Source organism: Prunus dulcis, chromosome 6 (assembly GCF_902201215.1).
Source record: "Prunus dulcis chromosome 6, ALMONDv2, whole genome shotgun sequence".
Taxonomy (NCBI): domain Eukaryota; kingdom Viridiplantae; phylum Streptophyta; class Magnoliopsida; order Rosales; family Rosaceae; genus Prunus; species Prunus dulcis.
The window spans coordinates 23315092-23576180 of NC_047655.1; the positions used below are offsets into that span (position 1 = coordinate 23315092).

The following is a 261089-nucleotide window of genomic DNA, read 5'->3' on the forward strand; positions in this document are numbered from 1 at the left end:
TAAGTTCTTATTGTTGATCCTCTCATCCATCTTTTCTGATCACAGAAGATAAGACCACTCTAATTTAGGCAAGCGTTTATTATATTTTTATTGGGCAATGGCCACTACAGAACTTTGAACCTTGACAATAATTTCCTCATCCATTTTCCTAGAAGCTGCTGGAACTTTTTTTAATAAATAATATCCATTTGTAAAAGATTGACAAAAAATAAACAACAACAATCTTGATAATTATTAATTACAAGTCCAATCAAATCAAAATTATATAATAATCTAGCAGACATGTTTGATTCATTCATATCATTTACTTTTGTTTAAATAATGAAATTCAACTCCACGGGCAAAGAAAATCTCTGTAACAAATTATTTGTTCGATTCGATATCAGCTCTGCATTAAGGGCAAAGAAATGTTTATATAAAGGTCAGGGTCATAGACTCATAGGGGGTCCATATCAATATCAACGTGTATCAAACAAGTGGGCTTATATTAATGGAACCATCACGATTGATGTCAACTTGAAACCTTCAACCACCATTTGTTGCATTGCAGGGCCATGTCTTATACCAAGTCCAAGTTAAGAGAAAGTTGATATTGATAAAGTCTGTTGTGGATTTGAATTTGAATAGTTGATATGTTGGTAAGTACTTTTATGGTATCAAGAGCTCCTATAATTTAACGATGTTTTTTTACCCAGGTTTCCCATGGCCAACTCAACTCTGATAGCTCCGCCCTTCCTATCAATGAGCAAAATCCTCCGCCCGCTATCAACTAATCCCGTGAGCCTCCACTTGCTGTTTTCACCATCATTACTATCAAATTGACCCGCTCCAACTGTTCACTGTGGTTGGCTCAAATTCCTCCAATTCTTCGTAGTTAGTGATCATTTTGGCTATGTTCCTCTGTCCTCCCAAGTCTCTTTCTGGTGCTGCCGAAAATGTTGTCAATCCTTCTTATCTCTCTTGGGATCCAGCAAGATTGGACAATATTGAGTTGAATAAACAACTCACTCACTCCGCCTGTGTTGTCTACCGCGGCGTTGTCTTCCACATCCCGTCAATCCTGGGTATCTCTGGAACGTCTATGCCTCCACCTCTCACAACCACATCCTTCATCTGCGCAATGAACTATTTTGCACCACCAAAGGCGACTTGTCCATTTCAGATTACCGGGACAAAATCAACTCCATTGCAGATAATCTTGCACTCGCTGGAAACTGACAATCTCAGCTCCACATCCACACTGGCTCCGGTACGTTTCGAAGCAATGGAAGCCTTAATTTTATGTTCTTCTGATGATTTCTTGTTTCTGAGCTTAACCCAACAATTGTTTTAGGATTTAGAAGTTGGTTTGTGAATTTGTATTTGTATTTTGGGTCTAACAATTGGGTTTTGGCAGGGAAATTATAAGAAACTAATGGAGGAGGAAAAGCTTGATCAGATCAGCAGCTTACCATTTGAATTAAAACAGAGAATTATATCCTTCCTGCCATTGAAAGAGGCAGTAAGAGCTAGTGTCCTTTCAACTCATTGGAAGAGCCTCTGGTCTCCAATTCAAGTAAGCTTGAATTTTGATCCAAACCCAGTAAACCATGAAGGCTCAGGTCAAGAATTCAACCAAGTTATGGGAATGTGCATGAGGTCCTATGCTTGTCTTGAGCAATGGAAGCTGTGCCTCAATGTTGTTGACAGCAATGAAGCACTGATTCTCAAAGCCACCAAGGGGGTTGACAGAGAGCTTCATCTAGAATTTTTTGAAACAAAGAAAGTTTCAAGAGATTTCAAATCAGAGCCAACATCAACAAGTGCTTGTTTGTGCCTTCACAGCCATCATCCTACACAAACAGAGAGTTTTGCTGGCGTGAAGCTTCTCCACCTCAGATCAGTCACCAACCTCACCAAAACCCTGGTGTCTGAAGTTTTCTCCAATTGCCATGTTCTTGAAAGTTTGAAGCTTGAGAAATGCAGGGGACTGGAAAGCCTTGATGTGAAAACAGATAGCCTGAGGAGCTTGGTGGTGGCAGACTGTTCAAACATGGCTGCCATTACAATTTCTGCACAAAATCTCAAATCATTTTGGTTCCATGGTGCTCTTCCCCAGATTATCACCCTAAAAAACACAAGAAGCTTGGTTGATGTGGTGCTCAATTTGAAGGATGGACCAATCAACAATGAGTTTGACTGTGAGGAAATTCTCTCCATCCTTTTCTCTTTCAAGGATGTTGAGGCTCTCACTATAAGTGGCTGGCTTCTTGAGGTATATATGAAATTATAATACACATGTAAATCATTATATATTTCCAACTTCTGAGACTGAATTTGGTTGCTATATTGTTGAAGTGGCTGTGTTCAGCAGGAGTGATTTTTGGGAGGCTTGATTTCCAATTCAACAAGTTAAAAGCATTAACTTGGATCGACTCTTTGATCAACAAGGACAAAAGGGACTCCCTTGCTTGCTTCTTAAATGCATGTCCTTTGCTGGAGAAATTGTTGGTTGAGGTAATTAAGTTTTTAGACTTCTACTATCAGTTCTTTTTTTTTTAATTAAATTGTTTCCGTCAGTTGAGCTCACTCTTTCGCTCAAGTTCAAATTCTCCTTCTTATATATTATTTAAAATAAATTATCACTTTTATAAAATATATATATATATATATTGGTTGAGGGAATTAATGCCTTGAGCTTGTGGTGGCAGATTGACAGCAACCTGAGCACCATCCCCTGCCCATTGTTCTACCAATACTGGCATGAGCCTCACCTTTGGATGGACTTTACAAGTGTGAAGTCGAACACTTCACAGCTCAAGCACCTTAAAAGCATTGAGTTGCTGGGCTTCACTGGCAGGGACCATGAATTGCAACTAATGGATCTTTTGCTTGAAAAGGCAATTAGGGTCAACTCATTGACTTTAACTTGCCCTGAATTTTTATCATAACAAAGTGTAATGATCCCACTCTACTTGCAGTTAGAGCTTGGTTTTTTATGTAACGCTCCCAAGTATGTTGAAAATGTCGTTTCGCATGTACGGTATTGTTTAGTCAAGTTTATATATAATTTTTCTTTGCACGTGGAGAAATTATTCAATTAAGACTACATCAACTGTCCGTCCATTCTTATGAATAATGATAACCTAATGTTTAGTAATACTTCACAAAAAGCAAACTTTGTCAAACTTGAAGATGTGATGTATTCTTTCCACTCAAATCAATTCTAATTGTCAAGTAAAGTTGTGCATAAATGAAAGGATTAGTTTCACGAACACGTCAAGAAGTTTTGACTCTTTCAATTATAATTTTCATATATTCACATGTTGTAAAAGTATTTTTAAATATCCTATCATTTGTATAAATAAATATATATAAAAATTGTAAGTGAGTTCAAAGAAAACATCAAATCCTAATTAGCTTGTCTTAAATTAAATTCAAAGAAACTTGACCCCAAAAAATTCAATTCAATTCAAAGAAAATGTCTATTTTACCACCTTATTTATAACTAACGGCACATATTGGAGCTAGGACAAACAAGAAGTAAAACAACAAATCAGCTGCGAAGGAAACTCTGTTACTATTAGCGTCAAAGTCATGGCCATAGCCGCCGCCATCTCACTGCCTCTCACGTCCCCAGCTCGCCGCTCTCTCGCCTCCTTCACCTCTCTTCGATCTTCTTCTCCAATTCTGAAACTCAACTCTGTGAGGGGAAGTGTCGTTTTGAGAACTGCTTGTCTTCGCGTCTCGGCGGCCTCGTCTTCGATGAGCGTCGAAGCCGTCGAGAAAGCCTCGCCGGCTTCTTTTCTGGACCGGAGAGAAACCGGGTTCCTTCACTTCGTCAAGTACCACGGCCTCGGCAACGACTTCATTTTGGTAATTTTATATCTCTGAATGAAAATGTGTGAAAATTTTGCAAATTTTGAAATTTGATGAGGAACGAAAAGGTTAGGGTTAGGTGTGCTCGATTCTTTATTTTGAGTTTTGGTTTTTAATTGATTATTTGATTTTGTGAGTGATAGGTTGATAATAGGGATTCTTCGGAGCCTAAGATCACTCCAGAGCAAGCAGCGAAGCTCTGTGATCGGAACTTCGGGATTGGCGCTGACGGAGTGATCTTCGCGCTGCCGGGCATCAATGGCACCGATTATACCATGAGGATTTACAATTCTGATGGGAGCGAGCCCGAGGTGACTCACATTTTCCCAAATATTGACTTTACTTGATACTTTGATTATTTATGATGCAGATATGTTGCATTTACTAATTTGATTATTTATGATGCAGATATGTGGCATTTACTAATTATATGTGTGCAAGTTTATATGAGTTATGTTTTTCGAATTTCTGAAAGTTTGATGTTCAATTTTATCGTGTAGATGTGTGGTAATGGAGTCCGATGCTTTGCCAGATTCATTGCGGAGCTTGAGAATTTGCACGGGAAGCAACGGTATGGATTTGAGCTAATGCTATAGTTTTGTTTTTATCTAACAATGCTTGCTAATGTACTGCATTGTTTCCTTTAGTGTCTGTTTGCATTTTGAGAAGGGAAATATAATCTGTTTCAGACTAATATGTGTGTCTATTTTCTAACAATGACCTTGTGTGTATACCATTGCAGCTTTACGGTGCACACCGGTGCTGGTCTAATTGTTCCAGAAATTCAAGATGATGGGAAGGTACGTTCTTGTTTACTCTATGTATCAATACCTTCTTGTTTATTTTATGTGTTAGTTTAAGTAGAGCATTTCAGGTTGAGATACTTTAAACACATCAAACATTTGATAATGGCAAAGCATGTGGCTTTGAAAATATTATAAGAAGGCCCACTGCTACTCTGCATGCCTCAGTCATGCTTTAAGTATGTAGATGGTCATCTTCAATTTAGCAGACATTGACTTTCTGAATTGCAGGTTAAAGTTGATATGGGGGAACCAATTCTAAAAGCAACAGATGTACCTACAGGACTACCTGCAAACAAGAATCAATCTGTCGTTAAGTCGGATCTTGATGTAGATGGAGTAACCTGGAATGTAACATGTGTTAGTATGGGAAATCCTCATTGTGTAACTTTTGGTACAAAAGGAGGCCAGGTAACTATTTTCTGGATTAACTTGGGACACATTAACTACTAATAGGGGTCTGTTGGAGTTTTCTTTTAATTGTCTTCTCTCTGATACTTCTCTTTTCTCTTAAATGAATGACCTAGTTTGGACGTAAATAATTTAGCAGAAGCAATGATACTCATCTGATGATTCATTAATAGTTGCCCTGTGGCCTTTAGTATATCACATCATTTTCAAATGGTTGAAAGTTTTCTTGAATATCCCCAACTTCCCCTCTTTTTACTTGCATGATCTTTTGAAGTAGGACTTCTAGCAAAATCAATCATTGCTGACCGTCACTTCTTGCTTTTGGTTGGAATGGAACAGAATTTGCAGGTCGATGAATTGAAGTTGGCCGAAATTGGTCCAAAATTCGAAAACCATGTGGTGTTTCCTGCACGAACTAACACAGGTTAGAATATATTTTTCTGTGGGCATGCTTTTGTTATTGAAGTCAAGTAGAGTTTAGTCTTGGTATATTGTTAGATGCTATCATGCTACAAATCGTTTTTTTTTTTTTGGTGTTGTCATGCTAGTCAAACAGCTAGTCAACACATGTATGCTCTGATATGGCCTCAAGTGTAAAAAGAATTTAGGCCCTGCCCTATCCTCATATGGTTGTGTGCCTTACTTAGCAGCTTGAAACACAGTTACAAGATCATATAAAGATCATGCTATATATTTTAGTGCGAGTTAAATAGTTATTTTCAATCAAACTTCTTTGGTCCTTCGGTTTTGTCTTGTGAGCTTTTAATTCTTAATATGTCATTATTCTTAAGTATGTTTCTGTATTCACAAATCTCATTTGATTGTGACTGGCAGAATTTGTACAAGTTTTCACTCCTTCACACCTCAAGATGCGTGTTTGGGAGCGTGGTGCAGGTTAGTTCTATTGCAACCAAAAGAAAAACTTATTTGTATTGTGATCTAATATCAAATCCCTCTTTTCTAGTGGGAAATTAATTACTTTTCATTGTAGGAGCAACACTGGCTTGCGGAACTGGTGCTTGTGCTGTAGTTGTTGCAGCAGTTCTTGAGGGTCGAGCTGAGCGGGTAAGTATTGGCATGCTATTTGCTGAATATTGTAAAAAAGTTAACATAACTGGTCTAAATATTTCTCACGGAAATGAAATTGTGCCATTTTGCTCTATCAGTTTTAACGTTCAATTTTAAGAAGAGTAAAGTCATATCATATATACAAAAATGATGATTCTAGTTATCTTAAAATTTCAGTTTTACTTTATTATCTCCTATCAGAAAAAATAAGTTAACTTTAATGTCACAAGATTCCAACTTTTGACTGTTGCTTCATTATTGGATGATGGATTTCTGCTGTTAAATGCTGGCTCCAGATTAACCTCATGTTTACTGTAGTTTCTTTTACTCTCTTTCCTCGTTGCTCATCTTTTTTCATGCTTATCTTATTGGACACAGAATTGCACGGTCGATTTACCAGGAGGGCCATTGCAGATTGAGTGGAGAGAGGAGGACAACCATATATACATGACAGGCCCGGCTGAAGTAGTTTTTTATGGATCTGTGCCCCTATGATTAATTTCGACAAAATTGCATCTGTATGAGGATAGGTTTTGTTATTTAAATTCACCCGAAGAATTGCAAGTCGAGCTGTAACTTGTGCAGATATAGAAAACATCTTCTGCATTTCTCTCTAAGCTTTTATGGAAGTCGAATTCCTCAAAGAATTGATGTGCTTGGCTTGCCACCACCCTCTTTCCCCTGTTCTAATATGCTATTGCATCATAGCAGTCATCCTCTGCACAGTTTGAGCTTCCGCACGATTAATTTGTTTGACTGTGACGAGTTTATACTATTAAGGTAGCAACATGTGGTGTTATGGTCATATCGAAAAAATTTATCCTCTTGCAGAAGACATGGATCGATCATTAGTTGCAGTAAGAGTAATCATAATGGGAGCCAAATGGCCATCTTTAACATTTGATTTGTAAATGATGTTAAGAGACAGTCGTACTCCACTTTACCCTATCTCCTTCACGAGGCGCTCCACCAATTCTCCTTTGTCTCCTCGTAAGCTTTACCAAGCACACGCCCTTTAATCATAGTTTGATGTTGAAGCCGAGTTCAAGGAGATAAGCCTGGCAGCTTTTGTCATGATGGTGAGCTTTTGAAATCTTTGCTTCAACATAAATCAGCTTTGATTTGAAACTTTGGAAATGTTGTAAATATTGCTTTATTTTGGGCCGAGCACACGAAACGTACATTAGACTTACTAGTAATCTAAACAAATCAATGGCGGATTATCATTCTCGTGCCCACTTGTGTAATAGAAACAGTCTCCTTTTAATACATTTTCTCTCCATTTTGGAAAAGAAAAACCGATTGTTTGCCTCTAAGTTGGGGAGAATTTATTTCTGACCTATTTTTTAAATTAAAACAATTTTTAACTCTTCCATTCTTTGTTACAGCAATTATGTTTGTCACACACACACACCATCATGAAGTTCAAATCTGAGACCACTAGTCTACAAGTTAATGTCATTTTTTATTGAACTAGACCCCATTGGCTTGATTCTATTTTTCTTTATTAATAGAAAATGAGAAATTTGATTGAGACGTGTTTCAATGTTAAGAAGAAAAATGAAATTAGTGGTGTTTCTCATTTTCTTAAAATTTGGTAAACTCATTGTGATTCAATGTGAATAAGATTTTATAGCTCAATCTATTTTTTTTTCTTTTTTAAAGAAATCAAATGTAATTCGATTTAGAGTTAAAATCATCAATGCTTAGCAGTTTATGAAGGAAGGAAGTTATATTAAATGCTATCATTTCCCATTTTCTGTACCCAAAAAAAAAAAAAAAAAGCTATCATTTTCAAATTTACCAAGCGCGACTCAGGCTACGCGCCTCATTTGAATTTTCACGACCGACCCCACCACATTTGAAAAACGCATAGATTTCTGTCTGGCCCCAACGGCCACTTCCCTCCCTATACAAAAACCCACGGTAGCCGTTGGAGAATCAGACCACCACTTTCTTCCTCATTTCAAAATCACGATTCGATCTTTCCGTAGAACCCTAAAAAAACAACCTTTATTTCGCTGAAAGAGGAAGACGAAAGAAAGCTTTCTTTTTCCTTGCTCTCATTTCAATTATCGAACCCTACTTCTCTGGTTGTGAATTAAAGGCAGATACATCCTTAATTGGCTTCATCAGGCGATACATAAATCACAGAGGTATTTTCTTATCTTCTTCAGGTCCAAATCACTGGTAAATCTAATGTACGAATTTCATTACCAAAGATGCATGTTAGGGTTTTTCTGGTTATGGTGATTAGGGTCCTTTTCTGGGTGTAAATTGAGTTAATTGATCGGCACGAAATGTTTCGACATTGTTGGTCAGGGCTTTAGGGGTTTGTCATTCTGTGGTTGATATGATTTATAATATACATGGTGATGAACATGAACTGTGTTGACGTTTGCTTAGGTTTGAAAGAGAGAAAAAAGTGATGTCAGTCACCCCCGATCAGTCTAAGAAAGTTGGGGTGGGGGTGTCACCGTCCCCATCTCCTTTCCTTACACCTCGTCCCGAAAGGCGGCGCAGAACACTTGAGTGGAATCCAAATCGTCAGGACAAGGATAAAGAGGTTAATGTGCAAGTTCTGCTTAGATGCAGGTGAGTTTTATTTGATCTTCCTCATTTGTTAAATTAAATCAAATAAAGTTTTGCTGGTCTGGGATTTTTGTGGCCTTCTCAGTTTATGCTTCAATTTCTGACTTGAAATCTCAATCATTTGGTGAGTTTCATTGTGATGTTAGTTAGTCCTCACCCAAATATGGCTATCCCTACTTAATGTTGCCAACATTATGGGTGAACTGTATGGGCTGGGATTTGGATGAGAATCATAGTGAAGTTTACTTTGTTCGGCATTGAATTTGACATATTTAAAAAGCATTAGATTATACTTATGCCAACTGCTTATCTATAGGTTTCCTAAAATATTTTCAACTTGCTGCTTTCCCAACTTCTTTGTACTTGCACTTATGACTGTAGAAAATTATTCTACTCCTCGTTTAATTGTTGACAAAATTTTCAACAGCTGGACCGTAGAAATGTTTGTTTACACAGTCTTCATGTCATTGAAGTTGTGTAGCTTCGAATTGTGTTTTATTTTTTGACATGGATTTGTAGTGTAACATTATTATGCCAATGGATTTGTCGTTTGCTTAATTTTAATTCAAAAAATTTATCTAAAGTTCTAAACTTTTGTGTGTAAGATCATTCTTGTGTACATCTGATGAGTTATCCCATTGGTTTATTGTTGATTTTGATTTCAGGCCTCTAAGTGATGATGAGCAAAGGTTGAACATCCAGAAGGTGATATCCTGTAATGAACACAAAAGAGAAGTCACTGTTTTGCAAAGTCTAAATAACAAGCAAGTCGATAGAGTTTTCACTTTTGACAGGGTATGCTTCAATCTCCGTTCTGATAATATTACTTCATAATACAATCTTATGATGATCAACACGTCAAAGTTATCTTATTTATTTTATTTTGCTAGGTTTTTGGGCCAAAATCACAGCAAAAATCAATATATGACCAAGCAATTTCCCCAATAGTTAACGAAGTTCTCGACGGATTCAACTGCACTGTCTTTGCATATGGGCAGACAGGCACCGGTAAAACTTATACAATGGAAGGTGGGATGAGAAATAAGGTACAGATTGATCATCTAGTCATCCACTTGCTTTGACTGGCAATTTAAAATATCTTCTCTCCTCACATTGTACACAAACGTTTCTTGTAGAGTGGCAATTTACCTGCTGAGGCTGGTGTTATTCCACGGGCTGTTCGACACATTTTTGAGACACTTGAAGCACAAAATGCTGACTATAGTGTGAAAGTAACGTTCTTAGAAATATATAATGAAGAAATAACTGATTTACTAGCGCCTGATGATAATCCAAGAACTGCAGAAGACAGGCAAAGGAAATCTATTTCCTTGATGGAGGATGGAAAGGGTTGTGTGATAGTAAGAGGCCTTGAAGAAGAAGCTGTGTATAATGTAAATGAAATTTATAGTGTCTTGGAAAGAGGGTCTGCCAAAAGGCGTACAGCAGACACTCTGTTGAACAAGCGCAGCAGGTATTTTTTCCTCAGTTACTAACAATATGTTGACTCTAGAGGACCATTTATCAATTTTTGTCCCTTTTTTCTTGTTTGCAGTCGCTCTCATTCTGTCTTTTCCATTACTGTCCATATAAAAGAAGCAACAGTTGGTGATGAGGAGCTAATAAAATGTGGCAAAATTAATCTTGTCGATCTGGCAGGATCAGAAAACATATCTCGTTCAGGTGCACGAGAGGTATTATTATAAATCTTCTTATCTTAAGCTTGCTGTCTGGGCAAACATGATCTTGTTAGTAATTGAAATTGCAGCCATAATTGTGTTTATAAAATTTAGGCTCTTCATGTTGTTCTAGTTATGGCCAGTAGTACAATGGTTGATCTAGTTTACATTTCAAAGAAATAACAGCCCGTACTTGGCTTCTAAATGAGTTTAACAGTTTCCTAACTTCAAAACTGGACTGTATATTAGAGATTGATGAAACTTGTGTTTAAAACTGTAGGGACGTGCAAGAGAAGCGGGGGAGATAAATAAGAGCTTGCTCACACTGGGCCGTGTCATAAATGCACTAGTGGAACATTCCACTCACATACCTTACAGGTACATACTGATATATAATGTCTCTTTGTTACAATATTTGGCGGTTCACTATCTTCCTTTCTATTTTATGTAATTCAACTGTGCCGACTCTATCTGCAGGGACAGTAAGCTTACAAGACTTTTAAGAGATTCTTTGGGAGGCAAAACAAAAACCTGCATCATTGCCACAATTTCTCCAACTGCTCAGTGCATGGAAGAAACCCTAAGCACACTGGATTATGCCTGTCGTGCCAAGAACATTAAAAACAAACCTGAGGTTTGTTTGGATTATTATTTTTGCCTCCTTTTTTATTTCTCCGAATGTATTTTGTTAGGATGAGGACGATGTTGATGAAGCTTATTCTTGCAGGCAAACCAGAAAATGTCGAAGGCTGTGCTGCTCAGGGATTTGTATTCAGAGATTGAGAGAATGAAAGAAGGTTGGATGGCACACTTGGATTGGTGTTTAATTTTATTTTAATCTGTTTAATTTGGATTGCTGTTTAATATTCTTTAATCTGTTTAAAAACGAATGCAGAGGTTCGGGCAGCACGGGAAAAGAATGGTGTTTATATTCCGCGTGAAAGATTTGTCCAGGAGGAAGCTGAAAAAAAGGTAAATATTCCTTGCCAGCTTTATTGTTTTAGCATGACTATGTTAAACTATGAGGACCTCAAACTAGGTGACCGCAAATAGATAATAAATTTTGCCTCTTTTATGCTCTTGTATTTGTACTGCTGTAGCTTAATCTGTTTAAAACCTGGAAACCCTGCAGGCCAGGATTGAGAAAATAGAGCAATTGGAAAATGATCTCAACCTCACAGAAAAGGTACATTTTCTTGCTCATTGGTTAATATCTCTGCTATGATATTCATGTCATCAACCTCACTTCTTCTTGCAGCAAGCGGAGAGTTTTCGTGAGCTCTATCTCAGCGAACAAGAACAGAAACTGGATTTACAAAGTGAGCTGAAGGCGTGCAAGGTATGCATGGACTTAGCATTATTGCCTTAGTCTTTTCAGTGTATGCATGCATCTTATTAGGAATTCAATTTTGTCTTTCTCAGATAAGTCTGGAAACTAGTAACAAGGCACTGCTTGATCTTCAAGAGAAATACCAGGTAGCAATCACAACCTTGAAAGAGAAGGAGCTTATTATCTCCAAAATGCTATTCTCAGGTAAGACAGACAATTGAGATATTGTTGAGAAAATTTTGTCTTTTTTTCTTCATAGTTTTGGTGACAAATGTCTGTGTGCTCATATAACAGAAAATCTTTTAATTGGACGTGCAAAGGAGTTACGAACTGATTTGCAGAATGCATCAGAGGAAATGAATTCCCTATATGAAAAATTAGGTAAGATAAATTAACTTCAGTATGCAAGCTCATAAGCATCCCTCATACAGAAAAGTATTGTGTCCTGCATATTTAGTAATTGGTAAAAAAATTAATGGTTATTATTCTATTATTTGTTTACATCTTCTGGCTTGACGTTAAGACAAGAAAGCTAAAGCTTCCTTTCAAATAGGCAAGGAGAAATATAGAAAAGAATAACAGACAACAAAAGATGATGAAGATGAAGGGAAAAGGAAAGTGTTTAGACCTTGGCATTATCATATCTAGTGCTTTTTGCTCTCTGCAGATCAGAAAGACAGAATGGAAGCTGAAAATCAGAGCTTGGTTTTAACATTTGGTTCTCAGCTTGATCGGAGTTTGAAAGATCTGCATAAGACCATCCTAGGGTCTGTTTCTCAACAGCAGAACCAACTAAGATGCATGGAGGAACATGTTCACACATACCTTGCGAGTAAATGTGATGTAAGTGAGATTTAGTTATTAGTTATGTCATGCAATATGCTATGCTTATTGCCTTGGTTTTACTGGTTATTTGTTTGTTAACGCTATTATTATTAACAGGCAGCACAGGTACTGGATTCAAAGATTAAGAAGATAACAGAGACATACAGTTCTGGAGTATCAGCCTTGAAGGAGCTAGCCAACATGCTGAAAACGAAGGCATCATCTGACCTGGAGCAGATAAATGCTAGGGTGTTATCACAGACAGTGGCCGTTGAGAAGGTAATGGTCTCAATTTCCCTTACCATTCATAGAATGCCCTCGATTTAATAGCTGACTGTTTGTCTTTGTAGTTTCTTGTAACTGCAGTTATGGAAGCCAATGAGGTCATCCAAGATATCCAGCACTCTCTTGATGAGCAGAAACAGCTGTTGGCTTTCTCCACTCGACAACAAGAGGAGGTAGGTTTGTAGTTTTTATTTTTCATACTTGTTATAATGTGCACTTGAAAAGATTTAAGATTCTTAATATTTGAGTACAACTTCAGGGGTTGCAACGAAGTTTGATTTCCACACAAGTAATTTCAAAGGCCACTGGGAACTTTTTTGATGACCTTCGTGACCGTGCTTGTCAAGTCATGAGAAGTCTTGAAGAAAGCCAAATCCAACGAGTCCACCAATTAGTGAATTTTGAGAAGATGTTTAAGGTAAGTGCACCCTACATGTGAATTTCAGAACTAGGTATACTAAATGCTGATGAGCTTTCGTTGCCTTAAAAAACAGGAAGAAGCTGCTAAAGAGGAAAAACAGGCTATGGAAAAAATTGCAGTAATATTAGCAACTTTGACATCTAAGAAAGCTTCAATTGTAAGTATTTTCTCTTCTTCTTTTTTTCTTTTTTTTTGTTTATCACTTGAATTAGAATAGTTTGTCGGTATTGTTTAACTGACATTTAGAAAAATAAACATTAGGTGTCAAAGGCATCAACCAACATCCAGGACACAAGTAAACAAGATAATACCAGGTTGCAAAAGGAGATGTTTGACATGCAACAATTGGCAACGGATGCTGGGAAGGAGTTGAGCGAATATTTTGGAAAGGTGGAAAGTAACTTCATGACAGACACATTCTCAGCAGCTGAGTCTCATGCAATCATGGAAAACTGCCTCCAAGAGTGGTAAGTTTATTCATTTTCTTCTCAAATTTTATTTATTTAATCTTTCAAAAGGATCAATATAAACACAGGAATACACATAAACCTGAATTAAATCTAGAGAAGATGCACTTATATCCTCGATTTGTATAAGAAAAGATAGTGCCACAGTATTCTAGTATTGCAGCTGCAGTGGGCTTGTCCCTTGTCAATATGTCTCTTCATATAACTTTTTACTTCATATGCAGCTCAGAGAGAGTGGGCGATTCTAGGAAACAGTGGGAAAAGGCCCAGTCAGCCATAAACACTCTTAATCAGAACAGTGTTGCAAAGATTGAATCTACTGTGAAGTGAGTTTCCATTCCTTGACTAATCAAAACGTCTAGTCTTAGTTTGTTCTTCCCTTCTAATGCTCTATTGAAATTTCCTTTCCTTGCTTCAACAGGGAAAATATATCTGCAAACCATTCTGCACATGAAGAGTTTGTTTCCACATCTTCCCGTGTGGATGCAGATTTCAATGCCATAGCCTCTGACACGTCGTCATGCGTTAATGGTAATTTGAATTTACTTGTGCAATGAAGTAATTCACTCCTATACGATAATCCATTCTTCTAATGCCTAACTGGTGATTTAAAAACATGCAGCTTCACTAATGCTGGACCACGAAAAGACAAAGGAAATAGACTCCATGGCAACCTTGTGCTTGGATCAACTCAAATCAGTGCAAGACAAGCATGGTGAAGGTGTATCAACTATACGAAATGAAGCAGAAAAGCGCCTTGTAAAAGATTATCTGGTATGTTGCCTTTCTGAGATGGAAATATGGAAAATACTATGTTCTTTATAGTATAGGGTCAACTTCATTGCATAAAGCCTAATATCATTGCTGTTTGGTATGGTGATGAACAGGTTGATAAGCATAGTGGTGGAACTAAGAAACGAGTTATAACTGTCCCCAGCGTGGAATCAATTGAGGAGATGAGAAGCTCCATTGAAGTCACAGAAGACTGTATTTCTGACAACAAATCGAAACGGAGCCAAATGGAAAGCAAGACCCCAGGTCCTAGAACTCCTTTTGCAGATGTCAACTGATGTTGCATGATGCTCCATTTCAAAATTTCAAAGCATGCTCATCAACTGATGAGCTATGAACACTACTAGTCCATCTATTTTCTACGATTGGCAAGTCCGATGATGCGCAATGGAAATGTCTACTGTTCCCTCATTTGCTTCTCAGAAGTTGAGAATAATATTGTAATATTTTGTAGTTGCCAACTTGCCATAAATGAAAACAATTACAAGTTTCTCCAACTCCTCTCTACAATTGTCTCCAACGCCTCTAAATGATCAAATTAAGAATGTTGAAAAACACCTGAAAGATGAAAGCTGCTCAAATTATGCTTGGGAAGAAGTTCTTCAGTGTGTCCCCACACGTTGAGGCATGTAAGTTCCTTGCAAGTTTCTCCAACGCCTCTAACTGATCAAATTAAGAATGTTGAAAAACACCTGAAAGATGAAAGCTGCTCAAATTATGCTTGGGAAGAAGTTCTTCAGTGTGTCCCCACACGTTGAGGCATGTAAGTTCCTTGCAAGTTTCTCCAACGCCTCTAACTGATCAAATTAAGAATGTTGAAAAACACCAGAAAGATGAAAGCTGCTCAAATTATGCTTGGGAAGAAGTTCTTCAGTGTGTCCCCACACGTTGAGGCATGTTCCTTGCATTTGCTGCTCATAGATAGGTTAGTGGTGCCGTTGGGTGTGAAATCATACTCTGGCATGAAATTCTTTTAAATAAAGACTTTGAAGAAAATCATAGTGGAAGTGGTTTGAAGAATGAAAACAACTTGATTCTTTGAATTATTCTAGAGGACAGCCCACAAAGCACAAATGTGAGAACTTTAGGTGCACCAGTAATTCAGTTACCGACTATTTTCTTCGACTTTGTTTGGCAAGACTGGACTATTCATCATCCTTCATGCTGAAGACATTTAGGTGATTCTGTGTGCTTTCCAACAAAAGTGCTTTTTTCTGACTTCAATGTCTGAACAATCTGAAATACCTTGGAAGCTGCAAAGCAGATTCCTTTTTGCAGCTTCCTTCAAACTTCATAGTTCATGGACATTAGCCCTCCACTGATGACTCGCTGCAACAGCTTTACAACTGGTCTTATAACCAAAGACTGGTCAACGCTCATCACGTGTTCGTATATCTAAATCCACTTCGTTTTATTCATTGTAAAAGGAATGGTCTCCAAGTCAAAGGAAAAAAAAAAAGGGTCAAACCCTTGAGTACCCAAAAAGCCAATGAAACGCACTACACTCTTGGGTTTCCTTAACGCGGATTAGAGGGCAATACGGTCATTTCCTAACTCACTCCAAACCCCTATAAATAACAACACAACTGAAGCCTTCTTCCATATCAAAAACTACACTTTGTTTTTGGTTTGTGAGACATTTGACCAGCTTGTACGTTGCTTTTGCTTAGCCATGAAGAGAATGAGAGAAGATGAAGTAGGGTTCGTCGGGATGAAGGGTTTGGACATGGAAAAGTTCCTCATGCTACTCTCATGTGACATGGAGACCAAGTTCAGAAAGTATTCATCTCCAAACGATGTGTTTGAGTGCAAAACTTGCAACCGAAAATTCCCATCGTTCCAAGCTCTTGGTGGCCACAGAGCAAGCCACAATAGGCCGAGAACATCAATGGATCATGATCAAAAAAGTGAGACCAGAAAAGGAAGCAATTTGATGGCAACGAAGAACAAGCCGAAAGCGCACGAGTGCTCCATTTGTGGCCTAGAGTTTGGCATGGGACAGGCTTTGGGTGGCCATATGAGGAGGCACAGAGCTTCCAACATGAACCTGGGATTTTCTTCTAAAGTTCCTGATGAGGTTGTTGTCGCTTCGAAGATTCCGGTGCTGAGAAGGTCGAGTAGCAAGAGGATTATGTGCTTGGAGATGGACTTGAACTTGACGCCATTGGAGAATGACTTGAAGTTATTGTTCGGGGTGATGGCTCCAAAAGTTGACGCTTTTGTTTCATAATTTTTTATGCACATGTCATACCATTGTATTCTTTTTATTATTCTTTCGTTAATTTATATCATGTACAATGTTATTAATTTAATTAATAGATACGATTCTTTTTAATTACTTATTGGGTTCTCATTGGTGATATCGTTCGATGGAGAATTGTATGGAATAAGAAAGGTTCGCTTATGTTGTGCGGAGAAAACTAGTGTTGATCAAAGCAAAAACCACATTCTTTCTTAGCTAGTTTTAATTAATAAATTAAAAAATTCTGTTAAAAGAAACTAAAAAATGGGCAACTTGTTCTTCCAACAGCTTGAAAAAGTTTTTTTCAAAGGAAATTTAGGGTAGGAATATGGAACATTTATGCAACTATGTACTTTGGTTAAATTGGACTAGTACTTGGTCTATTTGGGAGTACATTCGGAATAACTAAAAGCGCTTATAACAGTGCTTGGAAGAAGTTTAGAAGTGCTTTTGAGTTATAGAAGCGCTTTCTGGAGAAGACCCTGCTCTGTGATTCTTCAGGAAGCACTCTCAAATGCTTTTCCAAGAAACACTTCGATTTTTTATGAAAATTTCAACATTTTTATAATAAAAGCGCTTTTGTTAGAAACGCTTATAAGCATAAATACTTCCTAAAGAAGCAGTCACAAACGAGCCCTAAATCACATCCAATTGTACAAAGATAGAATTGGATTACTTTGAAACCAAAGAAAAAGAAGTGGAATAGTTTTTAAGAATATGTCTGACAAGGAAGGTTAACTAGTTATGTGAACTAAGACATATTATCGCGTGTATTAAATTATAACGACAAAAAATCGCTAATTTAATGATTTAGAGTAATTGTTCTCTCCTAAAAAGGTCAAATGGATTGAAATGTGAAATATAAGGTCCCTATCAACTGTTTTATTTCTTCTTCTTTTTTCTATCATTTAATCATTATCATTTAATGTACCTTTGGTAGTTGCTAGCAGTTTGTGTGTTTGACTCCTCTAGATGTTTCGAGGTTATCATTATTGAAAGTACAGTATTTGAAAAAATAAAGAAATAGAAATTTTTTTTTTTTTTTTGAAACAGGAAGTGTGAAGATTTGACTCTGTATGTGGGCCAAGTCCATGTTTGAAAAGTTGGTCTAAAAAGAGAGGTACGAGATCCATGAAGCATTCGTGTGCCTTCCACGAAATGCCAAACTTACCCCATATATGGGCTTTCCTTCCACCTTCCTCCTACAGTGACAGTCCTACGCGTACCCTCTTAACAATCTAAAACAACATTCTTTCACATGGGCTAAGTTATCTAGAAACAAGATCTCTGTTTCGTAGTCCTCTAAAATTCTTTATCATACATAATTAATAATATTCTAGAATGGTCCTAAAATTATATAGAAATTCTTCTATACGGACATTCGGACGTTATTATCATGCGAATGTTATGTATCTTCTACTATCCCTCCCTACTTTTCTCTTCGTTTACAATAGCATAACGTGCGAACATCCGAATGAAAGAATAACTGTAAAATTATATGAATCTCTTAACATAACTGTATGATTTAAATTTACAGTCTTGTAACATAAGTATTTATCTAGGGAGGAACAAATTAGAGTAATTCTGAAATATAACGTATGGTTTAAATTTACAATCTCATAATTATAAGCATTTATCTGGGACAGAACATTCTTATATGCATTAGATTTGGATTTGATTTAGAGGATTTTCCACCTTAATTAAGGAGAATCTTAAGTGCATGATTATTCTTTGCCTTCTGAATATGACACATTTGGCCAGCTCTGAAGAAAAAGCAAAGTGAATTGAAGCACTGAAAAGCCAATGCTTGCCTTTGATTGAATTGAAAGTGAAAGATGTCTTTTCAAATCCTTGTCACACAGTCTGAAACAGCCAAACTGAATGAACCTTATTTACCTTGTTAATGGAGCATACGAGTTTCTAGGGCTGAACAAGGACACCACCATCATTCACTGGCTAAATTGGGAGAGGGAGAAGAAAGCTGTACGTGTGCCCTATCTTTAATCTTTTTCCCAGCCACATCATATCACCCTTTCACATTTATATCCGTCGGTCCAATTTGCTATAAGTTACTGGGTACGTGATTTGAGCTGCCCAAGTGATGTTGCATGCATTGGTGCACTACTATAACGACTCTTACTTTTTCCATTTGCTTTATTTATGTATGTACTAATAGTAGTAACAACATTGAGTGATGTTGCATGCATTGGTGCACTACTATTACGACTCTTACTTTTTCCATTTGCTTTATTTATGTATGTACTCATAGTAGTAACAACATTGAGTGTGCAACGGAGAAAATATCGGGTGAAATCGGTTGTATACAACTCTATGTGTATGTTTATTATTATAATTATAGAAGTAAAAAAGAGATATAAGAACATAGGTATATATAATCTACAACATGAAAATTCTCGCCTCTTGCTGGTTTCTATTTGCTTTCGATTTGTGAAGCAGACTCATTATCCTCAAATTATTGCCCTGAGTTTAATTAAAATGTAATTGAGCTTAAAGGATCTCCCATTTGCATAAGTATCTCTTGGGATTAGTATTAGAACACTCATTATCCAATCCACTTGGTAGTTAGATATTAGGACCATCTACTCATAATACAAATATGTCTAGAAACTTATCATAATAATCAATGATCATGAGATCATGATCGACTGGTGTTCTAATGCACCTTTTTCAAATGGAGAAGAGAGGCAAATCCCACTTACCCATTAGTTTACGAACTTAACAATTCGTTACTTTTTATTTTCTTTCAGCTTTTCCATAAACTAATCCACTTACAACTTTCTGAGTCTAAAGCGATGGAACACTTTGCATGCTTTGCAATTCATATGAAGGAAAGATTTGAAGATGGAATTGATAACCCAAATTTTTTTTTTTTAAAAATTTATAATAAAGTTGGTCCATGAGAGCCTCCAAAAGTTTGTATATTAAAATAAAAAATAATAAAAAATAAACCTCCAAAATTGAATTTCACAAAAGAATACTACTTGCCTCATTACTTTTAAGGAGATACTCATCCTTCCTGCGAATCACAATTTAACACATATGCAAAAATAATTCATTAAAAACACAACAAAAATAATTAAAAAAAATTTATGCACACATGTCATACTGTTATTAGCAGAAATATATGAACTCCTACTAACCTAATAAGGGGAGAAGTGTTTTCTTTCACAAAATGACATGTAGTTGTAACATCTAAAAAGTATCATCTTCACAATTAAACAGTGTTTCTGAGCTTAAACAAAACATTAGTGTAATTATCGTGGGTCGGAATTAACAATATTCATTACTAGCTCGACAGCTTCCCAAAGTTATCGAATCACGACAATGAGTTGTGGGGCACATGACAGCGACTTGGCCTCAGTCTCTGGTTCATCATTGGATCGACGCTTATGATAGTTTGAAATGGACTATTATTATTATAATTTAAAATTGTTATTATAATTTTGATTCAAACTTCATTTCAAGGCTTTTTACTTTTTCATATATGTGCTTTCAATGAAAATGACTGAATTTTTTTCAAAAACAAGTTGTGAGGTGACACCTATTTTTTTTTTCTTTTCACGTGCATATATTGTATATATTAGAAATGTTGCTCTATTTGTATTACTTTTACTTTTCAGATTATCGATCATCTTTTTAATACAGATAAATTCCACATACGTTACGTTTGTTGCACTCCTAACCACTAATGTCAAAGGCTGCGGTTGATTAGACCACAGTGGAGATGCATAATGCATTGCTGGAATGAATGTGAAAAGTGCATAAACTATGTTTTGACTAGAATTACAGGGATCTAATGGTATATATTTTGCAGCAAATGGATGCAGAACCAACTTGAACTAGATATATAGCAAAAGTCAACCCATTGGATAAGACCAACCAGATGACGCTTTCTGACTAATGATGAGTTGTTTCTTCTCTTCTCTTCTTAATTGATCATATGTGGAGTTGAAAATTCGTACGACCCTGTTCATTTTTTTGACAAATATTATTGAGAATTATTCTTCATGACCGGAATCTTTGATTTTGATCACGTGAGCCACCTTTGATTGCAATTCCTACACCACACATGAGCTTATAAGGTCCATTTCTTGAGTTTTAAATGACAAACTAAAAGATGTTATGTTTTAATTTGAATTGCACATTCGAACAAATATTTATTATCTACTCAATAATTTAGATTCTTTTTACGAAACACTCGTGAGAATACATATTTTGGATGAGTGGAGGAGAATTGCTCTAATACATATTTTGGATGTTATGTTTCACTAATTTATTGATGCATAGCAAGATTTCATTATTACCAATTGCTCATTTGGTCAGCCATGACCTTAGAGCAGTCTAATTTTAAGAATATTAATAAATGTAGCTGTTCTTTTCCAACGTCTGAAGTTTCTCTCAACCCAAAATCATTGGAGAGACCCTTTGATTAAGAAATGTAGGAAGTTTCTAGTACGTGTTTAATTGAGAGTTGTTCATTGCTCGATTAAAATATGAAGTGAATAGTTTAATTAATATCTATTCCAAAAGAATGATTAAAATTAACCCCAAAAAAACCCATACAAAAAAAAAAAGACAATTAAAGAAGAAGATCTGTGTTGATGCAAAGAGACAAGCACAAATTAACGTCATTGCTTAGCTAGTTAATTAAAATTAATAGAAGCTAGTAAAGTGTGATTAGCACAATGCCACAGAAAGTTATAGAAAATTCTTAATGATTGTAAGAACATTGAACATACGAAGCAATGAATAATTTGTTTAATTCACAATCTTTGCTAATGCGGTAGCTGTTGGGAGGAGAGTTTCGAAGAAAACTAGTGTTCCATTTCAGCTTACAAACCATGTGACAATGACTCTTAATTATGCATTAGATTAATAATAATTAACCACGATTAGAAGAAGCCATGCTTAAACTATATTAATCGTCTGATAAACTTTTTGGGACTTCACGTCTCTTATGGAGTCATTTAAATCTAAAGTGGGAGGATTAACTATTAATATTGTTGCTTAATCATATGATCAAAATTAAAGCGATCAATGTGTTTTCAACAATGCGGTTTAAAGTTGTTGGTCGGTGATATGCGACTCCGCACTCTTATAGATCCAATGGTAGTGGCAATTTATGCTATGCTTAAAGTCAAAGTCGGAATACCAATAGCATTGAGTTTAATGATGATTGAAGGAGGTCTCAAATTTGAGTCACATAATGATTGCGTCGATGAGTTATCCCATTATAATAAACATTGTCAATTTCGTATTATTTTTTCCCTCATCCATTTAACATCATCCTTTCCTTCGTAACCAACAACAATTCATTTACTCTATACCTACGTTGTAATTAAGAATCTCTAAGAGCATCTGCTGAGTTGAGTCCCAGAGCCAGAGGAGCACCTGTGATGGGGATGACCCCCCATGTGCATAATTATTGGCTCGTGAGCCTCATGATTAGGACACTTAACCCTAATCATGCTATAAGTACTGATCAACCAACAGTTGGTTGGCTTTTAAGAATTGTTATGGCAGCTTTTTGGATAATTAACTAATCCACTTTCCATAGCTGATCCTCTCCAACTCCAAGCATGGCCTAAAGTGTGATCATCAGTAGGGGTGGGCACTCAAACCGGCAAACCGGAAATCCGAGCCGAACCACACCGAACCAAACCGGAAAAAAACCGAGTTGACCAAAAAGTCAAAAACCGGTCAAAAACCGAACCGGACCGGTTTGGACCGGATTCGGATCCGGTTCCATGTCTTCAAAAACCGAACCGGGCCGAACCGAACCGGTGAAACTAAAAAAATATATAATTTCAATATATATTTATATTTAATGCTATATTTTTAATTTTACTAAAAAAAACCTAATATTTATCCAAGTTCAATGTCAAAATATCTCTCTTTTCTCACTTTAATATTTATTAATTATATGAAATTGAATAATTTGTTAATTTTCAAGTAAAAAAATAATATTTCAGTTGAGAATTGTATTACAAAACAATTTAAAAAATAATTTTTATAATCCGGTTCAAAACCGAACCGGAACCGGAACCGGACCGAAACCGGTTCAAACCGAACCGGACGGTTTTTGAATTTTTTAATTAAAACCGAACCGAACCAAACCGCATGAATAGTATCGGATCGGTTCTAATTTGAGGCAAAAACCGGTCCAAACCGAACCGTGCCCACCCCTAATCATCAGTGCTGCCATCTTTCTTGACTGGTCGAGGAAATAATATACCAACCTCACCTCATCACATACATATATTCTAATTCCACGATGACAAAAGGAGCGACATTTATTCTTGCTTCCCTGTAATTGAAATATAAAAATTGATCTCACCCTAAGCCATATCGTTTGTAACTTCACTACAATTTTGATCAAGAGTTAATATAATATATCTTGAGCTAGTGCATAAATTTTTAAGCACTCTTTGATAATCATCGATTACAAAAGTTGTTTTTGCAAAGTCCCTTAAATATAAAGATAAATCCATACGCATACTTACTCATAACTATGATATATACATCAAACCATAAAATACATGTATTATACATGTATATACGTACAAGGCTAGTCTTGAGATTTTGAGAACCCCGTACAAAACTTAAACTAGAACCCTCACATAATCTAATATTACTAAATAAAAAAATTGTCATGATAATTTTTTTTATAACTAAAATTCATCATCAATTAGCATATAATAACAATCACAAATCAAATTCATAAATTTTTTAAAAATTTCATTTGATAAAGTTAAATATTATAGTATGTTCAGTAAAAAAAATAGGAGTTCAAGAGAAAGAGTAAGACATGACTTACAAATCCACTATGAATAGAATAACACCACCGAGACTTGAACTTGGGCCTTGTACCAAGGGATAAACGCTAGAAACAAGTTCCACCAAATACACTTTTGTGTTAATATATGTTGCACGTTGGAGTATATATACAATTTTTATAATATTAATATATATAATATAAAATAAAAATATTTTAGGGCCCTTAAAAATCGGAGGCATGTGCAGTGACGCCACTTGCACCATGCTAGGGCCGCACCTATCACAACTAAGTGTAAAAACTTGCACCACAAGTAAACCCCAAAATGGTACAAAAGAAAAGTAAACCTCTTGAACTCTGAACCACGTAAGCAGTGAGATTAAAGCTAAAAAAAACCTTCGTTTGTTTAGCCAATTGTGGTAGGTAGAGTGTCCAAGGTGCCTATGCAAGCCCCAACATCATTGAGGTCAAAAGTTTTTGACATATAGAAGATTCTAGAGTGTCCTAGAGACACTCGTTAGTCATCCAAAGAAGAAAACCTTATCCAAAATAACATATCTGGCCGGACTGAAGAAACGTGTTGACATTGTGTACCACACTTGACACTACTTTAGGAAACTGCAACATCTTTTTCTATAGTCTATGTTACGTAGCTGAAAAAAAATCCTTACAATTGGAATTTTCTAATCATACGGGATATTATGTTAAAGAATGATCAGTAGCTAGTACTCTTTCTGTCGGCTTAATACCTTTCGGCCAATTTCTCTCAATATTGCATGCATGTCAACCCTAGCTGCCATAAACTAGGTCGGGGACGGACAAGACTGACACTCGGTACATGTGGCACATCCTCGTCGTTTTAATTAAGTTTTTTTTTTAAAAAAAATGCAAAAGAGGAAAATTACAAGAAAAAATCACGATGGCACGCAGGTCCAAACACGTCAAAAAAGAAACTAACAGAACAATTCATAGGTAGCCCCGACTTGCACAACTTAGAAGGATTCAGCCCATAGCCCAAGCTTGCAGCATCATTAGCCGTGAAGTTCGCCTCACAAAAGACATAGAATGATACTCCAAGGGGTTATAGCTTTAGTAATAAGTTTTAATTGAGTTGTACGGTTCCGGTACTGATTTGTATTGAAGAATTATTAAATAATGAATTACACAAACCATATCCGACACGACATCACCCAACATTTGACAAAGGGAGTGAATGTAAATATTGTGACGTTGTACCAATTTCTAGGGTAGAAATACTAGCCTTACATCTTTGTTAATTGCATGCTAACATCACGTAATTTGGCAGGATTATAAAGTATGTGACCAAATCCCCCGATAGTTGCTTCACAATGGAAGATTCTAAGGATAAAATCCTGGACCGGCCTTGAGGACTTGCTATATATAATATAATGCACGCGTCAAAAGAGGTTTTCAACTCTTCATGTAAATAATTTGTATACCTGTCAGATACACTAATACAGGCCCCAAATATTATGTTCTTATTTAAACATTGCTTCTGATCATGTAGCACTGAAGGGCGAAAGCAATGGATGCTTACTTCAGATAATAATGACTGCTTTTGGAGGAACCGGCCCCAAAAGAAAAAGAAAAAAGGGACCGCTTTTGAAGTTAAAACCACATCAAGAAAATTACTTATCTTATCGAAAATATCTCATTACGAAAGAAAATATCTAGTGGAGCTTTTACAAAGTTTCTTATGGATTGAGATACCCTATCCTAATGATCTCAGTTATGTTAGGTTTCGAACGTGACATGTATATATATGTGTGTGTTACATTTATTGATCATATTAGTAATTACATTTCTCATAAAACGAGAGTTTTATTTGAAATTTAGTTAACATCTTTATTTTTTTTTAAATACGAATAGCTCATGTGTATAGTTAATTTCTATAAAGTTAATACTAATAATGCATAAAATTGTTGGTAATCTTATGCAAAAAATAATTCATGGTGGATAGCCATTTCCAATTTGTAATTTATACATTTATTTCTAATAATTTCAAGTGCATTGTATCTCAAAATAAAATACATCCAAGGAGACAAACTTGATACATTATTTTCAAAGATGAGTGTATATTTAATTAATTATCTTCCATTCTACTTCTATACAAGCAAGCTAATTTAATCTAAGAAACGCACCGATCATCAAGCTGATGCCATCAAAGTTCCTATTAAGTACACAACCCTTTTGGCCTTTTTTTCCCCTTTCACTTATTTTTTATTTATTTTGGTAAACTTAAATCAATTTTAAATTAAATCCTATTATGTCATATTGGGGTAGGTTATGGGCATGATTTATCGAATCTCCCTGGCCACTGAGGGCAGGCCACACAGCCATGGCTTTAACACAATCACGACACCTTGCTCGAAAGCATTGGCTTCTCTTCGCATCTCTACATTTCAACAATGTTATTATAACTTTAAACTAATCCATAATGTGTTAACTTGTCTTTGTTCATATGAAGGGGGCACATGGTTAGGGCCCTTAATCTTTTATTAATTATAATTACCAGAAACTAATTTTTGGATTACTACGGATTTTAGTGCCTAATCTTCCACCAATTTCTCAAGCTAATCTTGACCAAAACATTAGGAATGGCACGTGTTCGAACCCATTTAAATTTTGGTTACTTTTTCTAATGAGGTTGCTGTTGCAGATTAACTTTTGTCGCTGCAGGTAATTTGCTAGTCAAAACGGTACGCAAAAGGCCGCAAACGTGTGCTGATGATCAGTAAAGTCACCCCATTAACAAATAAACAAGTATTATTATTCTTGTATTGGAAAAGTAGGAACGTTCCACTTGGCAACAAGAGGACCTGGCCAAGTGTTGGGTCAGTAGAGGCTGCTGATCCCACCTGAATTGTGGTGGAAACCCAACAACTTTTGTTATCTGAATTCAGATTTTGTTAGGTTTTTTATCTGTTCATGGTCAAGTGTTCTTGGCCAAGTTTTATTCCTTAGTTTCTGATTTGTTTGCACCCCTAAACATTACCAACCTCTTCTTTTAGCGTTTGGTGGTTCACTGGTTCTGGTTCTGGTTCTGGTTCATGGTTGAATCCTAACAATCTATCAACACTAAAACACAAGATGGCTGTTTGCTGGTTACGACGCTTTTGCACCTTCTGCATGAAAGTACTTATCATCGGCTATCTTCTCTGCTGGCCTTGGCTTTGATGCACATTTACTACGTGTCACATCAAATATATAAAAATAAAAATAAAAATAACTTATTTATTTATTTATATATAATGAGACTTGTAAAAGGCTCGTAGCCACCTTTGTATTTAATTGAATGGGTACAGTTCCACAGAAGCTCCATGTCAGTAGTGTGTTGATGATCATTCTTTTCGCTCTCCTCGAGGCTTGAGTTGCAAGTTACAGCGTCTTACAATCATTTTCTTTTCCTTTTGTAGGGTTAGATTTAGATTTAATTAGATCAACCACTTGTTTCAATTGTTTTCTGGGTAGTGATTTTCAAGAAATCCAGCGTACGGTTGACATTAATTTTGGGGGCAGTGAGATTTGGGTTTGGATTTGATAGAGCCAAAATTTACCATTGAAGTGAAGTGAAATCAGAGGGCAAATCTTGCAGCCAAATCGAAAGATTAGACAGCTAAAGTTAAAGCCTCAATCAATGATTCGTGTGTAAAGGAGGGTAAAGTAGGTACCACATATTAAGTAATGTTGCATCTTTTACAACAAGTCAATATACTCACAATCATAATTTTAAATATCGATAATATTAACGAAATATCGAGAATATTATCGTTTTTTCGAATCACAGATATTTCGAAACGTATTCATGCACATATCGTATAAATATCGAGAATATCGACGATAATATCAGAAAATATTGACGTCGATAATTTCGCTCACACTTCAGCAATATTTTGTTACAACATCGCTATAATATTGCTAAAATATCGAAAATATCAATGTAATGAAAAAACAAAAAGAAAAAAAAAGGGAAAAAACACAAAGGGGATTCAAGGTGTTTCCTCTTGTAAAATTAGTCATCCTTGGTTTTCTTTGTATTATGGCGTCCAAGTGGTAAGTTCTTTTTTCTTCTGAATATTGAGACATGGACAGACAAGGAATGATGGGCCTTACATTTCTTACTTTGACAAAGTTCACACATGTAAATTTTTTTTTTTTGGGACGTATAAAAATGAGACTCTTGAAACCAATTTCTTCTTAATTTGTATAAAAATGGAGGCCATTCTGCACTGATTCGTTATCTATAACTTCGGACTCTGTTGGAGTGAGAAGTAGTAACTATGATTATACTCATAACCAACTATTTTCCTATCTTTCATATCCTATTCCTTTTGGGAAGGAATCGAGCAGCTCATGGAAAGAATCTGAGACTCAATCTTCAAATGATTTTGCTCATGGACAACGTCAACCAATCTTGGATCCATATGGATGACATGTTAACAATTACATGCAAAACTATTTTGGGGATTTATGATTTGATGACTACTCTTCACAATACACTTACTCTACACATAGAGATGATGAAGATAGTAAAAAATTTGAATCTCATAGGAACTCTATGTGATACTAAGTCACTTATGTATCTTACAATGCAATGTATAAAATGTAAAATATTATAGTAAATCATTATATATAAATGATTGTGGCGTGTTTCGTCTTTTTTCATTAATTACTACATATTTTCTACACTCACAGTGTTTGTCAGCTCGCTATATAATCAACTTAAATTAGTTAAATCCATCATGCAATGCATTTCCTTCCAATTTTTTGTGATAAACTAATAGATAATTGACTAAATAAGCATCCTCCAAAGTTACAATAAAAATTTCCACATTTTTCTTACAATTTCCGTAGTTTTTATTCAATTTTTATCGATATCGATAATATCCCGATATTTTCATCGAAATTTCCGTGGATTCCACGCGCCAACAATTTAAAAAAAAAATTGATTTCCGCTTGCTAACGTCAGCCCTAACACGCTCCAAATGAAAGAAGCCATGTGGTGCTTCCCGGACGCTCGGATCAATTTTTTTTGAGAAATCCGATGGAATTCAATTTTTTTTAAAAAAATACCAAAATACTATGGAATTTTTTTTTCTATAAATACCTACCAATATTATTCACTTTCCATACCAAATCTTCATACAAATTCATCTCCTTCCAATATTTTTTACTTTCCACACCAAATTTTCTACTACAAAATTTCGTTTGTGTAAAAATAAAAATGGCATATTCCATCGAAGCCGGAGGGTCGTGGACAAAAGTTCGAAGCGGTCATAATCTTGGTGACGAGGTAAAAAAAATTTAATTGCCATTTTATTCAATGTAATGTCATTTTTTAATTATATTTTCTTGCATTTCAAATTTCTTTTATTTATTTATTTATAGATTATTCAAGGGAAAAAAAAGAAGATAAAAACCATTACACATGGCTCCTTAAGCAAACAATGCTCGCAATCGATTCTAGTGGTGCGTTTCGTGTAAAAAATAATGGCAGTATTACGTCCTCCGAAGAAAAATACTCCCCCACGTCGTGATCCGGTGGAACCGCCTCCCGTCAATGATTGAGTCGTCCTTGTACTCGATCGTGTCGGACTATGAGGATCAGGAGTATTTCAATTGTATGATGAGTGAGATGTGAATTTTATAATAAAATATGGACTCATGACATCCGAAAATTTTGTCTGAAATTTGATATGTGAATTTTATAATAAATATGGACACGTGGCAACCGAAAATCTTATCTTGAAATTTGAGATGAGAATTTTATAATAAATAGTGACACGTGGGAACTAAAAATCTTTTTCGAAAATTTTATCATAATTAATCATTTAAGTATAAAAAAATCATTTAAAGTGAATAGTAATTACCCTTACCTATAGGGGTGGAAAAGAAAAGGAAGGGCTGCCACTATTCACGTGAATAATGACAACCCTTGCCCATATGAGTGGAAGTGCTCTTATCTTAAACCAATATTTGCTCTTATTAGATTTGAAGATATGGAAAGAAAAAAATCCCCCTACATGGAAAGGAATCCCCTTGGATTTTCCTTCTATATATGTAATTCAATATTGCATAAGCCATAAGACTCTTTTTTTTTGCCAAGCAACAGTCATACTATACTCATAAGAAACAATTCCTAGGAGCCCTTAGATTTTAACAAAAACATATATCTTTTTTTATTCAATGAATAGATTGAAAAAGCAAAAATAAAACTTCGACTTGTAAGATAAGTCATATTCACTATAAGCCTCAACAATGCACTTACGATATTTTAATGACATCACCATAAAAAACATTACCCAAAATGAAAAATTTATTTGCTTAAAGTTTCAAACTCTACACACATTGGTGGAAAACTCTTGTTTTGTGCACAAGATGCCTCCTTTGATCCAAAATTACATATCAAAACCTGATGAACAGATTAAGGAGTGGGACCCAGGGAGGGTACTATGGTCTAAGTCGTTGGGATTTCTTGGCTTCATGCACCCCAAACCGAGGGCACAAGACTGAGCTCTGGACGAAGAGGTACACGTACTCTTAACCGATTTGACCATCCATTTAAATTTTGCTTGGATAATAAAATTTACCTTCTTTTTCCCTTTGCCCCTTTTGCTGCCACCAACCAACCTTAGTGCTTGGTGAATTCTTATTCGTGCTGCACAATGTTTGGTTTCTTTCTGCTGCATTTTCGTGGAGTTTTTACTCGTATACTTTTTACATAGGCAACTCGGTAGATTTTGAATTCTGGATCTCCCTTGTTATTTTTGAATTGGAATTTCGAAATATAACGATCAATTCAATGCCTTTAAAACTAAAAATGTCACGTTTTTTTCTTTTTTGAAAATAACTAGATTTTTAATTCGAATTTGTGACCCAATAATATATCATCAAAGTAATGAATCTCATCGTCATCTATGTTAGTCTTGCGTTCAAATTATTAAATTATAAAAAAATTATGGATAGAATTTTTATGATTCTAGCTTATCTTAAACCTTAATTCAAATGAAATAGTAAACTTTGTCTAATCTCATGTGAGAAAATCATGCGAGAAATAAGAACGAACAAAGTTTTAAAGATATGTACGAAAAGTTTTACTTAAACAAGCTCTCCTTTTTTCTTTGTTGCATTGCATTTGAAGCGATATGAACTTTAAACCTAACTCATTTTAACTCATTTTATACATATTAACTTAAAAAACTTTGTGAGAAAGAAAAATCTAATGTAAAGAGAGTTTTGATTATTGCCAAAGTAACTGCTAAATAGACAACTTGAGAATAAATTTCCCTTTCAAAGTTTGGTTGACTTTTGATCCTTCACTGAAAATTTTAGCAAAAATCATGACAAATTAGCCTCTCACATGATTTGCTTAATTTTATTTTTCTTATTCGTACTATATGATAAAAGATTCTTAAGTCTCATGTACCTACTTGAACATCTTATCTGACACATTTTTTTTATCTAAAAAAAGGACAAACGAAATAATTAACAAGAACACCCAAATTTTATTTTTCTTAAAATAGTCCATGTGCCAAGCTTATCCCCATTGCTCTCAATGGAAACATTTAGATAGAATTTGTGATTGAACTCCAATTTCCATTGGAACATTACGCATATTAACATTGAAGAACTCAATTCATCTTGGAGGGAAAACCAGAAATAAAAAGAAGAAATTGAAAGTTGAATTGGTACAGACCTTTGGCATGCTCTTAAGTGGCCGTGTATTCAAGTCTCCATGATATCCGTGTGTATGAATTTTCCTTGCTTCCTTTTCTTTGGTGAAAAAATAAAAGTTGAATTGTTAATTTGGTACCATGAGTAGGGAATAAACTACAAAGTGTTTTGCTACTAATTTGGCAAAGCCATCGAAATTTAATTACCCTGAACATTGTAATTGCATTATTCATATTTTAGAAAAATGACCAAAATACCCACGATGGAAAAATGTGCTCATATAGCTACGAAAGTTGGACTTCAAAGTTGAACAGCCTCTCTCGTCCAGTCTCACTCATCTTCACTAAAATTTCTGCGAGCGAGAGGAGAGAGAGAGAGCCTTTTTTAATTTTTTTTTCTCTCTCTTAATGTTTATAAATTTAAGAACCAAACTGTTGCCTTTTTGCTTTTACGAGGAACGCCCCCAAATTCCTCTGCATTCTCTCTTCTCTTCCAGCCAACCAAAAGAAGCAAACAAGAGTACACTTCAGGGTTGGCTTGTCTGAGCTGTCTCTTACTTGCCCTCTTTACCTGAACGAAAACGAAAGCTCCATAAAAGCAGAGAGAAGATTAAGGCACTGTTTTTCAAGTTTTTTCAACCTTCCTCAGTTACCATCTCTTGTCCGATTCTTGTAAGTGCCCCTCACTCTTATTTATCCAGTAAAACCGAAACCAAAACCCAATTTTTACTTTTTTTTTATAAAAAATTTTGTTTTTGTTTCTTTGTAATTATTGTAGTTTGCCTGTTTTAATTACTGATTTGTGACTGAAACCCATTTCTAATCAAGCAATGCCACTTGATAGTACGTCCCAGAAATCATACACTGCTCATGATTCTCTCTCTCTCTCTCTGTTTCATTGTCCCACTATTTTTGTGAAGCTCTGTTTTTTCTTCTTTTGGTCCCCATTTGTTTTTACTCTATTTACACGATTGATTTCTCTTTGATCACCAAGATCTTGTGACTCCATGACCTATATTCAAAACCCAAATCCCAAATTTCTCAGATGGGTAAGGATTCTGGGTTTCAATTTTGGTTCTTGAAGACCAAATCTCACTTGTACATCCAAAAACAAAGCTCTGAACTTGGTCCTCTGCCTTAAACTAAAAAAAGTAAGCTTTTTTTTTTTTTTTATACTTAATTAAGTTAGATTTGATCCGTGGCTAAAGATCTCAAAAAAAAGGCCAAGCCTTTTGGTTTGTTGTTTAATCTTGCTCCTCCACTCTGTCGTTCCTCTCTGTAAAGAAATATTCCTCACACCAAAAAGGATGAACCTGGCCTATTCTCTCTCTCATATATTAAATATCCCAAGCCATTTTTCTTCTTTTATATTGTAAATTTTCTTTCTTTCTTTCTTTTAAAATTTTTTTTTTCATTCGCTTCTTGCTTACGTTAATTCCTAAGCTGTCTCCGTTTCCCCTGCAACTGGGTCTTTTATATTGCCGTTGAATGCTCCAGTTGACACTGATTTAACCTCTTTGATATTCCGTCTCGCCGGATAAATCTGTCAATAAAGAATGGTTTTTTCAAAGCACCCATTTTGTTTTTCTTGACGACTTTCACTTCCCAAATCATGTTTTCCTCTGAAACTTAGAAAAAAGTATCGGTGGGTTATAGATTCGGATAACCATAAAGTTTCCTACTTAACTCGACTCCTCTCCGTTCAGATTTTCAGACGGTGATCGGACGGCGGAGCAATGCGGACCAACGGTGGCAAGATTTCTAAGGTACCCAATTGATCTTTTGCCATTGAATATTTCGTTTATCGTAATATATCGGCTGGGCCGCAACCGAAACTGAAACCCGAAATGTTTTGTCTCAGCCCTCGTGGCCGAAAGTAGTGGCGAGGAAATGGCTCAACATACCGAGTGGCGGGGATGAGTTTCATTCCGATTACTTGCTCAAAAGTAAGATTTCGTTTGTTTTTCGGGTTTTTTTCTTGTTTCGGTGTTTCTCGTCTCGTTTCGGGTATCGGAACTGAAGTGGTGTGTTTATTGTGAACAGTGTCAGACGAGACTGGCAGAAGGAGGAGCTGTTCGGACCAAGACCGCTACGTCGTCGTACCGGACGACTTTTCAGGTAACTTTACTGTGCAACGGCACTGTATTCGTGCTTGGTACTGCTTTGGCTCTTTACCCTCCATGTGGCACATGTCCTCGTATCCCTCTGAGTCATGGGATCCACGGCTCTGTTTTAATTGATTGACTCGAACTAGGTTATGATGGGCTCTCCTTGATTCAGTTGGGTCCCCTGGGGTTTGGTTCAGAGCCAATTCTTGGTGTGCCACGTGGACGGTGGATGATGTAGGTTGATTAAGTTTGAGTTATTGTGTTGTAGGTGTCCTTGCTATATTCTTTCCGAAAGTTACTGGGCTTTTTCAGTTTTGGGTTTTTAGTTGAGTTTTAATCTTATTTTATTTATTATTTCGAAGATGGTTGTACATTGATGGAGGAAAGAACAAGTTTAGGGGTGGAGGCACCAGCTGTCACTGATAATCTCAACCACAGGTATATCTTGATTTCACATTTTATAGTCAATTTAAGAGATTGGATAATTGTGACTTTCGATTATTTACACGAATGACTGCTAGTCGTTGACAGATATATTCACATATTATATTGTGGCCACAATTTTTCTAAAATGAGTTTGACTAATGCATGATTCAGTTTTCCATACTTTTCTCAAGAGTATATATGACTAAGTCTTGGGTTTAGAAAAGATAATTCCTGCCACACAATTTTTTTGGGTTTTGACCATAACGAAGTCGTTTTGTCTTGGTATGTGTTGGATGGTTTTTCAGAATGTTCGTGGGGACTTGGAATGTTGGAGGGAAATCACCTCACGAGGACTTGAACTTGAGAGAATGGCTGAGGTCCCCTACTCCGGCAGATATCTATGTTCTCGGGTAACGGTCTTTCTTTTCTTTGCATTTCTCTATATTTAGGCTTTGGCATTGCATCCTAAATTAGACCCCTTTCTTGTTTTTATCTCTGTCTTTTTAGTAGTCCAAATGTTGAAGAGACTTTGCGCCGATGAGTAGTCGTCGAACCTTGAAATCATATGATAAACACTTTTAAATCCAATATTCTTTTTATAATTGGGTTCTGTTTACCACGTTTGTTTTACATCGCAAATTTTAGTTAAGTGGATGAGTATACGTGTGTGATGTCCTCTTGTCAAACAGTTTAATGGGTTGTGTAGTTCTTATGAACTCATTAATGTGTTACGTTAACAGTCTAACAACATACGTCAAATTATCTGATAAAAGGATTGCATTCTTATTAATTTGGATTTTGTGTGTGTTTTAATTAGGTTCCAGGAAATTGTCCCTCTGAACGCCGGAAACGTATTGGGCGCGGAGGACAAGAGTCCAGCTGCCAAATGGCTTTCCCTGATTCGCGAGGCATTGAACAAGAATGACCCTGGACTTTCTCAATATTACAACAATGCCACCCAAACAGAACATCCTTCCCATTTTGATCAGCAGGCCATCATGAAGCCTAGGATCAGCTTCTCCGACTTGCTCTCTTTAGAAGATGAACTTAACAATGCGGATTTCGAAAGACTGCTGAATTTGAATCCGGCGTCCACTTCAAGTGGAGAAAACTCACCGAGCTCGCCATTGATGTGTTCATGGCCAGGCAGCAGTCCAATGCAACAACGTCGTTACTGCCTAGCAGCAAGCAAGCAGATGGTTGGAATTTTCTTGTGCGTGTGGGTTCGTGCAGACCTTTGTAGGCACATTAGCAACATGAAGGTCTCGTGCGTTGGTAGAGGCATAATGGGATATCTTGGAAATAAGGTTAGCTGCTTGTAATGCCATAACACAAGTGCATTCAAGATGTAGCATATTACTAGATAAATAAAACTATTCCGACCATCTAACGTTATAGAACGTTAGATAATACGAACAGCAGAACTACCGGTACATATATGACGGCATTATAGCAAGGCTTGTAGCTCTAAGCATTATAATTTTTTGTGTGCAAACAGGGTTCAATATCAATCAGCATGACATTGCATGGAACAACCTTTTGCTTTGTGTGTGCCCACTTAACCTCTGGTGAGAAAGAAGGGGATGAGATGAGAAGGAACTCAGATGTCATGGAAATATTGAAGAAAACAAGGTTTTCACATTCATATAGAACCTCACAACAACCACTTTCTCCTGATAGAATTTTGGACCATGAGTAAGTCATTCTTTTCCCCTTTTGCTTGTTTTGTTTATTATGGAGAAAACCCTTTTGTTTAATGTTCACCATGGTTGTTTTAATCCTCCAATTAACACATTTTTGCCCTCTTAACTTTAATTAACAGCAAGGTTATTTGGCTAGGGGATTTAAACTATCGGCTAGCAGCTGCTTGCTCCGATAACACACATGAGCTACTAAAGAAGCATGATTGGCAGGCACTTCTAGAGAGGGATCAGGTAAGATACTAATGTAAGTACTGTTTTTCCAAACATAGGACTACGAATCGAAAAGGGTGTTTTGGTACTTTCAATCTCACGCTTGGATTTGGTTATATTTTGGCAGCTAAGGATAGAGCAACAAGCTGGTCGAGTATTTAAAGGGTGGGAGGAAGGGAGGATATGTTTTGCTCCAACCTATAAATACCTTGCTAATTCTGATCATTATGTTGTCCAAACTTCTAAATCTAGAGAGAAGAGACGCACTCCTGCCTGGTAAGATTCCAATTGGGTTGTTTTCCTATGAGGAATTTTATTTCTGTACATTCATTGAGCATGTTGAAATGACGAATAAGTAGTGATCACCATCATTACACACACACACACACATGTGCAATTATATGTTTCATAATGTTTGGTTTTGAATTTTAAATAACATGCAGCATTTCATTTCCCACATCATATGCTTTTTAATATGGGCGAGACTGGCCTATTCAAGCAGGTCTCGCCTCTATCGAAGATGTGATCGATAATGTGGTTCATATAAGGTCGTGTCATTGAAAATATTTCTAAGCCTATGACTTTAGTTGGACCTAAACTTATTAAGCCCCCCATATTCAATTAGTGTAAACATCCCCTCAGAACCGACAGGGGTCATTTCCTATGTTATCTTTTTCTAGTAACCGACTTTTCACATTGCTATCATGCTGAGTTTATGCAAATAATCTTTAACTATTACTTGCTACATTAATAAGTAATGCAGGGGACCAATACTGTGATAAATAACATATCACTTCTTTGTATTTCCGCCACAGACCGCAAGAAATCAATAGTCTAATCAGCCATCATTTATTTTGACATTAGTTGAAGCTGATGGCTTGTTGACAGTTTAATATAGGAGAGTCGGCAGGTGAGACCAGAGACCTGAGACCTGTTTCCTTCGTCTATATATAAAAAATGAACATGTGACAATGACATGTACAGACCGGCCATGTCTGCAATATCATATTCAAAACAAGTTGCTTTTATTTTAATCTTCTGTACTATTTTTTTAATCTAGAAACCAACCCAAATCCAAACCTGAAAACTAAGTTTATGCCTCATAACATGCGCATTCTAGTTTCTCACTTGTCCTATTAAGTATCATCACATGTTGGTTATGTGTGGATTTTATGTTTGTCATGGTCGAAATTAGTAAATGTGGTACGGATAATTTCTACTGATCGAACTTTTGTTCGGAGAAAGTTAAATGAATAAATTTATTGAGACGCTAATGTGTTTTTGGGTGTATGTGACAGGTGTGATAGGATTTTATGGAAGGGGGAAGGGCTTAAACAAATGTGTTATGTGAGAGGGGAATCAAAGTTTTCAGACCACAGACCAGTCTATTCATTGTTTTCAGTCCAATTAGACTTGGCTAACAAGAAAAAGCCCAACTCTGCTGTGACCACAACAGCAGCTTCCACAGCCAAAGCCAAGTCTTGCATGCTTAAGTCTTCAGCAACATGCGTGGCCAAAGTCCAAGCAGAAGAGCTTCTGCTGCTCACCAGAGCCAAAAGCTGCCTAGACACCGCCTCAAGGTTCTGAGCTTGTACTGCCAAACGCAGCCCACATTTTTTAAGACAAAAAGCAGAACCAGCCAGTGTAAAAATCACAGCTTACCTGACAAAAGCAGAAGTTGTTTACATCCCTACGATCTGGCTTTTTTTTGACAGTTTGGGACTGCAAAATTCAAGCTCAAAGCATGCTTAGATTTTGATGATGAAATTGAGTTGGTGAGCTGGTGGAGCAGAGGAGTGAAGCACAAGCATAAGTATAGGATTGGGAAAAATTAGGCATGTAGAAAGAAATGGCTGCATCTCTGTGTATTAGATGCTTTTTTGAAGCCAGCTTTTGGTGCAAGTTGATGATTTTGGGTACTGGTTAACAACAGTAAGTGGTGGTTCAGCTTTTAAGCAGAGGAATTTCTCTTTCTTTGAAATTTAAGAGGGAAGTGGAGACAGAGATTGATAGAGAGTTGAAATGTATATCAAAAGGAGGACAAGTTTTGATTGGAAGTTTCTGTAAGGGAACTGGGATGTGGGGCTCTAGTGTCCTTGCTGCCCATATTGTTTGCGTTTACAGTATATTAATGAAATTCTTTTATATTTCCAACTTTTCTTTTTCTCTGTCTTGGCTAATTTCTAGGGAAAATATCTCTCTCTCTCTCTCTCAAATTATAGTGTATATTTATTAAAATTGTACTCCAAAAGTATAAAAGAGACAGTGTCGGATGGGTTAGTTCTTCAATTCTACTCCAATTTTATGGAGAAACTATTTTGAGTCGCATCATGTTAGCATGTAAACTCGCAGTTCATTGTTGTAAACTGAAGTAAATTGGTAACATCGTGCCGTTGTGTCACGTGATATTACAATGCGTTAACTTTAAACGTAGTAGGATGGAGATTGCAACAAATTACTTCAGCCCAATTTTGTTAGCAAGCCCACTATAGTATGGGCCTCAACCAACACCCTTTTCATAGTGTATTTTTCCTTTTTAAAAAACCGAAGGTTTCTCCTTGAGGAAAGTTCAAGGTTTGGATGGCAAGTTCAAGTTATGTTCTTCTACGGAAATGCTAAATGTAGGGGTCAATCCCACTATCTAACAAGAGAGAAAGTGTTGGAGTTAAATTTCTTAAATGAATGAATGGTGGGATGAAATCCCATATTGAACTCCCTCACCGAAATCCCCCTAATTATAGAAGCTGCCGGATTTTCTTACCATTATATATTTCTATTTGAGAAGAAACACCTTTGTTAGTTGAGGAGTGCAAAAGAGAGTTGAAATGGACCCAATTCACAGTGAAAATTGTTTATGTAAAATATGTTTAAATAGAAAGCTTTAGGGTTATTTAATTCATGAACCACCTATAATTAATAGAGATGTTTCTATTTCATCAATAATAATCTATCATGGAAATGTTTCCAATCCCAACAACAAACGCCACAGGTTTTAGATAACAATGAAAATGACATAAACAGAAGTCCCAACAAATCAAAGCTCCAATGTCAATTTTAAGGTACATTAGTGATGCTGCTACTACTCACCAAAGTTGTTTTTCTTTTGGCCTTTTTTCCGCAAAAAAATTAAATTTAAAAAACACGTGGGACCGCCATTTTCTTACAAATCCAATGAGATCGCGCCACGTGTTTCTGACTCACAACCCCAAGCTCCAAGTCCAACCGGTTTGCAAACAGTTCGAGTTCCAATGCCACGTGTACGGTCCCGATGCTATTCCCACGCATAGTGATTGCGCAGGGCACCCACCACCACATCATCTTATATCTTTTTTTTTTCCCTCGAACCTCAAAATCCAAGCCCCTCACACTGTTAGATCTCGCCACGATCTCCGTCTGTACAATATACGGCGTGTTTTCCGGTCACTTCGACGCCGGGAAGTTCATCGATCTCCTGTCCGCGGATCGAACGGTTATTAACCGCTTCTACTTCAGGTTCGCATTGAAAATATCACTGCTTTGATGATGCGTTACAGAGTAAAGGTTCTAGGGTTAAAGAGTCTCGCTCACCTTTTAGCTGTTAAAGTCTCTGTTTGGTTGCATTAGGGATTGCATGAGTGGTTTTCGATTCTGGGTTTTTGAAAAATGATAGTCTTGGTATATATCAGTTCGATTTTCACTTTGTTTTCCAACATTTTCTCGGTTACCAAACAGAGCATGACGATATTTGTGGTGTATGTATGATCATTGTTTTATATTTCTTGTGGGTATATTTTTCTGATTTGTTTGTTTATTTCTGTTTGGCAGATAAGTGAAGTACAGAAAGGTGTGATCTTGAGCAGTTGTGTGTTTATAATTGGAATGTCAATGTGCATTGTTGGTGGAAAGAGATTCGTATCGAGGAGTGTAAATAGTTCTTTAACTGGATCCTTGGAAAGGAAGTGCAGCAGCCTCAGTGGAGAGGAGTTTGAAGTGAAGCAACAAAAATGGTATGTTTGATGTCTCTTTAGTGAAGTTTGGCTTTCAAAATTGGATCCTTGCATGTGGCTTTTGCAATGTGGTTTTGGTAATGTCATGGATGCATACTTTGTTATTGGAAATGAAAGAACAAGGATAGGTCTGGAATCACTCCAGGGTTTTGGCTTCACACCAAGAAGTCTCCAATCTCTGGAAAATAAACTTTTCTTTATATCTCAACAACTCAACTCCATAGTGAATTACATAGAAGGGGTATTTATAATAATCTAAACCTAGAGTGGAAAGGAAAATTATACTTATTCTAGGAAAGAAATCCTAATCCTAATAAAATAGGATGCTTAGAAATCCTTTTGAAATCTGGAAAAACTAAAAATCCTACCAAAACCTGGAAACCTTAGAGAACAAGTTAGAAACTAATCGCAGGAATACAAAATTGCCAGATTTAAAGACCAAATTAAATGATTTCCTCATCCATCTTTTTCGTTTGTATACCCTAATGGGTTTGACAAAGATGTCCTCATCATTTCTGTTTACCATATATGTCTGCTAAGGCTTTTGAGTCAGTTTTTATTTATTACCAAACATAAAATGCGAAGTAGTTGTAATGACTGGTTATTGCATATGACTATGGTCTCAAGGGTACATTGGTATTAGTTTGTTTTTTTTTTATATACTGAAAATAGAGCATTAAGTTTTGGTATGTCTGTATAGTGTATATACGTTAGCCAAGTGGTGAAGACATCTTTCTGAGTAGTCATTTGTGATAGTCTTTTCAGAATCAGGGATTTTGGATGCCAAAGGGTACCGGCTGTTTAAATGAAGGTGAGGCGCTGTATGATAATTCTTCTAGGATTGAACCTAAGCGTTCTCATCAGTGGTTCATGGATGGCCCTGAGGTAGAGCTATTCCCCAACAAGAAACAGGCTGTTGAAGTTCCAAACAACAATCTATTTTCAGGAATGTTAAACGCAAATGTTTCTCCATGGGGGAATGTTCCCAGTTTTCACTCATTCTCTGGCCATTTCACTGAAAGGTTATTTGATTCTGAAACAGACCGAGCTGTGAATTTTGATGATAGAAACATTCCCGCAGCTGAAACTGAAAAGATGAACTTGGCTAGAAAAGTTAATGAGGATCTATTTGGGAACGATTCCTCATTTGGTTTATCTATGTCGCATACACTGGAGGATCCTAGAACAAGTCCTAATTATGGTGGGTTTAGAAAAGTCAAAGTTAGTGAGGTAAAGGACTCTGAGAATGTCATGCCTGTTTCGATTGGACATGCTTATAATCAGGGGGATAATGGTGCCATGTTGGCAGCTCATGTTTACAAGGCCGATGACAACACAGCATCAATGGGTCTTGCTTATAAGAAAGGGGATGACAGCTTCATATCTATGAGTGATAACTATAACAGGGCAGATAACAATTTCATATCAATGGGACAACCCTTTAACAAAGGGGATGAAAACATATCAATTGGTCAAACATACAAGGAGAGTAATAACACCCTATCAATGGGTCAGACATTCAACAAGGGTGACAATAATATCATCTCTATTGGTCAAACCTACAATAAGGTAGAGGAAAGTACCATATCAGCTGGTCATATCTACAATAAAGGGGAAGACAGTACCATATCAACGGGTCATGCCTACAGCAAGGGTGACAGCAATATGTTATCAATTGGTCACTCTTATAACAACCGAGAAAGTACTATCATATCCTTTGGCGGATATGATGATGATGATGCACATACCTCGGCAATCTCTGGTTATGAACTTCTTATGGGTCAACCATTTCCAAAAACAGAAGCTATGAATGAGAAAGAGTTGGGCAAATCAAATGCTGATGCACTTGTCAATTTACCTCATATAACTGCTGGAAATGAAAATATTTCTAAAAAGAAAGTTGAACAAAAAATGTCTAAGAAGGTTCCTCCAAACAACTTCCCTTCAAATGTGCGAAGTTTGCTATCAACTGGTATGCTGGATGGAGTTCCTGTAAAGTATACTGCCTGGTCGCGGGAGGTAAATCCTAGTTTTCATGCATTCATATTTCAGATTAGCATATCTTCGGTGACACATCTAAATCTATTCTTCATATGCATTTTAGAAGGAGCTGCAGGGTGTGATTAAAGGTTCTGGGTATCTATGTGGCTGTCAGTCATGCGACTTCTCCAAGGTGAGTTTGTTCAGTTTTTGCTTTTCAAATCAAGGGAAGTTTGATGCCCAATCTGATGACCCACCGGGCTTACCACTGCTTATTAGGTAATCAATGCATATGAATTTGAGCGTCATGCTGGTTGCAAAACAAAACACCCAAATAATCACATATATTTTGAGAATGGGAAGACTATCTATGGGATTGTACAAGAGCTCAGGAGCACACCCCAGAATATGTTGTTTGAAGTTATTCAGACTATTACTGGTTCACCTATCAATCAGAAATCCTTCCGTCTTTGGAAAGGTGATGCAAATGATCTCTTTATTTCTGTTGGTGCCTTTCCCCTAAACAATGTGACACTCCAAGTTTTCCACTTTTGTCTGATATAACTGTTCTATTATATGGACATCTTCTCATGCTTGCTCCTGTGTCTCCATTTCAGAATCCTTTTTGGCAGCAACACGTGAACTTCAGCGTATATATGGCAAGGATGAGGGGAAGCAATTTTCATGAAGCAAGCTTGTTGGAATTGCAAGGCAGGATCATCTTTGTTTTGTGCATACAAGTAATCTTTTTTGGCTATAACTCGGTACTCGTTGACGGTGGCTTCACCACTAACACAAGGGCTCGGGCTCGGGGTAGTTAAGTGAAGGAAAATGTGTTATTGTAAATCTCCTGTGATGAACCTTATGCTCTTAGAATAGAGCCTCTGTTCTTGATCGTTGGATATATGATGACAGGTTGTAGTTTGTAACGGTCTTGAAGGAAATGAAATTTAAGATATTTTGTTACTTGTTTTCTTAAAGAATGTCTCTCTTTCTTAATGTTATTACATTCAGTGCTGCAGTCTACTACCATGTGATGGGTTTATTGTTGTCATGCCTGATTTTGACATCATACGTGCTAAGTCACAGAGTGTAACAAAGTAGGTTGCTCAGACTATTGGACATAAAAAAAAATTTCTTCTGGTACCATTGCCATTTTCCTTGCATCACATTTGGGCCAAGGTGATGCATACATCATGTTTAATTAAGTATGCTGCAATGTTTATAACTATTGTTATCTTTAGGAACTGTGGATGATGAAAGAAATGAGGAAAGCAAAAATTTATGAAGATATTAGATTCCTCTAGTCATTTAGTCGTTTCGTTACAATTCATTCCCCAGACGATGCAATCGTGATGGCCTGAAGATTGGGATTTTCCTCTGCTTGTGCTTGTTTTGTTGATGCTACTTCCTCTTCGATTGTCGGGGTTTCGGACTTGTAATCTTTGCTTTTCCCCCATACAACCATATATAGGCCGGCGATTATGACTGCAGCACCGAGTAGCCTGTAAAATGATCAAATTAGCTAAGTTTCTTACTTATGTAAGAGCATGGTTTATGGTGGATTTAATACGACAGATACCTTCCCAGATACAGTTGCTCGCGCAAAATGAAGGAGCTCATGACAGCAACAATAACCATGCTTAGGGGACTGAAGGCTGTCACAAACACAGGGCCTCTGTATTTCATCACAACTCCTTGAATGTAATAAGCTAGCCCAGAACAGAAAACGGCCTGCATCCATTTTTATGTGTAAATAAACATAAGGAGCTGAAGAATTTAAAACCCTTTGGCTTAAAAACCAGTTTAAGATTTCAATCTTCAGGTTGAAAAAAACCCAAAATGTAAACAAATTCCAATTAGTTGCTTAGCATTCTTACACTGTAGCAAGCTGCCAATAACTTTGCGTCCCATTTGATAGCCCAAACGGCAGAGTTTCCCCTTTCCATCACCAACGCTAGAGCAGTTCCTTCCAGTGTGCCCATCAGGCATATCCAAGCTGAAAGGGAGAGCTCAGCTGGGTATGTTTTTAATGTGATTGACTACAGAGACGTATAAAATGTATTAATTACTGGCAAAATAATTAGGAGACTATCAACCAATCATATGAAGAATCTTTGTTTAAACAATCACCTGCAGAATCATGAAACAGGCCCAGCAGAAGCAGCCTATTGTGATCATTACGGCACCTTTGATTGAGCTTTGGAGGCTTATAGCCCCACCTGTTTGCTGTTCATGGCTAGTTGTTCCTCTGGTCCAAAACAAATCTAACAGTGGCCCCTTTACCAGTGTCATGATCATGGCACCTGCAACTGTTGCTGCAGTCCCAAACACCTTACTTTGGCTGCGGATGCATTTCAACTTTACTTTCTCAAGCCTGAGAGCACAAAGATAACAAATGGTTATATAATCCCTGGCCGGGAAAAAAAAAACCAAAAACCCTTTAAAGACATTTAAGGAATAATTATCAGCACATTTGTTACCTAAGAATCCAAGCCATTGCAAAAGTAAGGGCAGGGAGAATGTTGCACATAGCTGCTGCAAACGTTGCTGTTGTGTACCTCATTCCCATGAAATACAAATTTTGGTCAATAACTGGCCTGCCAAGAGACACAGAGGGAGATAAGAAATGGTTACAGGAGACTCAGGAGAAACCTTGTATAGCAAGCAAGTCAGAAATTTACTCCAGTAGGCCGAGCAGCATTATCTTGATGAAGATTGGAAGCGTCATCTTCGGTCTTATTTTTCTGTTGAAGATCAAAAACACTGTTTTAGTCACTAAAAATCTTTCTTAACACATAATGTTAATGAATGAGAGAGAGAGAGAGAGAGAATCAGAGACTTGTCCAGGATCAGCGCGAAAGGGGCAACGACAGCAGTGGCAACTACGTGGCGGTAGACAACGAGCACATAGTTGCTCATCCCCTGGTTTAGTGCAGCCTTGGAGAGAATATCCATGCCTGCAAGCCCAAATTGCAAGAAAATAACAGCAAAGAAAGGCTTGGCAGCCTTGACTCTTTCTAGCAATCCATGTCCAAAGTTGCTCATTTTTGTGTAGATATATTCTCCCACTTAACCTCTTCCTTCAACTGTCAAAAATGCAGACTTCACCTACATAAGGAAGCTGATGAGAGTGTCTAGCTTCAACCCTTTTTATATTAGAAGCTTGCCACACAAACTGCCAGATTCCCCAGGGTGCTGCTTAAATACATGGTAATCTGCACTTAAAATTACAGGAAACTCACTAACCTGTTAAATAAAAATAATTTTAGCTGAAAACCCTTTTCACCAAACATTCGATATAAGTGAATTTTGTGATTTGTTTAGTAATTAGACTACTAATTATTCCAATAAAGCCTTAAGTCTCTCTTAGTGCCTCCAATTAAGTATTTGGGTATCTTTGCATGGGTTTAGAGGACACTGCCCAAGTGGAGTTCCTTTTTCTGGGTGTCTAAAAAAGTTGTTTTAGACAGTTCTATGAAAACCCTTCTTGTGTATCCGTGTACGCAAATCCCATATCTGCACATGAATTATGAGATCGGAAAAGAATATATCGACACATTTTTTGCGCACTTGAAAACCCTGTCTTTTGCTTTTACGTTAGAATGACTGAAGAGAGAAAAAAAAAAAAAAGTATAACAGAATTCATTTCAACCAGATTCCCCTATTAGGCTCCAACATAGGTGATTGATTCTCAGCCTCATCCATGTTAACGCCCTCGAATTTGTTCTCTAAACATTCCAAATGCCAGCACTTGCTGGAGGAGGTGACATAATGCTGAACAGCAGAAAACCAGAAGCTCTAATGCTTTTGGTAGTTGAATGAATGTAGATTCTGTTTTGGTGGTTTTAGTAATACAAGCGATATTGGGGAGGGGGAAATCGAACCTAGAACCTAAGGTGCACGGATAAATGCTCTTAACCACTTATGTTACAATACCCTTGCATTAAAGGCCAGTTTTTACAGTAAAAAATTAGGAGCACCCAAGTTCCCGCTACTCTTTGGTTTTTTTTAGAACATTTTAATGGTTTGTTTCCTTGTGCTTTTTTAAAACATGACTCATCTGTAGACTAGGCACTAGTATTAAGGCTAAATGGCTAAACCAACTCCTGTCTGGAACCCATTAGGTCATGTAGTTTAGAGATTGTGGGTCCAGGGCCCACTCAACAATTATGTGAAATAATGTGGATGATGTCGTTCAAAATCTTCTGCTTATTTTAGTGCTACACAGAGATTAGGGTTACATGAGGGTTGGTTTTTTCTTCTTCTTTTGTTTTGTGCATGAGGGAGTTTAGGTTCAAAGATCTTTCAGAAAATTGACATGGATACTGACTTCGATCTAATTAACATTCTGGTTCACTTGGGCAACAAAAAAGAACACTCAACACGTGGTTTTTGGTTCAAAAGAGAATGTTGCAGTTTGAGATTTGTCATGCTATGTGGTCTCCACATGCACCAGAGAGCTCAGCAGCATTCAAAATTATGCAGTTTTAACTGGAGCATCTTGAAAGTATTGATCTTCCACCCTCTCTCTCTCTCTCTCACACACACACACACACACATCACACAAATAGGAAATATACCTCTCTCTCTATTGTTTTTTATGCATCAAATTCTTGCCAAAACTGAACAAGGAAACACAACCACCACCAACTGAATTAGATTTATATTCCATTTGGTGATAAAGGCTGATTCAGTTTGATCTTTAACTGTAAAGCCATCCACTAGCTTGCAATTCTTCCTCCTGATTTTTACTTGTACTCTTCTGTTTCCCATGTAATGGAGTTTTTCTGGCACTTAAGCTCATAATGATGACAACTTACCCATTAGCCCACATTTTCTGTTGCATCATGAGCTATAGATATTAGCATAATGCAAGAATTTAATGGAAATGAGCACTGGCATCTGAGTAGGCAACAAGTCTTGGCTGGAAACTTGATGGCAGGCAGACCATGGCATTAAGCTGCTTATAAGACCAGACATGAGACAACTTCTTTTATTTTCCTCTTTCCAATCGGAAGTGCCACTAATGAATGACAGCAGCATCCAGAACATATGGCAGTGGCATCTGAGTAAGATCCATTTCTGAACAAATCTACCCCAAAAGAATCACAGCCATGAAAACTTTCATGTATTAATCCGGCCACGCAATGATTCGAAAAATTTCCCTTGTCACAGAGTCTAACACGATATTTTTGTTTTATTGTTAATCTAACCATTCTTATTCAAATTTCGAGCATTATCCGAAATGTTCGATTGTCAATATAACAAAAACATCTGAGTCTACTTCCTCTTATCTTATCACTAATTGTAATGGATTCCGGAGGAACTACTACATCATCCAGTGAGGCATTTGTTTTACATAGCCTCCTTTTGGATGATGAACCATAATGGGATAAACATCAATTATTTTTGCCTACGTATGGTAGCTTTTGTATCTGTCGGGAGTTGCACTGGGAACACTGAAAGTGGTTCCTCATTGCAGAATGATACTCTGCTTTATATGGTCAAACTACCAAAAGAGATTTTTAAGATAGAAATGAGGATTTTCAAAGAAAAAGAAAGGGTTTAATTGGTGGAATCCATCACCTTTCAATTTGTATTGACCATAACTATTTAAAGCTTTGTAGGCAATCACTGAATCAATAATGAGATAGATTTCTCCTCTCTTTTTTCCTTTTTACTTTATTTGCTTTTTTCTAAAATGGGCATGGGCCATGAATTATCAACTGCATTATTAAACTTTTGATCAATTTTCCAAAAAAAAACAAAAAAACAAGGCACCTTTTAGCGTAGTGGAAGTCTATTAGCTCTACGGGCTACATATCAGAAGGTACGCCCACGTCCTAATACCCTCCAAATCAACTTGCTTGGTTTGATGCAGTTTCGTAGACAAGAATTTTGGTAAGCAGTTAAAAGAGAACACATTATCAGCAGCATTAGGACGCTTTACATGTAACCCACTTTGAGCATGGCCGTGCTGAAACCTCTGTGGTTCATGCTAAATGCACCACAACTAACACCAGAGAGTGTGAGGCAACAACAATACAATGATTTTTGGGCGCATTTCAGACAAGAAAACATAGATGTTGATATAGGGATAAGACTAGGCTTTACAACATCTGTTTCGGAACGTTTTGAACAAGACAATATGGAATAGAGTTATGATGAACTAGCCTCACTTCTACCTTTTTTTCACAGGCTCACACGGAAACACAAGAACCCTATCTTGCATGCCGGATCTGAGCTATTTACAGCCAGAACAAAAAACAAACGTCGACCCATGTAGGCGACTATTAACCATTGATAGGATTCAGCGTCACAGTGGTTTTCCACAGCTATCAATGGTTTGGAACCTCCAACTATACCAGCAATGGTCAGTCAACTCCTATCTCACTGTCTAAGAATGAACGAAAGGGGATGGAAATATTAAAATGCTTAGTTAAGTCAGTCACTTTATGCTGTGAGGAGAAATTTTCCTTCCCCTTGCTTCTTCCAAGATCCAAAGGGGGCCGTAAAGGAACCTTCATGCCAAAGCATTAAATAAAATGCAGCTCCCAAAAGCATCAACAAAGCTATGAAACAATTGTATAAGGGATGAGACAGGCTACTTTCACTATTAAAGAAGGCATCAACTTCTCTGTTTATATATGCTCAAGAAGATAAACTTTCATGAAAAATCAACTAACATATAATTGACTTCCCAAAATATGAGGATCTACCATTCACACCCAAATCAGTAGTAGTTATAAAATAATGATAAAAGAAAGCGATACAAGCACAAGTAACATAGTTGTGACAAATCAGTTTTTCCCCCAGCAGAGTGTTTGTGTTGTCTTAAACATTTACCCAGCATATCATGTTCAACACACTTTTCTTAAGAACCACAGCAAGCTGATTTTTGGGCAGCTTGAGCAGCCCCGGCCCCCTGATCTGGTTGGTTAATCTTGATTGTCTGAGGCTGCCAAAATTCAAAAAAAGTAAAGACTCAGTATATATCAGACTACAAGATGAAAGATGGGATTTAATCAAACGGTTGGCAACCAACTCAAACTTGGTATCAAGACTCAATACTCCCTAATTTTCAAAGAAAGCAAATTTGAAACATTGTAAGAGGACGGATTTGGACCAGAGGCCAACACTTTAGAGGGTGACTACCAACTGGTCTATGCCCCCACCACATAGTTTGATATTAAATTATTGAACAGAAATAGTTTCTTTAAGCCAGGAGAGAAAAACAAAGGGGGATGAAATAGGGCTCCAACGTACAACAGAGAAAAAGAGAAGGAAAAAAAAATATAGATATTGTATATTTTCAGATGTTAAATTAAAAAGATCGTACAGACACTAATATTCTAGTTATACACAGGAAACCAAGCTACATATGTATCAGGAGGGAAAGACAGTAATATAAGTGACATGAACCATTCAAAATAATCATACCTCAGCCCTTGAGTCAGTATCGGCGAGTCTTTGCTTGATATCCCTAGCTATTGAAAAGAAGACCTCCTCCACATTTAAATTTGTCTTTGCACTCTGTAATACACAGTATTTTCAGCAAACAGGAAAAAACCAACTACTTTGTAAGTTAGAAGACACCATGAGAAACTCACTGTCTCAAAGAATTTGATGCCATACTCGTCAGCAAGTGCTTGACCCTTCGAAGTAGGGACAGCCTGAAAAATGTAACTTGTCAAGTAAAGATTGAAGATCTCCAAGTCACATAGCACACAAATATGCACGGACCAGAAACGCCCATAAACAAGAAAACACAGAGAAGGGATAGGAACAAACCCTTTTGCTTTCATCCATGTCAGCCTTGTTACCCACCAGGATCTTGTTGACATTGTCAGAAGCATGCTGTTCTATGTTACGAATCCAATTCCTAATGTCTGAATGCAGGTAGAAATTAGATTCATTACCATGTATATGTAATAACCAACAACTAAAAAAAATATTCCCTGTTAAAGAATGAATGACATCCATAGAATCCACAGACAAAATCCACAATAATCTTAATATCAGGCAATTGTACTTTCTTCACTTTAATAAAATCCACAGAAATAAAGTTCTATAAAGCTAGGAAACTGACAAATGATGAATATAAGCATAGGGTGATGTAAGTGATAAAGAAGTTACTGTTAAAAGATGACTCATCAGTGACATCATACACGAGCAAAATGCCCATGGCTCCACGGTAGTAAGCTGCAGAGACAAAGAATAATTAAGAATGCTTTGAAAAAATTTAGGAAATGAACGCAAGATTAGAAAAACCAATGTAAGAGGTAATATGAGATGTCAGCTTCGTTAACAGCTTTATGAGCTGAGACCCAGGTTCAAATCTGATCATCTGATGTGCCACCCACAAAACTAAGTTTTGAATTAAAACCAACGAACTGAAATGGCCCTAACCATCAGGTCTACATATTTCTTCCGTGCATGTCTCACAACTGTAGCAATAAAGCAACAGAGAGACCCTGGAACAACATAAGACCTTTGACTTTCAGAGAACTGTAAACCACCCATATAGAAAATATGGCAATATCTTAAAGTTAGACCAAAGACCCATCTAGTCAAAGTATTAGGGTTTTTGTAAGAGGTCTTGTTGGCAGACTAGCACAAACCTAAGAACATTAATACATTCATCTGACTTTAAAACATTAATATGCAATTTTTGTATAGTTTCTCCTTTATGAAGGGGCATCTTTGGCGGGCAAGGTTGCAAGCATCATATACTCAATCTTGCATTTAGGAGAAAGTGGGAGAATGGTTACACATTCAAATTCAACCTAAAAACACTTTATTGCCACAGAACTAACCAGTTGTAATTGTCCGAAACCGTTCTTGACCAGCGGTATCCCAAATTTGCAACTTAATTCGTTTCCCATCAAGCTCTATGGTCCTTATCTTGAAGTCAATACTGTCAAAGAATTACAACCTAGCAAGATTCAGAAGCAGTTGTAGAAGGGAGGAAGAACAAAACCCCTGATACAGTCGTGCACAGAAAATACCTACCCAATGGTTGTAATAAAACTAGTTGTAAAGGACCCATCTGAGAAACGCAGAAGAAGGCAACTCTTACCCACACCTGCAAAGTTGCATAACAAAGAAAAAGAAAAGGGAATTAAACTCAAACTAATGGCTGTGGAACATACAAGAAAACATAAATACAAATGTGGGCATGCTCAACATCCATAATCAAATCATTGAAACATAATCAAATCATTGAAAAATAATCAAATGTGGAACTTCCTAGATGTCATCTGACCCTAGTAACGCTGGACAGGCATTTGAAAATAATCAAATCATTTGACGCCAGATGATAGTAAGTAGAATTAACCAAAACAATATAAATAGCATACAACAAATATTCACCTAAAATTGGAAACGTCCAAGGTTTTATATGAAACTACACCTTGGGAAGTATCAATAGACCAACATATACATGTTTAAGACACCACTTCAAACAGCTAATGGGTTTAGGTTACACCATAAGTTTAAGTTTCTGGATTGAAGTGGGGTCTCAAACACGCATGCGTTGGCCTATAGGAGACTCCCCAAGGTGTTGCCCCCTAACAGGAGTCACTCAATGGTAAAGTGCAATCTAGCAATACTTTCTAAGAGTTATCCACTGATAAAAATTGCCCCGGAAAACATTATCAAAGAAATTATGCTAAGTTGAGTCCTAAGAAAACGGCATTCATCTTATAAAATAGCTCGAACTCCGATAGTCCCCGAACACAAATGGGATTATTTTGAAAATTCAAATAGAATAGACCTGACATACTGACATCACATGAAATGCTGACCCAAAGGAAGCTAAACTAGAACTTCAATTAACTAAATTAAGAGCAAACCTAACAACTCAGACCACCTATTAAGAATGAAGCGGCTAACCACACGGTGACCCAAAACTTCCATTTCATCTAATATTACGCAAAACAAACATATATCTGGAATCAACAGCAACCCAAATACGATTTACCAAAGAGAAAAAGGAAACACAAAACAGAAAACATCTGAAATATGCACGTCAAATTCCGAATCAATATAAATGATCAAATAATGTGACAATAACACATTCAAGTCCATGAGATCACAAAAAATGGGAGGGTAGAAATATAAAATCGTACCGCTGTCGCCGATCAGGAGGAGCTTTATGAGGTAGTCGTAATCGGCTCGAGCTCTAGCAGGTGGAGCAGCCATGGCAAAAAATTCCCAAAGCCACAAAAATTACCAGCAACAATAAACCCTAGAGAGAAAAAACTGATTCCCGGTGAATAATTACACAAAAGCGGAACAAATAATCTTTGAATAAAACAACGAGACCGAAAATAAAAAGGTAAAAATTGATTTGAGGAAGAAGAAGAGATACCAGATCAGGAAAGAGGAGAGTGAGATCTAAGCAGATGAGAGAAAAGAGGAGGGAAGCAGAAGCAGAGTCCCTGATACGTCAGCAGACTCAGCACCAGTCGGCCGTTGATTTTTTTGTTTTTTTATTTGTTTCGGTTTTTTGAAGAGAGAGAAATGATGTGTTTTAGGATGAGAGTTCCTGGCCGTTGGATTGTAGGGGGCAATTAGATCTGTGTGGATGTGACGCACGTTATTATACTCTCGTGAAGAGCGTCGGAGATTTTATGTTTTGAAATGAATATTTTTTAAATAAAAAAAATTTGGTGAACATGGGGATGTTGATAAACTTTATAGTCCGTTCACTCAAAATTAAATAAATGAAATGAGACAAAAGGGAATGGTGAAGTTTTGATTTTTTTCACATTCGATACAATTATTACATGGTGATAGATTGGTATAATGGTAGATACACCTATGTTATCACGTTTATTCACATTACGGATATTATCACGTGTTATTTGCTTGATGGATATTATCATATATTATTCATATGATGAATATACATAAGGGAAAAAAAATAACATATAAAAACATTTCATCTTCAAACTTGCTTTGGACTTCTTAAATGATAATACATAATGGCATATGCATTTGAAGCCAAAATTTTGTAATTTTAGCATACTTACAACTAGTTTTTGGTTGAGCTTTATTGATGGGTCGCTTTACTTATTGGTTGAATATAACTAGATGTAAGGTCACTCAATGAGTCGAATGGTGGGTGGTATCAAACGATATATAGATGAGAGAAGAGATTAACGAAGAGTTGAGATATGATCATTTCTCTGATTTGGATAATATTTTTAATATTAAAAGAGATTTCAAATTCGAATCTAACATTGAAGGGAGCAATGTTATATGTATGTTATCATAGATCTCAAATGGATGAGAGAAATTGCCAACCTTGAACATTGATCGCCCACCAAAACTAGGTTTTGATGATTGCCTAATCTAATTCAGAGGCATTTCAAACAAGCTCCCTAGTCCAAATTTGAGGAGGGCCTTAGGTTTGAAGTGATGGGAGTAGAAGAAGCATGATGGGTTCAACATCTTTGTTCATAGCTATTGGGCTTAAACAAAAAGGCTTACTATCAAAATTGGGCTGGGTCTTGACTATGAACTAGAATACCCTTCACAAAACAAACTTAAAATATTAAGAGTTAAATACTTTTTGGTCATTGAATTTTACACAAAAATTTAATTTGGTCACAAAGAATTTTTTTTAGCTAAATTGATCATTGTATTCCCATAATTTACAATTTGTAGACATTCTATTATCTTTTATTAAGTGTAGTAATTTTTTTTTTTTTTTAGGAAACACCTTCATTCTTATTCCTCTAACTCAATAAGTATGGTATATTGACCTATTATGGTTTAACAAATTGGGGGAAATAGTTGAATTGAAAGTATAAGGAAAATCAAAAAGCCAAACCAAATTAAAATGAAATCAACAACTTACGAATAAATTTTGGCGCTCTATACGCTTGATTACGTCTTCTCACTAAATGTGGTTCTCACTCAATCGATTTAGGTTTCTATATAGCATCCAATCCGTGACTTTATACCTCACAATTTAGATTTCAACCTAAGATTTGCCCCAATTTGTTAAACCCTAATAGCACAATATGCCCTAACTCATTGAGTTAGAATAAGAATGCTAAATGTACTTCCTAAAAAAATTAAAAAAAATACTGCATTTAATGAAAGTTAACGAAAGATAAAGGTGTCTATAAATTGTAAATTTTGGGAAACACAATAATCAATTTGGCTAAATTTTTTTCTCAGTGACCAAATTGAATTTTCGTGTAAAATCTAGTGACCAAAAAGGTATTTAACCCAAATATAAAATATAGTGTTTTTTTTTTTGGGTAAAAAAATCTCAAGTTTTACTACCCCACCTTACCAAGAAAACAATATAGAGTTTTACAAATTTACTTTATGTATTTATACAATCCATAGTCTATATTATTCTAAATTAATCTAATATATGAAAATGGAGATTCAAACTTGAGTGCAAGGAGGCGAGCTTATTCCCTATCCAACTGACCTAACATATGTATGCTTCTAATTTACTTCATACGAGGCTACCAAGATGATATATTCAATCCGTGAGACATTCATTGCAAAGCCTCCTCCTTACCAACTAAAACTATAACATGCTTTGCACATTCATGAAAGATTTCAAATCAAGCTCAAACATTATAATATACCCACCAACCAATTTTATTCTTTTTTTATGAAAAAAAAAAACAGGCGAAAAATCAAACTCAGGTAGGCTTACACTTGTATTCAAAGACTACTCCAAATCCTTCATCGCATATACAAAATAGTTGGCCAACTATGCACTCAAGATGAAAGATGTTATTCATTTTTGAATTATTGTTTGGTACGTACAATATAAAAATGGTGGTGCCACGTGCCATTTCTTTTTCTCAGCTAAATATCTAAAACCAGCGATCTAAAATCTCAAGGCAGTTCCGCTTGGACGCTAGTTCTTATGTGCCTATTGTGATGGATGGTCGGGTTTCCTACCAGTCCATCTGTGTGTGTCGGCGCCCTCCAATCGTACTTGTTCTTGCGCACAATTGACTTGTCTCACGCTTGAGCTAGTAGAGTGTGATTTGCACTAGAATTACAAAATGTATTTTAGATGCTTCGTTCCGTGACAAATGAGCCTTCTTTATGTTTGTGTCAGTTGCTTTTTGCATGGTATGATTGATGTTACATGTCGATTCTATAATTTAATTTATGGGAACATTTTGCTAAGATAATTGGTTCGTATACTTAGGCAATCATTTTTCATCGTTGATGACAGTAATGGAGTTATTAATTTTTCAGGAAATTGGCAATATTTAAAAGACTAAAAGTTCAAAAATAAAAATTAGACAACCAAATATCATTAAAATTTAAATAATACTAACTCCCTTAGATTCATAATGGGTTAAGTCTGAACACATGGTGAGCATCATCATAAGCACAGATTTCAGAATCTCATTTCGGCGAGGGAGGTGCATGACCTTGTTGGTAGTTGATGAAATGCAAGTCTCATATGCATTAATGGTAAAAAATTACTCATAAGGACTAATCGTAGCACATCATTCATCATATGAGAAAATCTGAGTAAATTTCAATTCTCCTATTTATCTAAAATGGAAATTCCAAATTGCCCATTACCAAACAAGATGGAAAAGAACAGAAAATTTGATGAGCATCTTTAAAAAGCATAGAAGAAGGGAGTTGTAAAGGGGAAAATATTATGATGCTACATCTTCATGGCGTTCGAATTTCTAAGTCTAGATTCTTATAAGATAAAGAAAAATCAAAGTGGAATTTTGCAAGTAAGATTCCTGAGGCAATTGCAAAAATTCCTTGTTGTATATGGATTGCTACGTAGGACTGATGGAGAATGAGATGTATGATCACATCAACCTCTTTAGTCATTAGGAATCGCATAATCGTCATATTAAGAAAAGTAGGGCATGCTCAACTCTTCAATGAATCGTAGACAATTTTCCAATTTCATAGACATGAGATGCCTCAACATGCCCCAAGTTTACTAACACCATTTTCAGGTAAGTTTTTAATCCTATATGTATCATATCTATTATTACATCAACAGAGATGTTCTCTTGAGAAAAAATATATAGTAACGTGAATCAAACTAGATTTACATGATTTAACATGTGCCATTTACCCCCACAAAACTATACATGTTTGGTAATCTAACTATTTAACTCTAATAAAAGTTCAGATATGTAACATTTATATATACAACCTGTTGCGTGCAAGTTGAAAACTTTGAAGTTCATCTCATAAAAAAAATATTTAGAAATTTAATATAGACAAAAGGATTTCAAATCTCAAAATTCGTGGCATGTTTACTAATCTGTAATTGGATTTGGAGGAATTGAATTGAGGAGGAGTTGGATTGAGGAGAATTAGATTCTGGATTCTTAAGGAAGTTGTTTACTAAGCCATATAAATTTAGGGGAGTTAGATTTCAGATTCATATTGAAGTTGTTTACTAAACCATATGGAATTAGGGTATGAGTAGTACTAATTACTAAAATATTCTCATTGTTGGGTTAAAGTAGATGACGAATTTGGATTTTTGAAAAATAATGTGAGGATATAATGGATAAAAAAAATATGAATTCCTAATAGGTTAGTTCTCCATGAATTAGAATACCGCATCCCATCCAAGAATTGAATTCCTCTAAAATTAGGAATTTAATTTCTAATTTTGTGTGGGCTTCACTTACTTTTCAATTCATTGATTGAAGTAAACGCAGAAATTCTCCCTATATAAAATTCAATTCTTAATTAATAAACACATCATTATAAGATATTATTAAAAAAAAAATTTCTTCTAGATGTATCCAAATTTCAGCAAGGTGTACGCAGTGGCAGGCCATGAAAAAGTCACTAAGATTGACGTGGTCATTATTACTCTTCCTATAATCATACTTCTTTAAGTGTGCACCAGGTCAATACAAATGACCACATTCAAACGCTGCGTCCTTGCATGGACCAAATTTTTAATACAATCCAACTGTTCCCACGAAACAGTAAATCTATCCAAGGATAAGGTTTCATTTTTTATTTATTACCAATTTAGAAGGGAGACTGGTAGGTTTCTGCGGAGAGATCAAAGTCAAACCAAGAAAAATGTGGCCATGGAGTAATGGATAGGCATTCACACACACACCTCATACTCACACCCCACATGCCCAAGATAAAGGAAACTATCCCCTCTCATTGGCTGTGATTTGCTTTCGATACACTTCTTCCACGGTCCACCGCATGATGACATGGCGGAATCCGACTAGGTGCGCAAAGCATCCACTCACAATTTTTGTGCTCAATTAGTTAGGCCCTCCAAATCCCTACTTTAAAAACATTTTCTGGGTAAAATAATGGTAGCTTAAGTAATTAAGAATAATTATTTATGCCCGTGTGTTCAAATTCTCCTCCTTTACTATTGCTTATATCACAAAAAACATTTTTCTCAAAAAATATGTATTTCAAATAATTAAGATAACTTATCCATACATCCAAAGTCATTCAATTTCTCCTTTTCCAAGTATGATTTGTTTTCAAGACACGTCTCACCGTCCGCTTCACGTATGAGCAGCGGACCCAAAAGGAATGACCCCCACGACCATTAGGAACACCGTCTTTGTTCGAGGGTGGGGCCTTGCCCCAACCCAATAAGGCTGAGACACGTAGCCGATCAGTGCCAGCTGGAGGCAAGTTCTATTCAGTTGGCCAGAATATACGGATGCCATAAGCATTTTCGTAGCACCAAAACTTGCGAATTTCTCACTTTAATTTTTTTTTTTTTTTTCCTTTTGCCCTTTTTCCTTTTCTTTTTTTTCCTTTAAATGGGAAGGCACAAAGAGAGCGGGAACACGTACAGCTGCTTATTGCTTTCCTCTACTTGAGCGCCCCATTCACTCCTCCTCTCTCTGCCTGCCTCCTCTTCGTTTTGAGATCTGTGCTCTTTGGTCGTCTCCTTCCTTCCTCTCGAGGCTTCTTCTTCAGCTAGGGTTTCGTAACTCCGATCCTTTACCGGTACGTGCTTGCTTTTACGAGTCCGAGACTGTCGTTTTGTATACTTTATGCTGCATTTTTAGCTGATTTTAGCGTCGTTTTTCTGAATTTACTGTGCATTTCCGGCTGATTTTAGCGTCGTTTTTGTTCTGTTTGTGGATCTGATCTTTTTCTCTTCGCTTTTGCTCGTAAGCGTTTGTTTTTGCTGCGTGCGCTCCATGTTTGCGTTTTAATTGCTCTATCTTTATCACCATTGGAAATGATTGTGTGGAATTTATGCTAGTTTCTGAGATCAATTTTTCTAGATGTTGAGAGCTAGCCTTGTTCTTTGTTATGGTTCTGAGATTGCTCATGTTCTCTGTATTGTGAATTACTTCCTATTTTCGTAATTTTAGTAAATTTAAAGTCATAGTTTGGCAGATCTATACACGGTTTCGCCGGATATTTAGATTGCAGAAGTTTCCATACATTTTCATTTGCTCAGCGTTTACTTTTTTAAATAAACGCTTTGCTGACACGTTACCAGAAACATGTTGACTGTCAACTTGCGAGGATATTATTAAATTGATTTCTTGATTTTTAGCCTCTGGTGAAAAAAGAGCTTTTTGCAAAATTTGGAGCTGCTGATATTTGTCGATCTGGTGCAAGAAGCTAATTCGTCTCCTTAATGCCTTTTGTCATTCGTATCTGATTGCTTAAGTTCTGCAAATATGGCTTTAGTTTTATGTGATCTTGATATCAAAGCCGTCTTTTGCGAGAAATTTTTTTACAAAATTTTGTTGGCATTTTTTGATTTGGTGTGAGAAACTAATTCTTCTCCTTGCTGTCCTTTTGTCATTTGGATAATCGGATCTGATAGCTTAAGTCCTTCAAAAATGGCTTTAGTTTTATTTGATCTTGTATATGAGAGTGCATTTGAGTTATCAATGTTCAACTTCATTATGAATATTGAATTCTGGAAAAATGGAACTGTTTCTGTATGTCCGTGTGTGTATATTGTACAAGGTTAATGAAAAAGGGAAAGGAAAAAGGTTCAATTTGTTTAAATATATCTAAAATGTTTCTTCATAAGTCTTATCGTATTTGAAGGCCCTCAACATTTTGTGTTTGACTCTTGTTAATCAAAGGATAAAGCTCATATTTAGCATGACATTCTTTTATGATATTGATTACTATTACTACTCCAGTTGTTTGAGATAGACTTCTATGGCGTGTACATATGCCTTCTTTTGTTGGCCCACTTATTCTTGATTTTAAGTTTTGGGAATTGTGTTTAAGGCCTGTTAGACATGCTCCATGAAACATTGTTGAAAAAATCATATCGAAATCTTTTGCTTGATTAATTAAATAGCTCATAGAGTGTTTCTGTAGTTGTGCTTTTGATGACTTCATTTGGTCTTATATCTTGTAGTTATGGCTCCACCAATTGAGACTGTTCAGAAAGTTGAGCCTCCTCAAAAAGTTATCGACTCCCATCATCATCATCATCATCATTCCTCACATCCACCTCTTAATGAGAGGATACTTTCTTCCATGACCAGGAGGTCTATAGCTGCACACCCTTGGCATGATCTTGAAATAGGTGAGCAGTAACTTTGGCAGCCATCTTGGTCACGTCAGCTTTCTTTAATTGTTATTTTACCCTATGTGTAACTTTTTTTCCCTTTCATTTTAATATAGGACCTGGAGCTCCAAAGATTTTCAACTGTGTAAGTATACTGAACCTTAATAACTATTTGATGCCTTAATTTTTTATTATAATGATTTTATCATTTGCTATACTTGCTCAAATTATGCATTTTCCATGCTTATTTTGAACGAATATTGATTAGACACATTGAATGATTGTACAATGCAAATACGGAACTGAAGAAGTCATCTTAGATTACGTTGACCAACTTTCCAGAATGTAGTGACACTCTTAATATAATTCTCATTATTAAAATAATCTGCTCCAGAAGATAATTTTCTCTATAATATGATAGTTGACAGTATTTTCTCTAACTAGTCAGTTTTCATATTCCAATTCTAACAGTTACGACCTTTATAGTACTTATTCAGAAACTATGTATTGTGATATGTTTGGCATCCTACTGATTGTTGTTCTTGTGGAAATGTATCCAGGTTATTGAAATTCCAAAAGGAAGCAAAGTGAAATATGAGCTTGACAAAAAAACTGGACTCATCAAGGCAAGTATTGCGCCAAGCTAATCTTCCTCATATTTTTAGTACATAAAGTATGCTTGCTGACAGGTGTTTGTATGTGCAGGTTGACCGCATACTGTACTCATCGGTTGTCTACCCCCACAACTATGGCTTCATCCCCCGAACTCTTTGTGAGGACAATGACCCCTTGGATGTCTTGATTATTATGCAGGTATTTTTATGCTTCTTTCCTTTGGAAATGCCATTTTGGAATTTTATTTTAGCATTCTAACCTGAATATGTCATGAACCATTCCCTATGATATAATCAATCTTATGCATGTAAAACTCATATAAAAAGTTGTGAGATTATTCATACATATTTTTAAAGCCATGCACAGTTGCTGGTGAAATCTTGTGTTATGTTTGTAAAAAACTTTGAGCAGCTTCTAAATCCATTTGGTTTTTGTTAAAGCTGATGCTTGTATGTGGAAACTCACGCTGATGTATTTTGACTCTGAAAAAACTTACAGGAGCCAGTTGTTCCTGGATGCTTTCTTCGGGCAAAAGCTATTGGCTTGATGCCTATGATCGATCAGGTACATATTCAGACAGAAATGGTGGTTCTTTTAAATTTGTTGCAAAGTTCTAATTTTCTATGAAATCAGGGTGAGAAAGATGACAAGATAATTGCTGTCTGTGCTGATGATCCCGAATACCGACACTACCAGGACATCAAGGATCTCCCACCACATCGTTTGGCTGAGATCCGGCGCTTCTTTGAGGACTGTATCCTTTTTGAAATTTCAGTTTCTAGAAGTCGTAATTTTGTGGGATAAACTGTTTCTTTCTCCAAAGCCCTATTAATTTTTTTTTTCCTTAACCAACCAAAAAAATCAGACAAGAAAAATGAGAACAAAGAAGTTGCAGTTGACGACTTTCTCCCTGCATCTGCTGCCTATGATGCAATCCAGCATTCCATGTAAGTGTTAATGCTCTCTGAAAATTATACTGTCAGTGGTGTTATGAGAATGTGGATGTTAGAAATCAGAATAGCATGGATACAATTCAAAAGTACTGAATCGCCCCTCGACTTTTCAAGTTTTGATCATTTCTGGTTCTTAAGAAAATTGATTTGAACTGCATTTGTCGGCCTAAATTTCATTTCACATCAGCCAAAGTCAAGCATTTTAATACCAGTTCACATCCTCAATCAAGAGTCGGGGTTAGATGCCTGCATTCAGTTTACATTTGGGTTTGTCTAGAGAGAGTCTAAATAGTCTATAATATTACTTGTCTACAAACTTAAATGAATGGAGTAAGAACTTAATCTCTCAAACTCTCTTTGTTCTAATGTGATATAGGGATCTATATGCGGACTACATAGTGGAGAGCCTCAGGCGGTAGTTGTTTGTGCAAGCAATGAATCTTGGGTGCTATCATCTATCATCTGTAATGAAAATAACTTTATTATTGTGTTGTTTATGCATGCATTTTGTTTCGCAATGTATGCATATGCTTATACTACGACTCTAGATGGATTGTCAACTCTGCTTCATATGACAAGTATTAAAACTTTTATACAGTAATGAATATCGAAAACGACTGGAAAAAGAATTGTAGTTTGGGTTGATATATTGGTTTTGTGTTATTCTTCATTCACCCCGGCATGGGTTTGAAACAAATTGTTTTTGTATGCATTGTGGCTGTTCCTATTCATTTTTTGGAGTAAAAATGTATTCTTTACTATATGTAGATGTAATAAATCAGTTCTTGTGGACAGTTGATTTTTTGTAGAATGCTTGAAGGTGGAGTTTGTAACATCAATGTATCGTTTGTTACGGATTTCAAGTTTTACGGTTAATATGATGAGTTAATCAGCTTAAAGTAAGCTTAAAACACCAAATGATCGTTACCTGCCCACCAGGCTCGGTCCAGCTACATTTCCATCACTATCCACATTAATCATAAGGCAAACTGATCAAGTCGTTCATAAATTCGAAAACAATTCGAAAAATCTCTGAGCTAAGATATTGAGTTTCAAAATCTATCCCTCATAGGCCCCTTCAATTTATCGAGAGAATGATCAAAGATGAAGTAAAAGCACATGAAACTTACTAAGCTGAGGAAAGTTTCCAAAGCCTCACAACAGCAATCACCAGTCAAAGAAACTAAGAACTTTCCTGCCAGCCATTTGCCTCCTAGCCTCTTCATGATCTGTGGTGCCGGCGGCAAATGTTTCCAGAACAACATATTCAAATTGCCAAGTTATACAAATATGTTAACCAAAATAAACCCATCAAATTTAAAAATTAGCGCACACACTCGTGATATAATATATCACGACGACCATGTCTGTTTATACCCGGAATAAACGACCTATGACCTCCGAACACATGGACAGGATCGTTATTGATCACGGATGACCTTCGGCATGGTGACTACCGATCGGTTCCTTTTTGATCATTACTCTACCGGACACGTGTCATGCTCACAATCCGCTTCTACAGTCCCATATCGGAAATATGAGCATAGTGCACGCCTCCCAAGGCCTATATAAGAAGACCCATATCCTCAAAAGGAGGGAGAGAAAAAAATCAACGGTACGCTATCGCTTGATCTGTCAAGCTAACATTACTAAAACCGTACTTACTAAAGCATCGGAGAGCCTTCGTCCGGTACCACACCGGTACCCCAAAGTCTTACCGAACGTGTCCTTTTGCAGGTACTTACCTTTCTGAAGTCAGACACCTGCCGAAGGCATAATATCACTGAGTTGGCGAAACACGTGCCGAACCACTTTTTCGCATCAACAGTTTGGCGCCGTCTGTGGGAAACCAGAAAAATCATCAACCCACTATCCCCAAAACACATGGGGACCACCTTAGTACCCACGTTCCAATCGGAAGAAGGGGTACCGTTCGGAAGGCAGATCGGAGCTAGCCCAGCGCTACCCCTATGCACTCCCTTCGGAAACGCCCCCGCAACCCAAACAACCGCCGAAACCGAGCTGGTAGTCCAAATCGCGTCCCTGTGGAAGGACATGGCGAGGCTTCAGGAACACAACCACCTTCTTTCGTCCAAAGTGGACGAAACCCAGCAACTGCTCTACCAGCAGCACACGCAGAACATCCAGACAACTCACTCTTCCCAGAGCTTGCAGACCCCCCGTAGGAAGAAGAAACACAAAAAGGTAGGGAAGGCAACGCCCGCACGTTCCAAACAGTTGGTAGTTCCGACACCCAGGGATCAACTACACATCCTAAAGAAGGTCTACTCCGATTGCCGACATCGGATTAACGATCGGGAGGCAGAGAGACGGAGGTCACCGATCAGGATTAACGCTCGACTAAGGGACTCACGGATGAAAGTCCTAGGAAGCAAGTCGCCTATTCGGAGGGTCAGAGGGCTGGACTCTGCAGAGGAGTCGGAATCCGAATACATCCATTCCAGGACGCAAGTTTCCACCTACCGTTCGGCAACGCCTTCTCGGTACTCGGGGGTTAATTCATTAAGCCCACGATGACGCTCGGAAGATTATGGTTTCGAGGAAATCCCAAGCCGAGACCCTGTTGTCCGACTCCTTTTTCAGAAAGTCCAGAAAATGGAAAACGACAAAGCTCGCTCCCAAGAACCGGATTGGGGGAAGCTTCGGCCCGGACCATTCACCAGGCTCGTCCAGCGTTCTCTGCCGGATAGGGAAGTGCAGCAACTGCGTATACCGTTCTATACGGGAACAGAGGACCCCTTAGCACACTTTCACTCATTTAAGTCCGCCATTGGATGCAAGGGCCTGAGCGATGAAGGGCAGTGCTTGCTATTCCCGTCTTCCCTTACCGAAGTAGCCCTGAACTGGTTCTACCGGTTGGAGCCGGAAACGGTAGATTCCTTCGACGAGCTGAAGCAAATTTTCCTCAATCACTTCATGATCCAAACGGACCGTCTTTACTCTGCCGATGATCTGTACACGATTTGGCAAAGAGAGGACGAACCGTTGAGAGAATACGCGGCGCGCTTCACTCACGAATACTCAAAGTGTCCGAAAACAGACGATAGGGCAGCCTACGGCGCCTTCAAGAGTGGCCTTCGGTCCTCGCATTTTCGATACACAGCAGCAACTCGCGCACGTACGACGAACTGATGAAGCAGGCAGCAGTCCACGCCAAAGCCGAATACGTCAACTCGAAACCCGTGGTTTCGGCACGACGAGAAGATACAGAACCAAGTGCTTATCTGGCAAAGGCGCCATCCTACGAGAGGGTCGACCCATATTCGGCAGGTCATAAGAGGAAAGACAACCGTGCCGATCGAAGAAAACTCCCGAAGAAGGGAAAAGAGAGGTATGGTCGCAACGACAACCGAGCGCCCCTGCCGAATCGTGACCACGGCAACGAAGTCTTTACCCTATTGAACACTACCTACGAGGCCGTTCTGATGAACGAACAAGAAATAATACCAAAGCCGAATCTGCGAAGACCCAATCGGCAAGACAACCGGGATACCGGTAAATTCTGCCGATACCACCAGCACAACAGTGGTAATACGGAAGACTGTATAAGCCTAAGAAAGATTGTCGAACGGTTGATCAGAGAAGGGAAGCTAGATCAGTATATCGCCTGGCAGCCACCGACGCCGGCACCGAACCCAACTCGACAGATAAACATGATAAGCACTATCAGCGGTGGCCCCACCATCACGGGAATGAGCAACCGTTCAATGAAGCAATACGTGCGCGCCGCACAATTTCCTCAGGTATTCGGCATAGAGGTGAATCGGCACCATGAAATACCGAAAGTTCATTGGGAACCAATCACATTTTGTGAAGAGGAGGAAGAGGGAGTCCTCTATCCCCACGACGACCCGATGATCATCCGAGCAGAAATTACCGACTACGATGTAGGACGGGTACTGATCGATACCGGGAGCTCCGTGAGCGTGATTTTTGCCGAAGCTTTCCGAGAAATGGGAATAAACGACAACCAGGTCAACCGGCAGTTGACACCTTTGTTAAGTTTCTCTGGGAACCTGGCCCAACCGGTCGGTAGTGTAAAACTGCCAATTACCTTCGGCACCGCACCAAGAAAAACAACGGTATACGATCAGTTCCTCATTGTTGATTGCCCGATAGCGTACAACGTCATAGTTGGACGAACGACACTCACTAGGGTTAAGGCACATCTTTCCCCCCACATGCTACTGCTGAAGTTCCCGACCCCCAACGGCACAGGAGCTGTCCGGGGAAATCAGCTAAGCGCGCGGACTTGCTACGCCACGGCCCTCAAGTCAACCTCTTTCAAACTCCCCGAAGAGACCATGTCTGTACAAGGGGTACCGAACGGTACGGGACCAGTTGACGACCCAAGAGATGAGTCCCCGACTCCTCACACACAACTCGCCGAGGAACTGGAGACGTTAACCTTGAGCGAGGAGCAGCCCGATCGTCAGGTTAGAATCGGCACCAGACTCTCTCTTGCCCTCCGAACGCAATTCATAAATTTCTTGCGGCACCATTCGGTGGTGTTCACGTGGTCCTACGAAGATATGCCCGGCATCGCCCCAGAGGTCATCAGCCATAAACTCAGCATTTCCCCCGCTTATAAGCCCGTAAGGCAGAAGCGCTGTTCGTACGATGCCGAACGATACGAAGCCATGTGTGCAGAGGTTGACAAACTTCAAACCATCGGCTTCATCAGGGAGGCTACGTATCCGGTGTGGCTGGCAAATTCAGTAATGATACGAAAGGCTACAGGTGGGTGACGAATGTGCCAAGACTATACCGATCTCAACAAGGCCTGCCCGAAGGACAGCTTTCCATTGCCACGGATAGAACAGCTTGTGGACGCTACTGCCGGACACGAACTGCTCAGCTTCATGGACGCCTATTCCGGATACAATCAGATATTCATGCACCCTTCCGACAGCGAACACACCGCCTTCATAACGGACAAAGGGTTGTACTGTTACAATGTCATGCCGTTCGGCCTGAAGAATGCAGGGGTAACATATCAAAGGCTTGTCAACAGAATTTTCGCCAGATACATCGGCAGCATCATGGAGGTTTACGTTGACGACATGTTGGTGAAAAGCAGAACTGCCGAAGAACACCTGCACAATTTATCAATCATGTTCGGCATACTGAAAGACTACCGGATGAGACTGAACCCGATGAAATGCGCCTTCGGTGTATCTTCCTGAAAATTCCTCGGATTCATGATTAGTCACAGGGGGATCGAAGTGAATCCCGAAAAAATAAAGGCAATCATTGACATGGAGAGGCCGAAGACGACGAAGGACATTCAAAGCCTTACCGGACGCGTGGCCGCCTTGACCCGCTTCATATCAAAGGCTACCGAAAAATGTGTACCGTTCTTTAAAGCCTTGAAAGGGGGCAAACAGAATATCATATGGACTGCCGAATGTGATAAAGCATTTCAAGACTTAAAAAACTACATGAGCAAAGCCCCCTGTTATCAAAACCACTGTCTGGGGAAATTCTCTCCCTATACCTTTCAGTATCTAGCACTGCTGTGAGTTCGGTATTGATACGAATACCGGAGAAAGCTGAGTTACCGATTTTCTATGTCAGTAAGGCACTCCAGAATGCAGAACTTCGATATCCCCCATTAGAACAGCTTGCCCTAGCCCTTGTGGTCTCAGCCCGAAGACTCCGGCCATACTTTCAAGCGCACGGAATCAAAGTCTTGCCCGATTTTTATACCCGGAATAAACGACTTATGACCTCCGAACACGTGGACATGATCGTTATTGATCACGGATGACCTTCGGCATGGTGCCTACTGATCGGTTCCTTTTTGATCATTACTCTACCGGACACGTGTCATGCTCACAATCCGCTTCTACAGTCCCATATCGGAAATATGAGCATAGTGCACGCCTCCCAAGGCCTATATAAGAAGACCCCTATCCTCAAAAGGAGGGAGAGAAAAAAATCAACGGTACGCTACCGCTTGATCTGTCAAGCTAACATTACGAAAACCGTACTTACTAAAGCATCGGAGAGCCTTCGGTCGGTACCACACCGGTACCCCAAGGTCTTACCGAACGTGTCCTTTTGCAGGTACGTACCCTTCTGAAGTCAGACACCTGCCGAAGGCATAATATCACTGAGTTAGCGAAACACGTGCCGAATCTCTGAGCTAAGATATTGAGTTTCAAAATCTATCCCTCATAGGCTCCTTCAATTTATCGAGAGAATGATCAAAGATGAAGTAAAAGCACATGAAACTTACTAAGCTGAGGAAAGTTTCCAAAGCCTCACAACAGCAATCACCAGTCAAAGAAACTAAGAACTTTCCTGCCAGCCATTTGCCTCCTAGCCTCTTCATGATCCGTAGTGCCGGCGGCAAATGTTTCCAGAACAACATATTCAAATTGCCAAGTTATACAAATATGTTAACCAAAATAAACCCATCAAACTTAAAAATTAGCGCACACACTCGTGATATAATATATCACGACGACCATGTCAATACACAAACTCAAACTCATTAATATATGCCTGCAAATCGAACCAACATACTTTTTTTTCTTCTTTTATATACAACTAATAATCTAAACTACTTTATATAAATTATATTGATCTAATCTATAAAAAAGAAATTAATGAAAAGACACGCATTCACTGACTAACTGACTTAACCTACGTCTGCAAAAGCAAAGAAGGGTTCAGCCTAATTACTAAGTTGCCAGTCACAGCCGTTAGGTTGACAAGGTGATAAACGTCCAGGTCACAACCACGGTGTATTTATCATCTCTACATCCACGTGGCTCCATGTCACCTGCACACCTGGCCGAAAACCCCCAGTCCTCAATCATCTAAGCCACCAAAATCAAAATATTCCCAACGCAAAACCTAAAGCTTAAAGCCATAAACCCTCACCAAGCGACTGTTTTCTCCTTCATATCCCCAAAACCCAAAAACCCTATACTTAATAGGGCGATGTCGTAAAACCCTACATACCAGTCCGAACCCGAACCCGAAACCAAGGCGACCACCATGAACTCCTTCACCAACACCACCAACTTCGACAACCTCATGCTCCAAACCCTCATGGGCAGGCTCCAAATCCGACCCCCAACGAACAACTCCTTCCTCTCGCAAACCCTCGAAGAACTTCTCTTCGACGCCGCCAATCTCTCTGGCGATGAAGACGATGACGACGAGAACAAGACCCAGCTCGCCAAAGAAGAATCCAAGCTCGAGAAGGACATCATCCGGGTCATTCTCAGCGGCAAGACGGATTCCCTCAAACCCAATTCGGGTCAGGCGGTGACGATTGGGGAGCATCACATTTGTGTCGGGTTTCATGAGGAAACGGGTTCGGATTATCGGGTCTGGGAGTGGCATGGGCATATCATGCTCTTCGATGAAGAAAATGGATACACTCCAGAGTATATATATGGGAATTACTTTGAGAGACTGATTGGCAAGGCTCGTACTGGCAGTAGTGGTGTTCGTGTTGAGGAGGAGGCTAAGGAGGAAGAGGAGGACAAAGAGCAGGTGGGAAATTTGGGGCTCAGGGAATTGATTGATGGTGGGGATTCGGGTCAGGGTCGGATTCTTCATCGGAATATCAATGCTGGTTCTTCAAGGTTTATATGAATTACCCTTTTTTTTCCTTCCATATTGTCGTTTAATGTGCTTGTGTTTTATTGCTTTCGCATTTTTTACTGTTGAAGTGCTTTGGATTTTGAAAGTTGTTGTGAGTTGCAGAAATGCTATATGCTGTGTGATCTTGGAAACTTGTAGTTAGTGAACGCTCTGTTCTACTTCAATTGCAATTTTGTGCTCATTGGCCTAAAATTTTATCCAACTTCTCAAATTGAGGTTTGGAGTAATCCTTCACTCAAATATCAGAGTATAGAGCTTATGCCAACTGTTTTTGCGAAAGATGGCGCATATGGAAGGACACATCTATTTTGTAGTTAGAAATAGTAGTAAGTTGGATTTCTGTTTGTTTTGAAGTTATCATAATTGTACTAACTTAAGTTGAAAGCTCAAAAGATCATGTATTTCACTAGCACTGTAATGAACAGATGTGCAGTAGGTTGAAGGAATTAGTTTATAACCATTGGTGGTTTTCTTGCTTAGATTATGAAAAAAGTTATCCTTTAGGATGTTCAAGATGTTGACATAAAAGCTTATGAAACTTCAAGTATCTGCCTGCTATTACCAGGTAGGCTGAGAAAAAGAAGTATTGGTCAAGTAATTTTTCGTATATAGAGTCTGTTATCTTGAAATTGACAACATGAAGAACTAGGGACTAATTCTGCTACCACCCACTCTTACCATCAATTGTTGCCATCTTCGGCAGGCATCACACAAGGACCTAGGGATTATTCTGCTTCTGCTTGCTCTCACCATCAATTTATTCTCATATTTGGTATTCTTAACAATATCCTCCCAGCCACCCTTGATTGTTGACCCTTATGCTTGTTCAATCAATCTGTTTCATGTTGATTTAATGACAAGGAGGTTTATAGTCCTCTTGGAATATATGTGTTCTCTGTCTAGATCTAGATCTTGTTTCAAGTTGGTTGCTCCCTCAATATCTTTTTCTTCATCATGTTCTTATCCCCAGTGGATTCATGTGGCAATGTGAAGAAAAAGAAAATAATTGTAGCAGTTGAGTTGAATTCATCTTTAAGTAAGTTGTGCATATGATCCTTCTGAAGTCTCTTTCTCAAGCCTTCACCAAGCATTATATATTACTATGAAACCTTGCTTGTGGTCTGTTTCCTTGTAATAATCTTCTACACTTACTTGAACCATCATGTTCCACTCGTGTTTGTGGTAAGCTGTGGTTCAAAGCTCCAAACTGCCAGGAATTTGTTTAGGATTTTGGAATCATGTCATTACCTTCATGCAAACTATTTCTTGTCTTACTGTATTTAATCATTCACTGTCTATATGTACAAACCATGCCGACCTTGCCATTTGCTATGCTTTGCGTGTTTTCCATGATTATCTTTCCTCTTACAGGGTTTAGTGGAGATCAAAGATTTGGTTTGCATAAGAAGTATTAAAGAAGGAGCTGGCAATGATCTTCTCATTTCATTGTTTACTTGGGGTGGGAGATCAAGGCTACTTCAATTTAACATGGTATTTGTATGCAGTTTTCTGTTAGCTTTTGTTTGACTTTCCAATACGTTGGACAGTACAGAAGAGGAAGAAGATATGTTTTGTGAGACTTCATTATGTTAAAGTAGTTTTGGATTAGCTTATCAATGGACGAAATCCATCTTTGATATTACTTGGTTGTAAATTTTAGTTTTGCCTCAGCGGCTTGGCTTGTGGTTAAAACGAAGGGTCCAATTTTGGGCCATTGGCGATCATTTTCATCGAAATGATTTGCAGCCCCGTGTGTCTGTGTTAGGCCTTTGGCCCCGTTATGTGCCCCAAAAAAAAACGACTCGGCCTCTACTAAAACCGTGGGGGAAAAAAAGAACCAGAACAAAACTACTTTATTAAGCTTCTACCCAAAAAAAAAAAATTACTTTATTATGTTGAATTGTTACAAGATACTTTATAAACTCTTTAGTTTTTAAATGTTCATTTTTCAATTTAAAATAATTTGTACTTTTGAAATAAAAAAAATTAACACATTTCTCCCTTCGCTTCATGCGGATAAAAGTATGTACAGTTCAATTAACTTTTTCTTCTTCTTCTTATAAAAACAATAATTTAATTTAATTTAATTTAATTTAATTTATGGAATAGAGGGATTCGAACTTTCGATGCAAAGCGTAGGCTCCTTGTCGTTGTCAACCGACTTAACTTACGTTTAGAGATGGTAATGAGGCGAATCGGAAATGGGTATGTCATGTTCCCCATCCCTGCCTTCATATGGGTAATATTCAAATTGGGGATTCCCCATTCCCTCCTTCATTGGGGTACAAATTCCAAAGCCTCGCCCCATTACAAAATACCAATGAGAAAATAATTTATGAATGCGGAAAAAAAGAAGTTAGAAACTAAACATACAATACAAAAGTTTTGTTTTATACTTAATTCAATATATGTACGAGGAATATAAAATATAGGGATAAGAATACCATATTCCAAACACCATATTAAAAAATTTCCCTAAATTTGTCCCCATACCTAATTTATATCCTTTATACTCTCATTAAGGTTGAAGTCTTGCAAAGACTACCCATGGTGGGGAAAATTGCCATCCCTACTCACATCTACCACATTTTTTAAAATTTATTTTAAACCCAATTACAATTTTGAAAAATAATAGTTTCAAATTTAAAAAAAAGTAATTCATAAAACAACAAAGAAAATATTAATTGGAATTTTGTTACCAAAATGGATTTAGTCATCCTTGAGCAGTCCCCGTCCGTACTATATCTATTTGTTAATGGATAATTCTAGACTTACCACATTTTTATACCACATTGTGTACCACCTCTCTAATAGGGGTAGAGTCCACTAATACAATATGACCCACTTCTATTAAAGAGTTGGTACACAATGTGGTATAAAAATATAGTAAGCCTAACATTTTCCTTTGTGAATTGTTGCGAAAGAAAATCTAAAATCCTACGGTAGGGAGAGTAGCCAAGTCAATTTCTCTTCAAGCAATCGTACGGTCCATATTTGAGACGGAAGCCAAATCAACTTCGTAATCCGTATAAAGACTACGACTGACTCAAAAGCATCCGCCATCATACATTCCAAATCAATCCAACGGAGATAAAAACACCCACGTCACCGATCCTCGTGAAATCCCAAAACCCAATCAGAACCAACCTCACCACACTATATAAACACTCGCGCACTGTCCTCTCCATCCACCAAAATCCCTGAATTCACTCTGTGTGTAGAAGACCGTTCTCCTTCTCATTCGTCAGTTCGTTCGTATCGATCAGAAGCAACAAAAAATCGGCGAAATGGCGCCAACGAAGGCCGAGAAAAAACCAGTCACAGAGAAAGCCCCGGCGGAGAAGAAGCCGAAGGCTGAGAAGAAGATCCCCAAGGAAGGCGGCGTCGAGAAGAAGAAGAAGAAGGTGAAGAAGAGCACCGAGACGTACAAGATCTACATCTTCAAGGTCCTGAAGCAAGTGCACCCCGATATCGGGATCTCCAGCAAGGCCATGGGGATCATGAACAGCTTCATCAACGACATATTCGAGAAGCTCGCGCAGGAGGCCTCACGATTGGCTCGCTACAACAAGAAGCCCACCATTACGTCGCGAGAGATCCAGACCGCGGTCAGGCTGGTCCTGCCCGGTGAGCTTGCCAAACACGCCGTTTCCGAGGGCACCAAGGCCGTCACCAAGTTTACCAGTTGTTAATTTTTTTTTTCTCTTAAAATAATTTTTTGTGATTTTTTTTTTTTTTGTTATTATAAATATTTTGTTGATCCAGGTTTCTGGATATGGTGTTAGGCCAAATTGGATATATTAATGAAATTGGATCCTTCATTTTAATAAGATGTGTGGAGAGGTTTTATATGGTGCATGTTTTATTTTGTGGGATTGGTTTCATCTGATTCTGGTATGAATTTTGGTAATTTTGTTAAGACCAATGAAAATAAGGAGGAAGAGGAGGGTAAAGAAAATAAGTTGAATTCCTGCAAATCAACCTTTGAGTTGCTTAAAATAAGCCAACTCTTGATGTGTGAGAAAGGTCTCCACTTTTGCCAGGTGATATGTTGTTTTGTTTGTATTAAAAAAAAAACAACGAGAGCATTACTATGATTTTTTAAAATTTTATGCAAGTGATTTATTGATGAAAATAATTGTATAAATTCTTTAAACAAGATATCTCGAATGATATTGGAAGGAGACTCGAACCATGAACGAACTTGTATTCATTTATGAAAGAGAAAGAGCATAACGAATAAACAATTTCAAAAGTTAAAATAAAATTTTGAGTTTAATTAATTAAAAACGATTTGGTAGCAACAGTCTTGATCTCTTGGACCCCTGTAGTCCAAGAGATTTATGGTCACTCACCGTTGGATATAAATTGAACGGTTGACTTGAATCGGGTAATAATCATTTATGTCATATTGCATTTATATATATCATTTGGAACCATTGAATTAATATCTAACGGTGGGTGACCACAATCTCTTGGACTCATGTGGTCCAAGAGATCGGGACTGTTGGTAGCAATACTTGCGTCTTTTAAATAGAAGGGTTTTTTTTTTTTTTTTTTTTTTTTTTGGTGGAGAAAAAGTTTTTTTTTAAATATAAAAAAAAAGGCCAATATTTTGTCCCAAAAAATAAAACGCTAGAAGGAGGGCTCGAACCTCCGACCTTGTGGTTAACAGCCACACGCTCTAGCCAACTGAGCTATTCCAGCTTTTGATTACTTTTCTATGATACTTTACCTATAAATGCTTATCGGTAACCGTAAGCATTCAATGCGGCACCAAATTTATCATCAAGGATTTCAAGTTCAGTCACAATTCTGGCCCAAGTTTAACTGCTCTGGTAAACAGGACTGTTTCGTGTTTTTACAATACAACAAATTGACATCCACCTTGAATTAGAATCTTTACTGAAACACCCAAGCATCATGAAGCAGATGCTCTCCAAAAAGTAAGAATAAAGTGCAAACACACACAAGCAAATAATGTCCAATTGCAGCATTGCAACAAGTGAAATCTAGAAGGGGGCTAATTTCATTTCATCAGAAACATGGATGTTCTACAATTGGAAACAGAGAGTACAATGGACTGAAATCCTAGGGGGATAATGACACATATGAACCATCCTACTAACCAAGTACACACATGAAGACTTCCATACGGAGATACATTAATTTACTACCCAGAGACACTACTAGTTAGACAAGTTAAGCCTTCTTGGGGGACTTGGTGGCGGTGCCCTTGGCCGGAGACTTGGGCTCCTTCTTCGCAACCCTCTCCGGCTTCTTCGGCAGAAGCACAGGGTTGATGTTGGGAAGCACACCTCCATGGGCAATTGTCACACCAGCAAGGAGCTTTCCGAGTTCTTCATCGTTCCTCACGGCCAATAGCACATGCCTGGGAATAATGCGGTTCTTCTTGTTGTCTCTTGCAGCATTTCCAGCCAGTTCCAAAACCTAACCAAATCACTCCCATCACGGTTAACACTAACTCATAGCAACTCATAGAACATGGTTCATGCCATATACACCATATGCTTGAACCCCATTTGGCCACTGAGAACAACGTAGGCAAATTACAACAAAAGAACAAATAAACTCACTTGTTTATCAAATATTAAATCTTTGATTTTCAAATTGAGGGAATCAATTGAATTTGAAACCCATGATCAAAGTATCAACTATCAAACTCAGAACCCAATTAAGTAGCTGACCTATATCACAAAAATTACGACCTCAAGGGCCTGTTTGCATGCGAAATTGAAAAGCCTAACTGAGATGTTTCAGTAAAGGTAAGCTAAGCTGACTCTTGGTTTGCTCTACAATTAGAAAAGCCACGACTTTCCATTTCCTTTTTCCATCAGTTTCTTACCCACCAAACAGATCCCAACTGAAAATCAAAATCAGAAACCCTAAGAACCTTAAGCAACATATCAGCTCAATCAGAGAGAGAGAGAGAGACAGAGACAGAGGAAACTAAGGTTACCTCAGCAGCAAGGTACTCGAGCACAGCAGCCAGGTAAACAGGAGCTCCGGTTCCGATTCGCTTAGAGTATCGGCCATTTTTCAAATACCGGCCAATACGTCCAACCGGGAACTGCAGACCGGCTTTCACGGACCGGGACACCGGTTTTTTTTTGGGACCGCCTGCCCTCCTTCCTCCGGCGCCTTTCTTGAACTTTACCCCGGTGTCCATCACTTGCCTCGGAACTTCTGAACTGAATTTCCCGAGAAACAAACAGAAACAATAAAAATGTAAAAGTCAAATTTTAGGAAATAGTGCTTGAGTAGAAGAGAGATATATACAGGCTAACTAAGGTTAGAAGACCAAGAATGGTTTGGAATCCGGGGACGGTGGCCGTTGGATTGGCTCCGATCGACGGTTCTGGGAATCTGAGTTGGCAATCCGACAGTGTGGAGTGGACCAAAGGGGTGTTAGTTGAACAGTGGAGTGCAATAGTGACAACAACCCAGGTGGAGGTCCCATTGGGGTTGTTCTTTCTCTTATTATATGAGTTCCAATTTGGGCTACTGTTCATCGCCGTGAGTATTTATTGATATTATATCTTAAAAGAGGGAATTTAACTATTTTATTTATCTATATTATAATATGTGAATGAATTATAATAAATGACCGTATTTCAATATTATATAATAATTTCTTCAAGTTAAAGTGCAATATTTAGTTACAATTGCAAAGTTTTTATATGTATTTTCAACATAAAATTGTTTCTTGCTTTTTATTTCAGAGAAAAAGATTGAAAAAAGTGACAAAATTCGAATCTTCCCCTTCGCTTTATAAAAAATGAAATTATGTCATATTTGACATTCTTTTTAAATGAAGTTTCAGCCTTAACCATTTTTCAAAATCAAGTTTCATCCTCCCATTTGATATTTGTTATTGTTAAATATTTAGAGAGTATTTGTTTTGCGATTTCAGAACTCTGGAATAGCAAAATGACAACATTCAAAATTTAAACGCCAAACTTCTAACTCTCAAAATGACCCCATTCACATGTGAAGCCTCAAAACACCATCTCCAAATCCCCAGAAACTTTAAATCCAAATTCTAAACCTCATAATATCAATACCTAAACTCATTTCGTTAATAGGATTTTATTGGATTGGATTGGATAAGTTAATAAATATAAGGTATGTTGATGTAGGTGCTCTCACTGAACCTCCACAATAAGTCCGTGACTTAACAATGTTAATAATTATGACAAAACTATATATATATATATATATATATATATTATAACTTTTTTCTATTGAGAGAGACGATATTATACTAAACTCACACATATTACACAGATATTAAGACTCAAACCCAGGATCTTTCATGGGGGAGCAATTGCTCCAAACTAGTGGCGGTGATGTGCACAGGGCAAGTTGGGTGCCCGCCCAACCCAATTTTTTTTTTTTATTAAAACACCTACATATGTTAATATAAGCCCAGCCCAAAATTAAAATTTTTTAAACCAAACTCTCCACACATGTTGCCCATTCAAGTGGCCCCATATCTTCTTCCTCCTCTTTTGGTTATGCGACATCTTGTTTCTCTCTCTTAGCTACTCGATAGCAACAACTTCTCTCTCCCTCTATTGACTACATCTTTTGTTATCTTGGGTGGACAACTTGGCAACAACATCTTCTCCTTCCTTTTCTATATATCTTTAATTATAGTTTTAATTTAAAATTGAGTATTCTAGGGTTTAATTAGGGATGAATTATAATTTGGGATTTTATTGAAATTAATTAGAGCTTTGATTTTAGGAATACCGTATTGTTGAGATGCTATTATGAGAATTTAGTTGATTTTTATTAATATGTTTGATTAAAATTCTTTATTGTATATTATTTATAAGCTATCTTTTATTATATCGGAATCCTATGAGAACAAAGAATTTGTTGTCTTTTTTTAAGAAAAAGAATGATGGGTCATCATCTAGTACATTGTCTTCTAGCACTTCTTGAGTCTCCTATTGTTGAGCCTCAAGTTGAAAGAGTTGAATCTAAAAGAGTCGATGATAATCATGATTTTAATATCAATTATATTGAGCGTGATCCAGGATTACGTTGTCTAATATGCAAATATCTGGTGAATGAATAAGATAATGTGCGAAGAACATATATTATTTTAGGACTATGCCAACCCGAGTTAGAAGATTATATAAGCCACTTAGATGGGCGGGATTTTCTTTGATTTAATAAAAAGTGGTTTGGCCAATTTACTTGGCTTGAGTATTCGGTTACTAAGAATAAAGTATTTGTTGTAAATTATAGAAAGTGGAGCCCACATGTTGGAAGGCTCTGCCTACAAATAGAACACATCCCATTGATTGTAATACAGAGAAAAACATTCAGCTTCTCTCCATCTCAATTCTTTCCAATTTCTCTCTAATTTTATAACACGTTATCAGCACGAATTCGCTCTCAAATATACAAGCTGAATTCTCTGAAACCCAGATATCTTATCTCTCTCCAGCCTCAGTTCCCCTGCTTCTTCCTCTGTTTCTTTCACAAAGAACTCTTCTTTCTCACCCTTTGAACTTTCGGTGTTGATATGAACCGAAAGACCAGTTCCTCTGGCAGAGCTTTGTCTATGCCTTTTGTTTTCCGAAAGTTCAAAGGGTAAACAAAGTATGTCCATGCAGTCATAACCTTTCTTATTGGTCAGGCTTCCACCTCTGGACCAGCATACTCAGTTTCATCTTTCTCTCGGCCCCAACTTCTTCGTCTTCTTCATCTGCCCCAAAAGAGTTTGCAACCCCAGCCACTTGGTCTAAAGAAGCACCAAGCAGGGGGTGAAAAGCATATATGATCCACAACTCCGAGCCGGGGATGACTCCCACAATGCATCTCAAGGTCGACGGTTTCAAAAGCAGCTACAGTTTCAAGGAGATGATAAGGGACAGAGGCTATTCTGTTCCAAGTTCAGAAATCAACCTCTCTCCAAGACTTTCGAGGGATGAGGCGGTGGCGTTCAAGCTAGAAACGACCTTGGAAAGAAAAGCCCCATCTTTGAGCTTGGAATACTTTCCGTAGGCCAGCGTCGTTGTTGGGCGAGGCTCTCTTGGCTGCGTGTGAAATCAACAACATCAATGCAACGTTCTGTGTGACATGGCCACAATTTGGTGCTTCAGTGCTGTCCCTGATCAGATCCCTCACCTTTCCTGTGTTGGATTTGGACTTGAGCATCAGCTTAAAGTAAGAGAAATTATGGCGGCAGGCATCATAGCCAGCCTGGCGTTGTCTCCTTGCTGTGGAAATCACTTAAGCAGCAGCAGGAGCACCGAATCAAATGAGCAGCTGGAAGCACTGATATAACATCTTCAGAAAGAGATGATGGCCGTCGCTTTCTTTCAATCTCAACACAATGCTTGGTTGCTTGCTTAACTTGGAAGTGTGATCAAGCTGTAAAGTTGCAAGTTTTAAGCATTGTACGTCCAAAGTGGCTCTCATGTCTCAAAAAGGAGAGGAACCAAACAAAATTGCTTTGGACAAAAGCACATGCAGAGGGACAAAAGCCTCACACTTTTTAAAAGTGAATCCTACCAAGCTTTCTCACTAGGATTATTGGTGAGAATTGTCGGCACCAGAAAAGTTTTGTGAGGTATGCATGGGGCTAAAACCTACCTAATCTTTGTCCCCACTTATCATGACTTATTACAACACATTTACTTTATCGTAAATTTACTTTTAAAGGGTGGTGCAGGTTTATCGTCCACGCCTTTACTGACATTTACTGACATTTACTTTATCGTAAATTTACTACTGACATTTACTGACATTGACATTTACTTTATCGTAAATTTACTACTGACATTGACATTTACTTTATCGTAAATTTACTACTGACATTTACTGACATTTACTTTATCGTAAATTTACTTTAAAGGGTGGTGCGGGTTTATCGTCCACGCCTTTACTGTCATTTAAATGTATGGAGCAGAATTAGTGCCCATACAAGCACGTTTACTTTACCGCACATTTAAAGTATGGTGCGGGATTAACGTCCATACAAGTAATTTATTTAACAGTAAATTTATTTTATGGATTAATTGTGCTGTATGATGAGTTTTTACAGTATACAGATCAGGACCAGAAGTTCCTTGATCCTCATCATACATTTACATCAGGACTTGAAGATCCTTGATGATGATATTGATATGAGAGCTGGCAGTCTCTCCGGTACTATATTTGTAAACATGTGATCGGACTTAAGGGTCCTTGATCCCTGACATGTGAATAAGGACCTGAGTTTCCTTAATGATGTAACAGTACCGTATTGGTTAAAAGTGCCGTACACATGAATAATAACTGTACTGGCAAATGTACTGCACATATGAATAGATATGTATTCATGATTGATGAATAGTACTATTCACATGAATAGTGACGTATGCATAAATATTAACCATTTTGGGTAAACCGTCACTATATACAAAAAGGGAACCTGTAGTTCCTTAAACTCATGGATGAGCAAATTAAATGAGATGCCAGAAGTTCCTCAAAATATGGACAATTATGTAAGGACTTGAGGTCCCAAAATATGTACAGAAAATTGTAAAATGTCCATACCATGAGAATATGTGATTTTGGCCCGAAGTTCAAAATCTAACAGTATTGAGAACCTAAAGTTCCAACAGTTAAATGGACAACCCTTGAGGTATTATTGCAAATTGTGGTACACCACATATTTCTTTGGCATAAGAATATGATGAATTTAATAAAGTTCGATTTTGTTATAATCGACACCTCAAGGAAGAAATATATTTTGTGAATCCCGGTTGTTAAGAATACACCGTAAATGGATAATATCAGTATAAACTTCAAATGATGATTTGAGGCTCCCCACATATTTTGTTTTGGGCCGGAAGCCCATGGATCCAAATATATGAGAGATCCTAAAACTTGAAGTTGTGGGTATATAGTAGTTAATGTTCTTCACTACTATATTGCGATATTATCGTGGTCTTTACTCAATTTATATTTTATGTCCATTTGAAAAAGGACGAATAAATTCTGAGTTGTGTGTTTAACCCAGACCAAAAAGTTCTAGGCTCACATGCATGAAAATATGAGAGATTTGATGTGGCTACTTGAACCTATAAGACACAAGGTTCCAAACCGTCATTTTGAAAAGACGTAAAAACCACATGTGCAAGTTTAAGATGTGCGCAATTATTATTATAACAGAACAGGAACATACAACAGATAGATTTTTACATCTGCAATGAAGATGCAGGCCCTGTAAAATCTATAAAATTACACTATGTTCTGGAAGCCTCTGAAGGAAGAGGACGGCGCCTCTTAAGCTTAGACATGAGCCTCTCATGGTCTCCCAAAATTCTTTCATTTGAGACCTGCAGCATGTCTAGCTTTCTCAGTGTATCAACAGAGTACGAACTCACCAGTTTCAACAAGGAATTATTCTCTCCTTTGAGTTTCTCAACCTCTTTTTGAGACTCATGAAGCATTCTTTGAAGAGAATAATTTTCAGTTGTCAGCTTCTGAACCTCGTTTGCTCTAACACGCAAACGATCAGCCAAGTTAGAAACAGAAGCAGCACTCTGAATGCTAGAAGCCATTGAGTCATTAATAGCTTCTTCCTCAGACCTCCCTGTCAACAGCATTTCATCCATTGGAATAATGAAATTCCTAGCTACTGTGACAGCAGTAGCATCATCCATCATCACAGAATCATTAACTGTGAGATGACGATTTTGGGATACAAAGGATGGACGCCAAACTTTGGCGTCACTAGTTGTTGCGGGAGCATCATTTAAATTGAAATTATTTGGGCAGGAAGAAGAGGAAGCCATTTTAAGAAGGTTTCAACGAAAGTCTTACAAAACTTAAGTTTCAGAAAATGAAGGAAGTTGAGTTGAAACAAAGTTGAGTTGAAACGCAGTTGCTCAATCAAGTTTTGCAAAGGCAATATCTATAGACGAAAATGTGGCAACTTTTCAGGATTCCAATATCTTCTCGAATCCCCACATTATCTTTTTCTTTCGCAAGAGTCCAAAACTTCACGTGGCCTCTGATAATGCCTGTCGGCACTTTCGGCGTTTTTCAAGTATTATTTTCAAAGCCGATCTTGCTTTACGGATTTCACGGAGCTACTTTTTCAAAAGTATCCCGAGAATCTCGCAATTTTCCTATGGTTAATTTGAAATTCACCGGTTCTACCTATTCATTGTATTTTTGTATAAATTGCCTTACTGACAAACTTTTCTTTGCAGAAGACATCCAGTTTTTCCCCATACATAATGATGTTATATCTACTTGTTTTTCTTATCATTAAGCACTTAATATGCCTGAGAAGCAAGACTATCTCTGATCATCCATTCAGGAAGCAAGACTATCCCTGATCATGTTTCTGCAAGATCAGGGAATTGTGAAGGCGGCCTTATGCTCTAATCTCCTGAGGTCCTTCTAGACTAGGAGAATTGAGAGCTTGTTTTCTGCTCCCACCAGCTTTCTTCTTTGATTGCTGAACTTGCTGTCTGCTTCCACCAGCTCCCTTCCCTAATTGCTTACCTTACTTTGCAATCAATATCACAATTTTTGTATCTTTTCTTTCTTTTATAACTCTCTGTTCATGAGGGTTATTTGTTTTTGACAGAGAGAAGAATTGTGATTTTTGCTCTTGCAGGATATAACAAGATCATCAAGCGATACTTTATATTTACTGGGCCGATACAAGCTTGAATGATACTTGAGAAAAGTTTCTCCCACCTAAGGATGTAAGCAATACTTGTGTTATTTTATGCTTATATACTTATTTGATATTTTATCTTGAAAGGTAACCAAATGGGGAGATAAGTCCGTTCCAAAAGAATGGCTTGTATGTATCCATGAATTATTAATGCAAATTTTACAGATTGCAAGTTGGATACATTGATAATACACTGCACAGATTAAAGTCTCATAAGAACATAATATGGGTATAGCAGTGATCAATATGATGCACGCCTGTTGCGTAACAAATGATGTGGATTGAAGTCCCGAATGGACAATCCTTTGACATGTCAATATTGATATTGTGCACGCCTAATGCGTAGCAAATTGTATGGGTTAAAGTCCCAGAAATTAATTGACATGTATGTATTAATCTGTGGCATGCCTGCAGCATGACAGATATATGGGTTCTAAATGTTCCAACTCCCTAAATGGAGATTATCCACGCCCTACTATAAAATAACGCTCCATTGGAGGTTATAATCCACATTCTCACATAATAAAAGCCCCCTGAAGTGGCTTGGGTACCCAAAAGCAAAGAAATGCTTATAATTGATGTATGCGCATGCACATGAGAATGGTGGGATCATGAATTGATGAATGACAAATTTTGATTTTGGAGTAGCTACTCAAATCATCAATGGGCTGTGTTGATTGGAACCACGTTCAATTATTAAATGTCGACAATATCATTGGCCAAAATGGAATGAGGCAATTCCATTATAGATGAGAATGAACGTGAAAGAACAAACCCACAGTACGAACCCCAAAATTTGTTAATACTGAAAGTTATACTTGGGTGTTCGGAATAAAAGGGAATATACCTACTTTGTATGACACAATGTTTTTTTGGCATAAACAAGGAATGTTGGGTTTTCTCCATATTTTCAAATTCAATTGTGCCCCCCCTTATTGCACATGGAGACCAACATGTTATCTTTAAAGGTTATTAAATGCACAGAGCATATCACCTGAAGTGATTCCCTAAAGATGTATAAATAGCTGGGTTAAAGCTATATAATGTGTCATAAAGTTTAATCCCTTTAAACAAAATCCTTGAAAGGATTGAAATTGCATGAAGCAAGTCCCTGAATGACATGTGCCCCTCTGTACTCAATGTTAATGTACATAAATTGCCTCAGTGAGTATATTGATTATAATGTGTTTGCAACACATTAAAGCTTCTCAAGAGTTCCAGAAATATTTGTCTCGACTGAAAGATCGAGCATTATGCCAACGAGATTATTGCTTATACTAAGAAAGTATTGAAGCATTTTTATGAGGATTATCCGTTGGACACTTTAAGGATTTTCCGGAAGTATATTGGACCGGACATCGTATTTGAGCTCAACTCCATCACCATCATTTTGGGATGATGTGAGATATGCGGACTCTGGAAATCTATATGGTCGTTTACTGGAACAAAGTTAGTCATGAAGTTTTCAGGGGGAGATATTCATCAGGGGGAGCATGGTATTCATAAAGACTTTCATACACTGTACTCTTTTTCCTTCATCAGGTTTTTATCCCACTGGGTTTTTCCTGATAAGGTTTTAACGAGGCAGTGTCGCTCAAGATTGACTCACAGAAGCAGTGTCCACTATGACATTCAGACAAATGATCAACAGTATGGCTTCAAGATATTCTATCAAGCATCAGGGGGAGCGTGCCATCCATAAAGACCTTTCCACACTGTACTCTTTTTCCTTCGTCCAGGTTTTTATCCCACTGGGTTTTTCCTGGCAAGGTTTTAACGAGGCAGTGTCGCACGCGTGTCAATATACACAGAATTTTATGTTACGCATGGTTATGTACTCTTTTTTCCTTCGACCAGTTTTTGTCCCACTGGGTTTTTACTGGCAAGGTTTTTAACGAGATATTCCATATCATTTGTGGTCTCCAAGGGGGAGTGTTGTAAATTATAGAAAGTGGAGCCCACATGTTGGAAGGCTCTGCCTACAAATAGAACACATCCCATTGATTGTAATACAGAGAAAAACATTCAGCTTCTCTCCATCTCAATTCTTTCCAATTTCTCTCTAATTTTATAACAGTATTTAGTTTTTCTTGTTTTCATACTTTTTGCCCGACAAACCTTCGAATCCTGGAACTGCCAGTCAAAACCACCATTATGACAAGACTATTCTTAATTGTACCACTAATGCCTTTTTAATAAAATAAACCGCGTCCTTTACTTGAGTAATCCAATGGTAGAAAACTTGTTTTTGCCTCAAATTATTAAAAGCAAAAAAATAAAAAGGGCCTTTTGGTGCAAAGTGCAAACAGCCGGACACCTCCCCATAAAAATCTGAAGAAGAAAAAAAAGTTCGTTGACCCGGCCCAACCCAACTAAAAATCTACCGCGACCGCCTGGGTTGCCAACCGAGATGAACACGTGTACGTCTCCGATTTGATTTGAGAACCGCCAGACTCGGCCGTGGACCCATCGACCCCAATATTCCGTCTCCTTCTCCTTCATATAAAACAAAGAAAGGAAAACCCCAACGCCTTCTTCAATCCCATATGCTCTCTGATCCATCTCTCCCCGATCCCTGAAACCCTCGACTCTTACCCAACATACCATTGGGCAATTTCTTCATCCTTCACCATGCTCTGACCCTAAAACCCCTGATTTCTAGACGACCGAGAACCTTGTTTTCTCAGATTTCACAGCTCTGGTTCACGATCTGGGGTGGTTTTGTGAGTGTTGTTTTGTGCAACGCGCGGGCTTAGGGGTTTCGAAGAGCATACGATAATGCCTTCGGTGCCCATTCAACTCCTGCTACGACCCTTGGTCCCTAACTTGACTTCCTTCCACGGCGGCTCTTGCCCTCATCGTCTGAAACGTATAGAAAAAAGCGATCGGCGTGGTAATCTTAGTTAACATTAGGTTTTAATATCACTTTGGGTTGTTCTTTTTGTGGTTCTTGCTCAGCTTCCCAAACTCCCTGTTTGTTGGGTTTTTGGTGTTCTTCTCGTTTTGTGGTCTGCAAGAGGTTAGATAATTTTGTCAAGAAATCTGAGGTTTAGGGATTGGAGGATCTGTAAGGCTTACAAAGTTTGGTATTGGTTTATAAGTTCTTGGTCTCAAGGTTATTCTAGCTTTGAACTTTATACGAGGTAATTAAATTTCACGACTTTATGTTCATTTTAGTTCAAATCGTTTATATTGGCGGCTGGATATCATGAATTAGATTGAATATGTAGTTCTTTTCTGCTTCTTTATGTGTTTGGGTAACTGGGTTGATTTAATTTCTGGAGTTGTGCTTAACGTTCATTAACATGTGGGTTTTGGCACTATGTAGAATCTGGTATTGTAGATGGACATAAGCTCTCCGTGTGGTAAGTCGGTGTTGAAAAATGTAGACAGCTTCCCAGGTTTGCAGCCCTCTGCGAACCAAGCACAAAGTCCTAATAGTTCGCTTTCAGATCGTTTGGTAAGTGACCTTGTAAATGCTGTTGACGAGTCCTTGAATATCAAAGATGTTGAAGAAGAGTCCTTGAATATCAAAGATTTTGTTGAAGAGTCGTTGAATCTCGAAGATGTTGGGAAAGAGTACGTTGGTATCAAAGATGTTGGAGAAGTGGAACATGCTTCTTCCAATGAGGAAATTATTAGCGGCGTGGAGAAAAGAAAACCATGCGACGGTCCTAAAGCACAACAGGGAAAAATCACTCAGAATTGCTTGAATAAGTGTGTAACCTTTCCTAATGCTAATGGGGTGCTGCCTCGTAATGCCTCCTCGGATATGGCAGAGGAGGAACCCGAAACAGCCATGCAGACGCCTGTAAGTCATCTGTGCTTATTGCGAGTGTATACCTCTCGTTCTTTGCTAATACTATGTTTTCACTCTTGGATTTCGCATTATTCATTGCTACTTTTGATGCCCATGAAGCATTGGTTTCCCATTAGTCATCACTATCCCGTCTCCATTTGTCAGTAGTCTCTGCCTAGCTCGTGCAAGGTGCTGGAGCTACTTTATTTATGTGCATCTCCTCTGTCAAGTTATCCAGAAAAGTTATAAAAAGAATGCTTCTTTGATTAAACTGCCAGTCTTTAAGAAATATGTGTATATATAGTTAGTGTAATTATATTTATGTTTAAAACAATTTTGACTTAATATCATGCTGTCTTCTAGTTGTGGATGGATTGAACTGGCTACTTGAAAAGAAATGTTGTGATGCTCTACTTGAGCTTGCTTCCTCAGGTCATCTGCTCATAGGTTTTATTGTACTTGTGCAGGCTCCTTCGAAGCTACTTTCTGCAATGAAAGGCAGCCGGGAGAAAGAGGGGTTATCACCCGGGAAACTTACTGTCACTTGGGCCCCTGATGTGTATGATCCGCCTACTACATCGATGTCGCACACAGTTACAGGCAAGAAACAGCAGAAGTCAAAGAACAAGAAAAATTGGAAGAGAGATGGAAAGAAGGGGCAAAAGGGCAGCTCTTCTCGAGGAAAAGAGAAGAAGCAATATCGCAAAGGTGGGGCTTCCGAGAGGTCTCACAGATATCTGGATTCCCGTGAAACATTGGTTGGCACAAACAATGATTTTGGTGACCTTGTGGTTGGCAGCCCAGACCAACATTCTTACTGTGGGAGCTCCTTCTTGAAAAATTCGCTCACAAGCATGCATTACCCAGTAGCAGAAGCCCTGTGAGCAACATATTTTGTTGCGAGTATCACATCCTACGCTGTGTACATAAATAATTATCACTCACTACAGTTCTGTTGGGGTTGGTGTTTGAGAAAACTTGGAAGAATATGCTACTCTGTTTGTGTCTGTCGTTGAGCCAGTGTGGTGATCCCTTTATATATAATGTGTGGTTTTCTTATGTTCCTTTTGCAGCAGCATTTTGTAATTGCATTTGGTGTTAAGGGTTGGCCTGACTTGTTAATTTCCTGTTTCGATAAATTTATGGGATTCTTTGTTCTGTATGGATATGGCACTTTTGTGCGTGCATCAAGACACATTTGCCTACATAAAGGTTTATAAATGCATACAGATTTTTAAACCTGTATCCGTAAGGCAATAGCATGGTAGAACAACCCTAATTTCATGTGGAAGACGTTGATTTTAAGCACGTTGGAAATATAGGTGCATAAAATAGCGAGTTGGGGTTTTGATATTGAGGGAAATGAAACAAGTGCTCGTGAAACCTGGAACAGTGTCTTGACATTACATTGTTCAACGGACGAGGCATGGTGGTTTTGGACCTTCTGGTGTTACATTCACCTCAAGACAATGCTTCAAATGAAAAAGAATTGAAGACTTGACTGATAAATATCTCATTTGAAATTCCAGTAGGGAGTTACACAATGACGAGTACTTTATGTTGTGTACTCGGCATTAATTTTAACATAATCATAACTTAAATCACAGCCCCATGCTTGACCTCGTCCCGGACCATCACCTGTTCAAAAGTAAAGGGCATATCAAACATAATGAAAACGAAAGATGTACCAAGAAACTTAAGTTTGCAGGCTTAGTTAGTACTCAGGCAGATGGAAGTAATTAGTTATGATTGTGGTTACAGTTGACTATCCGACTTGCATAATGCTCCACTTGGTTCAGAAACTTACCCACAGATACATTGATTACGACTGTGCCATGGATCTCACCAGCCTTCTTGAGGTAGTCACTGGCTGCACCCCTGAAACGAGATCCAGCTAGTCAAACTACTAGGTTTAGAATAGATCTTCTCTGCAGAGAGGAAAAGATGACACGCTGAAAGGGAAAATGTGCTTGACACAAAGAAAACCTTAAGAGTTACCTGTCAAATAATTGTGGTTCCCCACCATCCATGAGCAGAATATCCCCTAGCAATACTCGGAGCTTGGTTTGGTCAAAAGATATTCCTGCATAGCCTGCAGCAGCAGCAATGCGTCCCCAGTTTGGATCTCTGCCATATACTGCAGCCTGAGTGGCATTTGGGAAATAATTTAGTATTTGGTATATTGAAGCATCAAAAAGGTAGGCAGGGTTGGGATATCATGCCTTTACTAGCGAAGAAGATGCCACCGACCGTGCTATTTTTGCTGCTTCAGGCTCACTGTCTGCACCAGTCACCGTTACCTGCACATCTAGTCAGGATTAGCAAGGCATTTTTGAAGTCATACATGAAAGACCATAAGTTCATCATCGTCAATAAATCAAAGTCCAAATAATTTGCATAGTCTAGTACTTAGATGCCCAGATCCTACATTGAGCATTTTACAACATATCGTTATATTTGTGTGATTAAAGACATGAAAAGAAACAAAGATTAAGGGACCATAAAATCGAGTTGCAAGCTTCAAATTTATACTTTTACATACTTTAGGCATCATTACTGATCTTAAATAAGAATGCAGACCTCAATTAGGCATGTTGCTCCTTCTCCATCCCAAGCTATGGATTTGGCAAGACCTTGCATTACCTGCAAAATGAATACGGTAAAATATGAATCCCAGAAGCTGGTTTTAGACTGCATAAAACAAATCAAATGGAAAAGTCAACTTATTCTTTCATTAGTTTCCAGTGATGTCAGAATTTTGGAGCTCACTGTAAAAGATTTTTAGATAACAGAGGAATGCAAAACTTAAATGAAGTGAAACTAACCACATCAAGGCCTGCTTGAAGTTGTACTGCTTGATTACTGTTGTAGGAAGATATCTTGGTTGATCCAGATAATCCACTAGCTAACGCAATGACAGTATCATTGGTACTCGTATCTCCATCTACCTGCAGAAAACCCATACATGTGCTGGGTTATCATACTACAAAATAAAAATGCAACAAGGTAGATTGATTACACCACGTGAGGTGTAGCCCCACTAAGTTATGGTGTTCAATAATTGGAAGAAAAAAAATGTACACACTGTTATTTGGTTGAAGCTTCGGTTGACAGCAACTTGAACCATTTTTCTCCAAACATCACTGCTAACCATTGCATCAGTTGTTATTACCTGTCCATGTAATCATATTAGTTAATAACTAGTCAAACATCAAGAGAGATACTAGAAGACATACTCCAAGCATGGTAGCCATATTGGGGTGGATCATCCCGGAACCTTTTGCCATTCCCCCAATTCTTATATCTGTCCCTCCAACCTGAAAAATTCACCAGTTATTTTTAAGGACCAGCCTGGTTTCTATTTTACTGCCTACAGGTTTCAAAAATAAAAACATGATATTGCCAAAGTTTTGTACAGCTAATCAGCAATTAACATAATCCAAAAGTAGCAGATATTGCATTCACTACAGATATAAATACAGGAAACTAGATCCTGCACACCTGAGACTGAATTGCCACACTCTTGCTAACGAGGTCGGTTGTTGTGATTGCCACTGCTGCAGCATCTGCCCTGCAGACCAAGGCAAAATGACTTCTCAGGGAGATGATTTAAAAAATTTAAGCCCCAAGGTTTCACAGAAAAAGAAAAACACGAACTGAAATTCGATGCTGAAAATAAACACAACCAGGTATATATGAAATTAAGTCAGTTATCTAAGTTAAGTTCAAAACCATTAACATTTACCCCTCAGTTGATGCTGATAGTGAATTAACCAGTTTTGGAAGAGATTTTAGAAGTGCTTCCTGCATATGAAAATTAAAAAATGAATCGTTTGTAAAACATTTAGAACAGGTCATGTTATAAATCTTCCTAAAAATTATCATGCAACATTTATCAGCTGATCTGTTAATATTTCAAGAAATCCTGTGCAAATCAGTATGATTAGAATTTTAGCATAACATGGAAACATGAATATGATGATTATATAGTACCTTTTTTATCCTTTGGCCAATCACTCCAGTGGATTCAATCAGCACTTCCTCAGGCTTCATTTGAAGTAGCTGCAGTACAAAATTTCATACTTACAAGGGATAATAAATCCAGCCTATGAAAGAGCATCTATCAGATTAGGGTGTTTGCCACCCTTAATGCCACATACCTTAGCAAGGCTGCTGACGGACTCTATTACATCTTGGTAACCTGCATCACCCTGAGAAAAATGGGAAATTTATTAGCGTGCAAGACTAACTGTAACAGCATACTCAAGAGTATTCAATGGGACAATTGACAATATGCATCAGTAAACGCCCTACCGTAGCTGCATTGGCTTGACCAGCGTTTATCAAAACTGCCCGTGCCTAACAAGTTGTAAACACTTTTCGTTAGCAGATCAAAATGACAAAATTAAAACATGAAAAGTAATATTATAGAGCACTACATTTACAATAAGCACAACATCATTGTCAAATAAATAAAAGAAGCATTTTCCGTCTCACCGTTTTTGAAGTGTTTAATACTGTTTTGCAGTATAACACTGGTGCAGCTGCTACCACATTCGTGGTAAATGAGCCTGTGAGTAAACCAACATAGAAATAGTATAAATTTAAAAAATGTACAAAATTAATTTGCTCAAAATACCATTACTAAGAAGCAACACAAGCAACTCACCAGCAGAAGTGGCATCGACATCACAAGTGACAAGTGCGAGATCAGGCTTGTCACCTTTGGCGCGAAGACCGCCAAACAAACCTGCAGCTTTGAATCCTTCTGCAGCTGTAACTCCGCCGGGAATCTACAGACTCGATCACAGTCACAGTCTCGATAAAGTTTAAAAATTTATCAAACAAGAAACCATAATTGCAGGGATAAATGTGAATGTAAACCAAAAACAGCGTCGTAGAAAAGGTCACCTGCTTCCAAGGTCCTTGAGGAAGGAAAATGGGAGCTGGTGGAATATGATTGGTGACTTCACTTGCAGTCATTGAAATAGCCGGAAGTTTGAAGTCCCTCCGAGACGAACCGAAACGAGGAATGGCGGGGAATTTGATGGAGACGTACTGAGGAACGCATACATACATCTCTGCAATACAACTGGAAGCTACTGCCTTCTGGAGTTGGATTTGAAAATGGCGGTTTTAGGGTTTTATGGTTGAAGTGAGGGGGTTTTACGATCGAAACGTATTTATTTTGTTCCGGCGGCCGAAACGTTTCGAATAGTATAGTGCGCGAGAATTAAGAACTCGAATCTCCTCTCCTCTCACTCTCAGACGATTGGGTACACGGACAAAGTCTAGGGTGTAGCTGTACAGGACTGTCTTACGCCCCACCAGGAAAAAAGAAAAGAAAGAAGAGCCTATGTTATAATTTGTCACTGAATGTGTTGAATGATTCCTCGTATCATATGTAAAGAAAACACAGGGAAATTCAGTTCTTCTCGGAAAAACTCGGAATTTTGTTAAAAGTTAACAATTTAAGAGAAGAAATTGACAATTTAAGCGTGGAATTTATTAAATGATATGCAGAAAAAATCATGAAAATTGAGGCATCACATTCCCTAGTTTAATTTCCATCAAAATAGGCGTTATTTCACAATTTCCATTGTGTCATTTACTAAATTCGGTCATTTACAAAATTCGACATACATAATTTCAAACACTGAAATCTTCAATTGTCGGAAATTAAAATGATGAAAATCTAAATTCTGTCATTTTAGAATTCTATATAATTTTCAATTCCTTCATCCAAACGAAATGTTAAAGTATTTCTTAATGAAACATCCGTGCACAATCGGATTTTGATCTCAAATGTGTTTTGCTTACTTATGTGAAAAGCAATTGTTAAAAAAGCACATCTACTTGGATCACTCCCAATAGACTTTTGATGGATTTGTGCATGTTCATTTCCTTTTGCTACAATTGGCTAGACATGCAAGATCATACAATTTTGTCTTCTGATACTACGAAAATGATATGTCCCTAGCATCAACCAACCACAAGATCTTTATACGACATATTAACATGTACATTTTCAAAGACAAACAATGACCACCTGGATCCTGCAAATAAATGGCGAATCTTTACTGCTACAAATATGTAAGTCCAACATGTTAAAACTAACATGACCTAGATACAATGCACCACATGTCACTTACAACTCCTCTCCGATGTTCTATAAATTCGGGGGCTTTCCGCCCTATGAAATTCACTGAATGGGAAGACAATGTTCTTGATTTATCATGACATCTGTAGTAAGAAAAATATAAATTTCAAGTATAAAGCACAAAAGAAGGAAGCCAACATTGGCATATAGATTAGAGCATTAAGGTGGTTCCAACAGAGGCCAAAATGAACCAATACATAATGTTAACAAGGTCCCCTGTCCCAAATAATTCACCTAAGTTACCAAGTCTTTCATATTTCTCAATACAAATAACACAAGGGAGTATTACAGTATTTCAACTCCCCTTGCTTTCATCACAATGAGATCAACCTAAGGAACTTATGTAGTCATCCACACCATCCAATGGTCTTGTTGGTTCTGAAACCAGTTTCAGAAGGACTTGGCTGTGCTTGAGGTGGAGGCCTAGGCTCCCTAGGTTTTGCAGGGTCAACGAAAATAACCCACCCATCTAAGAACTTGGCATTCATTCCCTGTCTAGCTTGCTCGGCCTCTTCAATGGACGTGTATGTGATGAAACCAAACCCCTTTGATCTTCCCGACGCCCTATCGATAACCACTTTCGCTGCAGGATCATCAGCGCGATACGTTAAACATTAAAGCAAGCAATCTAAGAAAGGATGTCAGGAGCAAATAAACAAGTTGCCTCAGACTTTACCATCTACAATCTGCCCAAATGGAGAAAATGCCTCTTGAAGCTTTTCATCTGTTGTTAATCTGGAAAGACCTGCTCATTGCATATGGATAAAATAATAGTGATGAATCAACACTCTCTGTATTCGTATTCGTATATAATACAAATGGTTATGTAGCAGTTACTATCTATACATCTGTTTAGCAAACAGATGGGGCAATAAAGACTTGAACAGATTTGCAGCCATATTGGTTAGTTTTTTTCATTTTTGATAAATCAGTCAAAATATTGGAACCTCTGAGTTTGCAGCTTTGTAATTAAACCCAAAACAAGAATCAAACAACAAAAATAAACACAGATTGAAGCACAAGAATACGCAATGGAAAAGACCTAATAGTTCATAAACCACACACACAATCTACACGAAAGGAGCACCCAATTATTTAATTTCGCATTATCTGGGTAGAGATCATGAACTAATTTCACAAAGCAGAGGAAAACCCATACCCAAATCTCGAAGAAAAAAAAAACCAAAATTAGGAAGGAAAAAAAGGGATCGAACCTTTAACCCAAGAAGCCAATTTGAAAGATGAGTTTAAAAACAACAACAAAATGAAAACTTTCTTCGGCGAGCAAACATAAAAGAACAGAAAGAAATTAAGAGAGTGATGGGTTTGCTTTGAAATTTACCGCTGATGAATAGCTTGGGGGAAGTGAGAGTTGAATTGTGACGAATGGAGACGAATTGGGATTGAAGAGCAGAGGAAGATCCGCCAAGAACGCGTCGGAAGCTAGAGATGAACGCCATTTGATATGATCCGACTTCAATGGACAGAGAGATTACAGGAGTTGGGGGGGGTTCAGGGTTTAACGAGTAAAAAGAGGTATATCAGGTTTGGTTTTGATTCGGGTCGGGCAGCTGCTAAAACCCTATTAATCACAACTCAGAAGCTTCTCGTACTATGTGCGACCAAAAGGCCGGACCAGACATATAGCCCAATTGGGATTTTAGTCGAACTCCAACTACATAAAAGAAAACTTCCCAAAAATTGGGTTTCTGTTATGTTTTCTTTGTCTTTTTGGTTTGTTTGTTTGTTTGTTTGTTTTTTTTTGGCAAAGAAAAAACTATTACTTGTTAGAAGTAAATTGAGATTGGAGTATTCAGCAAATTTTTCGGGAGGCTAATATGGCAGCTGACACTCCGCCCAAGAGGGGACATTGTTCACGAAATACTTGTATTTGATTTAGTAATTTTCCATTGGATATTTTACTTCGGTTAGTGATTCGCCGAGCTTTGGAGTACACAAAACTTCAGGGAAGAAAAGGGTCCAAAAACTTGAATTCTCCAGGACCTCCACAATCAAACTAGAAGTTAGTCCATGGCAAATTGCAGCCAGCATCGGGTGTAATTTTGTTTTGTTACATTATAATATCGGATTCGGGAAGCTGAAAAATGAACCAACAAACAAGAGAACAAAGCATATCCAATACTGTGTTAAACTGTTCAGAGAAAAATATTGGCTTAATATTTAGGGTTTCTGCGTTGAAGATAATACACTGGAGTAAGTTAAATGTTTAAAACAAAAACAACATTCTCGTGATATAAAAACTAAGCAAAAGTTTCACGCATGCATTAAAAAAGGTCAGCATGCCCTTCTCTTTTTTTTTTTTTTTTTTTTTCTTTTTACATACATTCTTCTTTCTCCTCTCTTTCCCTACTCTAATTCCAGGATTCCAACAACAAACAAATCTCAACAGAAGCTTATTGGAGAGGCGAATCACAAACCGGATAAAAAAAAATTTGCAGCAATTTTACAGGAGTGGTAAATCGCTAACAGTGAAAGAAAAAAACATATAGATAATAAAACAATATGTTTCTACACCTAACTTCCCTGAGTGGAAACTATCGGAAAATCAACGAGCAGTCAATCCATCAACTTCACCACCTTTTCCAGCATTGACGTCCCCCTGAAAATTGTCAGCTGGACTTCCTTCAAGTATTTTGATAACTGGCAAATAAGACAACTGTTAGTGAATGTGAAACAAGTATAGCCCAATTTACAATACCAAGTTAAAAAATTTATTCTGTGTAACTGTAAACTATTGAAAATAACTATTGCAATTCAAGTTTAGACTGATTCAATCAACTAAACATTCTGAGGACATTTCGTGCAAACTTGTTCTGTGATTCACTTACTTGCTCGTCTCTCATCTTTCTAAAGCCTAATTTGTTCGTCCAGATTGACTCAGCTTCCTCAGCCGCAGGGAGAACCAGCTTTTCCACTTTCAGGGAAATAAGTAACCTCTCTATACACGAAAATAATGCTTGGAAATAACCCTAGAAAACGAATTTAAAATAATGAGGTTCAACTTTAACAAAGCCTGACATTCTCATAGAATGGGAAAACAACAAAGTATTATCCGATAGATGAGCAGATTTTAAATCCCAATATACATACTTTTCCTTGATGTTCTCTACTTGTAGCGACAATAGGAAGCTCAGCAACCTCCTGACCAAAAACCCTAAGGAGACCAGCAGATACAACAACAGACCTGGACATGAAAGAAAATGATTGCCAAAAGTGTAAAATAAGGAGAAACCCATCAAATAGTACAAGCAACACCAATACCAGAAAAGCAACATACCTTACTATTAAAACTACACAATACATGCCTCCAAACTCTTGGCCCGATATATTTCTCCTGAAAAATGCCAGGAAAAAGAATTGCTTACCTAATGTTACTAACAGAAAATTTATATTGGATAAACAAACACTACAGACCAAAACCTAATCCCATAATCATTCTTTATGGAGCAGAACTCAAGAAGCAATAATTGCTATGCATCTATATGCATAACAACACAAAAGCCCAGTTGGGATGCCTTCAGGTGTATTCGAAGATGCACAGCTTGAAAATGGACACAGAACCGCAAAACTTATTCACTAATCTTTCTTCTTCGGGGAAGGGGGGAAGTTTCTGTCTTTTTGTTTGTCAATGAACAAAATAATTAAAAGGATCACTTACCCATATACCATAACAGGGATCAAATCACGACCAGATTGTGCAACAATAGGGTCAAAGCACTCCTGGCAAATGCACACAAACATATAATTAGGTAAATATATTTGTCTAGTAAGAGTTTTGATGCTCTGTATGGAACATAAGCTGCCAGTGAACTAAATGGCTGGTCTCTCTTTGGGTATTTAAACAAACAATTGGGAAAGAATAAAACACCAAGTCCAAGTTCAGTGAGTCATAAGATCATAACAAGGCATCAAAATTATATATACTTACCCGAAAAATTGCAGCAGCCCTTGAAAGAAAGGGTAGATGTTCTGGGTAGCGACTTTTACCACTGAAAACTCGCCATTGAACATCATCTGTCACTCCATCAATAAATATACCTCTATCTGCATGCTTCCTGATTATTGTATCTGACAATGGCGCTGGAATCCGCTCCGCTCCATTATATACTAAATTTTGCAACGCCGCATGAATCTTATTACATTCATCACAACAAAACCACTTATCCTTGGGGAGTTCCTGCAGCAAGATACGAGAAAGATAAGTTAATAACCCAGAAACCACAAAAATATTAACCATTACAAGATTCAGAACGTACTTTTAAGTCACATAATCCACTGTTCCGTAAGCAACCAACATGGAACTCCTTCTCGCACTAAACAAGAAGCAAGGGTAAGAATAAAACAATGATAATAATGGAAAAGAAAATTTGTTCAAAAGAATGAAAAAGCAAGTCATACTTGGTCACAGATTATAACTGTTCGGTCATCAAATAAAGCCGCACTGAAATCATGGCTCCTAATAAACATAAAATAATATGTTAGCAGTTATCTATAACTGATACGCAAATGGGGTATATCAAATCAAGAAATCAATTTTCAAGAGTTCTTGAGAAAAGTTAAATAAAAAATATTGCAAAGGAATTGCCAAGAATCCAGGCAACCAAATTTCCAACAAACAGTTTGCAGTCATAGCATTATGTTGAATGTGATGTGGCCAAACTGAAAAAAGTGAACCTTCATTCACATTCCCTAATACCAAGATCTCATCTGAAGGTGTATAACTTTTCACAGAGGTATCCGAAACTTATCCCTTTCCGTCAATAAAAGGATCTTCACTTCATGCTACTTAAAATGCACACAAAATGAATTAAATGTATAAAGTAGTGCAACCAACCTGCAAACAACACAACCACCAATTTCAAATTCTGGGGCTTTAAAGACCCTTGTCAACCGTATTACAATTGGCTTTCCAAAATTTGAAGATTCCCCAGCAGCAGCTTTCCTACCAGGTTCAAATTTATCTCTACAATTTGGACAATGCCAATCACCTTCAGGAACCCATGGTAAATCCAAACAAGCTGCAACACAAACAAAGTTAGACCTCAATACAATGAAAGAAATCAATGCACCAAACAAGCATCAACATTAACCCATACACCCAGCACCTACTAGTTCGATAGACTCGTAGGGACCTTAACACCACCATGTTACAATATATATATATATATATATGACTTTGATGCCCAACAAAAATGTTGATATATTAAATCTTTTTTTCCAAAGAGGAATAAACTAACATGACTCCTTTTGAGAATACAAAATACAAAAGACATCATAATAAGGCATCTCTTCCCATCAAAAGTACAGTGGGGACAATATGTGCTGTTATTAGATTGAGAAGACTTAGTGATGTGGAACGAAAACTATTGATCAAATGATTAAAATATTCAGCACAGTTGCACTACTAAAACCTGGGAAGAACAAAAGACATTTAACACGAAGAGTTTATTTGACACAAAAAAAAACAAAAAAAACAAAAAATATCTTCAAAGTTGTTAGGCACACCTGAAATCAAACGTATGAACCTACGAACTAAAAACAAGTATAAAATAATATATATATATATATATATATAAAACCAATTAGATACAATATCAACCTGAATGATAAGCACGAGGGCAGCCATCACAAAAAATCATATTCCCCGTATCATGTCCACAAACTGCACACATATCATCATTTCCATCACTGCCACCAATGGTGAGGTTTTGCCCATTGGCCAAGGACATGGCTATATCGTGAAGCGTCAATCCATTGGAAATATAGATGTGACGGTAGCTGCAAACGGACATAAATTATCTACACATGACACATTAAACAACTATAACAACAACAAAAGTTCTTTGGAAGCTACTCACGGTTGACGCCTTGCAGCCATTCCAGCATGAGCTTCAAACTGTGAAGGGCTTATCTGTTCATGCATAAAGAGCACAGAATTTACGTGAGAGAGTAAAGGGAGGGAGGGGCTATAATAAAATGCAGAACTCAAATTTGATGTCATCTTTGCAGCTCAGTATTTACCTCTCTGTCACAGCAATTACAGACTATACCATTTCCTTGCTTATAGCCACCAAGTAATCTCTGTAAATATCAAATCATCAGATCAATTAAAGATTGAAAATGACATGCATCAACACCTGAAACCAAAATCAACACAAAAGATATGTCGAAATTTACCTGGCCTTTGACATAGTATGCCAATTTAGCTCCATCTGGAAGCCCATTTGGCATAAACAGTAATCGGTGAAGATCATTATCCCTATCAACCGCACAAATTTCCCAATCAAGAAAAACTCACCCATTATTGGAACAACATCTTATAAACAAAAACTCAAGAAGAAGCATAAAAGGGAATTTTAAAAAATGGACGAGGGATGAGGGCAACCTTCTCTTATTGCCACCTTCAGCAGGTTTCTTCTGGTACATAACTGAGTAAGGAGTGTGGGAGTTTGGTCTGCATGGCAAACACAGTTTCAGTTTTCTAATGCAAAATACCGCATCTTATCTGAAATCTGAAGTAACCAATATGATGAAAAAGAACATACAATGTTTTATTCAACTATAATTTAATTAAGTGTAATCACCTTTAGATTAGTCTTAACAAAATTTAATGATTGACAAATATGCATTGTATAGAAAAGGAAAATATCATGAGTTAAGCTTGTTACCTGGGAAGAGAATGAGTCGGCCTAGGAAGAGAATGAGGCAGTTTAGGAAGCGAATGAGGCAGTTTAGGAAGCGAATTAGGCAGTTTAGGAAGCTTCACACAAGGTCTTTTATCTACTTCAGCCATTCCATCACTTCGATGAAGAGTTGCTGCAGAAATTTTTAAGAGAGAAAAGGAACATTAGGGCCTTAATAGTACTTACAATATAATTCTTTCTATATTTACAGAACAAAATTTCTTTTTTCCCTTGACCCAATCCCTTTTCCGAAGAAAGACATTAGCATTTCCAGTCCTCTGACATTGCAATTGTGACCCTTTACTCAAAACGAAAACATCACATGAATAACCATCACCTTTCCAAACACAGAAGCACTCTTCATTGACAGAAGAACCAGCAACACCCCTTATCACTTCATCCAGCGAGTCTAGTGGAGCAGTCTTCAATTCTTGTATGATACTATAAACTGGCCTCCCATTCTCCAAGTATATATGATTATTAGGATGGCGAGTCTTGACACCAGCATGCTGCTCAAACTCATATGCACTGAGTACCTGTTCATATCATTGAATCAATCATCTATAACTAGTATTGCACTTAACTCTATAACAATCTAAATAATGAGTAACCTTACCTTGGTGAAATTGCATGATGAGCAGGCGCACAAATAGCCACCATTACTTATAATTCCATGCAGCGCTATCTGCCAAACTTTCTATTAGGACCTCTATGAAAATTAAATATTCATACTGCAAGCATACATCCAACAGAGGAAAAATAATACATTCGATAAATTACCTCTGATGTGGTGGAAACATATTTCACTCTAGCTCCATCAAGAATACCAGTAGATAATAGCTTTTTGACATTTGTAGGATAGTTGCTCGAAACCTTGTTAGACGCTTCCAATTCCCTATTAGGAGTACATGGATGACAGTTTCCGGTTTCAGCGTACTTCCTCGAATATGAACTTGCAGGAAACTCCCTACTTGTACTAGCCATTGCTTGAAAGTCTGTTCCAGGCTCCTCATAAGAACCTCCATGTGGAAAGCCACTACCAAGTCCATTACTCACAGTCTGACTAATTGAAGCCACTGACTGACTGTCATAATCCTCCTTTTTTTTGCTGAACTTAAATGTAATTTTGCGAATCCCAGATGAACTGGCAAGCTTAGGAATTTCAACTACAACGCGAGAAGTCAATACATCACCATTCGTAGAATTATCATTCTCAGCACGCTGTCCATCGCTCAAGGTCTCCCCTGAGCTTGAATTCCCCAGACACGGGGAAGTGACTTCACCGCACTCAACTTGGTTACTATTTTCCACTTCAGCCGGTTGGCTAGTTATGTCCTGAAAAGTGGAGGCGTTCTCTTTTGGAGAGACAACCGGGTTTGAAACTTCTGAGCGTATATCCTCATTGGAATGCTCTTTGGCTTGCTTCTTGTTTGGAAATGAGTCTGGCTCGGTATCATCTACGACACACTGATGGTCTCGCTTCAATTCAGTTCTTGGGAAGTCGTCAGTTTCCACTCCCCCATCTGTTAATTGGCCCAAACAAACCGCCTCTTCTTCCATCCAAGTACAACAACTCCACTGGAAACTCTAATTTGCTAAGGCTCGGAAAATCAAGACTGTGAGACAGCATTCAATCAGAAAACCAAAGCGAAAATTTGAGGCCTAATTTGCTGGTGGTCAGGTTGAATTTGTCTCAAAAATGAATGAGCTTGAATTTCGAACTAAATCTTTCCCCCGAGAATTCAATAACAGTCTTATCCTAAAATCAAAGAATATAATCAAAACCATGAAAATAAAGAAAAAATGAACCTTTGGAATCATCGACAGAGAGCAAGTGTAAACCAGTGATTGAAATTAGCAACAGACTGAACCAAAAAGGAAAATTTCACAAATTTACCTTGTTTGACTGATTCAAATCGAACAAGACTTTCAAATCCGAATAAACAAAGAGAAGTCTGGGAGATCCAAAGCGTCTTCGAATCGAATTTCAAACAATACGGATCTGAAATCCGCAGAGATAATTTAGAGCTCCTGTTCGTCAAGTGAGATCCAAGAGGAAATAGCGCGGGACGTGGTAAGGGTTAGGGTTTTTCAATTCCGTTTCAGAGGGTAACGTACAGAGCGGCAAAATAGCGAAATGAAAAGCTTGGCTCGCGCTCGAGATTCAACTTTTGAGGGAGAGATAGAGTCCATAAGACAGAAAATATTTATCTTTATTCGAAATAAATAAATGAAAAAGAGGGTGACGAATGAGTATCTTTGGAAAGAACCAGAAGGCAGGTGGGTGGATAAAGCTGATGGGCCCACTTTTTGGACGAACTCGATCGCGCCGCGTGGCATAGCTGCGTTACAACCGTCGGACTCATCAGACATTTTGGGTTGCACTGTCACGTGGGCGACACGTGTCATCGGATTTGGCCACCGCGAGTCCCGCTTTTTTTAATCTTTTTGCGGGAATTTTGTATTTTCCAGAGAGTTTAGTACGAGCAAGTAACTGTGACTGATGTGTCGAACTGAATTTAGGCCGTTGGATGATCCAGGTGGCTGTATCGGAGGGATTATAGAAGCTCTTTTGGGGGTTCGTAACCGACTTAAAATGGGCCAAACCTAACTGTCATAGCCGAAAAGGCAATGGAAACATAACGGTCCAGGCTCCAAGTAGATTAATAAGAAATACTTTATATATATATATAATAAAAAATAAAAAATAAAATGATAAATTACTTTGTGGGCCAGTCATGACCCTAATATGTGGGCTCTGGGTTACGAAGTGGGCCTTCCTTATATATGTGATTTATTATATTTATATTTATATTTTTTTGTTTCAAATTTATGATTTCTAATGATATATTGGATATTTCTTCCTCCTCCTTTTTTGTTGTTGTTGTTGTTATATTGAGAGGAAAGAAACTCTTTGGGGTTTCGAACTTGGATGTCAAGCAGGAGGAGGCCACTACTGTCGTACCTACTCTCGACGGATATTTCTCTCTTTCATGAATATTCTTCCATGCATTCATCTCTCGGTATTAATATTTTCCTCCACATTTTTTTAATTTATAAGACCACCAGAGTCAATTGTGTAATTAACGACCAATTTGTGACTAAACTCAAATTATCAGTTTTTCGACCAAAATGAAAACTCAAATTATCAGTTTATGATGTAGTGCCTGTTTGACATTGCTTATTTGGGGTGATAAGTGATTTTTAAAAAAAATTGTGAAATCCAGACTGTTTGGTAAACTATAAGAAAATCACTCATCGTTAAAAAATGTTGTGATAAATCCATAAGGGAAAGCAGCTAATAAAGTGCTTTCATTTTCTGATTATGCAGGAATCAGTTTCGAAGAGGCATTGGGTTTAATGATTGTGCATGAATCAATTTTTTGATTATGCGGGAATCAGTACCAACAACACTTTTAACAAAAAGTTTACCAAATGCCAATTTGCTTTATCTCACAGCTGATTTCTCTCACAGCAAATTTAACATCAATTATTTTCACAGTATAGCAATGCCAAACTGGCCCGTAATCACTTGTAGTAATAGAGAACATAAAAAATAAATAAAACTAGCAAAGTCATGTAACGTCGATGCTTTGTCATCTAAATGTTCTTTGACTATTGTAAAATGATGTATATGAACTCAACTATGGTCTTGCGAGGCGAATTTCATAATAATGTTTTTTTTTCCTCAAATTGTGTTATGTTCGTTGTAGGCACAATATTTAGGCTAGTTTGGCATTGATGTGCTTTAAAAAAAACAGCTTCTGTTGTGCCGTGATAATAACCAGCTGTGAAAAAAAAACAATTAGACATTTGGTAAACTGTATTTGAAAAATTGATGTGAGCAATCAAAGTGTTCGGTAAATTTTTATCAGAAATGCTTTTAGTATGTATAATGACAAAAAAGGACATGATTATGAAATTGTTTATTTAAAAAAAAAATCCAACTTCACTACATTATTTTTTTTATTTTTTTTATTTACACTTTTTTATCAAAAAAGTTAATCTAAAACATATTGTTATATATACTGTTATATTAATAAAATAAAAAAATATATATACAAAATTAAAATTAAAATCATACAAACCCATCACCGTACCCACCCCATCTATCTCTCTCTCTCTCTCTCTCTCTCTCTTCTCCATTGCCTCAAAACACCAATTTAAAAAAAACCCAGATCAAGAATTTTAGAACGAAAAGCTCAATCCAAACCCAGATCAAGAGAGGTTTGAGTTCATGGTCCTTTGCTCTATGTATGTGAGTGGGATTGTAAGATTGGATTTTATTTTGGTGAGAGTCTGCCGCTTGCGAATTTCCTCATCTCGGTCTGTTTTTATACTCAAAGCAGTGAGATTTTATACTTGTGAAGATATCACAGATGTGATGTGATGCAAAGGGCAAGTAATTTTCTGGGCACAATCTTCAACAGAAGCCCACAACTTGGTTGTTTGGTGTTGGGTGTTTACTTGTCCACGCTTTGACATCGCCCACGGAACATGACCACCTGCTTATATTATATTTTCACCATGAATCTTAGATTCTTGAACTATTCTTCAAGGTTGTAGGGTCTTCTTCTTCGCTTGAGTATGAATTCTTCTTTGATTTGATGGGGCTTCTTCTTCTCCTTTCTCTCTGCATTTTTTTTTTCGAAGATTTTATTTTCTTCTTCTTTCTCTATGCAGAGTTTGCAGTTGGGAGTTGTGTTAGGGACAAGGACTGTCCATTTGAAAAATAAGTGAGGGCAATATCGGAAAGCCAAAGTTTCATTAAAACCACCGGTTAAATTTTTTTATAAGCAGCTTTTGAAAGCTGCCTTCTCCCTGCTTTGAAAAAACAGGGGTCGCTGACAGCAATTTAAAAAAAAAAAACTGATTGTTGATGTTTACCAAACACATTAGTTTGGAAATTTTTTTTCAAAAGCTGCTTTTTTTAAAATTTAAGCACTCTCAAACACGACCTTAGGAAGATTGTAAGGTATGTAATAAACAACATGTTTTATTATTATTATTATTTTTTTTTATGGGGTGAAAATTGCGAGATAATTGCACAATGTGAGTGTGTGTCGACCGATAATAGCTGAATAAGATTTCATGTGGATTTTTGCTTTACTTCGTCTTTATCGGGCCTCGTTCGGCCTACTGGGCTTTAAGGGATACTCTTGGGCCTATAAGAACATGGTCAGGCCTTTATAAATGTACTTAGAGAATAATTGTTGACATGAAAGTGGATTAATTACCCCAAAAAAAAAAAAAAAAAACTTGAAAGTGGATTGAGAATCAAGGTGGGTAGTAGGTGACTCATGGAACCCACCTGATTTTCTCTCTCTATCTTATGTATGCTTTTAATTCTATTAATGAATTTTTTTTTTTTTCCTTTCTAGCCAAAAGAGAAATCAAACTGTCGTTGTTACCATTTTTAAAGTTAATAGGTGCCACTTTCACCATCTAAAGTGATGAAGAAAAATTATTTGTCTCTTATTAAGTTTATCTCCTTCATTTGATTAATCACTCTTGTTTCTATTTTGAAGTTGACTATATCCTATACCGTCTTGATTCTTAAATACATCTCTTGGCGTCAAGACCAATAATTAGTGGGAAATAACTTATTTTCATTACGAGTGATATGACCCTCTCTATGTGATTACATACGTGCACGGTGACTTCTTCTATACATTGATGAATTGCACACTCCACATGAATTAACTATTAAAATTAATTTACAAACGTGTGTACGACTTATCTTAACATTTATGAGTCTAACAGTACCACATTATCATGTTAATATAAAATCATCTGAGGTATGAATCGTAATTTGACAATTAAAACTCAAGTGATTTGCATAATTCACCAGATTCGATTGATCCAGAGAGTGGTTAAGTAGAGATTAGGTGCAGTGAACTTACCTTAAACTGAAAAAAAAAATACAAAATGAAGAAGTAAAGGGACCCGATGCATGTGGATCTGAAAACACACAGGACGAAGGTTCCAAGTACCATGCACGAACCCATGACCCCGCCAAAACCTCGTTTATATTCTTCTTCAAATCACATGGACTCCGAGCAAATATATTATCCAATAAAAGTTTTATATATTCGTAATTACATATATGCTTGATCCTCACACCCAAACAGCCACAATTGTTCTCGAAATTACATGGGCAGTAATTTTTCTTTCTTCAAAAGGATTTGTTTCTTGTACAATATATTTATGTATTTATTTAAGTAACAGAACCCGAATGCAATTTAATATAGAGTTTAATATTATTTTTGAGTAGTGAATTACAGAAGTTTCATAAATTGAAACCATAGTTAACTATATATTTCAAAATCATGAACTACTCACCCCCTTCACATCTCCATAAGAAAGCTTTTGTAGTATTTTCTTACAATCATCACATTTCGCGAGTAGCACGTAATAAAAAATGAGTGATGTTATTTTCACGTCTAGTCTTATTTTTTCACTTACCTTATCATTCCACCCACTATGTAAATTTGAAAAAACACAATCTTATCTTTCCACCCACCATTATTTCTAAAATACCATTGCAAAAACACAATCCTACTATTGAACATTCTTCTTACTATAGGTTTTCTTAAATTCGGAAGAATTTCAATTAGACTTAGGTTTTGATATGGATTTGGATAGGTTGATTTTGATGTTGTTGTTGGTAGGTAGTGGTAGCGTTGTTCTTTAGGGAAGAAAAAGAAGGCTCCAGAACGATGGAGCCATTGTCGACAACCCATTCACCACCACCAAATCCCGCTAGCATGAAAATTGTGGGGTGGTGGAAGATCGACGGTAAGAGATCGGGAGATGGTCAATAAAGGGGAGGTCACCCCTACAGCATTACGAGCTCAAAATTGGGTTTGCATACGAAGCCAAAATTGAGGGAGAGACAACAACATCAAACTCATTGATTTCTACATGTATACATTCATGGGTCCTAACTTGTTTCTTCTTCATCTTTCTATTTCTTTCTTTGTGTTTTTTTGTTTTGGGTTTGTAATTTTGCAAAAGAGGAAAATATGAGATATCGGTTGTTCTGTTTTTATTTTCTATCTTCCCCACTTCTTGTTGTTTTCATGGTTTGGTGTTTGTTGGACAAATGGACAATCATATATAGCATCATATATAGAAACAGAGAGAGGGGTAAATTTGTCTTTATAAGTCATTTTATAATGGGATAAATGTGTTTTTAAAATTTTAAAAATAAGGTGAGTGAAAATAGCATCACTCTGAAAAAGACATATATAACCTCTTAATTGGTGATATGCTTAAACATTCATATCTTTGGTAATAAAACCATATAAACTATTGCATTAATTGTCAAATCCCCTCAAAAAGGAGAGAAATTCTCATGTAACGGGGATAACACTTTTTGCTATCTCTGACCAATAACGCAGTGACACGTAGGATAACTTTTTCACGTGTCATTGTGTTATTGGACGGGAATAGCAAAACAGTGTTATCCCCGTTATAGGTAAGTTTTTTTCCTCAAAAAGATGCAATACATATGGGTAACTTATGTAAAATAAATGTGTAGCCAAATTAAAATTTAAGGACTAACTAGCCTTTCACACCTTCATAAGAAAACTAATAGTGATATTTTATCACGATTATCTCATCCCATGACGAGCACATTATCGATAAGTATAGCCAAAAATGGTAAAGATCTTCACATCTCATTAACTTTGGTAAAACAAAGGTGTAGTCAAATTAAAATTTATGGCCAACCACCCCTTTCACACCTCCCTAAGAAATTCTTAATGGTATTTTCTTACAACCATCTCATTCCGTGAGTAGCATATAATCGATATGTATATAACTAAAAAGACGTATACGACCGTCCCATCCCATAACTTTTACCCCCACCCAGTTCCATTGTGGGGGTCAATTATGGGATTACAAAGCTATATACTTTCCATTTTTATACAATTCATCTGCAAGATAGTGCCCATAGATCCCGGGACATTAGATATAGATATTAGAAAATCCCAACCTAACAGCTTTTAACCCATCTCAGCAGTATAAAAACAGAGTCAACACTCGGTGCTACATGCCTGTATGTCTACACCTAACTAGCTATACAACAACACTCTTATTTCTTCCCCATACACACTCCCATACGCAGCTCTTATCTCCTTTTTCATAACCTCAATTTCCAAAAGAAACCAGAAAATGTCTCAGAGAGCCAATCGCCACCAGAGAAGGCCATCCCAGAGCTTGTTCATGTCCCCTGACTATCTTTTGGCTCCTCTTTCTGATGATGATGCTGCAGCTGCAGAAAAGGTGGCTGATGCTGCCGCTGCTGCTGCTGCAGTATCCGGTCATGCTATGCCACCGCAGCCGGTAACTCCTCCTCTGCCGCCAACCCCGAAAGCTGCAGAGACCAAGGAGGTTCCGGCCATGGACAACCAGAAAACTGCAGACGCTGCTAACTAAACCCAATTGGCGGCAGACATCTTGTTCCGTTTATGTTATGTTGCGTTTTGTTTTTGCTGTTGTTATGTGTTTGGGTTTGTGATTGTGAATGTCTCAAGAATTGAGCATTTTCATGGATGTTGAAAATCAAAGATGAATCACATTAATGAGAAAGTTTCCTTTGATTTAATCGGTTCTTATTATGAATTATTGCTGATCTTGTGTTTATTTTTATCTCTTTGGATCCAATGTGGAGGCTCATTTGAGCAGAGTTATCTGTCCAAATATAAATTAATGGGTGTCTTGTATTTTTTTGTTGGAAAAAATTAATGAAATAAGTAAATATTAGAGCTCCTTACAGCTTATTGACTGAAAGTTTTGCTGCAAATCCAAGAACTGGGGAGGTCCTTACAGCTTATTTATATATAATGTATACGGGCAGTGTGTTCGGGATTAAAATTTAAAAATGGCTTGGGAACATGTATTGATTCTTTCAATCTTGGTGGAGGCTTGGTTGACCCTGCTCTGGTGGTGTAAAGGTGTCCTGGATTTATCCTCACAAACGTGACTCACGTGGAGAGAAATAAGTACACGTAGATATACACTCCGTTGTATGTAAATTTTAATCTTTTAAATTAAGAGTTGTTAATCATATCTCGCAAGTTCACAACTCGGATCAAAAGTGCATCTATTACCTATTATAAAACAATGCATTAAAGAGATCGGTTGTCTTATGAATGCTAAGTTATGTGAGTAAAATTTCATTATTTATTCATCACCGCAATAAGATCAAATTAAGCCACGTGTAAATAGGGCACCACGTGCCCAACACGTGGATAGCGAATTACAAATCGCAATTGAACCTTGACAAATTAAGCAGACCTATCGTCAAATTAGAAAATAAAAATCCCAACTTCACTCCTAGATGAATTAAGCATGCTTACAAATATATATTTATAATAAAGTAAAAACAATTTAGTATCATCCAAGATGGGCCCATAAGAAAGACAAAAAACTTACTGAATGTCACATTCTGCTTCTAATTGTAATGTTGAGCGTATGTTGTTGATGCATTCCTATTTGATCTGGTCTTGGAATGGTCCCAATTTGGATAAGCATTGATCTTAATTTGCAATTTGTCTGTGGTCCATCTTTCACAAGCCCACCATAAATTGTATGTACATTTTTCGGGTTTCGTTGAGGGGCATGTCTGTCAGTTTTGTCCAGGTATTGTACAACCTCAAATAATATATAGATTTGTTTTTAATATGTCGGGCACACTGCCATATTTCTCTTTAAATAAGTTATTCTCCAAGATCAAACTAGATGATCATCTTATATCTTCTATGTTAAATAATCCTTCTCTCAAGATAAAAACAGTACAAATAGTCCTTACCTAAAAATAGATGTAAGGTCGGTATCGAAAAATTCTAATAATAGTGAAAATGCTTATGCTTTTTTTTTTTCCTTCTAAATTTGGGATAAAGGGGAGTTTAGTCAAGAGGATTGAGTAAGCATTTCTACGCACGAGAGTATAGTCGTCGAAGTAATTATGTAGTCTATTCTCCTACTATTTAAAGTAATGAGGTCGAGATTCAAACTAATTATGTAGTTTACTCTCCTACCATTTGGAGCCAGGGACGGACCCATTCCCAGGCTAACCTGAGCTATAGCCCAGGTGTCTTAATTTGTTTTAGCCTATAGTGATACTCCTAGCCCACCTAAGCAAACCCCACACACCCTCTTGCTCAGCACCTTAGCTAATGCACAGAGAGAAAAAAATAAAATATGAAGAAAGGGCCAATCATCCCTGCTACACGCCAATCAACCATGTCCTCCAATGCTTAATTAAAGCAAACCAAATTTATCTTCAATTATTAATCTTCTTTGATTGTCTTAATTTGTTGATGTTGAAATTTTTTATTCAAAAGAATTCTATGTAATTTTTTTTTTTCTACTTGGCCAAAACATTTTATTGTACAGGTTTTGTAATTAAAAATAAACAAATGAAAGTAGGTCAGCCCTTTATAGTCCCCTAAAATTCCAATATATTTTTAATTATATTCATTCATGTTTTAAGCCATAAAACTTTAATCCTACAAATTTCTTCATTTTTGGAAACAAAAAAATAGCTTCTACATTTGTAATTGTTTAATGAGAGATTCACTATTATACCTAATATGGGGGCCCAAATTATAAAAATACCCTATATAAAATGGACTTTAGAAACACACCCAAAGCCCATTTACAACATAACAAAAAAGCTTTTAACTTCTTATAAATTACAAAACTGCCATCAATTTCTTAAAACAAGCCCAACCCCAAAATCTCATAAAAATACCCAAAGCACTCAATAGGGCATCAAAGTAATTTAATAATCAATATTAAATTCAATAAGGCTAGCTATCATTTTTTGGGTTTTTTTTGGGTTTGTTTATAGGAATTCAATTGTGTAGGGTTTATTTATAATATTAGTGCTAGAAATGGGTATATCACTAAATATCTCTTGTTTAATTAGTATGAGTTTATTTCTTTTGTTGGTTAGTGTGAGTTTTTGTTTTTGTTAATTAATATAGGTTTTGTGTTTTTAAAAAATTGGAAATCAATCTCATTGATTATGTTCCTCTCTTCAAGGCTTGTATGTAAGCTAAATCTAATCCATCCTAATTTGAAATCCTGAGTCCGTCACTGCTTAGAGCAATTCGATAGAATCAAAACCTTAATAGAATTCAACACCATAAAATTCATTGAAATAAGAAACTAAATAGAGAAGATCTAAGCTTCTTTCAAAATAAAAATAAAAATCTAAGCTCGAGTCGAGACCCACCTCAATTAAGTATTATTTGTTCAATTATTGAGAACACTAGTGTGGCTTAGGGAGGGTGAAGGGATTTCAAAAGTTCAAAACTAGTTGAATCATGTGGAGGAATGTGCTAGCTATTTTTTTTTTAAATTTTATTTAATTTAGATAAAAGTAGTGACCAATTAATAATTCAAATTAATATCCTAAAGGTGGTAGCGTTGTATCGACGCAGGAAAAAGAATCTCTGTGGACCCGGCCCGTGTGTGATTTAAGTTATTACCTTTTTTCCTGTCTAATTATTAAATTAAATAAGTGACTTTGTGAAAAAATAAATAAAAATTATCCCAAGATTGCACTGTTAATCCAGTAACAACAGTATGTCAACGACCAAAAGATATATTCAACGTCTCATCAGCTTCTCTGCTTATCAGCCGAGCTCATCCAGCCAAGCCAACAGTAAAGAGCTTCTGGTGGATTTTTTTAATTTTTTATTTTTAAACCGTATAAATATATCAAAGGGTTATATATAGTTTGTTGCCTACCTTCAGTTTATTTGAGACATTTCACCAACTAAAAATACCACTAAATGAAGAGAAAATTCATAAACAAACATGTTATTATGACTATTCAACAAACAATGGAAACAAAAAATTCGAAGAAGATTTTATTGGCATATATTCACTCACCTAGTCACCTTGCTAGATTTTTATGGATTAAACTTCAATGGTCTTTCCTTAATTGCTTGAAAATAAAAGATAGAGATAAATTGTGACAATTACTTACTATGTAGTTCCTTATAAAAGTATATTGATTTATATATATATTTTTGTCATAGTTATTAAAGGGAGGGGGAAACTCACACACACGAATACAATGGGAACTTGAACTCAAGACTCATTGAGAGCACACCAAAGGCCTGAGCCAATCCAACTAATACTCTATTGGTAAAGTATATTGATTTATTCACATTTGTTAAATTGTCATTTAATTACACACAATAACACACTCTCCCCCTCCCTCCCCCCCCCCCCCTTTTTTTTCCAAACATATTTAGTTATAGGATCCCAAACCTCTACATTTAGCATTGGTGCATTTGCATGCATTTAAAAGAATGCAAGCCATTATATTAATATAATAATTTTAATTATTAAATTAAAAATTAATTAATTGCACCACATTATTTCCCCAGCAATGCAACCCTCCACTCTTCCTTCCCCCCTCTCTCTCTCTCTCTCTCTCTCTCTCTCTCTCTCTCTCTCTCTCTCTCTCTCTCTCCACATTATTTCCCCAGCAACGCAACCATTAGATGTAGATATGGATGCTTGACCTAGTCTTATTCATCATCTCCCCTAACCCTAGAAATCTGAACAAAAATAAACTCAAAGATGGAACAAAAGTTTGACCAAACGAAAAAAATAAATATAAAATGATGTTATTATTACTCTCCAATTTATCCGTTTCCGACTTTCTATTTGCCTCAATTAGAAAATAAATATTTTAATGAATTCATTTAAATATATATTTTAAAAAATGATCGGTTTTGTAATTTGTAATTTTCTTTTTTGTTGGAATAGGTTTTGTAATTAGAATCCTTCTTAAAAGGCGGGTGCGGTAAATATAAAGAGGGAAAAAAGAATAAAAGAGGAATGATGAGTCCATATCTAAAAAGCCGAGTGTAGGGAAGCCGACTTGAGCAAAGCCATCACGCACCCACAGACAAAGCTCCCGTGCAAGTCGTGGCGGCAGACCATTGGCTGAACCGTGTATTAGCCGCTCCTTTATCATACGATCAGCTCCACGTTGTCAATCCTCTGGCATCCAGAGAGCCACCGAATATAAAGGGGCTTAACATTTCTTCTGCGAGGCACAGCTAGTCGTCATCGGAGGAGAGACCCTTCCCTATATCTTCTCCTCCTTCTTCGTCGCCAACAAAACCCGAACAAAGAGAAAAGATGGTGAGTTTTTAACTCTTTCCGGTCCATATTACTCATCTAGGGTTATGACCTTAGTATCTGTTTGGCTGCTGAGAAAATTTAAAGAAAATTAAAGTAAATTAAACGATTTTTAATTTTTTTCTCTGATTGCGATTTCTTAGCAGCCAAACGGATCATCGGTTTGATTGATTTGTTTTTTCATGCCGGTTGTGGTCGATCTGATAGTTAAAAACCAAGTTGGCCGGAATTTGAGCTCATTTACTGTTTATCTCTGCATCTCGTGCTCTCAGATCTGTTTTGATGTTGAATGTTTGATCGCGATTTGCTTTAGTCTAGATTGGTTATTTGTTGCCAAATTTTTATCTGATTATTGTTGATTGGAAATGTTATGGATCTACTATCTGTAGCAGATGGGTTGGGATGGTCCGTGTTAGATTTAATTGTTTATTTTTCTTATGATATGTTATATCAATGATTACTTGGTACTTAATGTGTAATGTTGATGCCCGATACTTAATCGTTATGTTTTATTTATATTAAACAAATTGTTTATCTATTTTTTCTTAGCTATGGATGTATATGCGCGTTGTGGTTGAGTTAATTTCACATGAGTCGGACCAAAACTAAACAAATAGAAGTGCATTTTGTGTCTGTTTTTCGGAAGGGATTCATGAAAGGAGTTTGAAAGGGCTGACTTTTGGGTGTATTGTTAGGATGCTTAGACATTGAGGGGGTTTTAATTTTAAGATCTTAGCATGAAAAGTCTTACCAAGGATAAACAAATTGTGTGCATTTCAGCTGCGTTATGCCCTTTTTCTGTTGGAAATGAAAAATTATGGATTGGTTGAGAGTGCATATAGACCATTTGTTTTTGCTTGTGGAGATTCATATTGTCTTGGTAATTTTGATTTGTTCAAATATATTTTTAATTTATATTATATTGTGATGTTGCTGTCTGATCTTTGCTAATTGCATGCAATTTACAGGCCAACGCAGCATCTGGTATGGCTGTGCATGATGATTGCAAATTGAAGTTTTTGGAGCTTAAGGCCAAGAGGACCTACCGCTCAATTGTTTTCAAGATTGAGGAGAAGCAAAAGCAAGTTGTGGTGGAATCTGTTGGTGAACCAACAGAGACCTATGAGCAGTTCGCAGGAAAACTTCCCGCTGATGAATGTCGTTATGCTGTTTTCGATTTTGATTTCCTTACACCAGAAGGTGTCCAGAAGAGCCGCATATTCTTCATTGCATGGTAATGCCAATTCTTTAATCATTTTCGATTATGTGCTTACTTCGTTGTCTAATAATCTTTTATATAAAATTCAATTGCTGTTTTTATGAAGGTCTCCTGATACATCGAGGGTGAGAAGCAAGATGATCTATGCAAGCTCGAAAGACAGATTTAAGAGAGAGCTTGATGGAATCCAGATTGAGTTGCAAGCGACTGATCCGACTGAGATTGGTCTTGATGTCATTAAAAGCCGTGCCAGCTAGATAATCATAGGCTATTTGGTTGGGAGTGTTCTTCCCTTCAGCCTTTTGTTACTTGCGTGGAATGTTTATACATTGTGGGATGGCAACTTGGCTAATGATGGCATGAATTTCCAAGTTTCGCCATTGTTTCTTATTCGTTTTGAACAAGTGTCTGTGGTTTCCGGTATATCATATGATATGTTTATTTGATAGAACCTATTTGTTGAGTGGCTGCCTTAGTAGCCGCATGTCAACAAACTAATATGTAGCTGTTTGTGGTGGGTTTAGACGACACCTTACTCTTTTCAAGTGTTGTATATGACCCTTGTCATTTTACTTTGGAGCAGTATAAAGGAGCTTGCTTTATGACCTTCCTTGTTGCTGATTTCTTGGCTTGTTTTGTATTCACCGATATGGATTTTTGATCTATCTAATGGGCTGTTTCTCATGAGTGGTTCAATGAACCATTTGAGTGTGGTTTTACGCAGATGATGAGTTCATGTGGAGAAAAACTTGCCGACCCGTTACATTGCCCCCTTCTTCCCATCTGCATTTTTCATTGATATGATTATGTGGCCATTTCAATTTTCATGTTACATGCCTTTGTGTTGAGTGTGTTATTGTTACAATGACGTGGTACAATCAGGGCTGAGCCCCACAGCCACGTGACCCTTAGTTGAAGGGCAATAACTCACTGTCCCGTTGTTGCATATCCCCTCTGTCTATCTCTCTCGCCACATTGGCAGGCAAGTTTCCCGCCCGTTGTGGAAATTGCCCTTGATACTTCATTCTATCGTCCCTGTCAAGGTGGATGCACGTCACTTTTATAGGCAAGTGTCTCCCTCCGGTCGCTGAACTTGCCCTTGCTACTTCAATCTATCTTCCTAGTAAGGGTGGACACATGGCTTCAGTCATCAGGTAGAACAGCTCAATCATAAAATGCTTTGTCAGTTTTACTCATACCTACATTGTTTCAAATCTAGAATTTTGTATGACCTTCAAAACGGGTCATGACTCATGAAAGAAGTAGATTGATTATGCATATTTTGAATTTATCTTAAGATTTTTTACTACATAGCAGAGGGGGCAGTTTGAGTTTTTCTTGTATGACTTTGTACTCGATGAGATAGTTGAGTGTGAAATCTCCCGTAATTTGTAGGGTTCAATCTTACTCATTTCGTGTGACGTGAATAATAGTCTAAATTGTTCTAAATCAGTAAGATAATCTAAATTAGTAAGATAAGGACTAAAAAGTGACAAACTTTTGCCAAGCAGTTCGTATTGAGGCAAGGAGAGAACACACAGTTTAGTGAACTGTCAACTGTAGGAAGCACACCAATACGACGTCGTACGGGTCTCCTTTGGAGCATCTCCTGGCATAATAAAAGCCAAAAAACACACCCCCAGGACGAGGTCCAAGAACAACAGCAACTTATCCGTCCCTCGCTTTCTGTACTTCAAGTTGTTTGTTCACCTGTTAACCTTAAGCAGCCAAAAGCTAGGGAGTTTTCATTTCAGCTGAACTTAAAAGCTGATTTCGTTAAGCTTTACCATGGCCTAAGCATCTTATGTGTTTGTTGAATTGCTTCAATGGCTTTCTCCTTCTGTCTCAAATGCTATCCTTGGTCTTTCACACACTCCATAACCCAGACACCGCCACCGCCACCGCCTCCTTCTTCCTCTCACAAACCCTTCACTTCTCTCTCTTTCCCGCTTCTTCATCACCATGACCAGCTCGTCACCCACTCCTCACTCTCCTATTCAACCCCTGTCTCCACCCACCACCTCCCTCCAGATTTCACTCCACAGCAGCTTCTCGACACCCTCCGTCGCCAGAACGACGAGTCATCCGCGCTTCGCCTGTTCGACTGGGCCTCCAAGCAGCCCAATTTTACGCCCAATTCCACCATATACGAGGAGGTTCTTCGCAAGCTCGGAAAGGTGGGGTCTTTCGAGTCCATGAGGAATATCTTGGACGAGATGAAGCTCGCCGGTTGCCAGATTAGCTCAGGTACTTTCTTGATTTTTGTTCAGAGCTATGCGGCGTTTGATTTGTATGATGAAATTCTTGGTGTTGTGGAAATGATGGAAAATGAATTCAGATGCAAACCAGACACTCATTTTTACAACTTCTTGTTGAATGTTATTGTTGAGGGGGACAAGCTTAAACTAGTAGAAACTGCGAATATGGGTATGCTTAGTAGAGGAATTAAGCCGGATGTTTCCACGTTTAACATTTTGATAAAGGCTCTTTGTAGAGCTCATCAGATTAGGCCTGCCCTTTTGTTGATGGAAGAGATGTCAAACCATGGCTTATCCCCGGATGAGAAAACGTTCACGACCCTAATGCAGGGGTATATTGAGGAAGGTGACATGAAAGGTGCATTGAGAATGAGGGACCAGATGGTAGAATACGGGTGCCCTTGGACTAATGTGACTATTAATGTTTTGGTTAATGGGTTTTGCAAAGAGGGTAAGGTTGAGGAAGCGTTGAGTTTTATAGAAAAGATGTCGAATGAGGGGTTCTCTCCGGATCAGTTTACGTTTAATACGTTGGTGAAGGGGTTGTGCAGGGTGGGGCATGTTAAGCATGCTTTGGAGATCATGGATGTGATGCTTCAACAGGGATTTGATCTGGATATTTATACGTATAACTCATTGGTTTCTGGGTTGTGTAAGTTGGGTGAGATAGAAGAGGCAGTGGAAATTCTTGATCAGATGGTTTCCAGGGACTGTTCCCCAAATACCGTCACATATAATACTCTGATTAGCACGTTGTGTAAGGAGAACCGGGTTGAAGAGGCAACTAAACTCGCACGTGTTCTTACTAGCAAGGGAATCTTACCTGATGTTTGTACTGTCAATTCCCTGATTCAAGGTCTCTTCTTGAACAGTAATCATAAAGCAGCTGTGGAACTGTTTGAGGAGATGAAGATGAATGGATGTCAACCTGATGGGTTTACTTACAGTATGCTAATTGATAGCTACTGTTCTAGAGGAAGGCTAAAGGAGGCTCTGAACCTGCTGAAAGAAATGGAGTTGAGAGGCTGCGCACGAAATGTAGTTATATACAATAATCTCATTGATGGATTGTGTAAAAACAAGAGAATCGAAGATGCAGAGGAGATTTTTGATCAGATGGAACTCCAGGGGATTTCAAGAAATTCAGTGACCTACAACATCCTTATTGATGGCCTTTGTCAGAGTAGGAGGGTGGAGGAAGCTTCTCAGCTTATGGACCAGATGTTAATAGAAGGCTTGAAGCCTGACAAGTTCACCTACAATTCCCTGCTCACATATTTCTGTAGGGCGGGGGATATAAAGAAGGCAGCAGATATTGTTCAGACAATGACTTCAAATGGGTGTGAACCAGACATAGTTACATATGGGACCCTGATTGGGGGGTTATGTAAGGCAGGTAGAATTCAGGTTGCAAGTAGACTCCTCAGAAGTCTGCAGATGAAAGGGTTGGTTCCGTCTCCACAAGCGTATAACCCTGTAATACAATCACTATTTAAACGAAAGAGAACAACAGAAGCCATGAGGCTTTTTCGAGAAATGATGGAAAAAGGTGATCCTCCAGATTCTATAACATATAAGATTGTCCTTCGTGGGCTTTGTAATGGTGGAGGACCAATTGCAGAAGCAGTTGAATTTGCAGTTGAGATGATGGGGAAAGGATATTTACCAGAATTCTCATCATTTGCTATGCTGGCCGAAGGACTCCAAGCTTTATCTATGGAGGATACCTTAATTAACCTTGTTGATATGGTCATGGAGAAAGCAAAACTTTCAGACAGAGAAGTTTCCATGATAAGCGGTTTCCTCAAAATCCGTAAATATCAAGATGCATTGGCCACTCTTGGTGGTATCTTGAATAGCGAAAAGCCCAAAAAATCTTATTGGCAAAGATGATTTTACTCTGAATCACTTTTGAGTATCATCCTCTAGTCCAATAGAAGATGCAACATAGATGTAGTAAACAAAATGAAGGGGTTTTGGAGGATGATATGCGGAGAGTTAGGAAGCTTGAAATCGAAACATTCTAGCACGGTTGTCTTTCATTGGCCGGCTTTGTGGAAACCATCACTTTACGTCCCCATCTACAAAAGGGAAATTCAGGTACTGTCTTGGAAATTTTAAGATAACTCCACCCGAAATGGATTCGTCCTCTCTTTTGATACCCAATCTTCTAAGCTGTTGTAGCAGAATTGAGGATGTAGAAGTATTGCAGATCATTTATCAAGTGTATTTGCCATCCCTCCTTCTCCTTGAGGGTGTTTGTGTTTATTAAAGATATCTAGAATGTAGAAACAATAGTTGGCTTACGGCTTGAGTTCTTGGAAACAATGGTAAACATTAGGATTCATGGTGATATAACTTGAAATCACACGACTGCAACTTCTCAATTTATGTTGGGAATTGCATGTGCTAGGTTTTACACTTATCGATCAAGGCCCAGAAGAAGCAATTAAGCATAATATCAATTTGGAAACATATATAAACCAACAAAATATTTCAAACCTTAAGAATAGAGCTATAGGTTTTTCTGTTGTGTCTCACTTATTCACATCGTGTTCAGCACAAACATGTTTTATATGGGTTATGAGTTGTGCCTCATGCCGTGCCGTGACCTTATAAGATTGCATAACTTTCTTAAAGTGGGAACTATCAGATTTAACGCTGTTAGAAGAAAATTTATTCATATTAGAATCAGATCCTTCCTCCTCTTCCTTAGTCGCAGGTGAACCACCTGCTGGGTATCTGCTTTCGTTTCAGCCACGGTGAGGCTTATTTCAACACTCTCTCCTGGGTTGGAACTTATTTCATGCCGTCCTCAATGTGAAAAATATACCTAGTATATTTTGTTTAACTATTATGGAAGATTGTTTCCACCCCTATGGACTAGGGCAAGGACAATTACTATTCACATGAGATATGAGAAAATGAATTTGTATAGAGTTTTTGGTGTGGGAAGTAAAGAATATGGCTAGGTATTTATAAAATAAAAAAAATCTGAAAATTTTGATATTTTTTTCAATTCTTTTTTGGTTGCTGACATCATTATAATATCAGCATTGTGTCATTTTGCCCAGACAGTAGCTTGGGCTGAACTTGCCCAGGTTGCTGGGGCTCACTGTTTGCCAGGAGTGGAACTCTTGCATTTGAGCTATCTTTGGTTGCTTAGGCGCCATCTTCCTAGAGCTCCCCTCACCGGTGGAAATACTCTTAGATCTAATAAGATCCTACACCATCTTTTTTTTTCGGGGTAGAACACACCATCTGTTTTAACACATGAAAAATGTGTTCGGATTTACCTTATTGGGTTAGGTCACAAAAAATTTATCCCATTCTCAGTTTGTCATCTTACATTCTAAATTTAACCTATTTTTATTTTAAAATACTCAAGGGTGGAGAATGACGCTACAAGCAACTGGCAATCTTTGGATATCATAACATTAATATTGGGAAAAAGAATCAAGTTCTTCATTCTCCACCAACCTTTGAAAAGTAAACTTTTCATTTGTTTATTGGACGGTTTACATATTTTTTACCTAATCAAAGAATTCATCTAAAATACATACAGTATTTGCATGAAGATTTTCGCACATGTTAAGTGCATAGAGTTTTATTTATTAATTATTAATTTATATTAAAGCATAAGAATAAAGGACTAGTATTTGGGTTCGAGTCCTAGCCAAAAAAAAAAAAAAAAAAAAAAACCATTTATTAATCTTATAATGAAGTATAAGAACATATGATATGACTAGTATCCTGGTCCAGAAACAAATATGGCATGGTATATATATATATACAGTCCCGATCTCTTGGACCACAGGAGTCCAAGAGATTGTGGTCACCCACCGTTGGATATTAATCCAATGGTTCAAAATGATATATATAAATGCAATATGACATAAATGATTATTACCCGATTCAAGTCAACCGTTGAATTTACATCCAACTGTGAGTGACCATAAATCTCTTGGACTACAGGAGTCCAAGAGATCAGGACTGTATATATATATATATATGTATGGTAGCGAACCATAGGTGATGGGAGATTCCTATTATGTCATCTTGATGACATAAGAAATGGTTCAGTTGGATTATAATTGATAATTTGATAACCTCACCTCACGGGCCTTGCTACACAAGTAATTAAACATATTGTCGTGGGAAGATTCTCGACTGTTGATGAACGGTCAAATTTCAACGAGACGCATGAGATTTACGCTAATAAAATTCTTTGTATGAAAGACCCAATACCTCAACTTTTAAAAAAGATTTTGAAGAAAAACCGTGTTTCCTTAGTAGTCTAGAATGCATTTTGATTGAGACACCACCTATAGGAAAGGAAATTCACTTTGACCACTTTCTGGTGCATAATAAATGGTTCTACAAGAAAGGCATAATGAAAACAGAAAAAAAAGAGAGATTCTGCTATAGCTAGAAACAATCTTTGTGGAACAGATGTAAATAGAGAGAATATATATACGCCGCCGCTCAAGCCTTAACCAGTTAGTAAATTAATATGACGCAAAACATTTTGGTCTACTGCACAACGTAATAGTTGATTTCCCACGTTGGGCTTAGGGTGTAACAAAGGAGACAGCTGTTTAAATTCCATAGAAAATCCCTTTCAAAAGGGAAAATCAACGCTAAGTTGGAATTTGTTTAGTTTCTACCGTAGCTTGGGAAAGTCAGCATAGGACTAAGACAAATCCAATGTGTGGAATTTTTAGTTTCTAAACTTGGCTGGAAAAGGACTATACTGATTAGTGTCATCAAATGAAGCCAAACCCAAGAAACAGGGAAGCACAAAGCGTAGAGAGAGAAGCACCATACCATTCAATTAAGTTTCCAAAACCTCAAATCTCTTAACTTCACTGATTCTTTCACAGAGAGTAATTTTATCAAGTGGGAATTTATTCTTTAATCTTTACCTAAAGTCAAGATATCATGACCCTTTCAACTACCTGTGGCTGCCCATCTTCGCACATTAACATCTGGTAAAAATTCCAAAAATCTTTGTTTCTAGCAATGCCATGAAACTTCACTGTTACCATTTCATTAGCTGTACTCTACATGCTAAAAGCAAACATACATATATACCTGCAGAAATTTTGAGTTCAATCTTAGCTATGGCTGACTAGCTGCAGGGCATTCTGCTAGCTCAAAAATTATACCATCTCTTTTTGGCAACTATATATATCTTTAACAAGATCCCAAAACCAACTTAACCAAGTTTGGCAAGCACTACTGTTATCATGATCATGATATGATTCAGTTATACCTATAAACTTGAGGGGGTTTAATTTCTCCTTACATATCAGACTTCTGAATCAATGAGTCTGGGCAGCAGGACTGGCTGGAACTGTGCCTTGTGCTGCCTAAGGCTACGCTCAGCTTTCCGAATCATCTTAGCCTGCAGCATAGTCTACACCACCACACTCTACGGTCCACAGCCTCTCAGGCAGCTAGTAGCCTACCCTGCATACTCTTACCTCACCACCATCCTGATCGTGTCAGACGCGACTCTTGGGGACTCGCTGAGAGGCTTCTGGCATGCCCTTTGCGCTTGTGTTCAGGTTATGACCCTCTCAATCTTGAGCCTCCTGCTGATAGGGCCTGCGCACTTCAGTTACTTCATATCAGCCTTGGCAGTGGCTCTGTGCACTTTTGCTGTGGCATTGCCGGGAGCAACTCACTTGATGGCTAAGAGGATTGCATTTGGACAGATTGTGATTGTGTATGTAGGCACTGCCATTCATTGTGCAGAAGCTGGTGAGTTGGTACTTATGCACCCGATTCAGGTGGCGTTGAGTACTATGCTTGGAGCCTCGGCATCAGTCATGGCTATGCTGTTTCCCAACTTGTTCTTCTACCAAAAGGCATCTGTGGCAGCTTTTCTCTCTCCTTACCTTGCCTACCACGAGGTAAATATAATACAAATCTATATATGTTACATGTGTTGTTTGTCTTTGGCTTTGCTTTTGAAGCAACTCCATATGTTTGCATCATTTTTATATGGATCCTAAATTCTTGCATGCGATGAGGGCAAAGTTTTCATGATGGTTCAAATCATGTGGACCCTATATAGTCTTTCTGTTTTTTCCGGTATTAAAAGGCAGGCTCACGGAGGATTAAAAATGGTAAAGATATACAAAGTCTTACGAAATATGTTTAATGAAGAGGGACAGAATAAGGAAAGAAAATGAAAACTCAAGTGTTTGATTAAAAGAAGGGCCAGTGGAGAAATAGATGCTGTACTGACATAGCTTCTTCAAAGCAAGTAGTTGGCAGCATTAGCTTCTTCAAAGCAAGTAGTTGGCAGCATTAAGTTCTTAGAACTTATGCCTATCAATTCAGTCTTTTCCATATTCCACCACAAAATTCTGTTTTTTTTTTGTTTTTTCTACTTCATCGAAGTAAACCTGAAGTGTCACGAAAGACTGGAACGGGAAACAAAACGGAATGTACCAGATTTTTTTTGCACATGCAACCATCCACAATCAAGATTTCACTAACAGTTTTAGATTTTAATAAGATTTAAGTGATGCTCCCTTCTTCATCTTGTCTCTTGAATGCATGTGATACTGGGCCTAATGGCAATGCTTTGTGACATTTACAGGTGAGAGATATGTGCCAAAAATATGCTGAAAACGCTAGGAAAAGGTTGAACTTCTATTCAGATGCCATCTTGTCCCAAGACAGCTCGGCTGCACTTGGCTTTATTTTACAAGCACAGCCCTTGGCTCAAGTAGGAGAAAAGCTCCTTCAAAGTATCAAACACAAACAGGTAAACTACCAATATATACAAGAGCTTGGATTCTTTGCTCATATTTTTTGTTCTGATATTGTGATTTAACCTTAAACCCTTTTGAATAGGAAGCCTTAATGTGGGAGAGACCAAAACTCAGAAATATCCTGAAACCAACTTGCATGGATCTGGGAGAAAAATTGCAGGACATAGAAATACCCTTGAGAGGGATTGCAATTGCTGCAACTTCTTGCCCTTCTTTTCCTGTTGCCTTGATTAAGAATGTGCAACCAGATGCTTTACATGACATGAAAAGGCGAATACACGACAAGCTGGAGCAACTCGAGCGTTTTGCACCCTTATGCATACTAAAGAAAAAGAAAAAATCTTTGGATGAGTCCTTCTGGCCCCTCGAAACCATTTTTCGTGAAGATTTGCTGGCTTTCTTTTTTCTGGATTGTTTGAAACTCCTCCAACAAAATACTGAGGCAGTTGAAGAATGCAGGGAGAGCTACTCTGAAAATGAAAGTTCACATGGTTCAGAAAATCAAAGCCATGGTGGTATCAAATGGAGCTGGAGCATTTCATGCATTATACCAAGCAAAACAAGCCTATTTTTTGCAGTTAAGTGCTCAGTTTCATTAGGCCTTGCTGTGCTATTGGGTTTGTTGTTTAATGAGAGAGAAGCATATTGGGCAGGCCTCACAATTGCAATAAGTTTTGTCAGAGGAAGACAAGCAACATTTACAATTGCCAATGCCCGAGCACAATCTACGGCCATGGGATCAATCTACGGAATCTTGTGTTGCTTTATTTTCCGTAAAGTTGAGAATCTAAGTTTCTTACCTCTTCTTCCTTGGTTAGTTTTCACAAGCTTTCTAAGGCACAGCAGGATGTATGGCCAAGCTGGTGGAATATCAGCAGCTGTAGGGGCACTGCTGATACTTGGTAGGAGACATTATGGCCCTCCACTTGATTTTGCAATTGCTAGAATCACAGAGGCTGTTATTGGATTGATTTGTTTCATCACCATAGAGATTCTCATATACACTGCAAGAGCAGCAACTCTAGCAAAACATAAACTTTCACTTAGCTTGGGAACTCTTCAAGAATGCATCAAAGATGTAGTTCTTTTTGACAACCAAAACAACCAAAACAACATGCAAGCTTCAATCTTTCCAAAATTGAGACAGAAACAGAAGAAGTTGAAGTCCCATGTCAATAAGTTACAAAAGTTCATTGAAGAAGCTGAACTGGAGCCTAATTTCTGGTTCATCCCTTTCAATGGTTCTTGCTACAGAAAGCTCCTGAGGTCTTTATCAAAGATGGGGGATCTTTCACTTTTTATGTCCAACAAAATAGAATTTCTGTCAGTTGTCTTACAGAGATGTGAAGTTGATTCAGAGGACCTCCAAAAACCCCTGAAGTGCATTAAAAATGACATAGAACTTTTCAAGAAAAAAGTTGAGACTTCACTGCAATGCCTCCAAGAGCTGTCTTCCAAGAAGTCTCTTGCAGTACATGACAAGCATGACATTGAGTTGGGTACATCACCAAAAGCAAATGAGTGTAGGTGTTTGGAGACAGAGAAGGATGAGATGGAATGCATTTTAAATTCTTTTCTTCAACATTCCAATGAAGTATCTGACAGAGTTGGTACCAATACTGAAGGTGAGGATCAGAAGCTGAAGAGCCAAGTTATTGTTTGCTTGGCTGGCCTAGGGTTTTGCATCAGTAGTTTACTCAGGGAAGTAAGAGAGATGGAGAAAGAGTTTCAAGAACTGGTCAATTTGGAAAACCCTTCAACCCATGTCATAGTATGAATTCTCACATTTTTGTACTAACTTACCTGTAAATAAGCATGTTCTGCATACCCGATATTACACCTCGGATCTCCTACTTATATTAACTATAAATTTGCTTTTGACAATCATACAAAGCAAACACATGAAAGGATCAATGTTCTTTTTTTTTTTTGTGCCAAAGTTATGAAGGGGGAGGGGGAAAAACTCACACACACACACAGGTACTATGGGGACTTGAACCTAGGACCACTTGGGAGCACCCCAAAGCCCTGGGCCAATCTAACACACACTCCATTGGTTGAAAGGATCAAAGTTCATCAAGTTAAACATTGTACGCTATTAGCTAGTATATTGTGTTGTAATCTAATTTAAACTCAATAAACTATTTAATGACATATGTTAGTTCAAATTTCTTCTTTGGATGAGGATTTAACATTCAAGACCAAAACATAACTTTGATTGGTGGCCTAATCTGCCAAAAAAAAAAAAAAAAAACCAATGTGATCCTTATGAGCTGCAAGGTAATGAAGTATACAGATAAGTGAAATTAAAGGTGAGATTAAAATAGGAAAAATAATATCAATTAACATAATGATTTGCATCAACAGCTTCTGTCGTTTTCGCCACTTGTCCAATTGCCAATAATAGTAATCTAATGCAAGAAAGGCCTCCTTGCTAGAACTTTCTGCTCATAATTCATATAGGCTGGCTTTGATTTCTAGCTAGCAGAGATATCCCAAATTGGTCCATGATGCCATCTGAAATGAAATGGCACGGCTCCAATATGTTTCTGCATGAAATCAACTTACATGATGAATATCGACAAAATAATCTGACCCCACATCACATGTTCTGAGAAACATGACCGAGTAGCCACATTTCTCATGAGATGTACGTGCAGAGCCTCATCAGCATGTGAAAGGGATGCGTATCCAAATAGACACCCAATAGCATTTTTTTAAACTTCGGATCATATCAGATAAGCTTCAGAAGAAGATATTGTTCTCTGTTTGGAAAGCGACACTGCATGGCTCCTTTATTTTATTAGTTTCTCAGCTGCCACGGCAGTAAATTCAGAATCTTTCCTTGCACTTTCTCAGCGACCAAACAGAGTCTTGAGTTTAACAGCCTTAATTCTATTAGTTTCTACTGTCCACTAGCTCATTATTATGTTTCTGCTGCTGGCACAAGTAGCCTCCTTTTAGGCCTCTTTTTTTGGAGTCTCTCATCATCACACTTTTCTAGAGTTCATAGTGGTTCTGTGATCAGTTGGGTTGAGAACTTGAAGCTATGGACTCTGCTGCTTCTCATGACCTAGAGAAGCCACTCCTTGTCGATGATTTGCCGGTTCTGAAAAGAAGGAGTCATGCAAGAGATGTTCATATTCTCAGCTGTGCTTTCTTGTTGATCTTTCTTGCTTTTGGTGCAACTCAAAACCTAGAGAGCACTCTCATCACTGTGAGTTGGGTTTTCCATTTTCTTCATCTCCTTTGCTTTGAAGAAACCAAAAGTTGGTTTCTTTTTACCTTTTACTTTTGGAGTCTTTTGATGGTTTGATTGGAACTTCTAAATTGACATATCAGGAGAAGAACTTGGGTACCACTTCGCTTGGAATTTTGTATCTATCTTTCGCATTTTTCTCTTTGGTGGCATCCTCAGTGGTTCGAGCACTGGGTTCAAAGAACTCTTTGATCCTTGGCACCACTGGCTACTGGTTGTTCATAGCTGCACATTTAAAACCAACTTGGTAAAGCTCATTAGACCAAAATAAATCCCAACACAGAAGCAGATGTTTCATTATTTTTTTCATACCAAGACAAATCTTGAGCTTAAAAAAATTTCTATGAAGATTTTTATCACAATGCATATGCTTTAGCCTTGAAGTGTTTCCTTGTAGGTGTATAATGGTTCCAGTTTCTCTGTACCTTGGATTTGCCTCTGCAATAATATGGGTTGAGCAGGTACATACAAGTCTTTATAGAATCTCAGTTTTTGTTGTGGCAAAAGCTAGGATTTTATTTCTAACCTTATTGTGGGTGGGTTCATCAGGGGACATATCTAACTGCTGCGGCACGCAGTCATGCCAGAGATAATGGCTTGCATGAAGGAACAATTATTGGCAACTTCAATGGAGAATTTTGGGGAATGTTTGCATGTCGCCAGGTGAATCTGTTTGACCTGTTATTTATGAATTTGTGCTACATTGTTAATCAAGATTTAGCTTTTCATTCTGTCTTATAATCTTTACTGTAAACTTCTGCAGTTTGTTGGAAATCTTTTACCACTTGTCTTGCTAAGAGGTGGAACGGTATGTGCCATCCTTTCGTTTGTTTTGTCCCTTGTAGATTATAAGTGTCATCATGCACATACATTACTTGTTTGATTTCGGGTTTAGAATTTGTCATTGTTTGATCTGCAGGAGGGAAATCAAAGCGATACGACGCTATTGTTCACTGTGTTTCTCTGCAGTATGACCTTAGGTACCATACTGATGTGCTTCTTAAATAAAAGGGACGATGAAGAAGAGAAGGACCCCCATAATGCTGAATCTCTCAGCTTATATGCTTCTCTGTCATCTTTGTCAAAGTCAATCGTTGCTCCCATGTTTGATGTACGGATGGTATTGATCATCCCCCTTATGGCCTATACAGGATTACAACAAGCATTCGTATGGTAATTAATTACTTGACCAATTATCACCGCCTACTTTCTTATAGACAAAACAATATCACTTGCTTTTCCCCTTTCTAATTCACTGCAACAATCATTCTAATTTTAGGGCTGAATTCACCAAGTATATCGTTAGTCCAATGCTCGGTGTGTCAGGTGTGGGAGGTGCAATGGCAGTTTATGGGGCTTTTGATGCAGCAGTAAGTATATATGCAGGAAGAAGTATTCTGATCGATTCATTTGCATTGTATTCACAATGAGCATCTTTTTCCTATTGTATATAAGAATAACTTGCTGTCATAACTAGCCTTAAGAAAAGGAGAGTTTAAGTTTGTACCTTCTTTGTGATTTAATTTTGATAATTGAATCTGTTTCTAAAGAAGCAAGAAACATGCTCAACTTTAGGTGTTAAAAGCAAAGTAAAATCCATAAAATCCACATGCTTGCTAGACAACATAAATTCTGTTATAGGCAGATTTGTTTGTTATATTTGTGATCTCACATTTTGGTGCCACTTATGTCAGTGTTCACTCACTGCCGGCCGCCTTACCTCCGGTCTCAAGTCCATCACTCTTATCGTTTCTGGCGGAGCTTTTGTTCAGGCTGTCATATTCCTCTGGCTTCTTCTATGTTACAGGTTAATCAACAGTAGTATAGTTTTGCAAGAGTCTGAAATTGCAATTGCAATCTCCAATTTGAAGACCTTGTAACCTCTAATTCCTTATTTTACCTTGTTATGATCATGCAGCCCATCAACTGGAATACTTGGAACCATAAACCTTCTCATAATGGCAGCTCTATTAGGGATTGGTGATGGAGTTTTCAACACACAGCTCAGTGCTCTGATTGGAATATTCTTCAAGGACGATACGGTATCAATTTCACCACACTTTTTCCCTAATCTTTCTCCTTTTTAAGTTCTGTTATTCATGAACTTCAGAATCAAAACCACTTGTATTTACAATCCGACTCAAATCTGTTGCTTTCGGGGGAAATGCAGGAAGGAGCATTTGCACAGCTCAAGGTGTGGCAGTGTAGTGCTGTTGCACTCATCTTCTTCATCAGTCCATACATCTCATTGCAAGCAATGCTGGTGCTTATGCTGTCTGCAATCTGCCTCTCGTACGCCGCCTTCGTTTACCTATCCCAGCAAGGAGAGAAAGCACTCTCACTTCAAGTTCAGGTTCAAGTTCAGGCTCAGGTTCGTGATGTGTGCACATGAATGAAAACATCTTTAAAGAGCATTGTGTCATAGGCATAGCCATACAAGTTTTTGTACTTTTCAAGTCCACTTCAAGAGGATGGACTTCTAATTTTCCAATTTTTGTTCTCTTTTGTGCTTTTGTTTCCACTTATAAAGATCTATTTATGAACTGTTTCTCTTTCAAGTCTATTGGGAGACAAATAAAATTGAACTGATTCTCTTTCAAGTCTGGTGCAAGAGTTTTTTTCTTTTTTCTTTTTCAAGACTACCATTGTGTTTGTTATTTCTGCTATATATCTATATATATATACATATGTTTTAGTAAATATCACGAGATGTCTTGTTAATATTGAAAATAGATATACTACTAAATTGAGAACTAGTTTGCATAAATATCTTTTTCGACCCATCTACAATTATACATATAAGAAGGCTAAATTACATTTTTAGCCTTCGTAGTGTAGCTCAATTTTCATTTTAAAAAAGTCCCTATAATTGCCTCTCTCTCTCCGAAAAAACAGGTCCCCAAAAGCTATTTCTCATCAGAGGAAAATCAAAAGCTATTGTCCACCGTCGAGTTGACGGAGTGCCGACATGGGGATATGTAAAATACCCAAAAAGTCGACATGGGGATATGTAAACGACAAGGCTAAACTGTAATTTAAAAGAAAAAAAACCTTGCAATTATATGTTGGCGGCAACAATAACGAATTGATTAGCAAAACGCCCGTCCGGCATTTGTCGTTGTCTTCCTCTTCTTCTCCAGCAACTGTTTGTCGTTTCCCGAGATTTCTTCGTTGGATACAAAGGCTTTTCTTTACCGCTCGATTCCCGACCATCCCAACGGACAACAACGAAAATTCAGAGAATCAGTTCAACTATCTTTTCATTTTCACTACATTTTCTCAGCAACCAAACAGTGCTCAGAGTTTATGAACTCAAAATTTAACCCAAATCGAAAGTCAATCTCTTTCTTTGTCAACTAGCTCTCGATTTTCTTCGCCGGCAGTGACCTCTTCTCTTGGCCTCACTCGATTGGAATTTGGACTCTCTCGCACATGTTTAGGGTTTTATAGCGATTCTGTGATAAACTGTATTGAGAACTCAAAGCTATGGAGTCTGCGGATTTTCGTGGTGAAGAGACGCCACTCGTCGTCGAAAATTCGCCAATCCAAAGCCGGAGGAAGCATACAAGAGATGTTCATATTCTCAGCTCTGCCTTCTTGTTGATTTTTCTCGCTTATGGTGCCGCTCAGAACCTGGAGACCAGTCTCAACACTGTGAGTTTAAAGTTTGAATCTTGAATTGAAAATAATTGCTTTCACTTTTTCAAAATTGATTTGGTTGATGATTTGAGTCTGTGATTTTGGGTTCAGGAGGATGATTTGGGTACCATTTCACTTGGGATTTTGTATTTGTCTTTCACATTTTTCTCTTTGGTGGCGTCTCCGGTGGTTCAAGCAATGGGATCAAAGAATGCTTTGCTTCTTGGGACTACTGGCTACTGGTTGTTCATAGCTGCAAATTTGAAACCAACTTGGTATTTACTAATTTGCTTGTATACATACTTACATGCATAAATGCATCACAATGCATATGTTTATTTGTTGAAGTATTTCCATGTAGGTATACTATGGTTCCAGCTTCTTTGTACATGGGATTTGCTGCTTCAATTATATGGGTTGGGCAGGTATTAAGTCTCTTTTTAGTATTTGGTGGTCAAAGCTAGAAATGTTGTTTTCTGAACTTAGTTTGGGTCTGTCAGGGGACATATTTAACTTCTACTGCGCGTAGTCATGCCAGAGATAATAACTTACACGAAGGAACAGTTATCGGTCATTTCAATGGAGAATTTTGGGGAATGTTTGCCTGTCACCAGGTGAATCTGTTGGATCTTTTCTAGGGAGCATATATGTATGATTTCACTGAAAGTAATCTCTCTTATTGATGACTTTGTGTTACTCTAAACTTTTGCAGTTGATTGGAAATCTTGTGTCACTCGCCATGCTAAGAGATGGAACAGTATGTGCCACTGCCATCCTTGTAGTTGAACTTGTGTTTTTCTTGTCCTTTCTGTTCATTTTATTCACTCGTTAGACCCCACAAGTGTGATGGCCCTAGTTTTGTTAGCTTTCAGAATACGGATTTTGACACAATGCATCAAGTTTTACTGTTCCCTCCTCTTTCTGATTTCTGATTTTGAGTTTATTATGTGTTTTGAAATTATGTGCCTTTATAATAATTTCCTTCCCATCACTGCAGGGGGGAAGTACTAGCGGCACAACCTATTTGTTCAGTGTGTTTCTCATCAGTATGACTTTAGGTACCACACTGATGTGCTTCTTACATAAACGGGATGGTAAAGGAGAGGAGGACCCCCAGGGCTCTTCTCTCAGCTTTTATGCTTCTCTATTATCTTTGTCAAAGTCAATCATCACTCCTTTGTTTGATGTACGGATGCTATTGATCATCCCCCTTATGGCGTATTCAGGATTACAACAAGCATTTGTGTGGTAATTACTTGACCAATTGCTGCTGCCTACTTTCTTATAGCCAAAAGAATATCACTTGTTTTATTCTGATTCTTCTTTTGTTTGTTCCATTATTAAGCATTGCAAAACTATTCTTATTTTAGGGCTGTATACACCAAGTATATTGTTACTCCAACGCTCGGTGTGTCTGGTGTTGGTGGTGCAATGGCAGTTTATGGGGCTTTTGATGCAATAGTAAGTATATATGCAGATACAAGTAGTTTGCATCATTATTTTCAATACAGTGTGTACCATTAGTTAGCTCAGTGGACTTAGCATTCAAAACCGATATTTTGGTTGATTCAAATGCTAATGCAAATTGAGCATCTTTTATGTTGTCTTGTTCTTTTTTTGGGAGTGGCTGAAACGTGGAAACTTAATTATTAGAAAAGACTTTCCTCCGCACTAGTCTTCTTTTGGGAGTGCCCTGGTGTGTGTTAACTTCAGTTCTTGCTGCCATAACCAATAACCTACATTTCTTCCCTTTGCCTGATCATGGCTTTTCTTTATTCAACCATTTCTTGGATAGCAAGAATGGAGCTTTTCTTGATATTGCATATGCATGCTCGATATGTGGAGTTAAAGGCATACATTCACTCCATGCTTGCTAGAAGGCATACATTCTTTTTAAGCAGATTTTTGGTGTGCGATATGTTTTTGGTCTGTTATATTTGTGATCTCACATTTGGGTTGAACATGTGTCAGTGTTCTTTGACTGCTGGTCGACTCACCTCTGGTGTGAAGTCCATCACTATTATAGTTTCTGGTGGAGTCCTCCTTCAGGCTATTATATTCCTGTGGATTCTTTTATTATACAGGTTAGCAGTATTTACATGTAGCGTACTACAGCTTTGTAGACTTTGAAATTGTTACAGTAATATCTAATTCGAACGATTGGCCGAAAAAAGAGAATATCTAATTTCAAGCTATTGCTATCTTGTTGTTATGATGCAGCCCAGTGAGTGGTGCACTTGGTATTATCTACCCTCTTATAATGGCAGCTCTCTTGGGCATTGGTGATGGAGTCTTAAATACACAGCTGAGTGCTTTGCTTGGGATATTCTTCAAGAACGACACTGTATTTGACTACACCTTTTCTCAAAGTCTTCTCCTTTTTAAGTTCTTGTTCTTTATGAAGTTCAGAACAACCATTGTATTGATACTCAGTCTGTTGCTTTTGGGGAACAGGAAGGAGCATTTGCACAGCTGAAGGTCTGGCAGAGCGCTTCAATTGCAGTCGTCTTCTTTATCAATTCATACATCTCATTGCAGGCAATGCTGATAATTATGCTTGCCGCAATCGTCCTCTCATACGGTGCCTTCGTTTTTCTGTCGCTTCGAGAGAAAGCGTTCCCATCTTCGAGTTCATAATGTGTAAACATGAAATCATCTTCCAAAAAAACCTTTGTGTATACAAGCAGGTATATGTTAGGTTTGCTACTGTCTACAAATCCTTTCCACTTTACATATTTGTTGTTTGTAACATGTTCATCTACTTCAATAGAAATAAAAGTATAGTGTGAAGAGTGCAAATATTCAGAATTCGAATCTGAACCACTCATTGTGTACATTTTCTTTCGAATTCGTGATCTGATTCAGAGTCTTGCAACATACGATTTCCACATTAAAATTAAAATAGAACCACCAAAACAAATACGAGCAGTCAACAAATATGGGTCATTTCCCATCTTCTTCCACCTAAACTCCAAAATTCACAAAGTCGTTGAAATTAGGTCCCCTCTCTCTCTCTCTCTGAGACTTTTGACCCAGATTTTTGACCACCCAATCGCATGCCTATATAAACTCCCAACCTCACCACTTCGTCTTCCCAAACCCAAAGAACAACATGCTCCGCTCGCTCTTTACCTCCACCCTCACGACCCTCTCCTTGCGCTGGCCAGTGCTAATCTACGCCGCCACGTGGACCACATTGCTCACTCTGACGGTGGCCGTGGCCTCCTTCTCCCCCGAGGTCGCGTTCGTCTCCTCCATTTCGTCGACGTCTTCCTTCTCCCGCGCCTGCGACTCGGAAGGCTCCGTTAGGGTTCCGTCGGACGTGCCGGGAGATATCCTGTGCTTGCCGGCTCACCTGTTCAGTAAGTCCAGCATCGATTTCATCGTGCCCCCTGTTTTCGCGGCGGTTGTGGTGGCTGGGTCGGCTTTCCTGGTTCGAGCCGTGGGCTTGTGGGAGACTGATGAGGTCCCTTGAGTTGGGCCGGTTTTTAGTGCTTTGTTCTGTAGTTGGACGGCTCATGTTATAAATACATGGATGATATTATTCTTTACCAACATATATAGGAGAAATTGTTGTTTGTGAGGATAAATATTAATTACTTAATAGTTAGTTACGAATGAGTGATTTCTGACTGATTTCTGACCGTTGACGCATGTATAATTTGGATTTTGCATCAAAATCAAAACAGTAATCTTCTTATCATTCTAATAGATTTATAATATTACCGTCATACTAAATAATTTATCACATCGAATAACATTGTTTGAAATGAATGAAGAAATGAATGAAAGCTGGACTTGGTGGAGAAAAAGAGAGATTTTCGCTTCCCATTCCAGCTTAGATGAAAAGTGATTGTGCCAAGGATGATTTGTCAACCTTATATTAATGAAAGAGCCAACTCAAATCCCATCACTATAAAGAAGCACATGATAAGTGACAATCACTATATATAAATGATTATGTCTTGCAATTCCAAGTGGTAGGCATCTTAGATTCACAGGATATGCTTATAGGGGTGCAAGTTGGATTGGAAAATCCGATTCCGACCCATTCCGGTCCGAATATTTCCAAAAAAATCCGTCTCCGACAAATTCGAATTCCGTAAATGCCAAAATCTGAAATTTCCGAAAAAAAATTGGATCGGATTCGGAATGTACATGGAACTTCCGAAATTTCTGAAATTTCCGATCCGAAATATTCCAAAATGTTCCGAACTCATTCCGATCCAATAATTCCGATATATTCCTAATATATTCCGATTTTAAAAATTCCGAATATTTGAAAAACATTCTGATCGAGAAATTCCGATTTATTCTGAAATATTTTGAATTAATCCTACAAAAGTTTAGACAACAATCAATATATTTAATTTATATGCAAAACATTTAATGCATTCCCACAATTTTTAATTTGTCCATAGTTCTGTCACAACCAACCAAAGACACAAGTTTTCTTTGATATTATTGGCGAACATTATATATACATTATACATACATAATGAAAAAAATTTAAGTACATTTAAAAATATTAGTAAAAGGAAAAAAAAAATTTGTAATGCAACCAATTTTGAATTGATCTAAATTACGTAGTGTATTGATTTTTTTTTTTCTTTTAATTCTAACTCAATTTCTTGAATAGGACTCATTGGGGTATGAGGTCATGCATTTAATTATAAACTTATTTTCTTTATAATCAATTGCCAAGGTGCTAATGTAGTACTATTTTCTTAATAATGTGAACATAAACAATAGGGGGTTACAAAAAAGTTAGGTACATCAATAGGTAACTTACCCTTAAAAAAGGTAGGACATTGACATGTTGTATCAAATACAAATTGGTATCAAACTCTTGTTCATGCATGAATCATGATTATGAAAATTAAAAAATGGCGATAGAAACACATTGGGATTGAACCATAATAGTAAGTATGTAGTAGTATCCAAGATAAAGTTTATATTTGTCCAAAAAAGATAAAGTTTATATAACATTATTTTTTATCAAGTATATTCACATGATATATATATATATATGTAAAATATAATATAATATAAATTTGTAGATATTTGTTTAATCAATAACAGTAATTCGTGATGGCCAAAATAATGATGGCCAATTGCCATATATATCTCAAAATTTGATTGGAATTCTTCTGGAATTTTTTTTCCTGTTTGGTTGGCTTAATCATGATTCACAAGAAAATTTCAAATTTTGATTTCCAAAATTATTATCCGAAAATGTCGAAACTATTATCCGAAAATTCCGAAAATATTAACTTCCGAAAATTCCGATAATGCAGAAAATTCCGCATCGGAATAGAGTTAGTACATTCCGAAATTTCGGAATCGGATTCGGAACTAAAAGGTAATTCCGAAAAGCTTCGGAACGGAATTCGAAACAGTGGCTTCCGATCCGTTCCGGCCGAAAAACACCCCTACTTAAAGAATCAGCTTTTGGAAGCCCCATCGATCAACTTGTTGCTGAAGTCCCAAAGCTTTTTGGCCAACTTTTCATCTCTAGCATGTGAGCTGGGTTTCAACTCGTTGCAGTCCACAAAGTATTTTCCAGTCACACCTTTCATTTTTGGGTGCAGTGCTACATATGATGTTGTGGCTGCTCCCTGAAAACAATCAGAGAGATTGCATTCAAAATATATTTTTAATTTAATCCCTCGGTCCATTAGAACAAATAATTATAAATAAGAGAGATCATTAGTTGGGGATTAATTAATTAATCACCTGAGGTACATTCTTCCACATCCAAAAGGTGAACAACTTGAAAGTTTCTGCATAGCAGAGATGGTCAAAATTAATTAATTATAAGATGCTTAATTGTATAAATTGGAAATATGCATGGAGCATTGGAACATACTCATCAAAAGAGGAGAATGCCTCATGAGAGGTGTCATGATCAATCCTGGGTGGACTGAGTTGACTGTTATGTTCACACCTTCTTCCTGCACATAAAGCAATATACCATGTAAGAGGATGTATGGAATTTTAAAACTTTATATACACAGTTAACTTATCTCGCCACTTGTTAATCACTCCGATCGTGAATATCAATAAATCATGTTAGCGTAAACATGTTAATTGATAGTATGACAACATAACGTATTAAATTGGTAATTATTGAGTGGAGCGAGACAAAGTCTTTGGTATAGGTCTTATTGTAGGGTGTATATGTCTACGGGAGCCTGTCAGGTCACCCACTTGAGGACAGTGATTGATAAACAATTATTTTTTTGTTCATTTGATTTGTTTTTCCCAGCAGCAATTATAATCTCTGTACATACTTTGGTGAAAGTTCAATCAGTTTCTATTTTTTAGCTCCCAGCCCTACTTCATGTGCCTCCACAAGCATGTAGGTCTCTTCACCAATGCTTATGGGACACTAGTTACCTACTTGGGGCCCTTGATGAACCATCAAACAATCACTTAACACAACTACCATGCGCATGTTTTTTCTGGCTTCAATTAAATGACAGTGATTAGAGCTGTTTTGGGGTTGGTCTGGGGTTCTATGAGCACATTTTTCGTATACCATGTGTCTCTGCACAACACTAGTTTCAAATAATTAATGTGAAATAATGGTTGGGGCTTTCTGCAGACAATAGAGGAAATAGGATCACCTGCAATCGACGAGAGAGCTCATTGGAATGCAGTAAGTTTGCTAATTTGGATTGCCCATATGCCTTCAGTTCTGAGTAACTGAGTACAAAAAAAAACATTTAAGTTACAGGATTGTGAGCTATCTGCTTATAAATAATCAATATGGAAAAACATTGGATGACTCAAATTATTCCTTACCCAATTCGATTGTTGATCTTGTCGAATCGAATCCCCTCTTGGTAAGGGGTTGTATGAGCAAGTGATGACAGAATCACAATTCTGCCTTCTACACCAGTAGTTCTAGCAGTGTTCTTCATTTTCTCAAGCAGAAGGTTTGTTAAGAGAAAATGGCCTGTAAAATAAGGTTATCTGCTTAACTACAACGCAATGAGTGAAAAAGTTGGGAGCCCAATTCTTTTTTCAATTCCTTTTCCCCCAATTCTCTCATATGAGATGGGCCTTAATTGAAATCGCATACATCTCAACAGAAAAGATAACAGTAGTTACCAAGATGGTTGGTTGCAAACTGCACCTCTACTCCATCTTCTGAAAGCTGGTGGGGGCAGAACATAACACCAGCATTGTTTCTGCAACATAAATCACCAATTTTTATAATGCTAATATGTTAATAATTTCATATTAAACTAACTAAATAAGGAGAGAGAGAGAGAGAGAGAGAGAGAGAGGATGACATTAAGAGGTTGAGAGGAAGATCAAGAGCGTTGAAGCTATCAACAAATGCTCTAACAGACTTGAGAGAGCAGAGGTCAAGTTTCAGAACATCCACTCGGGCACTTATATTTTCTTTAATAATAGCCTGTTTTGCTTCATTAGCAGCCTCTATGTTTCTGGCGGCAATGATGACATGGGCTCTACGAAGTGCCAAGACTCTTGCTGTCTCAAACCCAATCCCACTTGCCCCACCTGCATTTCACAAACAGGAACAGAAATGTTTATCAAACTAGAAAGAGGCATATTGGCTTGCTCTCCGTCTCTATGCAGAGTAGCTCTGCAACACAATTCAGAAAATGATTTGCAAAAATTTGCATTCAAAAGCCATATTACCACTCCTAATTTCAAGTTTAATTGGGTCATATCTATTTTTTTGTTCTTCTTATTACTAACCAAAAAAAAAAAAACCCCAAAAAAAGAAAAAGAAAAAAGGCCACTAACACCAGACACAGAAACATCCAATGAAATAAAGAACCCCACAAAGACCGGAAAAAAAAAGAAAAAAAAAGAAGAAGAACAAACAGCAGAATTAATTCACAGAGGAAAATGCAAATTTAGCTGACCAGTAACAATAGCGGTAAGGTTGCTAGCATCAACTCCTTCAGTGACCTGCTCAGCAGTTGAAGCTGACCCAAACCCACAAGGCCCTGGCCTTCCTGTCATCAATGCAAAGATACCCATTTCCTAAAATCACAAGAAAGAGCCAGTCTCAATCAAGAAACCCACAGAGAAGGTCACAGCACACAATGATATGAGCCAAACTTATAGAAACTTGGAGGGTAAAAGACAAAGATGAGCACAAATGCATGGGAATAAATATGAACACCGTGCCAGAAATTTTTGAGTGTGATGGTTTTTACGAGGTTTGATTCATAGAGATAAACTTTGGGTGAACAACAGAGTTGACGTGTCATGCACGTAGTGTTTAGTATTAATGAACATGTACCATAATACCAAACCTAAAAATTACTCGAGTAGGATGAGTTGAATGTATGTAATAAGTTTGGTTCAATTGACCGAAAAGTTATTCACTGCGGTCACCACCAATGTGGTTTTTATACATGTCAAAATTTTCAAATATTTGTTTTGTTGTTGAAACTTAACCAATATTGTTGGAAGTTAAAAGTTATGTTGTTATCAATTTACTCATATTATTATATACGTTCGCAAAATAACATTTGAATTAACATCATGTTCCCGTCACATTCAAAAAAGTTTTGACAAACAAAATACAATAATATTAAATGAGCTTATTTAATAGCCTCATTAATATGTTAATAGTCAAGAACGAATGGGATGTAAGTAATTGTGAAATGACCCGATCCAACTGGACAATGGAAATACGACTTTTTGGTGGAGTTTTAGTACAAGATTAGTTGGAAATAAAAGCTAAGATCTTGAAGATGATTGTGGAATTTTTCTAGAACTTTCGGAGCAGTCAATGAGAGTAGTCTTTGATGTTAAGTCAGTATAAGGTGCAATCCCTTCAAAACAGTGATGCTGTGGAGCAATGATTATTCGAAGACTTTTCTGATTTTTTCTCAAGGCGTGCAATATATGGCTGCAAAGATAAGATAAAGACCTACAATTTATATATTTTTTTTCAAATTTTCTTGGAGGAGGAACAACCCCAAACGTGCATGTAAAGTAACTGACGTGTTATCCCAATCCAGTAGGAAGAGGAGTCAATTACTGACAGGACCCGATCCAAATTCCGCTTTGGAATTCGAGCCGGACCCTGTGCGTGTCCGACCCTTGGCAGAGGTCGGGCACAAATGACCTATTTATCCTTCTAATTACAAACTTAAAGTCTCGACTTCTACCGAAATTTCGGCAGAGTCTCCCCTGTAATTTGTTCAACCCCAAAATTTCACCTGTCAAAACGAGCAAGTATATTTACAACCAACTGCCAGTATACGTAAACAAACTATCCAACAGTTCTGTTCTCCAATTACGGCCAAATATCAGAGCAGCTACTAAAAATATACAAAGGAATTAATCGTTTTACAAACAAAATCCTACATTACGAAGATGCGCGGAAGATAGGAGAAGGCCCGGTGGTGGATTCATGTGCACGTCTACTGCTTAGGGGCGCAAAACATTTGAAAATGTGAATGGACAAAAATAAAGGTCTAGAAACAGTATATGAACATATTAACCCCACTGTAAAAACGGTTATGCAAAAGCTAGATTTTTCCTCTTCATTATATTCGTACTGAGATCAAAGCATTCACATAGTTATATACGTATATGCAAAACATGTTCAAGATCAATAAAACTCGCATAAAAGCACTGTAATCAATTTACAACTACCACCTAGGTGTACCCCTTTAATTCCGTCAATTCCTGATATCCGTCAATTCCCCTGGTAGGTCTCGGTGACACAAAGTCAACCTGAGCCGCAAACTGGCAGGATTCAGGAGACCGTAATCAGCCTGATCCGCATTCCTGGCTATCACGGTCCGGGCGTCCCCGAAACTTGTGAGGCAAATGTCAAGTGCACTGACAAAACTGAAGGTAAACTGGATGTCCGTGGACATCGCCATATCCGAAGGCAACATATACCGAAGGCAAAATGTTTCTGTAACTGGGTACCTACGGTGGCTTAAGAAAATATAAAATTTCTGAAAAATCTGATAAATAACTGAATTTTTTGTTAAATCTGGAACTCTGCTGCCATTTTATCTGATATAAATCTCAACCTCTACTTTCCATCTCGTTTTAGCATTTTAACTAGGCAACATATAAATAAAGATATTTAACTTCAACAAAACATGCTAGGAAAACTACAATCAATAAAACTTATTTAAGATCAAATAATGAAATTTATTTGCATAAAATCACTTATAAAATAAAAGTCCACTCACTTCTGGTCCGAGCTAACTGGACCTCTTGAAGTCCCTCCTGCGGGTCTGCCTGGCCCCGGGTGCCTGATTAAACCACGAATATTTAATTAATAAAACTGCTCAATTAAAGTATTAAATTAAAACCTTGACCCCCGGCTCCTAGAAGTGCGTGCACTAACTTTAAAGTCATTCTTATGCCCACTTAAGGATTTCAGATGTTTAGAACTGTCTTAAAAGACCTGAGACTTCACTAAGCGATAAACTGCCATATTGGTCAATACGGAACCTCGTGGGGTCCACGACCTCCAATTGCCAATCTGGGAGTCCCTATAGGTTCCTCACATTTAAATACCCATGTCCTGCTAGTCTGGTCTGAATTGGACGGTCGGATTGACCACGATCGTGTAATCGCATAATTTCTAAACCCTAGCCCTAGGGTTCGCGATTTCGGAGTATCCGGGACTCCGATTCACAATCCGTTGAATCCTACACGATTCTGAAATTATCTAGAATAACATATCTGAAATTGAGTACGATCCAACGACTCAACAGTATTGAACCCGGAAATCGCACAATATGGAAAGTCCGTTCGAGGCTTAAACGGTATCCAAATTGAGATCCGCGAATTCCTACGCGCTCGTGACAACCTAAGGATCGCATCAAGACACAATGTTTCTGCACTACCCTCGCCCACACGCCGCCACACGTGCGGGCAGCGATGAGTGTCCAAAGCGATTACGCATCGCCGGAAAAACTCAAAACCACGACTCCAAACTCCTATCCTAGGTATAACACCATATTTGAAACCACTTTTGTTCTTGGACCTACCCCAAAAACTGACCGGAAGTGGCCGAACACGGAGGCCGAAACTCGACCAAATTTCAATTTGAAAACGGGGCTATCTAAGATCAAAATTGATGCAAACCTATCCAACCATCAGCTAGAGATGGAAAATAGGTAGGAATCCATACCTTACTCGACAAATTTGGAGGAGAATTAAAGGAGAACGAGCGGTTTGAAATTTTGACAAAACCGGTCGGTTTTTCGCGATTTCTGGCCAGCGCCGGCCGTTTCACAGGCGGGGAATGGTCAGGGAAGGAAGAGGGGACGGCGGCGGTTCGAACAAGACCGGTCTCGTGGCCGGTGGTGCTCCGTGGCGGCGACGAAGGCTCTTGGAAGGCGACGGCAGCAACAGCGGGAGAGGGGAGAGAGAGAGAGAGAGAGAGAGAGAGAGAGAGAGAGAGAGAAAAGGGATAAAAATCTGATTTTTTTTTTCCAAATTACCATTTTGCCCCTCATGGTATTTTAACCGTATTTTCTTCGTTACAGCTCCGATTCGAGCCCACTCCATGTCTACGGACTCGTTTCGTCGCGCTCTACGGAACGGCGTAAGTGGGATTGTCAAATTCCTTTTCGGTCAAAAAGTTAACTTTTTCTTAATAAAATATTCCAAGGGCAAAATTGTCTTTCCTCAAAATAAATTACTAATTAAATATGAATTTTTGTTTTGGGTTATTACAATTACTTACCTATTTTGGATTTATGTTTTAATTAGGTTTTTCTTTATTTTTGGTATGCTGTAAAAGCCCAGCTAGGGTAGGAATGGACGTGTGGTGTTTTATTTAAGCATGAGAAACAACTCCTTTTGAGTTAGACACACAAAGATTAGGAGAAATTGGAGACACTGGAAGAGTACCACATTTGGCTAAGTTTGATTGTTTCTTCCTTATGTTTTTGTTTATGTCGAATTATATGATTATGTGTAACTAATTTTCTTTTGCTAAGGCATGATGTAGCCTTAGTATGATAATCTAGTTTTCTTATTTTACCTATCTATTGATTGCCGTTTGATGTTGGATTCTTAATCATTGTGCTTAATAACTTGGTTGATTATCTTGATGCTTGATCACCATCTAGACTTTTAATCGAGTTAATCATATGCAAATTAGAGTAAATACCATACTTAATTTGAGGCTTGCTTCTTGTGATTAGGATTTGTAATTCGTCTAGGGTAAATACCATACTCCTAGAGTTTACATGCTTGTTCTAGGTTTTCACTGATCTTAATGAGTTTCTATGTGTTGATATTTGATCTAAATACCATAGGCGAATTGCACGTAAGAATATATGTAACATCCCACATCGACCAACGGAGAAGGGTGATGTACCTTATATGTATATGCCCACCTTCATTTAGTACAAGGCCTTTTGGGAGCTCACTGGCTTCGGAGTCATGTGAACACCGAAGTTATGCGAGTTTAGGCTAGAGCAATCCCAGGATGGGTGACCCACTAAGAAGTTGCTCATGAGTCCCTTGAAACAAAACCGTGAGGGTAGAGGGGCCCAAAGCGGACAATATTGTGCTACGGTGGAGCCGATCCGGGATGTGACATAATGGTATCAGAGTCACTCTGCTGGGTGGTGCGAGTGTTCCGACAAGGACGTCGGGCCCCTAAGGAGGTGGATTGTAACATCCCACATCGACCAACGGAGAGGTGGTGATGTGCCTTATATGTACATGCCCACCTCCATTTAGTACAAGGCTTTTTGGGAGCTCACTGGCTTCGGAGTCATGGGAACGCCGAAGTTAAGCGAGTTTGGGCTAGAGCAATCCCAGGATGGGTGACCCACTGGAAAGTTGCTCGTGAGTTCTCAGAAACAAAACCGTGTAGGCAAGGAGGGCCCAAAGTGGACAATATCGTGCTACGGCAGATCCGATCCGGGATGTGACAATGTACGAGTTAGTCTAAATACCATAAGTAATTCATGAAAAAGAAAAACTATGCGGCGACCTCAAATGGTTAGTTAATAGGTAAGTGAATAAGAGGCTAGATCGGATTACTAGTGGTGAATTCTTTGTTCTAGTGCTTTTATCGATTTGAATTTTTCATCCTTGTGTTTCGTGACTTTCTACTTGTTTTGTCTTTTAATTTCGTTGTTATTTAAATCATTCTTTCAAAAACCCTTTTTGTGTTTACGTGAGTATGCTACGTGTCTAATTTCTTGTTTATGTAATTAGAGTAATTAAAGTATTTTGTGAAGTAAATTAGGTTAGACTAATTGAAAGTTGAACTCAATCTTCGTAGGAATGACCTCGTATTTACCATACTAAATTACGATTGACCTCGTGCACTTGCGAGTATAATTTATATTTAGACTAATCTTTATAATCTCTATTTTTTAGGTTGTCTAAAATTCACAACATGTCTTTCTAGTAGCCTTTTGTTTTTCTTGTTATGTTTGAAGGTTTAATTTTATTTAATCATGGTTATGCATTGTTATTGTTCTTAATTAATAAGCTTTGTCTGTATGCATTTGTTCTTCTTAATTAACCACCCGCCACACAATAAGATTCCTGGCTCTGTCCAAATCCCATTACATTAATTTTTTGACAATACAAAAGAATTAAAACAATATTTGAATTAACATCATGTTCCCGTCGCATCCAAAAAGGTTTTGCCAAAGAAAATACAATAATATTAAATGCTCTTATTTAATAGCCTCATTAATCTGTTAATAGTCAAGAACGAATGGGCTGTAAGTAACCCAGCATGGAAGGATGTCATCAATTTTGAACAAATAATTTATGTATTTATTTCTCTTTCATTGCTGTTAATTTTGCTTAGTTGACCTGTAAATGGATGGAATTAGAGTCGAATTATTATTGGATTAACCTAATATAAAGTTTCTGTCTTGAGTGTCCATGGTTTTTGTGAGTTTCTGTGTGTTTTTCTTGTAGTCTTTTGTTTTTCTTGTTATGACTGAAGGTTTAATTTTGTTTAATCATGGTTATGCATTGTTATTGTTCTTAATTAATAAGCTTTGGCTGTATGCATTTGTTCTTGTTAATTAACCAGCAGCACCCGCCACCCAATAAGATTCCTGGCTCTGTCCAAATCTCATTACATTATTTTTTTTACAATACAAAATAATTATCAACAAACGACCAAACTATGAACCATTTCAATCAAACCCAAATTCCACAAACATAAGGCTTATGCCTTGCAAGCAAGCTTTATATAAAAATAGGCATCACAGATTGAGAGGGTGCTTCTTAAATAATCAGCTTTTGGAAGCTCCATCAATCAACTTGTTGCTGAAGTCCCAGAGCATTTTGGCTAAGTTTTCATCTCTAGCATATGAGCTGGGTTTCATCTCGTTACAGTCCACATAGTATTTTCCAGTCACACCTTTCACTTTTGGATGCAGGGCTACATACAATGTTGTGGCTGCTCCCTGATAAAACATTCAATTCAGACAATGCATGCAAAAATATATTACACAATGAATTAAAATTGAGATTAGCTCAGTTGGTTGGACTCTTTGGCCTCAAGCCCTGTGAGCAGAGGTTCGAAACCCCAGACACCCAGGAATGTTTGTGTGTAAACCCCCCTGTCCCCCAATCGCTTGTACTAAAAATAAAATTGAGATTATTTGATGGAGATTAACAAATTAATCACCTGAGGGACATTCTTCCAAAACCAAAAGGTGAACAACTTCAAAGTTCCTGCATAACAAAGATGATCAAAGTCAATGGCCTGGCTGTGATACAAATTAAAATATGTGAAAGTGTATATATATGTTGGGTGGGAATATCAAATTATGCATGGGATATTTGTACATACTCATCAGAAGAGCAGAATGCCTCATGAGAGGTGTCATGATCAATCCTGGGTGAACTGAATTGACTGTTATGTTCACACCTTCTTCCTGCACAGCACGGCAAGCAATTTGCCACTTTATTAGAGCAGATTACTTGCATTTTAATATACCTTCATTGTCTCACTTTTCACAGATGAGTTCGTCCAACACAATAAATCGCCTGCTTGAAATTTTAAAACTTTCTGTTTAGGTTTTAGTCAATTGGACCGAAAGAAATCACATGCCGACCTACACGGTGTAACTTGACAGTACGGTAACAATTTATCAAAATTATGCCTACCTCCCAACTAGATTTTACCCAACAAATTAAGACCCTATCTTAGAGAGAGAGTTCACTTCCTTCTAGGACTCACAGTCGTTCATGCAAACTGTCCTTATGATTCAAAGTTCACACATTGTGAGTACAGGATACCTGTCTGTCTGTCTATGGGACCATGAATGGGGCAGTGATTAAATTTAAAATTCCATTTATGGACCTCCTCTCCTTCCCAATATTTATTTCATCAATGTTTTTTGGTCCCCGCAAAGCATTGAAGACCTCTGAATTTTGTACGTACGGAGAGCCCTCTTTTGTTAACGTTCAATCGACTCTTGACAGACACCATGTCCGTACTATATTATCCACCAGCCAGCCCTACCAATTCATGTGCCTCCATAATCATGTAGGTCTCACCAATGCTTATTGAAGAGTCTTTGGACATTATAGTTGACTAGTGGAGGCCAGTGATTAACGAAACTGGGAAACATTCACCTACCACAACTACCATTTACCTGTTTTCATTTGGCTAAAATGAGAATGATAAAGATAACTTGGGGTTGAGCTAGGGTTCTATGAGCAGTTATGTAGGAAATAGGATCACCTGCAATCGACGAGAGAGCTCGTTGGCATGAAGTATGTTTGCTAATTTGGATTGCCCATACGCCCTTTTGTCATTGTAACTGAGGGGACACACAAAAAAAAAGACATCAAGTCAAAGCGCTATGAACTGCTTATCATAATCTTTTTATTTATAAATAACCACTGTGGAAAAAAGATACCTAATTCGATCGTTGATCTTATCGAAATGAATCCCATCTTTATAAGTGTGTACATGAGCAATTGATGACAGATTCACAATTCTGCCTTCCACACCAGTAGTTCTAGCAGTGTTCTTCATTTTCTCAAGGAGAAGGTTTGTTAAGAGAAAATGACCTGTAAAATTGGTAATTGGCTTAACTAGAACGCAAATAAGTAACAAAGGTTTAAAACCCCTTCTTTTCATATATATTTTCCCAATTCAGGATATGAGATAGGCCCTACAATAATTCCCAATTCAGAAAGCAAATAAGTAGGACTTACCAAGATGATTGGTTGCAAACTGCAATTCTATTCCATCTTCTGAAAGCCGGTGGGGGCAGAACATGACACCAGCATTGTTTCTGCAACATAATTAACCACCAATTTCTGAAAAACTAAATAAGATGCAGATGCTAAAATGTTACGTGAAGCCTAAATAAAATAAGAGAGAAAAAGATCATTACATTAAGAGGTTGAGAGGAAGATCAAGAGCATTGAAGCTGCCAACAAATGCTCTAACAGACTTGATGGAGCAGAGGTCAAGTGTTAGAACATCAACTCGAGCACTTCGATTGTCTTTAAGAATGAGCTGCTTTGCTTCCTTCGCAGCCTCTACGTTTCTGGCGGCAATGATGACATGGGCTCCTCGAAGTGCCAAGACCCTTGCAGTTTCCAACCCAATCCCACTTGCCCCACCTGCATTTCACAAACAGGAACAGAAATGTTAATCAAATAGAAATGTTGGGCTGTTGGCTTTTTGCTAGCTACCCAAGATTTATCATGAGAATGACTCAATACATCTGATTGGTAGTCTCAAGGAGCCACAGAAACCCAAAAGAAAGGACATTAAGAAACAAAAACACAGAATTCAAAGAGGAAAATGCAAAAGTTATAGCTGACCAGTGACAATAGCAGTAAGGTTGCTAGCATCAACTCCATCAGTGACCTGCTCAGCAGTGGAAGCTGATCCAAACCCACTAGGCCCTGGCCTTCCTGTCACCAATGCAAAGATACCCATTTCCTAAAATCACACAAAAGACCCAATCCCAACCAGAAAACTCACACAGAAGCACAGAGCAAGTTCCCCTTTTTTTTTCCTCTCACTCCACAAATATGTGAGACAAACTGACAGAACCCTCTCTTTTTTATAACATTTGGAAACAAAGCATTGGGAGAGGGGTAGGGGCCAAAAGAAAAAGATGCCTCAAACCATAAGATGATAAGAAGGGAAAAATAAAAAAGAGAGGAAGGAAATGCATGGGAAATTCATGTATGGGCTGGTTGAATGTAGGTAATAAATTGGGTTTAATTGGAGCTACTGTATTGTTGACAAGTATTAAATGCTCTTCGGTGAAGAGCTGTTAATTGGCCTCAACCAACCCCACAACAGCTCAACAATGTAGCTTTCTTTGGAAAATTGAAAGCCATGATCCTTGAATTTAGTGCTGTTTTTCTTTGGTACTGGGGATTCTTCCTACATCAATTGGGTTCTATTTTTATCATCAACTTGTGTAGAATGATCAACTATGATTGGTGTGCCCAGGACTTTGTCTAAAGTAGGGAAGTCGGGGGTTGCATTGCATGCACAATCACAATATATTTACCATTACATTGTGTGGTGATATGAAACCAAACTACCAAACTACCCAACAACACCAACTATGTGCTATATATATATAATTGTGAATCAATTGGATCCAACTGGTCCCAGCTTGGAATGATGAAACATCTTCATCATGATCAGCTTGCTTGAATGGACCATGCTTCCATTTTGGAAAAATAAAGGGTTAAGCAATCTAGTTTAGATCCTTTTTTTAACCGCGGTCAAATTAGTCAACTGATAAGCGATGATGCAATTTGAGTGGCGGTTTAGGTGAAATTAAACACAATAATTTTATTCTTGAAAGTTGAAACGAACACATATAAAACAAACATTGCAACAGCCACTGTAATTTCTAAACATCTAACATCCTGACTAATAGTCAAATAAAAATAATATAGATATTTGATTCGGTTTAGGCGGTTTTCATATAGATCTCTTATCACCATTCATGAAAGTGTTAATTAGCATTGCTTAAATAAATAAATAAAATTCATCGTGGTTGTTTTGGTGCTGGGGAACTAACTAAACAGGCAAAATGCCTGTGAACATCCACTAATCGTGAACTAATGTGTCTTCCTGCCTTTCTTGGCTCACCAAAATCCTAGGATTGTGAACGTAGGAACCACGTTCGGGCATTAATTCTTTCTTTCTATCCCTTAAAAGCATAAATAAATAAGGAAAAAAAGAAAGATTTTTTTTCTTTTAATATAAACGATAATCTAAACTGCAAGAGTAGAGAGTTTCTCACACATATGTTGAAATTTGAGATCACTTATATGTGCGAAAATATCTTTTTCACTGGAGTAGACCTGTCGATAAAGAAGAAAGGATTTAAATTATGCTGGTTCATGCATTGACATTAAATATACCCATGCTCATCCAATCCTTTGAAATGTCATAAAAGACTAGAGACATGGGCGTGCGTATTGGCTACAGATACAGTGTCTGATCCATCGGAGCTAACAGTAGCTGTCTCTCTCTGCAGTATTATTGTAAGGCTAATCCTTTAGAGGGTCAAGAAAAGTCCACGAGATGAGACCACAGAAAAAAAGAGTATGGAATATAAATATAGAATGACCGACCCCTCTCCCAACTAGCTCTTTTTACCAAAACGGTGAAGATGCTTGGATGTCAAAATTCATTATGAGTTTCAATACCTAAATTTGAAGATCAATTTGATTACGAATTTTAACGTGAAATTTATTTGTCTTTTTCTTTATCTTGACCAACATGTCTAATTCAAATTTGACGGAATTAGAATTATTTCAACATCGAAGTAAATGAACATGTGATTGATTTTCCTTAATTCTAGGACTTTATGATTATGACATATGAGACGGTACAATAATGCATAAGGGTGTGTGAAACTTATCTCTATTAAGGCCCTGTTTGGTTAACAGAACAGATTTGAGGAGAAATCATTTTTCATGTTATTTTTCAAAGGATGGGAAATGGAGGATTCCTTTCATATGTTTGGTAATGCCGGAAAAGTAACGGGGAGATATCACTTTATTTCCTTTCTCATGTTTGAAAAGAATGCATTTAATGATATACTGTAATTCAAATTGTTAATTTGGACAAAATGATCATGAAAAATACGCATTTAATGTTGGCTCATTTTCCCAAACTTTCCCATGATGAGAGAAAAAAAAACCCAAGTTGGGAGGATGGCTTCATTTTCCCTCCTACTTTCCCATGTGCAAGGTAACCACTTTTCATACTTGGACTTACCAAACATGGAGAAGCAATTGATTTCTCATCCCCAAACCTACTTTCCCATGAACCAATCGAAGCATAATAGTGCATAAAAGTTATCATCTTTCTTTTTAAAACTAGGCTATTCAATATGGAGGCCCTAAGGCTTTAATTAAAATTTTAAAATCAGCAGAACTCAACCTAATATTATTGACTGCATTAACATGCATGTGGGGGTTCCTTTCTATCAATGGAATCACAATGCAACTTCAACTTGTATCGGTTCCCCTTGCAATACAATAAAATCGAATTTTTTTTTCTCAAAAAAGAAAAAGAAAAAGGAGAGTGGGTGGCATAGTTAAGAATTTCTCCTCTTTTTTTTTTTTTTTAATTACAAAAATTGTAAGGGTAAAATTGGAAAGATAGAAAATAATTGAGAATTACTCTTTGTTGAAAAATATGGAAATTGGGGCCTAGTTCCAAAAATTACTAAAACTAAGATACCAATGATCTATCTACCTACCAATTCATTCCAATTGTCCCATGTGAGATTCCTAATCAACCTATTATAGAACATAGTATTTATTTGAGTTATTTACACTATCATCCTATGAGGTTTTTTGTGTTTTCACAAAATCTCATCAAGTCTCAAAAATTACACGAATACCCCTTGAGGTTTCAGTTTGTTTTCACAAAACTCATTTTCGTTGATTATTTGTCCAAAAATTGATGATTTCATTATATATAAAAAACTTATGCAAATGACAAAATAAACCTCAATGAAGTATATGCAATCTAATCTTAAAGGGCAACTTTGTCATTTGGAGATTTTTGTGTGTATAAAATCATCAATCTTTGAATGAAAAATCAATTAGAAGGAGTTTTGTGAAAACAATTTAAAACCTTAGGGGGTGTTCGTGTAATTTCTAAAATTTTAAAAAAATTTGTGAAAAAATCGAAAACCTAAAAGAATGTTAGTGTAAATAACTCAATGTATTTTCCTTCAATATTTCATGCAGGGGTTGGCATATTTATTTACAACATTTTTTTGGAGAGAAATGTTACAGGCTTGAAATCATTTGGGAATTGAAAAATAATCATTTGGGCGTTTCAGTATCTAGCAAAGCTCTAAGCCCATTTGTCTACCTTTATATGGTCTCATTCTTCTGAAATCTTTTCCACCTTTTTCTTTTGAATGTGGCAATGTTCAGTTTCAAGATCCAAAGTTAGAGTGGGCTTCTGGGCCTAATGAATATTGTATAAAATATTCCTTCCCCAAGCCATTGCCTAATAATGTGAACAGCAGTTGTTTATGGAACTACTATTCTTCCAGTTGGAATATTTTTGACTTTTTATGGCAAATATTAGTATCGCATATATGCGACTACTCGAACTCATAAGGTTAAGTCAAAATGTGAGTTAGAGAATATACCATAGCTAGGCCAAGAGGTCGAAGCTACCCTCTCAATCGCTTTTTTATAACCAAAACATCTAATTTTATTGTGCACTCTAATATACGTGAACTATACGTATACTAAATTAACAAAAATAATTGAAAGATAGAGTAAGAGATTATAATGGAATTATAATTCTTCAACAATTTGTCCTGAAATATTTTCGTCACCATACTTATCTGTTTCTTATTTCTTTTTCGGACTTACCAATTTATGGATCTTCTTCTTTTGACAGTCTTCATACTAGAGTAAATTGTTTACACTATAATCAACCGAGCATATCCAGTATCAAAAAGACTAGCACCAAGGCAAACATGCCTTCTCCCCTACTAAAGGAAGACACTCTACCGAAGTGGCTGACACCTGCCGAAGCTCCCGACTGCCGAACTTAATCTCTAAGACACGTGACACCACTACAGCGATTTGCACAAAGTCCCACATCGAAACTTTGTACAAGGCTCCCATTTTTACTTGTACCCGAGTAAAAGAAGTAATTACTTTCTCACCTTTTACCGTTACTCTGTCAAAGTTACCATTTATAGCTGACTTAAGCATCGGAGGGCCTTCGACAGACACCACAAAGGTGTCCGAAGCTTGACGACTACTTCTTCGTCTTTGTCTTCTACAGGTTCTTCTCTTATCGAAAGTTCTCACCTTCTTCCCTGCTGAAGACTCCCCACTTCTCTCTAAGTTGACCCTCCAAAAGAGTAACAACATAAATAATTGTTTAAAACAATAAATTTTGGCTAGTTATAAACTTGCGCGGGAATTGGTTAAAAAAAAAAAAAAACAACAATATAATTGTACGATTTAACAAGATGATGAAATAAAATGAAAGTTGAATGAAATGATAAACTGTCACACAAAATACGTTAACCAACGAATAAAATAACAATTTTTTTTTTTTTTTTTTTGTTGAAACAAATTTAGTAAGTTAGTTGTTTCTAAATTCATTGGAAGGAACAGAGAAGTAAAACTAAAAATCACCGCACGTGCCACCCTTGAGATATGCAGCCAGAGAGCAGTGGACTCCATCTGTTCGTCTAATCCATAAAACTATAAAAAGTGTTCGAAGAATTAACGCTGTCGGTGTTCCCCTAATTCTAATTCCTCTCCCCAAACAGGGTGACATTCCGCCTCCCTTCCTCTCAATTAAATTCTCTCTTTTTTTTTTTCATAAATTTTGATCTCAATTTTTTGATCCGATTTTGTACAATCCGATTCAGATCGGAACGGATCGTAACCCCAAAAAATGGCGGCATCTCGGCGGCTCCGGGACCTGCAATCGCAGCCAGGGAACAAGATCTGCGTCGACTGCTCCCAGAAGAACCCGCAATGGGCTTCGGTATCCTACGGCGTCTTCATGTGCTTAGAGTGCTCCGGCAAGCACCGCGGCCTCGGCGTCCACATCTCCTTCGTCCGATCCGTCACCATGGACTCCTGGTCCGAGATCCAGATCAAGAAGATGGAGGCCGGTGGCAACGAGCAGCTCAACGCCTTCCTCGCCAGCTACGGCGTCTCCAAGGAGACGGATATCGTCACCAAGTACAACACCAACGCCGCCAGCGTCTACCGGGATCGGATTCAAGCCCTAGCCGAGGGGCGTCCTTGGCGGGACCCACCCGTCGTGAAGGAGACCCTAGGGTTCGGGAAATCAAAGCCACCTTTGGCCCATGGAGGCGGCGGCGGCGGCAGCAGGGGTGGTAATTCGGGGAACAATGGGGGGTGGGATAGTTGGGACGACGACGGTTTCAGATCGTCGAACGATATAAGGAGGAACCAGTCGACCGGCGACTTCAGAGCTGGTGGTGGTGGTGGTCATGGTGGTCGTGGGGATGGTGGATATGGAGGAAGCATGCCCGCCAGGTCGAGGTCTACGGAGGACATTACGAGATCGCAATTTGAGGCCTCGGCGGCGAACAAGGAGAGCTTTTTCGCCAGAAAAATGGCAGAGAACGAGTCGCGGCCGGACGGGCTCCCGCCCTCACAGGGCGGGAAGTATGTCGGGTTTGGATCGAGTCCCGCGCCTTCCCAGAATCATCAGAATGTGAATGCGCAAGGCGATGTGTTATCTGTTGTTTCTCAGGTTGCATTATTTTTGTTTTTGTGTTTATTTTGATGTGTGATTGATTGTAGCTGGAAATGGCTGAATATTGATACACATTACATGTATGTTTTTGGTTTTGCACTTTTGTCATTTGAATAGGGTATTGGTAAGTTATCTTTGGTTGCTGCGTCTGCGGCTCAGTCGGCTGCGAATGTAGTCCAGGCAGGCACGAAAGAGCTCACTACAAAGGTATTTTATTTGTCACTCTTAATTTTGTTTGATGTTAGATGACCATTCTGCCAGGCATAGGCATTGTATCTCTGTTCATGCATATTTATTATGTCTCCTAGTTCCAGTAGAGTTGCTGGTTTGCAATTTCTCTTATAGTGGTAGTTCGAAATTATTGAAATGCTATGCACGAAGAATCCGTTGTTGTGGTTATTGAAATGCTATAGACGTAATGGGTTTAATGCTTATATTGAATGCTGTGAATGGAGGAATTTTGTATGTATACTGCGTTTCTTTTGGCTATGGTAATAAGATATATGTTTGGCGCCACTTTTTCTGTTTGTTTGTGCTTTTGTCAGTCCAATGACATACAACTTCATGCTCCGTGCCTGTAATATGAAATGTATTTGGAGATAGGTAATTCTAGTTTTACTGCAATAGAAAACAGAAATAAACTAAACTAAACTAAAACCAAAAGATCTCTTACTTTCTAACGTAACTAATATCAGGTACTCATTAAAAATAATTCTATTTCAGCATTCCATTTGGATCACCTTTAGAGAAGGACAAGGAATAGAAAATTGGTAGTATTCTGAATGAAAAAGCTACATTCTCTTTGTTCTTTCAAATATTCCGATAAGTTGGGTGAACAGCCCTGAAAAAGCTACCTCTGTTATTCATTTTCACCCTTTTTCACCATTTCTACTATTTTTTAACTATCAAATTCCAAATTTAATAGGTTAACTCCTCAGAACTTGAAGCTAATGACTTGCTTCATGGATGTAGTAAACACTAGTGTCTGGATCTCCCGTCTTAACATATCAAAGTACCATTATAAATCGTAACGTCTCCATTTGACATTAAAAAAAAATTACAAAAACACTCTAGCCCAGCCCTCACATGGTGTCAATTACTGGCAAACCACCACTGCTAGTCATTGTTTTAAGTAACAGCCAGATTAAATTTTATTCCCCCTTGGGTATTAGATCAACCTAAATATCCTGAGGTTTGAAAATTTATGAACCCGTTACCATACTACAAATGTAAGGCTATTTTGAGGGGCAAAAAAATCTATTATGAGGAAGACACATCTTGGTCGTAACCCGTTACCTTTGTTTTCTCTTTGTTTTCTTTCTTTTTTACATTGCTTTGAGTTTTGAGAAAGGTTTGTGTGTTTTTAGTCTTCATCTCTATGGGGGTGTGTGTGTGTGCATGGGTGAGAGAGAGAGAGAGAGAGAGAGTTGTTTTATTTGCTTTCGGATTAACTTAATATTCTGCATTTTTTTTTTTTACAAGGAATGCATATATTGTAAGCTATCTTTCCAATTTCTGAACTTTGATAAAGGAGTTGTGTGATTAAACTCTTATAACAGGTGAAAGAGGGTGGCTATGATTACAAGGTGAATGAAACTGTTAATGTTGTCACTGCAAAGACTACAGAGATAGGACATAGGACTTGGGGGATTATGAAAGGGGTCATGGCAATGGCTTCACAAAAGGTTGAAGAGTACACTAAAGACGGAACAACCTGGAAGGCTGATAATAACTGGCAACGAAATGATAGTGAGCAAAATGGATATTATCAAGAGTTTAAACAGGAGAATAAACAATGGAATTCTTCTGGAGGGGGGCAATCATCGAGTGGGAATTTTAATTCTTACGGCTCGAGTTCTTGGGATGATTGGGACCAAAAAGACAATAGGAAGCAAGAGACTACTAAGGGAACGGGATCCAATAGCAGTGACGGTTGGGCTGGCTGGGATGATGGCAAAGACGATGGATTTGATCATTACCAGAGTGCATCTGTTTCGAAGGCTGCTGGTCACAATGGGAAATCGGATTCAATGTGGACTGGGGGAGGCTTTAACTAAGGTTAGTGTATATATCCTGAGGAACATACTTTCATTGTAATTTAAAACTTTTTCCCTGTTTTGTCCATTTTGTGTTTAAAAGTAGATTGTATCTTCACCACAATGCTATTTCACCACTACAAGAGGGTGCTAGAAACGTTATTTGTCTTGAATTGTATTTGGCTATGATATGCAAATTTTGGGACTCATTCCTGTTTTGGTTGTGTTTTGCTTTGTGTGTCCAAGTAGAATCTTACATGGTCTCAACAAATTTCTGGTTGACCCATAAGTTGCGGACACAAATTATTAGCACGCAAATTGAAGGCTGCCAAGATTGATGCCTAAGGTGAAGGAAATGGAATTTGGTGAATGTGGAATTTGTTAGCAGCTGCTGCTGACTAATTGGTTGGTTGGTGATAAATTGGATTTGAGATCCATTTCCATGGAAAAAGACACTTTTGTTGAGTTTAGTATATTTGCAGAAAACGTTTTTTTTTTCCTTTATTTTTCTTTCATCTTTAAAAGATTTTATGTAACTTAATTGGGGATATTTGGTGTTTTTCAAAGTTGTTTATATGTGTACAACTATTCACAAGAGGGTTAATTGCCCAATTCAAAAGAGTACTGAAATGTTCGAATTTGTTTGTGAGATTTGAGGAATGAAAATTTCTTTTAATTTGCAATGGTTCTAAGTATGTTATCCTAATCCGTCATTTGTGTTCTGATATGTTTTCTCCGTTTGAAATCCCAGTAATCAGCAATCAATTGAAGGCATTTTCTTTGTTGAATTATTGGCATGGTATAGTTCTCGCATCCTCCAGAGAGTAATTTACTGCTATGAATAGCACGATTCCGATGCGATGTCCTCCGAGACCAAGAACAATTAGTTTGCATAATAGAAAAAACTACATTCTGCCTCTCGAATCTTAACCCGGGGTATCTTTCTTCTTCTCTGTTCTACTGCTTTATTTGTTTCAGATACCCTACAATAATCTTAAGCGCTGATTCCATCCTCTGGTCATAAAACTTGGGGGGGGTCTTTTTGTTTTCTTAACTTTTTACAAGGAGATAAAACTAGCAAATGCATTGATCGATCTGCTAACATTATTAACAAAATTGAACTAAACTCCATTATTCGTAATTTTTTTAACATGTGGAGTCTGCCTCGGCAAATGACAAACTAATTTACATAGCTACAATTACAAATCCTGATCTCCAACTGCCTTCAATCAATTCATTTTTTACTTCCTGGTGCTTGTATCACAAGTATGGAGGACAAGATCCCATGTGAGGACGAAGCTAATGCATCTCCAATTGGTCCCAGTTCAGCATGCTCCAGCTGCTGGTGAGCCAGTTCTGCAACCATGGCTGGGTGGTGCTGCTCCTTCCCCACGATAACCAGGTCGTATTCCGTGCTCCGACCTATACTCACTACCGTCTCTGCACCGGCCACCACCTTCTCTATGTATTCCACTGACTCATTAGACCTCTTCAGCTCTGCCACTGCAGCCTCATCAACTTCCCTCTCATGGCTCTGCTCCAAGCTGTCTGTTCCCTCAACCTGAATGCACTTCACAACTGTGACCATAACACTTGGATGCGCCAGTCTCCTTCCAAACTCCAAAGCCTCGCGGTCGTCGGGTCCACCCTCAAACAAAACGCACACCCTCTTCGAAATGGGGGCACTTGATTGCGCTGCACGCCTCTCAGGTCTGCCACCAAATCCACGATCCACAAACAATGCCACCGAGCAATTTGCACTGCTTAATACCCTCTGATTGACCCCTCTCCAATCATGCCCCAAATTCTCCATTGTCTCTTCACCCCCTGTTCTGCAGTGTCTGTTAAAAGGCAAGATGATGATCGACACCCTCTTTTCTTCCGCGACGTGGAGTATGTCCTGGTGCATTGTGGACAATGCCGAGATGGCCGTCGTGTGGCGGATGGTGACTTGACCAACTCTACCATAAGCCTCAAATGCTGCCGGGATTTGGTCCCGTGAAACCCCTTGACATAAGCGGTTGATGAAAGGAAAACCATTTTTTCGAACACGGTGTGCCATCATAATCGAAGATGAACGATCAGTGAGCTCAACAAGATGCATGACGTAAACTTTGAGGGGCGGTGAGTTTTCGAAGGCGGTTCCGGTTGACTCTATGAGGTTGATGAGGGAGGGTACGCTTCGGGGGCCATGAATGCAAGCAAGGATTCGAAGGTCCTTTTGTTTCTTTGAGCTTTTGGTTAGAGAATGTAAGAGACGGGGAGTTGGAGAAGCAATAACGTCCCATGAGGGATTGTAAATGGCCATCACCGCCGGAGTTGTCATGAAGGTGGTGAAAAGTGCCATCAGGACTAAAATAGCAAACATCTCGTCGTTTAGAATCTGCAAAGCGAAGTTTCCAAAAGTTAATCCCCCAAGGTGGCAATAACAGGACTAGATAGCAAACAAACATAGATGGATGGACAGTGAGCACATCCCTCAGGCCATCTCCAAAGCACCCGGAAACTCAAAATCCAAATTTGACTCTTAATATCAAACCCAAAAGCCCAAACTCAAATTTTGGGTTTGAATATACTTAAAACTCATATACTCGCTTCAACTGTCTCTCTATAACATTCAAGCAGATCTTGTCTTTGTAAGAGATGTAGCTTATGGAGTTTATAGATATATGGTCTCTTTAATTGTGTTATTATCTACCATATTATTGAGCTTTTAAAACAATTAGCTGACATTGGATTTAGTTCACACATTTTTGGTTTTAGATGTAGGTCTTTTGACATTTACTACTTTTTCTGCTGTTTCGATTTTACCCTTAATGTAAATAAGGAAAACACATTGAAAATATAAATTTAATGCATTATTTCCTGGTAATGAATTTCAGAATTTAAATTTTGAATTCTTTCCTTAATAATATTTATCTATATATTGATAAAATACAATTTAATCAATGAAAAATAAAGACCCACATATTATACCAATTATTCAGGCAAACACCCACATGAAATTATGTACCTAACATATAGGTAAATAATGTTATTATTAGCAATGGAAAAAACTTAGTGATAAATCGTGTTACCTATAAGTTAGGAACATAAATTAGAAGACTACTTATAAGTTGGATACAAAAATAGACAAATAAAAATTATATGTTACCTATTAAAAAATAAGGTACATAAAATACTATTATTCATTGTCGAAAATATGAAAAACACGTAAATACTTATGCAATAGGCAATAGAACAATATACATACACCATAGGATAATATATCTACAAGAGTATATGTAATATACTTCTACCATAGGAACAAATGAATTTCAAGAGACTTTCCGTATCTGACATCAAAATTTACGTCAAAATGGTTCCCAAGAAAAGTTGCCAACAAGTGTCACCAGTATTAGTACCGTTTGAGGAATATTCTGCCATAATTCTCAGTATATTGTAGGCTTATTTTTTGAAATTGTCTTTCGTCCTTTCACTAGTGGTAGTTTTTCATAGAGGCTACTGATGTGAAGAAGAAGTGGGAGAACAGTTCTTGGGGTAGGAAACTAATTCAAAGAGGAGAGAGAGGTTTTTATTTAAATGCTCTCTAGGATATGTTTGCAATATTTTCCTTTTCTATTTAATGGCAAAGTTATAAATGGCTAATTATTATCACATAAATTACTATTACCTTAATCAAAATGGACAATATTGGAACAAAAAATTATTTTTAAAAAAAAATTACATCAGAAAATATTAAAAAATAAATGTAATCCTATGTGGCACAAGAGTCAAAAGACTTGTATCAAAGTATCCAAATTTGAGAATTAAACCAACTTTTGAATGAAAATTTGGATATATATATATATATATATATAAACTTTTCTTTAAAAAAAAAGCTTCCTTCCTATAAAGCAAAGATGGAAAAACTAAGTGTTGTGTGACCTGGGTTTGCACTATGAATTAATTTTTCAGTCAAATAATTAAAAATGAAAATGAGACGAAAATTCAAAGTTTAGTGACTAGCATATATAAAAAAATCTTTATTATAGTACATAGTGCGTTTGTGTGACCAGAGTGTGTTACAAAAATGGAATCTGCCGTAAAATAGAATAATTATAGTGTAGTAGTGAGGTAGGTTCATGTAGTATTATAACAAGCATATATGTTTATATTTTATATTATTATTAGTGGGTATTTGTAAAATAAAAAATACACGTACCTTCTTTTCCTTTCCAATATTGAGAACAATGAGCTCTACCAACCCTTTGGTGTTCATCAACACACCCAAAGCCAACGACTCTCTTACTGGTATCATACACAACATGGCAACCAAAAACGTTCCCAAAATCTTCCCTGTGCAGGACACTGATATCACCAAAGCCAACAGTCCCCATGCCTTAACCCCTTGAATTTTAAACACATCCGTCCTCAACCCACTTGAAGCAAAGTAGAGAGGAAGAAGCAAACCAGACACAAAATCTTCTATCCTTTTGGTCAGTTTGGCTGCAAACTCACCCCCCTTTGGGATCGTTAACCCGAAAACAAAAGCTCCGAATATCGCATGGACACCGATGAGGTCTGTCATAAACCCGGATATCATTACCCCGGCTAGGGTTAAGCAGATGTAGGCCTCGTCCACTAAGCCATCATTGGATGAGCTGCGTTTGGCTACCCAGTTCATGAAGGGCCTGACCAAAGTTAGCTGAAAAGCAACAAAGGCAACACCTGAAATGAGAACCCAAAGGGATACTAAGGGGCTTTTGTGGTTCCCTCCGGCTAAGGCCACGGCCAATGCCAGCAATATCCACGCAGCGAGGTCGTTGAAGGCTGCTGCTGCCATTGCTGTTTCGCCAACGCGAGTTGTGAGCAGTTTGAGCTCTGCTAGGATGCGTGCGAGGACAGGGAAAGCGGTGATGGAGAGAGCTACCCCAATGAACACAAGGCACTGAGCGTAGCCCACTTTGTTCTCCCCATGGATGGCTTTGCGCATGAGGAATGTGACCCCTACTCCTAAGAGAAAGGGGAGGGAAATGCCTGAGAGAATTTGAAGATAAAAGTTTCAAAATTTGAGTGAAATTTACTAAAAGAAAATATTGGAAAATATATTGTATCAGATTGAAATTTGGACCATGCCTGCAATGGCTATGGTGATGGCTTTTCTGCCACTGCGGCGAATGGAGCTCAGATCAAGCTCAAGGCCAACAAGAAATAAGTAAAAGAGAAGGCCAATGCTTGCTATGGATTCGAGTATGGGGGTGCTCCATGAAGGGAATATGATCTGCAAGAAGTGTTTGTTCCGGCCAAGTGCTGATGGTCCCAACAAAATCCCACCCTGAATTGTACGCAAGAAAGTAAAAGCAAACATTCTTTTCAGTCATGCACAAAAGAAAAAGAAAAAAAAAAACGTAGTTTTAGACACAAACACGCATATATCAGCAAAAAAAAGAAGAAAAAACAGTACTAATATTTCAGCGATGACTTTAGGTTGGCGGAGTGGCTTGAGAAGTAATGCGAGGAGGCGGCTAACGAAGAGGACGAGAGTGGTTTGAACTATCAACAATGGGAAGGCATGGTGCAAAGGGTTGTCACCTTGCCAAGCCCCATCTGATGAAGTTCTCATAGTGGTTATGTTGAGCTCCATGGTTGGTGGTAATTGAAAGTTAGATTAACTCTGAACCCTAAATGACTGGCATCTTTGTTCTTCACAATGGTGAATTGAAATTAAATGAGTAGCTGATGATTGATTCTTATAGGGGATAAGAAAAGTACCAAGTGTCCTCAAGTCAAACCTACTGCCTTAATTACCCACCCTGTTTACATGTATAAACAACGCTGCCTCCAACTAGAAGGCAGATAATTGCTCCTCCCACTTAAGTCAAGTTCTTTTGTTTATTGTTCGTTATGCGCCACCAATTAATCCAGTGCTCATCATATTGCTTCTTAATTAATCCCTTAATCATTGCTTTGCCTTGTCATTAAATTTCTAAACTCTGATATCATTAGCTTGGCTCTTTTTCTTCAACTTCCATCATAAGTTGATAACAAAACCTAATCTCACATATTTTTTGGACAAGGAAACTCGTAACAAAACAATACACTTTATATGACGAACACGTTAATTACTTTTGGTCACACAGATTCCTTAGAAATTTCAAGCACATTGCTGGAAGATTCATCTGCTACGAACCTTTCGTATTCATGGTGCACTATCTTTGACATGGGAGTCTCCACGGCATGCGCTACGTCATGTCGTTGAATCACAAGGACTGATGAGACCACTCCATGATCTGATGAGGCCAACATGTCTCCAACGGGGCCTAACTCCGCGTGCTCTGCTTGCCGGTCTGCCAATTCTGCTACCATAGCTGACGGGAAACGCCCTTTTCCCACGACCAATAGGTCTTGATCTCCACTTCGTCCTGTGGCCAACACCTCCTCTATAATGTTATTGGCTCCCACTTTCTCTATGTACTCTGCTTTCCCATCCCACTTGCTTCTGAACTCAGCCATTGCACCCTCATCCAGTTTCTGATGATCAAATTTTACCATAAATTAGTACATACGGAAAAAGTTAAACGAGCTAAAATTGTGTGATTTGACTAATCTTTTAGTGTAACACGGACAGGGTGATGTGACGAATGTGTGGTTATAGATGGAGGACCTATTGCAATGTAGGCACAAATACCTTTTCTTTCTCTCTGTCCATTTCAGCTGTGGAGAAGCTATAGCTATTATCGATGGACTTCGAGGGTGAGGGCTTTAACATAAGCCCATGAGGCCCATTACTCTCCAAGCCCTCTTTCTCGACGAATCTCACAACCGTCACTTTAACTGCCGGGTGTTCGGCCATCCTACCACCCAACTCCAAGGCCTCGCGATCATCAGGCCCACCCAAAAAAATAATGCATATCCGTTGGGTCAGGATGGTTGTAGGCCCAGGAGTTTGTGATCTAGGGCGACCAAATCCACGGTCTACGAGCACTGCAACCGAGCACGGTGCATTTTGAAGCACCTTTTGGTTGACCCCTCTCCAACTGTGGCCCACAATCTCCGTTGTCTCCTGATCATCACCGTCAAACCTCAATTGTTTGTGGAAGGGCAAGATGATCATCGCTGCCCTCTTATCTTCGGCCACGTGGCATATATCTTCATACATTGTGGACATAGCTGAAATTGCTGTCGTGGGCCGGACCGAGACACGACCCAATTGGCTATAGGCTTGGAAAGCCCCGACAATGCTGTCGTGGAGCTGGCCTCGGCCCAACCGATTAAAGAAGGGGAACCCATTTTTTTGAGCTCTTTGGACCATGATAATGGAAGAAGAGCGTTCAGTGAGCTCCACAAGGTGCATAAGGAAGAGTTTGAGTTGGGATTTCTTGGAGCTCCGAATGGACTCAATGAGGCCAATGAGTGAAGGCACATTGGGAGGCCCATGAACACATGCGACCACTCGAAGCTCGTCTTTGAAAGCCTCGCTGGTCGAGAGGTCACCTAGCTTGCGGCGAGGGCGCAACGAGATGCCACGTGCCGGCTTGTAAATGGCCATCACTAGAGGACTTGTGATGAAGGTGGTGAAGAGTGCCATGAGGACTAGAATAGCAAATGTCTCATCATTAAGCACCTGTAATTAAATAACTAGTAATTCTTAAGATAACATTGTTTAACCCAAAGTTGCAAAAATCACACATCTTTGATATCATGTCAAGTTGTCACATACTTTTTCACATAATACTATTAAAAACATGTTTAATGGATAATCTGACAACACAACGCATATACCAACATATAAAACAATATTAATAGACAGCTCTTATAGACGTCCTCAAATATATAGTTAGAAATCTTGCACGCAAACAAAAAATTCATAAGATATATATACATATATATATATATATATTTTATATATAACACAAAGTTGCAAATTTATATATGTATATAGTTGCAAATTTATACTTTCCCCCAAAACCATTACCTTTAGAATATGTAACTGATTTTCTAGAAAGGCCAAACACACCAAGTTAAAGGGCAATGCTACAGACAATTTATATATATATATATATATTATTTAGACGCCCTTAAATAGAAAGTTGAAGTCTTGAAGACGAAACAAAGGGTAATAATTCATCAAATTTCTTACATCAATAATTGATATAAATTTATTTTTTTGGTCGAACTAATAATTGAGATTATACAACCCAACTTTAATCTTTGGATGGATTCACAATAAAGCCAAGGCAAACAGGACAAGCTTTACCCAAAGTCCTTGCTTTTTAACCTTTACAAAACTTGGCTGTGTCCCTTATTCTATTCTTTTCATGACTCTATCTTTGTGGCAAAAAAATTGGCACTGTGTGAGTGTTTGTTGCTTTTTAATTTTCTGAAGACACGTAACTGTTTAAAGGTCCGTTTAATAATTATTTTAATTTTAGTTTTTAATTTTTAATTTTTGTATAAAAAAGAGGGAAAATCAAAGTGAGAATGAAAATAAAGATGAGATTGAGAGGAATGATGATACGAGAGGATGTGAGAAAGGAATAACAAAAACTAAAAAATTAAATTTATTTGAAATTGTTTTCACTTTTGTTACTCCTCCTTCCCATCATTCCTTGTCATCATCTTCTCAATTTTATTCTCACTCTCATTTTCACTCTAATTTTTTTTAAAATAAAAATAAAAATTGTTATCAAACCACCATATTAAGTCGTCATGCAGGGTGAGGATTGATATGAGCCACACAAGAGTTCATGGATTGGCCAAAAGCTTTTAGGAAAATGGAGGGGGGATCAATCAATAAAGCAAAAAAGAAGTGACATAAAGTTCCAATTTCCGCTGAATGCAGTGTAAACAGACAATAACGTAAACGACGGATTAAAAAGAGGAGGGTAAAAGTTGATCTGTCGTTTTCAAATGATATTGCAAATGATTCCCTAACATGGCCCCCAACAACTAGAACCGGCTGCCTTAAGTTAATCCCATGCTAAAAAGTATTGATTAGCTGATATGATGAATTAGTTGTGATACATGCACATGAAACCTAAGTTAATTATATTCTCAAGTTGAGTTGATTTTTATTTGAATCTATTTGTTTGAATTCACAGTCTGACATAACACGGCACCAAATAACATTACACAATTTACATTCATTTTTTTATATGGGAGATTTTATGTTTGACGAGATGTCAAGTAATGATCAATTATGTTATTATCAGTGTCTCACATTTCAAATCCAAATCCGACTTTCACACAATAAGATATTTTATAAATGTATAATCACTTCTTTTGAGAACAAGTGGAGAGGATACCTTTTTGTTACATTTGTATGAAATGTATGATTAAATTGTAACTATTTTTTTTTTTTTAAACACTTTCCTTTAAATAGGTGTGGAGAGGACCAAAAAAAAAGAGCTTTGGTCATCATACTACAAGCAAGAACATGTTAATCATACATGGCAATTCAATCAATTTTCATACTTGTTATAGTAGTGCATATATATAAATAATTAAAATGCAGATGTAAATGGTGGTGGAAATCAATTAAATAAATAATTATGACTGACCTTTTTCTCCTTGCCAATATTGAGAACAATGAGCTCAACCAAGCCCTTGGTGTTCATGAGCACACCAAGCGTCAAGGACTCCCTAACAGGGATCTTAAACATCAAAGCCACAACAAACGTTCCCAAGATCTTCCCAGCGCAGGCCGTGGATATAACCAGAGCCAGCAGCCCCCACGCCTCTCCTCCCTTGATCTTCGCCACGTCCGTCTTCAACCCACTTGAAGCGAAGTAAAGTGGAAGCAACAGACCAGACACAAAGTCTTCCATCCTCTGTGTCAACCTGTCTGCAAACAGTCCTCCTTTTGGAATTGTTAGGCCAAACACAAAGGCTCCGAATATGGAATGAATCCCAATTAGGTCTGTCACGAACCCGGCCACCATGACTCCGGCTAGGGTCAAGCAGATATAGGCTTCGTCCACTGAGTCTTGCTCCGGGGAGCTGCGGCGGGCCACCCAGTTCATGGCGGGGCGGATCACCACCATCATGAAAGCAACAAAAGCAAGACCTGAGATATTCAAAAGCCATTACTTACTACTTACATGGATATACCAAATAGTAACTGAAAATATATAAAATAGCAGAAAAGTCAACATATAAAATTATAATGATTAGGCTTTATACTATTTCTCCATTAAAAGTGAGATTCATTTCCACACAGAGAATGTCCCTTTCTGTTAAATTAATCATACAAAATAATTATATTTATATTTATTTAATATATTAGGTGAAAAAGAAAACTACGAATTATTTTTTGAGGATATTGTATTATTTTCAGACCATATATACCTGAGAGGAAGACCCAGATAGATACCAAGGGGCTCTTCTTGTGTCCACCAACACCATCACCGGCCAAGGCCACCGCCAGTGCCAGCAAGATCCATGCAGCGACGTCGTTTAACGCCGCCGCAGCCATGGCAGTCTCGCCAACCCGAGTGGTCAAAAGCTTGAGCTCCGCTAAAATGCGGGCGAGAACAGGAAAAGCGGTGATGGAGAGGGACACTCCCATGAACACAAGGAACTGGGTGAATCCGGCCTTGTCAGCTCCGTCGATGGTTTTCCGGAGGAGCAAGGCAACTCCGATGCCGCAGATGAAAGGGACAGTTATGCCGGCGAGGGCTATGCCGACAGCGCTTCGGCCACTACGACGTCGGATCGAGCTTAAGTCGAGCTCTATGCCTACGAGGAACAAGAAAAACAGAAGACCAATGCTTGCCACGGTTTCGAGGATTGGGGTGCTCCATGAGGGGAATATTTTGTGTAGGTATTGTTTGTTTCGTCCGAAGGCTGACGGTCCAAGCAATATTCCACCCTATATAATAATTATTCAACACAAGATTAACATTTGACCCCAAAAAAATAAGTAAACACAAAAGATTCACAATATTATATATTAGTAAATGGGGATTCTAAGTTCGAAAATTAAATAAATCAAGTAGATTTCTAATAGTATTGAAAGAGATTTTAAGTATGAAAATAAATAACTTACTGCAATTTCAGCAATGACTTTTGGTTGGCGGAGGGGCTTGAGAAGAAAAGCGAGGAAACGACTAACGACAATGATTAAGGTGGTTTGGACGATTAAGAGTGGGAAGGCGAAGTTTAGAGGATTGTCGCCTTGCAATAAGCCACTTGATGCGGTTTTGATTGAAGTTATGTTCACCGGAGCCATAGTTATGTATGAACTAAGATGTAAAAGGATGACATGGAAAAATCAAACCAATATATATATACAGAGGGAGGGACGGAGGGCAATTGAAGTGTTGGTTATTGCCGCTGTGTGTAATGTGAATTCACTGTGGGCCCAGATTAAATTGGATTTTTTTAATACAAGCTTTTAACGGGAAGTAGAGAATCAGGTCATCTCAGTCATATATGGCACCTAAAAAGTCCAAAACTCATCCCCAGTTATTATGGGTCAAAATAATTTCGAAGGCCACATGTAACCTTAAACCTCTAACCCCTCTCCCAGGCTACGTATAGCCCACCTTTAACCTAGGTCAAATATTTTTTGTGACTGCCCAATTAGAGGATGAATCAGGTGTGGGTGTGAGCAGGGGAGGACTTCATGCAACTGAAAACCAACGGGCATACGTTGAGATCCAAGAGCACTGATTAAATGCGATGACATCAACGCCTTTACTTTTTTTTCTTTTTTCTTTTCTTTAAAGTTTGGGAATGTTTTAAATTCGTTTTTTTTTTTTACCAAAATTATATATATATAAAACTTGTTCTGATCGTTGGGAGGTCAGAACATTTAAAAACCTAAAATATGTCTATAAATTTCTTCAAAATAATTCACTCATTTCTTACCAACTTTATCACATTCTTTACTTATTTACTGCTTTCCACACTCATTTCTCTAAAGAACCTAAATAATAGTTTAATTAATTTAAACAATACATAGTAGTTTAATTTATGAGTGTTGTATCATAATTTTTTCCCAAATAATAAAATATTATGGGCCTAAAAATATAACCATACATGACTGGAGATAGAAAATTTTAACCCTACACTATTCTTTAAAATAATAATATTTTGGAGAGCTAAATTATACTTGTGCATTTAGCCTATAGTCAATTACTAAAGATGAATACATGAATAAATACTTTTAACCAATTGAGTTATAAGCCCTTCGAAGAATTGAGTTGTTTTAGATATGACTAGGCCAAGTGGGTTAATTACTATCGGATCACTTGTAAAATCCACCCAAACGAAAAATTAGCACCCCTTGCTCTTAGTTTTAGACATTGGTAGTGACAACGATCAGTTTGATGTTGTACAATAAATGTGGCATGTGAGTTAGTCACAGCTTTATCAGGAATTTGAGTTATATTTAATTATTAATTTAGTGTTTATCCATAAAAATGTGGCTCAAATTGGTTTCTCTTTTGTTGGTTAACATCTTCCTCTTCGTCTTTACGACAAATCCAAACACTTGTAAATTTGGATCATCAAAACTTTCTCCAATTCTGGAAATTTTAATTAACTAATCACGAGACTCTTCCAAAAAAGCATTGCAACTTTTTTTTTTTTTTTCACCACACTGAACTTGGCCCGTGGCACCCGTACACTGGATCATGATGATCACACGGTCCATACTCATCAAGTGCATGGCCCCTCCATGTTTTTCCTGACAATATGGAAAATGAGAGGCTGAGGAACTCGTACATTTTTTTGTTTTTTTGTTTTGGGGTTGGAACTTAAGAGGGCTAGAAATGCAAGGTGTCGGTTGAGTCAAAGAATTGACTAGTTAGGCAAATAAAGGATTTGGTAGTGTAGTGATTTGAAGTAATTATTCTCACATAAAAAGTTTTGAATTCGAATCCTAACATTTATGTAGTGTGTGAATTTAGTATATTATGACTCCTATCAATAAAAAAAGTCCACACAAAAAAGAACCGATAGCAGATTGAAAAAGCTAAGGCTACAACTAGCTTCAATATGAACCACATGTGCATGGCATGGGCACATAACATAAGGTTTATGATTAGTTGCACGTCGAACAAAGCAGCTGCTAATAAGTTGCTTTCTTGTTCGGTCTTTCGGCTTTGGTCCATACGGTCTTTATATCTGAGTATGAGAATTGAGACATTCATGGCCACAAGTGGGTGGTTGCCACTTTTCAACATGTTCCAAATTAGACTAAGAGGACCCATATGCACGTTGTGGCCCAAAAACCAATATCACTCATTATTAGACAAGATCCAATGGGGTTTTGCTATGCTAAAATAATTAGCACTGATTTGCTTTGCTCTAAGAAGTATTTGGTTTTTATTGGATTGTTGAGTTGGACAAATTTAATTGGCATGTAAACCCTAATTATGAAATCGTCCAAAAAGTAGAAAACAAATCTGACTGTAAGGAGCCACGAAGCCACTCTGATAAGTATCTGATCCAATTGAGGATCTTTGCCGGTTGTTTCACTTTGCTTGTAACGCCTTCTTTCTTCGACTAATGTAGCCTCACCTACCCATCAAAATTGTGTTTCAATAGAAATAGACAAATCAGAGATTCGTGAAGTTCATGGAGGAATTAATACAAGGGAGTTTCAGCTCCTTTCGAGTTGTTCTTATACAACCCTTGAACCCAACAGCAAAATTGGAAATGTGTGAACAATACATGTCAAGCTAGTACTTTGCTTCACTTGCATACCTTTGAAGCGATTACTTTGAAACGATAACTCTGATATCATGTTAGACAATTATTGAACCTATAAAACTTAACGTAGTCAATGAGACAACAATGTATATATATCTAGCTAACGTAGTCAATTAAACTAGTTTATTATAACAATGTGGATCTGTTTTATTTGTTTTGTTAACATGATCATTGAACTAAATGCAAGTAGCTAGATTCAATGGACCTCCTAGATTTGGAAGTAATCACATTTTCAATAATCCAAGAGAAGAAAGGAAATAGATATTCGTTTTGTGATCCTTTTCTTGACAAAGATTGATGGACACGTAACGTTGCATATATAAAAGAACAATGAAAAGGTGGAAAAGACATATGTAGTATCAGTGAAAATGATTGCATAAGATATATCACCTCCTAAACCTAATTGATTGAAAATAAGTTTCCGAGGGTTTGCATTGCAAAAATACACGAATAGCTCTGAGCTGGTGCCATGTGAAAGTCCTTGTTCTTGTTTTGTTTTTGGGACATACCAACTTGAAATAATTGAACTTCCTTGTTGGAGATTCAGCGGGTCTCGGAGAATCAAAAGTAAGCAAAGTTCCAATTGTCGAAGAAAAAATGGAATAAAAAAGGTAAAATGGAATAAAAAAGGTATTTTTCGTTCTTGGTTTCAAACTGACAGAGATTGATTATTGTCACGTATGCATGCATATGAACATGAAGGCGGCGAAAAGACAAAACGTTGTACACTTTGAAGTTTCGGTTGTGTTGTTTCATTGAAAGAATATGTATCGCATTGGATTCATCCGATGTGTGGTTTGGATGGTGCACATATGGGGAAACAGAGTGTATCAATTATTAAATCTCTAACCTTAAAATGTTGATTGTTTGAGTTGAGACCAATTCATCTTTATTTGATTGATATGATTTACGTGAAAACCGCTGGATCAAATAAAATGAAGAGCTTTATTGTGAAATGATATAAAGTGGATATGACTATGGAAAAGTAACCATTTTCATGACTCGAATCTTGATTGAGATGGTAAATTGAGTTGGATACTCACATTCTAATAAGACATCACTAAAAGAAGAGGTTAGAGTTTTTAACTTTAGAAAAAAAAAAGTAAAATAAAGTATTGGATTTCAACTTAGCTTAGCTCAATTTCCTCTTCACTTATATTTGGGTTTCCTTTTTAAAATCAAATACTTTCAAGGTAAAATATCGGCCAATACATCGATATATCGTGATTTTCAAGTGTCGACGCCAATATTGGAGGGTAAGGTCATCTCGTCCCCTGTATCAGCAATATATCCCCGATATGTTGTCGACATCATCGCTATTTCCCGATACCCATAACAAAATCCAAAAAATTTTCATAAGTTTTGAAGGCAATTGATGCAAATTGAAACCCAAAAATCTCTAATCATTATTATAATATGCAATTACGTTAAATAGGAGGATATTAAAGCTTAATTGGAACACCTATGAACTAAACAAGCCATTAAATCATAACCAGAACCCTATAATATATTAATATGAAGAATCTATCTAGAGTCCACTACCCACATACCTCCAAAAACATCTGACTACCTTTATGCATGGTTTATTCATTCTAATCAACGTTTTATTTTCACATTTTTCATTAACGCGCATTACATACTACTTATATTTCATCATATATATATATATATATATATATACAGTCCCCTTCTATTAAGAGATCCCTCAAAATAATTTTATTTGAGGGACGCCCTTTAAGGAACCCTACAATTTTTTTTCCCAATGATCAAAACCATCTATTTTTTAGGACTTCATTCATAGATCATCCTTACAAAACATTAGACAAATCGGAAACTGTTTCGACATCTAATTGTGTCTTACAAAATCAATGAACACGGTGCTTGAAGAAAATACTAAAATTTCAATAACTCAATTGAGTGGTCAAATGATATCTGATTCAAGTGATTTTTTGTAGAGATGATTTTTGAATGAGTATCTACAAAATAGACGGTTTGGATTAGTGAAATACAATCTGGAGTGGGGCCTACAAGAGGTATCCCTCAAATAAGCTTTATTTGAAGGATCCCTCAATTGAAGCTATATATATATCTTATACTTAGTAAGTATAAATTTTAAGTTTATTTGTTCAATACATTCATTATAATGTACATAACATCTACAAAAGTTTTACTCTAAAATTCCGTGTTTCAAAACTTATATGTCATTTTTGTTGATTTTTTTTCGATACCTAAAAAAATAGGCCTGATATATCTGCATAACCGATCTTTTAATTCTTGAATACTTCCAGTTGGTGTTGATATTGTGTTGAGTAAATTGCGAAAATGGTCCTCAAACTTGTATGCGATTTACATTTTGGTCCCTAAATTAAATTATTAGCCCAAATAGTACATAAACTCTATTTTAATCGCTCATTTGATCCAACTGTTACATTTTCTGTTAAATGTAACCAAATTTTAGGGGTAAATACGACTTTTCATAATTAACAAATAAAATAAGGTTAAAATAAATACAAAATTAGAAAATAATTGAAGAAAAAGAGAGGAAAAAATCATGAGACCCAAACCCCCTCCCTTCGATTTCTTCTCCCCTATTCCAATTACTGAGTTTTTATTTTATTTTTTATTATTTTTTTATTTCAACGTACGAAATGACCAATTTGCCCTAATATTTAACAGCAATATTGACAGAATGCAACGGTTGGATCAAATGGGCGATTAACATAGAGTTTATATACCATTTGGACTAATAATTTAATTTAGAGATCAAAATGTAAATCGCATACAAGTTTGAGCACCATTCTCGCAATTTACCCAAATTGTGTTCATAAATTTGACAGAAAATTGGCAAATGAATGAAAGGGAGCCCAAAGGGCAACTGGGCCAAGTTCATACAATTCATTCAAAAAACATTGATCTAGTAGGGAAGTGGGTTCAAGCATGTATGTTATTAAAATTGGGGAGCTTCCAAGGACACCCAACTAATTTTCTGTTTTTAGACAATTGTGTGTGTATAGAAAACCCCAAACCCATAAATACTTGAACCCATTGGGCTAACCGGCAATGGGTATGAAGGAATTATAAAAACTTGGTCCAATTATCCAAATATATACTGAGTCTGGTAACCCCAAAAAGGGCATGAACTTTTGAATGAATTATATGAATTTGGCCCACTTACCAAAATTTAAAATGATTTAGATCCAGCGCTTTAAAAAAAACCAACCTTGGATGATTTGGCCTATTTTTACAATGGCCCAATCATTGCATTCAGCCCATTTTCTAGTAAGCTGAAACCAACTCAGAGTCTAGAAAGCTAGGGAGCTTCCAGTGTTTGCAAAATGGAATTTCAACATTGGAAGCCAAAGAGATCAAAATCAACAATTGCAATTCATGCAAACCATCAAAGATGACAAAATGGATTGAGAAAACAAGTAGATTTTCATTTCATAATCAACCTAGAAAAACATCAACTTCAAGCAACTGCTTCCTAAACTGCCCAACAACCACAACACCAATTAACCCCTTTACAATTCCCAATTCGAAACCCTAAAAATCCTAACCACCAAACCCGTACAGAGTCCGGCCCTGCCTCTTGAGAGCATAGACGACATCCATGGCGGTCACCGTCTTCCTCCGGGCGTGCTCTGTGTAGGTCACAGCGTCTCGGATCACATTCTCGAGGAAGATCTTGAGGACGCCACGTGTCTCCTCGTAGATGAGACCACTGATACGCTTCACGCCGCCCCTACGAGCAAGACGACGAATTGCAGGCTTGGTGATGCCCTGGATGTTATCCCTCAGCACCTTCCTGTGCCTTTTGGCTCCTCCTTTGCCCAACCCCTTGCCTCCCTTCCCTCTACCCGACATTTCTGCAAAACTAGGGTTTTGATTTTGGATCGAACTTTCAATCTGTGAGTGTGAGTCTCGTGACTTTTGTGTGGAGAGAGAGGGGAGGTGAGCTTTTATATTGGGATGTGATTTTTGTGTTTGTTTATTTGAGATTTGGGGGGAACGTGTGGACAGTTGGATTGGGTTTCAATCGACGGCTCTGAGTGGCGAGCCGTGTCGATGTTTTGGTTCTGCGTGGACCGTCGATTATGTTTGGATCGACGATACTGTGAGTATCGAATAGCGGTAGTTTGGATTGTGCTTCATCGAGGATTGATGATGTGGCGAGTTTTGTGTTTTTCGACTTTGGCATCAGACGAAAATGAATGTGGACCGTTAGATTTTAGTGTTATCGACGTCTGAGCGATTGAGCTTAATTTTTTGTGAATATTTTTTTTTGTGTTTGGATGAACTTTTTGTGATTTAAGTAAGGCACGTCTCTTTACTAGGACCTTGGGGTAAAAATCTAACCAAATGTGCATAGATGTATATAAAAAGTTTGGGTCCATTGATTTTTTTTTGTTTTTTTAAATGTTTGCAGTAATTTTCAAGATGAAAATTTTTAAACAAACCTTAAAATTAGTAGTGGCTGTTGGGACAAGCCATAAAACTTGCATGAAGTCAGTTTTCAAGTGAAAGGTGATATGTTAGCATTTTACTTGAATTGGAATTTAAGAAGTCTACATGTTCCATTGAAATGTTGGAATTTCAGTAGTCTTATCACCAGTCGTCAGGTGTTTGTAAGCCATTTGATGCATTATTTGATTGGGAGCTGTTAATGTAAGTTCATCTCATAATACATCAAACGGCTCAGTTACAAATTTCATGATGTTAAAAAAAAAAAAAAAAAATTTGAGACAGAGAAAATGGACAAATTAGATTTTGTACATCATCAACCCCAAGCGCCTACATTAGAGAAAATTCATTTGATGTTCCACATATCACTTAAGGCCATCTCCAGTTATTGGTCATAGGTCATATGTGGCCCTCAAAACATACAAAATCCATTTCCAACCATATGCTAAAAAAAATATTTGCTAAATTTTGAGGGCTACATTTAGTCTTTTAAGCCATCTCCAGCCATAGGCTATATCTCAAATATAACCCTAAAATAATGTAACATCCATCTCCAGCCATGAGCTAAACAAAATTTTGGCCAAATTTGGAGGGCCTCTTTTGGCCCTTTAGCCCTCCAACCGGACCAAATGTAGCCCAGCTTTGGCCTAGACCAAATTTGTAGTGGGGGCTCATCCATGTGCTTTTCAACAGCCAACATTGATATATATAGATTTTTAAAAGCCTTTTGATTGTTTCAATTCTTTAAGAAAAAAAGTATAAACAAATTGTTGGCAATGACGTTGGAGGTCAGACCTAACCACTCCTTTTTTTTAAATATAAATTTTATAATAATAATAAATGTGGTCAGCTTTTCAAATCTTTTTAAGTGTTGTTTAAAAACAATTATAAAAAAGTCTTGTTCATGACCATTGGAGCTCAAACATTGAAACCCATCCTTAAATGTTTGGTATTGTTTAAAAAAAATTATAAAAAATTCTGGGTCATGATTGTTGAAAGGTCAGACCCTTGAACCTTTCCAATTTTTTTTTTAAATTGCCTTTGTTGGCTTTATTTTATTTTTTAAATAGTAGTTTAATTCAATTAAACAATATATGGTTGTGGAATGTATGAATGTTGGACTATAGTTTTTCTCAAAATAATAAAATATGAAAAACCCTAAAATATAGCCATGTATGGTTGGAGATGGAAAAATTTAGCCTTACACTATTCTTTAAAAAATTAATATTTTGGGGGGCTAAATTTTTAGCCATTGACTACATTTAGCCCAACGGCTGGAGATGGCCTTAGCCCTCCAACTAGGCCAAATGTAGCCTAGTTCTAGCCCATGCCAATTTTTTGTGCGGGCCCAGCGCATGTGCTACTCAACAAGAGGAAGTATCCCACATAGGCGTGCGCGTGATCAAGGGAACATCTTGTGCAACTGCGATTCAAGGGTTGATATTAGAGCATGTCTAATGCAAGAGCAAGGGACTAGGTGTTGTTTTAGCCCCTCAAAATGGTACCATTCACAAAATCTAACCTCCCAATTTTTTTAGGGCTAAACTCAAATTTCCCCCTCCAAAAAGTAATTATTTGGGTTTTGCTCAGACTCAAATCGTTTTTCCTCTCAACCCTCCATACTCAAATTTTAAGTCCACAACTTTATTAAATTGTTTAAGAATGGTTTAAGTCTTTTTTTTTTTTTTTCTGGGTTGAAAATTTTGACCTAAAAAAATTTGAAATTCCACAAATCTAATTTTTTGGTAGATTATTTGAGAAATGAATGGGTATTTATAGAGTTTAGGGTGAGTTTTGAGCTTGGATCTGATTTAGATTAATTTAAAATATTCTTTTGATCGTTGGATTTAAATTTCAGCCTTTTGATCCTTTTTTATCGTTAAAATAGCTTAGATTTAATATATATCGTTGATTTAAGTTAATATTAGAATATATAAAAATAACATCACTACAAGCCAACACTTGGCAAGGCAGCATCTTCAATAACTAGCACATGGGCTATTGGCGAGCCCCAGCGATGATTGCTTGCACATGGGATGCTGACGTAGTAGGTGGACTTTACTAATTTTTTTTATAGGTCCAAGCAATAGCTGAACTGCTATTTGGCCCCAAGTTTGAGTTTTCCTAAATTTTGGCCCACTCATTTTCTTGGGTTGTGAGAGATTTTGGGCAATAATTTGGGATTTTTTGGGTTTTGCCTCAAGGCCATTTCCAACCCATTTGGAGCTAAACCCAAATTTTACCCCTCCAAAAAGTAACTATTTGGGTTTTGCTCAAACTCAAACCGTTTTTTCCCCCAACCCTTCAGACTCAAATTTTAAGTTCGCAACTTTATTAAATTGTTTAAGAATGGTTTAAGTCTAATTTTTTTAAAATGGATAACGTTTCTTCATTTAATTTTTTTTAAATAACTTCATAATTTAATTTTTTGAATAATTTAACCTTAAAAAATTGAAATTCCACAAATATAATTTTTGGTAGATTATTTGAGAAATTTGTGGGTATTTATAGAGTTTTGAGTGAGTTCTGGGTTGGATTTGATTTAGATTAATGTAAAATATTATTTTGACCATTGGATTTAAATTTCAGTCGTTGAATTTTTTTTTTATTGTTAAAGTAGCATGGATTTAATATAGATCGTTGATTTTGGTTACTATATATATAAGGGATGTTTGAACCAACGGCAACATCATGAGCGCATGACATGTGGCGCTACAAAGTCTGTAGCTGCACATGGGTTGTGTTAGCCTGCGTGGGCTCCATCAGAAATAATTATAGTCCATGCAATAAATGGACTGATATTTGACCCCAAGTTTGAGTTTTCCCAAATTTTGGCCCCTTCATTTTCTTGGGTTGGGAAAGAAAATAGGCTAAAATTTGGGATATTTTATGTTTGGCCTCATGGGTTGGAGATGGCTTAAAGGGCTAGGGGCGAAGGGCTAAAACTCAAAACTTGTTATTTTAATTTATTATTATTTTATTTGTGATAAAAATCAAAGCATAAGAAAAGCAACACAAAAATATATTTTTGGAAACAATTTTGAGCCATACTTTGAAACAACAATTTATATAGTATATATATAAATTGGTTCTGACAGTTGGAGGTCAGAACCTTTTGGAACATTAACTTTTGTTTTTTTTCTTCTCAAAATAGTGTTATACCATAGTTTTTCTCAAAATAATAAAATATGGAAAGCCCTCAAATATAACCATGCATGGCGGGAGATAGAAAAACAAATCGCATCAAAAAAACAAAAGGAAAAATTAATTAATATTTTAGAGGGCTAAAATTATAGCATGAACTACATTTAGCTCTATGATTGGAAATGGCCTAACATGGTTGAGCCAGTATCACCAAAAGCAAAATAACACATCCGAAATATGCAAAAACTACCACCTAGATGCTCCAAAGAGTAAAGTTGGATTCAATGCTACATTCGAACTTGGATAAGCTAAAAGGATTAGCATGAACAAAAATAGACACATCGCAGATTCTGACGGGAAGAGCCCAAGCTCTATGTCTTCTATACGTACTCCTGCAGCTTGAAAATTTTGTTATAATTGAGTAGAGGTCAGCTTGACATGAGTTCTCATCCTCTTTCTCTCATCTGCGGTAGAATCTGTACAAAATTATTGCCATATGCTTCTTCACTTTATTTCCAAGCTGTTACCTGTGTGCAAGTCTATAAATTATAATGACAGCTGAATTTTGAATTGGTGATTATTTTCAAGGTAACTTGAATTTTTAAGAGATCATATTCAGCTCACATTAGATACCATACTTACAGGAGGTATGAAACGAGTCTAAAGCTCAGCCAGAAACTCAACCTCTATCGTCTGTTGCGTTTCTGAGACCCAGAGCTAATGCCTAAAAGCAAGTGAGACACACTATCATCGGCAGGTATTATAGTAACCAAAAAAAGAAGCAGAAAATATTCTAAGCATCAAGTTAAAATGACTTTAAAGCAAAATTTTGGGTGAGGTGGTAAAGAGGTTGACAAAATAATAAACGCTACTAAAGTCATTCTTATTCACATAAAGGAAGGAAAAGAGGTGCCAGTCTAATACAGTTTATAAGGGACAAACCTCTTGATGTTGTTACTATAGGTAGGCCTCCCTGAATTCCAGTAACCTTACGATCCTGAATATACCACCAGAGAGAGAGAGTCAATGTATCCTCAAGCTGATAATACGCCATACCTTAAAGTTATGAAAGTAAACATGAACATGAAAGGAAATCACGTAGCCAACCCCCTACATAGTGTGGTAAGAATTAAAAAGAGTTTTTGTGTTATAACATTTTGGTAAATTAAATTCTAGTTGTAAGAATGTCAACATATTCTACTTCAATTTCCAGTTATCCTCCAGTGAGTGTGCATGCCTATGGCCAGTGGGCTGTGCACACATAGGTGCAGGTGAAAGCTAAGCAACTACACAGAAGCCCAACAAGAAGAAAAAGGGAAAAACCGAGTCATAGATTGCCAATTGATTGCGCCAGAATTCCATGGTCGGTAGAAGTAGTCTCCCTGCAACACATGCAAATCATTATTTGCTGATACACACTGTGACAGACAAAATCAATTTAACTTGGTATGGGACAAGAAAAGTTAAATAGAACAGTACAAATTGAAACTCTGATGTTTCAATTTCTCCCAAAGATTATAGTAACAACAGAAAATAGAAAAGACAACATAGACATGTTTCAAATGCTATGAACCATTCATTTGAACAAGTGTGCATACAAAGTTTCCTCATATAAATAGCCATGGAAACTATAATTCGGCTTATGTATTTTCAATTTGCGATTATATAAGCAGCAATTGGCAGAATCTCTGTGTGTGTGTGTGTGTGAGAGAGAGAGAGAGAGAGAGACACACACACACACACACACACTCACCGCTTCTGGACCGTCTCATATTCAAAGATTCAGGAGAAGCAATAGACACTTTCTTGTTCACCTCCAGAGTGGGATTTTCCTAAACAGGCATTAAAAGGACAATGAATGTGTGATAATCACTAGACTACTGGGGACATACGACAATTAACTTGCATTACTATAACCAGCTTACCTTTGTATAAAAGGTAGTGTTTGTCTTAGTTCTTTTCCTGAATGTGTTTTCTTCTTTAGCATCACTTTCTCCTCCAACTGCAATATTCAAGTTGTAAGTTTGATTAGTTCAAGCAAGGCCAAAGGATAAACAAGCTTGTATGCACGGTACCTTGAGTTGTAATATTTCCACAATTCTGTCCCTGTTTTGCATTGTGAGTATGCTGCAAATCATCTTCTAGACACCCAAAATCAAGTTTTTTTTTTACTTTCAAATCATTTGGTTCTTGAAACTCAAAATCTGAAGGATGGGACATACTTTTCCCTCCTACTTTAGAATTATCATTTTGTAAACTTTTGCTCAAAGTTTTGAACACCGCTGGAACAGAATCCACTGTATTTTTCTCAGAGTTCAAACCACATCCCACCATTTTCTTCTTTTTCCCTTTTCTACTTAAATTTCTTGACAAACTTCTGGTCACTCTGCCTGCAGAATAGCTTGCATATTCCTCTGATATGTCCACTTTCCCCCCAGACTGAGTAGTTGCACCTGATACTCCACCAAGGCTCTCAGAGGCCTCTGATGCAGGACTAGAATTTGTACTTTTATGCTTCATAAAGCATCTGGATACCGGTTTCTTCTGATTGCTTACCAGATGCATTGGTTTACCAATACACTGAAAATCACTTGCTCCAATATTTGCTCTGCCTGTTTCCTCCTCAGCAGCATGTTTAGGGAAGTCATCAACAGCGACATTCGTAGGCAGCTCAGAAGAAAACTGTTTTGGGACTTCAACATCATGCCTATCTTCACAAGAGACCCGCTCAACTGGAGTTTCTTCTTGATCAAAATGCAAGGAAGATGGAATAGAACTTTTTATGCCTGCAGCCACTCCACAGCAAGAGAGAAAAGATTCAAAACAGCAATGTTAGATAATTATATAAAAATTTAGGCATGAATAGTGCACGTTGGACATTTAAGTAATTTATAAATATGCATTACTTCCTGGCTGAGTAGCTAACTTGTCTGAATCAGAAATACTTCCAGAAACCGCACAAGTAGTGGTAGAGTCTCCACCAAAGAACTTTGCAACCCATTGTTCCCAGTAAGGAGGAAAGCCAAACAGAAAATGACTGAAAACCTGCTTAGGATCAAAGGCAAAAATGCCCCAAAATAATAAATAAAACAAGGTGTAATGTTAAATTTCTAACTTTAGTGAACATGTTATGCAGCAACAACGACTTGCAATGCACCCTTATACTGGTTAGCATTCCTTTAGTGAATGGAGTGTACAAACGCAGGCTTTGTAGCATGACAGGAAAAGCAACAGCCGAATTGTTCAGCACAATAAACTTACCAAGTACTTGGGTACAGACACATTTAGTGCTCATCATTCACTTATAGTTGTAAAACAAAACCAAAAATAGAAATTTTGAATTTCCATAATCTATACCGATTGTTTATGTTCATAGCTAATTGACTCAGTTTACCACTCCGTATTTTTTAAAAAAACTCAGTTTACCACTACTTGATTGTTCAAAACTTAAAAGTTCATAATGAAAACCACAATCAGCAATGAAAGAGCAAGAATGGAAGCCAATTTTAAGTACTACCTCAGATGGAAACCCATTTTCAGTAGTCTTCTGCTTGTTTATGAACCCTTTGATGGCTACACATATGCCATCCACCGTCTCGAGAGTGAAAACATCGAATCTTTTGGCTATTGGTGCAGAGGAGAACACTCGCCTGGCACCTTCCCTAAAATTGATCAATACCACCATAGCCATTAATTCCTTCAAAAACAATAACAAGAGAAATGAAGAGAAAGAAACCCTAGAACTTAGAATCAAATCAATGTATCTCACTTTCTAGAAGATACACCGGCGACGGCTAGCCACTTTCCTTGGACCTCATTCTCGGCTTTAATCAGCCACCAATCGTTCAAACATACCTTTCACAATTCAAAAACCCAAAATAAAAAATAATATATGTAAGAAGAAAGGAAAAAAACAAATTTCGAGGGCATATTTTGTTGCGGAAAAGCAGAGAAAGTAGTTACTGTTTTCTGAAAGTAGGAGACGTCGGTATTGTCATCGCCATGGATGGTCTGGTTCGTGCTCGGAGTAGAAGCCATGAGACTGAAGCTTGGCTACTGGGTCGGTCGTGAAAGACGAAAATGGTTATTTTGATTAAAGTGACCCTTTGAGACTTGGGGAAGGACTTAACGGGAAATCTAAACCTCTTTGCCGCCAAAGTACTGCCCTTTACAAAAAATAAAATAAAATAAAGAGAGCGGCTTTTTATTTAATAATTGGTATTTATAAAATTCGGGGTTTAGGGTTTTTCTTCAATTTTGGGAACAGAGCAAGGCAAACTGAGAGAGAGAAGAAATGGCGCTGAGGGCAGGACTTGTAAGGCGATTTCTGTCTACTCCAATCTTCGCTTCTCAATCTAGAGCTGCTGCAACTGCTGCGTCCTTGGCTTATGCCTCTGTTGCTGATTCCAACAACATCAGTGATAAAGCTACCGCAGAACCTAGCACCACTCTCTTCGTCGCTGGTAACAATTTCCCACTAAAAATCTTTGTGCGTTTTTCTTAGTTAATAGAAAATTAGTCTAAGATGGTTCGTTGGTTTCAACTGGTTCATCATGACCAGTGGTGACCATAATGAGAATAGTGAGAAAGCTTGAAACTTTTTTCTGTGACGATTGGAGCGTCCATAAACCAATGGATCCCAATTTCTATATCATGAAGGTTTGATAATTAGCAAAATTTGGGCTTCTGTAAAGGCGAGTGAGAAGTTTAATTTCTTATTGTACTGCTGTTTTAGATAACCAAATTGGACCTCCAAATTATGCTCATTGAGGTGCAGTTGCAGAGGAACTTGTTTTACTATACTACATTTTGGGTTATTGGAGTATGCATAAATATGCTTTGATGATACGGTTTGTCTTGCAAATGTGCTTGCAGGGCTTAACAAGAGAACCACGCCTGAAAAACTTAACGAAGCGTTCTCACAATTTGGTGAAGTGGTTAATGGTAATACGGGGTTCTCATATGCCTTGCTCATTTGGATTTCATTGCTTCAATTTCATGTAGCCCCCAACTAAATTTCATGATCAAGATTTTAAATTTCTTTTTCTGTCTCATTAGTGTTGCAAGTTGACGGATTTACTGCGTAGTTAAATATTTTAGGATATAAATTTGTAGAAACAAACTGATATGCGGTTTAAGCTTGAAATGAGATTTCAGTGGAACTGATGCATGTTTAGTTTTGGAGGTGCAAAGAGAATCTCATTTCTGGTAAATGATATAGTTCTAGTTTCATACCATCTCTGCAAGATTTTCAAGTATGATGAGAATCAAGGATTTTCCGGGAAAAGGAATGGGACAGAATGGGAATGGTGCTACACAATATGAAATAAAACCTTCCAAATACCATAGAACCTGTGTAGGCAACACAAAAAGATTGGGATTTAGGTGTCTGGGTTGAGATATAAATTAGCACGCGGTCATAATTTCAGTCGGCTTGTATTTTTGTTCTAGATTTCTGAGCAATTGTCATAATTGTTCCTTGTGTAAGATATGCCATGGATTTGGACATCTGAGGTTCCAAATTTTGCAGCATTGCCTTGTTTTATAGTTATGCATTGACAATTTCTTCTCATGTTTCAGTAAAGGTAGTGATAGACCGTGATTCTGGATTCTCAAAGGGCTTTGGGTTTGTGAATTATGCCACTTTAGAGGACGCCGAGAAAGGGGTGAAAGGGATGGATGCACAGGTCTGCATGTCTTGCAACAACCATCTTCTTTGTACTTTTTTATTTTGATTGCATATTTTCTTAATACATGATACGAATATAACTGGTGCTATACTTTCTAATTATGTATTTGTGTGAGGCAGGTTCTTGATGGATGGGTCATTTTTACTGAATTTGCACGACCAAAAAGAATTCCAGGACAGTGAGCATCTCCAGAAACTTACCCAACTGCTAGCTGATGATCAATCCAACCAGTGTTACATTGTGAATTATACCCTACTTGGTGGAGAAACGGGGGCTGTGCTGTTTGTGAAACCATTTGGCTTCCTTGGGAAGATTTGGACGTAGGAGCAGTTTTGTTCTCATTTTCATGGGCTAATTGTACCTCGAAGCAATTTCTGTCGATAAAAGCTTTTGATTTCACTCTTGATAATATAATTTAACTTATCCGTTTCTTTGTAATGTTTTGCTTGACATCACATTACATTTGGCATGTCCATCTTGTCTTTTTTTGCTCTACCCCTGTTCCTGCTTTTTTTAAAAGGAAAAGGAAACATATACGCAAAAGACATGGTATGAGATGAGCGATCGACAGTCCAGAACTGTTAATATTAAGTCAATTTGCATCTGAATATAAATTGGATTTTGAATTTTCCAATCTAATAAGAGCCTACTTAGGATTCAATCCGATCCAATTGATATTTGATGAGATTGGATTAGATGGTTGGCTTTAATGACAGGTAAAAAATGTTGATTTAGGGAGCTTGTCTAGTAAGGATTTGTATTAAGGATTGATTAAGAATTTCTAATATCCGTCGTCCTAATGGGATTTTTTAGGGTTGGGCAGATTGAATAGGATCTTGAACATCCCTAATCATAACCATTTGGTTTAATAATTGGCACAACTCTAAGTTTCATGTATTAGCAATATAAACAAGCCTTGGTTTGCATAGAATCACTTCTAACTTTCATGTATTAGGGCTTTTTTGGAGTGATTCTGGGATGACGATAATCACTTATGGGGAGAAGCATATCCTACGTGTTTCTCTATATACTTTAAGTGATTTTAAGCAAGGTGCTTCTCCCCACCAATTAAAATGATTATTGACATTCTTAGAATCACTCACAAACGAGCCCTTACTGCAAGAGGATTGTATTTCAATTCTCAAGTGGTTAAGAGCATTTACACCTACACCTGAGGTACTAGGTTCAATTCTCCCTTCTCCCAATATTACTTTTATAAAAATAAAATAAAAAGTTCCATGTATTACCAATCTAATATAATCTAAAGTGAGTTTTGAACAAAACATTCAAAAAAGGAATAGTTGTTTCTTTCTCACTTTATTTTTTATTTATATAAATATTATCTTTGTAGACAAACAAACATCTTGTGGCTGTAGTTTAGTGGTAAGAATTCCACGTTGTGGCCGTGGAGACCTGGGCTCGAATCCCAGCAGCCACACTACAATCTTTTTTGACTTTTTCTAAATTCCCATAGAACGACGTCGTTCGTGAACCTTAAAATATTGGGCAAAATGCATTCCCTTGAAGAAGGAGTACAAGTAGCTTCAGCACGCCCTTTCCTCACTCTGTTTCAGCAGTTGTCAGAAGTCTATATCTTCGCCATTGACTGAGCAATCTCTTCCAGAATTGTAAGAATCTCAAACGTTTTTTCAATTCTTGTAATTATGTGATCTTGATCCGTAATATCTCGTTGTTTATGATGGCAATTCTAATTCAATGTTTTCAATTCTGCTAAGCAATTATGGTGTTGTTCATCCCTTTCGTAGATCTATATTCTTCACAGAGTAATTTGTAGTTTTGTCTTGCTTTCTAATGTTACGCCAAAAGGTTGGTTTGGTTGAAAGAATCAAACTTTAGTCGGTAGGTGAAATGGGCTGTGGCCTGCGAGCTAAACATGAATGCAAAATTTAAGCAATAGTTGATGGTGTGCGTCTAATTGTGGAAAATGAAGGGTAATTCAAGGGAAAGATAATATTTGCTTAATATAAATTGAACCAAGAATTTTGGTATAATGGGTGTTCAATGATTTACAAAATGTTGTCAATGGGTTTGAATTTCTCTATTTTATGGTAGGGAGAATGGCAGTGTGATTTCTTCATCTTAAAGGCTCAGTTGGGATTGAGGTTTTTTTCTTTCAGAACCCAAAAGCGTTTTTGTTTAATCTGCAAAAGAGGGTGGTGTGGCTAGAACTAGAAGTTGCAAGTTATAACTACAACCCAATTTCTTCTGTTTGCTGGCTTTCTAACTTGCTTCAATTAGGGAATAGCGTAGATGGATCAATTACGCGGTTCATATTTGTTGATTTTCTTAAGTTCTAGGATGTTGCTTATCTTCTGGTTGATGGCTGTCTAATATCCCTTTCTTTTGATGCTTAGTTATATTTCATGGGGAAAAAAGTTCTTGTTGCTTATTGCAAATATGGTTTTGAGTTTGAACTCCGTTTTGATGTGATATTTTTGTTAGGTCAGTTAGTTTCAATATTTCCAACTTGTGTACATGTAGGGTACCTACTTAACAAGTTTTAGAAATGATATTGAGGTACACTGAGTGCTTCTGCTTATTTTCCAATTGTTGCATTTGATGTTACAGATGATGGATGATCAGGACCTGGGCTTCTTTGCCAATTTTCTTGGCATCTTCATATTTGTATTGGTAATAGCGTATCATTATGTGATGGCCGACCCAAAATACGAAGGCAACTAAGGATCTGTTTCCTTTTTTATGTATTTGCAATAGAGAGATGCATTTTTCTTGCGACTAATGGAGATATCCTGTTAATTTTGTAGCCTGAACTGTTTCACAATGGATTCAACTTGAATTAGTTAAAAGCTTTGTTATGCAATGTGAATGTTTATTGTTATACACAGGTGATTTTCTTTCACGAATTTATATCTGTTTCATATGAAGTTTTCCACACCTTTGTATTAACATTCAAAGGATGTGCCCGTGATTGAATGCGATGCTGGTTCTGTTTGAGAGCTTACCGTTGGCGGTGGCAGTAATCTGCTGTTTGTAACAAATGTGAAAGAATATGTTCTCGAAAGGGTTTCAAAGTTGTGATTTCCTTTGTGAATTTTAAAAGTAAAATGCATGGAAAACAAGAATCCTTTTGGTGCATATTCAGAAGGATTATATTTCATATAGCTGTCTACATGATCTAGCCAAATTACAATGCGTACTGAGGTCAATGAAGGATTGACAAATCTAATAGCATTTGCCAATCGGTTTTTTTTTTTTTTTTTTTTTTTTTTTTGGGTTGGTATGAATGCCAATCGGTTAGATGTATGGTCAAGCTAACACACCTCTTATTAGGCACTATGTATGTGCATCCAGTGCATCAGCTTTACAACAAATATTACGAAATTTTTTGTGCCTTGAAGGACTCTCCCATTTTACTAGTTTCCTCACTTGTTTCTCCATCTCCATTGTTTCACTCGTCAAACTTCGGATGCAGAATCCCAGGCTAGCCAAACAAAGAACCATTTGGCTTTTACGTTTCTCTTCACTGTCACTATTATGTACGTTGTCAGCCACTTCCTCAAAATGTTGAAGAAGAATACTTACAATAATCTCAACCTCTTCATCTCCTGCACCCAAAATCCTAAACGGGTTTGCTGGTTTGCCCAATTCGCTGTCGTGGTAATCGTCTTGCGCCTGTGTCTCAAATGCTGCAACGGACTTGATCGAAGTCACCTCCTCAAGGCATTTCAGTGAAGAGTTAATTTTTTCCTTTAGAAGCTCTAGGTCAGCATTCATATGTTGCCTTAGTTCCTCTGAAGCACCTCCCAATTTCTGTGTTACTTGTGAGAGGAACTCCGTTTCACAGGCCACAAATAGTAAAAGATCAGCCATTTTCGATAAAGATCCTAGGACCTTACTGTAACTTGCACCCCTAAAGGGCAAGAACCAGAAATTAGGCTCTGTTTCAGCTTCTTGGAGGAAGTTTTCTAACTTTTTAAGGTGGGATTTTAGCTTCCTCTGCTTTTCCCTCAGTCCGGCAGAAGCCGGTACACAAAGATTTATGTCTTTGATGCAATCTCGAAGTGCCCCCATGCTTTTAGAAAGCTGATTTCTTGCTAGGGTCACTGCTCTCAGAGGATAAAAGACAATCTCTACTAAAACGAAACAAATCAGTCCAATGCATGCCTCTGTCATTCTTGCAATTGCAAATTCACTTGGAGGACCATAATTTTCCCTACCCAAGATTAGCAATGCCCCAATGGCTGCTGAGATCCCACCAGCTTGGCCATACATCCTGCTATGCCTAAGAAAATGGGTGAAAAAGATCCAAGGTATGAGTGGTAAAAGTCTAAAGTGCTCAATTCCATGGAAAAGAAATAAGCATATGACTCCATAGACAGACCCCATTGCCGTTCCTTGTGCTCGAGCATTTGTAACTGTAAATGTGGCTTGCCGTCCTGTCACAAAACCAATGGCAATGGTGAGGCCTGCCCAGTATCCGTTTTCTTTGTTATATATCAAACCGAATAACACAGCAAGGCCTAATGCAAGTGAGCACTTGAGGGCAAAAACTAAACTCCTGAGGCTTGGCATTATGTTCTTCCAAACCCTTTTGAAGTTACAGTGCGCTTGATTTTGTGCACCGCTTGGTTCTTGGTTAGGGTTAGATTTCAGAGTGTTTCCGGGATTTCGGGCAATGGGTTGGTTTTCTAGCAGGAGTTCCATGCAGTACAAGAAGAACGAAGCCGCCAGGTTGTCATGGTTTGTGGTGGTGGGTTTGCCAATCCAAGGGGCATTGTCCAAAATCTCTCTGTTTGTCTCTGGAGCTGTTGTTGCATCAGAAGGCATAGAGTACCTAGATTGCAGCAGCCTTAGGCTTATCTGTACTACTGAACTTTGTAAATGACCTCTTAGCTCTTCATCAATCAGATTAAGAGGAAATGAAGAGCAACTAGATAAAGCTATCTCCATCCCCCTCAATGGAATCTCAGTTTCTTGCAATTGTTCACCCAACTTCATATAATTTGGTTTTAAAAATTTCATATGTGGTCTCTCCCACACCATCCCTACCTGCTTACAAGAAAATGAATGGCTTTAATCTTTAGCTGAATGAACAAACTAAATGCAGCTCACGCTCATTTTTTCCACTGGACATGAGTCAATGTTAGCTTACCAGATTGTTGCTGATGCTTTGATGAAGCTTAGCTGCTGCTTTAGAGAGAGATTGTTCTTGAGAAATGAATTCAAGTGCTCCTCTTTTGTCTTGGGAAGAGACGGCCTCAACAAAGTGAGTTAGCCTCTGGGAAGCATTTTCAGCATACATCCTCCATGATTTCTTGACCTGTGAATGCATTTCAATTCACAACTATCAGTATTTACCAACTGCAATTGGGTTATCAAAGAAAAAAAAGTCATCTTAGATTTATGAGTTCTTAATATAATATTATCCCACGTTAGAAAAATAGGAGATCTTGATATAATATACGAGTTCTTGGGCACCCTTTCTTTACAAGCCGATTTTGTAGAGGCAAGTTCTGTCCATGTTTGCTCGTATTAGACGTTCATCAGATTTAGACAAATGAATATTTGGGATGTTTCATTTAACAGAGAAAACACAATAATACAGGTTCTTAATCAAATGTTATGATCTTTCAATAAAACTTTGCAGTCTGCATTATACCATGAATAGGGTTTTGCCTTTTTTGTTGTCTGGTTTATGAGACAATATTCAGACAGGACCAAAGGGGCTTTAATTGGACCACGAATCCCAAACTAGGCAACTGTCCATGAACAGCACGCATGGACTAAGTCCTGCCCTTGAGAGCCACCAATAAACACTTTTTTTTTTTTTTTTTCCCCTTTTTGGACATGACAATCTGAGATTCTAAATAATCCCAATCAACAAGCTGCCATTTGCCGTATGATGCTTTTGTTTTGAACTTTGTTTCCAAATTAGCTGGACTTGGCAACTAGTACGCATGCATTATAATTTGCTTCACTCTGGTTGGTTCAGCTGTCAAATCTAAAGACCAGTCGAGTTTTTAAAAGATAGAAAATGCAAAACATTATTGGTTTTATTAATTGATAAATATATGTAGGCATGTATGTTATATGCACTTCCCAAAACACATCTTTCACTCCCACGTATGGAGGTCTCTTTGTTTTATCCGTATTTGGTTTAGACTCTGAAATATCGATAATATCGAGGAAATATCGAGGATATTTCGGTTTTTTCGAATCACGGATATTTCGGAACATATCCATGTACATATCGTATAAATATCGACAATATCGACGATAATATCGGAAAATATCGATGTCGATAATTTCGCTCACATTTCAGCAATATTTTGTCAAAATATCGGTGTAATATCGCTAAAATATCGAAAATATCGAAAATATCGATGTGAAGGAAAAAAAAAAAAAAAGGGAAAAAGGGGAGAAAAAAGCACAAAGGGGATATGAACCCCTCCCATTTTACTCCTCCATATCACTTATGTTTTTGTGATAATATGCTAAAATATTTATATTTATATGGGTGGTATGTTAACAATTACATGCAAAACTATTTTGAGGATTTATCATTTGATGACTACTCTTCACAATACACTTATTCTACACATAGAGATGATGAAGATAGTGAAAATTTTAAACCTCGTAGGAACTCTATGTGGTACTAAGTCACTCATGTATCTTACCATGCAATGTATAAAGTGTAAAATATTATAGTAAATCATTATATATAAATGATTACAGTGTATTTAATCTTTTTTCATTAATTATTACATATTTTTTACACTCATAGTGTTTGCCCGCTTGCTGTATAATCAACTTAAAATTAGTTAAATCCATCATGCAATGCATTTCCTTCTAATTTTTTTTGTGATAAACTCATAGATAATTGACTAAATAAACATTCTCCAAAGTTTCAATGAAAATTTCCAAGTTTTTCTTACAATTTCCGTGGTTTTTATTCAATTTTTATCGATATCGATAATATCCCGATATTTCCATCGAAATTTCCATATTTTTGGACTACCGATATTTCCGATATCATCGATATTTTAGACCTTTAGAGACAATGAATAAGATCCTCTATATGTTTTCTGTGCTTATATTTTATCATGCTCAAAACCCCGTCACGAAATACAATGAAACCGTCTCTTGCTATACTGTCTAGCAACACAATGCACTCCTATTTCCAAATTAAGAATCCGAGTCCTTACTCCGTTGGATTCTTGTTTGAATATATGATTCCGATTTATAGTCTTACAAAATAACAATATGCCTAGCAACAAAAAGTTTGACAAGAGAAAATGACCTGATTTGAGACATTGCTAAACTAAGAACCCGAATGAATAGCTGATTCAGATTCATAATCTAACAATATAAACGGCTGTTATTTGACGGGCCACAATACATGTGCATGAGTAAAAGCAAGAAGATTAATTATTTACCTCAAAGTAAGCCAGCCGAGGGTAGGGAAACAACAAAGCAAGGACAGAAGCCAGAGCTCCAAGGGCTGTGCTTGCTGCAACACCAAGAGGGTGCATGACAACTCCAGTTTGAGCCCCATGAACCACAGTGCCTACATAAACATTCACCAACTGCCCAAATGCAATCCGCTTAGACATCAAGTGTGTAGACTCTGGCAAAGCCACTACAAAAGCACTGACTGCCACAGCCACTGCTGCCAACAAGATGTCGAAATTTTTCGGGCCAACCAGCCAAAGGGTAAGCACAGAAGGCACCATTACTTGGACAGTGGCATACATGACATGCCAACAGCTTCTCAGGACATCACCAAGCTTTGCGTCCGGGACAATTAGAATGGTGGTCATGTAAGAAAAAGATGGGTATGTCAAGTACTTTCGGAGTTGTGGAGGTCCATAGAGGGTGGTGCAGCCAACTATGGTGCACGCCAAGGCAGTGCGTAGAGCGGAGCCTAGGCGTGGGCGCCATGACGATTGGGTTTGGTAATCTCCCATTGTTGTAGAGGCTGCCATTTTTGTCTTAAGGGTTACTTATGAAAAAAGGAATTAGTGGTGTGTGAAATGGGATCAAAGGGTTTTTGCCCTTTAGTTTTGAGAAGCTTCTTCTTGTTGCATAAAAGATGATCAGCATGAAGGGCTAGGTTTGGTTTGGAGGAGAGGGAAGACACATTTGCTCCTTTGAGGACATGTCTGCTCGTGGTTCAACTTCTATTATTTATACTAGAAGCTTTGTCCTAACTAAACATTTTAACCAGAGGATTTGTAGGACCTTTTCTTTATCTTTTTGCTACAGGAGAAAATAAGAGTTGTGAAAGATGTTATTTTATAGAACTGTTATGATTTCTTTTGACAAATTTGTGAATTCTCTTTTCTACTTTTAACTAAAATCTATATATATAAAGCAAAAGGCAGAGAATGGTGAACATTCAAAATACCAGAAAATGCCCTTGGTTAATTCAAACTTTAAAAATTAAAATTATTAATTAAATGAGAATAATATGGTAAATTCACATTGTTTTATATTAAAAAAATTAAAATTAAAACAAAATCAGATAATATATCCTACTTTTATGGAACATAACTACCTATATTATATTTTCTTAATTCTAAAAATAAAAGAAAAAAGAAAAAAGTAGTATGGCGAGAGGAAAAAGTGAGAGGAGAGATCTTAGTTTTATTAGAAAAGTTTCACATAACTGCCCCATCTGAGAAAATTTGAATTTTTGTTAAATCTAGATATGATGGTATTTAGGTGGGACAATAGTCCAAAGTGGTTGGATTAATGTGGCCGGTTGATTACCATCATTAGCAACTAAAAATCTCCTAATCATGTGCGTATGAGAAATCCCTTTTTCCTTTGTAGTTTAAATTATCGTTTGTATTAAAAATAAAATAAAAACTCTTAATCAGATTGAATCTTCTGATATCCTTGTATAAGCTTGTATGTCAATTCAGATTTTGGGTTTGGATTGTTTGTCTTGTAGCTTTTGGTAACACCGATGATGGGGACTTTGTAATCGTTGTTTTTGTACAACCCAACATTTTAGGAACTGCTTATTTATTAAAAAATATATATATCCCAAGAAAGTGACATGAAAAAATGATGGGTTTGGTTTGGATGATTAAAATTAATTTAACCAGGAATGAGAATAAAAATATTTTTAAGAACGTAATTTTGTTATCATGGCCATTACTGTGTCAATCAAGAAGAAAACCAGATCTTGTTTGTGCTGGTTATAGAATCAGATCCATTCATCCCTGCCTTTCATGGGCAGATTGCACAGTTGAGAAATGTTGAAGCTGCTTTGTGTCCAAATGGAAAGAAATTGGTGAACCACAAGGCAGAGTAATGGCATATGTACGACCAGGTTCGTGGGTTTTTCTGTTTTGGCTCTAAGAAACAACCAAATGAAATGAAGGCAGTCAGTTGTCAAAGTAGTCGGTTATAAAAGCTTCTTGGGACTTCTATAGTTCAAATATTATAAGCACTTATTAAATCTTCATTTCCATCACGTCATCGCTTATATTTAATTAAGACAGGAAGGAGACTGCCCAACTACAGATTTGAGAGGGGGAAAAAATAAATCCAAGAATCATGACGGAAGCAACTAATATTAATGTGACTACCTGTTATAAATCTAATCCATCTAATAAATGTGTTGTGGAGGTTCACCATGTATCATCATGTGTGAAAAGGACTTGGTAACATGCTCTGAGCTAACTATGACAACAATTACTAACAAACTACAATTTCTAACATGTGTGAATATGTTTCCCAGCTAGATAATCTGTTATGGTACGTCGTTAGACTATGAATCATGACCACGCATTCAAATAAAATTTCACTTAATCGAATGGTCTTTGATTAACCGTCTAAGTTTATAACAGTCTTTAGCAAGAGAACATGCAAACAGGCCTACCTGGTTGCTTAATTTCACAAACACCTGCTTGCTCCTAACAGAAAGCATACATGCACACGGGTGATATCATGTAAAACAAATTCATGTTTCGGCAATGCATGAAAACAGGCCTCCCTAGTAATAACTTACCTGCAACATGGAAGTGTCTCTCCTAGTTACCTTCCTCAACTTGGAGTTCCCGATAGGTTAGTGTCGGGATTGGTAAGAGAGTCTGAAGCAAAAGGGTATGACTCAAAATTGGTGTAAATTCGACTTGATGTGACTTGCGCCCTTTGTAATAGGGTACAGTAAGGTCTCACAAAGATGTGACTTGATACAATAAAGGTTAGAATGCAATAGGAAATGCTAACAGAGAAAAGAAGGTGCCGGTCCAGAAAATGCTCAGATACTACGAAAATAAATATGAAGAAGTAAAATACCTAATTTCCGTTGAAATACAAAATATATACAACAATACTCCAACAATTAAACAAACTGGACAATAAGTAAGACCAAATCAAAACACGCATGCTACCAGCTCACATCCATAATTGGATTCCGAGCATATGTCATTGATATCCTAATCGTAAGGTTATCAGCCCTTTTCGTGTGAGGAGTGTTTCAATTCAATAGGTAGACTACACATGAATGTAGAGACAAATTCACTAAACATCATCAGCATGAGCACAGCTCATATGCCACAACTTTTAGTGTTTTACACCTCAACTTGAGCTAATCAAACAAATGGAAAATCACTTATGCTCAAGCTAAGCATCTTCGAGATCATGTGCTTATTGGTTGCTCAGTTAAAACACATTTTCAACTAAGTGAGACTCATAGCTGTCCAGAGAAATATATGTGATGATGACTTACTTGGATTAAGAATCCACATTACGTGATATCATTCTTGCTCCATTAAAACTTGCACTATGGACAGTTAGTTGTGTACCATTTTCCAAAAGCTAATAGGCTCAGTTCTATCCATGGGGGTAAAACATATAATTGCCCAATATGCAATCTACCTTCTTATGTATGGGCTCAAAATTGGCTTCTACGTTAACCCACCAAGCACTTATGCACCAAATTGCAATCATGTGAATATTCAGAGCCCAGTGCTGTACTATCGTGAGTTGGCTCATCTTTGGTCACCATTCACACTGTCTCAACTGTGGTGTAGCATGGTTGATTGGACTCAAATGGAAAGACCAATGGAATTGACATTATAAATAATGCTTTCAAGAAGAAACAACAAATAAAACCATAAACCATGGAGGAGCCAACAAGACACATATAGTATGATGTGAGATGGTCCCTATTCTTCTATCTGAAATATAGTACTACCATGCTGTCTATTCCATCTGCGATTCATTCAACAGGACATACTAAAACCCAGAAGAAGGACAATAGATATAACAAGGCCTGAAACAGCCATCCTAAGCTATTGCTATGTCCACCCATCCGTCCACTTCACATAGATGATCCCAAATACAAACAAGCATGCTTTGTATTCGTTTCACTTATAGTCCCAGTTCTCTCTGTTAAACATATGTAAAGCAAGCAGTGCTTTGACCTCTTTTAAGTCCCCCAAAAGGCTTTGGTTGTGAGTAATTCTGATGAAGGAAGATAGTTTAAGACTTGTTCTGTGAGCGAGTTCGAGGGAGAAACCTTAATCGTGGAGAAAATCGCAGCTCTTGCCTACTGCAGGAAGTAGATTTCCTCTTCTGGCCTTGTGTTTTACCACCACTTCCTGAAACCTTTCCTGCAATTGACATCATTCAAAGCTTAAAATGCCAAAATTAGAAGGAGGAGGAGGAGGAGGGAGGGGGGGGTGGTGTGGTGGCGGCTTGGGTTTGTAAATGTGGTGTGCAGCAAGAAAGAAACAGGGAAACCATTGAGTAGACAGGACTTTCTTAAATCGTGTAATCAAATAGATTCAAACTATAGCCTAAATACGTCAAAATTGAACAAGGGCTGACAAAACCACTTTTAAGTCAGTTCTAAAACACTGAGAAAGTGATAAAGACCAGAATGTCAAATTGAGTTAAATGTTTGAGATGTTCCGCAAATCAGATATATTTTCTGCACGAGTAACATAACACAATTTTTTATAACTAGACAAGAATATAAACATGCACATGTAAATATAAACATATATAACCTTCACTTTGTCGAATGTTTCCAAGTCTTGTGACAACACCAGACATGTTCTTTTTATTTATTTCTTCGCCAGGCATAGTGTTGTCCTTGTCAGATGAAGGAGAGACAACTTTCTTCTTTCTTGATCCACCACTTTTCTTTTCCATGCCATAGTTTTCAGGTACTATTAAATTCTCCTCAGAAGAATGTGCGGAACGAGTTAACCTCCTCTTGTTGTCCTTAGCACAAGTCTTCATTGGAACATTTATATCTTGAATGGCTCCAGCATCACCAGGCATCGGCTTTTCATTACTTTCTTCCATAGGGATGTTACTCTCTGCATGAAGGGGCGAAGAGACTGCTTTCTTATTTTTCAATGCATCATTCTTCTTTCTCAATACATTTCTTTCATGAATGGTGACATTTTCTTCATAGGAAATTGATCCTGTAATATGAGCTGACTTGCTCTCTTCCAACCCTTGTTTAATTGACATAGTTGATTTATCTTTTTCTTCTTGGACTGCCGAACGAGTCAACCTTCTTGTGTTGGTTGAGGCCCTTAACTTAATCTCTTCAGCAGAATCTTTCACATGAGAATCATTGTTTTGATTTTCAAAACCTTTCTGAACTGCTGAGAGAGTTTTTCTAGCATCTGAGGTCTCATTTTCATTCTTATGGGCTTTGGTTGCTTCAGAAGATAATGTGTTACTAGACATATTGTCACTGTCACGGGAGTTGAATAGCTCAGTCCCACCTATAGCAATATGCTTGTGAGTACTCGATACTAGCAAAGCCAAAGCTGCACGAGCAGCAAGAGGACTAAGACGGGACCTGAAGTCTGAATGTTCTTCTTGTATGGATGAGCAAGGGGCTTGCGGGCCTTCATCTTCTATGTTTACTTCCAGCTCACCAGAACTCTGAGCAATACTTTCTGATTGATCCTGGTCATGAGAAACCTGAGCATTTGAAATGCTTACTTTGCATCGAATATCTCCCTTGTTATCAGCTGCATGCACACAACCAGGAATAATCTAAATGATGTAAAACTAAAAGAAAACTGATCAGTTAGCATCCCCTAAGTTCTGTTAATGAAACTATGTAGTTATCCCCTCGTTATTTTTTGTATTTCTTTTCAAACTTCAAAAAGTTACACAATCAAAATGACCACCACGGAAGGAAAGAAAAAGATTAGGGGCTAACTGAGTAAACTTTTAAGTTCGAATAGAGTCACCAATATTGAAAAAATATCACTCGGGTATCATGCAGTTAACCCTTGCAAGTGTAACTCCCATGTATCTGGCTTCAGAATTAGCATTGATGTCAATCTCATTTGTTGATGAGAGTAAAGGGGGTTGGGGGCAGGATGGAGTATTTTATTAGGCAAGTTCTAAGACTGACCCAATTATCAGTCCATTGCCATAAGGTGGCTAACCTCTTTCATAAAAACCAGAAATATGTAAAAGCTAAAAGTTCCTTCATGTAAGCTACATAATTATTCCTCCCCTAAAATTAAGCAAATGAAAAGGCACACGATTAAAATAGGGAGCTGATTTCCCACTCCTCTTTTGTCCACTTACACTTCCTTGTATGTTATATTACTAAAAAGTATTTAAAAAACAAAAGGGAGTGTAAGTGGAAAAAAGGGAAGTGGGAAAATCAGCACCCTTAAAATATGGGTACATTTAATTATATTGGATTATGCATATACCTTGGACCATACACAAGGCAAAGCCCATCTACTACTGCATCACTTTGCAAGTACCATACTCCTCTAATTCAACTTAAGAAGGGCGTTTCAGGTTCAAGGTGCAGATGCAACACACAGTTAAAAGAGAATGCTTATGGAGACAAGTTTCTTAAAATTATAAACAAAGACAGATAGAAAGAGATATTGCAACAACAGGTCTGAATTCATTAAACATATAAAGTAGTGAGCAGGGATGGTTACCTTCAACCCCCTCTAAAATGTCTATTGTAATTTCCTTTCTGAATTCATTAGCAGAAACATTGATGTCTTCAATTTGCTTTTCCAGAAATTTATTAAGATCCAATTCAACAGCAAAATCCTCAACCTCAAGCATGACTGGAACGGAAGATGCACTATCTAAACCCATTTGTTTAACTGATTTCAAGAATGCAGAAACAGTTGGATGGACATTGATGTTTTTGCCTGTCAGTTTCATGATTGAACTAGATGGTACAGTCACCATCTGTCCTTTGAGGTCTTGGTGAAGCCACTTGATCATAAAAGTGCATCTACAATAGACCCTCGTTGAGTGTCTCACTCTGAGCACCTAGTCGTCAAGATGTGAGGACATGGACTGAATTAACAGAATATATTTTTTCATGCAAAAGGTGTATCAAGTAAATAATTATCAAATACATTATAACCCACGGAACATGATGGTTATAACCCAATAAAACATGATTTGGTTAACAAAATTAATCTAAGTTATTTCCTATTATAGCTATTAACCAGATACGCAAAGGAAAGACAAATTTCTCAATTTATAAGTACCCAGGGCCCCTGTAAATTTGATGGAAACATCCTTTTTAGCATTATATAATCCTTTTTTTAACCGACTAGGCATTATATAATCAAGCACTTAAACAGTGAGCAATAAATACTTCAAGAGAGTAGATAGATGATAGCCCTGGTTCCAAGTACGCTTTAAATAAATTAGGAAGCAGATAAGTACCTTTTCCACCTTGGCATCGAAGAAGTGGCTCTTAGACTGTGACTTGTTGATGGCAAGAACATGCTCTCCTTCAATGCGAGTGCAGTCATCACCCTGAAGAGGTGCACAACGAAAACGGAGACGCATAAGGGCTTCATCCGTGTTCAACACCATATCTTCTAACTCCTGGCCCCCAAAGTCTACAATTAGGCTATCTTTGGTAGAGCTGTGGAACACAATCAGGAGCAAACTTAAAACATTTTGTATGCATTTCTAACAGTTGATATTTCAAACTTGACAAAAATAGGGCGATAAAACACAACTGCCTGACTAGAGAAATTTAGTTCTTCATGATCCGTTGTTTGGATACATTCGTTGTTAGTGTTAATATCCATCAAGTCATCCCCATATACAGTTATGAGTGACATATGACATGACACTCTTTCACAGCATGAGTAGCATAAATATTTTCTTAACTTTCTTCAGTACCCATTTAGAAAGTAAATACAACTGGGAAATGTGATTGAATAGATAAGATCATACAATTACAAAATGAATATAGTTGGTTTCACTGGATCACTGAAGTAATTCTGTATATACTATAAAGGAAATTAAACAAGTGCACAACCAAGCCAGAAAATTAAACAACTAATTACACGACATCAAATAGTTGAACCATCAATTACAGAGAGAAGCTGAATGCATGGACACACTATGATCGGATATAATAATTCCAATTTCCAAGGAAAACCCAACGATCATCTACACCTAGAGCAAAAATTCAAAACATGAACAAAACCCAGCTCACTAAAACTACTGGGCAAAACCCATCACTGCATTTTCCAATAAACAACAGGATCACAGTCTGGAAACCATTTTAAGTGGGTTGGTTCAGTTGGATGGCTCACCTGAGAGAGACTTGACATGGATGCCAAGACGAGTCTTCCTTGCACATAGCTTCAAGCTCAGTGACACTCTCTGCCTCACTGGTATCGCCCATTTCATCCCCTCAGGTTATAATCGTCTCTTTGGGTGATGAACAATAATGGAAATGGGACGAAGATGGAAGCTATGGAACACTATTTTATTTGGTGTTTTTTTCTACGCGCACACAGGCTGTGGAGTGAGGGGTTAGCTTCCAGAGCATTTACACAGTACGTTAGTGCCAGTCTCGGGTCGGGCCGGGCCACAATACCTGGGCTAGGGTCGGTTCACGTGTACGGTCCAGATTCATGCAAGTTTCGGCGGGCTGGACAAACAGCACTAAGCTGAGCTGGCATGATAGAAGAGCACAATTGATTTGTTGCCGACCAAAAAAAGGAAGAAGAGCCCGTTTGAGTTTGTTATCTACAAATTTTGTGAATTATAAATTACATGAACATGAATGTAAATGGCACCATTTCTTCGGGTGCTTTATCATCGATTCAATGTTAGTCAAACTCAAAAATGTTAAACTTCAGATGTAATAAAAAGTATAATGTATCATCGAGCCGGTTTCAATTGGTCAAACACATTTCTAAATTGTAACTCAACAAATTCAAACTTAATGTCATCTCTAGTCATAGGGCTAAATGTAGTTAAATGCTACAAATTTAGCCCTCCAAAAAATTAATTTTTTAAAGAATAGTGCATGGCTAAATTTTTCCATCTCTAGTCATGCGTAGCTATATTTTAGGATCATTCATATTTTATTAGTTTGACAAAAACTATGGTACAACACTCATATATTTCACAACTATGTACTGTTTTATTTAATTAAACTACGATTTAGAGACAATTTTTTTTTAATTCATATATATTTTTAAAACAAAATGAATTTACAAACATTTAAAATGGTTATTAAAAATAAAAATAAAAACCTAACAACTAGCTGACATCATTGATGATGTCAACGCGCCTTTAATATTGACTGTTGGATCTATAGTTGCACGAGATGTTTCGTGCTCTTGCTCACGCGTAATACTTTCTCCTCTTGGAAAGCACATGCGCTGGGCCCACAAAAAAAATTGGGCCTAGGCAAAAGCTAGGCTACATTTGGCCTAGTTGGAGGGCTAAAGGGCCAAATGTGGCCCTCCAAATTTTGCCAATTTTTTTTTAACCCATAATTGAAGATGGGTTTTACATTATTTTAGAACTACATTAAGCCTATGGCCCATAATTGAAGATGGCCTAAGAGCCTAGCCCATACTTTATCTCCACAAAATCAAGCCAACCTATTTGAATACTTGATCTATACAAATTTAAGAACCTTAGCCCAATACTTGATCCATGGTAATTAGGGGCATTGTTTAGAACTATTAAATTTTATAATAAACTAAATCTCAATTTAGAGCATATAATTTTATTTAATGCTATGGATATTCTAAATTTTTTTTTTTGTCTTGTAAAATCGACGCTCTAAATTAGTTTATTCTATGAATTTGGAATTTGAACTAAGGTGCAATGCGGCTAGCACGCTTTTCGTAGTCATTAGGGCTAACAAACATATGCCTCATTTCTGATCATAGGTACTAAACCTACCCTATATTATGTAATTTTTTTTTAACAAACAAAAACCTTACAAAATAAGGTCCTCAAGGGATCTTTACACCACCATACATATCAAAGTGTAATTTATGTAAAAAACTTCAGGAAAATGACATATACAAATATAATGAGTTGTACAAACATGTCCATACTTTGCAAGAATGTCAATCACTTGATTTGTTTCCGATAAGCATGAGGCAAACTATAAGTATTGTAAATGTCATAGTTTTAAATTTTTTGTTTATTTTGAATTCATAAATAATTTGAAGTTATACCTTTAATTGAGCTGGGTCAATAATTTTTAAAATAATCATGATATTTTATTTTGATCAAATACTTTAAATTACATAACTTTAAAATAAAATTTTAAAGAAATAAAAAAAAGCAATTCCAAACAAGGCGTAAATATTCTTAACAAGAGTACAAATCCGCACAATAGGTTTAAATGGCAACCAAATTAGGATTGGATTGGATTTCACGAAAAAGATTTGTCAAACATTCCAATATAACGATCAAATTGTATTTGATTAGATTTTGAACTTGTGTACTCAAATAAGAAAGATACAAACTTACAAAGTACCTTTTCTTCCAGAAGAAAAAAGCCTGGATTGTAATTTGCAAATAATCACAATCAATCAGGATTCAGACTTTGACCAATAAATAAATAAATAAGGATTCAGAGTGGGAGTGGGCTCCACCCAAGTGTATACGCGTAAAAGTGAACGGCTGATGGTCGACTACCGGAGGTAAAAAAGACCCCAAAAGGAAGGCAACCGACTAACTGTAGGAAAACCCAACGACGCGCGGATTGGTGAGAATCTAAATCAAACTTGACCACGGGTCTTCCAAAGCAACATGGAAACAATCCAGGCCGTCCGTTGCTCCCCACATCCCACGGCTCCAAAACTCTAGGGTTATAGAACGTTCTGGAATTCTAACGCTCCCAACGCTATATAAACCCTCCGATACCCAGCCTCTCATCACTTAACAAACCCTAGCAGCCAGTAGTTTTTCATCCTCTTCTTTTTGATTTATTTTCGTTGATATATTCGTCGACGAAAACCTAGAATATACAATGGCCGGCAAAGGAGAGGGACCAGCCATCGGTATCGATCTCGGCACCACCTACTCCTGCGTTGGTGTATGGCAACACGACCGTGTTGAGATCATCGCCAATGACCAGGGTAACAGAACGACGCCGTCTTATGTCGCATTCACAGACACCGAGCGTTTAATCGGTGATGCTGCTAAGAACCAGGTCGCCATGAACCCCATTAACACCGTATTCGGTAAGATCCGAGTTCCTTGCTCCGTTTTCTTTCAGTAACTTATAGATCTGTATTGTTGTTTATATTAGTTTATGGATCTGTATTTATGTTTACAGTAGTTTTTGGATCCGTATTTTTGCTTGTAATAGCTTATAGATCTTGTTTACAGTGACTGGTATGCTATAGATCTGTTTAAGCTAGATTTCTGTTGTTATTTGACTGTTTGATTGGTAAATTTATTAGGTAGTTACTTGTGTAGATCTGTGTTTACATGCTTCGTGTTGTTGTATCTGGTTATTGGCTTAAAATTAGATCTTTAGTTGGGCCTTCGAATACTGGATTTGAAAAAAACGAAATTTGATTAATAGATCTATAAAAATGTATATTTGATTTGGACTTCAGTTTAATATAGTTATAATTAAATAGTTGATGAACAACTTGATCACTGAGGTTCCCTAGTTTTTATAGATCAAATGCTATCAGTTTTGGTAATTATGATTTGCATACAAAATTATTTTATCAAGTACGAATTGTATAAATAAACAGAGAACCTTTACGTTTATAATTTATTGTACTCAGAAAATGATTTGTTTTTAGCTCGAATTGAATATGTTGATCGTAAATAAATTCATCATGATTGGATATTGATTTGTTTCATACTAGTTCAGGTGGTGAAGGTAATAAAATAAATTTGATAAATAATTATTTTGCTTGGATGATTTCAATTATATGTTTTGTCTTGATAAGTGTGTTGTATGATTTTGGATAAGTATACCATGATAGGCTAATCATTGATTTGTTACCATTGCAGATGCTAAGAGGTTGATTGGTCGTAGATTTTCTGATGCGTCTGTCCAGAGTGACATGAAATTGTGGCCATTCAAGGTCACCCCCGGACCTGGTGACAAGCCCATGATCGGTGTCTCTTACAAGGGAGAAGACAAGGTCTTCGCCGCTGAGGAGATCTCCTCCATGGTCCTTATCAAGATGCGTGAGATTGCTGAGGCATACCTAGGCAGCACAATCAAGAACGCCGTGGTCACAGTCCCTGCCTACTTCAACGACTCTCAAAGACAGGCCACCAAGGATGCCGGTGTCATTGCTGGAATCAATGTCCTCCGTATCATCAACGAGCCCACAGCAGCTGCCATTGCCTATGGTCTTGACAAGAAGGCCACCAGCGTTGGTGAGAAGAATGTCTTGATCTTTGACCTTGGAGGCGGTACCTTTGATGTGTCTCTTCTCACCATTGAGGAGGGTATCTTTGAGGTCAAGGCCACAGCCGGAGACACCCATTTGGGAGGTGAAGATTTTGACAACAGAATGGTGAACCACTTTGTTCAGGAGTTCAAGAGGAAGAACAAGAAGGACATCAGCGGCAACCCAAGAGCCCTCAGGAGGTTGAGGACTTCATGTGAAAGGGCGAAGAGAACCCTCTCATCCACTGCCCAAACCACCATTGAAATTGACTCTTTGTATGAGGGTATTGATTTCTACTCCACCATCACCCGTGCCAGATTCGAGGAGCTCAACATGGACCTTTTCAGAAAGTGTATGGAGCCCGTCGAGAAGTGTTTGAGAGATGCTAAGATGGACAAGAGCACAGTCCATGATGTCGTGCTTGTTGGTGGATCAACCAGAATTCCCAAGGTGCAGCAGCTTCTTCAGGACTTCTTCAACGGCAAGGAGCTTTGCAAGAGCATCAACCCTGACGAGGCTGTCGCCTATGGTGCCGCAGTCCAGGCTGCCATTCTCAGCGGTGAGGGCAACGAGAAGGTCCAGGACCTCCTTCTATTGGATGTCACCCCACTATCTCAAGGTTTGGAAACTGCCGGAGGTGTCATGACCGTTTTGATCCCCAGAAACACAACCATCCCCACCAAGAAGGAACAGGTCTTCTCAACGTACTCCGACAACCAGCCCGGTGTGTTGATCCAGGTCTATGAAGGAGAAAGAACCAGAACCAGGGACAACAACTTGCTCGGAAAATTCGAGCTCTCCGGCATCCCACCTGCACCCAGAGGCGTTCCCCAAATCACTGTTTGCTTCGACATCGATGCCAACGGTATTTTGAACGTGTCGGCCGAGGACAAGACCACCGGACAGAAGAACAAGATCACAATCACCAACGACAAGGGCAGGCTCTCAAAGGAGGACATTGAGAAGATGGTCCAGGAGGCAGAGAAATATAAGTCTGAGGATGAAGAGCACAAGAAGAAGGTTGAGGCCAAGAACGCCTTGGAGAACTATGCCTACAACATGAGGAACACCATCAAGGACGAGAAGATCGGAGCCAAGTTGCCGCCAGCTGACAAGAAGAAGATCGAAGACTCGATCGAAACCGCCATCCAGTGGCTCGACAGCAACCAGCTCGCAGAGGCCGATGAGTTCGAAGACAAGATGAAGGAGTTGGAGAGCATCTGCAACCCAATCATCGCCAAGATGTACCAGGGTGCTGGTGCTGACGGTGCTGGCCCTGTTGATGATGAAGCTCCAGCTGGTGCAAGCGGCCCTGGACCCAAGATTGAGGAAGTCGACTAAATTTCTGCTGGGGTTGAATTTAATTTCGGAATTTTAGGTGTTTTTGAACTGAATATTTTTATGTTTTTTTATTTTCATATTTTTGCCTTGGAAGTTATTTATCAAGGCCTTTTTAAGTTTCTTTTTTAATTTGCGGAACCTATAGGCACCGTGGTATTTTTTCCTGGATCTCTTTGCACCGGGGCCTCGTTATTTTTTGGATCTATTATAATTACAAGTTTACTTTTTAGCCAAAGCTTTCTTGGAATTTTATTTTGTTAATGCTGAAATTGACAACGCCAATAACCTAATTAATGTGTTTGAGCAAAATTACGGAAATTATTATTATGTCATGGTGTGCCTGGATCCAACAGCGCCATGAAGGCTATGGCGGCATGTAAAGGAGAGAAAGACACCTGCTGTAAGAGTCAAAGTTTATGTCGACACGACATGATCCTTCCTCTCCTCTTATTTATTTGTTTGTTTGTTTGTTTTATGGTAAACAGAATGGTAAATGCTAAGCCTGAAAATTATTGTAATGAGTAAGAAGCATTTCTTATTCATTAGTATAAACATGGTTAACGGACTCTTCGCTTTGGGACCACTTTCAGGTAATCAAAACTTGAAAGCGCTTTTCTGAAGGGTAGTTGAAAAATGCTTCTAACAAAAGCGCTTATAATCAGAATTGCACTCCTACTTCTGGACCGGTTTGCTGAACGCGGTGGGAGCCACGTGTCAAGCAAAGTGTGGGCACTGAAAGGCGGACAAATGGAAAATTGACATGAAAGTTGGAAAGGTCGTTCGAGGCCAGACGCCATCCTTGACCTCTTCTTGTCTTTCTACATCTCCCTCCTCCCTGGCTCTTTGACTAAAATTTCATTCGCACAAGTATGCTATGCAATAACAATGAAATGCAACCCTCTCCATATTCCACAAAATTGACCAACTTATGGACTGATTTGTTATTCAAGTTAGCTCAAGGGTTACACGGAATGAAAAGGAGTTTATAGACAGGTAGAAGAAGCAACTTGGGATATTTTTCCCAAAGTAGACTATGACTGCCACAATTGGGATATTATTTAGAAGTGATGTGGTTGGGCAATGGCCACACATAAGGGTCAAGAAAGATGCTTATGCTTTTTAACACTTTGAAAATCCCACTACAGTCACCACTCACTGCTGGATGAGTTAAAGATTCTAGTTTTAAGACTGAGTGGGTGGTGGTGAGGTGAGGTTGACAACATAACTTACTCCGTAAGATGTTATAAGTCATAGATAATCCACAATCATGGCAATGACATCTATCTAACTCTTAACACATGTTCTGCTACAATACAAGGCTTTCAAGTCTTCATCACCCCCCATTAAACAAACAATGGAAAGAAAGAAAGAAAATACACTACTTGCACAAACAAAACTTGAAATAATTCTTTGACAAAAGTGACAACTAAAGTAACATAGTTTTAATACATTGTTGACTGTACCATCCTCTGTGTATTTGTTTTATTGCTACTCAACTAGTGGTTATTATTATTATTATTATAAACAATAGTCTAAACTAGAGTTAAAGGGGATAGAGGATTCCGCATACACACACAACTAAGATACCATGGGATTCGAACCTGATACTTCTAGTCTACAAGTAAAGGCCTTTTTTCTACTGGGGCTAGACCCAGTTGGCAGCTAGTGGATTCTTGTTACTCAATATGATGATAAACAAATTCCTTCAAGAGTAAGTTGACTCTAGGTACCGCCTGGCTGAGTTTTTCAACTTGTATTATGGATTTACATATTAATTTCTGCTATGGAAGTGAGAAAGAAGCAAACAAAGAGTTCAGTTTCTGGAACCAAAACATAAATCAAGAATGGTTTAGCATGTTTATTTGAATCAAGAATAGTGGGAGTCAAAGCTAACCAGATGCATAGATTAGTAGCAAAAACTGCAAAGACAAATGTGAGAAGCACATTCTTTTTCCTTCATAAAATACACAAAATGGTACAAAGTTAGTAGAACAATGAAGCACCAAACATGACAATAACCCTTACATAAACTCTATAAAATGCCTATCTCAAGTCAACATAAGATCATTGCCTCCAAGGTGAGGGCGGAGGCAAACACGAACCTCATGTTCTTCTGGTCCAACGCGGAGTTTTGGAACCATAATCTCTAGCACAGAACCTGGCCCGTCGTAATAAGCTTCTATGTTAGCGTCTTCAGGAATGCGGGTGGACAGTGGGATTTCTCTGACAAACTCTCCTGGAGGACAATGCTCAGAGGATGGATCTGTAAGCCTGAAAGTCCGATCATGTCTCTTAATGAATGGCATGCGAGAAGTGCTCATACAAGACACCTTAATGATACCATGAGTAAGAGTATTCCTCCAAGAGACTTTCACCCTTTGGAGATCCACAAAGGGTAAGCTGATAATGATCAAATAACCTGCATCATCCTCATAGATTGTTTTTGCAGCTGTAACAGGTCCATGAACATTCTTCATTACACCACTAAAGTGATTTGGCCATTGCGACCCATTTGCGTGGATTTCCATATCTGGGATTCGATCAGATGGAGGATTAACAGCCAGGAAGCAATCGTCATCGTTCCCATGGGGAAAAAATTCCTTCCTCCTCTTGCTGACAGGAGACAGGTCCATTCCATCAGAATTGTTGTTGTTAGATGGTTGCGTAGACAAATTCAGCCCGGATCCATTCAGAAGTTTCTTTGAGTGGGAATTCGGCACATTCTTTAGTGGGGCAGGTGGCCTCTCAAGCTCAAAATCTGTATTTGGAAGGTTCCTCCATGAACTAAAGTCACCTGCTTCCATAGGGATTGTGAAGTTCACATCCCGCCCAGTCAGTTCCACCCACCTCTTACGCTCGTCCTCATCAAGGCCAATGAGATTAGGTGCCCGAACAAGTTCAATCCCGTGCACACACTGGGGGTTTGAAAGACCCCTATAATGCTTCCGCTGCATTCTGTGAGATCGAACAAAACCCTTGTCAACACTAAATGGAAATGGACGCTCCCCTTGGCGGGAATGTCCATTCATGTAACTCCTTAGCTGCATCTTACCCAACGCATTCTCAGGCCTCTCCTTGAAAACCCACATGTACATATTCTCCATGTCATGCTGAACCATGAAAACATCAAGCTTGAGATCAGACTTCTCAAACCCATTAACCCCATTGCTGTCCCTGATAATTTTGGCCTTTGATTTCTCATTCAATGCAGGTTTGAAGTAAAAACTGAAGAAAAACCAAGCACCCCATATGCTGTCTACCCGCTTGGCGCATTTCCGTCCAACCACCTTGGGGATGGTAAGTAAACTCTCGGTCTCGTAAACCTGTGGACCAAGCCCAACATCTAGAATATCACAAGGGTCCGAATTCCATGACGGTGGAGGTGGGCTGCGCTCAGCTGACAGGGGTAAATTGATATCAGGGGGGCGGGAGAGTATGATTTGCCGATTCATCTCCAAATCCAATTCGTCGTGAGAGGAAGCACTGGAATCCATGGACAAGAGCGTGGATGGGTGATGATTCTCCATTGACAAGGCTGTGAGCAGAGAATCTCCCATTTCAGCTGAACAACTCCTGGGTGGGTATTGTTGCTGGTGGATTGAATATTGCCATTTCCCAAAAACAATTCAAAGAAATAACCTTATAAAGACCTTCATCATATCAATCCCCACTATATCTCCCCTCCATCAAAACCCTAGATTTATCAAATCAAATAACAAATTCCTCACACACCCACGTCAAGAATTCAACAAAATAAAACAAGATTCAATAACCCAATAAACAAAACATAAAAAGAAATAAACTTTCTATGGAAAAATAAAGAGAGTGAGACAGTGAGAGAAAGATCTATAAGAAAAAAATGATGGTATATGGTTTATAAAATCTGTGTAAAAATCTCTTCAATCTCAACCAATGGAGAGAGAGAAAGAGATTTCTAAAACGCTATAGAAAAACTATATCCAACCTTAGCCCAAGAATCTCCTGAATTCCTCCAAACCCAGGTGGGAGACACTGAATCAGAACCATCAAATCCATAAAATAAAATTTTAAAAAATATCTAAAAAAGCAAACCCCAACCAAAAAAGAACAAAATTTTAACCAAAAAGACCCAGAAGAAGAAAATCGAAGGGGATCTTCAAAGGGAGTACCTTTTGGGATAAGCATCGGGGAACCGGAAGCAAGAGGGACCTCCAGAGGCGACCATGATGCTCATCTCCAGCGTATCATCAACTACCATATTCGCTTTTCCCTATTCCAGTTTTTATTTTCTATTTTTATTTCTGATTTTAATCTTAAGTTTAATTAATTTTTTGGCCTATTTTGCCGTCCAAAAATACAGAGGCATCGGAGAGAGAGCGTGAAAGAGGGCTAAATTGGATTTAGGTTTTTGGGGGTGAGAAATGAGATTGAGAGTAGGAAGAGAAAAGAGAGTCGTGCGGGAGCATCTGGTTATAAAGAGAGAGATAGTGGGTTAAAGCCCGCACTAGATGTCACCCATTTGGCCTACCGTTACCCGTCGTAACGGTGTTTGTTGTTGTTGTTTTTTTTCTGGGAAAATACTTCATTCCTTATCGTGCAAATATGAACTTTTATATTCTTATCAATAACAGCATGATATGTGTGTAAAAGTTTTTCTTTTTCTGTTTTAATTTTTATTTATTGCATGTGCGTCAAACTATTATTTACATGAAAGTAAAATATCTCATTACAAGGAAGAAGACAAATAATATCCTTTTTTTTTGTCACATACGATATTGAGAGAGTGAGAAATCAAACCTCGAGATTTCGCATGCAGAATAAATGCTTTTAAGTATTAAAGCGATAAGCCTCTTGTTCTAAGAGTTATTCTTTTTATTTATCACATATATGGGCAGTGTGCCTATAAATTGGAATAATTTTAAATATCGTTTTGTAAAAATAAAAAATAAAATAAAAAGACTTATAGTTAATTGATAAGTTATCTGGGACGGAAAATTCCAATTAGGTCATCCAATACGACATAAATAATTGAAATGGAGAGTGTCTTCAAACCAAATGCAGCCAAGCTCCCAGGTGACTCAAATTTGCTATTTTGCCCTACAAGTTGTACGATAACAAGTAATTGTAAACACGCATGTTGACTTTCTATTCTCCCTCAACTTATCATTCAACCCTTATCTCTCCCTTTGTCATTTCTGTTTGGCATTTTGTTCTATTTACAATAGTACCCATTTTGTTTTTGACACTTATTTTCATTTTGTTCTGGTAATAAATAAGCATTCAGCATCCCTTTTGGCCACTTTTTCACACACATATTTTCGTATTTTTTACACTTTGTTCTAAAGTTTAAATATGCTCTTTCGTCAGTCAATTCTCATTCACCGCAGCATCAAGATCTTTTTACAACAAATCTAAATCCTTTACTAAAACCAATTTCCGCTGCGAAAGACCTTCGGCACAAAAACTTTCACCGTTAAAAAAACCACGTTCAAACTCATTACACATTACTGAAGCACCATCCGTATCAACTTTGATAAGTTTGAATACAATTAAGTAAACATAAAAGAAACTTTCTAATTGATTGAATGAACTTTAAAGATTCTCGATGCAGTTTTTTTTCCTTCCATTTCAACTTTACCTGTTTCTGAAGAGATAGAAATGATGTAGAAGATGAGGAAAACTGTGGCAATAGCTCCTTGTAAGTTGTATTATTAAAGCTCAAAGAAGAAAGTGTGTCGTCCACTCTCCATCTTTACTCTTTTAATGGTGGGTGTGGCTATCAATCCTCTCATCTCAGAGGGTCCTCCCCGCACTCCCTAAACACCCCAAAAATCCATCCATCCCACCAATCAGAAAGTGTGACTGCTTTTTTTTTTTTTTAATACATATATAATATAATGTTGTGGTTTGTGTCGCGTATCGATCTGATATAATGTTGTGGTTTGTGTCGCCTATCAATTGGTTTCTCAGATCTCTCTCATCTCTCTTGCAATTTTGGGATTAATGGCTAAGTTAATTTATTTTTCCTTGATCTTCTTATAACAATGCCCCAAATGAACCTTTCCTAGTTAGCCTTAATCCCACCTTATTTTATAGAACTAATTATATTATTCCATAATTGCCTTTGTCTTTCTTGTCCCACATGTGCAATAATGGCTTCATGGGCCATTAAGTGTGTAAAGCCATATATAATTATAGTTTAATTACACCACATCCTACATTTTTTTCATGTGTGCAAAATTATGATACTTGCACCCAATTATCATACAACAACCCATGATCTTTTTGTTTCTGTTCTTTTGGGGGCTTCTGTTTTGGAGACGCAAGCCAATACATCAGTTGGGTAAGTGCAATAATGGAAATTGGATAGCTCATTGTAAGTGCATCGCATGTAGTCACCCCCTACCTATATTAACTAGTAATATAGAATTGAATTCTCGTACGCGCATGAATAGAATTGAATTCTCGTACACGCATGTTATTCATGCGCGTACGAGACTTTTTATTTATACGTAAAAATGTTCTCTTGCTAGGTGATATAACATGTGAAACGAGCGTAGTGCTAGCAAGGGAGGAAACTGAAGTGCAGTCTCATTAGGATAAACACTTTCCAGGCACTGAGTCAATTTTTAATGGGAAAACAGAGCATAATTCAGTAGAAATTGTTTTAATATGAACAAGGGGAATCTACTGTTTTTTTTCCACTTATACCAAAAATAAATAAATATTTAAATATTTAAAAAAAATGTTAAGGGTTTTTTAAATTATTAAAGTGTAGATTAAATGAACTTATATACGGTCATTGGTCAGGTGTGTTCTGTTCTGAAACAGAGGAACTTGCCTTTACTAGGACTAATTCTTTCTTTCAGGTCACGTACGAGGAAAATGTGGAAGCTGGCCCACGTGGCACTTTAATTAATTAATTACTTATTTTACAATTTACAGGCAGGCCTCTTGCTTATTATAATTTTAAAAAATTGTGTTTCAAAACTTCCCAACTCTGCCCTGGAAACATCATCCTATCCCTAACCCTAGGTAGGCTTGGCCCATAAGAATGGTTGGGCTGAATGGGCCTAGTAATTTACATTCTTCGGGCCCATATACGGCCCAAAAATTCAGCCCGGCAAACCCATCGTGAACCGTTTATAGGGTAATTTTGACATACAATCGGTTGTATACAACTAGTAATAGGAAAGAAAATAAAAACTAATATATGGGGAAAACGAGCGAAAATTGTTGGATAGATCATATCATGTAAGTTTCCTATATATGCAATTATCATGTGAATTTATAGGATAACAACTTATCCACACACAAATTAAAAAGGAAAAAGAAAGTTCAAATGGATTATGATCAGTGACGGAGCCAAAATTTCACATTAGATGGGGCCTTTCATAAATCTTGTATTCTCTTCAAAATTATCATGAATTTCATATTTTAATATCATCATCTACACTATTAAAGACCTAAAGAGAAAATAAATAGAAAAAAAGAGTTCTTAAAGTGCAATATTAAGATACCCAACTCATACATTAAAAAATGAGAAAAATAAAATTCACAAAGCTTTAAACAAAAGAGGAAGAGAAAGAAAAGTTAAAACTTTAGGAGTTTTTAGTGCAAATATCATGAACTAACCTAGAAGATTTAAGTGAGATGAGTAGAAGAGAGACCAATAAATTTTATGGTTAATTTATAGATAAAAAAAACCTAATATATTATTTTATTTTAAAATAACTATTCTTAAACTAAAATAATATATATTATATGCAAATAAAAAATGTAAAATTAAAATGAGAACCTGAGACCACACTGGTCTCATGCTGGGTCTGCCCCTTATTATGATGATGTTTGTTGGTAGAAAAGTTTTTATTCATGGAGCATTTAAGTTGCAACATCAGCAATGTCGGCAGCCTATTGTATTATTTGGTAATTGGTGGCTATCACAAATTCACAATGGTGAACATGTGAAGTGGCAAAACTGAAAGAAGCACATCCAGATCAAGGCCATTGACATGGCAATTGGACACGTGTTGCAAGATCCAAATGAGATAATTTTAAATAATTTTTAAAAAAACAAATGAAGAAGAAAATCAATATTTGATATCTAGTGGCATCTTTGAAAAGTAAATTTAAAAAAAAACAGAAAATAAAAAAAATAGTGTAATGATTAAAATATCTCAATAATTGAGGCGACTCGGAGAGACCATGGAGATCTTGAAAACGAGATGGTTGAGATATTGGGAGAGGGGATTGGTGGAATTTGGGATCCTAGTCGACTCACAGATACAAAAGTGCAAACTTTATTTTTATTATTTTTGTTTTATTTATTTATACATGGAAAAGCAACATCTTCTTGATAAATAGGTTGAACCATCAAAGTTATTGAGTTGGTTGGAATCAGATCTTTGTGGTATCATCAGCATCATGCACGATGCATTTGATTAGAAAGTTAATTGGGAGGTTACAAAAAGAGATAAGTTGGACTAACAATAATTTGCCATGTTGTCACTTAATTTTGATGCTTTGAGTGACAAACACTATTTTTTTTATTTCTCTTTTTCAATGTGCTTCCAAAAGATTTACATGTGAGGGAACAGTAGGTGCTTGCTTAGCTAACAATGCATAAGCAATAGAAGTTTGTAATTATGTTCATAACATTGTTAACTGATTCGATACAGCTCGAATTCGATATATTTAAGTCAAACTAAGAATACCTGAATACTCGATTTGGATCCAATCAGCTTTCATCCTTAGAAAGCTAGAAAGGTATATTAGCACATGGTGAGATTGTTAAAGAGCAACATTAGCAGTTCCTTGAGTATGTCTAGAATTGATTCCATTTTGCACCACAAGTTTTACTCATCACATATTCCACTCTCCAACATAAGTAGCATATAGTAGCAACTCATGAAGATGCATCTAGTGTGGACCCGAGGGAATATGTAAGAGAACTAGAGACTGGCCCAAAATCAAAAGGAATCTCCAAGGGTCCACATAAATAATATATAAAAAATATCAATTTTTGCAAGCCTTGCAATTTCTTATATTTGCTACACAAAATTTTTTTGTAAATAAAGTTCATCCACGGAACGACCCTTATTACAACCCTAGGTTACTGAATGAATTTGGGGATTAGTGTAATTTGTCAATCTAGGTTCTGTTTGTAAAACAACAATAAAAAATTGTCGGTTAAAATGGTTGATAAGAACATCTCCAAAGGAGATGTCAAATTTTATGTGGCACTTTTAACAGATAAAAATAACGGCTGAAATTTACTCCAGCTATAGTCTATATTTTTTTTCTTCTTGTTATTATTTCATGTATCTACTGTCATTATATGCTTTCATTATTATTTTTCTTTTTTATTGTCATTTGACATTACAATATTATTGAATTTTTTACCATTGAAAATTTATGTTGATTTTTTTCTGCTCTTTTCATCAACCAACGGGGAGATGGATGATTTTTTTGTTTAATTACATTTATGTTATATTTTATAATTAATTTATAAGTATTTTAACTTAATTAATGAATTACTCTTAATCGTAAAATATAAAAATACATTCATTTAAGAAAGTAATAAATAAATCAACACTAATGTGATAAAATAATATTTTAATTTGACATATCGAGTGAGGTGTAAAACTATAAACATTATCTAATACTAGCCCCTTCACGCATGTGCCAATTGGTTTTCTTTTTTAATTTTTATTTATTTTTAGAATGAAGAAAAGATAACATGGGTAGTTATGTTCCATAAAAGTATGACCTATTATTTGATTTGATTTTTAATTTTTTAATATGAAAAAGTGAATTTTACCATATTACCCTCATTTAATCAATAATTTCAATTCTTAATGTTTGAATTAACCAAGGGCATTTTCTAGTATTTTGAATGTTTCACCATTCTATGCTTTTTGCTTTATATATATATATATATATATATTTTTGATTAATTAGATATATATTAATTTACCATTGACCCAAAGGTCAAACTCACAAGCCATTCAATTGGGCCACTTGCATAACCCAATCCAAAGTATTCTATTTCCAAGAGTAAGTCTTATAAAGATCTCCAAGGAACTCTAGTTTTCCAACTTGGGACTAATTTCAACTCAAACATGTTTGCAATGCCTTGCAAAACCAACATATTCAACTCATGCTCATTTTAAAGAGAGATTCTTAAGTGTAACTAGTTATATACAATCATATACTTATCTCTCTCTCTCTCTCTCTCTCACAATGTGATAAAAGAGATGGAAACACGATGTATACAACTGATAATAAGAAAGTTTTCTCCTTTCTAACCTATTCATTCATCAGCAGCGGCTTTGAGATTTTAGGGCTTCTCTGCCAAAACAACGAGAGGGCCTCCTAAAATAAAGTCTTCAACGAAAAATTATAAAAAAGAATCAAACTATATAATCAAAATTTTGTGATCATCAAATTACTAATTATCAATAACCAAGAAAAAAAATAATATTATACACAATATATGAAAAACAAAATCTGAGTAATAATATATGAAAAACAAAATCTGAGAATTTGAGAGAGAGAGAGAGAGAGAGAGAGAGAGAGAGAGAGAGAGAGAGAGAGAGTTGAGTGGTTGAAGGCTGAAGGCTGAAGGCTGAAACTTAAAAAAAATTAAGATACATGCGGCTGGAAATTAAAAAAAAACATACAAAGTTGTATGTTGGATGTCACACCCCGGACCGGCTCCGCCGTAACACGATATTGTCCGCTTTGGGCCTGGCTACATTCTCACCAGCCCGCACGGTTTTGTTCTTGGGAGCTCACATTCCCAGGGTGGTCACCCATCCTGGGATTGCTCCAGCCTCAATTCGGAGTTAAATGAGCTCCCAAAAGGCCTCGTGTTAGATGGATGCGAGGTGTGCCATATATAGCACATCACCCCCTCTCCGTTGGTCGATGTGGGATCTCACAATCCACCCCCCTTAAGGGATGACGTCCTCGTCGGCAGCACCACACGGCAGAGTGGCTCTGATATTTTCGTCTCCACATTCACCAGCCCGCACGCTGGGACTCACGAAGCAACTTCCCAGGGTGGTCACCCATCCTGGGATTGCTCCAGCCTCCAACTCGCTTAACTTCGGAGTTCCTAAGAACCCGAAGCCAGTGAGCTCCCAGAAGGCCTCCTGTTAGATGGATGCGAGGTGTGCCATATATAGCACATAACCCCTTCTCCGTTTGGTCGATGTGGGATCTCACATTGGAGGCCTCTTATATTGGGCAACATGAAAATCAATATTAAATAGGAATAGGAAAATCAACATTAATGTGGGAGCATATATTTTCGTCTCCAATTAAAAGAAGATTATCTCTTAAATTAATTAATTAAACTAGTTTATCTGACTAATTAATTAATTGGGATAAATATCTTAATTAATATGATATTATCTTTATTTAAAGAGATAATATCATTAATTCAGATATTATCATAATAAAGAGAAGATAATATCATTTAATTCAGATATTATCTTCTTAAGAGATAATATCATTAATTTGGATATTATCAAGTCCGACTCGATCCCTACGAAACCCTAGCCCCGAGGCTCCTATAAATAGACGACCTCATTCATCATTCAAGGTACTTTAAAAAACCTACTCCTAATACCCGAAGCTCTCTCTCCCTCTCCACTCTCCATATTTTCTCAACACGGCTTCGGCCACCACACACGGCTCCGGCCACCCAGTTCACGCCATACATACAACTCCGTATCCATCGGAGGGCCTTTGGCCAACACCCCCCGGGTGTGGTCTATTTACTCCAGTCTTTTTTACAGGAATCGAGAAAGAGAGAGAAGGAAGATCGAAGGTTGAAGGATCAAGAAGTGAATATTCTCCCGCGAGATTATTTGCACAAACAATTAATATTATAGGAGAAGCCAAAGCAACCGATACCAATATAATAAACTCACATCAATAAAATGATATTTATTATGAGGCCCATTTTTTTATATATAAAATTTGGATTAAAAGCGATAGTAATTTTATTGATAACACACAAAAAAGTAAAAGTACAGAGTAGTCGCAATGCCAAATATGAGTACAACATCTCCAGTGACCAAATACAAAAATAAATTGGTTTGATCTGAAGAGAATGACGCATGCCAGAAAAACCTAAAAACTCCAATTCGGCAGAGAAGAAGCATCTATACTCAAACCTACAATACAGATCCACAGCACAACGACAGTAACGGCAAATCTGCATCGAAAAGTCGAACACTAAATACATACATAAGCAAACTCCTATTGAGTTTCTGAGAATTATTATACTAAAATAAACAGAGAAACAAGGACACCGCACCACTTCCTCTCCAGTAAACCAAAGAGACTCGTAGCACCAACATGGTTAAACCTCTTATTTTGTACAGGCAAAACCCGATCCCACACAAGCCAGCAACAATCACTTTTCCAACTCCAAACACTGAATTGGAGCAAATTACATATGCGTGGACCAAAAGCTGCAGCAAAATCAAGGTGTTTACGGTGGATTGCAATACTTGCTTAAAAAACACAATGAAAACCAAAGAGAAAAGCTGGGTCGACAACACCACACCGCAATCATTCTAGTGACAGCAAGACACATCCAGGAACAACAAAAGTTATCAAGGACTTACAACAAAAAACACACAAATAAATAAACTAACAAACAAAAGACAAGATCCAAATAGATTTGGGCAAAAACACCCAAAATCCAAACAAATCTGGGGAGAAAATAGGAGAAGGGAAGAAAATTAGAAAAGGAAAAAGGGAGATGAAGAGAGAAAAATAGAAAATGGGGAAGCCACCCACCCTCCGAGAGGGGACGGCGGCGACAGTGCAAGTTCACATTAAATTAATATAATTACTAAACTACAACAACATATTAATGTAAATTAATATTTAATGTGAGGTCTCGTTCAAATTGGGACCCTACACGGTCGCTCACTTTACTCATGCCAAATGCGGCCCCTGCGATACATGCATAATTTCTATGTCGAAGTGTGTGTTATCCTTTCCATGTTGCACTTGCAATCCTATTTATAACTTCAAATATTACGCTGATAAAATTTTTGGGCTGGATCAACTAACTTGTTTGGTTTGAATTGGACAAAGTTAATGTGTTTGGGCTTCTTCACTAGAATACCCATGTGCTCATATTGACCAACGTTGACTTTAATATCCTCTCTGTTGACTACTACCTTGGTGATATTCATTGATCAAATCAAATTTGAGCATAAACACCAGTTCATGTGGATAGGCAAGCTGACCTCTAACAAAGTCATTTTCATTTGCTCCGTGCAGCTAAGCCTAAAAATCCTAGTCATCAAGAAGCCTTTGTTTTGTCACCATTGCACAAGACAGCATACCTCAACCTCATAAGTCTCCTAGCAATGAACCCCAATTTAGCATGCCCAAAATACCTCTACTTCATCTCCCACCATCACCTCCCCCCATTATGGACGGCGGAGGACCACCACACCGGAGATTCGAGCTCGGGCCAGAAATCATCGGTCTACTGGGTGTTTTCGCTGGAGTCATAGTTGTTGCCACATACCAATGCCTTGTCAACAACTGTTGTTGCAGTCAAAGGCGCATACAAAATGCAAACACACAACAACAACAACTACAACAAAATGAACAACAAAGGCAGGGGATTCAAATCAACCCAAATATTCATAGGCCTCCTACAAGCAATAATCCTCCACCTGCCCATTTGATCCCAATTTTCAAATACACCAAAGAATGCAAGGAGGGAATTTGTGCTGTGTGCTTGTGTGAGTTCAGAGATGGTGAGACAATTCGTGTGCTGCCTGAATGCATGCACTTGTTTCATGCGGGTTGCATTGACATGTGGTTGAACTCCCACTCTAATTGCCCACTTTGTCGTACGGATATTGTGCCTCCACGACATGTCGTTTTGTCGATGCCGCCCCCTTAACATGTCGTTTTGTCGATGTCGCATTTTAGTGGGGGAAACATTTAGGAGGAGCACTTGATACACTTTTGAGTTAATTAATCATCTTTTGCTGTGCCCATTACTCAAGTTAGTGGGTTTTGTTTGGTGAGTTAAAAAAAAAAAAAATTGTAACTATCTTATGAATTATTTACTTTCTAAAAATTTACATAAGCAATGTGTACAAAAGGAAGAATTTGAACTTTGATGTAAAGGAGCGGTTTATTATCCTCATCAATTAGCTTTTTGGGTTGAGGCCGTTGCTTGCACCAAATCCGGTTGGGATTTTTTTGGGGTCATTATCATGTTAGGTTGAGCAGCCTGATGTGAGCTCAATTTAGAAATTTTTTTGAATTGGGCTTCCTGAGGGTCGGGCCCATTTTATCCAATTGCCAACGTTGACTTTTCCACGCCGTTGACTGGTGCTTTTATGAATATATAATATTATTCTAACATCGTATTTGAACAAAATAAATAACATTTGTTGTCATAGGCAAGCTGACCTCTAGCTGTACAAAATTTATAGTTATATGTAAATTAAGTAAATTTTCTTTATCTTTTTCTCCGTACCCCAAAGTCTAAAACAGCATAGTGAAGTCCTAGTTTTGTCAGAAATGCTCAAGACAGCATCTCAATTCTCCATCTCACCTAGCAACCAACGCCAATTTAACCTGTGCCCAAGACACCCTCCTCCGTCATCTGCTACATTATCTCTAACCCCACCTCATCTCTCTCTCCAACATGGATTCATGGACGGAGGAGAGCCACGCCGGAGACGATTTGGGATTTGAGTTCGAGACACTTAAGCTCATAGGCTTCTTGTTGTGCCTTGCAATAGGAACCATCGTCGCTGTAACATATCAGTGCCTTGCCGTTGCCGACCAAAGGCGCATGCGAAACAACAACAACACACAGCAACAACAAAATGAACAGCAACCTCGGGGGCTTCAAATCAACCGACAGTTGATCCCAGTTGTCGAATACAGCAAAGAAAGCAAAGATGGGATTTGTGCTGTGTGCTTGTGTGAGTTCAAAGTTGGTGAGGCCATTCGTGTGTTGCCTGAATGCATGCACTTGTTTCATGCCGGCTGCGTTGACATGTGGTTGAGCTCTCACTCTAATTGCCCACTTTGTCGTACTGATATTGAGCCGCGACATGTCGTTTTATTGATGCCACAATTCAGTGGGGGAAACCGTAGCATTTGAGCTTGCAACACATGTATGGATGGATGGGTGTCCATTTAGACTTATAGCTAGTGGGTTTTGTTGTAATAGATTAAGAGCAATTACACACGCATCGGAAGTTCTTTGTAAGCCTTTCCAGTTTTTATAAAAAGAAACGAGTTTTATTTGGTGAGTGAAAAAAATGTAATTACTCTTGCTTATGGATTATTGGCTGGCAATTTTTATTTTTATTTTTTTATACATCTAGGTCATTATTGCTGTTGGCATCAGCTCAATTTTGTAGAACTGAATTAGGCTTGTTTAAGGATCAGCTCAATTTTTTTTTATACCTCTGATCACGTTGACTGCTACTTGGATGAAATAATACTATTATTAACATGATAAATAACAGTTGCTGTCATAGGCAAGCTGAGCTCTAGGCTCTAGCTGTATCAAAGTTCTAGTTTTTTGGTATACTTATAACAAGGTGATTTTATTTTTCGCCGTAACCCCCTACGTGTAAAACAGCATAGTGAAAGTCTTTGTTTTGTCACAAATGCTCGAGGCACAGCATCTGAAACCTCCAACTTCCAAGCCACCTAGCAATCAACGCCATTTTAACTTGTGCACCAAGACGCCTCCTCCTTCATCTAAAACCCCCTGATCATCTCTCTCTTTCTCCACCATGGACGGATTAGGAGGACCGCTTGACGTTAAGATGATAGTTCTCATAGGCATTTTGGCCCTTGCAGTTGCAATCATCGTTATTGTAACACATGCATGCCTTGCCGATGATGACGACGAGATTCATATCAATCGATATCGCAACAGGCCCCGGAGAACAAGAACAACAACAGAAACTAGAGCAACCACAACTACAATAAGCAATAGTTCTTCATCTGCACATCATCAGTTGATCCCAACTGTCGAAGAAATCAAAGATGGGATTTGTGCTGTGTGCTTGTGCGAGTTCAAAGATGGTGAGGCAATTCGTGTGCTGCCCGAATGCATGCACTTGTTTCATGCCGAGTGCATCGACATGTGGTTGAGCTCTCACTCTAATTGCCCACTTTGTCGCACAGATATTGAGCCTCCTCCTCAACATGTCGTTCTGTCGATGCCAAGTTTCAGTGAGGGAGGCCTTGGGAGCACTTGATCTTATAGCTAAACTTGCTAATGAATGATTTGGGTTGCATTTTTCCTTGTTACAATTTTTCATATTTTTATTTCAATCGAACCCAAATAAACTCAATAAAAATTTCATAATATTCCAAATTCTAAGAAGAGGATGATATGTGCAGTAAAAAAAATTATATTACTCCCTTTGATTATATTTTACATAGAACTAATTGCCAGTCGTCCAATTGCACATAATGTTTTGTTCCTTGTTCATTTATATTGCACACAAGATGGGTCGGTGAGGGTCCAGACGGAAAATCATGTTCTAGGGCCTGTACAAAATCTGGACTACAACTTGGGCATGCTTGAGCCTGGGCTGGTTTAGTCCAGTCTGGCCTATACCCATCACTGAGGACCCAAAACCACAGACAACATCCCTCATGGGTAGGACCTAAACAAACCACCTGTAAAATATATGCATAATCCTATACACATAGTCAGTCTCTCAAGTGCCAGAATCTATTCGTGTCATGAGCACCACATGTTTAGTTGTTCAAAATTGTACCCCAATAAAAAGAGTATTAATTTGCACATTAGTAGTCTTAGGTTCAAACTTTTATAACCTTGTGGCAATATATATGAAAAATCTCTCTCATTGTAATTTAGACTGTCATTTATATTCAAAAATAAGAGTAAAAAATTGTAAACATTCGACTTACATTAGCACAAGTTGTTTCCTCGTTATAATATAAGTAAATATTTATTGACAGTCCTGATCTCTTGGACTAAAGGGGTCCAAGAGATTTGTGGTCACTTACTGTTGAATGTAAAGTCAACGATTCACTCACTCTTGCACTCATTTTAAAATTTTTTTTTGAACTATTAGATTAATATCCAACGGTGAGTGATCACAATCTCTTGAACTCCTATGATCCAAAGGATCGGAGCTGTATTTATTGATATATACTAAAGTTGAAAAATGAATTATATCGTCCATCAATGTTATAAAAAGGAAACGAATTGTACTTGGTGATTCTATACTAGAATACAAATGATGTACTTGATACTAACTGCAGTAAAATATGTAGCTATCATGATATTACTTGAGACTTTCCCTGAAAACCCCACATATTCCCATCAATAATTGCTCCTCACAAACCCAAAGAAAACTCCCCCACATCACACACAAACACAAAAACACATTGTTTTTTTTCCAACTTCACCAAACTCAAAAGAAAAACTCCAAAACCTCACCCACTCTCTCTCTCTCTCTCTCTCTCTCTCTCTTATCATGGAGAGCGCACCCACCGTCCTAAACAAGCCACCCCCACCTTTCCCAGCACCGCCCAGAAGCGTAGACTTCTCTGCCCTCGGATTCATCCTCGGCCTCGTCGCCGTCATCACCATCCCTGCTCTCGTCTACGCTTTCTTCTTCTCCATCAAGTGCCCTCCCAACCCTTTCCGCCGCCGGCATCACCGGAGCTCCACCACCGCATCGGGACCCATCCGACCCGAACCCAACACCCTCAACCGGAACGACGTCATTTCTGACGTCAAGTACCAGAAACAGACCCATGTGAAGGAAATTGGAACAGAGTGCCCTGTTTGCTTGTCTGTGTTTGCTGATGGTGAAGAGGTCAGGCAGCTGAGCGTCTGCAAGCACTCTTTCCACGCTCTCTGTATAAACATGTGGCTTAAAGACCACTCCAATTGCCCCATTTGTCGAGCTTATATTGCCGTCGATCGTAGTAGTGGTAACAATCGAACGGCGTCTGGTGCAGCTAGAGATAGAGATGATCAGCAACAAGGTTTGCCTGATGCTTCGTCTATGGTTTGACACACTAAATTAATTTTTTGTTTTTTTTCCTTTTGTTCTTGGAGGGTTTTGTGGTGATGGGGTTTTGGTGGAAGATGATGATGACAACATGTGGCAGCTGGGATATTGGGTTAATTCTTTTGCTTTCTTTTGAAGTTTTCGGAAACTCACCGACAAAGTTGTAAACTTGTAGCTGTAGTTCAATTTCTTTAGCTTTTACTGGAGAGAGAGAGAGAGAGAGAGAGAGAGAGAGAGAGAGAGAGAGAAATGCTAGAAAGTAGTTGATTTAATCAGGGCTTCTTCTATAATTTGAAGGTTGAAAGTTGAAACTTTGAGCTGAATTTCAAACCAGATGATTGTTTGTTTTAATCACCTTTACCATATGGCATGCCTAATCATTTCTCAACTGTAGTCAACATATATTGTGTCAGCCATGTGAGAACCGGCATGATAAAATGGAAAAGAAAAAAAAATTAAATAGGGTTTTTGCTTCTTCATTGGGTTTTTTAAGGTTCTTTTTTTATTTTTGCTTAGTGAGTTTCTGATAAAAGACTACAGAAGTGGAGTGGGTGAGTCATGAAAGTTTCTTTACAAACAGTCTGAGTTCATACGACACGTAAATTGTAATGATGTTTGTTGTTTGCAGATTAAATTAAAAAGGAAACAAATAAGAAGTACCTAAACATTTGCTTGTCAACAACCCCATTTGGTGTTTGATCATTTATAAGATGACACGTCCCTTCAATGGGTTATATAATTAACACTTGATCCATCAGTCCAACTAATAATATGATTAAAATGGGCAGAGCACCAACTTGTATGATTAAGGGCTTATTTGGACCCCTCCATGCCTAATTAAGCTACTTAAATTTTTTTGTTTTGTTTTTATACATACAATATTAAATTCCATAGGAGGATTCTAGCTCGGATGCACCGCACTACTTGAAAATTATTACATAAAAAGAAAAGAGTTCATATGCAATTTGGGAGGAAATTTCCTTCGTCAACAATCATGAGTCATTAGTTCTGGCCCATTTGGTACCAAAAGTTTTTTTGTTTTATTTCCCTTTTCCATTGTCTTATTTGTGTCCTCAAGCAAAAAGGAAACTTGGCTCTGGATGGCTCATAAGGCCACCTCTTATATCTTTTTTCCTTTTTTTCCATCGACTCGTAACCCTTTTCAAATTGAAATGTTGGCAATGTTTAGAATTCAATGCTCCTGCTCAATCACGTTTTCTTCTTCTTAGATTCAATGGAGAAAATGATAAAGAGAATGGAGCTCTGGTCCTCAGTCTAGAGTTCTATGTGCTCTTGCTGTTCAAGTTAAAAATGGAAATTTTGCTATTTTGCATATTTGGATCACCTCAATTGATAAATTTTGGACAAGAGGCATTCCTACAATATACGTTACAGAATCTAATTACCTATGTTCGACCTGAATTTTCACTCAATCTAAAACGTGACAAAAATCTTAGATAAATAACTGCTCTTAATCGGTTGAGATAGATTCCCTAGCAACGCAAACAAAATGAAGTTAAGGTGTACCACAAACACAAACGGCCGAGCGGTAGCAGATCACAACCGACAATTCAAATTAAATACTAACGGGTATGCTTTCCCTCTCCCACTGAACCCATTTTCCCACCTGTAAATTGTAAACAAAAGAGAAGAAAAAGCTTCACGCCGACACCACCTCCTACCTTCTCACTCCCTCCAAACCCAACCCACATCACCAAATCTCTCATCTTTTTTGTCATTTTCCAATTTCCTCTTGATCCCCAAAAGTAAAGAACTTTTTTTTTTTACCTCCAATGAAAAGAGCTCACGCTCAATGGCTCATGATTTTAACCGCCACTTCCCTCCTCTTCCTCATCGTTCTCCTTACCGTAACCCTAACCGGCCACGGTAAATACTCCTCCGGCGCCTCCGATTTTTACTACGAGCAGCGCCAGTTTACCACTCTGGACCGAAATTTTGGAGACACTGCCGAAAACAACGACGGCGACAGCAACCGGTTAGGGCTTCCGAAACTGCCGAGATTCGCTTACTTCATATCGGGCTCCAGGGGCGATGTCCCCCAGCTGCGGCGGTTGCTTCAGGCGCTTTACCACCCGAGAAATTACTATTTGCTGCACCTTGATCTCGAAGCTTCGGACGCCGAGAGGCTCGAGCTGGCGAAATTCGTGAAGTCGGAGGCTTTGATTCGGGAGTTTCGGAATGCCATGGTGATTGGAAACGCCGATTTGGTCACCGCCAAGGGCCCCACTATGATTGCCTCCACGCTTCACGCCATTGCGATTTTGCTCAAGCGGGCTAAGGATTGGGATTGGTTTATTAATCTCAGCGCCTCAGATTATCCTCTTATGTCCCAAGATGGTAACTTTACTAATTTTATTAATTTAGTTATATTTTTTTAATTACAGATTAATTAAAGTTTCTAAATTGTTGCTGTTAGAGCTTTTGCATATTTTTTCATTCTTGCCGAGGGAGCTCAACTTCTTGGAGCACACTAGCAATATCGGGTGGAAAGAGTAAGCACCCAATTTTTCAACGCAATTCAACAACTGGTTTCTTTCTAGTGTTGGGCTTGATATTCATAATTTGCATATGTTTTTGTGGGAATGTTACAGAAATCAAAGGGCAAGGCCTATTATTGTTGATCCTGGCTTGTACCACTCTAAGAAATCCGGTGTGTTTTGGGCTAAAGAGAGAAGGTCAATGCCTGCTTCCTTCAAGTTATTCATGGGTACTTCTCCTTCTCTGCATTTAAGTATACTTTGTGTCCTGGGTTTATTTTATCATGCCGAGCTGGTATAGAAACTGGTATATTAGTCTTTCCATGTGGTTTTCAGTTGAATTCATGAAATTGAGGATAAGTGCTGTTGGATACTAATGGATGTTGGCATTTACTAATCGAGGTGTAGACTAATAAGGTTATATTAGTTGAATTAGAACGAATTTAGAAATCACTTCAAAATCCAAAAAGAATTTGGTATTTCTTCATTTTTGAGCTTTCTGTACAACCTCCTGACTCAGATTTGCATTACACATTTACCATGAGAAGAAAAGCATAAAAAGCTGGGATTTCTTAGAACTATGTTTAGATTTTGTTTCTTGAAATAATCAATGCAACTGCCTCGAGCACAGTTTGGTTTCTGAGTTCCTTAAAGCCAGAGAATTATAATGTCATTATGTAATCTTTCATAATGATAAGCTCATAACCAGTGTGATGCTGCAATAGTCTGGTGGAAGACTTCAATCTTGCCATTTCGATCATAGCCTACAGTTTTTACATCCATAAGAGTGGAACCCATGAATTTTCATATATATATTATGGGGTTCCGCAACGTTGATTTGGAACCTGAAAATGCCATTTAACATGATGCAAATGGACATTATTTATTGTACTTGTTGAATGGTTTATCTTGCTTACTATATGTGGGTGATGCTTTGTAGAAGCATTTTTATTTTGCATATCTCAAACATAAATCTTTCTACTTTCAGGGTCCACGTGGGTGGTGCTGACCAAATCGTTTCTTGAGTTCTGTGTTTTGGGGTGGGACAATCTTCCCCGCACTCTTCTCATGTATTACACCAATTTCTTGTCATCCCCAGAGGGCTACTTCCACACCCTTGCGTGCAACCACAAGGACTACCAGAACACGACCGTGAATCATAACTTGCATTACATAAGGTGGGATAGCCCTCCGAAGGCAAATCCAATTAACCTAACGCTGGAACATTACAACGACATGGTCCAAAGTGGAGCTCCTTTTGCTGGTTCATTTGCCAGGGACGATCCGGTTCTCGACATAATTGATAAGGAGCTCTTGAAGAGACCAAGAGGCCAGTTTACACCGGGTGGTTGGTGTTTAGGGAAGTTAGGTAAAGATCCGTGTTTAGCTTGTGGCAACCCAAATGCTGTAAAACCAACTGTAGTTTCAAAGATGCTAGAGAAACTCATTGTGAAACTTCTTGATTCTGAAAATTTCCGGCCTAAGCAATGTAAATAGTCTTGTCTATGCTTTGATTTTCCCTCCCTCCCACATTAAAATTTGTTCTTTTCAGTCTAATAAAAAAGAAGATAAAACGAACTTGGGAGAGAAACCCTTTAAGAAAACTAAAACTGGTTAACTGTGCATTATATGCTTCTAACTTAACTGTGCATTATATGCTTCTTGAGAAAATAAAAAAAAATATTGGCGTCGCACGGACTCGAACCGCAGACCTTCAGTGTGTTAGACTGACGTGATAACCAACTACACCACGACACCTTCGTGCCCTGACTTTCCCTCAGGTGCTATAAGTACAAAGACTTGCAAATAAAATATGAATTTGGGTTTGGGCTACTCCAATCCAATGTGGGCAAAACGGCGGGCCTGGTGGCGCAAAAATCAAATTTCAGGGGTGGGCCCATTCGGATGGCAGTTTAATTTTAGCACGCTCTGCCGTTTATTTCATCTGTTCCTACTTCGTCGTCTTCATATTAACGAAAAGCGGGAACTGCAAATATATATATATACATATTTTCAATCTTATAATAATATGCTGGAAAAATCCCCCTATTTTTAGGGTTTGCGCTTCTCCTTTGAGACACCTAGATCTTCAGGTTCGCGCTTCTCTTTCATTTGAATGTCTCCATTTTTCTTTAACGCAAAAATTTACATCTCTCTATTTCTTTTTCTTTAATTTTCTTTGATTGACTGTATTTTTGTTTTCTTTACTTTTGTGATGGATGAGCAGTATAGTGATTCTCATTGTTCTAGTAATTTTTGTAAATTATGTGGCGTCATTTGTATGTGTTTGGAAGCTCATCAATTTGATAATTCTGTGGTATTTGTCGATTCAATTGCTTTCGGTTTGAGAAAGCTTGAGCCAGTAGTTTGGAAAATTGGCAATGTCTCGTTTAAGAAAATGTTATGGTGGAGATGGCTGATTTCATTGGATCCTGACACTAAAATCACTTGAATAATTGAATTTAAATGGTGCTATATTTCTTTTATGAATTGAATTGTAGTTTCTTTCCTTTTATGATACAGGAGAAATTGCAAAGAAGTGTGTTTTTATTACTCGCCGTAAACGCCTAGAATTATCTTTGTTTGATTTGCAGAGTGTAGCCAGTTGAACATTATGGATGATAACTACTCGGGGGATTCACTTGGTGGATTCTTTCAGAAGCATTCTAGTGCAGAAAGTTCTGTTTCAGCTTCACTGAACAATGCAGCTGCTTTTGGGAGTGCACGGAGATCTATCACTTTCGATCATGACGATACTGGTACTGCCAGTGTTGAGACGTGAGTGAAGTGGTTTATGCATCATATCATATTATTCCTTTTTCGTCTACATATGTTATCAGTTCAACCAGAACCACCGAAGCACTATGTTTGCGATAGCATCATTTTAAGAACTTGTTTGAGGACTACTTTAAGTGGTACCTAAGGGTATTCCTTCTGAAATATATTTTTTGTTCTTTTTGTTCCTGCTAAAAGAAATGCACCAAAGAAGAAAAGGGTTTCAAGAATGACGGGTGGAGGTCTGCGCCAGTTCAGTGCCATAGGTCAGTAATTGATATACACAAGTCAAAATATTGTTCAGTCCATGATAATATAGTTTGTGCATGTGTTTGTGAAATTAAACCTGTTGTTAATTAGTATCATCTCTCAAGGTGGGGTTAGTGAACATATAGATCTTGTTTTCCTTTTCAGTTTGTGACTTGTTGGAGAGCAAGGGAAGAACAACCTATGCTGAGGTATATTTTTCTAAAGTAACTATGAAGTTTATTTGGTGAAGAATCATTACGGAAAAGGATTAATTAAGAGATCCTTTATTTAGTATTTTTTTCTAGGATAGTGTTACATATGGTTTTTCTTTGCGAATAATGGATAGCTTCTATTTCCAGTGTCAGATAATCTTCAGATTTTTGTAATATATTTTTCCTTCTTTGATCGGTGAATGTTTAAGTGCGAGTAATTATAGTGATGGTGTTCAGCTTGCAGATTACATAATGTCAGAGTTAGCTGGAAATGACAGTGAAACAGCAACATCTTTGAGCGAGGTTCAATTCAGACCGATAAATATAACTATCTACATTATGCTTCTTTTAATGACTGTCAATATTGTCACAGTTGTTTTGCCATTATGGAAATTACTGAAGTATGTTGTGAAAATGATTTATCAACTTCTCAGTTTAATGACAAAAATATTCCACGGCGTGTATATGATGCATTAAATGTTCTTGAGGCATTGGATATCATCACAAGAGTTAAAAAAGAAATAAAGTGGAATGGGATTCCAGACAGAAAGATGGATTTGGAAGGAATGAAGGTTAGTGAATGTCATTATTTTGATCGTGTGATAAACATGCTATAAAATTTGGGGATTGAATAATTTGACAATGTTGATTTTGTCTTTGATTCTTTCAGGCAGAGTGTGTCAGAATGATGAATAGGATTGGAAGGAAAACGGCTTACTTGAAAGACTTAGAAGAGCAAGTAATGATATCTGACATACTTTTAGTCTGATAAGTTTTGTAAATCCCTGTAGTATATCTTGTGGTTTTATTCTTATTCAGTCCCTGTAGGAATGGTTTGCTAGTAGGACTTGTGTTGGAACACTAATTGTTAAATCACAATAACCTATGACAGTTGGCGTGATTGTTAGCAGATTTTTATTTTATAAAGAACAGAAAATATAGGCTTTAACATTTTTCAGTTTGCTCAATCAAATGGAATTACTCTACCAGCTTATGTTCTAATAGTCTTTGTTATTTCTCTGGAAAAATATGATATAGTTTGCAGATCTCCAAAATTTGATGTTTTGCAATAAAGAGTTGCTTAAGAGTGGAAACACTCATCCGGGGGGATTTTCTTTGCCATTTATACTGGTCCAGGTATATTACTTTGTTATCTTTTGTTGGTTTGCATGACTATGACTTGTTTACAGTTGAAAAAATTCTGATTTGAATTGTAACAATCTTACAGTTGAAGCCTGTAGTTAGCATTTCTTCGAGTTGGAGATTTTTAGCGCTTATCCTCACTCTACTCTTTAGCTTAAGACAATGACCAAAAGCCATGACATAAATTTATCTTCTAATTATCAGCTGTTGCATACTTTGTACTTTGTCATCATTGATATGTTGATCAGGTAGTGCACACTGATATGAACTTCATTCCTGCATGAAAATGAAGTTGTTGAAAATTTATCTGCAGTACTCGCTAGCTAGAGATCTGTTGATTGTTAATTTCAGCCCAATCTTTAGGCTTCTTTCTTAGGTGGAATGTATAGGGAAGTATGCTTGAAACAAAGGCATAGCCTGTTCCTCAATGGCAGAATCATCAATCTACCATCTATACGAAGAGTTCAGTTTCCTGCAAGAATTAGAGATTATAAATACATAGCGGTTGCATATATGTGTATATGTGTGACAGTGCATAATCTTATTTTTCAATCTTTTTACTTCTCTAGACAAGCCGTGATGCTGCCGTCGAGATTGAGATTTCTGAAGACAAGCACATGGTGCATTTCGATTTCAATAGGTATCAGTACTTCGTGTCGCTACTGATACTTTGATGTAGTTGTGACTAGTATCATTTTCTAACTAACTTGTCTCTCTGGCAGTGCGCCCTTCTTCTTGCACGATGATACTTACATTCTGAAGCTATTGCGGCGTCACCAACGGCCGGAAAGAACAAATGTATCCCAAAATTCTTCAGTTCAAACGCCTTCTCCATGCCCCAGCATTGTATCTGGAGGCGCCGGACCCTTTTATTGGAACTCTGGAACAGAAACTCCGAACTGAACAAATGTTGAGATGCTTTACTAGGTTTATGAAACTTGGTATAAAAATCGTTATCGGCTTTTCCCTTATTCTTCTAAATGGCTTGAAGGTAATTTTGTTTCAGTTTTATTGTTTAATGATTTAGATTTATAGCTCAAATCACAATTGTTTTTTCTGATTATCTCGTTTTCTATAATTCTGTTTTTGCTGATACATATTTAATTACAAGAAATTAAACCAAAAAAGTGCAGTCAAGGAGATTGCATTCAACTTTTTTATCTGGTTCCCCAAAAAAAAATAATAAGCAAGTATGAGAACGGCTGTAAAGGGCGCGTGGGTAGAAGTGAGGAATGATGGTGTGATTTAATAATATAATATTCCCATGCAAAAAATAAAGCAAAGTGGGGGAGGGAAGGGAACAGAGCGGACCGGGGTAAAGGAGTTCACTGGGGAGGACACTTCTTCGACTGTGAGGCCACACCCACCAAAGCACAAGAACCACCTTTTCTTTTTTATTAAAATAATTCCTTTAACAATTTATTTTCCTTAATTTAACATGCATTATTTCATTATTTTAATCCATATAAATATCAAAATTGGGAGTTGCCCATGTACAGGATCTGCACCAAATTAAACTAACATTCCTTTAAAAAAAAATAAATAAATAAATAAACTAACATATAAATAATATAATAATTAAGCTGCTCTCCACATAGCACATACACATAAACAACATCAACTTTTTCCATGCAAGATGAGAACCGCTAATCTTATAATATTTCCCGAGGGAGAGGAGAGAGAGGAGTGAGAGGAGAGAGAGGAGAGAGAGGGGCATCAGAAAGAACCTTATGGATTAAGAAACTGAGAGAGAAAACATAGTTCTCAAAACCCTAAAAAGTAATAAAACAAAAAGAGTAGTCTTAGCCTAGTGAGATGAGAAGGAACAACTACAAACAAGTAACAACAAGAAGTAAATTATTAGTATATAAATACACAAAAGGCCCCTCCTTTATTTTTGCTCCTCATCACTCCCACCCCTCTCCCTTGTTTTCCTTTCTTTCTTTCTGTCTTCCTTTCTCTTTTCTCTCTTTCTCTCTCTGCAACTCTCTCTCTCTCTCTAGCTTCTCTCTTTGTTGTTGATGTGATTCTCCACTATTATCTCCAAAAACCCATCAGCCTTTACAAAAGATAGAAAGAAAGGCCACCACAAGAGAGAGCCATGGTTTTTTCCTCCATTCCAGCTTATCTTGATCCATCCAACTGGCAACAGGTAACCTCTAGCTCCTTCTTCAATTTTGTTCTCTTGAGGAATTTCTCCCCCCCAAAAGAAAGTGAAAACATTTCAAAAGCCAAATATTCTATTTACTTTTGTTTTTCATGATCTTCTTGAATATACCAGATATTTGATTTATGCTTTTTAATCTGATTTTTCTCCTTTCATTTTGCAGCAACCAAATCATCATCACTTAACAGGAACCACCAGCAACATAAACAACAACAACAACAATTCTCACCTCCTTCCACCTCCGCCACCGCCTTCAAACCCTCATGGCGGCGGCAGTGGCGCAGGTGGTGTGGGCTCGATCAGGCCAGGCTCCATGGCAGATCGAGCCCGCATGGCCAACATCCCGCTCCCAGAACCGGCACTAAAATGCCCCAGGTGCGAGTCCACCAACACCAAGTTCTGCTACTTCAACAACTACAGCCTCTCCCAGCCCCGCCATTTCTGCAAGACCTGCCGAAGGTACTGGACACGGGGCGGCGCGCTGAGAAACGTTCCCGTGGGAGGCGGCTGCAGGAGGAACAAAAGAAGCAAAGGAAGCAGCAGCAGCGCCTCCAAGTCCCCGGTCAGCAGCTCGGACCGGCCAACCGGTTCGGCCGGTTCACCAGGTCCAGCAAATATTGGCTTAAACAACACCGCAAGCACAGCAGATAATAATATTATGATGAGCCCACAAATCCCACCGCTGCGTTTCATGTCGCCTTTTGCCACCGACATGGCCTTAAATTATGGCATGAACGTTAACAATTATGGCGGCGGCGGGGGAGTAGGAGACATGAACAGTTTTCATCAGATGGGGAGCGGCCTAGGGAGTATCGGTGGGTCGCTCTTTAATTTCCAGCAGCAAACGCCGTCGTTTCCCTTCTTGACAGCTGGCGGCGGGCTGGACCCTTCGCCAGCGGCTGCGGGGATGATGTTCGAGAGCAGTGGAGTTGAGGTGACGGGTTACAATCAGGTGCGGCCGAGAGCACCGTCTGGTCACGGTGTTGCGGGGATGAACTCTCAGATGGCTGCGGTCAAGATGGAGTTAGAAAGTCAACAACATCATCAAAATCAGAATCAAAGTCAAAACCAGGAGTTGAATTTGTCGAGGCAGTTGATGGGGATGAGCTCCGGAAATGATCAGTATTGGGGTAATGGCAGCGGCGCCGGCGGTGGCGGCACTAGTAATACTGCATGGACTGATCTTTCTGGGTTTAGCTCTACAACTTCCACACCTAGCAACAATATTAATAATCCCCTATAACAATTCAATTTCTATTATCTTATGATCTTTTGTGGTATATTGGTCTCATCAGATCTAATATACTTAGCTGTGAAGCTGGCTTCGGGTTTTAATTTCCTAGTGTGGCTTCAATTAATTCTACTCTATAGAAAGTTAACTTGGAAAAGATACTGATCAATTGGATGAAGCTATAGATCTGCCCCGTGAATGAGATGAAGGAAGATTGGGAGAGGTGGCTGATGGGCTTTGTTCGTCGTGAATCGTGATGAAGTAGTGGAAACCCTAGAAATGGTAGGTTTTCTTTTTGTTTTTCCAGCTTCATCTGGGAGCTGAGGGTTTTTTTCTTTTTCTTTTTCTTTTTGGAATTTAGTTTTAGGATGGCAATCTTGTATGAGCTAGATAGGATGTTTGCAATACTAGTAGTGAGTGTATGAGTAGTTCATGGAGTTTTGAAATCCGAATCGAACATGTACTTCATGGATTTTCTTTCATGGAATTTGATGTTCTTCTATATACGCTAGCTGCTGCCGTCATGATCTTTTTTGTGCTGTATATGTAGCAATTGTTACATATATAATTAACTATGATATATTCTCAGTTGAACTTTCCGTCATTTAATATTTGCCCGCAGCAATGATTCCATCTAATTTGTTCCACTAATCTCTGAAATGGTATAATGTTGTTAGAGATGGACCTTTTAATTGTTAAAAGCTTCTTTTTGTTTTAATCTTTTGAAATCAACTTTCATTTTTGCCGGAGAGTGGCGGAGGATATGTTAGAATGTTCACCGGTTTGAACAACGTTGCTTGCCAGTAGGCAAAGTGTGTAACTTTGATGCAGTACTTCAAAAATGAATTTTTTTGGGTTACATTGGGAGGAAAGAAATCCTGGGTTTTGATCGTGGGTTCCAAGCAGGGGGGAAGGGGGAGGGCCACAAGCACAGCGGTAACCGACTAAAAAATGAAATTTGAAGTGAAGTCTTTGAGATAATTTTAGGGCAAAGGGTCAATATATATACTTCAATGGAGTCTTTCTTTTCTTGACTTTAATTGATTCCCGGCCCCCATTTAATACAAGAAAAAGTTGATATTTTGTTATGGATTTAGGTTGCACAAGCATGTTATTATATTGAAATTTTTTTGTCATAAGTCTAAAGTCCACATTTGTTCTACAGATATTACTAAAAGGACTAATTAAGCTTCCAGTCTAAGCAAGCTTATGACTGTATGCGTTTCAAGTGTCGGCCCTCTGACTAACAAGGTCGTCGTCAATGATCATTTATCAAATCAGAAAGACTGTTAATTTGTACAATTTCAAATTGTCTTTTCTAATCAATTTCATAGTCTTTTCTCAAGAATATGCTGATCCTATTTCAACAACCAACACGGTACGTAGTTTCGGTATAATTTGCTCTAGATTATTACTTCACTAATTAATTTACCAGGTCAGGTAAAATACACTAATTAAGATTGATTACTTCAATTAATATCCTATAGTTGCTAAATAATTATTTCATGGTTGGGGGACAAAAAAAGAATAAACCAAACTTAGCTGGAGAGTGATCTTTAAAAAGCCATAGATTTTGGCAAAATCAGCGTCTCCATCTCCATCCATTGATTTGTGGGGACAAAGCGCCATAAATTTCAGTTCTAAAATATTTATTCTATCTATTGCTTCCATTACATATGCTGCATGGAAGATACGGATAAATCAGCTTCCCACTTTCTTCTTGGTGATCTAACCAAGACATAATGGAGACACATATATGTATCATGTATGTATACATCCACATTCCACCATGAGAGAGAGAGAGAGAGAGAGAGAGAGAGAGAGAGAGAGAGAGAGAGAGAGAGTTGAGTGACATCCAACTCTCCAACAAAACCAATTATTTACTTAACATGCATGGCTAAGTTTTGTTTTATTATAGATTTATATATATATATATATATATATATATATTCCAATAATTGGAATGGCACATAGCAGTGATTGGTTTGGAGAGAGAGAGAGAAAATGATTTTGTAATAATTTTATGTGTCCTTGTAAGGAGATGATGATGATGATGATGATGAGGCTGCGTTAATTTCGTGAAATTGGTTTTTGGTATGTAGGACAAGTCTCTCAAAAGACGCCAAAATCACCCCTCAATTCCACACAACCAAAATTCCACATTCCAAAATCATAGACAACGAGAGACAGATTTTTGGTCTTCTACTTTCATACCCACCCACCACAAACATAAGACTTTGTGTTTTTGTTTTTGTTTGTTTTATTTTTGTTTATGTTTGTTTTTATTCTCGAACTTTGTGTGCTGCTGAAAGAATATAACGTAAGTGAAAGATTTTCAAGTTTTGATCTCATGCTCATTGGAACATGGAAGTGAGAATGTCTGACCAGGTCTCGCGCGCGCTACCAGACAAACTACTGATTTGTCAGGTTTCGTGGACCTGACAGTCTGACAAGGCAAGGGTCCCAGTGATTCCATAGAACGTTGGCACTCGCTTCAGAGCTGCGTGCTTGCTAGCTTGTTCCAATTCCAAGTATATCTAACTTTGCTCTCTCATTTGCCACCATTTCTGATCTGACTGACTGACACACACTCTGACTGTGCGCGGTCCAACTTGTCAATTTTATTTCAAACAAAACTATGTACCCATTTTTTTGCTTGGAGAAAGTGAGATCCCATTGATCGATCCTTCCAATCCATTTCACTATCTGCGAACAACTGATAATTAAGTTTCTAATACGACTCAATCATTTAAAGGAATGCAATGATAATAATCCACTCTTAATTGTAAAAACTCATCTTTAACCAATTTAATTATCGTAATCTAATCTAGCAGACTTAATGTACATTGAAACATGTGTAGTGTTAGAAATCTTGCCTCAAATTAGAGTTGTGAGCGAAATTTCACGTCAACTTTGTAAGGAGTCATCAATTGGTATATAAAGAACCAGACGAGACATATAATTTTAACATATATATTTTTGACAATTTAGTGACTAAATTAAAGAGAATATCATATAATTGTGTGCGAGTTCGTGAAAATTCGTTGCCGACCTATCTTTTTGTGATAAAGAATGGATTGGCTGAGAGTGGTCCAACATGCAGATTAGCATGAAGCTAGGAAATAGGCCCTCCCCCATTTTGCTCGGTGTTGGATAATATATCAAATGTTGTTTGAAGTGTGGAGTACATGTGTTCAATCTTTCAATTATTAAGTCATCCTTGGTCAAGAAGATATAAAAAGAAAGAGGGCTAAGTAAAGTGACTCTTGCGGGTAGATGGATATTGGATAACGAGATGTATTGTCCCCCTACTTGTTTGGCCTTTGTTTAGAAATGATTTTCAACTTGGTTCCTATAGGTTTTTTTTGTTGTTGCAAGAATTGGGAACCAATCAAAGCTCTAGATTTAGCACTTTGGTTTCTCATCTCTCTCTTAATTACTACCATTGAAAACCAAGCACTAAACCTGTATCAATCTGAAAACTCGATCTAGATTACATTGGTTCGATCAACATTATTGTTTTATTGTCCTCTTTAACTTAAATTAAACGTCATTCAATTGATCTAAATTGATAATTTGGTTAGTATGAAGTAACTAATTAGGATTTCGAGTTTCTGCAATTTAATTAGATTGTAGTATAGTACTAGTAGGGCACCACAATTGAACCAAAAACAAAACCTTTCTAGTACAAATAGAAAGTATATATGGCAAAGCTAGTTTGGGATGAATTTTGATCATGGTCATGGACCAAACAACAAAACAGCGCCTTGCAGCCTTGCAGCCTTGCAGGTTAAGTATTCAAAGCGACAGCCTAGACATATAATTGTAGTTGTCTTTCTCATAATTGTTTCTCCTAAAGATTTCTCAAGATCTGCTGCTGCTTTATATTATAATGTTTTGGTATAAATCGGGTACCAAGAAAGACTGCAGGTACGTACAATATTATAGTTGGACCAAACCTCAAATTGATAACAAATCTCGCTTTCAGTATAGTTGAGAAACTTCCCCCTACATATTCCCAGGCCTAGCTGTTACTTACCAATATATTTATACATATATTAATTCCAAGTTGGAATGGTCGTGTTGAAAGAAAGGAATCTATGTAGGGTGTTTGGATTTGCTTTTTGCAAGAACCAAGGCTGGCCGACCTTGCCAAGAAGGAATAAAGCATATTCAAAATCAAAACCCTCAAATATATGGTCATGGGTTTTGGTCAGCTTAATTGGAATTTGGGTTGTGTGTGTGTGTGGAAATCAGAGGAGTTTGAAGGATCCCAAAAGTATTGGCATCTTCTTCTGATCAGCATCTGCAGTACTTGTAAATTAAAAGTCACAACCCCCAACCAATTAAAGAAGATGAAGCTGTTAGTGTTTTTTTACTTGTACGAACAAGATAGAGGGCAGGAGAAGGAATTTTGGAGGCTCGGAAATCCAAGCCAAATATATTCTAAGTTCATATAACATGGATCCTCATCATGTTGATGATGGCCACATGGGTTTGTGTGACATGCGCTCTTCTCTCTTCCTCACACACACACACACAGAGACCATATTATACACACCAGGATAGAGAGAAGCAGCAGCAGCTTTCACTTTTAACATGTTGTCCTTGTTATATATGACACATAATCTCTCTCTCTCTCTCTGTGGATATACATAATCCTCATCATCATCAACAGGTGGAAACACATAGAAAGAGACTGAGATTCCAAGCTCTTCTGAGATATAGACCTCACGTTCTCCCACATGTTGTGATCTCAATTATACATGCATATACAAAAACATACCCCTCTTTTAGATTCTTCGTGGTATTCTACCTAGAGGAATGTGTGAATTGTCATGTATATTCTACATAAATTAACAAGTTACAATCATTTATGAGTGCGTGAATGACTGAGTATGTAGCATAAGTTATAATTACTCTATTAAATTTATATGAATCTATACGGTCATGAATGTGTAAACATATTAATGTGGTAACTAACAATTACCATGTTAAACAAGTAAGCTGGAAATCAAATCCAAGTAGTTTTGAGGTGATTCCCTTTACAACATTAAAGATTACATTTGGCAGTAAATGAGCGTAGCTCACAGTAGTCAAATATAGGATATAAATTGTAATTCCCAAGGTCCCCTACATACCATATCTGTTTATGTGAGAATAGCATCCTATGAAGTCACTTTCCCAACATTTTCAAAATAGCCATGCATTTCGTAATTGACTTTATAAATGTTGCTTTCAGATTAGCAAAACCACTTGGTAAAGTTAATTATCCCAACTTGGTCCAGCAGCAGCTTATTAACAAAGCTATACAAAACGTGTTTAGAGGAGATCATGATCTAATGCAAATTCATGGTTTTTTTATTTTATTTTTATAAAAGTATAAGCGATAGTCTAAACTATAAGGGGAGGACGGTTTCTTACACACACACGCACAATTAAAATGCCATAAAGATTCGAACCTGAGACCTCTTGTCTGTAAGTCAAGGCATTTTTTCACTTAGTTAGACTTATTGATGCAAATTCATGGTCGTTGAGTAAGTCCTTCGGAATTTTTTGGTTGGAAAGTTCAAATCAAGTGTAGAATTCATTTGAATTTTTATATACGAAACGCGTGCATTAATATTCTTGCTTTACCAAACATAGAATATAAGAATCAGATTGGATCAAGACCTTAATAATAATAATGTAACATGGCAATATATATATATATATATATATATTTGGTCAGATCATCTTTCTTCTACAGCATATGGACTAATTTCTTGATTGTATTCTTTTTCTTATTAAAAGCTAATGGGAATAAACTAGGTATAATTGAATTTTGTATAGGCTTTAACCTTTTGCAAAGTGCGTTGTCGTACATGCCCAACAATTTTGTCCTTGGATAAGTATATAATATTATATGAGAGCTAATTTTTCCACTCATCTTTTATTCACTTACACTTTATTTGTTAGAAATTGTATGTTTCTACTCTTTTTTGTCAACTTACATTCCCTTTTTTCTTATAGTAAAAATATTTAAAAACAAAATGGAGTGTAAGTGGACAAAAAAGAAGTGAGAAAATCACCACCCTATTATATATAATGGGGTACGTGGGAAGGTTCAAGGTTGCTAGCAATTTATAATTTGCGTTGCCGTTGCATACATTACATGCTGTTGTTGACATGACTAAATACACATTCATAATTTATAATTTATAATTAATTATATTTTATATACATATATGCATGGAATGGATACTTACGAGAGAAAGCACTCAGATATTGATTGTGAATTTTAAATATATGAAGAAGAAATAATATATAAATTTAATTGAGCAAGTGATTGATTGTGTTATTTTATTTGATTGGAAGGCAACATATATAATACAAAGCTAAAAGCAAAAGGAAAATTCTTTGTATCAATGTTGGTCCAAGCATGGCGCGGAGAAAACGCTCTGTCATGTCACAAGGTGGACCCCAATATCCATATTCTTGCTTGCTTGCTATGACCTCACTCATCTCACCGCACATAATATGGAATAGTAGATCATCACAAATCAAACGAAATCAAACACTACTCTACACACTTTTTGCTTGGATTGAATGTTGAATGACAGTGTGCTCGTTCTCTTGCATTCGAGCTCGACCCTCTTTCCCAAACTGCACATTAGAATAGCTTAGGCCATGGCCTTGTCCCACACACACACACACACAAAAGGAAGCTTAGATGTTTTTCTTGGTAAATTTGCCAGGTTTTCTTGACAACAAAAATTAATTGGTGATTATAAACTTGTGCTTTAGATTAGATGGGTTGTTTTGTTCCTTTCCGCTAGGGCCGTTGCTTTTACATACTCTTGCTGTCATAGTTTATTTGGGCCCAACCCAAAAGGACGGAGGAGGACGGAAAGAGAATTATAAAAGAAAAAAGTTGTATCGGGCACATCATATTTTAGCCCATTATGGCAAATGATGATAATGATGCATTGCCAACCATCCTATGGACTTGTTGATCTTCTCCTCCAATCCCCAACTCTTGGAGAAAGCAGAGGGTTATCTTACAAATCGCAATCGCCAGATGGATCCTGGAGGCACCTCTGATTTTGGATCAAGCATTTCAATTATTTTTCATGCAAAGCAAAACTAGCACGTAACGTAACTCTCAGACGATAGAAGAAAAGAACATTTAGTTTGACAGATGATGGTGGCCACCAGAGGACGGCTTCAAGCTTGCAATTACGTCCGAGAGATGAGCAGGAAGATGGAGTTGGATTGACCTGATGACTGAGACAGACACACAGATTCCTCTGTCGCTGTTGTGCCTGCCTGCCAATATTGAATATCTCTTTCTATTCCATTCGATGTTGAGCACTGCCTATGTTGATTGGTGGATGTCATCATGCTGTCTTTATATTTGCTTTCGATTTCTTAAGATGGCTTCATGTTCATGAGATTATATAAGTAAACAAAGGTAATGTGTTTCTTTCAGCTTTCAATTATAAAGTAGTTGTGTTTCATTTCTCATGACCATTAGATTTGAAATGCGCGTAGATGAAAGTTCAATAAAATGAGACACTCAAAAGATTATGTAACTTTCTACTTAAAAGCCAAATTACACGAATGAAGCCACCGTGCCGCCTAAAAGTGATTTGATTTGGCTTCTCCCCCCAGTTTAAGTTCGAATTTTAAACTGAACCAAATAGAACTTCCCACATAATTGATTTGCTCGCTAGATTGCATTCGGGTCTAAAGAGAACTTCCCACACATAATCAATTTGCTCGCTAAATTGTGGACTACCACACTTTCACTTCCATCATAGTATAGTCAACACAATTATAAGTAAATCTAAAGAAATCAATAACCTGAAAGAGAAATAGCTGAATAACACAAATTGAAGAATATCTGCTGCATAGAAGATATCACAAAATGGTCTCAAAACATTCAAAATTAGAGAGTTTGTAAAATTCTCATACGAAAATGCATAACAAAAACTATTAGAGTAACTGAACTACAACCATTAACACAACACTTCAAGTTCTCACTTCTTCTTCTCAGTAACACCACCAGACCTGCACACAAACAATTCCACACTCAACACGCGAAGCATATAAATCGTGTAACATAATCAAACCACCAAAGACAATGTGAAAATGAAAGGTTGAGCTCCCCAAAAACAATCTACTCTCATCATACAATACGTTTGTCCAATTAAATAGCTGAAAAAAGAATCAGAAACAGATTTCCATTCCCCGGACGAGCAAACTAACTCAAATGTTACAAACATGGCACACAAAAACAAAGTTGACACCAAAAACCACACTCTATTACAAACAAATTCTGATATTGATTGCAATGGTACCAAAACTAATTCGTAACATTTGAGTTTGATAATATTCAAGCGCATTTACGCCATCCAAATTGGAACATGAGGTTCTTTAACTCAAGCTGGTTTAACTCCTTTTTCACACACTTGTCTTAACAGTTAACATATTCAAAAAATACTTCAATCCAGTCCTCCACCACTTATGAAATAAAGGGCAAAGAAAAAAAAACAACCAAATAAATTGACTATAACACAAACAATCTCATAAATTGACTATAACACAAAAATGCAAAAGCCATATGAAAACATATCAAACACACAGCAAGGGCAAAGAGAAAACTCTCACCTCATCTTGCGGAGAACGTTGGACATCTCCTCTCTCTTCTTCTTAGCTCTCTTGTGGGTACCCAACTTCCTCTTGGCCACCTTAAGAGCACGCTTGTCCTTACCAACCTTCAAAAGCTCAGTGATCCTCTTCTCATAAGGAGCAAAACCAGCAACTTCCCTGATCAGGTTCCTCACGAAATGAACCCTCTTGCTTGTTTTCTTCATTGTCAAAACCAACAAAGCATACAAATTTTAATACCATTCACACTATTTCAACACCAAATCAAAACCGAAAAAACAAAATAAGCGAAATACAACTCCACAAATCAAATAAACTTGTATGAACAATCAGTGACCAAACAAAAACATACCCCTTTGCGGTCAGATGGGCGAGGAGCCAATTCACGCTTGGTGACGATGTGGCCTTTGTTCAGACCAACGAAGATCCCGCTCTTGGGCGCAGCAGGAGCCATTTCCTGTACGAAAAAGCTTCAGTATTCAACAAAACCATCTAACACAAACACGATAAAAGGATGCTTAGTAAGTGATACTGGGAAATTTGACTGAGATTGGTACCTCCAATTCAGCTCGAAACAAACCGTAGATCTTGGCGGTTGGGAGAGGCGCGGCCACCGAATGTGTGAGAAACTAAAACCCTAATGCCCCTGCGTCTTAAATACTGCGTGGGTATCGCTATTTTTTATTCTGGACGACGACGTGGGTTCCAAAACCTTCTCGGCCCATATCCGTCAGGCTTTGCTTTATGGGTTCAATTGAACCAATCGTTTGGGCTTTTGTATTTTTAATTTTTAATTTTTGTTTCTCTGATCTATTCATCAGCCCAATAGCTATGGATCAATTGGTCCAAGAGAATTCATGGTTGCTAATTTTGGGTTTTTAAGGTCTTTGGAGCTTCAAACTGCACCCACAAGAGACGGCCTCACATCTCTGGCCAACTGACTTAATATGTCAAGTTTGAGACTTTTTAGCATCCCATATTTATTTAATTTATTTGGGCCAAAATGAATGAGCAGCGTCATTTCGTCGGAATCATAAGCTGATAGGGTATGCAAGAGCTGAATGATCACTTGGCCCATTTCAGGCCCAAAAGGCCACTATTGTTTGCCAACCTTGTAAAAGATGGGACACAAAGCAAATTGGCGGGACAATGACAAAGCAAGAGTGCAAGTATTTGAGCATCTAGCCGTACAAATTAAGCCAACACAATATTCGAGTAAACATCGAATCTCTCCTGGAATTATAGCAAACAATTTCTCATGTCCCAAAATCCTCCTCCACAGTAAGCAACTTTTAGGCTTTCGGCTAAAAGCAAATCCCCCAATTACTTGGTTTAGACTTTAGAGAGATAGAGAGAGAGAGAGAGCTCTCTGTCTATACATAATATATTCATAAATTATGAAACTTTTCCCCCCCCTCCCTCCTTTTTGTTTTTTGTTTTTTGTTTTTCTTTTTTTTCTGGGTTTTTGTTTAAAAGTTTTAAAAATGTATATACATGTCCTTATTTCATGGTTGGTCTTTTCAGAGCTGTATATAATTGACCAAAGCAGGGAAAGATAAAAAGCAAACAAGCTAAGCAAAGGGTTGGCGACCAGAATGGACACAACATTGTCATCCAACACCAATACAAAAGCAAACAACCAAAACAACAACAACAACACAAAAAAACAAAGTTAATCATTCAACTACTTATGTGTATGTATTTTGTGTCTGCTTTCTTTCTGGTTTCTCATTTTCCCGCTCTCGTTCATTTTTGCACCAAACTTGCTTTTCCAAAACGCAATGCGGCTGCAGAAGAGAATAATATATTACCATAAAAATACTAAAGAAATACACATGTAGAACAGTTTAATTTAAATTATTGAAGAAAATAAATTGATCGGACGGATAAGATAAAGAAGGGTTGATATTCAACGGTGCTGATTCAGAAACCGCGTTGAAAAATGCATGTCAAAGTCAAATAAATTAATTTCGGGGATTAATTTAATTATATAAAAAAATCATGTGTGAAACAAAGACTTATTTAGGACTAAGTACCAACTAGTCTACAAATACATGTCAAAGCCATTGAAAGATAAGAAAAACGTATAAAATCTAAAATTACCCAGTAAATTTCTGACAGCTGCCCGAACTCTAGAAATTGTTCATTAGAAAGGAGCAAGGGGCTGCACGGTGAAGCTGCCCGAAATCTACGCGGGCAGGTCCGAACTCCGAGACCCATTAGTCCCACTGCCTGCCTCTACTTAGATTGCCTACGCACATAAACACATTCATTGTAGCCTAAGCCACTGCTGGTTCTCTGCCCATCACCACCATATCAATCGCCGTTGGAAGGTGGCGCTGGAGGAAGTGATCTCAGGCCACCTTTCAATGCGATAAGGATAGAGTGAGTTTGGGGAGATGGGTCAGGGACTGAGTTGCAGAGAGACCCCTCAAAGTGGACTCTTTGGACCTCTCCAGGATGGGGAATTGGAGCTCGTCGAGGCTATGCTGGAAGCAGACCCAAGTGTTTTTCAGCAGAGGAAAGGTCGTGCGAGGTTGTCTGCGTTGCATGTAGCTGCTGTTGAGGGTCAGATCGAGGTGGGTTTTGTTTCTTATTGATTGGTTTTTGGTGGATTCTTTCTTGGATTTAGTTTTTTTTTCTTTCTCTTTATTAATGGTGTTGATGGGTTTAGATTATGAGATTTGTTTGTGGTGCTTGGTCTGATGATAAGTTCAGGTTCTCTCTCTGCTTTTGGATCGGTCTGTTATCAATCCGGATGTGGTAGATCGACATAAACTGGTAATGGGATTTTGTTTTTGATGCTTTTTGTCAATCAAGAACAGTTCTTTTGGATGCTTTTGAATTTTGATTCTTTTTTTTTCTTACGTGGTTTTGAACTGTTTTTCTATGTGATCGGTTTTAGACCCCGTTGATGTTGGCTGCAATAAACGGGAGGATCGCTTGCGTCCAAAAGCTTATCCGAGCTGGAGCAAATGTATGTTCTTTTCCTTTTGTGTACAGTTTCTACTTGAACTACTAATTAGATATGCTGATCATGGGGTTTGTGTGTGTGTAATTGTTAGATATTGATGTTTGATTCCCTGAATGGAAGAACCTGCCTGCATTATGCAGCCTACTATGGTCATGCAGACTGCCTCCAAGCCATTCTTTCTGCTGCCCATTCCTCCCCTGTAGCAAGTTCTTGGTTGCTCTCTCTCTCTCTCTCTCATGATTTTTTTTTGGGGTCAAAATCTCATGACTGGTGTTTAATTTACGTTGGATGGCATTGACAGGGGATTTTCAAGATTTGTGAACATAAGAGATGCAGGTGGTGCAACCCCATTGCATTTAGCCGCCCGCCAAAGTCGGCCAGAGTGCGTTCATGCTCTTTTAGACAATGGGGCTCTTGTTTGTGCTTCAACTGGTGGATATGGGTAATTATCTATAGTTGTGACCTGGTATGATAGATCAATGGTAGTAATTTTCCGGTGTGATTGATGCAACTGCCGTATATATGCAGCTACCCTGGAAGCACACCGCTTCACTTAGCTGCACGTGGTGGATCTTTAGATTGTGTCCGAGAGTTACTTGCTTGGGGTGCAGACCGGCTTCAATTAGATGCATCCGGGTAACCTTCCTTAAATGGATAGTGGGAATATTTGATTCTACAATAAATTATGCATCTTGACATGTTTGAAATACTATGCAGTCCATATTAGTCAATAAAGATGAGTATCATTTGCTTGTCATGAAGTTTAACGAACTGTTGCATTTTAAAGAACAAGTAGATTCCTAATTAGGAATGGCTCATTTCTTTTATTCCTAAGTCCTTATCGCTGCTGGCTATCTGCACACCAGTAAAAATGTGAGTTTACTATTAGTGTTTAGAGTTGATCCTATTTTTAGGTTGAAATACTGCAAAATCATTGGCATCACAAAATGAATGGAGCCTCTAATTCCACAAGTCTTCCATCCTTAAGTTATAAATGCTCCGCTTTAGGTAAAAGAAGGACTCGATTGTTTGTTGGTATGTTGTCATGATATTATAAATTGTTCTCTGCAGGAGATTACCGTATACAGTTGCTCTGAGGCGCAAGCATCGAGCTTGCGCAGCTGTACTCAACCCTTCATCAGCGGAGCCTCTTGTTTGGCCATCACCTTTGAAGTTCATCAGTGAGCTTAATCCAGAGGCTAAAGCTTTGTTAGAAAGGGCGTTAACAGAAGCAAACATGGAGAGGGAGAAAGCTATCTTGAAGGAGGCAGTAAACTCACTTCCATCTCCTTTGCATTCAGATGCAGAGACTGATGATAATGCCTCTGAGGTAAATGTGCCTTCTCTTCTTGTTTAGTTTTTCATATGTTTTGTGATTGGTCAATAGAAAGGATTTAAAATCTATTTGTTTGTCTCGGAATTATTGACAGAATTTCAGGATTGAATGTATATGACTCTTGAAAAGAACTTATGAATGAGCACTTTTTTCCATTTTATGCCAAACACAATTGTGTGACGAATTTGTTGGTTGTGATGATCTTATGTCTTTTTCTAGTATAATAGTGCCTCTGTGCACAGATGCAATGAAATCTTTAGTAGAACTCAATTCTTGGGCAATGCATGTAGCTTTCTTATTCACTGGTGAATTCATATCAAACAGGCTAGCGATGTGGATCTATGCTGCATATGCTTTGACCAGTTATGCACAATTGAGGTCAGACCATGCTGTCATCAAATGTGTGCACATTGTACCCTTGCCCTATGCTGCCACAAGAAGCCCGATCCTTCAACTACTTGTCCTACAGTCCCAGTTTGCCCCTTTTGCCGAACCACCATTACCCAACTGGTTGTGGCCAATATTAAGGCCAATAATGATGTGGAGCTGGAGATGAGTCCATCAAAGCCGAGGAGATCAAGAAAGTCTAATGTCAGTGAAGGTAGCAGTAGCTTCAAGGGGTTGTCTCCTATGAGCTCATTTGGAAGGATGGGCGGTCGTAGCTCAGGAAAGATAGCCGCTGAAACCAATGAGGAGATCCATAAGCCTTGACAAGTGAAGTTGTGGACTTGTTCTCTTTGAACCAGTTGGTAGTCCAGCAGATGCAGGAGCTAAGCTGTCTTGGATTTACTTAGGGAGAGTCATCCTCACTGGTATGTTTTCCGATTCATCTGGAGGGTCTTAAATGCCTAATCGCGCATGAGAATATAGATGCCCTTCAGTACCCTGGATCTGAAGGTTTTGTTTCTTTGAGTCATGTTGAGTCTGTTTTTCTTTAAATTAAAGCAGCAGCAAAACATTCAAGGGTTTCTCTCCAATTATAAATATAATTATATTTTAAATAAATAAAACTTCAATTACCATCCCTTCCCTTGTCATGGAAGGAGATAGTTGGGTTCTTTTGTTCTCTCACCTACCATGGTACTGTGTTTTTGGTTCTAAGCCATCTGTGCCGATGAATCAACAGAGCCCTTTTGACATCTCTCTGCATCTGCAAATAGTTATTTTGTGAAAGTAGGCGTTTCCACGGGTTTAAGCTGCAATTTCCAGGTTGCATATAGAACTTAGTTACCCCTTGGATATCTCCTTAACCTAAGAGCATGTGAAAGTTTGAAACTGGCGTCCGATTACCGCGAATGTGGAATTGTGCAGCATTTAGTAATTAAGAATGATTTGGTCGACAACCCTTAGTTAAAGAATAATTTTAGATTTTAATAATATAGTTGACCTCAAAAGACTATATTAACTGACATGACTTAAAACTCCAAAGGCAAAGTTGTATAAGAAACCTACTTCCCTTAGGCTCCATTAATGAGTTACATACCAATAGCCTGACACTCCTCTCTTGAAACAATTTGCAAGCTGAATTTTTAATATTATGAACAATAAATCCAGAGCTTACTAAATATAAATTCCAATGAGGGGTCCATCATTTCACGAGTTGTCCAAACATGATGACACTAATGGAGTTCCAAATCCATTGCCATATTCTAATAGCTCTTTGTTGGATCTTGCTCCACCATCCGCTCTCTCTGAAGAACTTGGCTGACCAGCTGCTACTAGGCCGTCTACGAATAGCCTGTTGGGGTCTGAAACCGGCACAGCCAGTGAGAAATTGTCAGTCCCGTATTCAATCGGTCCACCGTGATTTCTTCTGTTAATGTTGTTATTACTTGCTCTCCTTTCTACTTCAAGAAAGTGACCTAAGGATGGAGTGTTATTACTCTCATTCACAGAGTCGCTGGTTAGCTTGGAGCAGAGTGAAAACAACCAAGGTTTGGATTTGTGGTTCTTTTTGCCTTTGGAGGTTTCAACTGCCCTTCTCCTCGTTGATCTTCGTGAGAGGCCTATAATGCCAGAAACACCAAGGAGGCTCCCTAGAGTGATGCTCTTGTCATGGAAGAAAGACCCAGTTGACTGAAAAGAGTTTCATGAAAGAATCACTAAGATCAGAACTTTCTTGATTTACATGAAAGACTATATTTGAACAGTAAATGCCGATTACCAAGGGGTTTTAAGTGCAAAAAATGAAAAATAAAAAATCAATGGAAGATATGCTGGTGTGATTCCATTTCTAAAATTAACATATTGAAAACAGAGACATCTTTCTTGAAAAAGAAGAAACAGAGACGTCAGAGAAATCATTGAGGATGATGATGATGACCCAACAAGCATGGTGGTATATGGAATGGAAGTAGAATATAGAGTGGCATGATGATGATGGGTTCCAAATCCATTTATATGTGAAAATATATTTGGCAATGCCATTCCAATATATTTTTAATACAGAAAAATACTGACCTCTGTATCAAGATCTGAGGAAGAAGAAGAAGAAGCGGCAATGGAAGAGGTTGGAGAGCCACTGACCAAAGTGCTGAATGAAACCGACCCAGCAGAGAAATCCCGGCTTCTGATCAACCCAACTCTTGCATTCAGTGGGCGCAATCCCAAAGGCCATCCTTCATCCTACATTCAAAAGCACACAAATAGGCATTTTCCACTTCACTCAAAACAGAGGTTCACACGTATTCTCCATCCAAATGAATTGGCTTTCTGAGATTAAAAGCCAAAAACAGAAAAAGAAAAGAGAGAAGAGAAGGGCACCTACCTGATGAGCCATTATTCTCTTCTTCCTCCCTATTATCTGGAAAGCTGGGTGGTTGTCACTTCACAGAAACAAAACAAATGTCATTTCCATTCCATCAACATGCTCTGTTAAAATAAAGAAAAGATGATTTGATTGAGAAATTAATTAAACAAGACAAGAAAACAAAACACAGCGTGACACTTTGACACACACACTGAGAATCTGAGATGGAGATGGAGAAGCAGTGTGAAAGTGACGTCTTACCGTTTAGTGAAAGCATGGACTGGTTTTTGGCAGACACAAAAGAAGTGAGAGAGAACAATTTTTGTACGAGAGTCAGAGAAAAGGGTACAAAAACAAAACACCAAGGGACAGATTAAAAAGAAGACCTCTTTAATTTTTTTTAATCCAAATGACCATTTTAGCCTCCATCTTTAAGTGTTTCGTTGCTTCCCATTTCATGGCTCTGTTGTTAAGACAGTCTGCTAAAAAATTGTTTTTCTGTTTTTGTTTTGTTTTTTTTTTCCAGATAGATATTTATGTTACACATGCATCACAAGCATCATGTTGATTTATAAGATAATTTAGGAGCCTAAAGCTCTTTGCACATCTAATGTTACCCTAAATAGATATAGTATAGACAACCGTAAAGGTAACGTTTGGAATTGATTCATATTGAAGAATTTACATTGATCAGAAGATTATATATATATATATATATATATAAACTAAATACAATGTATTTGAAATGGCTATATGCAATGTATTATAATGTATTTATTTTTCTATTGAGTAAATCAACGGATTTGGATTGTTAGCAAGTTTAGCTAAATAGGAGATTTCAAATCCAAAAGATTTTGGCTAATGTGTATAGTTTTTGCTTTTTACGGGAGCCAGTGTTCTATAGATTAAAATGCTTTAACCTAATCTTTAACTCTGCTCAAGAATTAGGAAGTAATAGAAGAAATACATGCATTGTATATAGTGTTATTTATACGAGCATGCTTTTTGTCACAAAAGGTAAAATCAATTGATGTGCTTTACTATTTTGAAATAAATAGGTTCACTCCCTACAGATTTGAAGGAAAAAAAAAAAAGAAGAAAAGAAAAAGGGAGTTAAAGGCGGTGGATCGATTGGCCTCACAGATTGAGTTGTTATATTAAATATTAATCATGAGGAGAGAAGAAGATATCAGTGATTAAGGACTCTTTTTTGGTGCAGCATATCAACTGTTTCATCCTGTCTTTTGAGGACGCTTTTGCTTTTTGGTCCACACAAATCAATCACAAGCTCTGTTCATTTCAGTCCAGTCCAAGCTGCTGCAGTGTCTTCTACATGCCAGTTTAATAAATTATTGTACGCTTCTTTTTCTCATGAAAATTATTTTAAAAAATATATATAAAGTATGAACAAAACTTCTTTTATAATTTTCCAACAGCACCTTACATTCATTCTTTCGTCTGTCTTATGAATATCACAAACATCAGTATACAGTAAAATCTAACTACAGTTGCATGATTTGCATCGGTGCCCGCCGTGGCGGAAGATAGGACCTGAACGCTGTTCTTGTCCCTGGATGAGTTTCTAGTTTGAAGGACATTGTGGCCACAACAAATCTCTTAAGAAGATGCATGAATCACTTGGATTCTACTGCTCTCTAAAGCTTTGGTTAAATGGTAAAAGAAAAAGACAACAAGAGCTTCGATATGTAATTCCGAGAATATACCATAAAAGTAAACCATGAATAAATTGTTGATGATGGTTAATGGTGGAATTGGCTTGCCCCTGGTCGGTACTCTCCAATTCCTAGCAGGTCCTGCAAATGTGAAGGTACATTTTATTGGGAAAAGTAATAATGGATAATTTCTCTGATTGTTCATTAGCATAAGGAGCAAAGAGAAAAGAACATGGGTTTAAAATCAATTAGGCAAGAGATCCTATCCTTACCCTAAGATAATTTATTCAAATTATCAAGCTTTTTGATGTATGGGGTTAGCAAACAATGCCTGTGATATAAGCACGTAAACAGATAGCACATGCATGGTTCTGACATTTTAAACTATATTATCTCATACTGATGATGATGGTATGTGTCTTGAACTCTACTCCAAACCCGAGAAAAAAATGTGTATTTGGTGATCTTCCCAATGAAAGCTCTAGTTTTACCCTCCCCATTTATCAATTCAGAACAAAAAGAAAATTATATCCTCACTCTGTGTACACTGTACAGCATTTGCCTTCGATGGAAAGCAAGCTTCAAGAGAATATGAGAACCAATTCTATGAAAGCACAAATTAAGTCGCACACTTTAGCAAGGTTGTCAAACTCATAAAGTGGACACTTGGAGACCAACCTTATGGGGTTCAGAAAAACTATTAGTTCTGTGTTCTAGACTATAAATCATGGAACTTGGGGATAAAACCAATGACAATCAACAAATTTGGGCAGTAGTTAGGTACACTTTAAAGTGATTGGGGTTGATAGCTTTTTCTATCTTGTCCTAAAGTTCACAGTCAGATTAACAAGAAAAGACAAAGAATGGAACTGAACTGCTAACATATTCATTTCAACACGATAAGGATCTAAATGTGGTAAGGTGATAGAAGCTACTTCCTAGATGAGATGACCATCAAGTTAGGCTAAGCTCTACTTGAACAAAGCATACAATGTATAGCAGGGACATGTAAGTGAAACAGCCAGAATGTGACAAAGGAATATAGAGAAGAAGGAAGAGACAGTTTTACCTGGGATGCTTTGCTTTTGGCCCTGGTCTCTGCTGTACTCGGAATATCATGATTTGGCTTATTGAATTTCTTCTCACGCCGGTCACATGCACCCCATCCATCTGAGAACCTCCCGCCCCTAGTGACGAGGGGAAGGGGCAAAACAGCAAAAACAGCAACCATATTCATAACAGAGTGGGACATATGATTAGAAATTACATTACTATTTTCATGCTTAAGTTCCCAAAATCCAAAATTCATACTGCATATGTGCCCGAACCACAAATTCAGCGCGCAGAACATTCCGGTTCTCATCAAACTCAATGGTCTTGTCTTTGATCTCAAAGGAGAGATTGAAGTAAAACGATATCTTCCTCCAACCTATACAACACAGCACATACATGATACACACCACATGTTACTCACTCCCAGCATTCTACCTTGAAACAAAACATCTCCATGACCTTCTTTACCTGACTTTTTGATGAAAGGGTGCCCAGAAATCATAGTGTAATCTGTTTTCTCCAAAATCTATAAATTGAGATCACACGAACACAGCAATTAAATAGGTCAACGGAACTATTTACTGATTTAATATTTCCCAAATTTCTTGACTTAATAATCATATAACAAATTAACAAACTTTAAGAAAGTGAAGTTCAATTGAATTGAAAACTCAATCATATAAGAACACTTACCGCCATTGCCGCATTCTGATACTCCTTGAACAAAGAAACTGAAGGGAACCTCCCGGTCAAGCTATGCACAGAGCCAGAGCTATTATCCCTCCCATCTCTCTGTCCATAGCTCACAGGGCTAGCATAATTCCCGATGCCAGGAGACACGTGTGTCTCCGGGGACGAGTAAAACGGCGTCGTAGGAGTGGTCGGCGTCGTTCGCTGCACATTTCGGACTACGACAAGAGGACTGGTGTCGTTTACTCCAGAAGAAGAGGTTCTGGCGATTTTCCTCGGCGGATGGAAAGCCGAGGGGTCCTCGACGACCTCTCCCTCCGTCGACAACGACTTTGAGCCTGAGTCGTCGGAGAAGGGGAGCCGCGGGGTCTTGAAGAGCTTCGGTGGAGGCGAAGGGTAATTTGGATATTTGATTGCGAGGGGCTTGGGGGATTGGGGCTTGTACTTGGAGGAGGAGTGTGAGGCGGCGGCGGAGTCGATGACGGCCCACAAAGCGGCGTCGTCTAGGTCCTTGTCGTCGACGATGGGGTAGAGGTTGGGCGAGGCCATGGAAGAGTGGAGGGGCTTGGATTTTTGATCTGGCGCGCGAGTACCGAGAATTCAATTTTGGGGAGGAAGACAAGGCTGGGTTAAGGCCCAACTGCATGGGCCAATTATTACCACGGTCCACTGCTTTACAGGACAACAACTTTGTGGACGGGCCCGCCTCTCATAGAGAAATGTGTGGGACCATTGTTGTTTTTGGACCCCACACCACAATTTTCTTTTTCTTCTAGTAATAGACCTTATAAAACCACACCCAAAAATAAATAAATATCAGATCATCGTCTCTCCCACTAATAGAATTTGGATGATTTTTTTTTACATACTTATAAAACTATTCCCCACAATCTAGGGATGTTTGGAGTAAATTTGGGCATGTTTGGTATTCAACTTTTTAAACTCAAAAATAAAATTTGAGTTTAAAAATAAAGAAAACATGTTTGGTAGCCCTATTTTTAAAAATTCGAACTCAAGAACAACTAAAAAAATACCTCAATTATTCAAAACAAAAAATATCCGTTTTTTCGGTTTTTTTCTAACAACCCACAAGTTCTCAAAATTTTAAGATTTGAAAACAGTTTTCAAGTTGCATGCTAAACAAGTTTTTGAATCTTAAAAATAGATTTAAGAACTCCTTATTTTTAAGAAAAATTAAAGTTTTTGAATTCCCTATTTGAATAGGATACCAAACGCCCTCTTTATTTTTATGAGTCTTTGAGTGAACAATTCACAGAGCTCATATCTATATATGCTTTCTATTTAGCGGTGTTCAAATATTTTGCATTCGAGTTTGAATCTCTATGTCCATAAACTCATTTTTCTTCCATTTCATCTCAAAATACAAATGTTAATGACTATGCTTTTTGTTTTATTTATATTTTATAATAATTACAATAGAGGAAATTGAACCATATACCTATTCTAATTGTAACTCATTATCTCATTCTCCCTCACCACTTGGATTAACTTAAAGACTTAATTTATCATGTTTTCTTTACCTTGGCATCTTCATAAAAAGATAGAATTAAAAATATGGAGGTGGATAAAAAAAAAAGTAATTACTTCAAAATTTTAGAGGACTATAAAAGAGTAAAATCTTATCCAAAAAATAATAATAATAAAGGAGTACAATTTTGAATTATCACAGCCTTTCCTAAATTTCACTCAAAATTTTCATTTTTAAACGAAAGAGAAAAACAGAGAAGCCGTTTCAATTTTCTACACAAAAGTACACGTGTCATCATCACCTTGCATGCGATTCTCTAAAAAACTATTTGAAATTTCGAACACTCCATCGTTGGCGATCCTCACCCTTTGAAACGCCGCGCGGCAATTTGCTCAGAACGCCGAAACGGAGTGCAAGATTCAACATCGCCGGCCCCAAATTCCTCAGTCAAATCCAAATCGTCCTTGAGATTCACATCTTCCTTGTCCGAATCCGCCAACACCTTCAATTCGTCGATCGGCCACTCAAAATCCTTCACCTCTCTCTTCTGCAACTTCGTCTCTGGAACCTTCTTCGCGCGACTCAGCTTGGATGAGATCTGAGAGAGCAGGACCGAATCCAAGTAATCTTCGAGCTTCTTCGTCGTCGTTCTCAACTTGAATTTCGAAGAGTCAGGGGCCTTGTGGCAGCTTTGAAAATCGTCCCTGCAAGAAACTTTGGAGTCAACGATTGAAATAGAAATTACTGAAGAATTTCGAAGCGGAGAGAGAGAGAGAGAGAGAGAGAGAGAGAGAGAGAGAGAGTGCGTACGTCGATGAGAATGTTGAGGTCGGTGGCGGAGAGATGGAGGTGGAGGAAGGTCGAACGAGGCGTCTCTGAATCTCTTCAACGGTGGCCAGAGGGCTGCAAGTTGAAGTAGTTTTGGCTCTCTTCCTCTCTGCCATGTTTCGCGCGCGATTTGGAGTTCAAAGCAAGTCGAACCACCCTTTGTCCTATATAACCTCCAGCTCAACCGAGGGTCCCACATGCATGCTTAAACCCACTTTCTGGTTTAATAGAGCAGAATTGGGGCTTGACAGTTGATTAACCAAAACTAACACTAGAATTCTTGTGATTATTGTTTCTGGCATTTGAAAATCACAGCCATTTACAAGCATTCATTATGTTAAAAAAATTAATTAAGGGTGCGTATCGAACACAATTAAAAGAATTGTGATTAATCTATATTCTAATAAAGAATAATGAATTCACGAATCGAACTCGAGATGAATTTTCCACTATAGAAAATTTAGAATAGGTAGTAATTTACAAATTTTTTGAATATACAACAAAAATAGCATTCTCTTCTTCTTCTTCTCTTTTGCCTGATACAGAAAAAATAATAGGCTTTTACAAGCATACATTACAAGGAAATGGATGGGGTGTAATTTACAAAAACTTCTGATGATGAGCAGCTTTGACATTTACCCAAAAAAAAAAAACCAGGGCTCTGACTCCTTGTAGTGTACAATCTATGTATGTATACATCCATGACAGGTGATGTTTGTTTCTAAGATAAAATGTGTCTCCATGTAAAAGATAGAATTGTGACCAACATAAAAACCAATTATTACTATTATGTAGGGCCTCCAAAGATATTGTTCTGCATCTTCCTAGGTAGCCCAAAATTTTGATATGCTCTGATCTCACCTTCAAGAGTGGCTGTGACAATGACCAAGCCCCAAGCTGTTGCTTGCGTTGTTTGGTTCGCATGGCTGTTGTTGCCAATATTGTCAAGCCAGGACCAAGAGGAAGACCAAGAGGACGTGGATGCACTGCCAACAGACATAGAAGAATCCCCACCACCATACCTAATAGAAGAAGGGTCTGAATTGAATGACTCTCCGATCCCTGATTCTGTCCGGGAAATTTGAGCAGGATCTTGATCTTCGAGCGGTGGCGGAGTTGCAGGTATTTGATCCAATGCATCTCCCTTGTTGTTGGTGTTGTTTTTCTTAGGAAGAGGCGGCAAGAGTCTCTTGCTCAAGCCTGCTGCGTCTTCTTGAGTAGGAGATGCATTTCCTGAAGGGGGTTGTTGTTGTTGTTGTTGTGTGGAGCGTTTTGAGTGCCTCTTAGAATGCTGCACAGGAACTGGGGGAGGGTCGCCTTTTATGGTGCCGGGCCATGGGATTGCTACTGAGACATCTTTACACTGGAAATGTTCATGAGAATTTGAACTGATGATACTTTTTTTTCCGGCCCCCGAGGTTCGGGGCTCTTCTCGCTTCCAAACATATACATGAGAATCTTCACTGGCGCATATGACATACTTCCCATTTGGACTAAATGAAGCTCCAATTTGGCTGCTGGTATTTCGGAAACCTGTTTGTGGTCAAATTGCATATAAGGCATTATTGACCAGAAGATATGTAAACAGGAAGTGAAATGTTCTGACGATTGGAGGAGATGCATACCTCTAAACTTGTGAGTCATATTTGTACCATCCACAATTCGAATCCGGGAATCGGCAGAGGTGACAAGCATTTCAGATGGATTCATTGGCGAAAACTGTTTGAATGAAAAAGAAGGGCCGAGTAAGAAGCAATTCAGATGGATTTATCATTTGGGGGGGGCGGGGGGGAGGAACTGTTCGATTAGAGAGTGGGCTATTACATTACCTGGAAACCTGTAATTTTCTTTGCTTGATTTTTCTTCTTGTTTTGAATATCAATCTGGCTATGCTGACTTAATTTACAATCTGGAATACCAAACAAGATGAGCTTTATCATAGACTATTCATATGAATAATTTTATAACTAGAGTAAGGTTTTATGCAGGGGTTTATGACCAAAATTATGCAATGTGTATGAAAAATAAACCAGAAGACCAAACTCACACCTTCTGTGCTGTACATGCGACAGTTTCCTTTGTGGGAACCAATGAGGCAAGCCTACATTTATGAAAAGGTAAAAGCAAGATCAGTCCAAATCATTATGAATTTTTCTAAGTTGATTCAACTTGACAAGTGAAAGTTTTTTCTTTTCTTCTGAAAACCATAAGCATGTTCAAGAGTTCATAAAACCATAACATTCTGATGAAAGCAATATACAAAGGAGCTGTACCAGGCCATCTGGAGTGAAGGAAGAAGCAGTGACCATTTCATGAAGATCAGTCCAGTCCACGACTTGTCGAACCGGTATATTCCACAATCGAATCTTTGCATCAAGTGAGCCGCTAATAAAATAATTGTCATCCAAAGGATTGAACTGTATGCAAGTCACTGCCAGACCAGAAACCAAGTCAAAACTCAAGAACCTAATATGCACAACAGCTAAACAAACATTGGCTTATTTATGCATGGATATCTTACCATAATCATTGTGGGCAAACAACTTCAAACAAGTCTTGGTCTCCAAATCCCATAACCTAACAGTTTTGTCCATTGAAGATGAAAGCAGTAGCTGCAAATTGATCAAATTATATCAGCCTGTCTCCTAGTCATACCAAATTAAATTAGCCTTAACTCCTACTTCTATCAAAACTGAATTTATCATAAGGCCAAACTAACAGACAGCTGAACTTGAGCTATAATTTAAGAAACAGAACAATTAACAAAGAACTTACCTGATTTCTGGACCATGACAAGTCCAGAACAGCATCCAAATGACCTTCAAAAGAGCAAACAGGTTTCTCCGAAAATGAGAACACAGTTTCGGGCACATGTACATACTCCGGGATGGGATTGGTTTTTCTAGCAGAGCTTCCCTTTCCCTTCTTCTTCTTCTCAAAGGGCACAAGTGCAGCCTGATCAGAAATCGACGGAGATCGATCAGGAGTGGAGGAGCCAAACGATTGATGAAGTGGGGTTGAATTTCCATCCAACGACATAATCTCACACTCCTGAACTTCCCACACATGAATAATCCGATCCTCTCCCGCGCTCGCAAGAAACCTCGCGTCCAAACTAAATTTAATAGTCCAAATTGACCCCTCATGAGCCTGAATTTCTTGACACAAATGCAATGCCGATAGCTCCTTGTAATGCTTCCCGGTGTGCCTAACTTTTATCCACTCCGACGAAGACGACGTCGTGTTCTTCCCGGACTTGGGGTCCGGCGGTGTCGGTGGCGGCGTTGGCGTTGGCGTAGCCGCTTCCCTGTCTTTCTCCCCAATTAACACACTCACGGCGGATCCCATCCCCTTTATGCTGTTCTTCAACATCGCAACCCCTCTTCTCTTGCTCATTCTCAGGCTCTTTGAAACAAACGAATTTGCGTTACCTACCTTCCTATCTCCCCCGCCTTCGCTCGAAACGTTTTGTCTTCTCATCACCTCTTTCACCACAGGCGAGTATCCAACGCATTTCTCAAACTCGTCCATGTTCAATTGCTTCCCTGTCTGGAGATCACTGAACCGGTTCCAGCACCCGTCCTGGTCGTACTCGTTGACAATGAACTCAGTTCCTGTATCCAGATTCTTGATCAAGAAGAAAGCCCCTATCCTATTGTTCGAAAACAACGACGACAATCCGCCGCTTGTTCTAACCGGGCGGCTGGAAGCCGGGGTGGCCCCTCCGACTTCGCTCGGAGAAGCTCTCACGGATTCCGTGTACGGACATATTGTCGAGCGAGCCCCGGCTATGGTGGAGCAAGTCCTCGTGAGCCGTTGCTTGGAGATTGTTCCGATTATCTCCTCTTTCCTCTGTTTGTCTACCGAGAAAGCTTCGATGTCGCCCTCGGACCTCGATCGGACAAGCACCAGCGGCAACGCTTCAGTCTCCAGCTCCGGCTCAGGCTCAGGCTCCGGCTCCGGCTCCGGCTGAGCTGTTGATTTTTCTACGTGTTCTTTAGAACGAGTAACGGACCGGGGGACGGAAACGACGCCGTTTGGGATTTTGCTCGAAATGAGGCGCTTAATGCTGGTAAACTGTTTGAAGCTGGTGAGGTCTTTGCCGAGTCCGTCGGCCAACCCCATGCCCTGTAACAACCGTTTTCGTCGTTCAGTGATGGAGCCCGGCGCCGCCATCCAGATATTGTAATCCGGAGACATCGGAGCCACGGACGCCTGAGTCATGGCTTCGGGGGTCGGGGAGGGCGGCGTCGTGGAGGGCGGAGTCGTTTGTGGAGTGACGAAGGGGCGTAAATCGAAGTCCCTTCGGACCGAGGAGACGCAGGAGGCGAAGGACATACGACTGTCGTCGAAGTCCTCATCTTCGGAGGAGGAGGCCTCGAGGTCGAGAGGAACGGCGGAGGAGACACGGTCGTTTGACTCGAAGAAGCGGTCGTCGTCTTCGTCGTCTCGGAGGCCGTCCCAGTTCATCGTGAGCGTTTTCTTCCGCTCCATGGTCATGGTGCATCAGGCAAGACGAGCGAGCTTAGCTTAGCTGTTGGGTACGTTTCAATGGAGGAAAAATGGCAATGGTGGTGGCGATCGTAGAGAGAGAAGAGTTTTGGTATGTTTTGATTGTGTTTGTGTTTTTGCGCGAGAGAACGAAAGGGAGAAAGTGGAAGAGAGAAAAAGGAGGGAGGGTGTCTGGTGGTTAATTACCGTTATTAAGGAAACTAGAAATAGTCAAGAGGAAAGGAACGCTTTATTATTTTTATAATTAATAATTAATTAGTGGGATGCGTTATTAGTAGCAGGGCATTACATTACTTCACGTCTTTTGATTCGTTGTTAGTTTAGTATGATGATGATAATAATAATTGGATATTATTACAATTTTCCAAATTTCCACATTTCCATTCCATGCATGTCGTGCGGCATCTATGGCCTCGAAGGATTTGCGTTCGCCACTCACTTCTTGCCACGTCACTACTGAATGAGCTATACGGCGTCGCTTCTGGACCGCAGCTTAAGAAGCCCAAACAGACCGGGCTCCCTTGAAAATGAAGATGTAAGGTCCAATCTTTCTCCAGGGAGGTCCTATAAGGCTATGTGTGTTGAAAATTCATCACTTTTGAATTTTCCCACCAGCTATGACTCCTACTATCTTTATGTTATATAACACTTTGTGTTTACCCTACTTGTTAATTAACATGTCACAACTTATCATCATTTGGTTAAGTGGCACAATCGGGGTTTCGTGCGAGGAGTTCCTCCGATGAACGAAAGTTGTTGAGCAAATGAAGCATAATTCCAACAATTGAGTACTTATTTCACACTTCTTTTTATCAACGTTGATGAGAGAGTAATCGAATTTAAGACATCTTCTATCATTGAAAAGAAAGATATTATTATATCTTGTATTTGCTCATAATCTTGATACATTATACCTTAAAGATTCGTTTGAATGTTGATAATTTGTATAATTCATGTGAGTTGTGACTGATCAGGTTGTGATGATTAATTAGTTTCCAACGTCAAGAGATATACTTAATCACAACTAATAAGGCAAGTGGTGGTGCCACGTTACTACAATTTTAACATGATCACAACACAATCAGATGGACACTGAAATTGATTAATTATAAAGCTACAAACTGAAAGAAATCAAATCTATATATCCCGCGTGCCTTAAAGTTCCCATAATTGTAGAGACTTAAGTTCAGCTTGATTGGTGTGCTACAAATCAACCAATGCTTTAAAATGAGATTGGCAAATCGAGAGGAGTAAAAATTTCGAGGAATATATATATATATATATATATATATATAGAGCTTTTATTGAAGGATTCATCAAATAAGCTTATTTGAAGGATACTCTTTGTAGGCCCCACTCCGGATTGTATTTCACTAATCCAAACGGTCTATTTTGTAGATATTCATTCAAAGATTATCTCTACAAAAAATCACTTGAATCAGATATCATTTGACCACTCAATTGAGTTATTGAAATTTTAGTATTTTCTTGAAGCACCGTGTTCATTAATTTTGTAAGACACAATTGGATGTCGAAACGGGTTCCGATTTGTCTAATTTTTATAAGGATGATCTATGAATGAAGACCTAAAAAATAGATGGTTTGGATCATTGGAACAAAAATTGTAGGGTACCCTAAAGGGCGTATTTGAGGAATCCCTCATTAGAAGGGAACTATATATATATATACACACACGAGAATGTTCTCTTTTTAATCTTATATTATATCTCTCTGTCTTCTTTGATTCATCCGTACCAATACATATAATACTCAATAAATTATGAGAAGATATAAAAAGTATATTCCTTTTAAAATAAGAGTACATATATATTTATCAACGACTCATGGCTTTTCATGACAAAACAATAGAGTAGTAGATCCCACGTCAATTCACTTTATATTCTTTTTTGTATTTTTTACCAAAGTTATAGGAAGGGCAGTTCGAACAAGAGATATGCAAATCAGTGCCATTTTTTACTGTGCTACATCCCATTAGTCCGTTAACTTTATATTCATCAACTATTCATTTTGCTATTATAATTTTTTTTTGGGTGTGTGAGGAAGCTCATCATGGAAATGGAGCATGTTTGCCTTTCTTGGAAAGCTTAGCCTGAAAATATTATACAGACTTAATTTAAGAGAGATTCTGTCAACAGATGGGCAAGCAATAAGCTAGGGATTTGAGGCCTCCCACATATCCCTAGTCCACTTCCCCTTGTCTAAATGAAGGGCTCTTGATAATTAATTAACCCTTAAGAATGTCAAAGTGAGCTTTATACTAATGTCTCCCATTTTCCTCATCAAGTAATAATAAGAACCAGAAATATCTGTCCAATTAGTCCATGGTTGGCAAGTGTCACTTATTCTTTTGTTTAGTTGAAGGAAGTTTTGAATTCAAATTCTATTAGCAGTTATTAACAAATAAAAGGTTCTAAATAATGATAATAATAATATTAACAAATAAAGAGAGATTTGCCAATATAATGGTGTTAAATATATAAGACCACATTGGTGAACACATCACAATATATAGCTGTCTACACATGATCACCTAGCTAACAATTAAGAAAAAACCTTGTTTTGTTGGTTCTTTATGTCTCATAATAAATATCATATTGTTCTTAAAATAACCCATAAGGAAGAAACAAAAAAACATTTAAAAAATAAACCAAGATATATTAATTTATTGAAATATAACGTGGTTAACTATATAGTGCAAAATGCTCCCATAAAAAAATGAAAAATAATTATAGTGCATTTGTAATAGTACAATGAATAATATGTGCACCGGAGTTTGATTCACACAGGAGACAATCTTGAGGTAACTATATAATTGATTTTCAGACCAAAAAGAAAATAAATAAATAAATAAATAAAATTGATATTGTCCTTTTCCTGACTCGATCAAGCAACCACCCAAACAGTGCCATCGGAAAATCTTAAGTGTTGTAAAGATAAAACTAGTTTATCTTCTTTCTTTGTCCATGGCTGTGATTCAGGTGTAACATGAAAGAAGAAAGAAAGAATCTCTTCAAAAAGAAAAGAAAATTAAAAGAATATATCAAACTTTAATTTTTATTAAACGAGAATAACACCTCGAGCACAAAAGAGCATATCTATCTATCTATCTATCTTTCAATGCGTCTCTTTTCTTGGTCGTTCTGTACTTGTTCTTTCATCTTTTCCCAACTTTACAACGTCATCTGAGCTTTAACCAAGATCTCACCCAACAACAAAATTAAAATCTTAATTATGAATTATGTATTAACTTTGTTACCATGAACATCATGAACAAAATTAACAATAATGGTACAATTAATCGACTAATTAATCACCGGGTTTCGTCGCGATGAGCTTGTTTGGCTTTCTTGATCTTGGCGCACAAATCCTGGAGAAGAAAATTTGACGCAAAGAATGCTTCCAGTTCTTTTGTGTCCAGATGATCGAAATGGAATTGGATCCTTCTGCGACTGGGCGACGATGACGTCACCACCTTTCTCTTCCGCAGCGGTTTTCTTGGCGCAGGCGGGCATTTTGTCATCGGGGGGATTCTGTGCTCCTGCGACGTCGGCGTTTTGAACCCGTCGTCATCGTCTTCTACTTCAACCGACTCCGTCGTTCGGCGTTTTTTCTTTGCGGGAGTGTTAATGTGATCCGCGCCGTTCTTGGGTTGTTCCTGTTGTGGGTGATCATGGAGCGCATGATCGTGATCCGAGGGCTGTTCGGGATTTTCCAACGTGGGTTTCTGGGTTTGATCATCGTGATCATGATGGAAACAAGGATCTGAATTGGAGACTTTTAGACCGGAGATCCGGTTGACCAGTTTTGACTCCATGAAAGATGATTGAGATGATGAGGATATGGGAATCAATGATGGGAAGAGAAGGCTGATGATTTAGAGAGGGAATTATAGAGAATTAAACCACATATATATAATGATCAAATTCACCTTCTTTTCCTAATCCTAATAGGTTTGGAATTTCCTGGAGCTTATTTGAAGAGAAAAAAAGGAAAGAGAGAGAGAGAGAGAGAGAGAGAGAGAGAGAGAGAGAGAGAGAGAGGCATTGGATCCTACACCAAGAGGGTTTCAAAGAAAGAAAGGGAAGCCTCCACTAAAACCGATTGAAGCTCTCTCTCTCTCTCTTTAGCTGATTTGGTACAACATAACATGTTTGTTTGAGCACTCTTCTTTTCTCTGATCTCTTACGAACTTTTTATGCATCTACCCACGTGGCTTGTTACATGGGGACCACATATACATGTAATGTCATCTATCTTCTCGTGATATTATCAAGGTGCTTTGTTTATCTAGCAAGCAAAGCACCCAAAACAAATCTCGGAGTTTCTATTCCCCTCTTTCTTGGTTTCTAAAGTTTGTTCTAGTTTTGATGTGATTTTAATAGTTAAACAACAAGCACGAGGCCAGCTATTAACTTCAAAGTCCTAAGTCTAAAACATTCAAGATTAAGTTTTATCGAATTTCAAGTCTAATAAATTTCGGGTTTAAGAAGTTATAAGAAGTCTAAAATATTCGAATTTAAATTATACAGGGTTTTCAATTTGTAAACCTAAACCTGAAAGAAGCTCTATATAGGTTTCCATCTTGATGTTCATATATCACCTTCAATGTGGAGACCTCCGAAAATATGAGTTTTTTTTTTTTTTTTCCTGCAAATTAAGGCATATATTGAGCCCTTTAAGCCGCTTGCATTTTTCTCCCACACAATTTGAGGGTAGTTGGAACCACCCACTTACAAAGTGTGTAATAATTAATAAACTTTACCAAATCGACTCTACCCCTATCATACATACTATATAGTTCTACACTATTTCTACCACCTTCATTTATAATGCGACCACCCACATGATGGAATTTCTACTCAATATCCCCATTATGTTTATATATATATTTATATGATTCTAACTGCTCTTATTAAGTCATACATTATTATGGGCACTAGGTCACATTTACCAGTATGGTCTGCCTCATGACCAAGTTTGGAAATGTAGAAGTATATATTGACTCTTGACTCTTAATTAATATACTTGCAGTATGAGTAAATTTTTCGGTATGACGGTGGTATGATTACGCAGTGTTATTAACCTATTCGTATTATGACATGTGTATTAAGTCCATGATATATTCAATATATAGTATAAAAATCTAATAATATGTGTGACGATGACACTTTAGAATTTCTCCATGCTATGGGTCTATGCTCAAATTTACCAATTTTGCATGCAGCACCAGAAACCACAAGCAACCTAGCTGGTGAATAACTTGTGTGGAAGAACCACTGGCTGAATGAATAAATAAATAAGGGAGTGGGTCACCTCCAAATCAACCTAACCGAATAAATCTTAACTAATTAAGTCCTTTGACTTCATGACCAATATTTAATTACTTTAATAGAAAGCTAAGAGTTTGGTTATTCTTATTAATCGCCCCTCAGCTAAAAGGATGCTGTTTGTCAATACGCCCTGCTGCTTTGTAGCTTAGGATTCTCCCAACTCATGAAAATAGAGGGGGTTAGGATTTGGTAACCTTCCAAATCCAGAGCCGTTCGTTCCGTTGACGATAAGTTACAATGAAGATTTCGTCCACGATATGATGAATTAACGAGAAAAACGAAAATCGCGGGTTGAGTGTAAAGCGGGGACCCGGTCCGTTGGAGTGCATGGTTTTCATCATCAAATAGTTTGTGGCTTTTGGAATTGAAATTCCACTCCACGTTCTTTTGGTAACGTGAAGATAACAATCCAATGATTTGGCCTCAAATTAAAAACTTAGTTAAAATATTATTTTCGCTTGTCAATGGGGTTTAGTTCTGTGAAAAAAAAATATTTATTTCGCTTGTCAATGTATGTATGAGAAATCATATTCCT

At 37.7% G+C, this 261089-nt stretch overlaps 47 protein-coding genes and 3 non-coding genes across 71 annotated transcripts; 28 read left to right on the plus strand and 22 right to left on the minus strand.

The window, feature by feature from the left end:
* The first annotated feature begins 705 nt into the window (after positions 1-705).
* On the plus strand, positions 706-3062 carry LOC117631945 (F-box protein At2g39490). Its single transcript, XM_034365289.1, has 4 exons — positions 706-1249; positions 1397-2254; positions 2338-2496; positions 2691-3062. Exons 1-4 carry the CDS (start codon positions 893-895, stop codon positions 2928-2930), a joined length of 1614 nt encoding a protein of 537 aa, XP_034221180.1. The 5' UTR covers positions 706-892; the 3' UTR covers positions 2931-3062.
* Positions 3063-3511: 449 nt separating this feature from the next.
* LOC117632491 (diaminopimelate epimerase, chloroplastic) lies at positions 3512-6945 on the plus strand. Its single transcript, XM_034365983.1, has 9 exons — positions 3512-3855; positions 4002-4169; positions 4359-4429; positions 4601-4658; positions 4893-5072; positions 5412-5496; positions 5907-5966; positions 6064-6137; positions 6519-6945. Exons 1-9 carry the CDS (start codon positions 3577-3579, stop codon positions 6633-6635), a joined length of 1092 nt encoding a protein of 363 aa, XP_034221874.1. The 5' UTR covers positions 3512-3576; the 3' UTR covers positions 6636-6945.
* A 1088-nt stretch (positions 6946-8033) lies between these two features.
* Positions 8034-15028, plus strand: LOC117631457 (kinesin-like protein KIN-5B). Its single transcript, XM_034364616.1, has 24 exons — positions 8034-8296; positions 8547-8735; positions 9398-9527; positions 9623-9778; positions 9869-10206; positions 10288-10426; positions 10692-10789; positions 10889-11045; positions 11139-11208; positions 11307-11383; positions 11544-11597; positions 11670-11750; positions 11834-11945; positions 12036-12122; positions 12409-12584; positions 12684-12845; positions 12917-13024; positions 13111-13269; positions 13346-13429; positions 13534-13739; positions 13964-14065; positions 14161-14270; positions 14362-14513; positions 14627-15028. Exons 2-24 carry the CDS (start codon positions 8569-8571, stop codon positions 14807-14809), a joined length of 3108 nt encoding a protein of 1035 aa, XP_034220507.1. The 5' UTR covers positions 8034-8296; positions 8547-8568; the 3' UTR covers positions 14810-15028.
* A 1100-nt stretch (positions 15029-16128) lies between these two features.
* Positions 16129-16871, plus strand: LOC117631538 (zinc finger protein ZAT18-like). The gene has a single exon (XM_034364764.1). It carries the CDS (start codon positions 16204-16206, stop codon positions 16759-16761), a length of 558 nt encoding a protein of 185 aa, XP_034220655.1. The 5' UTR covers positions 16129-16203; the 3' UTR covers positions 16762-16871.
* Positions 16872-31597: 14726 nt separating this feature from the next.
* On the plus strand, positions 31598-37823 carry LOC117633007 (type I inositol polyphosphate 5-phosphatase 8). The gene is made up of 11 exons (XM_034366664.1): positions 31598-31935; positions 32970-33029; positions 33125-33209; positions 33307-33381; positions 33734-33809; positions 34103-34207; positions 34615-35104; positions 35296-35492; positions 35620-35731; positions 35838-35986; positions 37009-37823. Exons 2-11 carry the CDS (start codon positions 33000-33002, stop codon positions 37295-37297), a joined length of 1608 nt encoding a protein of 535 aa, XP_034222555.1. The 5' UTR covers positions 31598-31935; positions 32970-32999; the 3' UTR covers positions 37298-37823.
* Positions 37824-39039: 1216 nt separating this feature from the next.
* Positions 39040-42656, plus strand: LOC117632642. 2 transcript variants are annotated; one of them, XM_034366184.1, is made up of 6 exons: positions 39040-39202; positions 39515-39696; positions 40453-41715; positions 41801-41869; positions 41956-42154; positions 42294-42656. In XM_034366184.1, the coding sequence occupies exons 2-6, from the start codon at positions 39694-39696 to the stop codon at positions 42362-42364; spliced, it is 1605 nt and encodes a 534-aa protein (XP_034222075.1). In that variant the 5' UTR covers positions 39040-39202; positions 39515-39693; the 3' UTR covers positions 42365-42656. The 2 variants fall into 2 exon arrangements, with proteins under 2 accessions (XP_034222075.1, XP_034222076.1); XM_034366185.1 differs by having other exon boundaries at positions 40462-41715.
* A 241-nt stretch (positions 42657-42897) lies between these two features.
* On the minus strand, positions 42898-44785 carry LOC117632019 (WAT1-related protein At2g37460). The gene is made up of 7 exons (XM_034365385.1): positions 44519-44785; positions 44361-44423; positions 44160-44276; positions 43810-44053; positions 43557-43718; positions 43259-43410; positions 42898-43181 (listed from the first exon to the last, which is right to left on the minus strand). The coding sequence occupies exons 1-7, from the start codon at positions 44722-44724 to the stop codon at positions 43007-43009; spliced, it is 1119 nt and encodes a 372-aa protein (XP_034221276.1). The 5' UTR covers positions 44725-44785; the 3' UTR covers positions 42898-43006.
* Positions 44786-48267: 3482 nt separating this feature from the next.
* Positions 48268-52317, minus strand: LOC117629768 (ras-related protein RABE1a). Of its 2 annotated transcripts, XM_034362365.1 has the most exons (9): positions 52052-52317; positions 51810-51928; positions 50692-50764; positions 50496-50596; positions 49816-49881; positions 49471-49568; positions 49290-49352; positions 49120-49212; positions 48268-48637 (listed from the first exon to the last, which is right to left on the minus strand). In XM_034362365.1, the coding sequence occupies exons 2-9, from the start codon at positions 51880-51882 to the stop codon at positions 48554-48556; spliced, it is 651 nt and encodes a 216-aa protein (XP_034218256.1). In that variant the 5' UTR covers positions 51883-51928; positions 52052-52317; the 3' UTR covers positions 48268-48553. The 2 variants fall into 2 exon arrangements, with proteins under 2 accessions (XP_034218256.1, XP_034218257.1); XM_034362366.1 differs by lacking the exon at positions 49816-49881 and having other exon boundaries at positions 52052-52184.
* Positions 52318-57484: 5167 nt separating this feature from the next.
* On the plus strand, positions 57485-61565 carry LOC117630992 (soluble inorganic pyrophosphatase 4). Its single transcript, XM_034363889.1, has 9 exons — positions 57485-57660; positions 59051-59221; positions 59320-59348; positions 59764-59829; positions 59909-60016; positions 60317-60382; positions 60452-60572; positions 60684-60765; positions 61148-61565. The coding sequence occupies exons 2-9, from the start codon at positions 59053-59055 to the stop codon at positions 61188-61190; spliced, it is 684 nt and encodes a 227-aa protein (XP_034219780.1). The 5' UTR covers positions 57485-57660; positions 59051-59052; the 3' UTR covers positions 61191-61565.
* A 6027-nt stretch (positions 61566-67592) lies between these two features.
* Positions 67593-70151, plus strand: LOC117629585. The gene is made up of 2 exons (XM_034362113.1): positions 67593-68396; positions 69787-70151. The coding sequence occupies exons 1-2, from the start codon at positions 67801-67803 to the stop codon at positions 69791-69793; spliced, it is 603 nt and encodes a 200-aa protein (XP_034218004.1). The 5' UTR covers positions 67593-67800; the 3' UTR covers positions 69794-70151.
* A 1441-nt stretch (positions 70152-71592) lies between these two features.
* LOC117629587 (probable histone H2B.3) lies at positions 71593-72266 on the plus strand. The gene has a single exon (XM_034362116.1). It carries the CDS (start codon positions 71703-71705, stop codon positions 72105-72107), a length of 405 nt encoding a protein of 134 aa, XP_034218007.1. The 5' UTR covers positions 71593-71702; the 3' UTR covers positions 72108-72266.
* A 782-nt stretch (positions 72267-73048) lies between these two features.
* On the minus strand, positions 73049-73122 carry TRNAN-GUU. Its single transcript has one exon. It is a non-coding gene; the product is annotated as a tRNA-Asn (tRNA).
* A 299-nt stretch (positions 73123-73421) lies between these two features.
* Positions 73422-74896, minus strand: LOC117629586 (histone H2A). 2 transcript variants are annotated; one of them, XM_034362115.1, is made up of 3 exons: positions 74738-74896; positions 74396-74627; positions 73422-73866 (listed from the first exon to the last, which is right to left on the minus strand). In XM_034362115.1, exons 2-3 carry the CDS (start codon positions 74603-74605, stop codon positions 73618-73620), a joined length of 459 nt encoding a protein of 152 aa, XP_034218006.1. In that variant the 5' UTR covers positions 74606-74627; positions 74738-74896; the 3' UTR covers positions 73422-73617. The 2 variants fall into 2 exon arrangements, with proteins under 2 accessions (XP_034218006.1, XP_034218005.1); XM_034362114.1 differs by having other exon boundaries at positions 74716-74896.
* Positions 74897-83642: 8746 nt separating this feature from the next.
* LOC117631208 lies at positions 83643-86157 on the plus strand. Its single transcript, XM_034364236.1, has 3 exons — positions 83643-84276; positions 84462-84944; positions 85400-86157. Exons 2-3 carry the CDS (start codon positions 84477-84479, stop codon positions 85814-85816), a joined length of 885 nt encoding a protein of 294 aa, XP_034220127.1. The 5' UTR covers positions 83643-84276; positions 84462-84476; the 3' UTR covers positions 85817-86157.
* A 150-nt stretch (positions 86158-86307) lies between these two features.
* Positions 86308-90364, minus strand: LOC117631207 (arginine biosynthesis bifunctional protein ArgJ, chloroplastic). The gene is made up of 16 exons (XM_034364235.1): positions 89844-90364; positions 89602-89725; positions 89430-89503; positions 89247-89291; positions 89093-89143; positions 88926-88994; positions 88678-88736; positions 88434-88503; positions 88169-88249; positions 88018-88104; positions 87758-87880; positions 87513-87575; positions 87155-87232; positions 86931-87076; positions 86740-86810; positions 86308-86570 (listed from the first exon to the last, which is right to left on the minus strand). Exons 1-16 carry the CDS (start codon positions 90009-90011, stop codon positions 86488-86490), a joined length of 1392 nt encoding a protein of 463 aa, XP_034220126.1. The 5' UTR covers positions 90012-90364; the 3' UTR covers positions 86308-86487.
* An 850-nt stretch (positions 90365-91214) lies between these two features.
* Positions 91215-92814, minus strand: LOC117631209 (organelle RRM domain-containing protein 2, mitochondrial). Its single transcript, XM_034364237.1, has 3 exons — positions 92435-92814; positions 91769-91837; positions 91215-91675 (listed from the first exon to the last, which is right to left on the minus strand). The coding sequence occupies exons 1-3, from the start codon at positions 92550-92552 to the stop codon at positions 91440-91442; spliced, it is 423 nt and encodes a 140-aa protein (XP_034220128.1). The 5' UTR covers positions 92553-92814; the 3' UTR covers positions 91215-91439.
* Positions 92815-93247: 433 nt separating this feature from the next.
* Positions 93248-100059, minus strand: LOC117631206. The gene is made up of 19 exons (XM_034364234.1): positions 99694-100059; positions 98577-99555; positions 98413-98481; positions 98134-98332; positions 97782-97929; positions 97499-97567; positions 97291-97372; positions 97135-97194; positions 96972-97024; positions 96713-96891; positions 95948-96131; positions 95512-95569; positions 95370-95426; positions 95042-95290; positions 94772-94833; positions 94391-94447; positions 94204-94297; positions 93942-94082; positions 93248-93753 (listed from the first exon to the last, which is right to left on the minus strand). Exons 2-19 carry the CDS (start codon positions 99354-99356, stop codon positions 93670-93672), a joined length of 2625 nt encoding a protein of 874 aa, XP_034220125.1. The 5' UTR covers positions 99357-99555; positions 99694-100059; the 3' UTR covers positions 93248-93669.
* A 10681-nt stretch (positions 100060-110740) lies between these two features.
* LOC117632207 (actin-depolymerizing factor 2-like) lies at positions 110741-112875 on the plus strand. Its single transcript, XM_034365634.1, has 3 exons — positions 110741-110975; positions 111941-112206; positions 112298-112875. Exons 1-3 carry the CDS (start codon positions 110973-110975, stop codon positions 112446-112448), a joined length of 420 nt encoding a protein of 139 aa, XP_034221525.1. The 5' UTR covers positions 110741-110972; the 3' UTR covers positions 112449-112875.
* Positions 112876-113702: 827 nt separating this feature from the next.
* On the plus strand, positions 113703-116914 carry LOC117632206 (pentatricopeptide repeat-containing protein At3g53700, chloroplastic). Its single transcript, XM_034365633.1, has one exon. It carries the CDS (start codon positions 114018-114020, stop codon positions 116340-116342), a length of 2325 nt encoding a protein of 774 aa, XP_034221524.1. The 5' UTR covers positions 113703-114017; the 3' UTR covers positions 116343-116914.
* Positions 116915-120877: 3963 nt separating this feature from the next.
* Positions 120878-123092, plus strand: LOC117632325. The gene is made up of 2 exons (XM_034365769.1): positions 120878-121230; positions 121320-123092. Exons 1-2 carry the CDS (start codon positions 121072-121074, stop codon positions 123012-123014), a joined length of 1854 nt encoding a protein of 617 aa, XP_034221660.1. The 5' UTR covers positions 120878-121071; the 3' UTR covers positions 123015-123092.
* A 918-nt stretch (positions 123093-124010) lies between these two features.
* LOC117631550 (UNC93-like protein 3) lies at positions 124011-127096 on the plus strand. Its single transcript, XM_034364778.1, has 10 exons — positions 124011-124454; positions 124580-124743; positions 124894-124957; positions 125046-125159; positions 125260-125304; positions 125416-125669; positions 125776-125866; positions 126191-126303; positions 126415-126538; positions 126667-127096. Exons 1-10 carry the CDS (start codon positions 124287-124289, stop codon positions 126886-126888), a joined length of 1359 nt encoding a protein of 452 aa, XP_034220669.1. The 5' UTR covers positions 124011-124286; the 3' UTR covers positions 126889-127096.
* Positions 127097-127490: 394 nt separating this feature from the next.
* On the plus strand, positions 127491-130943 carry LOC117632247 (UNC93-like protein 3). The gene is made up of 10 exons (XM_034365684.1): positions 127491-128150; positions 128247-128410; positions 128497-128560; positions 128636-128749; positions 128848-128892; positions 129133-129383; positions 129506-129596; positions 130107-130219; positions 130356-130479; positions 130590-130943. Exons 1-10 carry the CDS (start codon positions 127983-127985, stop codon positions 130770-130772), a joined length of 1317 nt encoding a protein of 438 aa, XP_034221575.1. The 5' UTR covers positions 127491-127982; the 3' UTR covers positions 130773-130943.
* A 90-nt stretch (positions 130944-131033) lies between these two features.
* Positions 131034-131718, plus strand: LOC117632248. The gene has a single exon (XM_034365685.1). It carries the CDS (start codon positions 131248-131250, stop codon positions 131608-131610), a length of 363 nt encoding a protein of 120 aa, XP_034221576.1. The 5' UTR covers positions 131034-131247; the 3' UTR covers positions 131611-131718.
* Positions 131719-133576: 1858 nt separating this feature from the next.
* On the minus strand, positions 133577-136300 carry LOC117631217 (short-chain dehydrogenase TIC 32 B, chloroplastic-like). The gene is made up of 8 exons (XM_034364246.1): positions 136040-136300; positions 135437-135668; positions 135252-135331; positions 134943-135096; positions 134765-134843; positions 134005-134089; positions 133872-133918; positions 133577-133753 (listed from the first exon to the last, which is right to left on the minus strand). The coding sequence occupies exons 1-8, from the start codon at positions 136155-136157 to the stop codon at positions 133580-133582; spliced, it is 969 nt and encodes a 322-aa protein (XP_034220137.1). The 5' UTR covers positions 136158-136300; the 3' UTR covers positions 133577-133579.
* A 5909-nt stretch (positions 136301-142209) lies between these two features.
* On the minus strand, positions 142210-145271 carry LOC117631218 (short-chain dehydrogenase TIC 32 B, chloroplastic-like). The gene is made up of 8 exons (XM_034364247.1): positions 144942-145271; positions 144506-144737; positions 144324-144403; positions 144023-144176; positions 143845-143923; positions 142948-143032; positions 142783-142829; positions 142210-142558 (listed from the first exon to the last, which is right to left on the minus strand). Exons 1-8 carry the CDS (start codon positions 145057-145059, stop codon positions 142385-142387), a joined length of 969 nt encoding a protein of 322 aa, XP_034220138.1. The 5' UTR covers positions 145060-145271; the 3' UTR covers positions 142210-142384.
* Positions 145272-149768: 4497 nt separating this feature from the next.
* LOC117630907 (probable ADP-ribosylation factor GTPase-activating protein AGD6) lies at positions 149769-153601 on the plus strand. 2 transcript variants are annotated; one of them, XM_034363763.1, is made up of 5 exons: positions 149769-149918; positions 150020-150879; positions 151000-151089; positions 152442-152940; positions 153168-153601. In XM_034363763.1, the coding sequence occupies exons 2-4, from the start codon at positions 150046-150048 to the stop codon at positions 152937-152939; spliced, it is 1422 nt and encodes a 473-aa protein (XP_034219654.1). In that variant the 5' UTR covers positions 149769-149918; positions 150020-150045; the 3' UTR covers position 152940; positions 153168-153601. The 2 variants fall into 2 exon arrangements, with proteins under 2 accessions (XP_034219654.1, XP_034219653.1); XM_034363762.1 differs by having other exon boundaries at positions 149769-150879.
* Positions 153602-154152: 551 nt separating this feature from the next.
* Positions 154153-158544, minus strand: LOC117630496 (cation/H(+) antiporter 20-like). The gene is made up of 4 exons (XM_034363204.1): positions 158365-158544; positions 158037-158235; positions 157123-157937; positions 154153-155301 (listed from the first exon to the last, which is right to left on the minus strand). The coding sequence occupies exons 1-4, from the start codon at positions 158542-158544 to the stop codon at positions 154153-154155; spliced, it is 2343 nt and encodes a 780-aa protein (XP_034219095.1).
* Positions 158545-158847: 303 nt separating this feature from the next.
* Positions 158848-164197, minus strand: LOC117632179 (cation/H(+) antiporter 20). The gene is made up of 5 exons (XM_034365602.1): positions 163948-164197; positions 163248-163770; positions 162461-162966; positions 159589-160524; positions 158848-159431 (listed from the first exon to the last, which is right to left on the minus strand). The coding sequence occupies exons 1-5, from the start codon at positions 164128-164130 to the stop codon at positions 159033-159035; spliced, it is 2547 nt and encodes an 848-aa protein (XP_034221493.1). The 5' UTR covers positions 164131-164197; the 3' UTR covers positions 158848-159032.
* Positions 164198-170035: 5838 nt separating this feature from the next.
* Positions 170036-170569, minus strand: LOC117633078 (histone H4). Its single transcript, XM_034366755.1, has one exon. The coding sequence runs from the start codon at positions 170481-170483 to the stop codon at positions 170172-170174; it is 312 nt and encodes a 103-aa protein (XP_034222646.1). The 5' UTR covers positions 170484-170569; the 3' UTR covers positions 170036-170171.
* A 3756-nt stretch (positions 170570-174325) lies between these two features.
* On the minus strand, positions 174326-178336 carry LOC117631880 (kinetochore-associated protein KNL-2 homolog). Of its 15 annotated transcripts, none has more exons than XR_004586394.1 (11): positions 178188-178334; positions 177994-178079; positions 177742-177886; positions 177131-177269; positions 176300-177010; positions 176150-176226; positions 175978-176056; positions 175548-175606; positions 175167-175221; positions 174849-174948; positions 174326-174751 (listed from the first exon to the last, which is right to left on the minus strand). XR_004586394.1 is itself a non-coding variant. In XM_034365207.1 (11 exons), the coding sequence occupies exons 1-10, from the start codon at positions 178260-178262 to the stop codon at positions 174911-174913; spliced, it is 1464 nt and encodes a 487-aa protein (XP_034221098.1). In that variant the 5' UTR covers positions 178263-178334; the 3' UTR covers positions 174326-174763; positions 174867-174910. The 15 variants fall into 15 exon arrangements, 5 of the variants coding, with proteins under 5 accessions (XP_034221098.1, XP_034221100.1, XP_034221097.1 ...); XR_004586395.1 differs by having other exon boundaries at positions 174326-174763; XM_034365207.1 differs by having other exon boundaries at positions 174326-174763; positions 174867-174948.
* A 116-nt stretch (positions 178337-178452) lies between these two features.
* On the plus strand, positions 178453-180409 carry LOC117631881 (organelle RRM domain-containing protein 2, mitochondrial-like). 2 transcript variants are annotated; one of them, XM_034365212.1, is made up of 4 exons: positions 178453-178687; positions 179100-179168; positions 179805-179911; positions 180034-180387. In XM_034365212.1, the coding sequence occupies exons 1-4, from the start codon at positions 178519-178521 to the stop codon at positions 180094-180096; spliced, it is 408 nt and encodes a 135-aa protein (XP_034221103.1). In that variant the 5' UTR covers positions 178453-178518; the 3' UTR covers positions 180097-180387. The 2 variants fall into 2 exon arrangements, with proteins under 2 accessions (XP_034221103.1, XP_034221104.1); XM_034365213.1 differs by lacking the exon at positions 179100-179168 and having other exon boundaries at positions 178467-178687; positions 180034-180409.
* Positions 180410-181280: 871 nt separating this feature from the next.
* On the plus strand, positions 181281-181352 carry TRNAH-GUG. Its single transcript has one exon. It is a non-coding gene; the product is annotated as a tRNA-His (tRNA).
* Positions 181353-181433: 81 nt separating this feature from the next.
* On the plus strand, positions 181434-182816 carry LOC117629711 (dolichyl-diphosphooligosaccharide--protein glycosyltransferase subunit 4A). Its single transcript, XM_034362288.1, has 2 exons — positions 181434-181542; positions 182504-182816. Exon 2 carries the CDS (start codon positions 182504-182506, stop codon positions 182615-182617), a length of 114 nt encoding a protein of 37 aa, XP_034218179.1. The 5' UTR covers positions 181434-181542; the 3' UTR covers positions 182618-182816.
* A 197-nt stretch (positions 182817-183013) lies between these two features.
* LOC117630497 lies at positions 183014-187881 on the minus strand. Its single transcript, XM_034363205.1, has 3 exons — positions 187333-187881; positions 185049-185216; positions 183014-184945 (listed from the first exon to the last, which is right to left on the minus strand). Exons 1-3 carry the CDS (start codon positions 187879-187881, stop codon positions 183230-183232), a joined length of 2433 nt encoding a protein of 810 aa, XP_034219096.1. The 3' UTR covers positions 183014-183229.
* Positions 187882-190981: 3100 nt separating this feature from the next.
* LOC117632816 lies at positions 190982-195693 on the minus strand. The gene is made up of 5 exons (XM_034366408.1): positions 195490-195693; positions 194603-194807; positions 193852-194197; positions 191926-192909; positions 190982-191526 (listed from the first exon to the last, which is right to left on the minus strand). The coding sequence occupies exons 1-5, from the start codon at positions 195579-195581 to the stop codon at positions 191396-191398; spliced, it is 1758 nt and encodes a 585-aa protein (XP_034222299.1). The 5' UTR covers positions 195582-195693; the 3' UTR covers positions 190982-191395.
* A 2193-nt stretch (positions 195694-197886) lies between these two features.
* On the plus strand, positions 197887-201151 carry LOC117630819 (heat shock 70 kDa protein 1-like). Its single transcript, XM_034363607.1, has 2 exons — positions 197887-198396; positions 199187-201151. Exons 1-2 carry the CDS (start codon positions 198183-198185, stop codon positions 200914-200916), a joined length of 1944 nt encoding a protein of 647 aa, XP_034219498.1. The 5' UTR covers positions 197887-198182; the 3' UTR covers positions 200917-201151.
* A 1639-nt stretch (positions 201152-202790) lies between these two features.
* On the minus strand, positions 202791-205344 carry LOC117631235. Of its 2 annotated transcripts, none has more exons than XM_034364273.1 (2): positions 205065-205344; positions 202791-204506 (listed from the first exon to the last, which is right to left on the minus strand). In XM_034364273.1, the coding sequence occupies exon 2, from the start codon at positions 204471-204473 to the stop codon at positions 202965-202967; it is 1509 nt and encodes a 502-aa protein (XP_034220164.1). In that variant the 5' UTR covers positions 204474-204506; positions 205065-205344; the 3' UTR covers positions 202791-202964. The 2 variants fall into 2 exon arrangements, with proteins under 2 accessions (XP_034220164.1, XP_034220163.1); XM_034364272.1 differs by having other exon boundaries at positions 202791-204610; positions 205065-205343.
* A 10252-nt stretch (positions 205345-215596) lies between these two features.
* Positions 215597-216061, plus strand: LOC117630498 (RING-H2 finger protein ATL80-like). Its single transcript, XM_034363206.1, has one exon. The coding sequence runs from the start codon at positions 215597-215599 to the stop codon at positions 216059-216061; it is 465 nt and encodes a 154-aa protein (XP_034219097.1).
* A 643-nt stretch (positions 216062-216704) lies between these two features.
* On the plus strand, positions 216705-217175 carry LOC117630499 (RING-H2 finger protein ATL39-like). The gene has a single exon (XM_034363207.1). The coding sequence runs from the start codon at positions 216705-216707 to the stop codon at positions 217173-217175; it is 471 nt and encodes a 156-aa protein (XP_034219098.1).
* A 1184-nt stretch (positions 217176-218359) lies between these two features.
* On the plus strand, positions 218360-219323 carry LOC117631859 (RING-H2 finger protein ATL33). Its single transcript, XM_034365184.1, has one exon. It carries the CDS (start codon positions 218430-218432, stop codon positions 218973-218975), a length of 546 nt encoding a protein of 181 aa, XP_034221075.1. The 5' UTR covers positions 218360-218429; the 3' UTR covers positions 218976-219323.
* A 1132-nt stretch (positions 219324-220455) lies between these two features.
* On the plus strand, positions 220456-222986 carry LOC117631858 (beta-glucuronosyltransferase GlcAT14C). The gene is made up of 4 exons (XM_034365183.1): positions 220456-221330; positions 221410-221485; positions 221585-221700; positions 222459-222986. Exons 1-4 carry the CDS (start codon positions 220766-220768, stop codon positions 222965-222967), a joined length of 1266 nt encoding a protein of 421 aa, XP_034221074.1. The 5' UTR covers positions 220456-220765; the 3' UTR covers positions 222968-222986.
* A 168-nt stretch (positions 222987-223154) lies between these two features.
* On the minus strand, positions 223155-223228 carry TRNAV-AAC. Its single transcript has one exon. It is a non-coding gene; the product is annotated as a tRNA-Val (tRNA).
* A 229-nt stretch (positions 223229-223457) lies between these two features.
* On the plus strand, positions 223458-226818 carry LOC117632262 (transcription factor-like protein DPA). Its single transcript, XM_034365699.1, has 10 exons — positions 223458-223563; positions 224065-224248; positions 224444-224511; positions 224660-224703; positions 224944-225009; positions 225141-225278; positions 225377-225445; positions 225745-225843; positions 226419-226489; positions 226572-226818. Exons 2-10 carry the CDS (start codon positions 224085-224087, stop codon positions 226750-226752), a joined length of 900 nt encoding a protein of 299 aa, XP_034221590.1. The 5' UTR covers positions 223458-223563; positions 224065-224084; the 3' UTR covers positions 226753-226818.
* Positions 226819-227755: 937 nt separating this feature from the next.
* LOC117631345 (dof zinc finger protein DOF2.4-like) lies at positions 227756-229771 on the plus strand. Its single transcript, XM_034364445.1, has 2 exons — positions 227756-228001; positions 228180-229771. Exons 1-2 carry the CDS (start codon positions 227951-227953, stop codon positions 229257-229259), a joined length of 1131 nt encoding a protein of 376 aa, XP_034220336.1. The 5' UTR covers positions 227756-227950; the 3' UTR covers positions 229260-229771.
* A 7317-nt stretch (positions 229772-237088) lies between these two features.
* Positions 237089-238555, minus strand: LOC117632991 (60S ribosomal protein L36-2-like). The gene is made up of 4 exons (XM_034366646.1): positions 238457-238555; positions 238252-238356; positions 237900-238099; positions 237089-237299 (listed from the first exon to the last, which is right to left on the minus strand). The coding sequence occupies exons 2-4, from the start codon at positions 238351-238353 to the stop codon at positions 237269-237271; spliced, it is 333 nt and encodes a 110-aa protein (XP_034222537.1). The 5' UTR covers positions 238354-238356; positions 238457-238555; the 3' UTR covers positions 237089-237268.
* A 1306-nt stretch (positions 238556-239861) lies between these two features.
* On the plus strand, positions 239862-243267 carry LOC117632051 (putative E3 ubiquitin-protein ligase XBAT31). Its single transcript, XM_034365423.1, has 8 exons — positions 239862-240478; positions 240618-240680; positions 240805-240876; positions 240965-241086; positions 241175-241315; positions 241402-241509; positions 241945-242203; positions 242534-243267. Exons 1-8 carry the CDS (start codon positions 240299-240301, stop codon positions 242918-242920), a joined length of 1332 nt encoding a protein of 443 aa, XP_034221314.1. The 5' UTR covers positions 239862-240298; the 3' UTR covers positions 242921-243267.
* Positions 243268-243624: 357 nt separating this feature from the next.
* Positions 243625-245206, minus strand: LOC117632060 (uncharacterized protein At3g17950). Its single transcript, XM_034365435.1, has 4 exons — positions 245169-245206; positions 244977-245034; positions 244670-244834; positions 243625-244285 (listed from the first exon to the last, which is right to left on the minus strand). Exons 2-4 carry the CDS (start codon positions 244986-244988, stop codon positions 243803-243805), a joined length of 660 nt encoding a protein of 219 aa, XP_034221326.1. The 5' UTR covers positions 244989-245034; positions 245169-245206; the 3' UTR covers positions 243625-243802.
* Positions 245207-246355: 1149 nt separating this feature from the next.
* LOC117631836 lies at positions 246356-249018 on the minus strand. Of its 2 annotated transcripts, XM_034365154.1 has the most exons (5): positions 248378-249018; positions 248153-248210; positions 247943-248060; positions 247701-247818; positions 246356-246772 (listed from the first exon to the last, which is right to left on the minus strand). In XM_034365154.1, the coding sequence occupies exons 1-5, from the start codon at positions 248921-248923 to the stop codon at positions 246719-246721; spliced, it is 894 nt and encodes a 297-aa protein (XP_034221045.1). In that variant the 5' UTR covers positions 248924-249018; the 3' UTR covers positions 246356-246718. The 2 variants fall into 2 exon arrangements, with proteins under 2 accessions (XP_034221045.1, XP_034221046.1); XM_034365155.1 differs by lacking the exon at positions 246356-246772 and having other exon boundaries at positions 247766-247818; positions 247899-248060; positions 248378-248977.
* A 2102-nt stretch (positions 249019-251120) lies between these two features.
* On the minus strand, positions 251121-255390 carry LOC117629689 (WD repeat-containing protein 44). Its single transcript, XM_034362258.1, has 7 exons — positions 253467-255390; positions 253213-253303; positions 252965-253122; positions 252741-252792; positions 252521-252600; positions 252317-252410; positions 251121-252224 (listed from the first exon to the last, which is right to left on the minus strand). The coding sequence occupies exons 1-7, from the start codon at positions 255189-255191 to the stop codon at positions 251479-251481; spliced, it is 2946 nt and encodes a 981-aa protein (XP_034218149.1). The 5' UTR covers positions 255192-255390; the 3' UTR covers positions 251121-251478.
* A 2870-nt stretch (positions 255391-258260) lies between these two features.
* On the minus strand, positions 258261-259372 carry LOC117631649 (cyclin-dependent protein kinase inhibitor SMR2). Its single transcript, XM_034364917.1, is given in 2 exon segments — positions 258261-258606; positions 258609-259372. Coding segments are annotated over 2 exon segments (510 nt in total). The 5' UTR covers positions 259039-259372; the 3' UTR covers positions 258261-258526.
* Between the last annotated feature and the right edge of the window lie 1717 nt (positions 259373-261089).

Bases quoted from the DNA above. Each gene is read 5' to 3' on its own strand.
- LOC117631345 (XM_034364445.1), top strand. From the start codon at position 227,951: ATGGTTTTTTCCTCCATTCCAGCTTATCTTGATCCATCCAACTGGCAA. The intron at 228,002-228,179 runs GTAACCTCTAGC...TTCATTTTGCAG, and splicing joins ATCCATCCAACTGGCAACAG to CAACCAAATCATCATCACTT.
- LOC117631218 (XM_034364247.1), bottom strand. From the start codon at position 145,059: ATGGGTATCTTTGCATTGGTGACAGGAAGGCCAGGGCCTAGTGGGTTT. The intron at 144,177-144,323 runs GTAAGTCCTACT...CCAATTTTACAG, and splicing joins GTTTGCAACCAATCATCTTG to GTCATTTTCTCTTAACAAAC. The intron at 143,924-144,022 runs GTATCTTTTTTC...GTGTCCCCTCAG, and splicing joins AAGATCAACGATCGAATTAG to TTACAATGACAAAAGGGCGT.
- LOC117629586 (XM_034362115.1), bottom strand. From the start codon at position 74,605: ATGGACACCGGGGTAAAGTTCAAGAAAGGCGCCGGAGGAAGGAGGGCA. The intron at 73,867-74,395 runs GTAACCTTAGTT...TGATTTGGTTAG, and splicing joins TCGAGTACCTTGCTGCTGAG to GTTTTGGAACTGGCTGGAAA.
- LOC117630496 (XM_034363204.1), bottom strand. From the start codon at position 158,544: ATGGAGCTCAACATAACCACTATGAGAACTTCATCAGATGGGGCTTGG. The intron at 158,236-158,364 runs GTACTGTTTTTT...CGTACAATTCAG, and splicing joins AAGTCATCGCTGAAATATTA to GGTGGGATTTTGTTGGGACC. The intron at 155,302-157,122 runs GTACGTGTATTT...TTCGCTTTGCAG, and splicing joins ATATTGGAAAGGAAAAGAAG to ATTCTAAACGACGAGATGTT.
- LOC117632816 (XM_034366408.1), bottom strand. From the start codon at position 195,581: ATGGGCGATACCAGTGAGGCAGAGAGTGTCACTGAGCTTGAAGCTATG. The intron at 192,910-193,851 runs GTAACCATCCCT...GTGTGCATGCAG, and splicing joins CATTTTAGAGGGGGTTGAAG to CTGATAACAAGGGAGATATT. The intron at 191,527-191,925 runs GTTATATATGTT...TGTCAATTGCAG, and splicing joins AAACATTCGACAAAGTGAAG to GAAAGGTTTCAGGAAGTGGT.
- LOC117631209 (XM_034364237.1), bottom strand. From the start codon at position 92,552: ATGGCGTTCATCTCTAGCTTCCGACGCGTTCTTGGCGGATCTTCCTCT. The intron at 91,838-92,434 runs GTAAATTTCAAA...TGCAATGAGCAG, and splicing joins CCCCAAGCTATTCATCAGCG to GTCTTTCCAGATTAACAACA. The intron at 91,676-91,768 runs GTAAAGTCTGAG...ATGATCCTGCAG, and splicing joins ATTTGGGCAGATTGTAGATG to CGAAAGTGGTTATCGATAGG.
- LOC117632247 (XM_034365684.1), top strand. From the start codon at position 127,983: ATGGAGTCTGCGGATTTTCGTGGTGAAGAGACGCCACTCGTCGTCGAA. The intron at 128,151-128,246 runs GTGAGTTTAAAG...TTTTGGGTTCAG, and splicing joins TGGAGACCAGTCTCAACACT to GAGGATGATTTGGGTACCAT. The intron at 130,480-130,589 runs GTATTTGACTAC...TTTGGGGAACAG, and splicing joins TATTCTTCAAGAACGACACT to GAAGGAGCATTTGCACAGCT.
- LOC117631235 (XM_034364273.1), bottom strand. From the start codon at position 204,473: ATGGGAGATTCTCTGCTCACAGCCTTGTCAATGGAGAATCATCACCCA.
- LOC117632491 (XM_034365983.1), top strand. From the start codon at position 3,577: ATGGCCATAGCCGCCGCCATCTCACTGCCTCTCACGTCCCCAGCTCGC. The intron at 3,856-4,001 runs GTAATTTTATAT...TGTGAGTGATAG, and splicing joins TCGGCAACGACTTCATTTTG to GTTGATAATAGGGATTCTTC. The intron at 4,430-4,600 runs GTATGGATTTGA...ATACCATTGCAG, and splicing joins AATTTGCACGGGAAGCAACG to CTTTACGGTGCACACCGGTG.
- LOC117630992 (XM_034363889.1), top strand. From the start codon at position 59,053: ATGGCTCCACCAATTGAGACTGTTCAGAAAGTTGAGCCTCCTCAAAAA. The intron at 60,573-60,683 runs GTATCCTTTTTG...CAAAAAAATCAG, and splicing joins CCGGCGCTTCTTTGAGGACT to ACAAGAAAAATGAGAACAAA. The intron at 60,766-61,147 runs GTAAGTGTTAAT...AATGTGATATAG, and splicing joins GATGCAATCCAGCATTCCAT to GGATCTATATGCGGACTACA.
- LOC117631881 (XM_034365212.1), top strand. From the start codon at position 178,519: ATGGCGCTGAGGGCAGGACTTGTAAGGCGATTTCTGTCTACTCCAATC. The intron at 178,688-179,099 runs GTAACAATTTCC...ATGTGCTTGCAG, and splicing joins CACCACTCTCTTCGTCGCTG to GGCTTAACAAGAGAACCACG. The intron at 179,912-180,033 runs GTCTGCATGTCT...TGTGTGAGGCAG, and splicing joins TGAAAGGGATGGATGCACAG to GTTCTTGATGGATGGGTCAT.
- LOC117630499 (XM_034363207.1), top strand. From the start codon at position 216,705: ATGGACGGATTAGGAGGACCGCTTGACGTTAAGATGATAGTTCTCATA.
- LOC117631880 (XM_034365207.1), bottom strand. From the start codon at position 178,262: ATGGCTTCTACTCCGAGCACGAACCAGACCATCCATGGCGATGACAAT. The intron at 175,607-175,977 runs GTGAGTGTGTGT...CATGTGTTGCAG, and splicing joins TATGAGACGGTCCAGAAGCG to GGAGACTACTTCTACCGACC. The intron at 174,949-175,166 runs GTTTGTCCCTTA...ACTTGCTTTTAG, and splicing joins TATAGTAACAACATCAAGAG to GCATTAGCTCTGGGTCTCAG.
- LOC117630907 (XM_034363762.1), top strand. From the start codon at position 150,046: ATGGCGGCATCTCGGCGGCTCCGGGACCTGCAATCGCAGCCAGGGAAC. The intron at 150,880-150,999 runs GTTGCATTATTT...TCATTTGAATAG, and splicing joins TGTTATCTGTTGTTTCTCAG to GGTATTGGTAAGTTATCTTT. The intron at 151,090-152,441 runs GTATTTTATTTG...CTCTTATAACAG, and splicing joins CGAAAGAGCTCACTACAAAG to GTGAAAGAGGGTGGCTATGA.
- LOC117630498 (XM_034363206.1), top strand. From the start codon at position 215,597: ATGGATTCATGGACGGAGGAGAGCCACGCCGGAGACGATTTGGGATTT.
- LOC117632179 (XM_034365602.1), bottom strand. From the start codon at position 164,130: ATGGCTCCGGTGAACATAACTTCAATCAAAACCGCATCAAGTGGCTTA. The intron at 162,967-163,247 runs GTATATATGGTC...TGAATATCTCAG, and splicing joins TATCTGGGTCTTCCTCTCAG to GTCTTGCTTTTGTTGCTTTC. The intron at 160,525-162,460 runs GTCAGTCATAAT...ATTTAATTACAG, and splicing joins ATATTGGCAAGGAGAAAAAG to GTGCTTAATGATGAGACATT.
- LOC117631858 (XM_034365183.1), top strand. From the start codon at position 220,766: ATGAAAAGAGCTCACGCTCAATGGCTCATGATTTTAACCGCCACTTCC. The intron at 221,486-221,584 runs GTAAGCACCCAA...GGAATGTTACAG, and splicing joins AGCAATATCGGGTGGAAAGA to AAATCAAAGGGCAAGGCCTA. The intron at 221,701-222,458 runs GTACTTCTCCTT...TTCTACTTTCAG, and splicing joins TTCCTTCAAGTTATTCATGG to GGTCCACGTGGGTGGTGCTG.
- LOC117631538 (XM_034364764.1), top strand. From the start codon at position 16,204: ATGAAGAGAATGAGAGAAGATGAAGTAGGGTTCGTCGGGATGAAGGGT.
- LOC117632991 (XM_034366646.1), bottom strand. From the start codon at position 238,353: ATGGCTCCTGCTGCGCCCAAGAGCGGGATCTTCGTTGGTCTGAACAAA. The intron at 238,100-238,251 runs GTATGTTTTTGT...TTGACAATGAAG, and splicing joins GCCCATCTGACCGCAAAGGG to AAAACAAGCAAGAGGGTTCA. The intron at 237,300-237,899 runs GTGAGAGTTTTC...GTTTGTGTGCAG, and splicing joins AACGTTCTCCGCAAGATGAG to GTCTGGTGGTGTTACTGAGA.
- LOC117632206 (XM_034365633.1), top strand. From the start codon at position 114,018: ATGGCTTTCTCCTTCTGTCTCAAATGCTATCCTTGGTCTTTCACACAC.
- LOC117632060 (XM_034365435.1), bottom strand. The intron at 244,286-244,669 runs GTCAGTATTTTT...AACTCTTTTCAG, and splicing joins CCTCAGATCTTGATACAGAG to TCAACTGGGTCTTTCTTCCA.
- LOC117631836 (XM_034365154.1), bottom strand. From the start codon at position 248,923: ATGGCCTCGCCCAACCTCTACCCCATCGTCGACGACAAGGACCTAGAC. The intron at 248,061-248,152 runs GTAAAGAAGGTC...TGTGTTGTATAG, and splicing joins CCCTTTCATCAAAAAGTCAG to GTTGGAGGAAGATATCGTTT. The intron at 246,773-247,700 runs GTAAAACTGTCT...TCACATTTGCAG, and splicing joins CCAAAAGCAAAGCATCCCAG to GACCTGCTAGGAATTGGAGA.
- LOC117629585 (XM_034362113.1), top strand. From the start codon at position 67,801: ATGAACTCCTTCACCAACACCACCAACTTCGACAACCTCATGCTCCAA.
- LOC117632019 (XM_034365385.1), bottom strand. From the start codon at position 44,724: ATGAGCAACTTTGGACATGGATTGCTAGAAAGAGTCAAGGCTGCCAAG. The intron at 44,054-44,159 runs GTAACAAATGTG...TTGTGCTCTCAG, and splicing joins GCAATGGCTTGGATTCTTAG to GCTTGAGAAAGTAAAGTTGA. The intron at 43,411-43,556 runs GTAAGAATGCTA...AAATGGATGCAG, and splicing joins TATTGGCAGCTTGCTACAGT to GCCGTTTTCTGTTCTGGGCT.
- LOC117630819 (XM_034363607.1), top strand. From the start codon at position 198,183: ATGGCCGGCAAAGGAGAGGGACCAGCCATCGGTATCGATCTCGGCACC. The intron at 198,397-199,186 runs GTAAGATCCGAG...TTACCATTGCAG, and splicing joins CCCCATTAACACCGTATTCG to ATGCTAAGAGGTTGATTGGT.
- LOC117629689 (XM_034362258.1), bottom strand. From the start codon at position 255,191: ATGACCATGGAGCGGAAGAAAACGCTCACGATGAACTGGGACGGCCTC. The intron at 253,304-253,466 runs GTAAGTTCTTTG...ATCAATTTGCAG, and splicing joins TGTCATGGTCCAGAAATCAG to CTACTGCTTTCATCTTCAAT. The intron at 252,601-252,740 runs GTGTGAGTTTGG...TTGGTATTCCAG, and splicing joins TCGCATGTACAGCACAGAAG to ATTGTAAATTAAGTCAGCAT.
- LOC117631859 (XM_034365184.1), top strand. From the start codon at position 218,430: ATGGAGAGCGCACCCACCGTCCTAAACAAGCCACCCCCACCTTTCCCA.
- LOC117631217 (XM_034364246.1), bottom strand. From the start codon at position 136,157: ATGGGTATCTTTGCATTGATGACAGGAAGGCCAGGGCCTTGTGGGTTT. The intron at 134,090-134,764 runs GTGATCCTATTT...CTTTATGTGCAG, and splicing joins AGCTCTCTCGTCGATTGCAG to GAAGAAGGTGTGAACATAAC. The intron at 133,919-134,004 runs GTATGTTCCAAT...TCTGCTATGCAG, and splicing joins GCATTCTCCTCTTTTGATGA to AAACTTTCAAGTTGTTCACC.
- LOC117629768 (XM_034362365.1), bottom strand. From the start codon at position 51,882: ATGGCTGCTCCACCTGCTAGAGCTCGAGCCGATTACGACTACCTCATA. The intron at 50,765-51,809 runs GTACGATTTTAT...GCAACTTTGCAG, and splicing joins CCTCCTGATCGGCGACAGCG to GTGTGGGTAAGAGTTGCCTT. The intron at 49,882-50,495 runs GTTAGTTCTGTG...TTGTCTCTGCAG, and splicing joins GTTTCGGACAATTACAACTG to CTTACTACCGTGGAGCCATG.
- LOC117631206 (XM_034364234.1), bottom strand. From the start codon at position 99,356: ATGGAAGAAGAGGCGGTTTGTTTGGGCCAATTAACAGATGGGGGAGTG. The intron at 97,025-97,134 runs GTAAATACTGAG...ATGCATGAACAG, and splicing joins GTAATTGCTGTGACAGAGAG to ATAAGCCCTTCACAGTTTGA. The intron at 94,448-94,771 runs GTAAGTGATCCT...GGCATTTTTCAG, and splicing joins ATCCCTGTTATGGTATATGG to GAGAAATATATCGGGCCAAG.
- LOC117631945 (XM_034365289.1), top strand. From the start codon at position 893: ATGTTCCTCTGTCCTCCCAAGTCTCTTTCTGGTGCTGCCGAAAATGTT. The intron at 2,255-2,337 runs GTATATATGAAA...ATATTGTTGAAG, and splicing joins TAAGTGGCTGGCTTCTTGAG to TGGCTGTGTTCAGCAGGAGT. The intron at 2,497-2,690 runs GTAATTAAGTTT...TTGTGGTGGCAG, and splicing joins TGGAGAAATTGTTGGTTGAG to ATTGACAGCAACCTGAGCAC.
- LOC117632325 (XM_034365769.1), top strand. From the start codon at position 121,072: ATGTGCCAAAAATATGCTGAAAACGCTAGGAAAAGGTTGAACTTCTAT. The intron at 121,231-121,319 runs GTAAACTACCAA...CCTTTTGAATAG, and splicing joins AAAGTATCAAACACAAACAG to GAAGCCTTAATGTGGGAGAG.
- LOC117632262 (XM_034365699.1), top strand. From the start codon at position 224,085: ATGGATGATAACTACTCGGGGGATTCACTTGGTGGATTCTTTCAGAAG. The intron at 225,010-225,140 runs GTTCAATTCAGA...TCAACTTCTCAG, and splicing joins CAGCAACATCTTTGAGCGAG to TTTAATGACAAAAATATTCC. The intron at 226,490-226,571 runs GTATCAGTACTT...TCTCTCTGGCAG, and splicing joins GTGCATTTCGATTTCAATAG to TGCGCCCTTCTTCTTGCACG.
- LOC117631457 (XM_034364616.1), top strand. From the start codon at position 8,569: ATGTCAGTCACCCCCGATCAGTCTAAGAAAGTTGGGGTGGGGGTGTCA. The intron at 11,946-12,035 runs GTAAGACAGACA...CTCATATAACAG, and splicing joins CTCCAAAATGCTATTCTCAG to AAAATCTTTTAATTGGACGT. The intron at 14,271-14,361 runs GTAATTTGAATT...AAAAACATGCAG, and splicing joins CACGTCGTCATGCGTTAATG to CTTCACTAATGCTGGACCAC.
- LOC117632248 (XM_034365685.1), top strand. From the start codon at position 131,248: ATGCTCCGCTCGCTCTTTACCTCCACCCTCACGACCCTCTCCTTGCGC.
- LOC117632642 (XM_034366184.1), top strand. The intron at 41,716-41,800 runs GTAAATCCTAGT...TATGCATTTTAG, and splicing joins ATACTGCCTGGTCGCGGGAG to AAGGAGCTGCAGGGTGTGAT. The intron at 41,870-41,955 runs GTGAGTTTGTTC...ACTGCTTATTAG, and splicing joins AGTCATGCGACTTCTCCAAG to GTAATCAATGCATATGAATT.
- LOC117629711 (XM_034362288.1), top strand. From the start codon at position 182,504: ATGATGGATGATCAGGACCTGGGCTTCTTTGCCAATTTTCTTGGCATC.
- LOC117629587 (XM_034362116.1), top strand. From the start codon at position 71,703: ATGGCGCCAACGAAGGCCGAGAAAAAACCAGTCACAGAGAAAGCCCCG.
- LOC117633007 (XM_034366664.1), top strand. From the start codon at position 33,000: ATGCGGACCAACGGTGGCAAGATTTCTAAG. The intron at 33,210-33,306 runs GTAAGATTTCGT...TATTGTGAACAG, and splicing joins TTCCGATTACTTGCTCAAAA to TGTCAGACGAGACTGGCAGA. The intron at 34,208-34,614 runs GTAACGGTCTTT...TGTTTTAATTAG, and splicing joins GCAGATATCTATGTTCTCGG to GTTCCAGGAAATTGTCCCTC.
- LOC117632051 (XM_034365423.1), top strand. From the start codon at position 240,299: ATGGGTCAGGGACTGAGTTGCAGAGAGACCCCTCAAAGTGGACTCTTT. The intron at 240,479-240,617 runs GTGGGTTTTGTT...TGATAAGTTCAG, and splicing joins CTGTTGAGGGTCAGATCGAG to GTTCTCTCTCTGCTTTTGGA. The intron at 240,877-240,964 runs GTATGTTCTTTT...TGTAATTGTTAG, and splicing joins TTATCCGAGCTGGAGCAAAT to ATATTGATGTTTGATTCCCT.
- LOC117632207 (XM_034365634.1), top strand. The intron at 112,207-112,297 runs GTAATGCCAATT...GTTTTTATGAAG, and splicing joins CGCATATTCTTCATTGCATG to GTCTCCTGATACATCGAGGG.
- LOC117633078 (XM_034366755.1), bottom strand. From the start codon at position 170,483: ATGTCGGGTAGAGGGAAGGGAGGCAAGGGGTTGGGCAAAGGAGGAGCC.
- LOC117630497 (XM_034363205.1), bottom strand. From the start codon at position 187,881: ATGGCAGCCTCTACAACAATGGGAGATTACCAAACCCAATCGTCATGG. The intron at 185,217-187,332 runs GTAAATAATTAA...ATGCATTCACAG, and splicing joins CTCGGCTGGCTTACTTTGAG to GTCAAGAAATCATGGAGGAT. The intron at 184,946-185,048 runs GTAAGCTAACAT...TCTTGTAAGCAG, and splicing joins AAAGCATCAGCAACAATCTG to GTAGGGATGGTGTGGGAGAG.
- LOC117631208 (XM_034364236.1), top strand. From the start codon at position 84,477: ATGGACATAAGCTCTCCGTGTGGTAAGTCGGTGTTGAAAAATGTAGAC. The intron at 84,945-85,399 runs GTAAGTCATCTG...GTACTTGTGCAG, and splicing joins AAACAGCCATGCAGACGCCT to GCTCCTTCGAAGCTACTTTC.
- LOC117631207 (XM_034364235.1), bottom strand. From the start codon at position 90,011: ATGTATGTATGCGTTCCTCAGTACGTCTCCATCAAATTCCCCGCCATT. The intron at 89,726-89,843 runs GTGACCTTTTCT...TCGAGTCTGTAG, and splicing joins CTCAAGGACCTTGGAAGCAG to ATTCCCGGCGGAGTTACAGC. The intron at 89,292-89,429 runs GTGAGACGGAAA...ACAACTTGTTAG, and splicing joins TATTAAACACTTCAAAAACG to GCACGGGCAGTTTTGATAAA.
- LOC117631550 (XM_034364778.1), top strand. From the start codon at position 124,287: ATGGACTCTGCTGCTTCTCATGACCTAGAGAAGCCACTCCTTGTCGAT. The intron at 125,670-125,775 runs GTAATTAATTAC...TTCTAATTTTAG, and splicing joins TTACAACAAGCATTCGTATG to GGCTGAATTCACCAAGTATA. The intron at 126,304-126,414 runs GTTAATCAACAG...ATGATCATGCAG, and splicing joins TGGCTTCTTCTATGTTACAG to CCCATCAACTGGAATACTTG.